Source organism: Ornithodoros turicata, chromosome 2 (genome assembly GCF_037126465.1).
Source record: "Ornithodoros turicata isolate Travis chromosome 2, ASM3712646v1, whole genome shotgun sequence".
In the NCBI taxonomy this organism is placed as follows: Eukaryota; Metazoa; Arthropoda; class Arachnida; order Ixodida; family Argasidae; genus Ornithodoros; species Ornithodoros turicata.
Window position 1 is genome coordinate 24,773,576 of NC_088202.1, and position 288,358 is coordinate 25,061,933.

Consider the following 288,358-nt stretch of genomic DNA (forward strand, 5'->3'; position numbering starts at 1 on the left):
GCGTTGCAAGCGTCACTTTTTTGCAAAAAAGTGGCGATTTTATTTCTTGTTTTTAATTTTATTTCTAGTTGCTAATTTTTCACTGCTCATGTTTTAGTTTGTTGTCGTGTGTGTATTCCTTACTGTAGTTCTACATAAGTAGTCATGGTTTCGTATGGGGCATTCAACACTGTGGTGGGCGCTTGTGGCGTCACCTGTCCAACCAATTTAAAAGCTGCCCCAGTTGTGATATTGCGCTGTGATACTAAATATTAAAATGTCTGTTCGCATATTTTTACTGAATAAAATAACTCCTATGTTGCCTGATTTGAAGTGCTTTCTGCCAAACGAACGTCGCTTGACAGCGTTCCGCTGAACGGACGTCCGCCCGATATGCTAACGCCACCCCTGTAAGACAAACGAGCCATGCAGGGAAGGCCACTTCCCAATCCCAAGCACGCTACACACTGGTCCACATAAAATCCCGAGGGACATCCATACGACCCTTAGGGGGACGCGCATCGGAGTTTCATTTAGACTTTGTTGAGACAACGCTCGGATGAAGTGGGCTAATCCGCGGAACGTCCGCGATATCCGAGCAGGTACGTCTGAGAGACATCCATCGGATCGATTCGTGTTGTCTGGGCCGTAGCCACTGAGGCGCCAAATTCGAAGTAGGCAGGCACCAGGGGACTGGTTTAAGATTTCTATGTACTGATCATTACTAAATACGTACATGAAAAACATGCCCGCCATCTCACATACTAGCCAAAAAGGGCCTCTTCCAGTATACCTGACAAATAACTTGGATTTATCGAGTGCAGATCACCACCAGCGATACGTATAGCGAGCCGATCATAAACAAAAAATCAGAAAACACATTTTTGATTCTGAATACTACCACCCATACGACGTCCGCCACAAAGCTCGATATCGACGCGCCGTAGTGAACCAACGCTAAGATTCCAAAGGAGACCAGCAATAACAACGCAGCGAGTCGCGGAGAACGCCGAGAACGCAGCGAGTCGCGGAGAACCGAAGAAGCAGTGCGCCGTTTGAGAGCAAACGATTCCGTTGCTCTTCGATTCAGCTCGCGAGGGAACGATTCTCCTCGTTCTCCTATTCCTTCGATTCAGTTGAGTTCTCTACCGTTCTTCGATCCCCGGCTTTGCGACTCGCCTTCAGTGCTCTCCGATTCATCCCAGATCGTGGGGCTTGGCCAATCACAAACCGGTAAGCTCTCAGTGTGGCCAATCGAGCTCGTGGCCTGTCATATTCAAGCTTCAGAGGAATGCCGACAGATGGCGCCCGCACCGGAATAGTTGAGTCACAGGAGGGCCACTACGAGAGTTTCGGGGCCGCGCCAAGTGTATCGCCATGGTCACAGGGGTGGCATCCAATGTATTGCTCCGTAGACGAAAGCGTGCTGGGCGATCGCAATGCATCCTGGACAGGTCCTGGTCGCACGTCACAGCAAACGTCAAGGCACACGTGACCTCATATGGCGGCGCCCGTGATCGGTGGCCAAACCGTTTGTAAACAATGCGGTTGTTGTTTCTGGACGACGTTTTGGATGTTTTTCGATCACGTTAATTATTTTTATCCGATAATCTCACAGTAAAACGCGCAGTTTTACACATAAAGCCTCGTATTGTTGACAACTTCCAATGATGTGATGACGACCGCGCGTTAAGACTTACCGAGCCGATGCGCTGTACTTAAACTAAGGTGAAATGGGCTACGATGTTGCGGAAGAAGCACCGCATTGTTTATGGTGGCAAAATACGGTTATCTCTTGGTGTTATGGTGGCGAAAATATGTCGGTACGCGGCAAGACGACATGTAAACAAAGTCACATGACCTCAAAATGACGTTTTCTGTGACGTGCGACCAGGACAAGGTGGCAGTTTTGCCAAAAGCACCCGCTTGAGGGTAGTTACTACAATGGCGGGTTTATGTCACCCCTGTGGCCACGGTAGTATCGATTGGGGCGCCATCACTTCGCAAGATTTCTTCATTACGAAAACAAAACCCGACTTAATAGGTGTACTTCTTCTACAACAACTGAACAAAGTGCGAGCCTACGTTTCTTTGAGTAAACTCGTTCCCTTCGATTTAGAATGTGTGTGTCACGTGGTCACATTCCTTCAACCTCCAGCAAGCAATCCGAAACTTTGGGCGCGAGCTTTCAACCGTTGGAGTGGCAGCAGTGGAAGGTGGAAGCTGGTGCGTTAGTGTGCGCTTTGTACCAACCTGTATTTTTCAAAGTAAGCAACCGTAGAAATATTATGAGCTATGATGAATGTGCCTGGGTGTGTGTGTGAACTGTTATGCGATTTTGTTTTGCGCAGATGTGATAGACACCAGTTCCGGATACGCGGATATACGCCAAGCGGAGGCGCACTGGTAAGAACACTCATATCTCTGCGAAGGTTGTTAGTGCGTGCAGAAACAGGAATTGTAGGATTCACATTGGATCGATTATTTTCAGCTCCATCGAGGTGCAGAGCACCGAAACTGCTTTCCCGGAAGCGTTGTGTACGTACGGAAATCCACATTGGACATGCCAAAAAACCTTGCAAATATATAAAGACCGCCTGAAAGCCAAGCTTCATGATACTGGAAAGCAAGTCACAAAGCATGCCTGCTCCAGAAGAGACTTGCTGCGAAGAAACCCTGTGATGTGTTTGTTAACTATGCAATTATACTTTTTTGCAACGCCTGTGCAGCGATTTCGAGAAAAGTAGTGACATCATATTTGCATACCTATGAATAAATTCCATGATAAGGCAAGCCTGAGCGATGGGCAAGACACGTAAACAAACACAAACACGAAGGCTCAATTGAGCCTTCGTGTTTGTGTTTGTTTACGTGTCTTGCCCATCGCTCAGGCTTGCCTTATCATGGAATTTATCCACCAGCTAGCCTGCATTTACGCCATTCTATCTATGAATAAGCTTGATGAATACAGTGTTTCCGTTCCAATATCTGTGTTTGTCACTCCCTGACGTCGGCCTCGTAAACCAGTACAATAATTAATGGAAAGGCACAGAACCGCAGCGCCGGAGAGGCCGCAGAGCGCTCCGCCATGTTGGATAAGCATGAAAAACAGTGTCCTCTGACGAATGCGGTACCCGCCGCCTTATCCAAAATCATAGCGAATGCGCAGAATTGGTCTTGCAACCACTGGGGTCGAATTTGGCGCTGCTGCTGCCAGAAAAACGTCCCCATTCCGATCAATGGGAGTGTCCCATCCCTGGTTGAGTGTTGATTCAGTCGACCGCCGGGAACGGCGGAAACACTACCTCGAGCGGGAAGTAAGCTCGATCGTGGGTGGCTTTCGATTCTTATTAACAGGTCGCAGTGAGTCTCGCTGTTTCCCGTAGACTAAGTTCATTCTTTTCGAAAGAAAAGTGCTGCACAGGTCCATCACCAGTTCTTCAATACATGAGAGGTCCATATGGCGAAAAGAATGTGAGAGGTTTGCACTGCTTGAACTAGTTCAGGGCTGGGGTGCAGGGGAAAAGAATGGACCTACTATGAAGGGGACCAAAAAGTAAATATGAAAGTGAATTTGCGTGACCAAAGAAAGCCCTGCCGAGAGGCGGAAGCAAGCGGAAAGTGGACTGAAGAAAATGTAAACTACGAGAGAATTACAGTGCGGCAGAATGAATTGTTTATTTTCTTCATGACAGCGAAAGACAGTCCCATAAACGTGCATTCGCTTATCGCAACATATAACCAATATGGCCGGCACGTGACTGTCAGATTTAACGCGGTAATGTATTGTATGAACACATAATGGAACACACTCGCCCACAAAACAGAACTCTTACTCAGTTACACTCTACAACCTACAATCCTGCACATAAGTAGATGCCGGTTCGCCGTTGAGATCGGTCACATGATGTTATGACGTCACGGAAAGATGAACGAAAGAACGAATCTTTTGAACGGTTCAGTGAACCAAACTGAACTGTACGAACGAGTTCACCAAAGTGAACTGGATTGCCCATCACTAATCCGGAGACTACGGTTCGGGAACGTAGGTAGTGTGGGCAGTGGAGAAGAATGTGCTCTAGATCTTCTACAGCACCGCAGTTACATCATTGGGGAGAGTCAACTTGTCTCGAGCGGTAACGCCACTACTCTGTAAATGCCTCATCGAGCAGCATTCGATGAGCAAATGCGACATCTTGACAAGAGATATGTCGAGGCATGCAGAAAGCGAGTGCTAGATCAGCATTGCTCAGCATAGCTGGAGGGAGAATGCCAATGGTCCATTGGCGGGAAGGGGAGTCACGAAGCGTCGATGTACGGAATGACGATCTCTCTCAGGAGCGCAATACGCATCCGCCGCCGAGACGAGCTCCCTTTCACCCGCAAGGCTATGACAAGTTTCCCTCTTTGAGTTGGTGCAAAGAAGCTCGAGCCTGTACATTCCCGACGCTTCCTTGTTGTGGTCTTGGACTCGGACCTGCACTGGCTCGCCACATTAAGCACGTTGAAACCAAAATGCAGCGATGGCTTCACGCAATTCCACCCCTTTTTTGCTTAGGATGGGGCTGTGATCACCGCCGCTTTGCCGTTCACCTGGCTTTGTTGAGGGCGACTGTGCTTTACAGCCTTCCATACTGGCACAGGATCTCCACAACGTCATTAAGTACCCTTCGGACCCTGTTTACGTCGCTGACTTGGAGTTCACAGAATAGCTGAAACACGGCAAGTCCTTGCTGAACTCCCGGTGGATGGTCTCCGTGAGCGTGAAACAGCTCGGCACTTCCTACGTTTGCGTGCGCACATTCCCCCTCACCCACTCCTCCGGAAAATGCGATACCGTCCTGAAAGTGATATCCATCGAGTAGCGCAGAGGACACGCCAGGCTCTCACTGGCTTCATAGCTAAGGACGTCACACCGCCGGACGCCCCCTGGTCGCTGCGTGTGCAACCAACCTTCGTACGTCTTCCGGACCTCCTGGGACGAAGAGATCAGGTTCCCCCACAAGTCATTCGCGCCCATTTTTATGCTCTGGTAGACGCGAAGTTTTCTACCTCTGCCGCAGCATACACCGATGGCGCATCTCGATATGGCAAGTCCGCCTCGGCATTCGTCATCCCATCGGAAGTGAAAGGACTTCGCCTTTCGCATGAAACCTCATCCACAGCTGCGGAACTCCTTGCCATACTTTTCTTTCTGCAGCACATCGTTGATTTTACACCGTGGGAATGGATCGCGTTCACCGACGCTACACTGGCGCTGTAAGCAATTGGAACTTCTGGCATCCGAGGTTCATCCGCACAGTTGGTGATGGATGTGTTAACGGCTTACAAACTTGTCTACGAAGCAGGACACGGGTTGGTTCTCCTGGGATTTCCAGCCTATTGCAGTGTCGAAGGCAATGAACAGACCAACAGCGCCGCTGAGGCATGTGGCAAAAGGTAGCAACCCATATGTTTTCTTTAGTGCATACCCTTGTAACGCAACTGTGCAGTCTAGCCTGTGTATGTTGGTTGCAGCAACGAAGCCAGAAAAATATTTTGGAAAGGGTTCGATGGGGAGTTTACATGGAGGAAAGGGGATTTCCCGCCGTTTCCCTCTCCCAGATATACCATCTTGGAGGCGGGGTTGAACACCTCGAACCGCCCCCTTCTGATTGGCACTAGTGAAGCAACATCCCGTGTTACAAAACTTGTGCAACAGCATTCCAAACTATCCCTACTGGTACGCATGTACAAGCAATGTTAATGGAAAGCTGATCCCACAAGTGGCTCAAAGTGGCTAAAATTGCATTGTTCCTATACTGCGCTGGCTAGCCCGTCTATTTGAGGCAACTTTTATGTCATGTCTGTGGCTGTTCATGAGACCCAGAGCAGAAAGGAAATGCTGTTCAAGCTCAACACAAGAGATACAGTGGATGAACCACTAAAACACTGACAGTCTTGCAAAGCAGTAAATGCAAGTAGGAAACACAGGGGTTCCAGGTAATGTGTATACAAGAAGCCTCATCCCTAGGACTTCGGTGTGTGGTCTCTCATTTGCATTGAATCAGTGGTTTCTGTAGAATTGCAGAAATGGGAAAATATACACGAGTTTTCTGTGCAAACGGCAGTGATGGGAGAAGTACTTCAAAACTGAAATTGAACCATGAAATTTCCCGAGCCCCGATATTTTTTCTTTCTTTTATTTATTTATTTATTTCTTATTTTTTTGCTGCAAACGGATCATCCTGTCGAGAAACTAATATGGAATTCGCTCCACTCTATGAGAAGCGCGCGCTTTAAGTTTCTCTTCCGCCTTCCTTCTCTTCAACGCGCATTCTCCTATGGATTGAACAACCATGCGTGCTGTGCCGTTGGCCCCTGTTAAGTCACCGGTGTTGCGCAATGCCAATGTTCGAATCCCGGTGCCGGCAGTGCTGTTTTGGGTTTTTCTTGCGTTTTCCTCGGACGCTTTGAGACATATGTCGGCACAGTTCCCTTAGAAACCGGCCCAGGTCGCACCTTTCCCCAAGGGCGGCAGTCGTGACGTTGCCCACCTGTGTGAGGCCGACACCGGCCAGCACCACCACGACCACCACAACCAATGCCAAGCAATGACCACCAGCTGTGACAGTGGCGTCCGTCTGTCGCACCCACAAGGTTACAAGCTCTCTGGTCGAGTCTTTCCAATACTGAGGCGCTGAGGGCTGAGGCATTACGCTTCTCTTCGCTGCAGGGGCTCGGATAACACGTATGAATCGTTTGCTACACTTGTGCTGACAGGTATGACACGTGAGCTGTACTTTGTGGTCGATTGTAACGGTCTCCTGCTCAGTGGCCGTTCACAACAAGGAATCAAGCACACACATATGTGGCTATGAGGTTTTTTTCTGCCGAGACACGTGGGCCTCTAGCGATTTACCGCAATGTTGTATTCGTTGTATCGCCGTCGCCGATGGAAAGCATCTGGTGGATGCCTTGCGTTGCGATTATATTTACATGCTGGCAATCGCACAACAAAGCAAGTGCGTTGTGAAGTGCGGCTGTGGGTTTGGAAGCTGTCCCCCTGTGTTGCACGATTTGTTTGTACGAATTATCAATGTAAAAGACTGGGTGCCCTAATGTGTTGTCTTGCATTGTTTCAACTTGTGCTCTTCAAAGATGCTCTGCGCTTGCGATTCTGGTTTACCGTTATCGCATTTTCTCATTACCCATTTCGTGGTCTACAGACGCGACGGGCTGGTCGTATTTCCTTTCGTCAAAGGACTTATTGTTTGCCTAAGAATATGTTTGTTTCACGCAAAAATTTGTATTATATGAGGTATTCAGTGTTGAGACGTCGTAAATGTGAACAGTTAGCATTAACAACACCCATGATAACAGAAATTCGACTGTAGCGTATTCTGTAAGGGTATTTTGCACACCGTATTTATTTATAATAACTGTTTCTTGTTTAACACATTTATTGTTCAACCAGGTTTACAATACAATGTAATACATTTGTTGGGACACAAAGGAACGACAATCGTGCAGAACACAGGCAAGTGCCCAACCGAATGTTTAATGATCGTGCTAGGCACAGGCACGAGATGTGTCACAAGAGTGATGATGCTGATAGCAGCTCTCCTACACAGGCCCCCACTCAGCGGAGCGGTCTCAGCGACGGACTGTCCGGATGGGGAAAGCCCAATGAACTTGGCATGACGTGGTGGCTGGTGGTGTCGATGCAGTGCCGGAGGGCTGGGTGGGCGAGTCTGAAGGTAGGATGGGAACTGACGATACGTGCTCCGTTGTGTCTTGCAGAAAGGCAGGCTTGAGCCGGTCAAGGGAAATGGTGTCTGGACGCCTTGCAATGTCTACGGTGACGTGTTTGGACGGCCGGTGAATGACGAGGTAAGGCCCGGTGTATGTCTGCTGTAGACCCTTGCGCACGCCGTCGTGACGAATGAAAACATGACTTGATGTGCGAAGCTCGGGTTGCACGAATGAAGTACGGGTTGTGTCAGGTGGTGGAGGGCGAGGGCGCAGGTCTTGCATGCGAGCGCGTAGACGCCCGACGTAGGAAGACAGGTCGAGTCCAGAAGTAGGTGAGGCTGTGGCGAATAACTCGCGAGAAATACGGAGGGTGGTACCGTGCACGAGTTCCGCCAACAACCAAGGTCCTGCTTTACCGTGGCGCGGAGGGAGAGAAGCATGATAGGTAGGACCTCCGTCCAAGGAGAGTGGGAGAGGGATTTGAGAGCAGACTTCAGGTGATGATGGAGGCGCTCGACCGTACCATTAGCTGATGGATGATATGCAGTGGTTTGGGCGCGATGGGAACCGAGCAAACGCGTCAAGTCAGCGAATAGAGCAGATTCAAACTGCCGACCTCGGTCCGTTGTGGTGGTAGCGGGGACGCCAAAACGGGCAATGCAGGTGTGGACAGAGGCAATAGCAACTGTGGACGCTGTGGCACCTGGGATGGAGACGGCCTCAGGCCATCGTGAGAACCTGTCAATAATGGTCAGAAGATAACGCTGACCCTGAGACGGTGGTAAGGGCCCCACAATGTCTAAGTGAATATGGTCGAAACGCTTGTCTGGAGTAAGAAATTCAGCTGGTGGTCTAATGGTAATAGATTTTCGCTCGTTGACACGGGACGCAGGATCTCACCCAGCGCTTAATGTCGCTGTGCATGCGAGGTCAGACATAGCAGTCTGAGATAGCTTCTGGGTGGCTCGTATGCCAAGATGTGCCATAGAATGGAGGTGGTCAAATATGATCCGGCGGGCAGAGCGTGATACGAAAGGGCTGGGTTTGCCGGAAGAGAGGTCGCAGCACAGGGACGAATGTGTTCCAGGCACCTCGATATCAACCATCTGCAAGCTGGATTTCGAAGAAAAACGGAGTGACTGAAGTTCTTCATCCGGATCTTGAATGTCCGCAAAGTAGTGGAGACTTAAGGTCGATTCGCCACGAGAGGTTAGAGGAGATAAGGTCAGAGCGGCTGAGTGCGTCAGCCACGGGATTGAGCAGACCGCGGAGATGGCGGACGTCCGTGGAGAACTCCGAAACGAAAGCAAGATGGCGCTGTTCTCGAGAGGTATAGGTGGTTCCGGATGAGTGTATGGCGTAAACAAGCGGCTTGTGGTCGGTGAAGATTTAAAACGGCGCCCCTCGACGACGTGCCGGAAGTGTTTTACGCTCAAGTACACAACCAGTAACTCACGGCCAAACGTACTGTATAGCGTGTTTCGGTAGGTCCAAGCTTGCGAGAATAGAATGCAATCGGTGTCCAGGCGTCAGAATCATGCGCAAGGCGCTGCTGAAGAACAGCTCCTGCAGCCGATGCGGAATCAACAACAATTAACTAGCTTGGGGTGTCTGGCCGTAGATGTGCGAGAAGGGTGGCAGAGGCTAAGGCTTACTTGATTGTCGGGAAGGGATCTGAAGCTTCGGCAGTCCACACGAGTGGTTGAGACGTGCCCGGTATGGTAGAGACGTAACTCTGAAGGGGACGTAGAATGTCGGAGCGATGGGGGATGAAACGGCGATAGAAATTAATGAGTCCCAGGAACTGACAAAGCTTGCATACCGGAGTTGGCAGGGGAAGGTCAGTAATTGCCTTCACCTTTTCCGGAAGTGGGGTAATTCATTGGGAGCAAATTCTGTGTCCAAGAAAATATAGAGACGAGACTCCAAATTCGCTTTTCTTAGCGTTGCTCGGAGAATCGGGCGAAAAGTGGGCGAAGGTGGCTGTAGTGCTCTTCGACGGAATGACTCGCTACGAGGATGTCATCAATGTAAAGGAATACAAAAGGGAGGCTCTGGGTGACGGAATCGATGGAGCGTTGAAAAGACTGTGCTGCATTTCGTAGACCAAAGGGCATTCGAAGGAATTTGAAGAACCCGAACGGTGTTGTTATAACGGTCTTTGGGATGTCTGGTTCAACCACAGGAGTCTGATGGTAGGCCCGGACTAAGTCAACCTTTGAAAATAAGCTGGCGCCGTGCAGGAAAGACGTAAACTCTTGTACGTAAGGAATAGGTTACCGGTCAGGGACGGTAACGCGGTTCAGGGCACGGTAGTCACCACACGTGCGCCAATCACCAGTCTTCTTCGGCACCATGTACAATGGAGACGCCCAGCTGATGGAAGACGCGCGAATTATACCCATGTCGAGCATATGAGCGAATTCTTCCCGGGCGATATTATCTTCTCGGGAGGTAGTCTGCGCGGGCGGGTGAACACAGGGGGACCTTTTGTCTCGATGTCCCAGTAAACCATTTACATCCAGGCAATGTCTATGTGATATCTAATTCCGGATATTTGGATATCTGCTGGAGGTTGGTGAGGATCCAACTTACATCTACAGGACGTCCGTGAGATATACATTTTAACCCTCCTTTGTCATCCCAGATATGTCCCCGCAAGGTATTTTAGTGGATATCTGGACACAGATTGGACGTCAGAAATACTTCTGACATAAAATTTAATATGAACTTGCGCTTACTTACTTTTACTTTAATACATATCTGAGATCATGACGCCATGCTGATATAAACGGAAATTAGATATTAATTACCAAATATACTACATAAGTTAATTATCACATGTTTGTAGTCATGTGCGTGTTTGTTGAAATAAACGCCTCGAACGTCAACAACAGGGGAAAAAAAATCAGGAACTGTAGTGGGCCCGGCACCGTTCGGCCACACTCCGACACACGGTCCACTAAGGTGCTCTCACCTTAAGAAGAATACCTTTTTGTCCCAACCGCCGCGTACGCATTTTTGAAGGGAGATCAGAGCATTCACAATAGTCTCTGTTGACAAAATGGCCAGAGCATATACTGAAATACACGTTGCTGGGGCACATTCGTTAAGTGTATTGGGCCGTGATACATTTGTAACGGTGAGGGGGTGCTGCTTTCCAATTAACCCGTGTCAAAGCAGAATCGAAGCATAACCAATAACGTTTCTCACATTCCTTCCGGCAAAATTTTTAATTCAAGCTATTGTCTATAACGTGATTAGCTACTTTGTGGAGCTGTAAAAGTGACCGAATTCCACTTTTGCTTGACGAGCGTTACGCATAGATAAATACTTTCACGGCTAGCAGCACGCGAACGATAAAAAATATATAACTATTTTACTTGTTCCCCCATATCCAGTTAGTGTTTACAGAATTTTTTTCTTGCTTTCAGCACAACAAAAATGGGGCTGTTGGAAGAAGACGTCATCAACTTCACATATATCCGTATATCTCTAGGCGACGTCCTGGCGACGCTCCTATGACGTTCAACCAGTGCCCAAAATCCCGTGTACTGGATATTGCATAGAAATCCCAGGGATCCCCATGCTGCTTCCTCCGGTCAAATGTCCAAAACGCGCTATCTTGCAGACATACTTAGGACATCTATTATTCACTGGGTAAATCCGAAACGCGAATGTCGTTCTGAGACATACAGATATTCAGGACGTTCGCGACCTTATGGGCATGGATATGAATGGTTTACTGGGGTAGTGGACCACGTTGTGCATCACAGGCTTGGACCAATCGGGCGGACGAGCAATCTGTGGGTAATCTTTGAGAATTGCAAGGAAAGGGTTGCTATCGTCGTGGAAGTAGGAAACGTCCAATGATGGTAACGACGAGCGTATGCCAGACACAACGATGTTGGTGGTGGAGTCAACGAGCCTGTGATTGCGCATGTCGACCAAAAGCTGGTAGTGGTTCAGAAAATCTGCTCCAAGAATGGGGTGAGTGACGTCGGCAACCAGGAAAACCCAACAAAATACACGTCGGAGGCCCATATTTAACGTTAGGGAGCGCTGTTCGTGGACAGGTATCTTCGAAACGTTGACGGCGGTAAGGTAGTACAACGGCGATTGTCGGCGATCAATTCGGCTCGCCGGTAGGGCGCTGACCTCTGCGCCAGTGTCCACAAGAAAACGGCGGGCTGATGTACGCTCGCCAATGTAACATAGGCGACTGGAGGAAGGGTTGGGACCATCGGTTGCCATCAATGGCCCTCCATCGAGTTTTCCAATTGGCAAGTGCACGGGCGAAGACAGTGGTATGCCGCAGTACAAAATCGGCGATGGTACCAGCAAGTGGTAGACGCTGGGCTGCGGTCACGCGGCCGGTTTGGAGAAGGGGAACGGCGTGGGCTGCGGCTAAAACGCCGTCGTCGAACGCCGTCGGAAGGTCGTCGATTGGGATCTTGCGATGCGGCAATGAGGCTTGCCAGACTGCGGAATTCGCGGCAAAGTTCGTCGAGTTGAGAAGGGGGTTTTGGGCTCGTTGAAGTGGGAAGTGAAGGGTGGGCGACGGAAGGCGTGGTAACTGCGGACATGGGGGGTGGGGGTGGGGGTTGCAACCTCGACGACGGCATCCGCCAGTGTTGAGAGTTGATCAAGCGTCATGTTTGCGGCAGTGGCCAAGACCATTTGAACATTTTGCGGTCGCCTTTGCAGGAACAGCTCGCGCAGGAGAGTGTCGTCCATTCAGGCAGAATGGTCGCCGAGTAGCTGCGGCATCATTCGCAAAAGCTGTGTTGGACGTCGATCACCCAACTCCTCAGCAGAAAGCAGTTGCTGGAAACGAGAGAGACCGGAAGCAGTCGTTCGTTGCAGAAGGGCTTGCTCGAGCTGATCCTAAGCTGCAGCGGGAGAAGGATTGGCGAGAGTGTCGTACACTTCGTCCGCAGCTGTCGGTGTTATATCAGAGGTGGCGTGGTAGAATTTTGTGAGTTGATACGTAACGCCTCCAAGGTTAAACTGGGCCTCAGCTTGTATGAACCACACAGCTGGGTTGCGGTCGGAAAATGGCGATAGTTTGAGGGTGACCGCAGCCACGGAAGCTGTCGGAGGGTCAGACCGGTAGGTCCGTTCGGAAACGTCGGGCTACCAAATGTTGGGACACAAAGGAACGAGAACCGTTCAGAAGACAGGCAAGTCCTGAAGTGAATGTTTAATGATCGTGCTAGGCACAGGCACGAGATGTGTCGTAAGAGTGATGATGCTGATAGCAGCACTGCTACACATTCATAATCAACCCCGAGACTGACGGACACAAACTAACACCAGCTCGCCTGTTTCATTACCACTGTTAAGTTCTGTGTTTGTTAATATTATTGTCTTCACAATATCTATATGATTTTCTGCTTTTCTAAGTGGCCCCAGCCTGCAGCATTATGGCGCGTATGGTATGCTTTTATTGTTATTTTTCTTTGTTTATCACAAGGGTCTCGGCCTTGCTTATTGATAGCAAAACCGCACCTATGACGACGCGCTAATGGGTTGTGTCGCAGTTGGGACTTAGACTAAGGAAATGATAAGGACGTCTCGCGCACGCGAAGGTTGACTTCCTTTGTATACTAGGAAGAGTGTCTGGGGACAGGCTAATCCACTGTTTCCTCGTGGTTTAGGGGTTGCCACTAAAGTACTTGCTTTTGGTTATGACAATTGTGTTTACGGCTAAGTGTCTATTAAGCAAGCTCTTCTGGAGTACATTTTATTGGCTGCATGGATTTTGATGTGCCGAATCAGGGTATTGGGAAAGTGGAGTCATCAACTGTGATTCGTTGGAAACGTTTGGGCGGTACACTGATGTTTGTAAATAAAAGGGCCCGGACAAACAATGAGAGGTGGACAGCGGAAGGCTACACCTGAGTTTGGGGAAGAGACAATCAGTCTCGACCTGAGGTAACGTGTACTATGTATATACTGTAATTAAACAGTTATTGTTGCTAGTATACCCTGGAATGGTTTCTGCTCGCTCCGTGACGGACTCGCGTCATCCCACCACCCCTTCACGACAACTTCTACCGGGCGTCTTCGTTTCTTCAACGGTGGAAGCCCGGGCAGAAGGTTGACTACCACCTTGTACTATGGTGTTACATATAGGCTTGAAGTCACTAGTTGAGGTACCTGGAAAGAGGTAAACGCCGCAGTAGTCACCAAACATGCCCTATATTTTGCAATACAAGAAAAAGAAAGAGAAGTAGTTGGTACTATATCAAATTAAATGATTTTGGTCTACGGGCGGAAATCTGCCTTTTCGTAAAAGACCTGTCTAATTCGCCACCTGGATGGAGCATCAACAGCTGTGCAGGCTCCACCGAGGATTTGGGCCCACTTGCATACGTGTCAAGGACGAGGCCCCATGCTCAAACAGCTGAAATGGTCATTTAGCTCAAATAGTGTAATAAGCAAAATACAAAAGAGCTAATAACTGAAATAGCTAAGAACTGTCATTTATAACACTAAAACCTGGCATACAACCTTTTGCATATGGAACCAGGATCAAAGGGAACTAAAAACAAATTCAACCATCGGTGATGATACACACTATACAGTGCTAATTGCGCAGTGTTTCATAAAAGTACTAGATATGTTCAACGATGGCAGACACATGCATGATTTTTAGCACTACCACTACCTGTACCCCTACATACAGGGTGTTTGACCTAAAGTGATAAAAAATCATAACTGGCGACGTACTCGCCGGAGGATTGTGAGACTTTCGACAATCACCGTCTGGAAACTTTTGCCGTCATTGAGAAAGACTTCTGAGAATTTTTAATTGCGGAAAATTTATTTTTGCAATTATACTTTGAAAATTGCCAAGCGCACCTCACTTTTTTATAGAAATATGAAGTCCTGCACGGACAACCGCAGAACCAACAAAAACTATGCACATTATCGCAACAGATATAATCAAAACAATCACTGAAAATTCCGCTTTGGTTCCGCCTGCTTGATTGACGCAAAGAAGCACACGGGAAATGTTCGTCTGAAAGAAAAAGTGTCCCCTTCTTCATTTGTTTTGCGTTCGTTGTGATAAGACTGTTGTCACCAGCATCTAGCTCAAAGTGGGGAAATAAATGTAAAACAGGAGGCATGAACACTTCCTCCTCTCCCCACACCTTTCTTGCGCTCTCTTTGCGACAATCAAGCAGGCGGGGCTAAAGCAGAATTTTTACTAATTTATTCCGACTGTTTCTGTTGCGATACTGTGCATAGTTTCAGTTGTGACTGTGGTTATCCATGGATGACTTCATATCTCTGTAAAAAAAAGTGACGTTCGCTTAGCTATTTCCAAAGTTGAATTGAAAAAAATTCCCTCAATTAAAAATTGCCCAGAGTTTTCCTAAATGGCGGCAAAAGTTCCCAGAAGGTAATTGTGGAAAGTCCCACAATCCTCCGGCGAGTACGTCGGTAGTTAGAATTGTTTATCACTTAAGGTGGAACACCCTGTATACACATTATATGACACACATGCATAATTTTTATGCATATGCAAGCACAGGATGCATTATATTTTACACTGCTACATTGCTCATCCAACAACTGTATTGGCACCAATGTTATCAGCAAATAAGGGCTGAAGTCCACCAGTTATATGCAACGTGAAGTCGCTGCACAGGCTTTCCAGGATGCCCAGGGCAAGTTGAACTGGTTGAACGCAGCAGGAAACCACTGATATAGTAACGGTTGGTAGGGTTATTTCTGGTAATGTAAAAGAATGCCAAGGAGTTGTAGTAGGAACAAAGTCTCTTGAAGACGTGTGGTGCATCTCCCAGTAAACTATCTACATCCCAGCGACATCCATGTAACATCCTGAGCGTGACATTTCAATATCCCAGGGAGGTTCGCAGAGAGCCTATAGACGTCTTTTGTACGTCCAGTTGATGGCCATTTGTCCCACTTTTTCCACATCAACGGGACGTCCCACTAACTAAACTAATGGACATTCGGACATTCAGAGGATATTGCCGCCACCTTCCGATCCGTGCGCAGGAACACACATTTTGAAACATTTTGCGAGATTCGTGGGGGGGGGGGGGGGGGCTGGTGTCGGCACCATTAGCGGGCCCGTAATTATATAGAGAGTGGCCACCACATAACTATTTCGTTCCCTGTTTCCCCTCTGTGCCCGTTTCTGGTATTTCCCATAACGGACACAGAGCGCGGCGGTTTAAATAACGCAAACAGAGAAATGGAAAAGCTCACAGTCCAAAAAGCTTCGAAAGGTACTAGCATTCCCTTTCCAACAGAAAACAAACACTATATATTGCTTATCGAGCGAACTTCCGCGAATTCGGGGGTACTGGTACTGCTCGCCTCCGAAAGGAAAGCGAAGGGTGAGCTATCAAACTATAATTCGATTATGCACAAAAATAAGTCAAGTGAGGAGCTGCGTGATGTATTCATTCTGCAACAAGTTAACGCCTGTGTTTCTTACTGCTCTTGGTCTGAGACACTCAGTAGGCTCATCGAAAGTCAAATTTGAGAGTGCCAAAGAATTCCGCATCTCTGCCTCTTTCGCAATAAGTGCTCAATGTAACATAGACGGTCAGTTTTGGAAGGAGCGAAATCTTGCGACCTTGCACAGGACCGCCCTTTGTTCCTGAGAAACGCCATTCAGCCCCTGTTTGGCACGTACTTTTTTGTTCGTGATGCGATCACCTCACAATATCCAAATCGCGATGTACCCTAGATATTCTCTTTGGGACGTACAGAGGATATACAGAATTGGATATCCCCAACAACTAAAATATTTTTAGGAGACAGACTGGACGCCCATGTGACGTCCATGGAACATAGCTACAGTTGTGACATCTGCGACATAGTTTGGATCACATCAAGAATATCTATGGGACGTACAGAGGATGTCTCGACGTCTTGGACGTTTGCGACACGTTTTGGACGTCTCCAGGATATTCGTGGTTTACTGGGCTAACGTAGGCTTCTTAATTTTAGAGGTGAGCAGCAGAGCACTTACTGGAGTAGGTCTGGCATGTTACCCCGGTGAAAGACTTTAGTCATAGATTGAGAAGTTACCCGTCAAAAAGAAGTCGTTACAAGTTACCGTGTGCAAAATGTAACTAAGTTAATATCGAAGTTCTTCAGCATATGTAGCTCGCAGTTACTGAGTTACTTTAAAAAAGGACGAGTTACTTCCAAGTTACTCCGGACACAAAATAGCATTACGCAGATGCAGCGCGCGTGCGCAGTTGGGTTAGACCTTGAGTTGCCCGCGGAGGAGTGCATCACGCTTAGATCGTTTTTGTTTATGTCCAACAATAGACCTCTCCCTGTTTGTAAACAAATGACATCATAGTGTTCGACAGCTCCAAAATTTGGTAGAATTGGACTACGCTCGAAGCTAGAGGTGAACAAGGTCGCGCCCGAAAGCCACGGTCTTGAGCGGGTTACGACATGGTCCCTTAAAGGGACGCGAGACTCGGTCCTGCTTTTCTTTCAATTGCTTTGAATGGGAGATCGCGACCAAGTGCCCGTGCGTGGAACCCAGCCCTCCTTCCGATTTGTTTCGGTTTCATTCTGTGTGCCAATGTCATGATGACGTTTCTCTGGTAGAGGTCTATTCGAACGCTTTGCACCTTACCTCCTGTGGGCGCACAATGGTTTAGCTTCATTTCAATGGAAGCGGTTCTTACTTCCTGAATAAAATGCTGTCATTGCTTGAATATCACGTTTTATGGGAAAATGCCATGAAGGAACCGGAGAGAAAGCAAGAAAATATGTGGACGTGAATGAAAAGCGAGTTAAAAGTAACTTGGAACATAAGTTACTCCGGCAAAGTTACCTGAAAAAGGAACGAGTTCCTCTGAAGGTTACCACGGCGCAAAAGTACCGAGTTAAGTTACAAGTTACCAAAAAAAAAGGAACTTAGTTGCAGTAACGAGTTACCTCGAACTCTTACTTTAGCTGCCATAAACTTGTGCCGCCCTGGTTTGACAGAAGAAAAATGATAACACCGTAAGCAACTCCAGTTCTGCTGTATGCAAATGGATGTAGTCCACGTGAGAAGATAAGGAACAAAAGTCTGCGCCTCTTAAAAGCAAACTTAGCTTATTCAGGTGTCAGCAAGAAAATGTCCTCCACAATATCATATTTGTGCACAGGATAAAGTAAACAGGAAAACACACACACACACACACACACACACAAAAAAAAAAGAAACTGTGACCAATATGCAGGGCCTGAATGGTAGGCAAGACAATGCTGCAAAGAGGAACTCTGGAAGGTGGCTTCACAGCATTTATCTGCCCTGAATAGTGGGTTGCAGTGATGACGCTGTCTCACCTCAGGGATTACAGGCTCCGTTGAAGACGTTACCTGTAAACGTGAAAGCAGATGAGTAAAGACAAAACAATGGATACATATGTTCAGTATATTACATAAATATTCTGTAGTAGCATGGTTTCTAAGATCCTGCTAAGCAAATTAGATTTTTATCAACAGTGCATCACCTGAGTTTAGTGACTAGGTTCGGTAACTTCTAGTTTAGCCTATTTTTACTCGCTCTCTTTCTCGCTCTCTTGTGTGCCGTAAGGTTCCAAGTCGCGCATGAGCAGATGAGAATTAACGCATTAACAGAATCGCGAAATCTGTGATAGCAGTTGGGTCACACGAACTCAGAGATTGCCTTGTTGGCCCCAGTAACGAAAGGTACTCACGCTTCTGCTCCGTTTAGATGGATGTTCTTTCCCGGTGCGGACAGGTGTTTTGGTGACACTACACTTTGCATCAAACGACACTGAGCTCCGTATCCAGTACGTTGAAGGGGTTCGCTACAAATACGAGCAGTCGATGGCACCGCCAGGGCTTGCGAACCTGCAGTAGAAACCTATTGCAGCGGAAAACTCACATGACTTCCGGAGCTGGACCAATGACTGAGGACTAGCCACCTTTTTTTTATTGATAATGTCGCCAATTATGTAGAATCGCGTAGCGCGCGTTTCTCTCTCGCTACTTTCATCCTTTCTGCTCTGCTTCCCGTCTTCTTTCGCTGGTCCTTGTTTCTCCCTTTTGCTGTTTTTTGTCGCGTTTGTCGGAACGCAGTGGGAGTTACAGAAAAACGATGGAGCCTTGGCTGTTTTTGTCACATTAAGTAGTTCATTGTGCAGTATACGTTTATACACGTAAGGCGTACACAGAATGTCTGCGGTCACGAAAACAACATGACAATACCGTTCCGGAATTTGCTTGAAGAAGCATAACGATGTTGGACCGCCTCGAGCAAGGACTGCTACGGAGGACTGAAACTCGGTGTCTGCAAGATGAAAATTAGCATGAAAAAGAGAAAGAATAAAGGTGCTATTGAATCAGAAAAATACGAACGATTACGGTATTGTTGTGAGAAGCTCGCAGCTATGGGGTGTGATGAGCTACCTAAGTACAAAAAATATATCTTATTGCGCCACTTCACAATGATATATATTCAGGTCGAATACCCAGACAAACTTGGCTTTGGAGAACAGCTACTAAGCCAACGTCGGATGAAACTTGTCGAGCGAAATCACCGAGAATCACAGACTTACAGTACTGTCATGCCTTTAAAGAGTACGACATGAGCGGATATTTAATCGTAACATGAATATGATATCGTTTCACGAAAAGAAATATGATCTACCATCGTAACTGCAAAGCTGCGGGGTTGGTCCCAATGTATTCCGGATTTACAGTGACTGTTGAGCTACTTGTCCACAAAACACGAAGTGAATGCGGTGTTGTAAGGCAACAAGCAATAACAAATGACTTGCCAGTCGACAGTCGTTGACTGGGTATCGAAAGAACAAAGCGTTCGGATTCTCGAATAGTTTCTACACCAAGCAGCAGAGCAGAAATGTTGCGGACGCATATCTTCCCTGGCAGCTGTGACTGTTCGAGGATCTAGACATGGTCCAGCCAGCGTTTTTAAACAAGAAAAATCGGAACTCATACAGCAACCCAACCGCTGTACACAACATGAGCCGTCAGACACGGACGCCGGTGACTCCGTGGACGCCTGTTCCAGCCGGCACAGCCGCCGCGCTGTCGCCTGTTTGAGCGCTCGCGAACAAATTTGAAAACGGCCAATCATCGCTCAGAAAACGAATTCAACCTCATGGGAACCAATCAGTAAGCACTAGCCATCGGATGTCGCGGTGCCGTTAACTTTACTAGTTTTTCTGACCTCCGATGACGTGAAACACATGAAGCGCCTCACTTTATCCCGCAAAGGAACTCGCGAGTTTCGCACCCTTGGCACAGCACCGTGTTTACCATCCGACGGTTCGATAGGTTCGTGCCGTCAAAAGCTGTCCGTCCAGTCACTGGGAAGCATATGACAACATTAGATGCCCCGCGAATATCGATGTGAATTAAGGCAACCAACCAATCAACACCGTCTGGGCATGTCGGCGAAAACCAGACGATGCGACCATCGCGTGGAAGCTGGCGTAATGGAAATTTCCGCTCTCGACGAAGGCATACGCGGGATCCTACGGCGCATGCTACGGCGGGACCACGACCAACGCCTCCTGGATACAGAAGGCCTGAGTACTGCCTCCTCCCCCTCCTTCGCTACGTGGACATCTAAAGTCAGAATTCGTCTGCTTCAGCGATTCGCCGTTCTGCGAAATCAAGAACTCGCAAATGATTGCAGCTAACTTAGAACCTGTCGACTTGAATCTGTAGACAAAATGTGCAACACGAGTTATAGAAAATCACTCTTGAGAAAGATATGGGACCGTCTGCGCTTTATTTTAAAGTTGTCTCATTTAGAACGCGGGGACGTTCAACCACTGCTCACAGACGACGGTGGTTCGTCTCCATGGCTGCTACAACCGCTGAAAGCATGCGGTCTTTGAAAACACGATCACACAAAGTGCAATGTACTTGGAAATGTACTGTAAGTGTTCGTCAAGTACTCTGCCAATTTAATTTGCGTCACTTTGCAGTTCACTGTTTGGTAGCTGTGTCTTTCTTTTTTAGCAAAACTTTAGCCAGCATTCTTGGCAGGTACCATGACTATATAAAGGTTAAGATTGGTTATGATTGGAAGTTACGATGCTAAGTGCTTACCTGTGAATATAAAATGAGTCAGATTTTCCTCAGACGCTTTCAGACATATGCCGGCACAGTTCCCTTAGAAGTCAGCCCAGTACGCACATTCCCCCAGGGCGTACGTCGTGACTTTGCCCACCTCTCTGAGGCCGACAACTGCGAGCCCTTTCACCATCACCACCACCACCATGAGTCAGATGGCATAATCTTCAGTTACATGTTCGGAGTTACACTTTCGGTTCAATGATTTTCAGATGAATGTACGGAGGCAATCAGCTGTGTTATGACTGTCCAAAACAGTATTATACCTTGACTGATCCAAGATCAGTGATCGCTCGCCCGGTGTAGTGTTGCACTGTAATGTAGTGTAGCGTTCCAATCCAACCGAGATCATATATTTCTGAGAATTCCTTGCTCCTTTCTGAAATACAACATATTTCTCAAGAAAATAAAAAAAAGGATAAAGTACAAGGCAAGCCTTCATTTTTTATGTGACTATGATTGGCAGGAAAGTAGTTCAGGTGACTACTAAAAAAGAAAACGAGATGGGAGAAATGCCCGCGCTGCACGTGTGCGGATCTAGTGTTAAAAAATATATTTTGATGGAGGAAGAAATATTGTTTCTGGTGGATATTGCACCAATTATTCCATGGCTATAGGCTTTCCGATCTTCGGCACGTGCCGACATATGCCATAAAACATCAGCCAGTGGCTATTTGCCCTCAATTCCATTGCCCCAAACGTCTCCTACGTAAGCGTCCTAACGCCTAATTTCCAGTGTAAATATAGAAACCATTATCAAAACCTCGTGTTGTCACCAGGAGTGACCATGTTGCAATGTCGGAGGCCAAAAGAAACTCCACGCCTTTGTGATTTCTGATTGGGTACATTCTACGTTATTCACTTTTTGTTGTTGTTTTGTGCTCTTTGTTTACCTACAAATTCCAGCTCATGATCGTTACATTATACTCAGTCATATATACTCCTGAATTCGGATATTTCCAATACCGCAATACTCTGTTTTCATGGCGGAACTTTCAAAAGGCTTCTTTCCTTTGCGATCCCTCTTCACCTTCGAAGGCGACCCTTCCGTTATACTTTCAAGAGTCATTCCATTTGGAAATTCCTTTCGCGCGAGCGAAAGCCATCATATCTCTCACAATCTGGCTGCCTTCTTTTGCTTTCGTCGACACAATGTCGGCCTACTTGTTCTCTAATGTTCCATTGAAGCTTCTTATCGTCTTGGGCAGGATACCCGTCTTATCTGTTGTTATATGCATGGATCGTGCTGCCCTATTTGGCAGCATACACCGGGCACGTAATGTCAATACTTCATTGTTAACGTGTGAAGGTCTGTGAAAAGGAAACGCGATCAGCAATTATCTCCTTCCCACTTCAATCGACGTCCGGGACCTAACGCATGCGAGAACAGCACTTGAATTTCTTGAAATCCTCTAATTATTCGCTCGTTCTGGAGCACACATGCACAACTTGATGAAGTTTGAAATGAAAGAACTGATGTTCTGAGGCTGGAACAACATAAAAGGGACAAATACTTACAAAGCCTCAATTTGCCTAAGAAATTAACGATGAAAGATGAAAGTCATTGCAAAGGTTAGCCAGCTGTAGGACTCGAACCCACATCTTCTGGATTGCCGGTCCAGGGCTCTACCAATTAAGCTAAGCTAACACGCCTTCTCAGTAACTTCCAAGGTGCGTCATCTAAGGGGACAAATCAGCCACTCTCTCTCTCTCACACATCCTCCTTTCACTCTAACATTTTTGCTCACTCATACACACATTCATACGACGGGGTCGACGCAAGCGTCAACTGTTGAACATGAAAGAACTGATGTTCTGAAGTTTTTACGTAAAAAAAAAATAAGGACCCTAACTTGTCTTCTAGGATGTGGTTGTCTGGTTAGACACTGTGCTCTCGCTATCAGACGCGCCGCTAGTAGCAGCTGTGATCTTCTTTCGTTTCGAAAGCATGCATAGCGTTAAAGGCTGTCACCAGCTGAAGCAGGCTTTCCTAAGGAAAGGGAGATGTGTTGATGCGTTGACGAAAAAAATAAATAAATAAAACGGAGAAAAGAGGAGGAAGGTGGAAAGAGACCAAAGAAGTGGCAATTAATAATAATGGGCCAAATATTACTAACAAAAGAAGGCAATTTTTATATTCGGAAAAGATGACAGTTAACACCAGCTGAATTTCCCTCAAACACAAATGATAGAACCACAATACCTAGCTCTACCCATAATTGCATAGTTATAGGAAGCCCCGAACCTATCTGTAACATTCTAATCTCTCACTTGTAGGATTCAATATGGATTCTGAGTTACATTCTCCGGATAAGCCGGTCCATCGTTAAATGCAGCAATATATAAATTCTGTAATTCTTTCATGTAGCTATGTTTACCTGTATTTTCATACAGCCCTCTTGGGATGCTTATGATACACCGCGCGGCCTTTTGCACGGCTGATTCTCTCTCTGACGTTCGGGGATCTGATAAACTCGAACCCGGTAAACTTCAACTACGACACTACTCAAATACTTGTAGAAAGGGATTGAAGATCTCTTTCTGAGTACAACATGTAAGATGGCATAGCTCTGTACATTCAAGTGGTAGACGTTTTTTTGCTACAGAATGCATTACCTTCTCTATTTCTGTTAAGTATGTCTTCCTCACGTCTGAATAAATTTGGAGAAACTTCAGTCCACAAGAGACGAGTTACTGTTTCCTTATCATCCCAGATTTGGAAAAATGCTAAAAAAACTAGGAGATGTCATGGTGAACGAAACTGTACCATGGCTTGACAGAACAAATTAGCAATTTACTCAGGCGTTTCGTCCCCCATGTGGAAGAAAATGGCGACGAAACCTCTCAATAACTTTTTTTTTTTCAAGCCAATGTATACTCTAAGTCTGGTACCGTCTGGCTGTCGCTTATTCTGATGATCAAAAGTTGGAATAACCCCTGTTTTACAGGGTACCACAAGACCATCATGAGGTGCAGATTACTCTCTCATTTTGGAGGGCTTCGAGAAATGCCCGTTGCCCTTTCTCGCTCTCTTCTGCCCTTCCCACCCTCTCGTTGAATGCCCAACCGTGGAAGTCACGAAGAAAAAAAAACAAAGAATCATGAATCATTTATTTCTCCCAAAGCATAGGCATAATCTCACAGCAAGCAATGAAGCAGTGTTCACATCTGTGTGAACATCATATAATGATCAAGTAACGAGCTAACGAATTACCTGTATCTCCAACCTCGCTGAACAAACGTCGAGGTGACCGTTTATGAGTTTCTCTATACGGGACAGAGACACCATTAAAGGGGCACCAAAATACAGAAACAGCTTGCTTTCAAATGAAAGTCCGTGTTTCAATTAATACAGCTGAAACAAAATTAGTTCACACAACGCTTCTGTTTAGAAGAAAAACGCAATGAAAACAGAGACGTCTTTGGCGACAACGAACGGGATCCCCGGAAGGCAAAGGTTGGCGGCATCCAATAAGATAGAAGGAGAAGCACGCGTATACTTATCGTGGGCGTCTCGATTTGCAGCGGGTCCGATCGTAGTGTTTGGTATATGCGCGGCATGATGGGCACTGCTTCATTTTCCAATACCGATTCCCTGAATTGTAACCAACAATAGTTTTCATGAATGTTCAACTAACATATTTATCTTCACGTCCTTGGGACAACGACGCCAGTCCGCTTCGCGTCGCGCACTGTGTTTTTCGCCGGGACTCCTGCATGACGTGGCACCCGCGTGCACGCGCTGCATACACTAAAAAGACATATGCAGGAGCTGAAATGACGTGCTCTGCTTAGCGCCGAAGCAAGAAAGAGTCCGGCATAATTTTTATTGTAGCTTCGTAACGGAACCAAACATTTGAATTCTTATAACAAGTACGAAATTAACAAAGCGTCCAACGTAATTTGAAGTGAACTTGTTTTGGCATTTTAGTGCCCGTTTAACATCAGAAAACTCGCCACTCTCCTCTCAGACCTGTTATCTGCATTTCACTTTCAGTCTATCCGGATGCAACATACCATCCAACCTTCATACCAAGTTTCATCAGTGTAACAAAACAGCTGCTGTCCAAGGCTAACGCTAAACACTTAAGAGCCTGGTACCCAACGGAGGCTGCATCGTTTCCCTTGATCCCGGCGACCAAAAATAGGAATGATGATCGCCTTGCGAGTAGCGAGTAAAAAAAAAGATCCAAGCATACCGATGCCTCTCCTCATAAGCACGTTACAGGCTGGAAATCACAGGATGCCACATCTTTCCCCTTGGTCCCTGCGGCAAAGAACATGAATAGTGACCGTGTAATGAGTGCGAGTAACAGAAGGTCCAGGTACCATTCCACAAAAGCACGTTGTTTGGAAATGTGAAAGACGTATGACGACGCCATACAAACCACGCAGGCTCATCGACATCAGTGACCAGTGTTGCCACACCCGTCTGAGGAAAAGTATGGAAATTACTTATTAAAAAGTATGTAAAAATCTGAAGATGGGAGTAAGACACATAATCTCCTTAATTGACAGCGTCTTTAGGCCTCAATTTTGTGCGTTTCATCGTCTGACATTTTCTTCTTTTTCTTTTTTTGCATTGCATAGAAAGAACTAACTTGATTCTCCCGAGCTCGAATTCAGGCGCTGGCTGTGCGGTCTGAGACGAACCCAGCAACAAGCCGGCAGGCACATAGCACACCCCCACCACCACGTGTTCACTGTTCCCAATGCGCCGCGGTGAAGGCAGCAAAAATACACAAAATATCAAGCATGGATCAGAACACATAAGACAAATCAATGCATAAGCGCTATAATAATTAGTATCCCTATCGTGTGATTAAGTACGAACAACTTTAGTGCCACGAGTGATACAAAATATCGAAGGTTATATACTGACAATCACTTTTTAACACGCACACCACGAACCAAACATGAAATTAAACGTTCGTTGTTTTTCCATGAGTAAACCATGAGTAAAATCTTGCAGCCAAAGAGAGGACGAAGACACAACGGTAGAAACACACAACAGCGGAACTGCAGACTCTCAACTAAAGGATTTATTGACAATACGTCATTTAAAAGGCGCAAGAAAGTAGGACACAGATAGTGATAAAGTTGTTTTTCACCTGAGGATGCCGTATCGTGAATCGGGCACATCACAACTTTCTCTGAAGATTGTCCAAAAATCAGAGAACATAGCGTAAAGGCAGGCTAGCTGGTGCATGAAATCCACGAACCAAAACCTGAGCATTTGAACATGGAGGAACATACACAACGATCGTTGTGCATGTTGGTGTAATTTGTGTGAGCGATGCTCAGGCTTGTTCCATAACTGAGTGAAAAAATCTGTAGATTTCAGAAATAATATGTAGATGTGTAGATGTTGGCGAAAGTCTGTAGACCTCCATACAAATCTGTAGATGTGGCAACACTTGACTGAACACGGACGCAAGCAAGCATGTACTGAAGAGTTGGCAACACAGTCTTTCTGTTTGCGAGAAGTTCATCAGGTACATACTTTTTTGTTTCTTTTTCGTGGCCGAGAGGAGAAGGTTTACAAAGTGTTCACGGCGCAGTTAGGCGGTTTAACCCTTCTCCGACACAACAAACGCGTTATGCACCGCTTAGGGCCACACACGCTGCAGCCTGAACCTCACGAATGACGCGGTTCTCGAAGGCGCACCGTCTATGGACCTCCTGTTTTTTATGAACCCCTTATTTTATCGGGTACGTAGCAGGTGCAGAGTGTACAGTTCCTTTCATCATCTCATATTTGTGCAGAATCACGATCTTCAGAAGCCATGCGCCGCCAAAAATCAAATTCCTATAATAAGCACGCGAAGCACCTGACAGGGAAACTCCAAGACAATCCAAAACTATTATAGTGGCTGTGTGTATAAGTTGGACACATTCTTCTAAAATGAGAAATAAAGTTTGTTTGGCAGTTAGTTGGCAACAGAGGTGGGAAGCTCAAAACGAAAACGAAATTTCTGAAGGTACCCCTACTACTTCCTGTACCATGCGTGTACCGCTAGTCTCGTGTTGGTCACTGGCAATTTTTCGGGCACACTTCTTCGTGCCACGTGGCAATTATCTGCCTCCTTGATTTCGTTCTAAAATATTCGCCAGCGGTAAAAGCAAAATCTGCAGAAAGCCGTACACGAGGAATACCGGTTTGGTGAAGCCCAGCGTTGCAGGACTGCTTTTCCGTGGAGGAGCTCCTAAATACTCGAGGGTTTTCCCTTGGTGACAGCGGTGACAGGTGACAGTGGTGGTCCCATTGGTGACAGCAGCAACATTTGATATTCTGATATTGATTTTCTGATTACCTGTGCCGCTTGGGGATTAGATATTATATTCACTTGAAATATCAAACGGTACGGATTGATGCCGCACTGTTACCCCAACATTTTTGTGGTGCAGAGTCTCCCTTTAAGCATATTCATCGCTTTCACAATCACAGTGTGTCAAAGTTGACCGCGTGGTGTTTGCTCCGAGGCGTTGGATCCGAAATGAAAATCTGAGGAGTTCCGCTTTCGCAGGGAACACGGGACGTTCAAGCATCGGGTCAAAATGTTTTGTGAATGATAGACAGGTATGTGTAACCGCAACAAACACGCATGACGGTTTAAGATAAGCAATGTGACGACTCACTATATCAGTATCTAGGTAAAAGGAGTTTCATCTTAAACACTGTGAATTGCGAGGAATTATGGATGTGCTTAACAACTACATAAATTGTCTGCCGAGCATAGTGTATCATAATATTATCATTATATCTGTAATATCGGAAGCACAGCAGCGAAGTCCCTCATAGGTTAAGGAACACTTTGAATCCCGAGAGGATACCTGAAAGCCACAGAGTACATGAAATATCCAGATAAGTGAGATCTGTAATGCAAGAACAATTTATGATGACCACGGTTAGAACAATTATTTATTCCAGTAAATAAATATTCGTAGTAGATACAAAATTAGGCGGTCTTACTGGCATAATCGCTGTGGGAGACTGTTGTCACCACCGTTTGCTTTACAACAGCGCAAGATCCGGACAAATATCAATCTTTGTCATCGGGCCCATTGGCTACATGCATCAGTGTTTTATCTCCAAGCGATCCAACTAGATACCTGCATTATTGCTGTTTCAAATAATCCTTCTGACGTACATCTAACCGAATCCATCGTGGCACTACGGCATAGCGTCGGCTCTTTTCTTCTTCTTCTTTTTTTATGACACTTTTTTGTTTTATACCACTCTGTTGCATCTTGACGACTCACTGTCGCCCACGTCTCTCCATAGATGGCGCGCTGTCTCGCTGCGGTCTGGGCCCCGCAATCTTGGAGAGATTTGTGTTGAGCAGCGTGTTGAGTAGTGTGGTCGACGGTGCCTCTATTTTGGAACCTGCTCGGAGGTGAGCGTGCTGCTTCCGAACTGTTTCGTGTTGACAGGCTGTGATCAACATTCTCTGGGGGATGAGATGCAGCTGCAACTTCTCTCGCAGCTTGCAATCGAGGAATCCTGTTGCTATGCAAAATTTTCTGACTCTTCGAATTTTCGCGATAACTTTGTGACGTTTGCTGCCCCCTTTGAGCTGAGCTTGAACGTTTGAAGAATATTTCCGGCTCGCTGCCCTGTCACGTAGACGAACAGTAGACGGACGAGCGTTAGTGTCGTGTTATCCTTGCAATCCTGAGGCAGATTTAGAACTGAAGAAATATGCGATGACGACTTAACGACTCCGCGGATTTGAAGGTCAGATGTTCTGGGGGTGCTAGGTTGTGCTAGCTTTTACGACGCCGTCAGACGCCTTGCCATATTTGGCGTTTAAGAGACCGTTGTTGCTCCCCATGTGTAATAATGCACGTTATATACGAAGAGTAGGCTGAAAGACATCACTTCTGACACCACGTTGTGTGCTTGGTTCTACCTTTGTCAAAGCACTGAGAAGTTCCAAGAGTGCATTAAAATAGCTATTTCTATCTTCTGTGTCACTGAGGTGAATACATAAGGACTGAACGCAACTGTCTGTATCCTTCCAAACGTGTTACTTGTATAGTGTATGGAGAAATAGGACAGACGAACACAGGAAGGCGGGGCATAGCAGTGTTTTTTTTTTGCCCATGTTAATGCGCATGGGCGTGCAAAATTTAACACTTAAGGGAGACTTTACTCTTTTGGCAAATCACCATTAGTGTATTATAGTGCGGGTTATTAGGGATACTTTATTTCAAAATACGTTGCAAAGTAACGAAACATCTCACTTTGCGCCATCGGGAAAGGGGGGGGGGGGCAAATTGGAAACTGTGTACGCTCTCTTAAGCAAATAATACAGACTTTATTCGAAAAGGACGGGGTCGTGTCACGAAATAACCTCAAATTTTATTTATATATCTACAGCATTAGAGTCAGAGTGAGTGGGATGAAAAGCAGTGACGATTGCCCCCCCCCCCCCCCTGATTGTCCATCAATCAAAGGCACCTCTGTTCACCGTTCATGAAATTTCGTTCACACACTTTTCCGCTTTTGCCTAAATACTGACTCACCTTCTTTATGGTATTACTTCAGCCCGTGCACTTCGCCAATTCATTTGTCGATGTCCATTTCTGAGACAGTGTAATATCGTGCATAGATGCACGTAAACTGTCTGTATTGGTGTAGAAGCTAATACTGCTCTATCCTTTGAACCATAATTTTTCAGGAAAATGAAGAACATGATAAGGTATTCCCCGTCGCTCTGGACTATGGTCGTGCTCGCATTTGCGGTAAGCGACTGTTGCTTTATCAACACAAAGGTATCTGGGAAGCTGACATGGGATCATGGATATCGTACAGGAGCTGTCGGACTTAACTGTAACGGCCGAAGGCGTGACCCTCTCACGCGCCAGCTCTGCAGAGCGTTAGCCGGCAGGGCATGTCCGCTGTATTGCACATGAGTATTATCCGAATTGGTGTTCTTGTTGAAGTAAAAAAAAAAATCTCTGTTACTTCTGCCTGGAATATAAAGACCCGCAAAAAAATGCGCGATTTTCTGTAGTATATTTTCTTGTCATCTGTGTAGTAGCGTCCCACAGGATTATTCTGTCAATCTATGTCATCGTTTTATTTTTTGATGCATTCATCTTGATATATGCAAAATATGGGCATTATTGGTTACCCCGTGTTTAACAGAAAAAAAAAAATATATATATATATATGAATCCGATTATATGCACGGCTCAAGACGCGTCATCAAATTAGTGTCATTTAAGCTTAATGCATTTTAATGGCATTTGGAAAATTATAAGTCAACTATTAGGTAGCTCCATACTTGTTCCTCAAATATCATTTTTCGCAGATTACCTAGTATTTCCCAACAAATTTTCCTGTGTCTTGGGATATTTCCAGCAAAGCAGAAGCTCACTCAAAAGCGAGCGACACCTCAGGCAGGCGGTGCCCTGTTTGCAAAGGACGGGGGCGACGAGATAACACCGGGTTCTGTGTGATTTTATCGCACATCATGTGGGCAGTATGCTCAAGGGGCTGTGAAGGTGTATGGATTGCAATAACTACTTTGTATAGTTTATTACCACGACGCGTCTCATGTTCCTCACCCGATGTTTCGTCTTGCTCCGAGGGTTGTGGCAAGATGCGACACTCCGCATTTTTGAATTTTGTATTATGTGTTTATTTGAGAACCGGATATACGGCCGTTCTCATTTACAGATCAGAATCTCTAGACCTCTCGCAATGTGCTTATGGCTAGTTTTCTTTTTTGAATAACACGAAAAATAAAATCTCCATGTTCAATTGCAAACCTTCGTTTCATCTTGACCCACCTTCTCTTACCTGCAATACCCGTAAACTCAAAGCTAGCGCGTCGTCTTTTGGCTTTGCAATTCGTTATTCACTCTCTCCCCCACCAGCTCCCGTGGCATAGTGGTTAGGATGATCGCTTTCCACGCCGAGACTCGGAGGTGACACGGGTTCGAATCCTGTCACCGGCTGTGTTGTCTGAGGTTTTCCCTGGGTCTTTCGAAGACTTTCCAGGGATAAAAAAAAGCTCTCTCCCCATATCCAGACCTTCCGTGGTATGGGAGACGATGGCAGCTTTGTCATTTACTGGCACCGCGTTCTATGCTTACTCTTTGACTATGTTTGCCGCATCGGGCTAATTTTGGCTACCTTTCGGCACCACGGCTAGTACGCATCGTTTTGGTAAGCTCACAACCATGTCAGCAGTCGCCACAGCGTCTGGCATGTTGAAAATGTGAAGCGCCTCTGTAACGGACAGTGTCCCGAACATCGACAAAGCATTTCATGCTGTGACGATCACGTGGCAGAACTGAACGCGAACGTGCATGCGACTTTGCATCTGCCTATTTGTGCGTTGACACAATGGATGTAGTTAAAAGCAAAGTGAAGATTGGTGAGCCCGCTCTGAAATGCGAAACGAAACATCGTTGACCCTGCAGGCAAAGAAACCTCAGGCTATTTGACTTGCAGACATTGTAAGTCGGTGCAGCAGTATCGTGGACGGACGCTACTTCCAACGCTACTTCCGCTACTCACGCTACTTCCAACTTTTTAAATCGCATGTGCTCGACGGACAATAAAAGCATCATCCAGTCTCTACTTAAGAAGGAAGCACCTGTCACGGTACCAGAAAAGGTAAAGTCTGAAGCTGTAAGACGTGCTCTACAGTTTACAGCACAATACTTAAGGCCCTACAATTCTATCGCTGGGGAAAGATTCCATCAATTTGCGCATCATCCTGTTGGTACAAATCTGGGCAGAGTGGACGCGAAATAGATCGGGCCACACAGGACGACTGTGTATGTGGCAACAGCACAACTGACATGTGAAAAGAGCGCAGAGCTCCCGCGTGAACTGCGTGATGTACTGTCAGTGAATGATCCATCAGTGGCTGTAGACCTCTGGACCGACGATTTTAAAAACGCCTGCTTTCTTGGTCCTGTGATACATTATGAAGAACGAAGAGGAGGGTGCTTTGCGCCGCATCTGTCGACGCAGATACAACGAAACCAGTAGACAACATTAAATCTGCCAGACGTTGTACGAAAGTTCGACACAGCTTCATTTGTAGAACGGATTGTGTTCGTTTCTGTCTGCGGAGCCAATATCGTCGTTGCCTTTCGGCATCAGTATGACTTGTCCTGCGCGCGCTCTCAGCACAGTTCTCGGATCAACTTTGACACAGATATCTTTGAGCTCACTGACGTTCCAGACGTCATCACAGCATGCAGAGAGTTCACAACGTACTTCTAACGTTCAGGCTTGCAGTGCAAGCTGCAAAGTTCATTGGAAAGAGACGTGTGCACTCGCTGCACTAGGAAACTACTAACGTCTTCACACTTTACCGAAGCAGCACACCATCACTGGTCGAGTAGCGGCCCAACATTGGCAGCCAATATAAGTTGCATTGGTCCATTATTGGTCGTGCAACTCGGATCGATATTCTGCCAATGAAACTGCCAATATTGGTCCAATGTTGCAAGCCCGTTGTGAGCCAACGAAAAATATATGAATGACCTGTAGCTATAGCAACTGCCACACCAGTCTAGTTTTAATATGTAGCACGACAACAGGAAGGCATCATATTACAAACCATTATTATTTTTTTCTTTCATTTCTTCTGTTATATTTTTATTGTAGATACTCAAACTTTGCCCTCGGCTGCACGCAATGGTGAGATAGTAAGATCCCGCTTGGTCTGGGACCCGGGTAGTCCCATGGAATAACCCCTCATAGAAAACACATGCGAGCAACCCTCAGCAGCCTTCATTGGGAAACATCGCTTGACAACTTGACGCACAACCGCACCTGGTGTAAAAGGGACCGTAGCTGTCCTGCGACGGTGAGGGGCATGCCCCTTAGCACTTTACAATCGATCTGAAATTAATTCGAGGCAGCTAACGTGGAACAGCAGTGTCCATCCCTATCAAGAATTGTTTTTTTTTTAATTTGCACTGCCGCTTCCACTGCCGTTATCTGCTTCGCCACCCATAAAATCGATAATTTTTGTGTGTAGCTTGAAGTGTGTTACTCGAAAAATTCCAAAATTAGCAGCATATAGACCGAACAAATAAGAAATATTTGTTGCCAGAATATTTCGCTGGTCCACAAGTTATATCCTATAAATACTATTCTGGTTTTTCACTCACATAACGCATTTTAGAAATTTTAGTATAGCCATACTCCAGCCGGGATTACCAATGGAGTGCCAATCAAGGTGCCAAGGTGCCAATCAAGGTTGAAAGCTGGCTACATTGGCATTTCGGTTTAATCGCAAACCAATCTAACGCCAATGAAGCGCCATCGTTCATTGAGCAATCCCAGAACGTAATTATATGGACGATACTGCCTCAAACTGGAATACCAATTGCATTCTAGTAATTTTCTCACATAATGTTCGGTAACACCCATAGAGCCAACCATGCGCCATTTCTTGGCTCTTCATTGGTTTGATTGGGCCTCCTTAGGCCCAATGAAACCAGGATAGTGCCAATGTTGGAGCAATATTGTGTGCTGCTTGTGTAACGCTCCTGGTCACAATTTTCATAGTATTAAACTATACATCCTAGAAACCGGGTTCAGATCAACACCTGACATACATGACAGGGCCCCTTATCTCATATACAAGTTCAACGTCCTTCACCCATTCGGTATCAACAAATCACAAGGCAAACGCTTCACAAATAGAATACGCCCAGAAGTTTTTTCCTCCTATAAATCAGCTGCAAAGACGAGTGACAACATCTATGCTGCTCTCATAGCTTTTTGTATTTAAAAATAAGTAAAGGGTGAATATGAAGACAATCTATAACGTAACATTTCCAGAGAAAAAGTGATGTTCCAGTTGATAAATAATTTGGCGTCATAAACCTTTTTAAATGCCGTCAAAACCTTTGAGTGTGATGTCCAGTGTGGACTACGCCAGCAACGCCACAAGGCTTTCGTAGCTTATCCAATATCACTGCGCCGCTATTCCCTTGATATGCTACCTAGTGTTTATATTCTCGACTGCGCGGCGTACCTTTGTGTTAGGTACGCAGTTTCACTCTTTCTTCACGAAATAAAATCCATGCACACAGAGCACGACGTTACAGTTGCTACGCTGTGACTTAAGGCATACAACTCGCCATTTTGGCTGTGTGTTCCTATAGTTATACAGCCCGCTACTATGATATTGCCGACGAGGATTGGATACGAACTCACGCGGCGTGAACTGTCAGGTGAATAGCTGCCTATTGCGTGTCCGTAATGCCAGCAGAATGCAATTACAGCCAGCTCGATAAAGAGGCTCTCACCGTAATTTTCGATGTTCTCAGGTTTTATCAATACCTCTGAACTCATTCATTCGAAATAGTGACAGACCACAAGCCACTGTTGGGACTTTTAACACATGACAAAGCCTGTACCTAACAACTGTTCACCCAAGCTTCTTCGCTGAGCCCTGACGTTATCATATTACCGCTACGAGTTGGTCTGTCGGCAGGGAAATCGCGTCGCACATGCTGATGGACCGAGCAGATTGCTTTTCCCGTGGGGCGACCGGCGGAGGTGTTCCTGTTGTAAGGGGTCTACCCAACTGTTCGTTGGGTAGACTAGGGTCGCTCAAGCCACGTCAAGAGACGACCTTGCATCCAACGTTCGCCGCGTACTGTGGTCAGGCAGCAATTACCTGACACCATACCTCGGCAAAACTCACTCATGAGCATGCTCACTCACACTCACTCATGCTCATTTTGGCAAATGAGCGGAGCATGAGTGAGCGAACGGACAGCCGGGGACGAGTGAGTGAGCATGAGTGAGCAAACAGAGAACTGAGCAGAGGATGAGTGAGCATGAATGAGCAAACAGAGAATTGAGCAGAGGATGAGTGAGCATGAGTGAGCAAACAAGGAGTTGAGCGGATGATGAGTGAGCATGAGTGAGCAAACAAAGAGTTGAGCGGAAGACGAGTGAGCATGAGTGAGCAAGCGGCGAGTTGAGTGAGTGAGTGAGCAAGTGGCGAGTTGAGTGAGCATGAGTGAGCAAACAGCGAGCTGAGTGAGCATGAGTGAACAAGATCTTCAGGAATACAACTTGATTTCATCTCAGTTCAGGCAAGCCGGTCCCCTTTGGTCCTCCGATTTCGTTGATTCTTTTTTATGCTAAAGCCACACCTCTATGATGAACAGTGCCACTGTTCCGAAACTTGAGATCGCAGCAGTTGCCGGGAAAAAAATTGACGAGCGTGCCTGGGTGGCGTCGTGCGCTTCACAGAATCTTCCTCGGGTGGTACTTTGAGGCCGTCTCGTCCGCACCACGAACGCGCTAGAGGAGCGCGAATTTTTTTGCGCGTTCTACGGATGCCGGACTACCACACAATTTTAAAAAACGTGCATTTCCTCTCACGAACTGTTCTATAAAAAATCGCGAAAACGCTCGTGAGCGCGATTTTGCGCACATTTTAAACTTTTATTACGGAAGAAGTACGCATGGTAGAATTACGACCTCTGCACCACATGAAAGATAATTAATTGCTCTTTCCAACGACGTATTACGCATAAATGTGAGTGTTACTGGAGAATAGGTAGAATGAGACGAACTATGCTCCCTCCGTGAAAATACGCGAAGTTCGTGGGTCAATTCCTCAAAAACCCCACCTTTAATTTTGGCAAAAAAAATTGCATGGAATCCTGATTATATTACCTTTCCAATTGTGGAAAATTTGTTTAGAACCGAAATGCGAGCGCGCATAAGGAGAGCATGTACAACGCGGCCATGCGGTTCCAAGTCCAGCCACCCTCCGGCGTTTGTACTGATCGTCGACGAAGGGAACCTGGCTTTCATCACCTCCTGTGGACATTTCGTGCCATATTGTATTTCGACTAAGGACAGGGTGCAAAGAACAAACGTTGCTATCATGTTACGTGCATGAGGAGAGCAGGTACAACGCGGCCCGACGGTTCCATCTTTCGTTCTAATCTTTTGTTTTCTGTCGACAGGCGCTTGAGATGTGGTCCGTATTTAACTACCTTGAAGCAGGGCAGCTGGCCTAATACATTGATACGCATAGAAGTACAGGAATAATACAACATTGCAAGACGGTAGAGTGGTTTATTTGGTGACTGGCTTTGCTATTGTTCACCTTAAGAGAGAATTTACGAAAGACACTAAAACAAGAGTAAAATATAGTTGCGGTGCATGAAAGAGCCATGCATACATTTTAAATACAAAACACAGCTCTGAAAGTGGAATCGGGAACAAATGTCACCTATGTGTGAGCGGCATCACAAACTGATTCTGTTGGAAAACAGATTTGTATGCACATTCTCGAAAACATCACCAGCCAGACATAGTGTGCGGATCGTTCGACGTGCTGAAAACAACGCAGCTATGACCGAGGTTCAAACATGTCCTCGGCGGTTCTTGCTAGCTGAATTCCTGATACTGCATGACTTTCAGATGCTTTCTACCACACATGGCATGAACGGATCCCTGTCACTGGCCGAACCAGTTCCCATTCATCCTTTTTCGAATTTGGAAAGGCTGCAACCTGAGCCGACAGAATGTGCAGCAGTTCCGTGGCGTGTTCCTTCTTTTTGAGAGCGTACACAAAATCTTCAGCGGTTTGAATAGCTTCAGCAGGTGGACATCGCAAGTTATACAAGCTTGCGATATGTTTCAAAGAGCCCCCGACCCCATCGCACGCATTTTTTCCATGGCCACTGGCAGAGAAAATCTATCGCAGTAACAAGTTGTTTTTCATCATTTCATAGAGCTGGTACCTGTTCTTAAAGTGCGCTGCAGCACTGTCGGACACGAATATCACATGGCAAAACGCGGGCAGGATGTCTTGTATAGCCTTGGTTATGTTTTGGAGGGAAGATGGGCATGTGCAGTATCGTGAGATAGGTCGTCACTCACTGTTGCGAAACTTTTTGTCGAAGACATGGTGGTTGCAACACAGGTGAATAAGGATATTTGATCCGCCTTCCAATAGCGCCCTTGGACCTCACTTGAGAAGTTGACTCTCCAGTTTTCTGCAAAATCGAAGTGCATGACGACATGTCTTGGATCCACGAAGGCCTTCTCGTTCCAAATGGCGCTTCTTTGTATGTTGTATATATATTCATGCTTTGTGTACAGAGCAGCACATTTCCTGACCGCCTTCGGGAATACCGATGCCTTTAGCGTCTTCCTAATGAGGTCACCAGATTCCCAGAGAGCCATATCAACGTCGTTGGCACGGTCCATCCTTAGCTTCTGTAGGTTGATCCTTTTGGCCCCTTGACAACCGCGACACTCTTGCAAAAAGCATGTCCTTTGTGACTCGGGACATACAGACATCGCATTCAGTTGGTCTCTGCTTAGCTGGATGGATGACGCACTGTTTATGGCCGCGATGATCAAATCAAAGTTTGCGCAGTACAAACACACGCACTGTTCCGGACGTGGGTCTGTGCGAACCCACTTAGGCCGAAGTGTGTACAACTTCGTCAGTCCTATATTGATGTCCGGATGAGCGCTCTTGAGCAGGCTAAACGTTTCCCGTATTGAACGAGTCATAAAGCGCTTTGCAACAGCGACTCTCTTCCAGTCTCTGGTGACATGAATTACGTCTTTTTTGTTGGGACTTTGGACAGAACAGTCCTTTTCGTCTTCAAGATAGTACCGGAGTGCAACCTGTACGTCGTTCTCGCTGACAGGATGCCCACCATACTTGTCCGGCATCGCCCACACGCCCTGCTTCCCTCTCAGACTTTTTAATTTTTCTATCACATATTTCGTTGCATCTGGGATCAGTCCTACTATTTCTTTTTTCGTCATGTTTTCAGGAAGAAGCGTAAGAATCTGGTACCTTTCTTGATTGGAGGTGCACTTCTGATAAGCGGTCCTGATGTTGCGCAAAAGGCTAGAACATCTCGTGCAGTCTGTTCCGGAGGTGGTCGGTTCGTCTACGTCATATGCATCACGTATTCTGCGGCTTATTGACCTGCCCAATGCGTCGCCAACTTCTCTCCGTTTCCGTGACGCATACGACGTCATTTGTTTCCTTTTGAGAGACGCCGGCTGCCGCAGCGGAGTTGCGTCGATATTTGCCGTCGAAATACTCTTATCAATTTCTTCAATAATGTCCTCGCTCTGAACATAGTCTGTGTCAGATAGAGCAACGGGCGAGGACTGCGTTAGGTCACTAATTGCTGAACGAAAGTGCGCAGCACAATTCTTACATAGTTGGTCCTCACCGCTGACTTCATCACGTCGCTCAGAGTCGAAAAGCGCCTTCAGCGCGCCGATGTCAAGATTTGACACAGTTGTGAATCCACTCTGGCGAAGAATCCTTTTCCGATGTCGACGTGCATAATAGCACAAAACACACGTTCCTCACTATAAATGTCCCGAGCCATGGAGACGACTTCCAACGCTGACGAACCCAAAGTTATTCAGACACCTCACTCAACCGCTGCATCGTCGACGGCAGGTCCGTGCATTATTGGCCACACACGGCGACCAAAGGAACCTGTCCACACCGCAGCAAGGTCATTTTTGTTAGGAAGTCTGGCGTCTGGTGTCCCCAGTGCGGGTTTGTTTATTACTTATAATCCGTATGTACATCCGGCAAAGGCGATGGGACGCGGGCACAAAGTTTGGGTGAAAGAGAATATAGCCTCCGCGTCACGCAACCTGAACCAAAGTTTCTTCTTTGCAGCCTGTCCGTAGTCGAAATACGATATGGCATGAAATCTCCATCATAGCCACAACAGGTGATGAAATGGAGTGTAGCATAGATATGTGGAAGTCAGGTTCCCTCAGTCGACGATCAGAACAAACGCCGGAGGGTGGCTGGAGTTGGAACCGCATGGTCGCGTTGTACATGCTCTCCTTATGCGCGCTAGCATTTCGGTTCTAAACTTTTAGAATACCCAAATTTTACACCATTGGACAGGTAATATAATCAGGATTCCATGCAATTTTTTTTTGCCAAAATTAAAGGTGGGGTTTTTGAGGAATTGACCCACGAACTTCGCGTATTTTCACGGAGGGAGCATAGTTCGTCTCGTTCTACCTATTCTCCAGTAACACTCACATTTATGCGTAATACGTCATTGGAAAGAGCAATTAATTATCTTTCATGTGGTGCAGAGGTCGTAATTCTACCATGCGTACTTCTTCCGTAATAAAAGTTTAAAATGTGCGCAAAATCGCGCTCACGAGCGTTTTCGCGATTTTTTATAGAACAGTTCGTGAGAGGAAATGCATGTTTTTTAAAATTGTGTGGTAGTCCGGCATCCGTAGAACGCGCAAAAAAATTCGCGCTCCTCTAGCGCGTTCGTGGTGCGGACGAGACGGCCTCAAAGTACCACCCGAGGAAGATTCTGTGAAGCGCACGACGCCACCCAGGCACGCTCGTCAATTTTTTTCCTGGCAACTGCTGCGATCTCAAGTTTCGGACCAGTGGCACTGTTCATCATAGAGGTGTGGCTTTAGCATAAAAAAAAATCAACGAAATCGGAGGACCAAAGGGGACCGGCTTGCCTGAACTGAGATGAAAACGCTTCATTCATCTCTTCTATCATTAGTTGCAGGTGTCTCTCGATAATTTTAACAAATGAATAAAAGTACGGGGCTTCACTGTTGCATACACCCTTAATTAAATACAATCATGGAAGTCGCTGCAACGCCCTCTCCGTAGGCGATGGTGTCCGAGCACCATTTGACTTCATTTTGACTCTCTTTTTCATAAGAGCGTAGCCCATTACATTTTGGTGATAAGCGTCCAGCATCAAGGGCGTAGCCAGAGAAAAAAAAAAATCGGTTTATATGGGAGGGGAGGATTTCTCTCTCTCTCTCTTACCTCTCCGAAATGTACTACCAAAGGTGCGGTTTCGAGAGAAGGCTTCAGCCCCCCCCCCCTTGTTGCTACTCCTCTGTCCTGCATTGCGAACATGGTGTTCGTTGTTCGGGTCACCAAATGTAGAGGAGGTGGTGTTCCTATACATGAGTCCTGAGCGGCGATGATGGAATGTCCCAGCGGGCAGATGGTCGTGGCCTCACGCTAGGACGGTGCCGGTAGAACTGCTGTGCAAGCGCCGTAGCGCGTGGAAGCAGAAGCACGTCGTCATCGTCACCAGGCCGCCACACTCTATAACCTGTATCCCGCAAGATTACCACCGCCCCAACAGGAGCTATATCTCCCGAGTTCCGACCACGGCCCTCGTACGTACATGTAATACAAGTTTTCCTGTGCAGGTGAGCATGAGTGAGCATCCTGAAGAAGGTGAGCATGAGTGAGCGAGCGATGAACATGTGAGTGTGCATGAGTGAGCGGGCAATGAGCTCAGCTGCCTGTGAATGAGCATGAGTGGGCGAGGGATCAGCTCAGCTGCCGTTGAATGAGCATGAGTGAGCGAGCGATGAGCTGAGCTACCGTTGAGTGAGCATGAGTGAGCGAGCGATGAGCTGAGCTACCGTTGAGTGAGCATGAGTGAGCGAGCAGTGAGCTGAGCTTCCAGTGAGTGAGCATGAGTGATCGGGCGATGAGCTGAGCTGCCGGTGAGTGAGCATGAGTGAGCGGGCGATGAGCTGATCTGCCGGTGAGTGAGCATGAGTGAGCGGGCGATGAGCTGAGCTGCTGGTGAGTGAGTATGAGTGAGCGGGCAGTGAGCTGAGCTGCCGGTGAGTGAGCATGAGTGAGCGGGCAATGAGTCGAGTTGCTGGTGAGTGAGCATGAGTGAGCTGCGGTCCAAAGTGCCGACCTCTGCCTGACACCACTGATTACAGGCCTTACCAAAGGCCATAGGATGTCTGTAGACTTCTCGGAAATCGTGTTGTCGTTCGTCAGGAGCTACGAGCAAAGGTTATCGACTTACTTCATGACAGCCACCCTGGTGTCACAAAAATGAAGGATGTGGCCCGCAATGGCGTCTCGTGGGATACACTGGACGAGGATATTGCTGCGAGGATACAGAGATACATGACATGCCAAGAACAACAGCGTGAGTTCAGACGTGCTCCCATGACCCCTTAGTCTTTTCCACAAAGAGCATGGTCGCGCTTGCATGTGGACTTTGCAGGCCCTTTCAAGGGTCATTACATCTTCATCATCAAGGGTCATTACACTGCGGTGCTTTTGAAGCTCTCGAGCACATTCTTCTCCACTGCCCACACTACCACCTTTACCGCTCCGTACTCTCCGCCTCCGTCAACGAGCTAGACTCCCGCCCCCTCTCCCTCACAAAATTGCTTGGCCCCTGGCCACATCCACCTCACCAACGCTCTGCGCTCAAGGCTCTGTCCGCCTTTTTGGACGCCACATGACTTCGATCCTCATTGTAACGGGACCCATTACTTCATTCCCCGCTTCTCCTCCAGAACTTGGGTACAGTATTGCCCCCGGCGATGAAACTGCCCACCCGTCATCCTGAGATAAAGTTGTTGTTGTTTTACATCTTCATCCTTGTGGACGCATTTTCCAAGTGGGTAGAAGCCGAAGTTGTTCCATCACCATCCGTAGAGGCTATTATTTCTTGTCTACGTTCCATCTTTGGGGTACATTGACTACATTATCTCGTAGTGTCGGATAATGGAACAGTATTTGCACGAGCAAAGTACACAGAATTTCCGAAGCGGAACAGGAGTAAGGGAAGTCCTAATTCCTCCATATTACCCGGTATCGAATGGGGCTGTTGAAAGGGTTGTCCAAACGGTTAAGAACAAGCTTACAAAGGCAAGCATAGGTGATTTCAAGGTGCAGTTGTCTCGGGCACTACTCAGCTGTCGGACAACGCCGCACGAGATAACAGGTGCATCTCCAGCAGAACTCTTGTGCGGAAGAAAGCTCAAGACTGCTCTGGATAATCTCCATCCGCACATGCATACCACAGTACTTCGTAAGCAACGACAACCACCAACCACCTAATCAAAGCAACCACTCTTCACACGTGATGTTTTTGCATAGCATTACTTCGGGAGAACTGGAATGGGATTGAGAAAGCCAAAAATCATCCGATCGCGTTATGTAACGCTGTAGAGGAAACCACATGTAGTCGTGCTTACTGCGTTGATATCGGGGCCTCATTGACTCTGAGGCTTATCGATATTGCTGTCACGTGTGTGCCGACACATAGTTCAAACATCAGAGTAGGCTTCGATAACGTCCATTTCCTAGTTGCCCATCGATCTAGCGGGTATCTCGGGTGCTTGAAAGTTGAAAGTGCACGTGCGCCAGAAACAAAGAACGGCGACATTACAAGGACTCGTCAACTGCGTACGCTTGTTCCTGTGTTCATGCAGCCGTTCATTTTGGCACGTGGCATCCTGTTCCGGGGTCCGCCCCAGCGTGGGCCGTGTCTTTGAATGCGCGGCCGATAAAAAGGTCGTCGGGACAGTATCGCTTGTGCTGCTGTTCTCGGAAAGATTTTTTCTTAAAATCTTGCGTACACATTTTTGCAACGTAGCGGAATATTAAAATAGGAATTTACCAGAACTTAATCAATTTAATCTCCTTCAGAAGTCTATACGCGTACAGCACAATGTTTCTTCTACATTGAGTAGTTGTGAACATGGCAGGTGTTAGGCGTATTCGTTTGGTAACACTGTTCTAGGTCGATGTTGACAAAGAAAACCTTCTGTTAATCCTTGCCCAATAATATCCCAAAGTATAAGTAGGTGTCCGAAGTACAGAACGCAGGCGAGCTCTACGCCTTATGCTCGGTTTCTGCCACGCATCTCTCGGAGGAATGCCAGGGGAAGGCACCCTTCCATTTATAAATAATCCGTTGAAATACACTTTGCAGATGTGGGCTCGGACCGCGCAAGCTCAAGATGGAAAGGTGGATCCACAATGCCGTAAGTATACAGTGTGTAGCGGGTAACACATTGGGTCTGAGGGGAAGCGGGAGCACAAATTAGCTGTATCTGATTCCCAGGTAGATAAATAGTTACAGTCGCCTGGAGCTGGAAACTCGATTCACTCGTTTTGCCCAGTGGAGTTGACGACTTGTTGCAATAAGGGGCGCTTCTAAAATTTTGTTTCGTTTTTATCAATATTGACATGACCGTTAAAACTGTCACTCTGCACCTGAACAGAAATAATACACAATATTTTGTGTTTGTATGTCTCCACACGTCTGGGACCATGAGCGTTAGGGTAACCAATCGGGTTCTGTCACAATTTCCATGGTAGGGCTTGACCTTCTTATAACGCTATGTTTTTTTTAAATGAACAGCTAAGCTAATTATGTTCCGGGTAACGAGTCTTGGGAAGTAACTTTGTTACAAGTAACTAGTCACAAAATGTAACTATTGACTGTAACTCATAACTGGTACGGGAAATTTACGTACGGGACTTTTAACTGTAACTAGGCACTTTTCTGGGTAACTAGTTACTGCTTTTCCAAATCGCAGATTTTCCATTTCGGAGCCACCTCGAATCACACTCCATTTGTCTTCTCTTTTCCTTTTTATCTTTCTAACGACCTTTTGACCGCCTCTGCGGTTACTTATGCTGTAGTTTCTTACTCTCAAAATAATAAGAACTGCCATTTTTGAAGAATATAAACGTGGCACAGCCTAGGCTGCCACTGAAAAGAAGCATGTTTCACATGACCGCCTTGAGTTTCTACACGCGAAAGAAACAATGAAAATCAGGACGGGACAAAGAAGAACTGTACAGGAGGCCGAGGTATTCCAGAGGTGGAAAGAAGGCAGCCGCAGCACCCTAGCTGCCCTGAATGATTTCCCAATTATAAGAAGAATGTTCGTTCAATACTGTAGAAGTGTTTTTTTTTTTCGCCCGGAATTATTTTTCGCGTTTTTCACTCATTCCTCCATAATCGCGAGTTTAAGTTCCCGCGAATAACTCTGGCCATATAAGGGCGAAAATCGTGCGGCGCTATACCGTGACTACCTTGACCCTTTCTACTCCATACAGCGTAGGTAGTTTAAGCAAGCTGCAGAAGATTGTTTTATCCCATCAGGCAAGATGTAAATGAACGAAAATTGATCACGCTTTTGTTGCTCCAACAAATGCTTTCCACTGTACAAATATACAACTATGCCAGGAAGCTGCAACATGCCTTTCCCCGCCTTCTCAAAATCAGCTTGTAGGATAGTACGACACCTCAACCCAACTGTTCAACGCCCTGAGTGATAATGAATGAGAACTACTAAAACGAATTGGCTGACCTCCTCACGGCCGGCACTATGGCCTTCTGCGTCGTTCCTAAATGCCATTGTACAGGGCTTTTCCTCTTATGTCTGTGAGGAGAGGAAAGGGAAAGGAAACGCCGCCATCCCCGTGATCAACAGATGTCTTGATATGAGCCGAAATATGCCCGAGTATTGAACGCGGCACGATAGGCATGAGCAAATCACTCCCGGAATCCTGCGTCGCGAATTTAAGTTCCCGCGGATCACTCCTCAAACCAGCTTTGTTCAAAAACGCGGGAAAAAGCACTTCTACAGTATAATACCAGCATTCCCTCCACCGCCTCAGTTGTAGCGGCTTTTCAGCGTTGGCCGGGATATTTTTGCAATTAAGAGAAGCAAACTCAATGATGCCAACTTCGAGCAGCAGCTGCTCGTTAAGTGCAGTATGTACAGATGATACATGTAATAAAAGTAATTCTGCGATAAACGTTGATACGTCATCTTCATTACTAAATTTTCCCAAAGTAACTGTGATTTGCAACTGCAACTTAGCTAGTTACTATTTTCGCGATGTAACTGTAACTATAACTAGTTACTTTTCAAAGTAACTTTTCCCAAGACTGCGGGTAACCAACGGGTTCATTTTGAGAGTCAGGTATTTTCAGTGTCAAATGTTCCTTTCGTTGGTGTTGCTGGATGGGGCTCTTTTCAGGAATGATGCGCTTTGAAGCCGCTTTTAACTTAGAAGTTGTCCCGGCACCACAATTCAAAACTTAGTCAGATGTAGATGTTAAGCATTGCTCCGCTTTTATCCAGTATCACCGAACTCCTCATGTAAATATCTCATCCTGGATCACGTCATCGCTCACACTTGTAGATAGCTTTTAACTGCCATAATCCCTTGTTATCGTCATCCTCCTCTCTCTCTTATCCTGGTCCATCTCATCGCTCATACCTGTAGATAGCTTTTAAGTAGCACACACAATCTTTCTCACATCATCTCTCCCATAATCATCTCCCACACACTCACCATAGTTTTGGCGCTCTATGGCCTTCCTTGCCTTTGTGCAATTAAACCCATAATCTCTCTCTCTCTCTCACACACACAAACAATTCAAAAAATGGTTTTCCTTTACTAAAAGAAATGCGACGAAGTCGCACTCGCACTCGCAAAATTCTGCGACAGCCTATACTTTCTCCGGACACATTGCACAGATAGCACTTACAGCCGTAGAAATCGGCGTTCCATTCTGAGCCGCTGGGGCGCTTATCTGTTTCCATGGCAACCGGCAGTACTTTGCTCGGTTGATGTCCGGTATGACACTCCCTGTTTATCGATCATAGTTCATGCAAACGTTTCGCGTGCGTTATTACACAAACATCATGATCCGGAGAGAGGTAAAGTTTTGAATATTGAAGTCATGCAGTAGAATGCCGTAGACACCTGCCGTAGAGGATGCCAGCGCGGTCGAATTGGTCAAGGAGCTCGACCGGTAATATATCGTTGACATGAGTATAAAACGTGCACTAAGCTCATATAAAGGGGAAATAAACAGCTCGACGAACATTCTCCATTTATCACGCTCAACGGAAGCATGTAACCCACAATATCCGAATATGCGATTCCTTTAGGACTAGTGAGGGTATTGATGCGAGCGTATTATGAAACGGTGCCGTTCGAAAAGCAGAACCCGCGCGACTCTCCCCTTCTAGGGACCAAGCTACATCGCGACACACTGACGTGTAGAAACGGTGCTTTCCAGGCACAAGACGTGGTATTTCAAGACGTCAATTTCTAAAAAACAAAAACAAAATGGACATACACAGACAAGGTCTCAAACACAGCTCAAAGTTTACTTAACAGCACAAACATATAAGGGTTCAAGTGGGTGAGAATGAAGGGTGAGGAGAACGTAAGAACGTCCCCAAAAAATGGACATGTTGGACCCCAACGCCAAAGTTGGGCTCCGTTGAGACAAGCAACGGCGGGTGGGGTACCGGCTGCGAGAGCGTCGCGGTGACCTCGCGGACGTAGTGTGCACGTGAAATGGAACATTGCGCGAACCTTCAGTACGGTGTGGACTAGCTGTTTCAGGGTTTTTGAATGGAAAGATGCATAGAATTTACTAGGGATGTGCCAACCAATTCCGCGAATTCATGAATTCTAAGAAGGGATTCGAGACTCCGGTGTCCGAATCCCAGTGCCCTAAACAGCGAATCGAATCTTTCGAATCCACCGCGCATGTTTGCTGGTTTATTATTCTGTTTGCATGTTTGCTGGTTGCTTCAGCTTTATAGAAATAATTCAGACGCGAGAATTTATGTATTTCTTGTGGTTGATGAAAAATATGTTAAATAAGTTAAGAAGTCTATGGGTATACTTTCTCCCGAAACTGAACTTTTTTTTCATTAGAGAAATATATTAAATTCTGCTTCAAAACTCCTCTACAGTAGGAGTTCTTCCTTTCCCTCTCTATCTCTCCCTCTTTGAACTCTCTTCAAAGAAAGGATTCGAAAGATTTGCGATTCGCAAGATAAGATTCGTGGATTCGGATTCAGATTCGTTTTCGCAATATTCTAGATTCGTCCCATCTCTGGAATTTATCTCGCTGCCGGATATTGCAATGAAGTATAGTATAGGCATCCCGTACTTGGACTGTATTTAAGTACAAGTATATGTGTTTATAAGTTTATAAGTACTCAGACGTTACCATACCAGCAATAGACAGCGCTTTCGGCCTTATTAGGTGTTATTGGGGTTATTGGGCCTTAGCAGCAGTGCGCAGGTACGCGGCAGTGGACAGCAGTGGTCAGCCTCTTGCATTGGAATTCGTGCATAAGGCGCGACGTCAAACTGACGTCTGTCTAATTTCGGCAGGGCATCGCATGCGGGTCATGAGCATGAAATAGTGCAGTGAATATCGCGCCGGTTTGGAGGCATTACGCGCATTTTTGTTTCAAGAATTTAAGGAAAGCGTTTGTTTTAGCACAGTGCACGACAAAAAAGTAAAAAGTACAATTTATATACATGTCTAGGGTTCTTTTAAGGTTCCCTCATTCTGATGGGAGCAGCTGATGACATTGACGGAATCTTTCTTCTCCGCAGTTCCAACGGAAATAAAATATGCGAGGATCGATCCTCGACCTACAAGGGTTACACTCAGTTGGCCACTTTTCAAACCTTTGCCTCAATGTCTCAAGAACGGCGCCGAGTACACTATCCAGGTCTCTTGGACTCCTGAGCATGGACAAGCACGCGTAGAGGAAGTCCCTGTATCCAAGAACACATACGACGTCAGTGGTTTGTCGCCAGATGAATGGGTTTACATAAATGTGACACTGCATTACAAGGACGAGAACGGCAACGAGCATTTTGGGAAGATTACCGATTTCCAAACCAAATCAAAGGTTACAGGTAAGTGTTGGCATTTTGGGATCGTATACCCGATTAGTAGTTGTACAGTGCACCCAAAGAGAACCGATGACGTCATAGTCGCACCTTCATCGGATGCCTGTATTTATACCACTTGTCGAAGATTGGTGCGATGCTTGACGTGAGTCGGTTGGCAGTCGGTGGTGGTATTCGATCCTGCCACCTCGCTGTCTCTAGCATGACATTAGATTCAGCACTCACGATCGGATGCTGTCGTCATAGATGACGTACACCGTTAGTGAGTTAAGATATTGTGCATGAAGAACACGTTATTTGGCTTCTTGACTATTTCACGTTGACAGTACACAGAAACCAAAATAGCACCAACATAGCATCAACAATATCACTAATGTCAAACAACACGCCTGATATGCATTTCCTTCCAGGTTCCGCTCTCATTGTTCGTCGTCTGTCGCGGCGGCTGTCGCATGTATCACTGCGCCTCCTAACAATACCGCCCCTAATTGTTTTTTTTTCTTCCCGAAACAGGGCTTTCCAGTGTTAAAGTACAACGTGTGTTAGGAGCAGAATGAACGAGAACCGGGCACGTTACAACATTTTCACACATGTTATGTTTTCCAGATCTTAGATCTTACGTAACGAAAGTACAAATACCAGCAAGATGAAATGAGTGTTCGACTTGAGCGCATTTGGCGGGCTACATGACACGGGTATTAAACCACGTACAGAGCACAGGAGACTACAAAACAGTGTAAGCAGTACTCAAATATACACACGCCGCGGCAGTTGTCAAGTGTGACAACGTACCCTAATATCGGGGAAGGTTAGCTAGAGGCTCGAGCAAGTTCTCTCATATGCACTCTCTTGTAAAGATTGCTTTGGACACGTACCAAATATTCACCTATTTACAGTGCATCTCAAAAACAAACTAGACAAGAAGAAAATAAAAATCCCGAAAGGGCTGCCATGTACACGACAAGAAACACCGAAGCGATGGGGGAGGGGCCAGGATTCGGAACCGCTATTTTGGGGGGTTCCGTCCAAGTTCCGGTTCGAGATTATCGTTCGGTTCGGGTTCGGGTCCAGCAACAAAAATAACGGTTTGAACCGATATTAATCGGTTCGAAGCGGTTTACCTGTGTTGTTCTGATCAGTGTGCACATATGAGAGATAATATCAGGTTCTGGCGATGGCTTGCTCCTCCTTCCTTCCTCTTACTCCCTCGCCTCTACACTTCATGGGTAGAAAGAACCATGCAGTTCACAGCAGAATATCCTTTACTGTAGCGAAAAATTCTGGAAAATGGCGTACAGGATACCACTGAACTGCATTGCAAAGGCTATCGTCAATTTCTAAAACAAAAACAGAAGAAAGCGACCACGTGGTCGATAGGAGTATCCCATAGCCCCATGCGCAGGTTCGCACGTTGTTCTGAAATGAAAATCTGTGGGCTTGATAATTTCCCCGCCAGAATGTACCGAAGACAAGACCGTTTTCATGCGATTTCAGTATTTTGTTCGTAATATCCGCGATTCCCGATCTTTTTTTTTTCGTCTGCTTACTGTCGACAGATTGATCAGCTTCCCCTGTGGTCAAGTGGCACAACTGTAATCATAAGTGACCACCCATAGGATCGGCAGGTGGTAAAAATACCAAACAAATGACACAATGTTTGTTTACGCTTTCGTCAAGGTCAACGCTCTAAGAACAATAGACAACCTTTTCGGAGCTGTTGGCGTACCGCACCAAAGCGTAGGTCTCACAGAAATAGGGATTTACTGTTGGTGTCTACCCCCTGCTTCCATTCTTCCAACCACAGGACGGCTTCTTTTGCAAAGCGTTTGACTATACGAAAAACTACATATGCTTTTTCCGGGAGTTTTCCCCAGGAAGAGTCTACCTCTGTGAGATTACCTCCGTAATGAAGTATTCACCGAAAAGTTACAAAAAGTTGTTCTTAAACATGTCAAACGCTGTAAACAATCATTTGGTTTAAAGTTAGTGGCCTGCGTACCGCCGTGACCAAGCAAGTGTGCAAAGAGCATTGGAAACGGTAGTGAAGCGGGCAAGTTGGTACAAGCCACTGCTTTATGCCACTGCATCATGTTTGAGCATTACTAAGAATGGTCCCAACACTTATCCACGAATTATAATATCCTCCCTTCATTTTGTGCGACTCCCATACCTACAGTGTAACGTATTCTATGTGAGAAAATAACAGATCGCGTTGGGAACCTCTGCAAATGAAACAGGGGAGAGGGTGCAGGCTAGCTGGTATAGACCTTGTGACTTGTAGATATGTGGCATTTTCTGTGTCCGTGTCCCTCGGTCTTCTTCATGAACCTCTGCATGCTAAGATAATCCTTGCTGGCCAACCATGCCTGTCGTAGAAGCCTCTTGTTCAGGCAAATCAACGTAACCTCCGGCGCTGAACAGAAAACTGACGTAGAGCCAATGCGTAGAGCTGGCCAAAAACTGGCGTAAAGCAAAAAAAAAAAATAATAATAATAATAAACAGAAGAAAGCGACCACGTGGTCGATAGGAGTATCCCATAGCCCCATGCGCAGGTCGGCACGTTGTTCTGAGATGAAAATCAAGCCAATGGCGTAGAATGAGGCGCGCGTTCCTCTCGCACGACTTTCCTTCATTCTACTCTGCTTACCGCCTCTTGTTGTTTCTGGCCTCTATTTTCGCTGTTTTTTTTATTCGTGTTTGTTCGAGTGCAGTAGTAATTGCAGAAAAACGACGGAGCATTGTTTGTTTTTGTCACGGGAACTTTACGTAATGAATAAGAATGAATGAATTATTCACAACATGAATAAACTTATGATGAACATTACATCATACGTTTATGCAAGCGACAGGTACAGAGCGTGTGTGCATCTTTAAAACAGAACCTCTGTATGCAATAAGGGGATAAGTCGAAAAATCCGGAACCGAGAAGAGGGGCCTGATGTGATTCTCTGTCCCATTGACACACATGCATTTCCCGTTTCTTACCCTCCTGTAGCGACCCAATAAATTGCAATACGGCCCTTCATTTTCTTTGGCAGGTACATGCCGCTATGTAGGTGTCATTACAGCAAAAATTGTAAAAAGTTCACTTATCCCCTTATTGCGTGTGGAGGTTCAACTGCATCTTAAAGTTGATGGTCATGATGGGAAATGATGTTCTGAGGCTGGAACATATAGAAAGGACAAATACATAAAAATAAATAAAAATAAAGAAAGTAAAAGGGCAAATAAAACATAAAAGGACGCAAAAAATACATAAAAGGACAAATGTTGTTTGCAAGTTTGCAGCAACGAAAACTCCATGACATTAGTATTGCTCCAGAATTTTCCTGGAGAATACTGAAGCCATCGAACTGCTACGTGGAACTGGGGCTCAAAAGCTGCAAGATTAAAATTAGGATCAAATATCAGCTATGCAGGGTGAAAGTTCCAAAGTGTGCAATGTAACTCAAACGCAAAAGGTGGTATTCAATGTAATAGAAAAAAGAACGATTATTCTACGGTATGTTGGTGATATGTACACCATGGCCTCTGAGGAGCCCGCAGACAAGTGTCCGAAGCAAAAAAAAAAATAATTTAATTGCGCTCACCTCACAATGACAAGTCCTGGCTAGATACCCAGACAAACTTGGATTTGTCGCTACAGGACAGCTATTGCGTTAAGCAACGTCGCGTAAAACTTCGAACTAACCCACCTAGAATGGCAGACATACCGTAGTGTCATGCTTTTATACATTAAGACACGAGCGGTTATGTAATCATTACCTGAAAATGATATTGTTTTACAAAAAGAATTTTATATTACTCTCTATTCTGTCTGCAAAGCTATGCAGTCGATCACAGCCTTGTCCAAGATTTACATTGACCATGCTACTTACTTAAAATACGCGAGTAGTACAGAATAAAGGCTAGCAAGAACCACTTCTTTCTAATCGAATTCTAATCCTATTCTAAGCCGAAGCCCAGTACTAATCCAACACAAGCCAATTCTAAGCCATCTGATTGGTCGCCATTAGCTCCGTCGACTTAACGTTGATTGGCCCATGCTAAGCCTACTAATCCCAGAGTGGTCAATCGTAGCTCCACCGTTTACGCTAATGAGATGGCTTGGCAATGCCTACTTCATGTTGATTGGCCCGTGCTGAGCCTACTGATCGTTGATTGGCCCGTGCTGAGCCTACTGATCGTTGATTGGTCGATCGTAGCTCCACCTCTTCCAGCTAATTATTTTGCTTGGCTCTGCACACTTCACGTTGATTGGCCCATGCTAAGCCTACTGATCGTTGATTATATAGCTCCGTCTCTTTATGCTAATAACTTGGTTCCACCCACTTCACACTGAATGGTGCATGCTGATCGCTGATTGGTGTGCTCTGCTCCTTTGTGCTAATGAACCGGCCCTGCTGATTGGTCCATTCTAAGCCTACTGATCACTCTCCACATTTTCCAGACTTCTACGCCCTCTGATTGGCCATCCCCATTCTAAGCTTACTGATTGGCCCTCGCTGGCCCGTTCTATGCCCAATGATAGGGCGACTAAGCCTGCTGAACATAGCCTGCACTAGTGGCCGCCAGACGTCACCATCGGCAGCAGCTCCATTGCTGCTCTATCTCAGATGTCCAAACTTACCTCGTTAGACTGCCACCTGGTGGTGCAACTCTTCACTAGCTCTGCCTACTTGATGCTGATTGGTCCGTTCTAAGACTACTGATCCAGACTTGTAAGCCAGACCATGGTAAACCTACGGATTGGCCCTTCACACTGATTGGCCCATTCTAAGCCTACTGAACAGTGATTGGCTGGCATGTGTTTGTCGCTCCTAAGCCGATCCGGCACCAGGCAGCGGCTTCAGAGAAGCCATGGCAATTGTTGATTTCACCTTTATTTGGTACAACAGCTTCCTGGTCCAGCTGCATCAGAGAGATCATTGGTCCATAATTCTATCTGGTCATCTCTTGTGCTCATTGATAGCCAGTCACTCAGCTGCCTCGCTAGACTCCAACTGTTATTGGTTCGTCTAACTGCAAGTGGTCCGCTCATTGGCCCATCTGACTGCACGTGGTCGCTCACTCAGGTGCTTATTGGTTCTAGTCGGTCAGACATCTCTAGAGCTCCCTCATAGGCTCCAACTCCGATTGGTCCGTCTAACTGCAAGCGGTCACTCACCCAACTTGTATTTGTCCATTGAACTGCAAGCCACTCATTGGTCACTCACCTTTAGATGAGATAAGTTTAGCCAGGGTTGTTGGGGCTTTCTACTCAATTAGTTCACATTTCTATCAGGTCACTTCAAACGTCTCTCGCACTCATTGCTGGCCAGTTACTCAGCTACCTCAGTAGATGCCAACTGCTATTGGTTCATCTAACTGCAAGTGGTCTGCTCATTGGCCTATCTGACTGCAAGCCTCTCATTGGTCACTCACGCCCACACATGGCCACTCATCTCTAGAGCTCCTTAAGAGGCTCCAACTACGATTGGTCACCTCATCTTCCTTGGGATGCCGTGCCACTACAACTCTATATAAATAATATAAGTTTAACTGTGGGATTTTGGAACATAGACAAGTTTAGCCGGGCTCATACGCTGGTGGCCTCGAACTGCTCATTGGCCCATCTGACTGCAAGCCTCCCATTGGTCATGTCCCCATCCGGCTGCTCACTGGCTCACAATGAAACCTTTTCACAACGTTTCTACACATCCTCTGACGGCGCCGAAGAAGGTTCCCTACATATACAATAGATGGCGCCCGTTGTATACCTGCGCCCTCTTTAAAAAGAAGGCTGAGGGTGGTGATCGTGTTTCACTGGACACCTGCGACGCGAGTGTGAAAAAGGTCCATTCTAACTGCAAGCCACTCATTTCTACCCAACTGGTTCATACTTCCAAAAGCCAGCGTTCGAAGGCAGAACAACACGAAACAGCTTACATCAAGATGCCGGCACCTCCTGCTGTTCACACTGCTCATAGCCACCGTTGCTAATGGCAAATTAAAAAACGTGTTCAGAGTACGATGTACACATCTCAAAGCACACTCTATCCATCCACCTGAGTAAAGTTGGCGTCACCTGGTTGCATGCGTGCATTAGATGAAGCGTCCCCGAGAACCCTGGGGACAGAAACCCTGGGAACAGTTTAGGATCGTTTTTTCTCGTAGTGTGTGCCTTGCAGTTCAACATAAAAATTGATTTCAATGTTTACATAGCAGAATGGCAAAGAAAATCCACAAACGCAAAATATTTCCTTCGTAAAGCGCGAATTTCCTGAGAAAATTAGTTTGCAAGGATGCGCTCTGCGGCGACAGTCTCCCCAAGCCGAGTCTGGCGTGTGGTGACGTCAAGCGGCCGACCACTTCATTGGCTGCCGGAAGCGTCCGCTCGCCGCCAGAATCGTCTGCTAGCTCCGGAATCGTGGCGACGTACCGACTGAGACGCTGTTGCTATTTATTTGCCTTTGAGATTCACTTGCGTTCTTACATGATTTGTCTCGTGCGTTTTGCATAAAACAAGACTGCGGGCACTGTAAAAGGTGTGGCTAGGCCTCTGTGTTGCCGTGACGGCCTGGGTTGAGGTGGATCGTACGCGGTTGTGGTTTGTGTTACGATTCTGCTGAGGTTCCGTTAATTAGTGAGCAGTATCGTGCCTGTGTGTGCAGCATATATATGATAAGACTAAACACATTCCTGTCAGTTGGAGATTTATTCTATGTGCCATTGTTGTATGCTGCGTATGACCATTCAAAAAAGAAAACGCTTATTTGGCCATGTGTTTTGGGATTTCCTACAGATCGCTAGCAGATGAACTTTACTGACTTTATTTTGGTATCCATGTTGTTGTGCTTGTGGAGACGACGCTCCTGGTACCAGTAAGATATGGTAAGCGCAATGTTACACAGCTATGCATCCATCGGTCTGCTCTTTCGCCTCGGAGATGCCAGTGTCCATGCGGTTCAGAGCCCACAGTGGTGACCACAACATGGAGAAGTCATGATGGTCGACGACCTCTTCAAATGAAAACACTGGTCACTGCGCCGCGTCTTCATGAGTATGCATTTGTAACCAAGAAGAAGCACTATATTTCAATCCGAATGTTCGTTCACACTTAGCAGCATAACTTACCGGCCTCCGACTCCGAATTCGTGTGGCGAAATCGAAGCTGGCGGAGCTTAGGCTCCAACTCTATAAAACGTGTCGTCGAGAAGAGCAGACGTGTCGCCTAAAGAGTGTTCAGTTCATCACCTGTCCTTTCCACGACGCCCGATGAACAACCCTTCCTGCTCGCTCGGCTTGCCGGCGCCGCGACGTCGGAGGAATCGCAAAATAGGAAGAAAAAGACGGCGCGGCCATATGGCGTCAGTGGCTGGCAGCCGAGTGAGGGGGCATTCCTGCCGTGAGATTCAAAGCTCCCTCGCTCGCCAAGATCGCGTGCTACGCTCAAACTTTTTGTGCGAATATGTATCACAGGGCTCAGAATCGTAATTTCTACTTCTTCCGTCATATTTGATTCCGATCATTTCCATGCTCTTTTAAGAACGAATTTTGTCACAGATACGTCCCCGCAACAAAAAACATTTCAATGTGTAATAAACAGAGCGGAAAAAACTCATGGTGATGCTAAGCACCGAAGCCCGCACGCGTTCGAAATAAAAAAGCTGAACAGGAAGAAGCACATGATCGGGAAAACATCAATAGTTGATGCTGTGCAGAGGAGCTCGTTTGAGAGAAAATCAGTTTGATTGATCAAGAAACCCTGTGGAGCTGCGAAGCTTAGAATCATTCTTTTAGACAGTGTGCGTTGCACTTCAACATAAGAAATTAATTAAATCAAGCAGAAGAACAAAGCATAGTGATACTATGTGGTGAGGCTCAAGATTGTTTCTCTCACTGACGCTCCAACACTTATTAAACAAAGCGATCGAGTAAACCGAAATTTCGGTTTACTATGCAGTGAAGCTTCACTATGATTATGAAGCGATCACTATACAGTGAAGCTTCGCACATACTCAATCTTAAAAAGAAGACTTAATCCAAGCTAAGTATGAAGAAAAACAGTTTCAGATTGCCTTCAGAGCTCTCCCAGAACATCATGTGCAAATATAGCCAGTGTATATTCGGATCTCCAAGTTCCTTCAAAACAGAGCACTACTGGAAGCACAAATATAGAAATATAAATTTAGGATGATGCAATGCTCCTCGCATTATGAACAGATTCATTTCAGGAAAAATGGGGTCACCCTAAGGCCATCACATTTACAAATATGACGCACATAGATTCACAAACTTGTCGTGCGAGGCGGTACAGCAGGGCAGGGAAGCACGAATTTCGGGCGCGTGGACAGCTCACGAGATTTTCCATGCCCGCGCACACCTCACACGCCGTAGCTACACACAGGCTCAACATGCGCTGATATAGAGACACCAAAATGTCGCGCGCCTTCTATGTTCACATATCTACCCCCATGTCGACAAAGAATAGCTCAACTTACCGTGGTGAATGCCAGCCGCACAGAAAACTAGATAGCCGGAACACAGGCGCGTAATATACCCCTCTTGGTTCGTGCCCCAACAGGTTGGGGCCATCTGTTTTATATCAATGCTCGCTTGTTTCCGCATACTTCCACAGTTGGAAGTCATGTTTTCTGAGAAACTGAGACACCTTGTGGATGAGCCGACTGCATGCCACAACGTGTTCGAGCCATCTGTTCTATATCAAAGCTTCCACAGTTTGGGGTTGGTGTCTGTCATGGTTGCTTTGTCATTCTGCTTCATTTAATTGTTTTTGTTGAAGTGCAACGCACACTGTCTAAAACAAAAACGATTCTAAGCTTCACAGATGTACAGGGTTTCTTGAGCAATCAAACCGTTTTTCTCTCAGACGAGCTTCTCTGCACAGCATCAGCTATCAATGTTCTCCCAATCATTTGCTTCTTCCTGCTCAGCTTTTTTATTTCGAACGCATACGGGCTTCGCTGCTTAGCATCATGATGAGTTTTTTGCGCTCTATTTAAAGGGACAGTCGCATCGACCACAGATCGATTCCGAAACCACAGTGAAATGAGATTCCCCGTCCTTCACTAACCATGACTCCGAAAGTCCCGTTCCGATCGACGGAATACTTTTTGCATAATTCGTGTGTAAGCGGCGCTACAGCAGACGACGGAAGCGGGCGTCAAGCGGAACTCCCTGCTGAGAATCTTTAGCAACGTCACATGGAATCTGACCAATAAGAACGCGGCGAGCCAGAGGAGTCCCCGCGGCTTGCAGCTTGCATGAGCAAGGTCAGGGAGACGAAGGCGAAGGCACATACGGAGATGGCGGACTCGGAACGCGGAAGTGGCGAATCGTGCTGTTCAAATGCCTTTAGTAATAGCTCCCGTGACGAAGATACATGTTTGATGACGGCCCATATTTGACGGATCCGCTTATTCTGCAAGTCGCTGGTGATGTACGTGCCGCAGCTGCGTTAGCGCAACAGAACGAGCCTCAGGACCACTGCTTTAGGTACGTTCATGATCGGAGTGCTCAATACTTAATCCCGTGACATTCACACTACGACGCAGGAAACAATCCAAGTGTTTGTGCGGCGTCTGTGTTCCTCAGGAACTGGATGAGTACCTATATGCTGCAGTGCTGGTGAAGTGGTAGAGTTGTGCAATGACGGCACGCACCACACGCACGAATCACACTTTGTTCCCAGCTCCCTGTCATCGGCCAGAACTTCTAGTGGTGTATCTACCGCAGGATTGCAGCGACGATCACAGTCTTCGCCTACTGTGCCCACGATAGATAGGCACGTCGAGCAATCCTTATTTTCGTAGTTGTCGTTGTTGTTTGCACACACGACGAATGCCCTATGAAAGTTACGAAGGCTCTAACCAACTGTGCAACTCAAGGGCCGGATTAGGAAATTACTATGCTACGTGTTTAGGAAAGTGTCCTTTCTTTTTACAGCTACGTCAGGTTCACTGCTTATTGTGTGTTTACAAGCTGAGTTTGGAGATTCCTTGGACCGAAAAACAGACGACAGATACCTGGGTGTGTCGTCCGCATGATTCGCCAACGTTTTTCCATCCTGGTCCTATCAGGACTATCATCTTTAGTGTGCCTCATTTCCTGTTCACACCTACACCATAATAGACTTGCGTAGTTTCCAATTGAGAAGTGTGAAACAGAATCTGTGTTACCACAGTAATCCCGAGAAGTGCAAAGGAATAGGCAGGAGCAATAAACTACCTGGCCATAAGTGACTGTTATACTTTTAATGATAGTGTAATGCTTCTTATCGTTGGCAGTATTATAGCATGTGAGGGATATAACACGTCAAATAATTTCAGGTAACGTTTCATAACTCACTAATGGTACAGTTACACCTCATTATCATAGTAAGTGATACATCTGTCTGGGAATGTCCAAAATTTGTCATTCCCACGGAAGATTGTTCTGCCTTGATACAGCAAAACAAATTTTGATACCTGCCATTGATCCAATTTTTTAGCACCACTGTCTTGAAAACAGCTTTCGAGACTGTAACTTCAGAGATCCTTGGCAGAGCATTACCTCTTGTCTATGTATTATAATAATTATTATAATGACAGGCAATAAGTTACGCAAATGTGAATAAATCTTTGTGTTGACTGAGTGTTGTCCATTCAAGAGCCATTGCACAAGTCCACATCCAACTCTTCACGCACAGATATTTATTATTTGCTATGCACAGACAGTTATCAGCGTGCACCACACTGGCAATGTCCCTTGGGATCTGAAGCGGGGACTCACAAAAATAAAAAATAAAATAAACAGTTTTGTAAGTACTTCAATTGCAATGAAAACGGGACGATTGGACAGTAAATTAGACGGTTTCATTATAACAGTGGTACACAGGAAAAAAACTCGGGGTGTTGGGGGGGATCTGGATCGATCTCTGGGCATAACCAAGTGTAAAATTTTAGAAGGGTTAGTACATCCTGAAATGGCCCTCATGCCTCAGACCCCACTACTCGATTAATGCACCTCCCTTTTACAGTAAGAGGCCTCTTACTATCTACGGCATATCCTATCAAAGCTCACAGGACAGCAAATTTGGCCAATGCTTATGTGACAGTGCCTCGTAGAACATGCAGGTTTTCTGCTGAATTGACACTACATCTCTGGTAGCCCCTTTAATGTCTGGAGGTAGGTGCATCATTTTACATTTAACCAGCAGTAATGTATAGCATTGCAAAAAAGGAAACAAGGGCTTAATCTCAACGCTGCATCAGCATCATTCATCATCTCACAATAGCGTTGTTGTTGTCAGCCTCTGCACAAAAATTTGGGTGGACCTAAAACGGACCTTTTTTTTTTCTTTTCATTTCCTGCTGTCAAGTTATTTTGTCTTGGCATGTAGCTGTGAGATGTCAGTAGAAGCCATGAAGTCATTCTCTTTACTTCTTGAACTTGGATGAAGAAAGCACTGTTCTGGAAGATCCTAATTTGTCAGAGGCGTCGTAAAGGCATTAGTGTAAAAACCAGGTCTCTCAGCAAAATTGCCGTGCACACACGTACATTGTTTGATGCCGTTTCATAGATGGATGGGACTTGATCAGCAGCACCTGGTCCTTCTATAACACAGAACGTCAAAAGTGCACCTCAAGTTGGCTACGACAACCGCAAAAACCGCCGCCCTACAGCACAAAAACAGTTCACAAACAGAGAGATAAAAGGTAACTGGGAAGTGGGTTATGGCGCTTATGTTACGGACAGAGGTACTGTTTGTATAGTGCCTGTTTCTAACACCAGCACACAAACAGCGTCAGTTCTTCCTTTTAGTGATCGGGGTTCATAGTTTGCGAATCGTTCTGTGTCCAAAAATTGTAAACACATTATATGTATTTAAGTAATATACGTACCACTTGCGCTTGACCCTGTCGAACTGCCTGCAGCTGTAATACACATGAAAACCAATCATGTCTACCACATTCCACACAGGTCACAGAAAAGTCACAGGTTCAGTAACAGTGAAAGTTTCATGATAACGCGTCCGACAACGAGAAAAGTCAATCACGTTCATATGAATGACATCACTTGAACGTTTTTATTGTATTTTATTTATCTAGTTATTAATCATAGGTTAGGGGATACCTTACGTTGTACCGATTTCGTCTTTTGCTGCTAAGTTACTCACGCGCAAGAGTGACAGACCCGATTGGGAAACTACATAGACATTGTGACTTACTGTCGAAGTTGCTGGCTCGCTTTGTTCGTGGAACACTGTCGGAACGGCGTCAAGTTTCAATTCGTTCGTTTTTTGTGTCAATCCAAGTTGCACTTCCATGACGTTCTCATCCAGGTACACATTATCGGTGAAATGCGAGGAGCATACACGGACAGCATGAACACTCCTTGCTTCATCTGGATACCCGCTAGTGATGTAGCTGCTTCCAACTTTCGCTTCGTCTGGGGTCTGGCTGTAGCTGTATCCTTGGCGTGCGAAATCAAACATCGAGGTTTTCGGAGGAAGTTTTCCTGGAGTCGGGAACGCTGCGTCGGTTTCCAAACGACATCCCACGCGAAGGATGCAAGCGTAGCGATAGTATCCGAGTCACTAGAAAGTGTCACATCTGAATACGGGCGACGTGCCGAAAAAAAAAAAAAACAAAGCAGCCCCAGGCTTGGCGGCAGACGACAGCGTCCTTCACAGCGGATTAGCCAGATTCGACCTTGCGTCACGCGATGTTGTTGGCGCTGGCGCTTTCGAGGATCAAAACGAAACCGGATCTTTTAAATTCGATTCCTCATCACCCGGTCCGTTTTGGAAAGAGAAAATTTGGCAAATAGCTCGTGGTAGTGTACCGAACACATTGGTATTGGATTCGTAACCACGGTTCCGGATGCGACAGTCCCTTTAATACACGTCGAAATGTTTTTTTGTTGTGGGGACGTATCTGTGACAAAATTCGTTCTTAAGCTTTTAAGAATGAACGCGCTTCACTCCATAACACCACTTGTGGATTTTCTTTTCCATTCTGCTTGGTAAACATTGAAATCAATTTTTATGTTGAACTGTTAAAGCACACACTACGAGAAAAAACGATGCTAAACTGTCCCCAGGGCTGAGCTTCACCTAACGCATGGATGCAACCAGGTGAAGCCAACTTTACTGGTGTAGGTGAATAGAGTGTGTTTTGAGATGTGTACACCCTACACGTTTTTTCATTTCCCATTAGCAACTGTGGCTACGAACAGTGCGTACAGCAGGAGGAGGCGACCCGATGTAACCCGACCCAGAGGCGGCATGTTGATGTAAGCTGTTTTGTGTTGTTCAGCCTTCCAACGCTGGCTTTTAGAAGTATGTACCAGTTGGGTACATATGAGTGGCTTGCAGTTAGAATGGACCTTTTCACACTCGCGTCGCAGCTGTCCAGCGAAACATGATCGCCAACCTCAGCCTTCTTTGCAAAGAGGGCACAGGTATACAAGTGTCGCCATCTATGGTATATGTAGGGAACCTTCTTCGGCGCCATCAGAGGATGCGTAGAAACGTTGTGAAAAAGTTTCATTGTGAACCAGTGTGCAACCGGATGGGGGCGTGACCAGTGAGAGTCGTGCAGTCACTTGTCACTGAACACAAAATAGCAGAAGATGGAAAAGGCTACTCGTCAGTGATGGAAATCGAACGTGCGTGAAAAACCACGCGTGGTGTTTGGAATAAAAAAAATGAAGTAACAGAAGAAGGGGGCATTAAAAGAGCATTGATGAATTCGTCACACGGAGAGAGGCATTATTGTGTCACTTAAGGAAGAACTACAACGACGACCGATTAAAAATATATTCTTTAATACTGCGTTTTTCTTGCCTTATTTTTTTTTAAATTCCACGTTACACTCTGAACCCAGTGACGGATATGTGCCATCAGATCAACTGGCCACGTCCACTCGAGAGTAGCGATCGTTTCGAACTTTTTTAAGGGTTAAACGGACCCTCTAATACACACACATTCTCGAGATCCGTAAGCAAAAAATAAAAACATAAAAATGACTTAAAGGCTTCGTAAAAAAAAGACTGCTCCAAGGACATCGAACTTGAAACACTCAATTTTATTGGCTTGTACGTACCTTTAAATTGCATCCATACACAGTTCACTGATTCCCACACATACACATTGCACGGACACACAACCTATGCGATGCACCAGGCACTGCAAAACTCAATCAAGGTCATCCTTAGTGACGAACACGATAGTTCCTCACACGAAATGGCCGACGAACAATAGTCCAAGCAAAAAGTTCCACCAGACACGCTTCGATGTAAGAAGCAGTTACAATTTTGCTATGTGTGACCGTTGAGACGGGTGTACCCTGTTACCCACTCTTAATAATAAAACTTTTGAAATCCACGCTAAGAATTCCACCCTTCAAATTCCAATCCTTTGAAATCCAAGCTGTCAAAATAAATCACAATGGGTTTATGCAGTCCAGTGTTAAGCATGGTTTTACGTGAGAAAATCAGTGTTTAAGAGGGTCACACTCCGGAACAACGAGTCTTTATGCAATTCTGTGCCGTATTCAGCATGTATCTCTCAATGATTCGTTAATTTAATTAGGTTACAGGCGTAAATAACTACGCGTGTGAATACTAGGAAAACAACGCTTCAGCGTTTCGGCTACCATTGAGGACGAGGCCATTTGAGAAAATGGAGTAACGACGGAGCCGTATGGTGTTGCGGGATGTGCTGCATAAAAAGGATAATCACTGCAAGCTCTAATAAAGCATAAGTTTCTTCTGCCGATTTCGTCAGGTATTTTTTCAGACGTGTAACGACTTGGTGTGCTAACACGCGCGTGCAACTCATGAAGGAATTCATGGGTGAAGTGACAATGATGCAGTCGTAGCTGTTTTGGACAGGAAATCGGGTAGCGAAAAATGTCCAGGATGAGTAACATATAAAACATACCGCAAAACTGCTCTGTCGACCATTTGTCACGACGGTAATCACGTAAACATCATGTAAACGTCTCTTGCGTTCCTCGGCCTCAGCCTACGAAGAACCGCTAATGTTATGTTTGATAAGAGCTGCGAAAAGTGGTTCAGCAAGGTAAAACTGTGCCGGGAACACCGTCACATGAGGGAGGTGTTTATTTAAATCACAGTGAAAGATAGCAAAGGACTGTTACTGGTCATGTAGACAGCATATCTCGTTCACCAACACATCAATGGATAGTCTTCCTGTCAATGAACAACTGACATTTTCCTCCCGTCTATACTGAGCAATGTTGATCCAGAGCTTTGTTTTTGGATGCCACAAAACACTTCTCGCCGAGATGGTCCCCTGTGACTCATGGGCTGTGACTCAATGGGGCATTTACAGCTCAGTGTCATTACCACCTGATCAAGTTGACTCTGTCAGAAACTGTCACTGCAGTGTCTGTAGAAGACCCAGAGTATATTCTGTGTCGTTGCCCACACTACCAAGCTTTCCAAACTGCCATTTTCAGATAAAATTGCTTGGCCTATGGCTAAATCGAGCCCACGAATGCCTGCTCTCAAACCTCTTTTGGCAATTTTGGACATTATTTCCTTCCTCACACCACAAGCAGCTATGGGGTAGAGTATTGCCCCAGGCAATGAAACCCCCTGTCCATCTCAAAATAAAGTTGATGAACAACATCTGCAACTTCTGCGAGGTGGTTTAAATCACTCTTATAAGTGCATGTTAAATAAACAAAGTACAGAAACCGACACTGAAGATTTTTGTTTAAGTTTAATTTGTAGAAGCTTTCGCGTGGAGGTCCACGCTTCCTCAGGAACAAAAATCTTCAGTGTCGGTTTCTGTATTTTGTTTATGTGATCTACATGACTTGACTCCCCTCTTCGTATACACTTCAACTACATGTTACGTGTAATCTAGGAATGCTGGTATGTGGGTGGAGTGGCTAGTTTGCCACAGTACCACAAATAGGAACACAAATGGCTGATAAACCTGCTACAGAATCTGGGCCAAGACGATGAGCACTTGGATTCATCACAGTTTTTAGTACCATGCAGAGGAAGATAGAGTAGAGTACCCTCAAATTTTGTACTACTTTTTCTGAATTACTTGTAGTTATGCTGCAGCTACATAGGCAGCAGTTGAAATGCTACTCACAATTGCCAAAACTTCATACTAGCACTCAATTCTTTTTACAAACTTTGGTTTGTGATGTGATGAATGTTTCGGTGACTTCCATAGGCCCGGTTTCACCAACTCTGGTTAACTGAACCAATATCAAGGGTTTCCGATTCTTGAACTTAACTGACACTTCTTTTTTTCCATCGGTGATGTGGTGAATATTTCAGTAATAACTCCTTTAGTGAAGCAGACAGTTTAATGACCGTTCATCTTAGTTCAGATGCTGACAAGGTTGGTGAAACTGGGTCATTATGTAGCCTTTATGTTCTGATGCTGTGCAATGGTTTTTCGAGGGACTCAAAGTACAAAAAAGGTTAATAATGAAAAAAATTATTGGCATACCTACCTACATACATGTCCCTGACAGCACGTAAGAAACTCAACAGAATGTAAATGTCATCATGACATTGGTAGACAGACTGATACCGAAACAAATCGGAAGGGGAGGGCTGGAATCCACGAATGGGCACTTGTTCGCTGCCTCCTCTTGAAAGAAAAGTAGCACCGAAAGTCGCGTGCTCTCTCAGAGACCAACGTAATCCCCTCAAGGCCGTGCCTTTTAGACGCGAACTCGTCCCCCCTAGCTTTGAGCGTAGCTCAACTGTACCAAATTGGTGGCTCTGTTGAACAGTGCGATGTCATTTGTTTTTATGATGAACAGTATGATGTCATTTGTACCGTTTCCAAGGCACTTTGTACAAGGGTTTTGTATGCCAGCAGCGCACTGTCTGCGAAAGGTAGTTTTCGTGTCCACTTCAAGAAGACACTTTTTTTAAGAGACTTGGAGGATGCGTAACTACTGTGTGATTTCCACTACATATCAAAATAGAGGTGCACACCTAAATACTTGAAACCCTCAACTCAATTAATTGTAGGATCAAAATTACATGGGAATATATTGAGGTTTGTCTTGTTCACAAAAGATATCATTGCACACTCTGCAAAGTTCATCGGTAGTTGCCATGGCCTACATCAATCATAAACACTGCAAACCACGCATTGAGCATAGTCAATCCGCGGTACGCAGTGATTTCCCTAGAAATTCATCGCTGCGGGGGGGGGGGGGGGGTGCCGAGCTTTGAAGGTGGGGGTGCTTGGTGAAGGTTCCACTTACGAAATTTTTCTTAGACACGGACATATTTTCGTGACATATCTGCACAGCTTTCCCGTTTTATTTGTACATGTTATTACGTTAGAACAGAGTACATTAGAATACAGATTCATTATGAACGGCATTTCAACATTAAGATGCATAATGACACGAGTGACAAACAAAAAAGGCTAGCACATTGTCTCACGAAGCTCCTACCTGATGAATACCTAGCAACCAACGGTGAAAACCTTAGACAAAAAAAAAAAAGAATACTCGCTTGATTGAGTTGGGCGCAAATGGTTCTTGATGATCCACATTGAGTTTGCGTGCCCGCACGCATTTTTGCTCGTATATGCGCGAAATATATGCATTGAACAGTCACTTTCAAATGATTTTGGACAAATGCATGGTACGATCATCTGCATGACTGTGGTCCTACAGCCCAAGTTTGACAGTACAGGATGTAATTCGCTGCGCCGGACTCACTACCAGAACGTGTTGGTGGCCGAGCTGGTGGTTGGTGGTGGGGTCACCTGATAAATTTCAGGGGGCGTGTTGCAAAAATGCAGGGAGGGTAGGGAAATCCCTGGCGGTACGCAAAGTGAAAAGCGTCATTGCCCATTGTGAACACTGCCATGCAATAGTGCTTGCGGCTTCGCATTTCTCACTAGTTTCTTTCATCACTTTGTGATGAGATGACCAATGATTTGCCAATTCAACACGAACATACTTTGTAACAACTACTTGGAACTTTGGAACAACTTTGCAAAGGATATGTACTCGTATGCACTTTCTTTAATCGCTTCAGCAGTATTTCTCCCGTAACATATCTCAGCAGATGCAGCATGTGATGTAGGTAACAAAATTTTGGCACAGTATTTGCTTGATATGTCCAACAAGTAGAGATATCAAATCTTTGTGCCAAAATGGTGTGCCACGTGTCCGTGTAAAGACGAGTCGCTTAGATGGAATAGGTATACCATCTTGATGTTGAATGCAAGAAGTTAATGTTTGACAACATATATGTCATGGGTTAAATAGAGCAGTATATCATACACATAAGAAGAATGCCAACACTTCAGTGCTTTACCTTTACCTGTTATTCCAATGTTTACTCTCCCTTCTATTGGAATTATGTATTTCAGAATCATTCTTGTATTATTGAATTTTAATTTGGCAATCCTTTCACATGTCTTGTGATAGACAGGTTAGCAATGTAAGCAGTGTTTATGTGCCTCTCACAACCTGCATGTTTATGCAAAAATACTCCAAAAGCCGGGAGACGACATAACTAGAGAAACAAAGTAGAGAACTCCGACTTAACATAACAAAATAACAAGGTTTACTCAGACGTTTCATCCTTCATGCGACGGACATCATCAGTGCCAAACTGAATGAGAGATTGCACAACCGGTCGCTATTTGAGGAGATGGGAGTATTGTTCGGGGAGGGGCCACGGTTTTTGTTACAAACCGAGGGGTCACCGCGTACGTGCCGAGATTCTAGAAGCTTCCTGTGTCCCCATCTTTGTTCTCTCTTGTTATGTTAAGTTGGAGTTCTCTACTTTTTTGTCTGCATTTTTATGTCTGAGGCTGTCTTTGTGACAAGAGGGCAAGGGTGCCGGCAACATGGCACATGTTCACAAAAATGCAGAACCAGAGAGAGACACACACACACACACACAAAATATATAGCATAACACAGTCCCAATCATTTTGTCGTGTCCTTTTTGATGTGTCGTCTGTTCTACATTTGTTTTTTTGTTTTTCGTGTGTAGTTTCTGGATTTTAAGCCCAAGAGCAGTTGCTGTAGAGGATACAGAGAACATGTGAAGCATACATTTCCTCATTCTCAAATTATGCTGGAAGCAGTGCGAAATACAACTCAAAATGAATTTAATCAGAGACAACTTGTCACCAAGATCAGTGTGGGAACGTTGCAAAGGAAAAATAATTCTAAACGTAATGGATTCCTATCCTATTTAATGGTACAGTAGCAGATGAAAGTAATTCAAATAATATTAAAGAAGTAACCGTGCAAATTATCAGTCAAACAGTGAAGCTGGCTGCAGTACACTACAATGTGTCACATGTAACAATATCAACTGACACATAAACATTAGGGACGCCGCAATAGTCAAAGCGGGGGTTACACCACTTAAAGAAAAGAAAAAGCACATGATGGGAACGCAATATGCGACAAAACCAAGGAAACTATCTCGCTACAACTGCAATATATTGAAGTTGTTTTTAAAAACAATAGAAGTTCAGTTCAGCGCACAGATATCAGCTGTCGCACACACAGCCATCCCGAAAACTATGCCCATCTTCGTTGATTCACCCACGAATCCACAGGAAGACCGCCGGGGCTTTCCCACTCGGATTAAGTATCTGTACCTTGAACTGTGAACAGTTTGGTGCACACTCCACAAAATGAGAACAGCTGATTGCCGATTTCATGGGCGCGGCCATGCGAGCCGACAAGGACAGTTCAACAGAGGAGCACTTTGAACGCGGTTGTGGCGCTAGTGGTAGGCAGGCGGTAGTAGGTAGTAGGTGGTAGGCAGGTGGTAGTGGTAGGCGCTAGTGGTAGGCGCTCCGCTCCGCGTTAAAATCTACACCACGTTTAAAAATTTTGAAACACGTAAGTGTATTAAAATATCCATCCCTGAATTTTGACATGCAAATGGGCCAAAACTGAAGCCGCGGCAACCACGTTTGGGGTGGTGGTCTTCACGGTACGGGACACTTCTGTATGTCAACTGCGCTCGCAACTATATTGTCTTGGCTCAGAAATCGCATGTTTCTGGAACGTAGAGAGGGAAAAAGGAATCACAAAACACGAATATACTTCAAGTACTCTTCTCCTTAGGGAAGCGAGAGATTTATTGACTCTTACGTTGCACTAGTGTCAGCGTGCTGAGCGGTTGAGCTGGAATTGGAATTATAATTGGAAATCAATAAAAAATAATAATAAATAATACTAAAAAGAAAAAAAAATGAAAAAGCGTTATCTGAGCTGACCGAGCTCGGTTCACTCTGGAAATTGTTGCACCGGCGACTGGCGCCACGCTCGAACTTACCTAAAATTGCTCCTCTGTTGAACTGTCCTTCTCGGCTCGCATGGCCGCGCCCATGAAATCAGCAATCAGCTGTTCTCGTTTTGTGGAGTGTGCACCACACTGTTTGTAGTTCAAGCTACAGGTACTTAATACGAGTGGGAGAGCTTCGGCAGTCTTCCTGTGGATTCGTGGGTGCATCAGCAAAGACGGGCATAGCCTTCGAGATGGCTGTGTGTGTGACAGCCGGTGTCTTTCTCCGTCTGTTACGTCGCGAGACAACTGAGATCACCGTGTGTGCGCGCTCAGGAAGCTTGAAATCTGCCCTGATACATATACAGTAATATATACCTTCAATATACGCTGACACATATATACGGTCAATAAATTGTGACTTGCTCCACTGCAATCTTTCCCGGAGGTCACAAGAGACACTGTTTGTGGATTTATACCTTACATTAGTAGTAAAGGGGCGGTCAGAAACTACGGGGGGTCCAAACTACGCCACCCCTACCCCTGAGCCCTGCGCGTATTTTTCCCTGCGCGGCGCGTGTGCGGAGGGTTGTCCGCGCGATTATAACATGCAGAGACATGCAAAGAAGGGTCATGCACAAAAAGTACAAGTCAAAATATATTTATTAATGCCAATCAAGTTGTCAATTGTAATGCCAATCAAGTTGCCAATTGTAAAGCCAATAGTGCTAGGAATTGTGATGCCAATCAGGTGAAGGAGAAAAACTCAGCCGAAAAACCTTCAACACCTGTAACATGGGCGGCGCTCGGGTGGAGGGCTGCTGTGGTGGGCGGAGCGTGACCGGAGGGCTGCGTGCGCGCTTACCCTTCACCCTGGGCTGACTTCTTTCACCATTTTCCTACTTGGGCCGACTTGCTTCCCGCTACAGGTGGGCGGCGCTCGAGTGGAGGGCTGCTGTTGTGGGCGGCGCGTGGCCGGAAGGCTGCGTGCGCGTTTACCCTTCAGCCTGGGCCGCCGACTTTCATCATTTTTCAGCCTGAGTCGACTTGAATCGTAATTTTTCCAGCTACAACATGTGTGCAGTAGGCTGTTTACATGCAAAGGATAGCCATACACAAAAGTACAAGTGAAAATATATTTATTAAAGTCATTAGGAATTATGTTGTGACTCTGTGTGAATGGGAAAAACTTAGCCAAAAAATCTGAAGTAGAAGGAACACAATACACGTAACAAAGAATATACTTATTACAGGTATGATACAATAGCATTGAATAAGTATCGCAAATCAAACACAATATTTTTTATTAACAGTAATCACAAGTTTTCAATGAATCAGAAGTGATAACACATTTAATCAAAGAAGATATTCTTAATCAGTACGATTACAAGCAAAATTACAAGTTTTATTATAAAAGCCTGAGACGTGAGAACCTGATAGATGTAAGTAATTTCGACCACAATATGCTAAGTTTAATATTCCAACATGACACAAATTTAATTTCTTATAAAATGAATAGCGCAGACATAAGGCAATAATTCGAATCAACACATAACATTAATAGAGAATCAATCATAGGAATGTAGGGAAATAATAGCTACACCATATCAAAACGAAAAAACGATCACCACATTTAATCAAAGAAGATATTCTTAATCAATATGATTATAAACAAAATTACAAATTGTATTATAAAAAGTCTAATATTCCTATACGTGAGAACCATCAGTGCAATAGCGGGAAGTTCTGATAGTTGTATGTAGTTAAAGGTGAACAGCACAGATCCTGGAAGACTATGGGACACGAACACAAGAGGAAATAAAATCTATACCACTACATTGATTAATCAAAACAACATAGTAATCTATCATTCAGAAAATCAGAAGAAGAAAAAATCAAACTCATCAGAAAATAGACATGTTAAAAATGAACTTCACCACATAGCACGCTCCTAGCCAACAAACAGAACAAATGATATCTGCCCTGATTTATTGAAGAAGGCTGCCAATAGATGTATGGAAGACCACGGAACACGAACGACAAGGACGACACGAACACAAGAGGAAATAAAATCTATACCAATACAAAGAAGATATTCCTAATCAAAACAACAGAGTAATCTATCATTCAGAAAATCAGAAGAAAAAATCTAACTCATCAGAAAATAGACATGTTAAAAATGAACTTCACCACATAGACACGCTCCTAGCCAACAAACAGAACACGAACGACAAGAACACAAGAGGAAATAAAATCTGTACCACTACAAAGAAGATATTCTTAATCAATACGATTACAATCAAATTACAAGTTATATTATAAAAAGTCTGAGACGTGAGAACCATCATTGCAATAGCGTGAATATCTGTCATAACATTTGGAGCGCATTAGGGAATCTCAGTTTCATATTCCAACATTACTCAACTTTTAATTTCTTATTAAGCGAACAGCATAGACGTAAGGAAATAACCAGAAACAACACAATCAACAGCTACAATTAATAGAGAGCCAAACCTGCGCACCATCCAACACATAGAGAAATAATAGCTAATCAATCTATCAAAAAGGCGAAATAGCACAGACTTAACGCAGAGGAACACGCGGCGACACGTAAACATCAACAGAGGAAAATAATCTATCATTGAACCATCATAAAATTGATCAATATACAATTTTCATTCTAACAAACACTACGAACCTTGATGGAGGTATCCAAGACATAGGAGGTATGCACGATTTTCACTCTTTTCCTCAAAACCGGGAGACTTTATGTCTCTATCTATGTGACCATAGCACCGCGCATGCTTTATCACTCAAAGGGTTAGGGGCTATATTACTTCGTCCAGCAAACGGGGCGCTCTAGAGGTCAGACAAGAGAGTTCAAAGGCGATATATTTTATTGTGCAGCGCAAATAGATGTCGATATCACTCGCGGGGGTCACTATCTTTTCGCATCCTTTCCCTGAAACGGAAATCATTCGTCAAAGTGGTTGACAAGTCGGCTAAGTTTGTAGAGATGCGATATTGTTATTGAAGATGTAGAGAAAGTCCAAATTATTAATTGGTAGCAACGATATTCAATCAAAAAACGAGAAACAAATTTAATTACATCAATTTTTGTAACATCTTGCAACAGAAATTTCTAATGAACCACACAGAAATATCAAATGTGAAATGCAACTCAGGGTTATGAGGCATTCCCATCTTAGTGATACTTACTTATGTCAATCGAGTGAACAATTGAAACAAATGCAAGGCAATAATTATCTCAGGCAGTAAGTTCACAACTCATAGAATATCAGACGAGTGAATACTTGAAACAAAGTCAAAACAATAATTCTCACGACAGGTGGTGATTATGGCATTCTAACCCAGATAATAAAATTTTAATGAATACAATAAACATATAAATGCTTTTAATTATGTGTAGATGTGGACTTGAAAACAGAAGAGACAATTGCTCTACATTGAAAAGATGGACAGATTTTGTACTCGATACCATAAGTAATGGGAAGATGTGATAAAAAACTGCTTCGAAAAGGAGGAACCGCGAAACAATTTCATTATCGCTGCATTTCAATACGTCCTAGACATGGTCGTATTCGGAGATATGGTACAAACTACAGAACCGAAGGTGCAAGAATTTATATGCCGAATCTACAATACTTATAAAAATATCTGCACATCAACGTCGGAAGGGCCACAGGGATTGATGGCAGAGTTTTTGAGGTTTGCCAACGAAGAATTGAAATACACTAGACCAGATGTAATTGTAATCATTGCAATGGGCATTGCGTACATCAAGAAAACAGTCGGATCAAGTTATCATATACAAGCGGTCTATATCGCACGATTCATTACGGATTTATTGAAATTACACATATCTGAGATGGAAAGTACACAAAATCTTATAACGTGATATATTCCACTTCCACGGCAACGCAATTATTTTCTTCTACCAGTCTCTGCAACGATGTCGAATCGACAAAAATTCAATATTGTCGTGCAAGGTCTGATGTATTATCACCTGTTGAAACTCAACAAACATATCAATTGCGGTGGACCACCGGACGATTTTCATCTAATACTCTCTTGTACGCCATTCAAGAAACTTCATACAAAGAAAGGAAACATCAATAAGAGACTGTGCAAGTTCATCGCAACAAAGTGCAAGTTATTGAAGCTATAGAAACACGGCGACAACATAGCGCCTGCGTTAATCAACGCTGGATTCAAGCGCCCAATAATCAGAATAAACTATTTAATGTCTTCGGAATTCATCAATGAAGACAACAAACGAAAACTTCAGAGTTTGAAATAGAACTGTAATTTATCGAAATAAACAAGTTTATAACTGAAACAATAAATGTAATCTTTGTCATCATTATAATGAATTCTACGCATCACAATGAAAAACACCTTGCATTTAGCATGGCTAGACTGAGAACAGTGATCGCAAAGGAAACGAATATTCCACAATTTGTGTAAGAATTCTCATATGAAATCAGAGCTGGCCATCAAATAGGTTTTACTCGACTACACTCTGTACAAGTTCAACACCCGAAGGATAGAATTGCCGGAGAAGGATCGGTCATTGAAATTTAGAGACATGATACATCAGACTATGGTTACAAAAAAGGATCACTAATCTCATGTGAAAACTTATCATATTTCATGAATTAAATTCCACAGTGCATGTATATTTCTCAATCAGTTGCACTAGCCCAGACATAGTAAAAGAAGAAGAAAAGGCGTCTTTGACAAGCAACCGATTGGAGTGCGGAACGAATAAATAAATATTTTTGTCAACACAGGTGTCCGTTTGTATGACTGGATAGGAAAAATGAGCCGTCCAAGACAGGGCAAAACGGGAAATAAGGCAAGATAACTCATTGCGGCGGGATAACTCAAAGCGTTCGCGACACAGTGTCGTCGACTTTTACAATCGCAATGGGGTTCACTGCATGGGAGATAATACGAAACCTTCGCGAAAAGCGAATCTATTATCAGATGCCACAATGCAAACGAAATATTTTACGAGCACGACGTGCAGGCCAAGTCTACATTTCTAATCACATAGTCTTCGTAACACACGGCACACAAACGTATATGAAATAATTTCCAAGTGGAATCAGATTTTGGGAGAAGCGGATCACACAACCGCCATCAGAAGTGCTTAACCAATATACAATGAAGATGAGCGTTATGCATAAACACAATGGAATTATAATAAACAGATCAGCGCGGGTCACACATAAACGTAGATCCAATTCACAAAATATACTCGAGATTTCCCATAACCATACAGTGGATATTAAAAGTTACGAATATATTCCGAACGAAATTTACTTAAAACTCGAAGAAAGGGTCACCCGCGTCCTCGAAGACGTTTCGGCGACACGCCGGGCCGCGTTTCCCCAATGCCGTACCCGAAACCGAACGCGATTCTGCGCCCGACGCGTTAACACGGTACCGCACGCGAACGTGTTGCTTTTTCCGGAAACGGGTTCGTCGACGCGGGTGACCCTTTCTTCGAGTTTTAAGTAAATTTCGTTCGGAAAATATTCGTAACTTTTAATATCCACGACATAAAGAATTCGCATTATGTTATAGTGTATACAGAAAATATCAATCCATTCGGATAACTTCTCTGACATCGTGAAAGAGTGCTCGTCAAAGTGAGCGACCTAAAGCTTGCGTATTGTGAAATTACACATTCTACAACACTGATCATAAATCGCAATACTTGTTCAAATTGTAATTAAAGTCTTACTGATGTGTGGTGGCCACCACTTCTCCTGAATGTGAATCGATAAATTTTAGCAATTAATCCACAATCAAATATCTTGTATAGTATGTGTGAGTATATGCACAACTTTTTAATCTATATCTTTAGAAAAATGCAAGAAATAGCATGCAGTTTTGACTTTGAAAATTTAAAGAAGAAAATGATCTTTAGTGTGGAATTTGCGTTTTACTACGTTATGAGCTAAAGACTTATAAGATTAAAGTGTGGCCTTTCCATTTGTAGTGCCCGGATGCTATGACACTAAAATAATGTGATAGTTTTTCTGTATGGTTATGAGAAATCTCGAGTATATTTTGTGAATTGGATCTGCGTTTATGTGTGACCTGCGCTGATCTGTTTATTATAATTCCATTGTGTTTATGCATAACGCTCATCTTCATTGTATATTGGTTAAGCACTTCTGATGGCGGTTGTGTGATCCGCTTCTCCCAAAATCTGATTCCACTTGGAAATTATTTCATATACGTTTGTGTGCCGTGTGTTACGAAGACTATGTGATTAGAAATGTAGAATTGGCCTGCACGTCGTGCTCGTAAAATCTTTCGTTTGCATTGTGGCATCTGACAATAGATTCGCTTTTCGCGAAGGCTTCGTATTATCTCCCATGCAGTGAACCCCAATGCGATTGTAAAAGTCGACGACACTGTGTCGCGAACGCTTTGAGTTATCCCGCCGCAATCAGTTATCTTGCCTTATTTCCCGTTTTGCCCTGTCTTGGACGGCTCATTTTTCCTATCCAGTCATACAAACGGACAACTGTGTTAACAAAAATATTTATTTATTTGTTCCGCACTCCAATCGGTTGCTTGTCAAAGACGCCTTTTCTTCTTCTTTTACTATGTCTGGGCTAGAGCAACTGATTGAGAAATATACATGCACTGTGGAATTTAATTCATGAAATATGATGAGATTAGTGATCCTTTTTGTAATGATAGACTGGTGTATCATGTCTCTAAATTTAAATGACCGATCCTTCTCCGGCAATGCTATCCTTCGGGTGTTGAACTTGTACAGAGTGTAGTCGAGTAAAACCTATTTGGTGGTCATGTCTCATTCCATATGAGAATTCTTACACAAATTGTGGAATATTCGTTTCCTTGGCGATCATTGTTCTCAGTCTAGCCATGCTAAATGTAAAGTGTTTTTCATTGTGATGCGAAGAATTCATTATAATGATGACAAAGATTACATTTATTGTTTCAGTTATACACTTATTTATTTCGATAAATTACAGTTCTATTTCAAACTCTGAAGCTTTCGTTTGTTGTCTTCATTGATGAATTCCGAAGACATTAAATAGTTTATTCTGATTATTGGGCGCTTGAATCCAGCGTTCATTAACGCAGGCGCTATGTTGTGACCGTGTTTGTATTGCTTCAACAACTTGCACTTTGTCGCGATGAACTTGCACAGTCTCTTACTGATGTTTCCTTTCTTTGTATGAAGATTCTTGAATGGCGTACAAGAGAGTATTAGATCAAAATCGTCCGGTGGTCCACCGCAATTGATATGTTTGTTGAGTTTCAACAGGTGATAATACATCAGACCTTGCACGACAATATTGAACTTCTGTTGATTCGACATCGTTGCAGAGACTGGTAGAAGAAAATATTTGCGTTGCCGTGGTAGTGGAATATATCACGTGATAAGATTTTATGTACTTTCCATCTCAGATATGTGTAATTTCAACAAATCCGTAATGAATCGTGCGATATAGACCGCTTGTATATGATAATTTGATCCGACTGCTTTCTTGATGTACGCAATGCCCATTGCAATGATTACAATTACATCTGGTCTAGTGTATTTCAATTCTTCGTTGGCAAACCTCAAAAACTCTGCCATCAATCCCAGTGGCCCTTCCGACGTTGATGTGCAGATATTTTTGTAAGTATTGTAGATTCGGCATATAAATTCTTGCACCTTCGGTTCTGTAGTTTGTACCATATCTCCGAATACGACCATGTCTAGGACGTATTGAAATGCAGCGATAATGAAATCGTTTCGCGGCTCCTCCTTTTCGAAGCAGTTTTTTATCAAATCTTACCATGACTTATGGTATCGAGTACAAAATCTGTCCATCTTTTCAATGTAGAGCAATTGTCTCTTCTGTTTTCAAGTGCACATCTACACTTAATTAAAAGCATATCTATGTTTATTTTATTGATTAAAATTTTATTATCTGGTTTAGAATGCCATAGTCACCACCTGTCGTGAGAATTATTGTTTTGACTTTGTTTCAAGTATTCACTCGTCTGATATTCTATGAGTTGTGAACTTACTGCCTGAAATAATTATTGTCTTGCATTTGTTTCAATTGTTCACTCGATTGACATAAGGAAGTATCACTAAGATGGGAATGCCTCATAACTCTGAGTTGCATTTCACATTTGATATTTCTGTGTGGTTCATTAGAAATTTCTGTTGCAAGATGTTACAAAAATTGATGTAATTAAATTTGTTTCTCGTTTTTTGATTGAGTATCGTTGCTACCAATTAATAATTTGGACTTTTTCTACATCTTCAATAACAATATCGCATCTCTTCAAACTTAGCCTACTTGTCAACCACTTTGACGAAAGATTTCCGTTTCAGGGAAAGGATGCGAAAAGATAGTGACCTCCGCGAGTGATATCGACATCTATTTGCGCTGCACAATAAAATATATCGCCTTTGAACTCTCTTATCTGACCTCTAGAGCGCCCCGTTTGCTGGACGAAGTAATATAGCCCCTAACCCTTTGAGTGATAAAGCATGCGCGGTCACATAGATAGAGACATAAAGTGTCCCGGTTTTGAGGAAAAGAGTGAAAATCGTGCATATCTCCTATGTCTTGGATACCTCCATCAAGGTTCGTAGTGTTTGTTAGAATGAAAATTGTATATTGATCGATTTTATGATGGTTCAATGATAGATTATTTTCCTCTGTTGATGTTCACGTGTCGCCGCGTGTTCCTCTGCGTTAAGTCTGTGCTATTTCGCCTTTTTGATAGATTGATTAGCTATTATTTCTCTATGTGTTGGATGGTGCGCAGGTTTGGCTCTCTATTAATTGTAGCTGTTGATTGTGTTGTTTCTGGTTATTTCCTTACGTCTATGCTGTTCGCTTAATAAGAAATTAAAAGTTGAGTAATGTTGGAATATGAAACTGAGATTCCCTATTGCGCTCGAAATGTTATGACAGATATTCACGCTATTGCAATGATGGTTCTCACGTCTCAGACTTTTTATAATATAACTTGTAATTTGATTGTAATCGTATTGATTAAGAATATCTTCTTTGTAGTGGTATAGATTTTATTTCCTCTTGTGTTCTTGTCGTTCATGTTCTGTTTGTTGGCTAGGAGCGCGCTATGTGGTGAAGTTCATTTTTAACATGTCTATTTTCTGATGAGTTAGATTTTTTCTTCTGATTTTCTGAATGATAGATTACTCTGTTGTTTTGATTAGGAATGTCTTCTTTGTATTGGTATCGATTTTATTTCCTCTTGTGTTCGTGTCGTTCTTTGTTCTGTTTGTTGGCTAGGAGCGTGCTATGTGGTGAAGTTCATTTTTAACATGTCTATTTTCTGATGAGGGAAGGGAGTTGCCTCAGGACAGAAGCCGCCGATATTTCGAACAGAGACTGTTCTTCTTCTGGGCACCATCCTCATCATTGGCATGGTATTTAAAGGGTTAGGTGTGACGTGTTTAAAGGTTCATGCGAATTGTGGGTCAACAGCCCGGAGGGAAGAAAGGTTTCGTACGGGCTTCTACGGCCGGAGTGAATGGCGGCTTTGTTAGAGTGTGGAGGGGATTACGTGAACGTAGTGATCTAGGCTACAGACCCGTTACAGAAAAATGGAAGGTTCACGAACACGTGGACGAAACGGGACAACAGGCAAGAATTGGCAAGCATAGCGGAAGACAAGGAGGTTAGTGGTTACGTGGGGAAAATTCCAGAACCAGCAAAGGTTTTTTTTTTTAATATTTGTAATGCAAAGTTGTGGCATGCAATAAAGAAAGTAGAAAGCAGTGGCCATGCAGAATATAACAGATGATAATGGAGGTAGAAGGGAAAAACATATTTTATTTCTGAAGTGTTTCTAGGTGCCTTGTGATTTGTTGATACCGGACGGGTGAAGAGCGTTGAACTTGTATATGAGATAAGACTCCCTATCACGTCTGTCACGTGTGGATCTAAACCCGGTTTCTAGAACATATAGTTTAATGTTGTCAAAATCGTGACCAGGAACGTTAAAGTGTTCGGCGACTGCTTTGGGGAGTTTGTTGGACGTGTCGGTTCTGTGTCCGGTAAGGCGGTTGTTCATTTGTTGGCCTGTTTCACCAATGTATTGCATAGAGCAGTAGCCGCATTCAATGCAGTATATGACATTGGAGCTTGTGCATGTGAATGCGTGGTTAACGGGGTGGATGTAATTGCTCGCAGTGCTTTTGATGGAGTTAGCGTGTTGAACGTGCTTGCATGTTTTGCAGCGCGGGAGGTTGCAGGATCGTGTTCCCGTGTACGGGTTGCTCGTTGTGCTGATTTTGGCATTGACCAATGAGTCTGCCAGGTTTTTTGCGCGTCAGTATGTCACCTGTATGGGATTTGTGAATATATTGCTAAGTCGGTCACTGCTTTGGAGGAGGGGCTCGTGCTTCTGTAGAATGGCTTTGATGTTTGGAAGTGCGTTGGAATATCTTGTGATGAAGCTTATTTGGCACGCGTCAGGATTTTTTCGGTTTTCCAGAACCTCGTTTCGATCGAGTGTGAGTGCCTTGCGACGGAATTCGGTTAGGAGGGAGTCTGGATAGTCCCTTTGGGCAAGTGTACTGCAGAGTTCGTCAAGCTTCTCAGCGTAATCTGTGTCGTTTGAACAAATTCTGCGTAGTCTTACACTCTGCCCATTAGGAATTCCAACCTTACAGTGACGCGGGTGGTGACTCTTGAAGTGAAGGTATTGTTGTTTGTCAGTTGGCTTTTTGTACAGGGTTGTGATGAGGTTGCCGTTGTCTAGTGATATTGTGGTGTCGAGGAAGTTAATTAAGTGAGTTGACTGTTGTGATGTGAACTTTATGTTGCTATGCGCGGTGTTCAGTAGATCTATGAACTTTTGAAATTCATGTTCCCCGTGTTCCCATATTATCAGTATAACATCGATGTATCGAAGGTACACCGTGGGTTTTAATGAGAGGGCGCTGAGAACTTTGTTTTCTAAGAACCCCATGAAGATATTTGCGTATGTGGGTGCAACAGGTGTGCCCATACTTGTACCGTGTACTTGTAGGTTGTATTCGCCATTGAACTCGAAGTAGTTCAGTTTAAGGACCAAGTCCATTAGAGCGAGTATGGTTTCCGTGTCTTTTCTGGTGTTTGTTGTAGAAGGTGGTATTGCAGAGGGCTGTGATTCCGTCGTTGTGTGGGATGTTAGTATACCCTCTCTGACCCAAAAGACAGTGCCCCAAAACAGTGACCCAAAAAACCCAAAGACAGTGACCCAAAAAAACACCCCTTTGCTGGTTCTGGAATTTTCCCCACGTAACCACTAACCTCCTTGTCTTCCGCTATGCTTGCCAATTCTTGCCTGTTGTCCCGTTTCGTCCACGTGTTCGTGAACCTTCCATTTTTCTGTAACCGGTCTGTAGCCTAGATCACTACGTTCACATAATCCCCTCCACACTCTAACAAAGCAGCCATTCACTCCGGCCGTAGGATTTCTACCCATCTACTATTTTCTGATGAGTTTGATTTTTTTTTTCTGATTTTCTGAATGATAGATTACTCTGTTGTTTTGATTAGGAATATCTTCTTTGTAGTGGTATAGATTTTATTTCCTCTTGTGTTCGTGTCGTTCTTGTCGTTCGTGTTTCGTGGTCTTCCATACATCTATTGGCAGCTGTCTTCAACAAAACGGGGTAGATATCATTAGTTCTGTTTGTTGGCTAGGAGCGTGCTATGTGGTGAAGTTCATTTTTAACATGTCTATTTTCTGATGAGTTTGATTTTTTCTTCTTCTGATTTTCTGAATGATAGATTACTATGTTGTTTTGATTAATCAATGTAGTGGTATAGATTTTATTTCCTCTTGTGTTCGTGTCCCATAGTCTTCCAGGGTCTGTGCTGTTCACCTTTAACTACATACAACTATCAGAACTTCCTGCTATTGCACTGATGGTTCTCACGTATAGGAATATTAGACTTTTTATAATACAATTTGTAATTTTGTTTATAATCATATTGATTAAGAATATCTTCTTTGATTAAATGTGGTGATCGTTTTTTCGTCTTGATATGGTGTAGCTATTATTTCCCTACATTCCTATGATTGATTCTCTATTAATGTTATGTGTTGATTCGAATTATTGCCTTATGTCTGCGCTATTCACTTCATAAGAAATTAAATTTGTGTCATGTTGGAATATTAAACTTAGCATATTGTGGTCGAAATTACTTACATCTATCAGGTTCTCACGTCTCAGGCTTTTATTAAAACTTGTGATTTTGATTGTAATCGTATTGATTAAGAATATCTTCTTTAATTAAATGTGTTATCACTTCTGATTCATTGAAAACTTGTGATTACTGTTAATAAAAAATATTGTGTTTGATTTGCGATACCTATTCAATGCTATTGTATCATACCTGTAATAAGTAATAATACCTGTAATAATACCTGTAATAATACCTGTAATAATACCTGAAATCTTATGATCACAATCCTTGGTTCACGAAAAGTCTTAAAATCTTGCTAACCAAGAAAAAGCGATTATTCAGGAAGGCAAAGCGTCTTGGTGACGACGTATCATGGGCTAAATTTCACTACTGTGAACGGGAATACAGGCGCTCGATCAAGGAAGTGAAACATAAGTTCTTTACCATCGACCTCCCGTCTCTCTTGACGAATAAACCAAAGCAATTTTGGAAAATTTTATCTCCGCCAAAATCCCACCTTATCAGTCTAACTGACACCCGCCGACAACGACTGCGCCAACGCTTTCGCTTACTTGTTTTCATCCGTTTTCAACACCGATAACGGGTACACCCAAACTCCATTATCAGTAATCGCCCCCTCACCCATGGTTCCCATTCATATCAGCACTCATGGTATTTGTAAAATCATTGGGTCACTTAAGCTGTCGTCAAGTGCTGGTCCGGACTCTATTAACCCGAAGGTTCTATACAACACGAGATCTATGTCCAGCAAGATTCTATGTTGCATATTTACTCAGTCACTCCAAGATTCTGCTTTACCGCGGCACTGAGAGACGGCGAAGATTGTCCCTATTCACAAATCAGGCAGCTGCCACATCGTTAATAACTACCGCCCCATTTCACTCACTTGTATAGTATGTAAAATTCTCGAACGCATACTCCAATGTAGTTAAGTACCTTGAAGAAAAATGCTTCTTCTATCCCTTGCAGCACGGGTTTCGAAAGCTCTTTTCGTGTGAAACTCAAGTAGCCAGTTTTGTTCACGACATTTTTCTCCATGCGGACAATAATCATCAGACTGATGCCGCTTTCTTAGACTTTCGCAAGGCCTTCGATATGGGGCCGCACTCTAAGGTTCTATACAAACTCTATCTGCTTAACCTCGACCCGTATGTCGTCCGTTGGATAGCTCAATTTCTGACTAATCGTACGTTATTTGTTACTTGCAACAACCACCTATCCCCAAATGTATCTTCCACGACCAACTAACCTTACAAAGCGACCTTTCACTAATCCGGCGTTGGTGCAATGAGTGGCAAATGCCTTTGAACATTGCAGCGTGTCGCATTTTGTCGTTTCCTCCCTTCCCCTACACTCTAAATGATATCACATTAACCCGAGCAGATTCTTACAAATATCTTGGAATCCACCTTTCCTCCAACCTAACTTGGAACGAGCACATCAACCACATAATAACTAACGCTTCTCGCTCCCTAGGCTTTGTTAGACGCACCCTCAGGTTGGCGCCCTCCATCATAACTTCCTAACCTTCACGGCTCTTGTACGAAGCAAGCTGGAATATGCATCACCTATTTGGGACCCTCCCCAAAAGTATCTCTGCGACGCCATAGAAGCTATCCAGAATCATTCATCGTTTCATTTGCAACGACTACTAATTTGATACCTCTGTAACCGCATTAAAATCAAATCTTAATCTCGACTCACTCGAACATCGTCGCCGTCTTGCCAAGTTAGCCCTCTTCCATAGGTTCGTTTTCATCTTGCCACCGCACCAATCGCCCACCACCCGCTCGAGTGTCATTTTTCCTCGCATCGACCACACTAATAAGGTCACACGCTTTCATTGTAATGCCAATGCATTATCCAGATTATTCTTTTGTTCAACTGCCATCGAATGGAACAACCTCCCATCACCTCTCACAACTATTATCGAGCATACAGTATTTTGTAACACTCTCTCCCGTCCATTCCACCCACTAGACCACCACGCTTGTATGTCAATTGCTATGAAATTTTTCACCTCCCCCTTATCATATTTGTTAATTATCTGTACTTATGTGAACGAACTCCCTGTTTCACGCTTTAATACTTGTTTTCATATAAGTTTGTACTGTCGTCGTTTCTTTATTTTCCTGTTTACTTACTGCTAATTGTGTTGTTCTTTTTTGCTTGCTTGTTTGTTTCTATCAAGTTGCTGTAAATGTATCTTACGCTCCACTTCCCACCCCCCATGTAATGTCCTCCGGACCCTTGGGGTTCTCGAAATAAATAAATAAATAAATATGAATGTTATACTAGTGCGTGCAAGTAGCGTCTGATGTAGGTCCAGGGCCTCGTCATGATACAGTGAGGAATACTGCGACACACTTGATTGAAAGCATTGCTGCGAGTTAGCTTGTTTCCCGACTGATTGTGCGGTGAACTGAACTTGCATTTTTGTAAAACAACTTCAATATACTGCAGTCGTAGAGAGATAGTTTCCTTGGTTTTGTGGCATATTGCGCTCACTTCATCTGCTTTCTCTTTGGCCCCGTTTGGGCTATCGCGGCACATGATTTGGGAAACACTGAGGCATACTGTATATTGTGACATGTGACATGTTGTAGTCTACTGAAGCCATCTTCACTGTTGTATTGTTTCTTCGCATGGTTACTTCTTCAACGTTACTTGAATGAGGAATGCGGAGAATGAGGAAATGTATGCCTTGCATTTCTGGATGTTCTCTAATTGCTGACCCCTGCTGTTGGGCTAAAATCCAGCAATTACACAAAAAGATTAACAAATGCAGAACAGGAGACAGAAGCACGGACACAATGACATGATTGAGATCATGATATGCTGTCAATTTTTTTTTTTCTGTGTCTCTGGTTCTACATCTTATGAACATGTGCCACATTGCCAGCATCCTTTCCCTCTAGCTACGAAGAGAGCCTCTCACTAATAAAAATGCAGGTTGTCAAATGCACGTAAACAGTGCTTACATGAAAGATGAAAGTCACTGAAACGGTTAGCCAGCTGTAGGAATCGAACCCACATCTTCTGGATTGCCTGGGTTCGATTCCTACAGCTGGCTAACCTTTTCAGTGACTTTCATCTTTCATCGTTTATTTCTTAGGCAATTTGAGGCTTTGTTTGTATCTGTCCCTTCTATGTTGTTCCAGCCTCAGAACATCAGTTTATCTCTTGTGCTTACATTTTTTGGGGTCTTCGCTCATCTAATGTTTATGGCAGAAAATGCTCCGCTAGTTCACATGGCATACTGAATATGAGTGCGCTCCACAGCCACAAACTACATTGTAAATTAGCACTGCAGTATGTTTATCGGCACACATGAAATTACACTTCATAAGTGCATCATGCAAGCTCATTGATTCTGATGCTAATTGTTTATGAAATAACGTGGGGCGGGGTGAAAGACACTGGAATCACATGTTGCGTCACTAGCAGTGCCGTACTCACTCAGCAGTGACATCACAAGCCGTGATTTTTCACTGAAGCCTGCAACTCAACGATGTAATTCACATCTTGATCGCAGAAAAAGTAAGCACATGTTTGTTATTACTTGGTGCATTTTTTTGACGATGCATATATCAAATGTAAATCATCACTTTGTTTTCTTGAACAATGGTGGCACATTAAACGGTGCAGAAATATGAAGTTGTCCCTTACGAGCTTCCTTCTGACATCTACATATACATCATTTGTGCGCTTTCCTTGACTGGTGTTAGAGGGGAAGCACGGGTCCGCCATCCCAAAGGGTATGTAGAACGAGAATAAAGCTGGTGACGTGATGAGAACTCAAGAATGGAGCACATTTGTTGTCAAGTTTACAATAAATTTCTGACAAATTAGCATTCTTGAAGGAGCCCCACATTATTTATGCTAGTAACTGATTGCTTGTGAATAGCTTCACATAAAAATATCAAGCTGATCTATATTCATTGTTTAACCATGTGTTTGAGAATATCAAGCACTTGCAAAAAATTACTTTTTTTTCAGATAGTATATTCACATATAGGTCGTCTAAAAGAAATCTTCCCTTATTTGTATAACTAGTCCTCTCCTGCAACATATTGAAAATCTACAGGTTTATTTTTCTTTAAAAAAATAAAAAAAATTGTCACCATAATGTGCTGCAGTTGAGGCCATCTAGGAAGCAAAAAAAGTAAAAGATGCCTTTGTGGCTCTCTCCTGCGAAAATCGACGCTCTGCTTTTTCATTTTGAGAACCTACAGGTGTATTTGTTCTTACGCAAGAAAAATGTTTCGTCAGCTCATTCATATTCCATCTGTATGATGCTATAGCACACTTTGAACAAATTTTGCATTCAACTATTCTGCCCATTTCTACAGATTAGTTGCAGTCGCTGCTTCATAACAGCTTTGTCAACATTTACGATTGTTTTCACATACCTGAAATCATCGGGAAAGTGAACAAATCTCATCACTTCAAGGGCATACCCTCTCCTATAGCATCAGCTGACGATATTGGCTCAGATCATGTCAGAATGCGACGTAACAGCTTTTGGAAACAATTTATTATGATCTCCTGTGCCCTTCAACCACAACAGAAAAAAAAGCCCAGAGTCTTTCTTTCAGTGGAAATAGGTGTTTTTGCTGCATTAACTGAAGGTGGCTCAAAGTAATTGTACCTCCTTGTGGCCTGGGTGGAGCATGCCTCACTCTGCTTCATGTCCAGTAATTTCTTCTCCAACCGTATCTCTTCGGCAGTGAGCCACAACCTATGCAGTTTTCAAGCTTTCTTTCACCAGGAAGAACAGCGTACACCTCTGCAGGCCTCCGAATATCTGCACGCAACAGGGGGCTGCAATCTAGCCCTATAGGTGCCAACGTTTTAAACATAGGTCGGCGAATTCATTCATGATAGCCTTCACCGACTTCATTCACCATCACCTCATAGAGAATGATGTGATGTTGAATGAAGGGCATGATGTGATGTGAAGTTGAAGTTGAAGTTGAATGAGCGGCATGATGTGAAGTGAAGTTGAAGTTGAATGAAGGGCTATGATGTGATGTGAAGTTGATGTTGAAGTTGAATGAAGGGCTATGATGGGATTTGAAGTTGAAGTCCGCGTGATGGGTTTTGAAGTTGAAGTCCGCATGATGGGTTTTGAAGTTGAAGTCCACGTGATGAAATTTGACGTTGAAGTCCGCGTGATGGGTTTTGAAGTTGAAGTCCGCGTGATGGGTTTTGAAGTGAAGTCTGTACGTGTGATGGGATTTGAAGTTGAAGTCCGCATGATGGGTTTTGAAGTTGAAGTCAGCGTGTGTGGGTTTGGAAGTCGAAGTCCGTGTGTTGGGTTTTGAAGTCAGCGCGATGGTTTTTAAGGGCAACAACTGCCGGGGGCAACTGTATGTTGCGAATGTGAGCGGTAGATTAGATCGAGATGCGATTTGGCGTTCTGCGGTGCGCGGTCTGCACGTTGCGGTTGTCCTGTTTGACTCATTTGCTCGCCTACAGCTATAATGTGCGTATATATGTATATTGGATGGGTTTGGATTTGAGCCTCTGCCTTCGGTCGCGTACGCGCGTTTTACTAGGCGACAGTAGATTGCTGTCGTGCTGACGAAGTGTGTTTTATTAGGCTTATTTTGTGTCTTCTTAGATTGCTTATTTTTCCTTTGTGTGATTGGGATCCAAATAGGACAAGATCGGGCTGGCTTTGTTTTTGTGGAAGTCTTTTGTTTAAGTGTAACACACAGAGGTCACTATAGGTCTCTTGTTTAGATGTGCATAGGTCATGTTTTGGGGAATTATGTGTTCGGCATGCATGTAGCATCCATCGGACACAAGTGTTCCATCAGAGCACGCAGCTGATATTTCTTAGATATTCATCGCCAATAAAGTACATTTCAGCAGAGGCGGGGAAGTTAATTACCACCCAAAAGTTGCTAGTTACGAGTTACGTCATTAAGCTAAATATGTAATGAAGTTACAACCTTCAAGTTATCAAAATGGAATTAAGTGAGGAATGAAAGTTCTTGCTACTACGCCGAAATTAAGTTGGGAGCGGAGTTCCGAATATACCTTGTCAATTGGGCACAAAGTGAGAATTGGAATTCCAAGTTCTGCGAGTTCCCATTTTCCGCGCACATTTCATAGAACCTTGCCAGTGGCCTTATCACCTTCCCCGTAAAAAAATGCACTCCACGCACTCCAAATGAACACTCTGGTGCTACCTAACTCAGAAGCACGTCGGAATTGCGTTTGCGTACATCCAGCACATCGCGCTGCAACAAGGCGGAGCAGACAGGCTGCTGGCGCCGCGCACGTGCAAGAGGCGGGGTCACTGTCGTCGGATTTTTCAGCAGCAAAATCAAAAGAAAGGAGCCCGCGTTGTGCGTTCTGCCTGCTTGGACGTGAAGCGAAATCGAAATTTCTAACTTTGCTCATGATACTTTTGCGAAGTTACCTCAAAAAGTGACTAACACTACACTCAAGTGATTATGATGAGAGGTTGTTTCAAACATCAAATAAAAACAGGTAAGAGTGGGAATTGTTGTAAACTGTGTCGACACATATTTATTTAGAGATTGCGAGAGAGGAAAAGAAACTGTTTCACGGACTGTAAGTTGGTGGTCTTCCGAGCTCTTTGCAGTCTTCACTTCAATTTGCGCTTCACATTCTGTATGTATTACATGTGTCCAAACGCCTCGGTCGTTAAGAATTCACTTAGTGTTCGTCCGTATATACCCTCCTCTGAGGAAAAAGAATACAATGGGTTACACTTCTCCGAGGAGAGATTCTCAGTTTTTGGTGTCAGTGATTTATCGAGACCATGATACGTCCCTGTGACACCCCCCACCCCCACCCCAAAGAAAAAAGTTTGGCGACACCCCCTGCAAAAAGGGGGCTTGCCGTTTCAGCTGTAATGACATGTCGGTAATTATACGTGTAAAGCTGTTATCACGTAGCTGTAATAATGACCACGCACCCTGCTTGGGATTCCGGATAAATCACTGCAGTGGTGTATTGCATGAAAGAAGTAGAGTAAAAACATATGGCCAGCGAAGGTGATTACAGGTCGCTGAATTCGTTCATGACGGCTATTTCCAGTGTCAGTAAGCATCATGTCACAAGAACTCATGTAATACTGAGTGGCTGGCCACGATGTATATATTCCGATGCCGAAGCTAATAGCCGAAGATACCCCTGCGTCACGAGTGAAAAATGGCACGGCGGAAAAGCCAGACGTACGAAGCCACATGATCGTGCAATGTACCGGCAGACACGGCGATCGTACGAAGTCCTATGAACGTTCAATGTTCCGGCAGGCAAGGATGTCGTACGAAGCCACATGAAGCTGCAATGTGCTATGCGCTCACTTAGGTATCAACAACGGGCGCAACATTGTGCAACAACCTTACCGCGTAAGCAACATACCTCCCGCCGCCGTTCACATGCGACAGCGGAGGTCAAACGTTGCATCCCTCCCTTTCCTCCTTTCTTGGTGCACCCTGCTTCCAAGCCCAACCCAGAGCAAGGCGACCGCACCCTCCAAACAGCATACCCCTCCTCCGCTTACGCTTTCGCCGCCACTACCAGGAAATCCACGCTAACAGGGGCGAGGAAGACGCCAACGTCGTAATCCTCCAGCAGCGAGCAGCCGGGCACAACAACGTAGGTCTTCGTTGGTATTCAACTTCAAAGCCCCATCAGCGGTCACCCGAAGCCACATGAACGCGCAATGTGCTATGGGGTCACTTATATGTCAACAACGGGCGCAATATTGTGCAACAACCCTACCGCGCAAGCAATACACCTTCCGCTGTTCGCATGCGACAGCGGAGGGCAAACGTGGCATCCCTTCCTTTCCTCCTTCATTGGTAAACCATGCTTCCAAGTCCAACCGAGTGCAGGCTGACCGCGCCCTCCAAACAGCATACCCCTCCTTCGCTTACGCATTTGCTGACACTACCAGGAAACCCACGCAAACACAGGCGAGCAGGACGCTAGCGTCGTAATCCTGCAGCCGGGCACACTCCACGTAGGCCTTTGTTGGAGTTCAACTTCAAAAACCCCATCACCGCCTTCAGCACCCATCATAGGAATTCAACTTCAAAACCCCATCACAGACTTAAACTTCAAAATCCATCACTGACTTCAGAACCCATCATAGGAATTCAACTTCAAAACCCCATCACAGACTTAAACTTCAAAATCCATCACTGACTTCAGAACCCATAATAGGAATTCAACTTCAGAGCCCCATCACAAACTTCAACTTCAAAATCCATCACCGACTTCAGAACCCATCATAGGAATCCAACTTCAAAACCGCGATGGGATCTGAAGTTGAATTCTGATGATGGGTCCTGAAGTTGAATGATGGGTTATGATGTGATGGATTCTGAAGTTGAAGTTGAATGATGTGATGTGATGGGTTCTGAAGCTGAAGTTGAATGATGGGTTATGGTGTGATGAATTCTGAAGTTGAAGTTGAATGATGGGTTATGAAGTGATGAATTCTGAGGTTGAAGTTGAGTTACGGGCTCGTGATGTGATGGTTTATGACGGTGATGTGATGTGATGGGCTTTGCGGAAAACTGACCATGATGTGATGTTGAATGAATTCTTAGCAAAATGCCGACCTATATTTTAAATGGTACTGCGAACACAGTCATAGTACCCTTTATCACGGCACAAAGCAATTATGTCAAAGTCATGCTTGTGGAGGCAAAGCCAAAGAGGCAAAGTGATGCTTATGGAGGGTTTTATTATGCCCTGCTGCTCAGTGTATGGGGGGGGGGGGGGGGCTTCTGTTTTTAGCTGGAACAAACCAATAAAAAAAAATCTGAGGAAAGAAATATGCCACCTTCAGTTGCCATTGACCAAGCAACCTAAGTCAATAATGGTGGTTGTTATTCACTCTGCTATGTGATTGTGTTCCTGTTAATTCACCTGTTTGATACTGTGGTACCAGCTAGCTTCCTTGTAGCGTAACATATATGTGACCGCATGTAGGACAAAGAGGAGGAATTAGCTAGTCTGGCGTAGGAGCTCTCACATTGGCATAGCTGGTCAAAAAAAATGTGGGCCATACATCACATAAAACACAAATACCAGTATATTTCCAGCAAGCACTGGTTAATTTCTAGTAGGTTCGGTGCATATAGCGTGTCCATGGACTGATTTTTTTATTCTTAGAGAAATCATATTTTTGCAGTTATAAGGGATGACAACATGTTCTACATCCGAAGTGGATGTACTAATTAGCAGTGATGGCCACTAACTACTTCTACAGTAGTTTAACTATAACTACTAACTACTTTGTGATTGAGTAGTTTAACTAGTAGTTCAACTACTTTTCAGGGGAGTAGTTAAAACTACTTTTTTAACTGCTGCAATGTAGTTTAACTACATCTATAACTACTTAACGTTGTCCACCAACACCAATCCCTTGTAGTGTTCTTGGACAGCTAAACATGAAGCACGAGCAATAATAAGCTTTGGCTCAAGCCATTGCTACGATCGTCAAATACAAAGCTTGCAGCGGGATTCTTTCTGTGCCTACGCGATAAACTAAGTTGCAGAATTATTTCATAGCAAATGAGGCTTTACTAGACAAGCATTAAAAGAAGATTTAGTACACATGCACGACACAATTGCTCTGCACCTCCGTTCTCATCAAACAAGTAGCTCAAGATAAAAGTCGGAAGCACAATCGTGCCGTAAAGCTTGAGGCAAAATCGGAAGTAGTTGGCGCCTTCAGTAACCTCACTACTGTAGTTAACTACTTCAAATAGTAGTTTAACTAGTAGTTGCCACTACATTTCTGCAAGTAGTTGATAACTACTTTTTAACTACAATCAGGTAGTTTAACTAGTAGTTTAACTACATGTAGTTAATTACTGGCCATCACTGCTAATTAGGTCTCGTTTTATTATTGGAATAGAAGGTCGGTGCAAATGCAATGTCGGTTTCCCTATGTGCCTCTATAGTTTTCAAAAGTATGTTCGTGACCATTTAGTGCGAGGACATGGCCCCGAAATAATGGTTGTGTGAGAGTAAGTCTCGGAGCGTTCTTTTTGCCTTTTCACTTGAACGTGAGGAAGAAACAACGCTGCAGAACTGCAAGCAGCACATTTAATGTAATGTCGTGCAGGATGCAAGTTTTACAGCGTTTTCATATTTCAGCACAATATTTATAAGCTGTAAAAATAGGTGCAAGGGTACCATACAATGAAGTGGCTGGTACCGTAAATTTTAGACCTCTTCTTGGCGTGGGTGCTTGGCATAAAGAGTGACCTGCTAATAAACGTACTTCGGGATTTCTGAATGTGAAGATCACACGAGAGAAAGGAAGGCAAACAAATACAACAGAGGGTGCTATTCATTCCTCACACTTCTGATTTCAGGTACTTATTGCGCTTGGTTTTCTTCAGTTCCGACATTTGATAACCAGAATTTGCACTGTGTATCCACGTGAATAAAAAAGATGAAAACATTTCTGTGAGCAAGTTCATGGTATTTAAGGAAATGGCATTCTTAGGTTCCAGGGTATTCAAAGACCAGTGAAAACAAAGTGCTTGAAGTATTATATCTAGATACATCTTTTGCAGCTTTTGCATGGCAAATCGTTGTCTAGGAAGGTGCGCGAATCAATGTGGATGTTCCTGAAATTAGAATCTTATTTCGTTACACTTTGAGATTACCGTATGCTGGTTACAAAAAATTAGGGCACCTCTGCTGACTCAAGTTATTCATCCGAGAGAAAATAGTTTTTTCTTGCAAACGACTCAAGTTATTCATCCGAGAGAAAATAGTTTTTTCTTGCAAACAAACAAACAATTTTTTCACATTCATATGCAGCTTATTTGCAGAAATGCATTTCGAGAGTCTGTCCAGTACCTGTTCCCTGCGTTTATCAGAACGTAGGCTCACAAGGAAAACCACAGACAGGTTCCGATTTCACGATTCTGCGGTTCTGAGGCTGGAACACACACAAACACATACAGACGGACAAACACAACACATCCACACGGTATCGGAATCAGGCTTTTTCGTCGATCGTTACTTTTCAACTCTACGACTTCACAACCAAGGCAGCTCTCCAGGAGAATGGCGATGTTCGCGACAATGTTCATAATATAGCAGGTGTCCACCATAGCTGGAACCAACACCGGGAACTCATTTGGTGACACGAGACGAATTCAGAGTTCGACATACTCAAATTTGACAGGCGAGCAGCAGAACAAATCATTAACTGCAGTGTCAACAGAATCCTGATAGCCGGCGGAGAATACAATAAACGATTCGTCCAGACTCGGTACTCTCGTTCCCAGCCCACCGCAAAAAGCCTCACCCTGCGGGGAACTATTTTGAGACGTGGGAACCAAAAGCCTTCGCTGCTCTGAGGCTGTCGTGCCTGCCGACCAATCAGAGACATTTATTTTGAAAGTTTGAATCTGAAGCGTTTGTATCGCAAAAGTTGATTTTTACGGCTTTATCTTTACACCGTGGATATTTTCGTGACCTATTTCGAGGAGTTTATTCTCGAGTTTATTTTCCGAAGTGTAAACCAGAGTGATCCCGTTGAGACAACAAATAACCTGTAAAGAAACCGAAGTGAGTAGCAGCAGGTTGGCAGTCTTCCAACGTGAATGCTGGAACACTAGACCGTTTTGTAACTCACTTTCTTGCAGTCGACACAGTCTCACGGTCACCTATAATGAAACAATACAATTGGCCTCACTTGTAATGTACAACGTCGCTTCACCCATGTAGCCGATCTCTCCCGCCGCCATTTGTAATGCGTCTACCGTCTGCAACAGAACATACTATGACAGTTAAACAAAAGTAAAACACAGGCGTTGTACGATGCATCACAAATAGGTTGACCCACGTTTCTTGTACTTCACTAAACATTAGACCTATACTGAAAAGTGCGGTTGTCATCCGTCTCAACGGAGAGGTTGCAGCTCTGACAACGGACGGGAAGGCGACGAAGCAAAGAATGCACTTTGGAAGAATACGCGACGCCATGTCACTTCTCATCGGCGGTGCGCGGAGCAACGTAGTTCGCCGCAACGAAACCACACGTTATTAGCCGGCACACGGATTCTTCAACAAGCACACGAGTTATGAGGCACACATATTATTCAGCTGTTGGATGCCGATGTGACGGCTTTGTATACCTGCTCAAATTTATCGATCGGGAGACTTGTGCCTGCCATTTCAAAACTGTTACGGCTATTTCCGGACGGTTACGGCTGTGTACCGGCAGTACTGTCTGAGGGAACTTTTCGAACCGGCACGTGCCCGTCACAGGATTTAGAGTGTGGGCGCTCGTTTTCGCACTGCTGATCAAACTAGAAACAACCTTTCCCATTCACCTTCTCGACGGCAGACATCTTTATGTGTACAACATATATCAGACGTTCAATGCACATAACAATGGATGCACACTAGACGTCTGAAATCAGGGTGCAGTGTACGTTCCTTAGACATCTAACTTTTCTAACGCACTTTCTGTGCGTACGATGGACATCGATGAGATTGGACTTTTCTGGTACGTCCGATAGATGTTTGTGGTTTACTGGGAAGGGGTTAGCAGCAGCCCATGCAGAGAGGAATGTGTGTGCACTTATTGTGCTAATTGTGACCTCTGTGTCGTTGCCATCAACACCGCATCTGACATATAGTTGTAACAGCAAAGTACGTCATATCCATGTGCTTCTGTCAACAGTCGTCAGATTCTTGCTTTCTTGGTGTCTGCGACACATGCCGTGGCAGCGAAATCCTTATTCCCGAGAGCCTGCACAGTCCAGGTGAAATTGATAATTTAGGTGTGGCACTGTGGGAATCTGGAGGGCTTGCGTAGAAACTTGATACCATCGAAACCTTTTTGAATCTCGTTAGACATTGGACAACGTGCTATGTAACCCACAGCTACATCAGACGAGTGCAATGTGAGACTGTACGAAAGCAGAAGCTGTGCGTGAAACCAGGAACTGTCGTCTTTCACTTCGAATTGGAAGAAGAAGCAGATTTCTGTATTCACACACGTAATCACAACATCACTTGTAATCACAACAGTAGTTAGCGACGACGCACGGCATGATACCGCATCAGCACTACTTTCCATCCGGAAAATAGACGACGTCATCGATGAGAACGGGCCCATCTACGACAGCTCCAGCGCATGGAACGGACGCATGCCATAAGTAATGACGGCCATAGTTAAGTATACGGCAACCCTTCATAACCTGCCCTCATCGGTGACACAAGTCGTACAAAATGCAGCCGAGTTTGTGTATGACTTGTCGGGAAAGCTCCCAAAGGTATGCCTGCTGTGCTATACGCTGCGGCATCGACAAAATACGCCGCCCTGAGAGCCTGCCCATTTCAAGGGAATTTGGTCCCTACTTATCCTTCGCAGCATCTCAGCCCTAACCTCGGACCATGACCCTACGTCATTTTGATGAAACCATGACGTAAAAGATTAGTTTCAAAGCTTAAATGTAAAGTAGCGAAAGAGGCTCGATTACTTTGTGCGGCGACAGTTCTAGTGATGAGTCCGCATGTGCATTTCCATTTATGGTGTTGCATAAAGTCTGTACGTGTTCGTCACAGACAAAAAATTCATATCTTTCTTCGTTTTTGCTTAATATGATAGAAAGCATCACTGCACAACGCGCTTCACCGCGAAACACAGTTTCTCTGCGCGGATTGCCGCCTGCGTGAAACTGGCTCGCTTTTCGAAGTGTCCTTCAGTCGATGTTCTTGCAGTACAGAGGTGTGCACACAAAACAATCATCGATCAAAGTTCACTGTTTGTTGAGTAAAAGTATCAACGATCATTTGTTTCCACCACCAGCGCTCACGATTACCACCCCCATAGCTCACGAGCGAAAGAAGCATGTTGAAATGCGACTTCCATAACATGCTTTCGGATATCGAGTACACGCACACTTAAAAATAAAAAAAATAAGCTCGAGCTCATGATTTAAATCACGAACCGATTTCTCATAAACGCGTTCACGGTTCGCGCCGCTCTGTCCGTTCGATCCTTTGCGCGATCGTTTGGGAGTTTTGTGCCTGCTGCGTGCCTCGGCGCCATCTCATGGCCACATAGCGTATTATACTCGAAAATGCAAAGTACAATCATGATGTCACACAAACATTGCCGTCTCGCACATCTATTCTGTACGTCATGAAAAATGACAACAACAAAAAAGGAAATTACGAGCGTGCTTTTTCGCTCACTTCCCTCGAAATCCAGTTTTAGGCCGGAAGAGTTTTCCGTTTCGGGCATCAAAGAACCGAACCAACAAGGCTGGGCGGGCAGATCACAGGTGTGGCCTTCAGGTTCCTAGTAGGAAACACCGATAAGGGGGGTCGCATACCAAGGTACCGAAGAACTGCTAGAACTTCACTGTAAATGCTTACTTATAGAAGTTATGAATGTATCAGTATATGAGCGAGGGAGGTGAGCGAATGACGGTGTGGAAGCACCTGTGGCGACAGCAACGAAGATGAGCGCGAGCCTCGTGCCCATCAATAAATCGGAACCAGTTTTTGGTTTGATTCCGTCGTTACCAGACGTTGCCTCGCTCTCTCCACACTGGTGACCCGGACGTCCTTCATCATGGACGGTACGCCGCCTGCACCCTCATCGCCATCAAGCTACCACCATTCATTCGCTCCCGGCCTGACCTATGGTTCAGTCAAGCGGAATGCCAGTTCACGCTGGGCCACATAACTTCGGCGACAACGAAGTTTCACTATGTAATGTCCGTTCTGCCCCAGGACGTGCTTGTCGGGGTCGCCGACATTCTAACCTCTCCTCCCCCGAATGACCCTTACGCGGCACTCAAGACTGCCGTAATCGCCCGGGCATCGCCTTCAGATCGCCAGCGCCTGCACGAGCTCGTGTCGCACGAGCCTTTAGGTCACCGGAAGCCCTCTCAACTCCTCCGACGTCTGCAGCACATCCTCGGGGGTTCTACGCCGTTGTTGGATGACAGAATGCTCCGCGAGGTTTTCCTTTCCAAGCTTCCTCCTTCGGTCCAGATAGTCTTGGCAGCCTCGGGCGAAGCTAACCTCCAAGCGTTAGCGGAGCATGCGGACAAGCTCACGGAATTAGCCAGTGAGAGAGATTCCTCTGCCTGCATCACCGCACTGCAGAAGACCCCCGGCAATGACCCAGGTGGCACCTGTCAGACAGCAGTCTCAGTCAACGACCAAGCCGAGTTCGCTTCTCTGCGTCAGCAGGTGCCCCGCCTCGCGGATGTTATACAGGATCTCCGTTTCGGTGCTATCGCTCCCCGCAGCTCCTCTTCTCCGCGCCCTGCGGGTCATCTGCGCCCCACGCGCGGTACCCGGTCGACACCAGCAAGGTCTCAGTTCTCTTCGTCACCGTCACCTCCACCTCGTAGTCTCTGCTGGTACCACAGCCGTTTCGGTCGTCGTGCAAGGCGTTGCGAATCGCCCTGCTCCTGGCAGGGAAACCTTCTCGGGGATCACTAGCGGCGACGGGCGTTTCCCACCACCTGCAACCGTGTCGCCTATTTTACAACAGGAACCGGCTTGGCAAACAAAACTTCTTGGTCGACACTGGGGCAGAGGTCAGCGTGCTTCCAGCCTCCGCCCAAGATCGCAGACGTCCCCCCATTTTGTCCCCACAGCGCACAGCATCCTAGCGATTTTCTGGCTCATCACAACATTCTGGTCGACGTCGCTAAGCGAAGACTCCTCGACAGTCTTACTGGCCTCACGGTAAACGGCGTATCGGCAAGAGTAGCTTCGACTGGTCTCGCTACTCCGCTACCAAGTGACGCGACTTATGCCGCGATACTAAATGATTTTCTATCATTGACATCGCAGTGCGACTGGACGAAGCCGGTCAAGCATCCTGTCGTCCACCGTATATGCACCAAAGGCCAACCAGTTTTTGCTACGGCTCGTCGGCTGAGCCCCGAGAAGCTTGCCATCGCGCGTCAAGAATTTGATCACATGCTGGCGGTCGGCATAGTAAGACCATCGTCCAGCAATTGGTCATCGCCTTTGCACATGGTCCCTAAGAAGACTGGTGATTGGAGGCACTGTGGCGATTACCGCGCACTAAATCTAGCAACGATTCCCGACCGTTACCCATTGCCCAACATATCAGACTTCACTGCGAGTTTAGCCGGAGCGAAACCTTTCTCAAAAATCGACTTAACAAAAGCATACCACCAGATACCCATGGCAGAGGAGGACGTTCCCAAGACCGCCATTGTAACCCCTTTCAGCCTCTTCAAATTCCCCCGAATGCCTTTCGGACTCCGCAACGCTGCACAATCTTTCCAGCGCTTTATCGACAGCGTCACACGGGGCCTACCTTTCGTTTTTGCATACCTCGACGACCTGCTTGTGGCCAGCGCTTCCCATGAAGAGCACTTGCAGCACCTGCGTGCCTTATTCCACCGCCTATCCGAGCATGGACTACTCATTAACATCGACAAGTGCGAATTCGGCGTCCCTTCGCTCGAATTCCTGGGCCACCAGGTCGATGCCCAAGGAATAACACCCCTCCAAAGCAAAGTTAAGAAGGTGCAAGAGTTTCCCCTCCCCACATCATGCACACAGCTACGTCGTTTTCTCGGGATGGTGAACTTCCACAGACGCTTTATTCCCCATTGCGCGGGAGTATTACGGCCGCTCGAAGAGCTTCTACACTCTCCCCGCAAGAATTCTACAGCCCTGGCCTGGTCCCCCGAGCACATCGAGGCGTTTAACAGAGCCAAGCATGCCTTAACATCCTCCACCACGCTGGCCCATCCTGTCAACGAAGCACCCACCTCGATTATGGTGGACGCCTCGAGCAAAGGCGTCGGAGCCGTCCTGCAGCAACACATAGGCGGTCATTGGCAACCGTTAGCCTTCTTCTCCAAGAAGCTCTCATCCACCGAAGAGAAATACAGCACCTTCGGTCGCGAGCTCCTTGCAGATCTCTCTCAGCAGCAGCAGAACGACCCGGAGTTAAAATACCTCCTATCAGGGCGTTCCTCGCTAAACCTGCAAGAAGTACGTTTTCCCGGACTCTCTGGACCCGTCGTCTGCGACCTTTCTACAGGCATGCAGCGACCTTTCGTTCCCCAAGGTCTCCGTCGTCAAATCTTCGCGGCGCTCCACGGACTATCCCACCTGGAATCAAGGCCACACAGCGACTTGTCAGTGCTCGTTATGTGTGGCCATCTATGAACACTGACATTCGCGCATGGACGACGTCCTGCGCGCCATGCCAACGAACCAAAGTCCACAGGCACACCGTTCCTCCATTGTCAACATACCCACTGCCCAGCAGTCGTTTCGACGAAGTCCACATCGACATAGTGGGCCCCCTGCCCCCGTCGAACAACCATCGTTTTCTCTTGACGTGCGTCGACCGGTACACAAGGTGGCCAGAAGCCGCCCCTATGCCGGACTCCACAGCAGAAACAGTCGCACGCACGTTCATTTCGACTTGGGTCTCCCGGTTTGGAGCCCCTTCCAAGATCATAACGGACAGAGGGAAACAGTTTCAGTCCCGCCTGTTTGCTGCGCTCACCAATCTCCTTGGAACTCACCGCTGCTGCACAACCGCGTATCACCCCGCAGCTAACGGCCTCGTAGAACGATTCCATCGTCATCTCAAAGCTGCCATCATGGCATACGAAAACGCCTCTAAGTGGCACGAGTTTCTTCCGCTCATCCTCTTAGGAATTCGAGCGGCTTGGAAAGAGGATCTGGGCTGCACGACGTCAGAGCTCGTTTATGGCACTACTCTTCGCCTTCCCGGGCACTTTTTCGACAACCCTACCCCAATCGCCACTGATCCGTCGGACTACCTGCATCGCCTCCGAGAGCGCTTTTCCCGCATCCGAACAACTGCCACCCGCGCTCGGCAGCCGGCAACGCCCTTCGTTTCCCCCACCTGAGTACCGCATCCCAGGTTTTCTTACGAACGGATGCCTTACACAGGTCCCTCCAGGCCCCTTACACTGGACCCTACACTGTATTGGAACGTGCGACTAAATACTTCGTCATAGACTACAACGGCAGACCGGAAACAGTCTCCGTTGAGCGTCTCAAGCCTGCTTTCACTGAAGCCCCTGTTCCGACCACTGGTCCTTCAACCGATTACCACTCCGCCAATACCCTGTTTGGAGGAGACTTCGTCTTTTTCTAGTGGGGGGGGGGGGGGGGGGCACATGTGGCGACAACAACGAAGATGAGCCCGAGCCTCGTGCCCATCAATAAATCGGAACCAGTTTTTGGTTTGATTCCGTCGTTACCAGACGTTGCCTCGCTCTCTCCACACACCCCTGTGTGCACAAAAAAAAAAAAAAAAAAAATGATATTTTGCACTTATTCTATCGTGCATATACCGTGATCGGTTGTGCTTATTTATAATGTGGCCCACTAGTCAAGTCGCGGAGGACCGTCCCGGCCTTTTCTTTGGCAACAAAGAATTCCATAAAATTTTCTTTTGCCGACCTCACTTGGCCTCGTAACGCTACTTGTTCGCTCGCGCTCGGTTCGTTGCTGGGAGCCCACTCTGGCTACAGAAGTGTTTTGACGTTTAGTAAGTATTTCTTGCACGGAGTCGCTGGTATAGTTTTCTTCCAATCTTTTGGTCAACGGCGTAGTTCCACCGTCCTCGTCCTGTCCAATGCAGTGAACGATGGCGTTAAGCGTATCAACGAGCGCTGATGAACTGGGAAGGCAATGCCCCTTTGTTCTCTGGATGCCAGGTTTCAGGGGTGAGTTTTCTTTTGTGGTTGTCCTTCTCCTTCAGATTTGTGCCTGCTTGTTGTGGAGCACAGCAGCTGAATATCGTTTTGTTTCTCTGCAGAATGCGGTTGCGTATGAGTGTACGAACGCGATGTAGGTGTGGGACTGAACTAAATGCGTGTTAATAAGATTCAGTCGTTTGATTACGTTCAATGCTGTCTGTTCAATGTGGTTGCGACGAACAATGTGGAGATGTGGAATTGACCTATGTGTGTGTTAAGATTCAGTCGTTTGGATACATTGTACATCTTGGTTTCATGTCTTCATTATTTTTTAGCTGCTTGCAGAGTCTTGGAATGGAAGTGACGAATACAGCTCCTGTCCTATGAGCCATTTGTTGGCACTTCAGCTGAGCTCAAGCTACGATCCCCATTCAGGTAAACGAAAACCATTGCCTTTTCAGTGACTTTCGTCTTTCATGGTTAATTTCTTAGGCAAGTTGTGGCTTTGTATGTACTTGTCCCTTCTATGTTGTTCCAGCCTCAGAACATCAGTCCTTTCATGTTCTGACTGTGCTGTTCAGTATCGCTGGATTTCTATGTGCTCGCTAATCTGACGCAACTGTGAGCCTCTTGTAAATACTTTGTTGCCAAAGTGCTTCAGTTACAGATGGTGTGTTAAGTGCATCAGATTTATATCATCGACGCCACGAAAGTGCAGGCTGTCAGAGTGGTTATTTTATCAGATTCCGTCGCACAATTTCCTTTTTAGCACGTGCGCATTTTGATTTACAGAATATAATGTGTCACGTCACGGTCTCCTTAGTAATCTCGACTTCAGCAATCCAAGAATGCTTAGCACTGCTTCGAACCTTAGTAACTCGGTGTAACATCAAGGCAGGAGAAGGTCTGCAAACTACATCAATTTCTCGACTTTCAGCCCATGATTTATGTTGTGTAAGGGTCAACAAAAATAATGCGTGGTCTACTATCCGTTCCACCACACAACGAGCGCTGGGATTACCTGATGTCGCCCATTGTCTAACTTTGCCGTGGTGCTATGCGAGTGTATAGAAAAAGATACCGTTTACGAATTGTCAGTCGGGAGTCAAATGGCTTCTGCACAAGTAAAGTACGATCCGACGTGTATGGATAGGGAAATACTCGACGCTTGCATGGTGCTTGAATTTTTTAAAAAATGCATAAATTTCAGTTCTGCAGTTAACAAGCTGCATCCAACATTTTTACATACAAGCATTTATAGTGATATCACATATTGTCCTTTTCTATTTTCAGTGTGTGTCGGAAACGTTCCTTCCTGCTACCCACAGCCGTCTTCCCCCTCACGTGTGTGTAAAGTACTGGTTGCCTTTGGAGCAATCAAATTGGGAGCATGGACTCGCAGACAGAGGCATTGCTTGCAGCTACCACCCAAGCAGAACACCAATATTGGTCCAATATTGGACCCATATGGGTTGCCAAGATTGCCAATATTGGCCCAATGTGGGCCGCCAATATTGGACCAATATGGGTTGCCCATATTGGCAAGCCCATTTTGCGCCAATACCAATATTTCTGTGATAACACCAACGGGGAGTCCGTGTAATAATAAAGCATTACCCTGTATAATATTCACCACTAATAATACTTTTCTCTGATTTTAGCTTTTTTATTTCTGCGGATCTAATTGATCCACGTTGCACATGATTGCAAATAAAAAAAACAGAAAAAAAGCACGGCATTGCCAAAAAAAAAACAAAAAAAAAACGAAGAACTATGCCTACGCCCGCCTTGCTGAAGGACACAAGCAGTCCCACGGAACTGCCAATTCCAAAGACCGAGAAAAGATCTTCCCGGAACAGCACCGCAAGCGGTACTGCCCCGACGACCTTGTTATCGGCCGCGCGTTCAAAGACATGGCCCACCCAGGGGCGGACTGCGTTATCAATGGGCCCTTCTCCAAATATGAAGGATCGGCTCCCTTTCGCCTCCCTCCACCGCGAAAGACCAATACGCGGATTTGAAGGGAGACGAAAGGTCTCTCAGAAGCCTTCATTTGGGATCGCAATATTCTGTGAATAGAAATTTTAAACCCGCTCCGATACTACAAAGGAGCGAAACACTTTCGTGACGGTGACGGACATACGCCACAGCAATTCACACTGCTTGCAGCAACATGAAAGCACCTAATTTTACAGAAGAGCCATCCGTTCCTACCACACATTGTGTTTTTTACTTGACCTGCCGCAATTCCGTTATCATTACAGCAACCGGCGACATGTTATCCCTATGAAACGTCCGTTCGAGCTGTCGTGCATGCGCATTAGTTGTAGGACGCGTGATTTCGCTCCATGTTTCGCTCAAACTACCCGCTCGCTTTCAGTCGGCTTGACCGATTGGCATTGGCATCGCGAAGGAAGATGGCGGCTATTTCCAGAACGTGGAATGTTGAGTTGTCGAATTCTAGTGAACGTTACATTGGAATTGCTAAGTACGTTGACTGTTTCGAACAATGTGTATCATCTACGGGAAGTTGTTGGATGTAACGATGTCCTGCATTGGGTGTTTCACACGCTTCAACGTTCAATCTTGCCGTGCTGCTTGGGCATTTGTGCAACACGGGCACTTACCATTTTCTGTATTTTCAGTCAATATGGGGTGTACGCGGGCAATATGGGGCCCGTATCGCAAGGATTTTCCCAATATTGGCTCAAAGTCGGCAATAATGGGCCCATATTGCCCATTTTCAGCCATTGCCAATATGGGGAAAATCTTGGCGAAACGGGTCCCATATTGGACCCGTATCGCCAATGACATATGGGCCCAATATTGTGTGCTGCTTGGGCAGTGATACAAATACTGCGATTTGTGTACATGTATATTACTATCTACATGAGAAGAGTACCTAGATTTGTTGGTATGCCATTGGACAAAGATGGGAAGTGCTCACGATGTCCGCTAACTTCTTCACATATTTGGCAGTCAGTGTTTACACAATATCTACACACAATCTTGTACCAACATCCATGCTGCCTTACTGCACATACTGTGCATGAACCACACATACCTGAATGTGCATGTGAGGGACACATAACTAGAGATGCGAAGCCCCGGAAAAAACCCGGAAATTTTTGGGAAAAACAGTTTTTTTTTTCGTTTTTTTCCTCGTCTCCGGAAAAATAGCCAAAATTTCCAGGCGACAAGATTCAAAAATGTAAATCTTCGTGCCTTTGATGTGTTCCAACTTGCCAACAGTGCCTTAGGTGTCTCTAATCCGCCAACAACCACCAACTTAGAGCTCCGTCTGGCCGCTCCAAGCGATCGCCATCGCGTTCACATAATGTCGGAGTTCTGGTCGGAGTGGACAGGTTGCTCTAATAACCTGTCGCTGAGTAGACAGCAGTCTCATGGGATACTCTGGTCTGCATTTATGCCTAGAGGATGAGCATTACTAAAGCTTCTACCTCATTGTATGCTGTGGTTTGGCCGGTAATGCTTCGACTCAGCAGTAACCACTTTTGTTTCCTTTTTTTCTTTCAATTTTTCGGAAAAACCCCCCAAAAAACGTGTTTTTTTCCTTCGAGCGATTCAAAATTTCCGGAAATTTTGCATCTCTACACATAACTGTATGAACCTACATACGGGCCACTACCAACAAAGTGACAAAATTTTTGTGTAAATTATATATAAGTTCGCACATTATGGCTAATACACTACATGTCTATATGACGGCTCAATGGATTCATAAGTACTCTCCCATTTTAGACGTTTAGTCTAAAAACTAAATTTATCCGGGTATTAGCTGTATTTCAGCATAGCGTTAGTCGAGCTAGGGGAAGGGTAGGAGACGGATACGGAGCAATAGAGCTGCTTCGTTAGACGTCTAATAGACATTCTCACAGTCTACATTTAGACACCTTTTGGACGTATACTAGCGCACCATGCGTCGCCTGCGAGATTATACAGTGCATATCTCTTTGTGTTGCTGTTGTTGTTCGAGAGCTAAAAAGGTTAACAAATGCGCAGAATGACGCAACTTATGTCCCTAAATATTCGATTGCGCTTAGTTTATGAGATTTATATAGCGAAATTGAGGAAGACCGTCACATCAGTCTGCCTGATTAACAAGTAAATGAAAGCAATAACAAGATGAACAAAAATACGTTTCGCCTGCATTTTTTTTATTTCTCCGTTCCACATGTTCCATGTTTAGAAATGTAGTGGTAGGGGAAAAAACGTGCGCCGCTGCCCATAGTTGTAGGGGAAATACTTTTTCACTCACCAGCTTAAACTGTAGCGGGAGCGCAACTCCACTGCTGAACAAATGTAGCCAATACGGCAACTTGTATGCGTGCCGGAAAATCTGAAATTAGGAAGTAGTGTTTTACTTATATGGCCACTGAAACACACTTTGTGCTGTGTATACGAGCAGCAAAGCGTTTTGTGGTGGTGAATGCTTGTTATGCTAACCGCGAGAGAATTGTCTTCCAGGGCCCTCCACTTAGTTCTTTGCTTTAGTACAGTTCTCGCCAACATGCAAAGGTGTGGTTCGGAGTTAAACCATGCGTTATACGCATAGTGATACAGCCCTTCCAACTTTTTGCGACGGAATCCCGCCAAGTTTGTTAAATAACACAATATTTGATGTTTCTTTGTGTGTGTGTGTGTGTGTGTGTGTGTGTGTGTGTGTGTGTGTGTGTGTGTGTGTGTGTGTGTGTGTGTGTGTGTGTGTGTGTGTGTGTGTGTGTGTGTGTGTGTGTGTGTGTGTGTGTGTGTGTGTGTGTGTGTGTGTGTGTGTGTGTGTGTGTGTGTGTGTGTGTGTGTGTGTGTGTGTGTGTGTGTGTGTGTGTGTGTGTGTGTGTGTGTGTGTGTGTGTGTGTGTGTGTGTGTGTGTGTGTGTGTGTGTGTGTGTGTGTGTGTGTGTGTGTGTGTGTGTGTGTGTGTGTGTGTGTGTGTGTGTGTGTGTGTGTGTGTGTGTGTGTGTGTGTGTGTGTGTGTGTGTGTGTGTGTGTGTGTGTGTGTGTGTGTGTGTGTTTCCTTCGCTCACACAAAAAGTTTGCGAGGTAAAATATTCCAGACAAGTTTCAACAAATTTAGAAATTTTTTTGAGAAGACGATGTTGTTTTTTTACAGTGGGGGAAAATGCGCATTATGTTGTCCTTACATTAAACGAAACCTGTTTACAGGCCCTACTGTGCCAAGGAACTTGAGGGTGACTGAGGTCACAGAGGACGGCACGAAGCTGGAATGGGAACCGCCAGAAACACCGAACGGTCCGCTCGACGGATACCAGTATCAGGTCTGCAAAGTCAAGTCGTGCGACGATAGACCGTATATCCAGTGTGCTGGTTCTTCCGAGACACAGAAGCTTGAATTCCTTGCCCGGGACTTAGAACGTCTTCAATTTTACTGGGTGTGGGTCGTAGCCTTCAACGAGGACTACGTAGCGAAGAAGAAACTCATTGGGGGCTACGCCTCTGTCTGCTTCAAGGCAGTTCCTCACGGTAAGCCCCAGCTCTGTGGAGCAGAGAGCCTGCTCGACAGCAATTACATGTTCTCCAGAATTTATAAGTGGTGTCATTGTGTGTTATAGCTGTTAGACAATTGCCGTTCGTTAGAATCACGTTTTGTCTGCTATCATGTTCTGTACGGCGCTATCCGATTGAATATGCAATGCCCTATATATAGCCGAAACTAATGCGAAGTCTAGGAGATTTCGCTTGATCAAGTCCACTTTTTGTGAACTTTGAAGTAGTCCACAACACCTGATCATTCATCTTGCTTTTTTCGCAGCTTTGCATTCCGTAAGAAATTTTCAGGCGAACTGTACAAGCCCAGGCACCATTGACTTGACCTGGAAACTGCCGTCCGATGCTAAAGATATCCCTGAAGCCTACCGGCTGGAAGTCTTTACAATCAAGGTGAGTTTTGCAGAGCATTTGTTTGCGTGCCAATGTCCCAATGAATGTCCGCTTATTTGCTCATTTTTTAAAATTTCAATACTACAGCCTTCCTGTGAATATCATGCAAGAATAGGACATACAATGAATCATTGCAGGAACAAGCAACACTCACAAGATGGTTATCACCATAATACGCGTCAGGGGAATATGGGTAGCATATAAATACATCAAACATAATCAATTAACTTTTTAGAAAACACATTAGCCGAAGTTGTCATGATCATGCTAATATATTTCGTGGCAATTAGGGATCCCGGAAAAGAGGAATACTTGAGAGCATCTACCCCAGAATTATACAGTTTTAATTGTCTGCATTCGGTGTAGTACAACTGCCACTGTGGGAAGTGTTGACTATAATAATCGATGCTACACTGATCGACGTTCAAGAAGAGGAATTTTATGAAAGTAACAGCTCGCTCTTGACGGATCAGATTGTGCGTTTTTGTTAGGAAAGGTAGCGCACTTGATACTTTACCAAGGTTGTGTGTCGCATTGCGTGAAGGTGAACGGTATAAAGGTGAGGAAGTGGGGTGATTGGTATCCCTACCCATAGAACACACACTGAAGCAGCTAACAGACATGGACGACAGACTCACGGGACCACAGCTTTGGCGCAGCTTTGTTGACGCTGCTCGGAAAGCTGTGGTCCTGTTGACTGTCGTCCGTGCCTGTTGGCTGCTTTAATTATGTTGTGCGGCATATTCTAGTATCAACATCGCAGAGCACATGAATCTGCGTTATTGGAAACGCCCTGCTCTCTACACTCTAAACCAGGTAACGCATATGTAATGGTTAAATACCGCTTGGCAAAGAGGTACATTCATTTTTTTAAATGTACCTCTGAAATTTAAGAGGTACATACGTCCTCACATGTGGTACATGAAACGCATATTTAGGCCTACGTCGGGGTGGTTCCCCTCCTCTGCGATATATTAACAGCCCCATGAAGCTACGCGTGAGCTGACAGATAGAGGATAAGGTAATAGGAATCACAAGGGTAATAATGACACTGAGAGCATAAAGTAAGAGGAACCCACATGCTAGAAAGGATACTGAACGAAAAGGACGAAAGATGACACTACTGGCATAGCCAAATTTCGTACCGTGTCCTCATACACGCAGCGTACAAATCATATCGCAGGTCCTACATAGGAATATAATACCTACATAGGAATAATACATATAATATCTATATTGATCCTATAAAACCTATAACTCCTGTGGTACCTACACCACCAGGTCCTATATCCAATAACACCATATGTATAGGATCTACATACAGGATTTTTCAGTTGGGCTGTAGAGCACAAAAAATACATCCACAGCAGTTCGGTGCACCAGAAACAACGGGAGCAAGAACAAACGCGTCCGAACTCAACGAAGTTTGCAAGCGAAATGGACGCCAGAGCCCCGACCGGTGGTGGCGGTGGAAGGGAAGGAAGACGCCAGGTGTTCAGACGCTCCTCGCACTATGTCAAGAGAACGAAAAGTCGCGCGAAGACCGGACTAATAATATCGGAAAGAAGACGCTTTCCCGGTCAAACAGAGAACCTACGCCTTTCAACGCCAACAAAAACCCGATATCAAGAAAAATGCGCCGTGCCCTATGTATAAGAGGGCCACCGTTGCCACGGTGTCCTATCTCGAAAACGGAGAGTGGTGTCGCAAGTTTCTACGCGTTGCCTATGTCGAGTGCATTTATCCATTAAAAGGAATTTCGCATCCGCCGCGGGCTTGGAACTAGGGTTGCCACCAGGCCGGTATTATACCGGCACTGCCGGTTATTTGCTCGCTCTGCCGGTTGCCGGTAGGAGGGTGATACCGGCAGCCTTTTGCCGGTATTTGCGGCTCAAAACCTTCCATAGGGCGGGCTTTTCCCTTCAACATTCTACTACAGCTTGAATAAATCTGGACCACAGACCCAACTCCGTGCAGTCACCTGTTGTTTCCTTAGTTACTCATTATTATTATGATTACTACTGTTATTATTGTTATTCTTACACACAGGAACGCGCTTCTTCCTATTGTCTTGAGCTCTCTCTCTGGTTTTCTGTGTGTGCTCTTCCACCCTCACCCACTTCCCTTTCCCGCGAGTATTTCCTCCTTTCCCTCTATTCCACCTCCTCTCCCTCAGCCGGTATTTTTCACTACGAAACGTGGCAACCCTACTTGGAACCTGGAAAAGCGTTTTCAGGGTTTCAGGGTTGTGCTAGCCAGACTGGTCGCCTCGTCATACTCTTAAGCCAATATCGCGAAAATGGAACGTCGCGCGCCTACGGGACAAACGCCCTTCGAAAGAGCACATCGAGACCGTCACCACGAAGGGAAACACGACCATGTCGCAGCAAGAGGAACGTTTTTGGGAAAAAAAGTCGTCGGTCCCATGTACTGGGAGGCCAGTAAACGCGGAAATCTGTAACTCGAGAAGCGCTAAACTTGGAAAAGTGTGATAAATTTTACCACGTGGACCGCGTCCATAGCAGTATGCTCTCCAAAGATAAAACTTGTCCGACGCGAGCTTATTTCCGAAAAGGGGCCCCGAAGTTCGAAAAAAACGGCGTTACTAACGCGTCTCCGCCTACAACTTATAAACCACTAGAGATCAGCTGCTGGTGTGATTTGAGCGATCGTAGAGCTATTCCAGACCTGTTCGGACCTAAATTTTGGTCTCGATCCGACAAACGGGGCGAGAGTTACGGGACTTTGGAGTTGTCGGAAGCACCGACGTGGGCCTTGAATTTCCAAATATCTCGACAACTCTCAGGACTTCTCACAAGCCACGAGCATGCATGCGAAGGGGGAAGAAACGGGAATTGGTCCCAAAAAACCGCGTCCCGGTATGACCGCTGCAGGCCGAGATATTAGACCCGGAAACGTATCGAGCGACAAAGCAATATCGCTGGATGGCCTTCAACAACAACTGGACGGTTGAAAAACGCCAAGTACTGCAATATGCCAAATGTGCGCATCATTTTATGTTTGATGTTTGGTCGATCAATAATGGACTTGTATGTATGTTCCAAAAATGAATCGAACATCAGTTATTTTAATCTGTAAAAACGTTATATTGGTTCTAGGAGGGCTAATATATCGTTCTGCACGTTCTTACTTGTTTCAGGGTTTCAGGGACTCATAACTGGTCGACAAGGGATGACTCCTGTGTGGCCGTATATGACCCTGTATGACTCCTGCATGGTCTACATATAGGACCCGTGTAACTGCTACATCCTCAATGTAGGAACTTATGGCTCCTGCATTGTCCTACATGACTCCTGCATGGGCTCGTTTAGGCTCCCATAATGGCCTACACAGGACTTATATAGGACCTTATGACTCCTACATGACTCGTGCATGGACTCGTATAGGATCCCATAATGGCCTACACAGGAGTTATGTAGGTTGCTACATAACCCAGAAAGATCCTGTAGCATCCTATATAATTTTACACAGGACCTATATGAATTACTTATAGTTTTTTTTCAATAGGGGCTGTACGGTAAATGTCACAAACAAATACCTTTATTCGAAAATTACATCCCTTTGAGGGGTGATGCTTGTCCATCGCGAGCGTGCATTGTCATAATGCACAAACGCCGAATACACGGGGCACAACGTATATGGATGAACGCTCACCCCTGCATCTCTCTATTTCACCATTGCGGCTGCTTTGTGGTCACGCTTCTTTATCTTTTCCGCACTTTGGATTCCTGTTCTTCCGCAGAACGTAACACCAACGACAGAAGATGATTGACTCACCAAAAAAAATCAACAACCGAAATAGCTTGCCTGAGAAACATGCCTACTTGCTTATGTAATCCAGGTATAAAGTGCAATCTTGGCTTCTTTAATTCACGTATCAACGCTCGTGCATGAAGCGCAAAATTCGATGTCTCCGTTCCCAGTCGTTGTGTCCAGCGTGCCGGTGATCAGGACCACTGGGAATCAGAGCGAAAATGAACGGAATGAACGAAAATGCGTCGTGCGGACGAATAATTACTTGATAGATATAATACGCTCCTTAAATTACTCCAATCTTGAAAGCGTCGAATGAGTTTTTTCAAAGACCGAGCAGACTCGTCCTCGCTCCTCGACGTTTCAAAACAAACTGATTTGCCAGCGGTTGCAAGAAACGCATTCTTCCCAAACGTGCGATCCCTCACGGTCACGGGTTCTAGTTATTGCACTTCTTTGATACGATGATACTGCAGACCCATTAAGGCACTGCCGCATAAGGGAATTTATTGCCTTGTTTCCGGAATCACGCGAAATGTGTGTGCAGCGCATGGAGATCGTGAGAAGGCGTTCGTACTCATGCGCCTGATACACGCGGTACACGTGAGGTACAGCTGCTAGACCGCGCTTAAAAAGGTACCTATCCGGTACGGATGGGGTGTCGGAGTCCTTGTACCGCTTGAATTTCGCAGTGGTGGTGAACTGTACCTGCTGGTTGAGAACCGTACCTGATGTGCACCGCTTGGCCCAGGTGCGGGTCCTCTTTCAGGCTGTACATATCGGGTGCCGGATTTAGAGTGTAGCTTGCTCCTCCTCGTGAATCTACCCGCGCTACAAGCCCTCACGGCAAAATATGGATAACTTTGCAAACACAACGATTTCTGGGCGCAGCGTGTGACAAGTAGAGTTGTTTGCGGATTGTCACAACCAAGAAGCGGAATAAAATGCGCCCTACTCGGGGACTGTTCTTTATTAAACATTAGACGGTCACAAATGAGCACAACCTCTACAGACTTGTAGGTGTTTTACCAATTCGGAAGAACAATCATTATTTTTTACTTTGAGGGCATGCTCCCGCAAGCGATCATTTAGGCAACGTTTACTTGGGCCGATATAACAAAAAACACATTCCAGGGGTATCTGATATACAATATTAGAACGACAGTTCATGTGCACAGCTCTGTGGGTTTTACACGAAGTTTCAACTTTTTCAAAAGGTGTCAACGAGTCTAAACGAAAATCATTTCTAAATACAAGGTTCACATCAAATTTCTTCGCAACAAAAAGCAGGTTATGCGAAATTTTATGAGAATACGGAATTATGACACGATGACCAGGAGCATTATTTTCTTTTAGGGAAACGGAAAAAAGCTTGTTTCCAAGCGTCATTAGACCATGAAAAATCATACAATGGGAGTAGCCCGCGTCCCTCCACCGAGACAGTTGGTGGCACAGAGAAGAATGTAACTGGTGAACACAAGACTTTTCACAGCATTTGACAGTAACCCGGCGATGACTCCAAACTTGACAGTTTTTGAATCGCAGCTATTAGCAGACAGGACAGGTTTAGGAACTAATTTGCTATAGTTCCAGCAAAGATAAGGGCTGAACAAAAGTCGTACATCCAAAAATTGTAGCTCGCCATTCATGGGGTACTCAACAGTAAAATGTAGTTCGCGAGCGACAGACCTGATAACACGTTCACAGTCAGAAATGATGGACTCTTCGTTTGACAACAGCAACAAATCATCGACAAACCTTCTTACAAGAAGAGAGGCAGTGGAAACAGTTGAAATAAATGACATGAAATGACATGACATTTTCAGCTGTGTTTGAGACCTTGTCTGTGTTGTCATTTTTTTGTTCCCTAGTCTCGGGTTTTTAAGTTATGCATCTATCAGTTGCGTTGGCCTCCACTATCTCCCATGTCAATCCTCTTCAAGTCTCCGGTTCTGTGTGGCCTTATGTGTTTATGTACATCTTTCCAAAGTGTTGAAAGAAAGCGCTAGTTTGTTCTCTTCGGTGTCCGTGTTTTCATCGCGCTACTCTACTACAACGTTTAAACGTATTTTAAGCGAACGTTTAATCTATGAAACGTGTTAGAAAACGCGTTTCTTAAGAAAACGTTTAAACGTTTAACATAGAGCTCTAACAAACAACAAACAAGGATTAACAAAGGAGGATTGGGATTCCTAATCCTCCTTTGTTCGTGCCATAGTTTTGTTTCGCTTTGCTCTACAGTAGCCTCTTCAAGGTCCTCAGATTCCTGTATAGTTATCCTTATAGCAGACATAAACTCATTTGCTTTTGCAATATATATCATTGTGTCCAGATCGGGCTTCGCCGACAGTGCGCCCTAGTCTTTGTCCCCCGCGATGCTTCGGAACTTGGGATCTTTGGGCGCTGTAGACTTGCCGAAGTTGAGTGCCCTCCTACATCGTCGTTGTCTTTCCTTCTCTTTGCATCGAATGAGCTTCTTGATCGCAGATCCGGGGCTCCTTCCCACCGTTCTCTTCATAAAAACTGACTGCCACTTGGGGCCGCGCATGTTGTACCCGAGGGCTGCTATTTCACATCGATGTTCGTATCCCCTGCCTTTAGCATGGTCTACTCGCTTCCCTCCAACTGCGCGGACAACAAGGCTCATGTACGTTTCTGCAGCATTACTTGTTGCATCCAGGAGCAGCATGTCTTATCTGTCGGCAAAGGTGTCTACAGCCTTCTGTAGTTCCACCATTACTTTTGCGCGAAGCAATTGCGGTAGTTCGACAGTTTGCCCCCATTTCACGGGACAGTATTCACGCAGACAGCCGTCATGCATGTCAAAGACGTGGTATGGGCCATTTTTCAGTTGATGACGGAGAGAGCTGATAGCGTCACTGTGTCGGCGTTACGCCTTATAGTAGACCGCGCTAGGTTCTTCAAAACTTTGATATTTGCGGACGACAGTATCTTTCTTGCTGCCTTGCCAGCGGGGGAATTAAACGACTTGGTGTTCTTTAGCAAACTTGAATAGCTTTCTGGTATAGTTTTTGACCATATGATTGCTGCACTCAACTTTTCGGATGTCATTTCCGTACGGAACAGCTGACTGGACTGCCACAAAAACACTGCTGTCCCCGTCTCCAATCAAGGTAGTGTACGTGATGCCGTACATAGACTCTGTTAGAGTAGAGGAAGGAGCCAGAGAGAGGCGTCGAAATGGGCTCCCAGAAGAATATAAATTTCGGCCGTTGCACCAAAAGAGGAAGTGACGTCTGCCAGCTGTATTCCCGCTGCTTCAAGACCCTTCAGTGTGCTCTGATCTACAACTGGCAAATTGTTAACACAGATTTCCGGAATCCCCGGCGTTTCAAGTGACACTTCTTGATTGTCAAACTGCGACCGGAGAGTAATCTTGAATCTACGGTGTAGCGCTAGCGCCTCAACTCCGCGCCTCTCCACTCTATTAATTACTAAGTGCTCCTTGCCTGCCGTCGGCAGCTGCAGTTTCCTTGACATGGCCCGCTTAATAAAACTTCTTTGGCTTCCGCCGTCTATGAGCAGTTGCACACATTTCTCTTTGCACCCAGGCGTACAAAGGACGGCGTAAGCAGTCTGCAGCAATACGACTTCTTGCCTTGGTGCCAGCTGCCAAGCACCACTTGTATTCATCGTCCCGTCAGATCCTGTGGCAGTTTTCTTATCGCGCTTGCACAGCGCCGTTAGATGACGGCCACCGGAACAAGCATTTCAAGCTCCGAAAAGACCTGCAGGATTTGGCTGTGTGGTATTGCTTGCCACAACGAAAACATCTGTAATCGCAGCCGTTCCTTCAGTTGCCCTACGTCCGCTTTCATTCTGCATTTCCGGATATCATGCTCGCTTCCACAGAAAAAGCAAGGTTCCGCCTTCTGGACCGCTGCATTAACTGGCTTGCTGGCTTCGGCGCTAAGCGCCGAGGCTGACGGCCTTTTTTCTGTAAAACTGTAACTGTGCTTCATGGGACGCACAGCAGTTGGACGTCTTGTATCCTTTCCGATAACGTGCTCAACTGTTCTCTTCACTCCGCTTCCATTTTGACGAAGTCGAGCAACGCCTGGAGCAGAACCTGATGCCGATCCTCCAAAGCTTCAGAAGGATTCCCTTGTGTACCAGTATGCGCACCTTCAGAGGGATTTTCCTGTGGATCATTATGAATCTTCCTCTGGAAACTAAGGGCCAAATCATCTGCTAGTGCTCGTTGAATTACAGCATAAAGAAACGAACGACACGATCATGTACTGGTACCCAAAGCTTCCAAACTTCTCATATGTCATTGCACGGTATCATGCAACCGTCTCAACTGAGCTAGGAGTCGAGTAGACTGAACCGGCTGAACACTCAACAGCCCGTTCAAGTGCAGGTGAACCAAGGAGTTGGTATTTCCAAATCGTTCCTTCAGTATCGCCACTGCTGTACCATACATGTCGCCTGTTAATTACAGCCCTAGTTAATTAAGCCCTTGATTGATGCTGCTGCTTCCTCTGTCAGCACGGACGTCAAGTACGACATCTTCTCGTGGTTTGTTATGCAGGAATTGTTGTGAGTAAGAGACTCAAACCGAAGCCAAAATTCCTGCCAATGAGCTTGATCACCAGTGAACCTTACGAGTTCGAGTTTGGGTAAATGAGGTCGGGCACGACTTATTGCAGCGCCTAGCTGCGCATCTAACTCGTGCCCAGACCAGCTGAGCGTTGTGCACAACTCGTGTCCATAAAAAAAGAGAAAAATAGATAGAGATAGAGTGGAGAAAATCGAAAATCGAAATCAAGTTCGAAAATCAACGACGTCGTGGCGAAGAAATCGCTCCGGAACGCCCGAGTGACCAGGGCCCGCCATATTGCTTGTTGGCGGCGGGTAGTTGCAGAGATCGACGACAGGTGGCCACCTAGTTGCAAGGCATCACACCAGATGGTGCCACCATCACAGCTCTATGCGAGAAAGACAGAAAAACAAAATACTAGCTACAGGTAAAATTGAAACACTGCTCAACAAGTCTAGGCATGCGAGAGAAAATGCCTAGGCGCTACTGCTAAACAGCACGGAGAAAACAGTACACATCGGGGAGAAGGCGACCGGCTAGGCCTAACCACAACCTCACCGTACAACACTACGCAGCTAACACAAGGCGGGAACCGCAAAACGCTAGGCACACAATGCTAAACATGTGACAACACACACAAAAGGCCGCTACAGGTCACTGCTAAACAAGTCTAAACATGCGCGTACGGGGCACGGCAAACATGCGAGAAAAGGCTTTGACTTTTGACTTTATTTAACAGGAGCTTGGTACGTGACTTGGTCGTGACTTGACACGAGCGCGGTAAAACAACGCGCAAACATGGGCAACGTATGTAGGAAAAAGAAGAATAAGATGAAAGAGGAAGAATTGCTTCCATAGTTTTCTCAACACTTCACACTAACATAGTATCTCGGACCGTTTTTGTTTTTTGATGGTGTTGTTCCAGGAGCAGTTGCTAGATCACGTTTAATTACATTTCATGCACTAAACTAAAATAATTCGAAAGATCTAGCGATAGCGTCACACAATCATTGTCGCTTAAAAATGATTGTTCAGAATGCTAGAAAAGTAAGGAGAAAGAAAAAAAAACAGTTCGACGAAAACGGTGCCACCTGCTCAATAAGGCGAGAGGGCCTCGGTATTCCCGGTTGCGAAATTCCCGAATTACTGATTTCACGGTCTCGAAACAAAGAACATGTTTGACTGCTTCGTAGAATGACATGCCTCTTTTTAAAATGCGATATCATTAAATAACATTTCAGTTTCACGAGTTTTCGATATCTGTCGAAATCATTTTAGCGGATGAAACCACGGCCGTTGAGCTTAGCAGGGTGGACACGAGATGACGCCGAAATAAATCATTTCAAAATAAAAAATGCAAAAAAATTGAAATCATGTAAATTACACTTTCGAAATAAATTTTGAAAAACAAACTACACCGGTATCCGCGGGGGCAAAGTCAACTCGTAGAAATACACTTCCCGAAATCGGTATCCGCCCATTTCATGGAACGGCGTTTCATCGACGCCATTTTATCTAACGCCATTTCGTCGAATATCGCTTCACTAAACACGTCACCATGTGGCCTGTATACAACACATGCCGATACGTTGCAGGGCCCTTCGCAAGCAGAAAATGTTCGTGCTTCTGCATAACTTTTATATTTGACAATGTATTGCCGATTAAGCCGAACAGTGTCACAGCCGTGTTCCTGTCCGTTGCTACAATCTTGATATATAACGTTATATTTTTATCCGTAAACCAAGATGCAGCGCGGATATCCGCGCGCATCCGCGAGTATAACTGCCCAAGCGCACACCTCTAGTTATGGTCTCCACGTGTAGAATGACGCTACCATGGACACAGAACAAACACCATTGGGCAACGTAGTATACTGATCATTCCGAATCATTTTCGGGCAACGGTCGTCCAGACGCGCGAACTTATTGACTATCTCGGCTTGGAATCAGCTGTCGTATGCCCGCCGCGTTCAAACACAGGTCCATAACTTTTTCAAATACGTATACAGCGTGTCCCAGAAAACGTGTCGCTGAATTTTAATAAAAAAAAACTATGCCACATAGAATTATGCGCTCAAGGGCATTTGTTCCTACTAAGTTTTTGCCACCTCCTGATGTGCATGTCATGTAACATAAGTTTCATTATGTAAATTTTTGTTGCTTTTTTACCCCACCAATGTGAAGAGCCATTTAATTTAGCGAGATAATTTAATCAGATTAATGATAATTGACAGGAATATTGAGGAGCTATCGTATCGGAAAAAATAGCCGAAAATTATGCTCTACGGAGCTCCCAGAGGATAGCGCGCCACCAATTTTTCAGTGCAATCTTTGTCAACCCCACGAAAGGAGGTTGGAAACCCATCCCACACCGGCATGGTAGAAAGAGATAACACAGACATCGCGTCCGGCTTCGGCTAGGACCATACCTTCCCTCTCCCAATTTCAGGAACTGCCACTTTTTCTACTATCACTCTGTGGGCTGGTTTTCCAACGTCCTTTCGTCGGACTGATAGCGATTGCGCTCAACAAGTCCTCGCGCGTTATACTCAAGTGCTCCAAGAAGCATGATGTTCGGGTATTTTTCAGGATAGGATAGATCCTGAATATCACTGTCAATTATCGTGAATTTGAGTAAATTCGGCACGCTCTTCACATTGGTGGCGTAAAAAAGTGACCTTTATGTGGCAAATTTCTGAGTTCAATTCGCAAATATTTACATACTTAAACTTAGGTTACGTGGTATGCACATCAGGAGGTGGCAAAAACCTAGTAAGAACACATGTCGCTGACCGCATGATTCTAGGTGGCGTAGCTTTTATTTATTATTATAATTCAATGACACGTTTTCTGGGACACACTTATATGGACGAAACCGGCGGCTCGTACAGACAACGCTAAGGAGTCTCTCTATGCTATATGCTGACTATGAAAAATACATAAACAAGTAAATAAAGAAAAAATCTGCTAAGAAAGCAAAAAAAGCGCGGTGCAGTAAAACACCGAAACAAGAGTAGACGAAAACAGGCACGGCACTAAAAAAGTCTCCAAATTTCGGTTGTGTGTGTCGGTTTTCGTCGTCTCTGCACTCGGGATTTTACTGTCACGAAAAGACAATTCTCCCATGTACTGGCTACACAATCCGTTTTTCATATCAAAAAGAGAAAAGTGTTAACGCAAGAGCGAGAAAACGAAAAAGTATATCTGATGAAAGTTTTTGTTTAGTACGTATTTTATTTCGGTAGAATGGATACTGACATGGGTGTATACCGAAATAAACAGTTTAAAATAAATCGCTTCAAAATAAACGCCCAAATATCACCGCGTAAAAATAGATCGTTCAGAATAAACCGTACAATATTAAACGGCTTAAAATATATCATTTAGAATAAATCGTACAATAATGAACGGCTTAAAATAAATCACTCAGAATAAACCGTTCAGAGAACATTGCACGAGCAAGCTAGATTTAGCAAAATGTGGCGACCTAGGTGGCGACACCTATTGGCGACGCGTGTTCGATGTTCAAGCAAGGCTGTTGAAAATTCCTCATTTGTCTGATACTTGACAAAAAGAGCAGCATTGATTCCACTAGCTTAGCTTCACCAACTTTAGTTCCACAGAAGCGCTAAATGGCGAGTCACAATAACAGATAGCATATTGGTTGCCTACAACAGCATGCACAGTGTCAGACCACACCGTTAGAGCTCTGGAAATTGTGAAAAAAGCCCTAACTGTTCCAACTTCAACAACGACTAGCAGTGCACGGCAAAAGAGCTTGCCGCGCTGTGCAAAAGGCAGCACGTTTGGAGCTCACCAGAAATTACAAAAGGAAAGGGCTTTTGCCACATAGGTCACCGCAAGATATTGGATGCCATCATGCATGCAACATGCAATGATCTAGAACAAAACAAAAGGGAACAAGCGAGCACAAGTACAAGAGCACGTTTCCTTGGAGATATACACGACGCAGGAACACACCAAACGCATGTTCAAACACACTGGACGACATGCGTAGAGATACCAGAGATACACAAGACCAGAAATGTATTGCTCCGCGAGCTGTATGTGTGTGCGAGTGCGAGCCGCCGCCCCACAGGCCCCACGCCCCACCGCGAAGCTGGCCGGCTTTCCGTGGGTAGGGGATTTTTAACTCGTCGGTGCGGGGTGCGGGTTGCCTCAGCAGGAGGTGACCGAAATAAACCGTGCAAAATAAATCGTGTTTAAATAAGTCGTTCTAAAATAAATCGTCCCGAAATAAATCGTTCCGAAATAAGTCGTTCTAAAATAAATCGTACGGAAATAAATCCTAATAATACTCCCACAGTTTTCAAAATCCCGCTACCAGCAAGAAAACCACCGCCAGCTCTCCCGCCACGGACGTATTTCAAAACCTGAAAGGCAGTAGATCATGATAGTCGACCGCCGGTCACTCGCACAGCGTGCCGTAGAAAGCCGCCTCCACGTCTCCTTCGCTGGTGTGAGGAGCGGTGGCAAGGCTGGGAACCCGCACCCCGTACCGACGTGTTAAAAATCCCCTGCCCACGGGAAGCCGGCCGGCCAGCTCCGCGGTGGGGAAGTGGGGCGGCGGCTCGCACACACACAGCTCGCGGAGGAATACATTTCTGGTCTTGTGTATGTCTGGTATCTCTACGCTGCCATGGCTGTCGTCCAGTGTGTTTGGTGATGTTTGGTGTGTTCCTGCATGATGTATATCTTCAAGGAAATGTGCTCTTGCTTGAGCCCTTTAGTTTTGTTCTAGATCATTGCATGTTGCATGCATGATGGCGTCAAATATCTTGCGGTGACGTATGTGGCAAAAGCCCTTTCCTTTTGTAATTTCTGGTGAGCTCCAAACGTGTTGCCTTTGTATGGTGTATTCCTTTTGCACAGCGCGGCAAGCTGTTTCGTCGTGCACTGCTAGCCGTTGTTGAAGTTAGGACTTAGGGCAGTGGGGCAGGGGTTAGGGCAGTTAGGGCTTTTCTGAGAATTTCCAGAGCTCTAACGGCGTGGTTTGACATTGTGCAGGCTGTTGTAGGGAACCAATACGCTATATGTTATTGTGACTCGACATTTAGCGCTTCTTTGGAACTAAAGTTGGTGAAGTTGCGTTAGTGGAATCAATGCTGAATCAAGCTCTGAAGCCCAGTGGAGCATCGGCAAGAGTGAGCTCCGAATCCTGGACGTCAAAATGGCTTTTGGGTGGGGGGTTTTAAAAGATGTCCCTGGCGGGAGAGCTGGCGATGCTTTTCTCGGGATTTTGAAAACCGTGGGAGTATCACTAGGATTTATTTTGACACGATTTATTTCGGAACGATTTATTTTGGATGGTTTATTTCGGTGACCTCCCGCTGACATGCACGAAGAATTTTTACAATTACAAATTCCACACATAAATTCTGAAAATCCTAAATTCATAAAATCCTAAATTCTACAATCACACCACACATTCCTTCCGACGTTCGCATGTTAGGAAATATCTAGCTCTGGAGCACAAGAAAATACCGCCGCCTGCATACTGCCGGCAGCTCGAATAGCGCTGCCAATTGGGACATTTTGGGGGACTCTTGTTCCGGAGACATTTTGTTCGGGGACTTTTATGGAGGGCATTCTTTCCTATACCCATAAAGTTTGAATGTAAGTAAGTGGGTACATATATTTTCGTTTAACTTTTCACTAGTTTCGAGATCACTTTTGCTGTCATTTTGCACCAGCTACTCAAGCCGAATTATGCATGCACCGTCTGGTTCAGTAAAAAAAAATATATATAATCGTAAATTTTGCTGTCTTTCTTTGCGGCGCCTTCCAAGTGAACTTGAGGTGAAAGCGACCCGTTAGTCGATTTAGAGATTCTGTTCGATATGAGTGAAACCTTGAAACACGACACAGTTCCCATCACCTTCAGGTGAGCCTGTGTCCCAAGGACGTTCCGAGGAACGTCTTCCTGGAATAAAGCACTATTATACTCTTGTGTGGCATATCTGTCGTCCTTGCCTGAGCCATGGCCAGAACGGGTGTACACCGAAATCTGCACATAAAAATAAAACATGAAAAAATCCACGCTTAAAATTCCAGCCGCCCATCCCCTGAAATAAACAATTTAAGTTTCCTCGCCCTTAAAATCGACACTGTCAAAATAAATCGTAGTCAGGCCTAGCGGCAAACTCTGCCGTACGTTACTTTATGGCCAATACGATGTTCTGTTCAACTGACGTTCTCTATTCACATCTGTTCAAATTCACAATATTGGCATCCTCAATTCACGTATGTTCCATAATTAACTATGCCAGTAATAGCCGGAGAAATCGAAATATCCAGTTAGAGTGAGACGACGACGTGCATGAATACAAGAATATTTTTTACTCCGTGTTAGCGCCGCGAAGCAGCTGTGGCCATGAGTGGCGTACACATGTGGACAGATGAGAGAAGACAATACGAAGGAGTTGGGGCAGGGAGGTTATGCGTCCTGGATCGACTTCGGGGAGAACTGTGCCAACATTCGTCTCGAAAGTCTTCGGAACACCCAGGGAAAACCTCAGACAGCAAAGTCGTTGGTAGGATTGAAACCAACCACCTCCTAGTCTTCAGCGCGACCTTGGCAACAAGAATAACACACACACACACACATTCCCGAGTTGAGCTGGTGGAACAATGCCGTTTCTATATACGCTGGATGGCCTTATGAAATAAAGCGGTAATTTGTATGTTTCTTTGTCCGTTCCCTTGTTTCTTCCCAAACTCAGGTATATGCTGCCTACGTAGTCATGGCAACTGGAAGTGGTAGAGGCATGGACGACTACACGTGGGTTCAAGCTAGCTGACACTTCGAATCCGTCCCCTTCTTTATTGTTCTCCTTTAATACAAATATACGAAGTACGTAGCCACGGATAATGTGCACGCAACACACCTCCAGTAGGGCAAAACTGTCGTTCTCAGATGAATGCTCATTGCAAGAGTGAAGAGTGTACTATTTTCCAATGTGGACTAGAAGGCTTCGGCTGTCCACCAACTAGAGGGGAGGGATTTTGAAGGATTTATTTCGACGAGTTCATTTCGCGGAGTTTATTTTTCAGAGTTGATTTCGACCACGTTGGTATTTACATGATTTATTTTTAAAAGTTTATTTTGGAAGTTGAATTTTTAAGCGATTGATTTTTCAACGTTTTATTTTTCAAACAATTCCCGAATATGTGTGTTCATTTTTGACTCCACTATGGTCATAAGCACAAGAAAAAAGTAGCTCCCGGTGCTCCCGACTTGAGACATTCGAGCAGAACATTCCGGGTCAACCAGTTTCTCAACCACACCTAAAATGTGGACACAAATCGCCGACGCGGGAGAACCAGCTTCTCACCACATGATCGGGAAGCGATGCACCTACAAACGGCCTACGAGGCTAGCAAGCATGCTAAGCAATGGCTCTCAGGCGCATGCGCACGGCCCAAACCGCACGTACGAGCCCCAGCTGTCCCTGCATCCGCGACGGAGAAATGAGATACAGAACACGAAGAAAGAGGTAACGGAAGAGCGCGCTTTCGTTTGGAAAGAACCCAAACTTTGCTTTGCTCTGCTAAAGGAGATTATCGCCTCATCACCAAGGAGGCGCTGATGGAACGCACTACGGAGCCAACTATGCAGGTTGCCACGGGATGGCGACAAAGTGCAGAGAATGCTAGTAACGGCAAAACCACTATTTTTATGCGTAGGGATCTGCAAAACTACTGTAAGTTTGTCGAATTTGTTGATTGAAATCGGTTCCCAGTCCGTTACTCTAGGGAATGACACACATTGGCCCAGGTATCGCAGTCGTGGGTGCCGTGAGATGCGATTTTGTTGCATCTCCCATAGACTGCCATGTATAGGAAATCTGACAAACTTTAATTCGCCAAAATTCAGTGGTTCGCTTCAGGCCTCCAAATATGTGTCATTCCCTATATAAACTCGGGAGGGACACGCCCGTATCTGTTTCGCGTGGAACTTTACCGTGGTTTACGAGATCCCTACGAACAAAAGTTCCCCATAGACTTTCTTAAGAGAGTCCACCTTCAACCTCGAAGGCATCAAGATTATGATCAGATTAACGCATGTAGGAATTTTACGAATAAGCTGATACGCCAATCTAAAGAACGATATTATAATTCGCTGTTCGATTCCACATGGGATCTTCGAATGGTGTGGCGTAATCTCAATCGTGTTAGGTGTCGTTCTGTGGGGGATCACTACACTGAAGAGCTTACAATTTATTTATTTATTTATTCATTCGTTCATACTGCAGACCCAGTTGTTGGTCCTAGCAGGTGTGGACATTCTTATTAAGCCACGAACAAAAATCGTTATAATCTTGAATGAGGACAGCTTCCTCACAGATAGCCGAGAGATATAGGAGATAAAGCCATTCGCTGTATCTTTTCTAATGCTGCAACATCATTTTTATTATACGGATCCCAAATCTGTGAGGCGTATTCCAATATCGGCCTAACATATGTTTTATGCGCAGCCACCTTAACCTCATGAGGCCGACCGGAGCTTCCGTCGCAAAAGCCGTAGCTTCTTGGTAGCACGATTGCAAATTTTCTGTATATGTGAACTCCATTTCAAACTTGTTAAAGTTATACCCATATAGTGTACTTTATTAACTTTCCGAATTTCACGATTATCTAGCGTGTTACTGGTACTCAAGCGGTGTTTTTTTCTTTCTTATGCTTATGGAATACGTCTTACAGACATTAGGCTCCATACAAAGTTCATCACACCACTGCTTCACAGCACACAGGGACTCATTTAAAGTTATCTGATCTTGCACAGTATTAATTTGAGCCTGTTCCAGCCCTCCGCCGTGCGTTGCCAAAATGAAAACTTGTGAACGTCAATTTTTGATGGCTGTACTTCTAGACACATCGCATGATTCAGTCTCCTGGATTCTGTAACTCACAGAGTTAAAAAATTTACAATGTCACATTCAAGTTTGTGATGAAGAAGTAAATACAAAAATTTTAGCATTGACCCACGCACAGCGAGGGTCTCAAGCTCGCACTTACACAACAAATCATTAACGGAAACAGTCCTTCTGTAATCAGAAGAGATAAAGCGAACAGCCATTCACTGTATCTTTTCTAATGCTGCAACATCATTTTTATTATACGGATCCCAAATCTGTGAAGCGTATTCCAGTATCGGCCTAACAAATGTTTTATACGCAGCCAGCTTAACCTCATATGGGGCCGACCGGAGCTTCCGTCGCAAAAGCCATAGCTTCTTGGTAGCACGATTGCAAATTTTCTCTATATGTGAACTCCATTTCAAACTTGTTAATGTTATACCCAAATAGTGTACTTGATTAACTTTCCGAATTTGACGATTATCTAGCATGTACTTTTACTCAAGCGGTGTTTTTTTTCTTTGTTATGCTCATGGAATACGTCTTACAGACATTAGGCTCCCATACTAAGTTCATCACACCACTGCTTCACACCACACAGGGACTCATTTAAAGTTATCTGATCTTGCACATTATTAATTCCAGACCATAAGACGCAACCATCCGCAAATACTGGAATCTTCACTGGAGGTAAAATTCTATCGGTCAAATCGTTAACATATAGCTAAAACCAAATTGGTCCTAAAACACTTCCTTGTGGGACGCCAGAAGTAACACTCAAGGAGAAAGAAAATACTCCGTCCAAACTCACAAACTGGGCTCTACTTGAGACATATGCTCGTATCCAGTTCAATAAATCTTCGGGGAAACCGTACTTATGAAGTTTTCCAAGAAGTTTGAGATGTGACACTTTATCAAAAGCCTTCCAGAGGTCAATAAATAATGCGTCAGTCTGACCTAAATTATTTAAACCTGCTGTAAAATCATAAGTCACCTCAACAATGTTACAGTACTTCTGCCGCGACGGAAGCCATGGTGACAAGAATGCAACAACGGATAGGTTTCCAAATAACGATCTGCTTTGCTATATGTTCTAAAACTTTAATACATGTGCATGTTAGAGAAATGGGTCGATACTTGTTAACGTTAAGTAAGTCACCTTTTTTGGGTATTGGAATTACCTCGGCTGTAAGCAAGTCCAGAGGAAGACAAGAATCCCTAAGCGATGAACTAAAAATTATATACAGATATTTTGCTACCCATTCCGCATATCTGCGCAAGAACAGATTCGGTATCTTATCTGGTCCCGGGGATTTCCGAACATAACGTTCAAGTAATAAATTCAGAATGCCCTCAACTGATATATCTATATCATCCATCTGATATTTAAGGCTATGGTCTCACTCCCCTCTTAAAAAGAGGCAACTTTGTACCAGACCTGTGGCTCTCATTTTCGTCTGTTGGTGGTGAAACTGGTGCCATTCGGAAGCTATGATTCGTGACTCGGGGGGACCGTCTTCCGATTTTCGGCCAGTCATGCGGTTGCGGCGCCATAAGGCCTGGAACATACCAATGTCTCCGATTATGGGTGGTCTTTGTACGAAACTGGCGCAAAAGGGAGATCAGATAGCGGCGCACAATTTGTTGCGTTGTGTTGTTCTATGATACGTGGAGGGTGGACCGTCTCGCTCTTATTGATATAAGACGCCGATAATCCGGAAGCGCCTTCAAAAAAACATGAAAAAATGCCTTTCTTTGGCTTCCTGTTTCGAGGTGTTCTAATGTCACCACACCAACCAAGAAGTGGCAGTGGATGGGTAATTATGCGCAAAACAATTGCTGAAAATTTCAGCATGATTGGAAGAGCACAGCGCAGGTTATTACGTTCCCAAGCCATTCAAAAAAAATTCCGACCAAACCGAAACTATACACGATTTTCGGTGGCCACATCGCGGCGGAGCATGTAACTACCGTGTGATCAACTCCAGTATTCTGCGAAAGGTGGCGCTTGCGTCACTTGTGTTCGTTACGTCACGTTGGTTGCGTACTGCTCTGGCTGTGCCGCCGCTGTGCGGCTGTGCTGCGGGACGCATTCATTTACGCCTTGTTGACAGGTGCTGACTGTCGTGTTCTGATTTGAACTGTTGATACTGCGGTAGGCTGCACGTTCATAGTATCGTTGCTGCTGCCGCTTCGCACAAACTGGAAACGCGCGACAATGACACGGCCGTGCAAGAATCCTCGGAAACCGCGGAGTTGCGGTCGGAAATCAGTCCGCAAGCTGCGTCGGCGGCTGGCGAGAGAGAAACGGTAAGTTGTGATCGTAACTTTGTACTGGTGCAGTGCGCTTGCTCTTATTTATTTGTTATTCCCCGTAGGCAATCCAAACTATGGCCTTTGCCCCCCTTGTATGGTCTTAGGCATCAGTGGTCTTACACTCTTAAAAATGGATCTTCTATCGTGTCTTCTACAGAAACCCGAAAAACGGTAATTTTGGGGTTTCTACGTAGAGACCACGCGAAAGCGCGGGGAATGACGTCGCACCACGTGGTTTCCCTCGTAGAAGCCACAAAAGTGGCGTCTGTTTTATGCTTCACAGTTTCCTCCTTTCCCGGTCATTTCCCCCTCCCCGCGTGCTACTGCTTCCCCTCCCCCCGGCGCAGGCTTGGCAGGCATGCTTGCAGTCAACAGAATTTGTTTCAAAGGGTATTGAAGACTTTATTTCGGCAAAGTTGTGAAATTGTGGCAGTGACTCTACATCTCTTTGTGGGGGCGGTTGATATGGCAGTTGTCACCCGTTGTGCAGCGTTTCCTCCATGCTTCCCATCCTGGCCTCGAATCGGAATTCTGCTTCCAGGCGTAACTGTGACAAAGTAAACGACGACAAAGACGCATTACAAAGTGGATACGAACAACATTAAGTGTAATAAAAGTCACTATCGACAACAGTGAAAGGGTACGAACTATAGCTTATACTAAAACGATGATAGGTAGGCAGCGAGGAGAGAAAAATGGTACATTGGTACCATGGCAGTTCCAAGTATGTAGGAGGAGAGATCAAAGAGATACCTTACTGAATGCGGTCATGGTCGACAGGTGATTGTTAGCATTGGACGCATGTTCCGGGTAACACTTGTGCCGTGTTCCGGCTAATATCTGTCAGTCTTCGGCATGAACCGCACGCACATTCCCTCCAGGCGGCACGTTGAACACCAGTGAAGTCTTCGTTGGTGACGTCCATACCCACTGCGGCCAGTTGAGACAGAGAATGGTTACTCAAACCACGGCCGGAACGAGCCCCCGAATGACAAAAACATCCTGCGCCATACACAAGCGTTAGCGCTCGTGAAGTACACGTTTAGAGGCAATTCTAACAGAGCTACAAACCGGATACAGCTGATAACACATTAGCGTCTCTCGAATACCTTTACAACTCAACTTCTCAAGCATCACCAGATAACTTTCGTTGACATTCTGTCACGACCGCCATGACACTTCCATTCGCACCTGCACCTTCCAAATGCTCGTTAGAAGCGTGGGGAAATAACAGGTAGCCACTACAATAGTAGTGCTGCTAGCATAGTTATCGCAATAACATTTATTAAACGGAGGTGTTTTACCTGTAATAGAATCCCAGAATCAGCAAAGCAAGGAAACGCTGGCGGCAAGGCACCGAAGAAGAGGTGTGACCAGTGCCGCGCCACCAGCATGTCTGGCCCCGTCGCATAGTTCACGTGATTCCGGTCCTCGAAGCCGGTCAGGTGATCACTCCGAGCCCATAGAAACCACGGCAAAAATTTAGACAACACGAAATATGCTTCACGACGTCCGATTCCTGGTCACGTGATAAGCGTGTCTTCTACACGGCGTACGCGCCAAAAAAAGCAAGACAATTTTTTATGGTATTTTCTTTTCTCCCGGGTCACGTGGGCATCTGCCGTCTAAAACTTCGGCCTTGAGCGTGAATCTAGAAGACACGGCAGCTCTTGACGGCACGATAGAAGACCTATTTCTAAGAGTGTAGTCTAGTGTCATTGCCTTGACTCTGGGGGCAGGACTGAGAAGCACCTGTATTACGACTCTCCCCCGATGATTTTTTTTTTTGATAGTCTGAGGTACAGCACAGGAGTAAAAGGGTGAGGATGGACAGCGTTCTCTAGGTTTGAAACTGTCTTCTGCTGTGTATCTCACTTCGATATTTCATTTCTGCCCATGAGAGCACTGACAAGTTTTTGTGCATTTTGACTTTTTCAGATTACCACAGTGGTGCCAACTTTCACTTGCGGCTATCCAAGAGCGTACGATGTGATGCCGTTCAGGTCTACCTGGATGTTATCATAAACAATATATGCATTTACCAATTTCTAATGGCTGTGTTCCATCTCCCCTTTTTCTATGTTTGCTACAGTTGCCTCACTGCCTCATCCCGTTGTTTTACCCTCGCCAAGCGAATGGCCGCTTCCGCAGTACGATGAACTCAGCATCGGCATGTTCATAGCAATATCACAATGCCGGTACTAACATTTGACCCGTACATTCTTTAGTCTCACCATATGTTCTCGTCTTCTTTTGTTTACCTTCTCCAACGTCCTGCGGTCTCGTGAAAAGTTATCGTATAAATTCTTCTCCCACAAAAGTCTTCTAACACTTTGAGTACGTTATGCAAGAGCAGGAAAGAGACCAACTTGCGCGAGATTTCCGACCACTGACCTGCTGCAATCGGGTTAGCACGGCACACGGCCAGAGGAAGACAGATGACCGAGACAAATAATGGGAAAGCGCGCCCGTTCACATTCCTTCGGTTGTTGTACCACCTGTCTAATTGTAAAAGAAAATCGTGGGGGAACGCATAAAGCTGTTATTCGAAACGTGTCTCCTGTGTGCTTCCTTGTTTGTCTTTCTCGCATTCTCGCAACGTGTCCTCGGCCTAACATATTGGCCTTGGCTTATAATCGTTGTTGCGAACGAACTAAAAATCGTAGAACCCTATGTTTGCGCCTAGAGAGCAATACGTCCGTGTAGTGTGCCTGTGGACCAAATCTGGCGGTACAATGGACGACTGTAGCATTTCGTGCAGCACTATGTTCTGCGCGCAAGCAGCCATGGTCTCAAGGGAATATAAAACTGTAATCGGTATCATCACCATAATTATCGTAATGAACCTAATTATCGCAATACGTTTGAACAGTTGCACACCTCGCCGCGGATGCTGAATCATATTCGGTTACTGCAATTGTCACTGACATCCTGCGTGTTAGATAAAGCTGTTAGGGGCAACAAGCAGGCTCCTACAAAAGAATTGTCACTGCTAGGCAATGAATGTGAACACAGGAAAGGCTACGAGCTAATTCTCTTCAGTCTCCCAAACACACGCTTCTTCGCGTTGTTCCTTTATTTATTTTTTTTATTTTTTGCTTCATTGTTTCTAGTCGAACGGAAGGAACCGGGTTATGCACCAGCTTGCCTGCGTCCTGTCCCTTCGGTCGGCAGTTAGGTAGCGGAGTACCGCTATTTGCTACTCCTCTGAAACGCCGCTACTCATTCCGAAACGTAGCGCGGTACCGCTACCGGAAGGAAATATGTACCGGCGCTACTGCCAAGCTGCCTCGTAAGATATTTTTTGACGAACATGTAACCATGATGAGTAGAGCCCACACAACGCTTAGGCAATAAAATATTGTTTTATGCAGGAACAATAAGCACGAAAAATATCGATACCAGCTCTGAACTTTATTCTAGGCGGAATAAGAGCGTACAGAAATTAGAAAATATCACTTTGGTCATGCTGGATTGTGACACGGATACTGCCTTGTCGAAGTGAAATGGCGTGGAATACGAGTTACTTTGTGTTACTTCTTTTGTCTTGCCCACTAAAGTAGCGGTAGCAGCATCGGACACGTTACCAAAATTTGTAGCGGGAATTATTTTTCTGCTATTGGTTAGAAATTTAGCGCGAGCGCTCCTCCGCTACTGAAAACGTAGCGAAAAGAGCTGCTCTGTTAGTAGCGCTGCTACGCACAGCACTGTCTGTCGACAAGGAAACGTGTCCCGCCACACACGCAAACACACAAAAGAAAAAACCGTCCCCGAATCACGCACGTGTGTGCCGTAATGTAACGCGTATGACTGAATTCAGGTACCCTCTGCACCATGATAAACATTCGTTATGTAGGCAAGGGGATTTTGTCGGTCAAATCCTTTTTTTTATGGCAAAAAGAAAAACAAAAGAAGAGAGAACAAGAAACAGCAAATCGTGATAAACTTTACCTTTTTTTTTGGGGGGGGGGATTCATAAAATTAGATTAGGCATATGTCTGTGGGACTACTTCTGTGTTATGTATTTTTGTCTTTCGCATTGCACGATCTCGAAAACCTTCCGTATAACGTTCCTTCCATCTACCGACGTCCTTGACTCTTGCAAGTGAACATGTACGCGTCCTTACTTATGTGGCTTTCCAGCTAATAGTGCTTCTTATGAAGCCACAAAAACGTGGTAGTCAGTAGTTAGTCAGTTGAATAAGTTAGTACAATAAAAATAAAAACATGGTATTTCTGCAACCATGTCAACTGTTTTACATGGATTATCGTATCACCAAAAATGCAACAATGCAATTCACCTTCCTGAAGTTGTACAAGTTGATGCATAACTTTCCCATCAAGACAAGAAGAAAAGAAGAAAAAAAAAGGGTGCCGCGGAAAATGTGTGATCAACGGCATTTAGACACGACGGAGCTACGGCAGACGAGGACAGTACGGAAAGGACGGAAAGGCACCACACCGCCCTTTTCCGTATTGTCGTCGTCTGCCGTAGCTCCGTCGCGTCTGAAATGTCATACCAACCCCACACTGCGTTGTTAGTCAACGACATTTGTTTGTGTGATATACACTAACACAACTACGTGGGGGCTTGAGTGTCTGCCCCACTGCCCCTCGGAACTTTATCATGCTGGGGCAAGGTCCCCTCGAAGCAGTCTATCCAGCTGACACTCAGGACGAATGTTTTGCGGGATATCCTAATGGTCGCGTGTTCAATGTGTAGACAACTTCTCGCTCGTCTAGATGCTCAAAACTCACGACTGCTCTGGAGCATCTTTACTTGGCGACTGCTGCTCCTCCTTCGAGGATGTACAATATATTGGATATACATACATATGTTCGGGTGCCTCTTCTGAGTCACGCGACGAACAGGCTTGTCCTCTTCGGGCTAAAGCGCGCGAGTACAACGTTATGAGTACTTGGGTGTCATAATTAAAAGCTATCTAAAATTGGCTAGCAAACCTGTTCTAAAGCTATACTCGATGACCTTGGGTGTGGAAAGAGAATTTTCGATTTTGGGAGTGAACATGAAAAGAAAATAGCAGTAGCGTGTCATATGCGTTAACCCTAACTAGGTCATCCACGGAAACCGCGACGGTGGCGCCCCGCCGTAGCAAGTGCGTAAGTAAATTCAAGATGGCTACCGTGAGACCGTAGCCTTAATAGTATACACTCAATGCGATTATCAACAGCAGGTATATATTTAGAGAAGACTGACTGAAAATGCAAGTTAAAATTGGTAACAACAGTTTTCTTGTCAGTAGTGTGCACACCATTCCCAAAGTGTGCGTTTACATTTTCTTTGTTTTGTGAAAGGGAACGCCAGAATTTCCGTGGGTCACTGGAGAGCATATTATGCAATGTAATCGCATGAAAACGTCCTTTTGACGCTGTTATTTCCCTGAGATTACATCTCCAATTCATTAACTCAAGGAGAGGAGCATTGTGTTTACGCTGCAAAAGCATTATACGACGTTTTAAATGAATTATATCACGTATGATCCATGGATTCTGTCGCCCCCTTTTTATACATCTACTTGGGACATAGTTCTCTCTACAGTATTCTACGATTTTTCGAAATTCCTTCCACATAACAGTCACGCTTTCAAGACAAGCAAACCCATCTAGCTTGAGCTCAAGAAGGTCCAGAATAGATTCACCTGCTGCATATTTAAAATCCTTCACAACGCTATTTTTGTTTTCCGTACGAGGAAATTTTTTTCCCAACTCACATTCCACAAAAACAAGTTTGTGGTCGGAAATTCCATCAGCAATACAAACAGTATAATTAGGAAGAAGTCTACTAGCAAACACTAGATCTAGCACTGAACAAGATGTATTACTGTACCGCGTGGGCGCAGTAACGATTTGGGTTAGGTTGTGATCAAAGACAAGATTTAAAAGAAGTTCAGCGTTAACATCCCTTCCAACTGAAATGTTATTTTGCCACTCTATATTAGGCAGATCAAAGTCACCCATAAGAACAAACTTGCATACATTATACACAAACATAAATACATTACACACAAAATACATATGCATACAAATACATTATGCGCAAACAAACATTATTTAACCTTAGACCGGCAAGGAAATCAGATAATAACTGTAAAGAGGATGGGAATTTATCGGGTGCTCTGTATACTACTCCTATTACAATAACGTGACCCATGAATCTGATTTTACAAAACAAGCTTTCGTGGTCAGGGATGGGATCCAAAGGTTGAATACACAGGCATTTTTTAACTGCTATGGCAATACCTCCACCTCTGGCACCTCTGTCTTTCCTAATTATAGTGTAATCCGGTGGAACGACTTCGTCGTTATCGATGTTGGGTGCCAGCCATGGCTCACTAATAGCTGCTATACATGTGCACTATATTCATTAATGGAGAAACACTCGCTGCATAAAAAAAGGCAGACGTCTTTAATCAACATTTCGGTAATATAGGGCCCAGTGTCGTGCATTCACAGCGCCCTGAATCGTGTCAATTCATAACGACAAATTCAGTTAATTTTTTTCCAACATATGAAGCTGATGTGATGTCCGTATTTTCCAATATGATAAATTCTACAAGCTCTGAAATTGGTGGGTTTTAAATCTTACCTATCAAGTATGTGCTAGACCTAGGCTGCGTTCCAATACCCCGGTTAGTCTGTCTAGCGGTCTAACCGGAAGTGCCGCCATGTTAAGTCTCGTTCCAAATCTCGCCAAGTCCGCTATTCAGTCGGCTACCGCCTATAGTGCGCATCGATGCAGTCTAGTTATACGCCTGAACATCTGACAGCCGGGATGGAGACGCGCGTTGACGGTACCAGCGTGCCCGCTGTTTCTGCTGGCTTTAAATGTAAAGTTGCACACAGTGGTATGTTTTTTAAAACTGCGTAGAGAGTTGCAACACATGTTTAGTTGTGAAGGTGACAGTTTATGCACGATGTCCTACAAACTTAGCGCATTAGAGTCCCGCTGCGCTTGCGCCGTACGCATCTCTTGCGTGAGCAACGAGATGGCGCCACAGGCGCCTCGGCTAGGCAAGCCTGTTCCAATAGTGACAAGCAAAGGGGTCTACTCAGCTGCCTAGTCAGGCGGCTTCGCGGGCGCGGGCTCATATTTACAACTTAGTATTGTCATGAGGCGCGTTTCCTTCTCGGCTGAAGATAGCGAATGTCGTCGCAGCCTTTAAAGGAAGTAACAATAACATCTTATCAAGTTATCGACCGATATGAGTTGAGCCTGCATTATCAAAACGTCTGAAAAGCCTCGCATTGAATAGGCTGACATCATTTCGCGATAAGCACAACAGAATATATAATTTCCAACGCGGTTTTTGTAAAATGCGATCTACCGAAACTGCGTTATTAAATATTAAGGAGAAAATCCTCTTCGATTTTGAGTGTAAGAAAATATCATGACATATTTTCCTGACCTAAGTAAGGCTTTTGACATGCTAAGTCCTGACATCCTTTCTTGTAAACTTCAGAATTACAGCATACGTGGAACTCCATTACTGCTCATTACATCATATCAAGGCAGGAAACAAAATGTGGCTATAGGGCAATTTATTTCGGACTCTAGGAATATTCAAACTGGCGTCCCCTGGGGTAGCATCCTTGGAGCCTCTGTTATTTAATGTGTATTTAAACGTCATAATTCAAATCTGTAAACATTCTAAATTAGTTATTCATGCAGATGACACCACCCTGTTGTTCTCTGGTCTAAATGCTGACTCCCTTGTAACTATGGCAAACGAGGATTTGTACAATCTTTACCAATGGACGGCAAACAATTCACTTAAGTTTAACGCAAGTAAAACCAAGGCGATTCTATTTAGGCCAAGAAATAAGCAGTTCCCTTAATTATGTTGCTAAGAATAGGTGATGATGACATATAATTTGTTAATGGTCAAAAGTTACTCGGTGTCTATTTTCACAGCAACATCACCTGGGACGATCATGTTGACCGCATAAAGAGTAATATATCTAAATCTGTGGGAGTCCTCTGCAGAAATCGCTACATATTACACACTTAGATAAAGTTAATGGTCTACAATTCTCTATTTCATTCGTACTTCAATTATTGCAGCCCAAATTGGGGGACCACGACATATGGTAACTTACACTGTATATTAAGGTTACTGAAGAAGAGCCTTATGAGTATAGCTAATTTATTGTTTCTAGACCTTGTAGACAGTCTCTTCATCAACTTTAGTATCATATACCGGCTCCAACGTTATGCCACTATCCACTACTCACAATGTATAAAAATGCGGTGAAAACTCATAACAGCACTTTTCTTAACTTATTAAAGTTTGCAGCCCGCTCCTCCTGTGCTAACACACGTCACAAAGACACCTGGAAAATTCTGCTCTCAAGAACGAACTATGGTAACCAAAAACTAACCTCTCAAGGTCCTAGACGGGTAGAAATCCAGCGGACCGGTAGGGAAGTACGAAGGGAGTTGCCTCAGGACGAGACCCGCCGATATTTAGGACACAGACTGTTCTTCTGGACGCCTTCCTCATCATTGGCAGTGTATTTAAAGGGTGACGTACGACGTGCTAAAGGTTCATGCGAATTGCAGGTCAACAGCCCGGAGGGAAGAAAGGGTCCGTACCGGCCTTTACTGCCGGAGTGAATGGCCGCTTTTTTAGAGTGTGGAGGGGACTATCTGATTGGAATGATCTTCACTCCAGACCGGTTACAGAAATGGGAGGTTCACGAACAAGGGGACGAAACGGGACAACACGCAGCAATTGGCGAGCATTCCCAAAGATAAGGAGGTTAGTGGTTACGTGGGGTGCGTGGTTACCACGTAGCCACTAACCTCCTTATCTTTCGGAATGCTCGCCAATTCCTGCCTGTTGTCTCATTTCGTCCCCGTCTTCGTCTTGCCTCTTCTGTAACGATAGGTTCTTTCAAGTTACCGCAGCCAGTGCGAGTTGCTGAGCCGTATGTCCGCCGCCGTCATGGCAGTGTTTCGCTCATTTATAGTCTAGGAGCGGGTTGAAAATTTTTGGTTCATACACTGTTCCGATCCCAATAAATGCATCTCAGGGATGTTTAGCATGGCAGTTCCGTGGGACGGCCTGGGTCCTTGAGCAAGATGGGAGTAGCACCTATTCTTCGTTTTTAGGACGAGGCAGTGTTGTTTTTCTAATGCTATGCAACGTGGATCAATAAGAAGATTTGCATAAACGAAAAGCAAAAAAAAAAAGTAAAAGAAAACACAGACACACACACGCAGAGAAGTAATATCAGTGGTGGGTATTAAATCGGAAAACGCTTTATTATTACACGGACTCCCTGCTGGAGTTATCATGGAAATATTGGCAATATTGGCACAAAATGGGCTTGCCAATATCCGCAGCCCATATCGGACCAATATTCAACCAACATTGATGTGCTGCTTGGTGTCAGGCCCTTTACATTCGAAGGAGCTCATGTAAGTTCACACAGGCATGTTAGGTGTTTATGCTGCAGCGCCGTACACACGGACGCATGCTGCAGTTAAGCACAGATAGTTTGCTTTCGCAATGCACTGCACAAAAAGAACAGAAGAAGAAAAAAATCTGAAAGACCGAAAGACCGCACAGCCGACAACGTATACATCGGTTGGTTTGCGTACTCCCATTTATATACAGGATGCCCACGATAACTATAGAAATTATCTCTAACACATAGCGCTCTCAATGAAAAACTGACTGCTCTCCTATGATGTTTGCGTTATAAACGAGCTGATCTCACAATGCAGCACCTGTTTTTAACACGAACGTAATAGGAGACCTGTCAGTTTTCTTAGACAGCGCTATGTGTCAGCGATCATTTCTGCAGTATAGCCGAGGCTGATTGATATATTCTTATAATGTATGTCACTTCATGAATGCTACCCAAAATTATCGGTGACCCCTAATTCTTCTATGGAGTATGTTTTTTATCCGCCACAAAATTTCCATCAAAAAGCCATGAGGGCAGCCTAGATATCGTTTTTGCAGCTGAATTCTACGGTCAGGCTGACATCCTCCCCAAGACAGTTTGCAACTACATGATGACTAATTACCGGATAGCAGAACGAGAGATTATCCTATATATATATACATATATATATATATGCGTGTGTGTGTGTGTGTGTGTGTGTGTGTGTGTGTGTGTGTGTGTGTGTGTGTGTGTGTGTGTGTGTGTGTGTTTACGATTTGATCGTGCACTCCCAGCCGAGTACAGCTCATTCGTCCTACTTGGGACTCGTCAGCCCAGCGTAGGGAAGTGACACGATCTTGGGTCGGCACTAACAGTGCGTCTCGGCGAGACCTGAAACACGCACCTGCACTAGGATTTTGATATGATCGCTTTTAAAATGTACCACCAGACAGCCCGGTTTTTATCAATTTTTAAGATTTTGATTGCATTTTGATATGCAATTTTGACATGCAAATGAGCCGAAAACTGAAAAGGCGCGCCTGAGATACGCATTACCTTTGCCGACGGAGGCTTATCTTAGCGGGAAAACGACTTATGTGGCCAGCAGGTCGCCACTTCAATCATATCCATCGCTGACAATCAGGTCGCCCTATGGCGTGAAACGGGGGCTGCACCCCCTGCTTTAAAGGCTGCCGCGGTTTCGGGTTCGGCTCATTTGCATATGAAAATTCGGGGATGGATATCTTCACACACGTTCGTGTTCTAGGATTTTTGAAACGTGGAATGGCTTTCAACTAGAATGGTCTCTCATTCGGATCTCCCGCTTTTGCCCGAAATCCCCTAATTAAAGAGCTAAGGAATTAAGTTTAGGTAATTAGTCATCTTGCAGGTGCATACTTTCTTCTTGACGATGTTAATCTCCCGTAAAACTCAATTGCAATAATGACATCAAAGCTGCTCTCATGGCTTTTTTGTATAAAAGTCTGTAACGGATAAAAACACCATATATACCTGGTGTTTCAGTTAAATCCCCGGGCTAAATAATTCGCTTGTGCACCTTCGCTTGTGCACAGTTAACTTGTGCACCAATCGACGAAGTTTCTTTTTACAAGTATCTGTCCGATACCACCTACAAGCCGCGCAACGTGTCAATGATTGGGAGGCGCTCACTATTTAAGTAAAGGTTGAAATGATTTTCGTAAAAAACATAACTTCTAAACCAGGGCGCTGTCGGCACTTAAATGGATACTATCCCTTTCGGGGCCTTCAGTGGACACCTTTTAGAGATGAATCTGCCACCGAAGCGGGCGATTTGTTGCTGTAATCAATTGGTTTCGGTTTACATACTTTGTCGCTACGGCTTGTTGTGAAGTGCAAAAGGCGTTGCCTGCCTGCATGCTGCTGATGACGGCCCAATAAGGCCGAAACAGCTGCCCAGTACGCGTATGCGCCTTAGCGTTGAAGGTTACTTGAAGGTTGTGTCCAGCATCGTATGTTACACAATGCTATTCCAGACAAAAAATACGTTTTCTAGTGAGACATTTCTTGAAAAATCTATACGTTATCTTCATTGACAGATGGGAAATTTCGTCATTACGACCTAATCATTTGTCATTTTGACGTGAAACTCACACGTAGACACACATCACGGTCAGCGTGCATCGCAAAATAGCGCGCGCTTGTTATTCATCCAGCGTTGCATTGCGAGTGTATATGACATAATCGGCATTGAGTACAGGATATACCTGCTTCCAGTATGAGACCCACAAACATGAAGCCCCTTTAAGAATGCCGCCTTTCTTAGGTGAACTCACTGGCGGTTCCAAATAAGTGTAGTTGAGCAAACATATGTTTCGGAAGAACCCGTATGCATAGAAGAAATATGTTCCTCATTATTGCGTGACAGGCGCATTCTTGAAACTGACATCTTTGTCTGCAGGAAGGAGGTCCCAAAAAGGATGATGAGGCATTCCGTGAAGTAGACATCAAAGCTTCGTGCCGTGGAGAAGACTGTGCGTATTCCTTGCAGGGACTCAGAGGAGGAGTAGATCACGAGGTCGAAATTCACCCGCATTACAAGGACGTTGGCCCGTTTGGTGCAAGCGGTGGTGTGACAGGATGCGTAGTCCGTGAGCAAAGATATTTTTATTTGCATCTGTTGTTGCTGTTGTTAAGGACACCGTCGAGTGCACTTATTAAGTGCTTCATGGGGTGAATAAACAAGATTCCGTCCAGTACAAAAGACGCTTCACTGATGCCAGCTGTTCGTGATCTTTAGCATGTCTAACATACAATGTCTCGGTGTGCTACTCGTACTCAATTCCTGCTGGCGGTGCTGGAACTTTCCATCGGTTGACATAGGGATTTTTTTGCATATCAAGGTGCTGTTCACGTTTGAAATTATACAGGTGATCACGAACATTGAGTTCCATTGGGGATTCTTGAGTTTCTGAAAAACCTCTGTCGTCGACGTCTTCCTACCATCCTGTATGCCCTGCAGTGCAGTAATGCCGCTTGCTTTCTTAACCATAAAAGGCAAATTATATCAAATTTAAACGAAAAATAATGAGGCAAGGGAAGAACAAAATCCGACTACCAACAAAGAAAGTCGACCGACCCAAGCAGCATACAATATTGAACACATATTGGTAATATTGGCGTAATATGGGCTTGCCAATATGGGCAGCCCATATTGGTTCAATATGGAGCCTGGGAGCGCTCCCCATATTGGCAGTCCATATTGGCAGTTGATAATCTTTGCAGCCCATATGGGTCCAGTATTGGACCAGTATTGCCGCGCTGCTTGGGGATTCAGTAGTATTTATTATTTTTGGTACGCACCTAGTCGGACTCTATACCCATGTGGCAGGGACTGAACAGCGTAGTTCCGAGGTCCGGATTTTCCATCACATTAGTGACACGAACATTGATTTTCCCGTACGCATAGCTGGCTGACGAAACATCTAGGTCCACTAAGACGAGGAAATAGGCTTATTACCACTCCACTCCTTCAGCGCGTGCACACACATTGTTTCAGACAAATGCAAAACAACTTTCGATTTTGACAGATTTGCATTTATCGCGTTCAATAAAGATGCCGATCATTAAAGAGCAGGCGCTGTACGTTAAGCTTCATGAGCATTAAGGAACGAGTACATTGAGCATTCCCATGCTACATCTTTCCGTAGCAGTCTGTTAAGAGGTGCAGACAGATCGGCGAGTGCTTTGACGTAGCTGCCGTAATACTGGTATTCTGCTTCGGGTTAAAGAAATTCGCACTTTTTCTACTTGAGTCGGAATCCATATTCTCGAAGTCTTTGCAGCACTGCCTCCAGATGAGCGAGAGGTTCACCTGTTTCACGTTGATAACACGTTGCTCCATTCAAACGAGCGGTGACCTCTTCCATTGTCCTCTGGAAGATCGCAGGAGCTGAGGAAATCCCAAAAGGCATCCTGTTGAAACGGAACAGACCCTTATGAGTACTTACAACCAGTACTCCTTTCGCTTGTTCATCGAATTCCAACTGCAAGTACGTTTCTGACAGGTCCAGTTTCGAGAAGTGCTTTCCTCCGCTCAGCTTTGCAAATAATTTTTCCAGGCGAGCAGGAGATACTGCGCGACGTCAAGCTGAGCGTTTACAGTGACGCTGTAGTCACCGCTGACACGAACTAGTCCGTTCGAATTTGGTACTTCCACAATCGGTGTAGCCCAGTGAGAAGCGTCAGTTGGTGTCAACGCTCCATTATTTAATTGTCTCTCGAGATATTTTTCAGCGGCTGCAAGAAGAGCAAACGGGATAGGTCTTGCCTTTAAAAAAGTGGGTCTTTGACCTTCAGCCTGGAACTGCACTTTGAACTTTGGAGCAACGACATAATTCTTCCTCAAAGTGGTCTTCGTAGACGTGAGCAATGTGTGACAAGCATCGAGAGGGCGTTTGAATTTGTCCAACCAACATCGCATTGAGTCAGGCCTCAGTCTTCGAATCCATTCTCTGCGAAGTAAATAAACGTCCTTGTCTCCGGTGAAAAGTGCTTGAGGTTCTTGTGGTTCCCCGGCAACGGTTGCGTTCACCAAACGTCGAGCTTTAAACGGAATCCAGTGCTCGGTGAAGACCTTGAGTTTCTTAGGAGCTGCATCCAATTGAGGCTTTCCCAGCTTGAGCCAAACATCTTCACCGAAGATCATGTAATAGGAATCAGTGTGTACTTGTACCTGAATCGGTCCTCCGTCGGTAATACACGTTAAGGTCTCCTGTTCGTGTCCAACAGCCAAGACACTCGTAATTGTTTTGAGAGAGCGGCGGGAAGATACTCTTCCAGCAGCATATCTCTTCTTCGTGGGACAAATACGTTCGATATGACCCATTCGGTTGCAAGCTCTGCACCTCTCTGTGTTGAAACGACAGGACGCTCCTGCATGGTTAGTGTTACCTGCAGCGGAAACACCTTTCTTGCGGTCGGCCGCCGCCAATTTGCACTTTGCTAACGATGCTTAAGGTCGACGAAGCTGAGGTCTCCCCATCCAAACTGACAAGATTCCTGTTGGGCGCTAAGACAGCTTTCAAAAATCCTCAAAGCTTTGTTGATGTCGAGGTCAGTTTACTGAACTAAACGTGCTCTAATACGGTGGTCCCGCAGACCAACAATGAATGCAGTGCGTAAGGAACAAGCCCGTGGATCAGTCTCTTTTTCATGCTACAAAATAATATGATTGACCTAAGTCTTACAAGGAATGCCGTCGGTGTCTCGTGCTCCCCGTAGAGCGCGGAGGACAGCTTCGCGCGTTCGAACCACTTGAAGTGCTTCGTGGAGGAACAGCCTTCTAACTTCTTCAGGAGGTCCACAAAAGGCACATCGGTGATCTTGTTGGGTTGGACTAACGACTGCAATATCTTGAAAGTCCCCGCTCCCAAAAGCGCAATCAGGGTGTTGCTTTTCTCGACATCTGACATGCGGAAATATCGAGGCATGATTGAGAACGGGTCTGATACAATTCCCAGTCTTCATTCTCAGGATCGAATGGTCCCGTGCCGACGAACCTTGACGCTGTTGTCGGAGCAGTCCAACTGCAAATAAATTCCTGGAGTCGCCGGAGCTGCCATCCCGAGGATGTTGTCCTCTAGGAGTCGAACTGGTATTCGCTCGTCGCCAGTTTGGCGGAGTCCCAGAAAACAAGACGTTTAGTCAGCCTAAGTATGTACATGCGTGGTTACCAAAACGGCTCCAGTTTCTGATTGAGGGCATTCCGCTCAATCAGCTGTCACGTGCACCTAGCATAGCTGCGTGTCTTCAGCTTCTTCAGCTGACGCCGCTACATTGGTCTACCCGGACTCTTGAAAGATATATGTGCACAGTGCCGCTCGATAGCTTCCCACTACACATAGCAAGTGTCCTATTCTCCCTATCGTGTTCCACTGAGAATATTTACACGTTTGTACACCGCGAATAGTCCAGTTGTTTTTCGGTAATCCCAAATCGTGATTTACGGTCTTTACATCGCCAGACAACTACGTGTTTGGAGGTGCTAGCGGGAAATAAAGGAAATTTATTCTGTTTGCACGTCTCCTTAATTAAGCTATATTTCTAGGTCTCCCTCCACCAACCAAACAAATCAAGTTAGTCAATGACGATACGCTAAACAAGACTGAGCAAGCTTTTGAAGTGCCTCTGGATTTGTTCGGTGATAGTATCACGATTGCCAATCAGACTGAGTGGATAGTTGCTCAGGACACCGAAATTGGTAAGTACTGATGTGATTGGTGAGCGATCGCCCACGTTTTCTGATTTTCTTTTTCTTGAGCAACTCTCTAAATAATTCGTCTGTGTAGATATCTAAACAAACGTCTAGTCCACAGCTAAATGGTGTACATTCCATATTTTCTTCCAGTCCACACGTATGAGCGCGCTGTGTATTGTATGGTGTCGTCGTACCAACTTAACCCTTGCATCTGTGTGTGCAACTGCAGCCGTCTATGTAATATGTGGTGGTCGACATTTTGCCGTCCGCTACGCAAATCACGGCTTCTACGACAGCATGGCGTCTACGGGAGTAACGCCCTGCTCTCGTCATGTGTTTGCAAGTGTCGTAGCCTTCGTAGGTTATTCCAGGTACGGTCCCAGTGATGTTTTTTTTTCTTCTTTTATTTAGAGCATTGTGAGAGACCAACCACTTGGAGTGAAGCCCACTCGCATGACACTATCAAGTGCTACGTTGTGGTGCCTCGACGGGGAGGTAAGGTACACATTAATACCTAACCTTAAAATGACTCTTTCGAGCCGTAATGCTCATCCTCAGTCACAGCGAGCAGTTTCTGCGGTAAATAAACGACCGATCCTGCCCATTCGAAAACCGAATGGGAAGCAAACTCAAGTAACTTTTAGCAAATCGGACGAATGGTTTCTCAGCAAACGCATTCCAGACGGCGTAAACAACGAGGATTGGCCGAGGCAGACCACAATTAGGGACGCCGAAGAGACGTAAGCCTCAAAACCGCAAGTGTCGAACTTTTCCCTGAGTTGTTCCAATGCGTCTTCAAGATAGGTTTGCGCACTAGACGATGTGGATCATCCGCACGCGTTACCCTTCGTAGTAAAACATAGCATATCACAATGCATTTTACTACTTTCCATTTGCGGAGGGCTCGAGCTGAGACGAAGTACGTCGGTCACGGTGTCGGCATAGCGCTGTCAGACAGGCGCCGGCAGTTTGGAGACCCGATCCCACATTGATGAATCAGGGGGTTGTAAGACGCAGTTTCGCTTTGGAAACGATTAATCACGCGTGTGCATCTTTCTCTTCATAATTAAACTCAGTGAGCGGCGGCGATGAGGCACTGTGCATAGCATTATTGTGCCTTGCATACCCTGACAATCTTTTTCACCTGAGTCACATGTTACGGTGCCACAACTGGGCGTTGAAACGTGTGAAACGCAATAATGAATACTGTAGATGGGTAGAAATCCAGCGAACCGGTAGAGAAGTACGAAGGGAGTTCCCTCAGGACAGGAGCCGCCGATATTTCGAACAGATACAGTTCTTGTGAATGATATGGTGGTGTGGAGAAAGTTGATTGAGTGAGTTTAGTGGTTGATGTGGACTTTATAGTGATATGCGCTGTGCTTAGTAGATACACGAACTTTTGAAATTCATGTTCCCGTGTTCCCGTATTATAGGTGTATCATCGATGTATCGAATGCACATAGTGTGTTTTAATGCGAGTGCGCTAAGAACTTTGTTTTCTAGGAACCCCATGAAAGTATTTGCGTACGCGGGAGCAACAGGTGTGCCCATACTTGTACCGTGTACTTGTAGGCAGTATTCGCCATTGAACTCGAATTAGTTCAGTTTAAGGACCAAGTCCATTAGAGCGCGAGTATGGTTTCCGTGTCTTTTCTGGTGTTTGTTGTAGAAAGGATGTTGCAGGGGGCTGTGATTCCGTCGTTGTGTGGGATGTTAGTATATAGTGATGTCACATCTAGCGTGGCAAATATTGTGTCCCTACCAAATGTACTCGTGTTGTTTATATCTCTGATTATTCTCAGGAAATGTGGTGTGTCTTGTACATGGGATCGCAGTGTTGTCGGAACATGGTTTAAATAGTGGTCCTGGAATTTTCTGTTAGTGTGTGGTTATTAGATACAATGGGCCTGCCTTGTCGTGTACCTTGTGGATGTTGGGAAGTAAATAGAAACGACCTGCGCCAGTGTTTGATGGGGTGAGATATCGGAGGTCATCACGTGTGATCAGCTTTCGTTGGTGGAGGTCCTCTATGATGTGGGTGCTCATCACACGTGATGACGTTAGATACACTGCCATCCCATGTACGAGACACACCACATCTCCTCAGAATAATGAGAGATATAAAGAACACGCGTACATTTGGTAGGGACACAATACTCGCCACGCTAGATGTGACATCACTGTATACTAACATCCCACACAACGACCCAATCACAGCCCTCTGCAATGGCCTTTCTACCACAAACACCAGAAAAGACACGGAAACCATCCTCGCTCTAATGGACTTGGTCCTTACACTGAACTACTTCGAGTTGCATGGCGAATACTACCTACAACTACACGGTACAAGTATGGGCACACCTGTTGCTCCCGCGTACGCAAATACCTTCATGGGGTTCCTAGAAAACAAAGCTCTTAACGCACTCGCATTAAAACACACTATGTACATTCGATACATCGATGATATACGTATAATATAGGAACACGGAAACCTGAATTTCGAAAGTTCGTGGATCTATTGTACATTGGGCATACAGTGGCGCGCAGACTTGCCTCCATAGGTTGGCGAATTCATTCATGATGACCTTCACCGACTTCATTCACCATCACCTCATAGAGAATGATGTGATGTTGAATGAAGGGCATGATGTGATGTGAAGTTGAAGTTGAATAAACGGCATGATGTGAAGTGAAGTTGAAGTTGAATGAAGGGCTATGATGGGATTTGAAGTTGAAGTCCGCGTGATGGGTTTTGAAGTTCAAGTCGCTGTGGAGGGATTTGAAGTTGGTGTCAGCGTGATGGGTTTCAAAGTTGAAGTCAGCGTGTGTGGGTTTGGAAGTCGAAGTCCGTGTGTTGGGTTTTGAAGTCATTGCGATGGTTTTGAAGGGGAAGTCAGCGGGATGGGTTTTGAAGCTGAAGTCTGTGCGATGGATTTTCAAGATGACGGATAGGTTTCGGACTCCTCATAATAGGTTTTGAAGCCGACAATGTTCAGTTGATGCCTGACCTTCACGTGTTGTGATTGTTACTTGCGCGAACGCGTGCTGAGTGAATGGCAAATGTGTATTGGAGTGCACCGAGCGAACATAAACTCTTCGCGTTTCGTGTCTGGTGTGGGCGTATGGGCCTGACACTGCAGATGCCTGGCGGACTCCCCCCCCCCCCCCCCCCCGTTTCGTATCGGTGGACGCAGAGAGGGAGAGCGTTGGGCGCGGAGGGCAATGTCATGTAGCTGGAGGCAACTGTATGTTGCAAATGTGAGCGATAGATTAGACCGAGAGGCGATTTGGCGTTCTGCGGTCGTGCGGTCTGCATGTTGCGGTTGTTCGGTTTGACTGATTTGCTTGCCTACAGCTATAATGTGCGTATATATGTATATTGGATGGATTGAATTTGAGCCTTCGCCTTCGGTCGCGTATGCGCGTTTTACTTGGCGACAGTAGATTGCTGTCGTGCTGACGACGTGTGTTTTCCTAGACTTATTTTGTGTCTTCTTAGATTGCATTTTTTTTTCTTGTGTGATTGGGATCCGAATAGGACAAGATGAGGCTGGCATTGTTTTTGTGGACGTCTTTTATTTTAAATGTAATACACACAGGTCACTATAGGTATCTTGTTTATCTGAAGTGCATAGGTCATGTTTTGTGGGGGAGTTATCTGTTCCGCATTCGTGTAGCATCCATCGGACACAAGTGTTCCATCAGAGCACGCAGCTGCGATTTCTTAGATATTCATCACCAATAAATATGTAACGAAGTTACAGCCTTCAAGTTCTGAAAATGAAATTAAGTGAGAAATTAAAGTTCTTGCTACGATGCTGAAATTAAGCTGGGAGAGGAGTACCGCATATACCTTGTCAAGTGGGCACAAAGTGAGAATTGGGATTCCAAGTTCTGCGAGCTCCCATTTTCCGCGCACATTTCATAGAACCTTGCCTCCCCCCCCCCCCCCCCAAGTGTGGCCTTATCACCTTCCCCGTTAAAAAATGCACTCCACTAAATCCAAACGAACACTCTGCTGCGACGTAACTCAGAAGCACGTTGGAATTGTGGTTGCGTACATCCAGTACATCGCGGAGCAGAGAGACTGCTGGCCCCGCGCACGCGCAAGGGGCGGGGTCACTGGCGTCGGATTTTTCAGCGGCAAAATAAAAAGAAAGGAGCCCGCGTTGTGCGTTCTGCCTGCTCGGACGTGAAGCGAAATAGAAATATCTAACTTTGCTCATGATACTTTGGCGAAGTTACCTGAAAAAGTGACTAATACTACAGTCAAGTGATTATGATGAGAGGTTGTTTCAAACATCAAATAAAAACAGGCATGAGTGGGAATTGTTGTAAGCTGTGTCGACACATATTTATTCACAGATTGTTGGAGAGGAAAAGAAAGTGTTTCACGGACTGTAAATTGGTGGTCTTCCGGGCTCCTTGCAGTCTTCATTTCAATTTGCGCCTCACATTCTGTATATATTACGTGTGTCCAAATGTCTCGGTCGTTAAGAATTCACTTGGTGTTCGTCCGTATATGCCCTCCTCGGAGGGAAAAGAATACAATGGATTACACTTTTCCGAGGGCAGATTCTGAGTTTTTGGTGTCAGTGATTTATCCAGACCCTCCTACATCCCTGTAGCACCCCCCACCCCGAAGAAAAAAAGTTTGGCGACATCCCCTGCAAAAAAGGGGGCTTGATATTTCAGCTGTAATGACATGTGGGTAATTATACGTGCAAAGCTGTTATCACGTAGCTGTAATAATGACCACGTCCCCTGCTTGGGATTCGGAATAAACCACTGCAGTGGTGTACTGCATGAAAAAATGAGAGTAAAAACATATGTCGAGCGAAGCTGATGACAGGTCGGTGAATTCGTTCATGACGGCTATTTTCAGTGTCAGTAAGCATCATGTCACAAGAACTCATGTAATACTGAGTGACAGGCCACGACGTATTGCGATGCCAAAGCTAATACCCCCGCGTCACGAGTGAAAAATGGCACGACAGAAAAGCCAGGCGTGCAAAGCCACATGTACGTGCTATGTAGCGGCAGACACGGCGGTCGTACGAAGTCAAATGAACGTGCAATGTGCTACGCGCTCACTTAGCTGTCAACAACGGGTCCAACATTGTGCAACAACTCTACCGCCTAAGCAGCATGCCTCCCGCCGCCGTTCACATGCGACAGCGGAAGTGAAACTTTGCAACCCTCCCTTTCCTCCTTTCTTGTGCACCCTGCTTTCAAGCCCAACCGAGAGCAAGGCGACCGCACCCTCCAAACAGCATACCCCTCCTCCGCTTACGCTTTTGCCGCCACTACCAGGAAACCCACGCACACACAGGCGAGCAGGACGCTAGCGTCATGATCCTGCAGCCGGGCACATCCAACGTAGGCCTTTGTTGAAGTTCAACTTCAAAACCCCATCACCGACTTCAACTTCAAAATCCGTCACCGACTTCAGAACCCATCATAGGAATTCAACTTCAAAACCGCGATGGGATCTGAAGTTGAATTCTGATGATAGGCTCTGAAGCCGGTGATGGTTTCTGAAGTTGAAGTTAAGTGATGGGCTCGTGATGTGATGGTTTATGACGGTGATGTGATGTGATGAGCTTTGCAGAAAACTGACCATGATGTGATGTTGAATGAATTCTTAGGAAAATACCGACCTATGCTTGCCTCGAACAGCGGAGCGCGTGTCATCGGGCGCTGATAGACACCTGGAAACGAGATTATGATGATCCACTATCCCGTTGAAGGGAGGGTCGGTACGCACAACGGATGCGTCAGATAAACGGTGCAGTGCGGCGAACGCATCCATTGTGCGTACCCACTTTGCCTTCAACGGGATAGTGGATCGTCCCCTGTTTAGCCGTGTACTCACGATTAACGTTGTATTGTACCTACCAGCCTCTATGTGCCACCCCCCATGTAATGCCCTGTTAGGGCCTTTGGGGTATGTGAATAAATAAATAAATAAATATTGTTTCCAGCTGTCTATCAGCGCCCGATGACACGTGCTCTGCTGTTCGAGGGAAGTCCGTGCCACTGTCGCGCTATAAAGTTCACATCACAACACTCAACTCACGCAATCAGCTTTCTCGACACCACAATATCACTGGACAGCGGCAACCTCACCAAAACCCTGTACAAAAAGCCAACTGACAAACAACAATACCTTCACTTCAAGAGTCATAAGCCGCGTCACTGCAAGGTTGGAATTCCTAATGGGGAGAGTGTAAGACTGCGCAGAATTTGTTCAAACGATCCAGATTATGCTCAGAAGCTTCACGAATTCTGCACTACACTTGCCCAAAGGGACTATCCAGACTCCCTTCTAACCGAATTCCGTCGCAAGGCACTCACACTCGATCGAATGGAGGTTCTGGAACACCGAACAGATCCTGACGCGTGCCAAATAAGCTTCATCACAAGATATTCCAACGCACTTCCGAACATCAAAGCCATTCTACGGAACAACGAGCCCCTCCTCCAAAGCAGTGACCGACTTAGCAATATATTCGCCCATCCAATACAGGTGACCCATACCGACGCGCAAAAAACCTGGCAGACTCCTTGGTCAATGCCAAAATCAGCAAAACGAACATCCGGTACACTGGAACATGCCCCTGCAACCTCCCACGCTGCAAAACATGCAAGCACGTTCCACACACTAACTCCATCAAAAGCTCTGCGAGCCATTTCACCCACCCCATTAACCACGCATTCACTTGCACAAGCTCCACTGTCATATATTGCATTGAATGCGGCGACTGCTCTATGCAATACATTGGTGAAACCGGCCAACAAATACAACCGCCTTACCGGACACAGAACCCCCCCGACACGTCCAACAAACCCCCCCACAGCAGTCGCCGAACACTTTAACGTTCCCGGAAACAATTTTGACAACATTAAACTATACATGGTGTCCACGCTAAGTGTGAACAGATTTTTTAAAAATACATATAACACTTTTTCCAAGATGAAATCAATTTAAATATAGCATATGCTGAAGGGCACTCCATAGAAGGGCATTAGCAAAGTCCAAAGGCAATGTCTTAATTAACTTTCTAATTATAACAGCTACAAAGTTGCCCCAATGAGAACATCTGTTCCTTTCGGCCACCTGATATCGTAGCCGTTTTCGGAACAAAAATCCGTTCGATAGATCGCCCGCAAAAAATTCGTGAAGGAACGCCATATTTTTCTTTATTTAGTTCATTGCGCTTCTTAGAAGACGCGTATTTCCTTCATCCCCAACGGGAGAGGGGGAAGGAGCACAGTGCCGCCTCATGCGTCGAGGATGAGCTTTAACTTGCGGAAACAAAGCAAAAAAAAAAAAAAAACAAATGTAGCGGGTCACTCTATCGGAACTGGCCTTAGCTTGGGTTGCATTTTCTGTTGCCTTTTAATCTTTTTCCAGGACGCGAGACGCGATAGTGTGCTCTTTCTCCCTCTCACATTGGGGGTGAAAGAAAGACCCGTCTTCTAAGAAGCGCAATGAACAAAATGAAGAAAAAAATGGCGTTCCTTCACAAATTTTTTGCGGGCGATCTATCGAACGGATTTTTGTTCTGAAAACGGCTACGATATCAGGTGACCGAAAGGAACAGATGTTCTCATTGGGACAACTTTGTAGCTTTTATAATTAGAAAGTTAATTAATGAAAGTTAATTAAGACATTGCTTTTGGACTTTGCTAATGCCCTGCTAGGGAGTGCCCTTTAACATATGCTATATTGCAATTGATTTCATCGCGGAAAAAGTGCTATATATATTTTTAAAAAATCTGTTCACACTTAGCGTGGACACCCTGTATATTCTAGAAACCGGGTTCAGATCCACACGTGACAGACGTGATAGGGAGTCTTATCTCATGTATATAAGTTCAACGCTCTTCACCCGTTCGGTATCAACAAATCACAACGCACCCTAGAAACACTTCACAAATAAAATATGCTCAGACCTTTTCCCTTCTATCCCCTTTATCATCTGTTATGTACTGCATGGCTACTGCTTTTTGCTTTCTTTATTCCATGCCACAGCTTTGTATTACGAATACAGGGAGTTTCCTTTAACTCGAACCCCACCTTAAAAAAATAGCGCCTCATTGCATCACAACGAAACCAATTGCAGAGTATTACGCCTAAAGTGTTTCGGGGTATTTTTGTAGCGCAATTAATTAAATAATTAGTGGAAATTTCTTTTAATACTTTCTAATTACGAGGATTACAACGAAGATGGCAATTGTGAAGTTGTAGGCGCTGCCATGAGGAAACGAATCCGGTGGGTGGCAGCACTCTAGCTCTAATACGACTCGTTTTTCTCCGGGTCTGCGCAAATGTGCCCGGACTTCCCAGACTTGGATAAAGCATGTTTGCGTCACGCCAAAAAAGCGCTCGATCGCAGCGCCCTCCCACGTCCACTTGACGAACAAGGAGATATGAGATCCATTACACTCTTATCTATCATCCTTGCATGGTGCCGCATATGCTTGACGATAAGAGGGCGCAATGACGGTGACAACGCGGCGCTTTGTCTTTTTATTGTATGTTTGATTCCCTCGTGTTTTTTCTTCTTTCGCTGTGATACAACTGAAAGTACGGGACAAGGAACGTTATCTTTCAACCGAAGCACCTTTACTCTTTGTTCACTTTCGTCACCGTACACGCACTCCTTGTTGGGTGCTCTGCAGGTCAAATAATGCCCTATTACAACGAAGAAAGAGCTGACATGGCGCTTGCCCTAGGTGCTGCACAGAGCAATAAGAAAAAGGCAGGGAAGATTTTTTAGATGTGACATCCAGGCAGGAGACCAAGCCCTGCGACGATTGTTCGTCAGTACGGTACGCTAAAAGAATTTGGCAAGTTTTCCGGAAAGCGTCGTACGTCATCGACACCATCAGACGACGTTCGAACCAACATCCTGGCGTTCTTTGAGGCACACCGTCTAGTCAGCATCGGTGAGGCCAGCAGTCAGAGTGGCGTTCCGTTGTCGACGGTGTGGAGGGAAGCAAAAGAGGCCTGCCTCCATTCTTAACACGTTCAACTGCATCAACAGTTGCAGCAAGGAGACTTCGAAAACCGGTTGCACTATGCCAACTGGCTTTTGCGCACTGTCTGTCAGAACCCGCAATTTTTGAGTAACGTCACCTGTACGGACGAGGCAGACTTCTCCCGGGACACGCAGGTGAACCTGCACAATGCTCATTATTTGAGTACCACCAATCCCCATTGGCTTCGCAAGTCCCATCATCAATACAAATGGTCTCTCAACGTCCGGTGCGGCATTTGCGACGGGACCCTCATTGGACCCGTCTTCCTTGATGGGACATTGACCGCGTACAGATACCTAAACGAGGTTCTTCAGGGCCCTGTGGAAGAGTTCTACGCCAACTTCCCACTCGCGCGATATGGCCAGCTGTGGCTTCAGCACGATGGCGCTCCCGCACGCAGCGCCAGCCCAGCTCCCGCCTATCTGGACCACGCATTTCCTAACCAGTGGGTGGGAAGTTCCAGACCAGTGCCAGGTCCCCGGACCTTACGCTTCTGGATTTCTTCTTATGGGGATATGTGAAGGACCGCGTGTATGTCGAGGACACGACAACACCTGATGCCCTCAATGCGAAGATCACTCAAGTTTGCCGTGAAATCCCCGAGGACGTGTTGCGGAGGGCGACCGAGAACACAATCAGGAGATGCCGATTTTGTGTGATGGCGCACGGCGACCTCTTCGAGCACCTGCTCTGAATATGCATAATATTGTTTCTGTTATGTTGGAATACATGTGCGAAATGCAGACTCACGTTGTTCTATCCTAAATTAAGTTGTCATTCAAATAAGTTACACCAAAAAGAGGCACTTACTTTTATCATGCTCTTTTCTGTTTTCCCTGTGCAGCACTTAGAGGAAGCATCATACCCGCTGGCTCTTCGCTGGAATAAAGCACTGCTTGTGTCACAAACCATTTTACAGAGAGTGGCTGTAAATGACTAAATGCGTAAACGTTAAAAGAGCGGCTGAACAAATGCCACCCGCGACAGCTCTTCCTTGTGTTTTTTGGTTTGCCTGCTTCTTCTTCTTCTTTTTTTTTTTTTTTTTTTGCAAACACATGCTACAGGTTCAAGGGGCTTCCGTGGAAAGATAACCTTCCCTGTCGCGTACTTTGAGTTGCTTTACGGCGAAATAATGAAAAAAGACCAGGAAATCAAACAAACAATAAAAAGACAAAGCGCCGCGTTGTCATGCTCAGCGTGCCTTCGATAGTCTAGCAGATACGGCACCATGCAAGGGTGATAGATAAGAATGTAGATGGAATGGATCGCATATCTCCTTTTTCGTCAAGTGGACATGAGAGGATGGACATGGAGCGCTCTTTTGACGCGACGGAGAGATGCACCGTCCAAGTTTCGGAAGTTCGGGCCCATTTCTGCAGACGCGGATTTCTGCGGGGAAAAAACGAGTTGTTAGAGCAGAGAGGTGCTACCAACCGGATTCGTTTTCTAACGGCAGCGCCTAGAACTTCACAATTGTCATCTTCGTTGTAATCCTCGTAATTAAAAAGTTTGGAAATTAATTTCCACTTATTACTTAGTGAATTGCGGTACAAAAATGCTCTGAAACACTTTAGGCTACTAGTAATACTATGCAGTTGGTTTCGCAGTGATGGAATCAGACGTTATTTTTTAAAGGTGGGGTTCGATTTTAACACCCTGTATATATCTTTAAAAAAGTGCTTTGAAAAAAAATGTCTTTCGGAAAAAAAAAAAATCTTTCGGAATGCTTGCCAATACCGTTTCGTCCACGTCTTCGTGAACCTCCCATTTTTGTAACCGGTCTGGAGCCAAGATGACTTCGTTCACATAATTCCCTTCACACTCCAACAAAGCGCCCATTCACTCCGACCGTACAAGCTCGTACAGACCCTTTCTTCCCTCCGGGCTGTTGACACACAATTCGCATGAACCTTTAACACGTCACACCTAACCTTTAAATACCATGCCAAGGATGAGGACGGTGCCCAAGAACAGTCTCTGTTCGAAATATCTGCGGCTCCTGTTCTGAGGCAACTCCCTTGGTAATGAATACGGTGTTTCATGCAATAACTTCCTGCAGAGGACATACATCATCCACAACAGTAAATATCTGGAAGTTCCGCAGTATAGCTTAGCTCCTCCTGGCTAGTCCCTGCAGCCGCCATATCGCTTCGTGATGTCAGTCGGTTGTGACGGTCGTTCGGGTCAAACAGCGCTCCCAACGACTCGCTCACCGATTCCTAATGCGCATGCGCGACGCTCGAATCGGTCGTTTCGTTCGATCGAAAACGATTCACTAAAACTCTCTGATTCATCTTGCAGCGGTTTTAGTCTGTTATTCTTTGCATGATGAATGGTGTAACGTTCTCGGACGCGTAGCGGTGTGTCGGCAGAACCTTACAGTATCTATTTCTAGTTGCTTTATTCCTGTACACGCAACACTCCTCCCTACTTGTTCCCTCTTCTGACTTGCCGCAATGTAAAGCTATACAGGGTATTTCACGAAAATCCCCTGGCTGAATAATTCGTGAACAAGGGGCGCCATCGAAGAAATTTCTTTTTGGTGAAGATCCTTGGGACATCGACCATGAACTGAGCAGTGTGCGGCTCATTTGCATACGCTCACTAATGAAATAAAGATGCTAACTTTTAACTTTTACTTCGGACGCATACGGAAGCTCCGTTTTACACACCGGGACCTTCAGCGAAAAATATTCCAAGAAAAAAAATGCGGCGATGCTTAGTGATTTTTTCGGGTAATTAACTGGTTTCGGTTTACATATTTCTTGCGCGGAGCAGTGCACCAATGCGCTCTTTGGATCTGTTAACCGGGCGTCAGTTTCATGTTCATCCGCCTGGTTGACACATGGGGGTGACGGAAGATAAGGAACAGCCGCAAGAGACTTTTGCTATTCGTTTTCAAACCGACTGGTAAACAGCGCTGGTGGTTCTGTCGTTCTGTAGGTGAGATAGCATGCTCTTATCATGGATGATGACGAATGCGCCTCGAGGGCTGTGAACAAGTGGGGTACACTCTTAAAAATTAGCTACACCACATTGCACGCTCCTAGCCAACCATCATCCCGAATGCCAACGTTCTCCCTCGATTTGTTGGAAACGGGAGGCAGGACCTTTTTTCTTCCTTATGTTCGGAATAATTGACAGTACAAAGAAAGCGTACCCATCCCAATTTCCTCAAATGAAGGGAGAGAACGTTGTCATTCGGGATGATAGTTGGCTAATAGCGTGCTATGTGGTGTAGCTAATTTTTAAGAGTGTACCCCACTTGTTCACAGCCCTCGAGTCGCATTCGTCATCATCCATGATAAGAGCACGCTATCTCACCTACAGAACGACAGAACCACCAGCGCTGTTTACCAGTCGCTTTGAAAACGAATAGCAAAAGTCTCTTGCGGCTGTTCCTTATCATCCGTCACCCCCGTGTGTCAACCATGGGGATGAACACGAAATTGAAGGCCGGATCGCTGATCCAAAGAGCGCATTGGTGCACTGGTCTGCACAAAAAATATGTAATCCGAAACCAATTAATTGCTCGAAAAAAAAAACACTAAGTGTCGATGTTTTTTTTTCTTGGAATATTTTTCGCTGAAGGTCCCGATGCGTAAAACAGAGTTTCCGTAAGCGTGCGAAGTAAAAGGTAAAAGTTAGCATGCTTGTTTAATTAGTGAGCGTATGCAAATGAGCCGCTAACTACTCAGTTCATGCCCGATGTCCCAAGGATCTCTACCAAAAGAAATTTCTTCGATGGCGCACCCTGTTCACGTATTATTCAACCGAGGATTTTCGTGAAACACCCTGTATAAATGGAGAGTTCACGTTCCCTGGACAGTTGTAGATCATGGAATCTCAGTGGCTATCTTGCAAATTCTTACAGATGATTCGCCTCTTTGTGAGACCAGAGGCAATGTCGCACGATGTGTTCTTGGTAGCGAAGACTCAAAAGACTGTTTTACATACGACTGTAATGGGCCCCTCAGAGTTGGCGTCAAGTATGGGTGAGTATCTCCGCCGCATTCATACGTCAGAGTACATTCGCCAGAGTAATGAGTCTCAACTCTACGGCACTAACCAGTCTGTGTCCATGGAAAATGCAGAATATTTTAAAGCTTACAAAGTTAAGCAACTTGTTTTAACATTTGGAGATGATACTCAAATATGCGGATGAAATGTTGGCCGAACATACGAGTGTCCTCCGCGTGTGCTCGATGTAGAAACCTTGCACCATGGGCGGAAATCTTGCACAACAAAATCTTGCGCAACTGAAATATTGCACATATCCCTATCTTAGATATGAATACGTTGCTGACATTTTCGTGGCCAGTTTGCGTTGGCGAAAGGTCCTTGGACTCCTTTGTGCTGAAGCTGGACTTTCAAAGAAGCGCTTGCGAAAGCCTTCGAATAATATGTCTGTGCACCAACTATTAATGTAGAAACGTACCCTGTTCTCAGAGGCTTTGGGTGGAGGTGCCATAGAGCGTCGCTATGCACTGTTATCCAAAAAGTATACATTAACTCTAAAAGGGGAGTAAATGGCTTGTACCATAGTGGACCCCTATAGATTTGTTTTACCACTTGTTGAGGGAGTAAGCGTGTACTTCGCATGCCCTGTAATTGATATACTCGAATAGATATCGAAGGATATAGTTCTGTAGCCCACATGATATACCGAATGAGGAGTGAAATCCGAAATATCGGATGAGAGAAGTGCAACACGTCTTCCGCCGCCGTTGTTTGGCATTCCCGTCCCGCAAATCACCAATCGCTCAAAGCCACACGCAGTGCACACACCTTAGCGTTGCACGTTAGAGGGCACAAAGAACGCGCCCTCGCGGCCTCTTTTGAATCACAAAAAACAGAAGCATTGATGCAGCATTAGATCCGTATTTGTTGTTGAGCGGTAGAACATAGGTATGCAGCATGAATACAACTAAAACTTCTCAAAATCAAATTCGCCAACCAATGGCCGTAATTGACAAAGTTTAAGTTGGCATATAGCAATTTTAAGCATCCTTTAATGGACCGCTGGACCTCCCGCCAATGGACCGCTGACATTCTCCACCCGGCCATGCCAAGCAGAGTTGATCCAGCGCTCGCTTTCCGCATGCCTCGACATACCTCTCGTCAAGATGCCACATTAGTTCATCGAATGCGCCTCGATGTGGCTTTTTACAACGCAGTGGCGTTACAGCTTGAGACAAGTTGACTCTACCCAATGCACTCACTGCGGTGTTGTTGAAGATCTAGAGCGCATTCTTCTCCATTGCACACACTATATACCGCTTCCCGAACCGTACCCACCGGATCCCTTAATGAGCTCGCTCCCCCCCCCCCTCCTCTCTCACAAAATCGATTGGTCCCTGGCCACACCCAGCCCACCAACGCTCTGCGCTCAATGCTCTCTTCACCTTTCTGTATACCATAGGACTTCGATCCTTGTTGTGAAGGGGCTCATTATTGCATTCCCCACATCACCACCAGCAATGGGATAGGGTATCGCCCCTGGAGATCCATTCATCATCTCTCAGTAAAGTTGTTGTTGTGTTAAGCACCCTCATTTGCATATTCGTACGTTTCATCTTCACACTCTGGCCGTAAGCAGACGACTACAAGCGGAAAAGTATAGCGGAAAGCGGAAATCATGAAAGTATTACACAGGAACCTTGGTACTGTAAAAGAGCTTTTGTAACTCTCATCCCGCATAAAGCTGTTATGCGTAATCGTGTGAATGTACTAGGCGCGTGTGTCTACGCGGTATCTAGCTGGACCTCCACAGAGCTTCCAGTTCGCTGTCCTGTCTTGCCTGTCGAGATCTGTGAAAGCATGTTTCCTCGGAAACGTTATTACGTGGACATCACGTTCCACACTTTGGCTATTCAATAAGTATATGTGTCACAATAAGAACTCGAGAGTGCGTTGAACGCATGGGCATGCATTCTGAATTTTCTGAACATTACCGATTATATTGCAGGTTAAAGCTAAGGATACGCTTCCCCGGTGGTGATGTCGACTCAAAGCCTGCATTCTTCATTGCTGGGACTCCGATATGTAAGTGGTTGAGAGAACACTTTTGTACATTCGTCCTTCGTTCATCCTGCACTTGCCGTTTGCAGCGACAATATGGATAGCGCGGAATCCGGATAAATCAATCTGGAGAGCAGACGAGCACCAAGTTAAAACAATGCCTGTGTTTACTTGGTTGTACAGGCTACGTACGCTGCAGCAACATCAGCCTGGGATGAGGGTATTAACACCCAATAAGCTCAGAATCGGTGCTGCACAGCTGTACTCGTCTTCGTTAGTTTACCGTACCGGCACCGCACGTGTGGGGATAGTTTTTCTGCACGCACCCTGCACGTGCGGACAAAACCTCGACGGCAAAATTGAAAAAAAAAAAAGCTCTATGATAGCACATAGGATAAAGGTGAACGAGTGCCACTCAGGACACGAGACGACTATAGAGTCACTAAATAAGCTTATTTAGTGACTCTAGAGACGACTAACCAGAAGTGTTCAAGAGACCACTCTCACAGATACGGGAGAAATGTTCTTGAAAGTAATCAATTTTTTTTGTGTTCATTAACGAGAACTGAAATATTCTTGGCTACAAATTGGTCGATGTAGTTCCTACGTGAAATTTTTAATGGAGCGCTTGGTGTTCTCAGTGCAGGATGATGTTGTAGATGAAGTAACGATAAGTTTAAAATGTAGGTTTGTGTCACCGCAGGAGGATAAGACTTTAGAAGAAAATGGTCATGGTAGTTATGCTTTCTAATGATACATTTACACATCAAAGGTTGTGTCTACTGTAAAGGCATCACACGAGTGGCAGACTGTTAATTGTTTGCTATACACTATATGTATGCCTGAGTATCACCAGAAATACAGACATGTACGTGCAACGAAACTGTGTATATTATGGTTACCATTGATGGTAGACATTTAGCGGAAGCATGCATACAAAGGTAGAAAACGGTGGAATGCTATTTCTTCTGCAAGTGGCGATACACCATGTGTGCAGTACAGCTACAACTTAGAATAGCATATTCGATGTATTCTTCTGTTAGCTTTTCTGTCCCCAGTTCTTGCAGTCGATATCCAATGAATAACAACAGTCCACGTGAATCCTGACGAGACGCACATACATGAATGACCGGTCGTCGCATCTGCTCCAAATGTATCGCTTGTATTTTGTCATGCTTCCGCTGATGCTGAAGTTGAGAAGCAAGAGAGCACATATTACATACGACTTCAGAAACACATATGCAAAACTGCTCATGTTTGTCCGCGATTTTAAATAAAGTTGAAAAGCAGGACGGAACGCTAACTTCCCAGCCTGTTAGAAGCCCAAGTGAAGTTCAAAACAAGACAAACAAGGGTACACCGGAATCTCCCTGTAGTCACACCAGACCACTTCAGCGAGCACATCAAAAACGCCACAACAGTCTAGTGTGTACACCAGGAAACAGCAGAATAGTTCTGATGTTTTTATTTTTGTGTTTTCAATTGGGGAATAAAGTGGTTTATTTTTAGCTTTTCTGAGCCAAGTTCACGGTTCAGAGCTCTGTCTAACGCCTAGTCATTTATTCCTTACAGCGGGAGGCGGTGACAGGACGAAAATGGCAACACAGGCAACGTCATCTAGGCTAAACAATGGAAGACACCCAGAATGAAGTAAGCAACAAATTTGGTGTATTCGAAAGGAGAGTAAACGACAGGGCGAGTGACGGAGCAACTGTGGATAGGGTTTAGGATAGTGTTGCTTACGCGTCCCTGCCGTCCGTGAAACAGTCGAGGATGAAAATATTCTGGTCTTGACGACAGCAAGTAGTCATTCCTCTTCAGAATGTATGTCGTTATTATTCATGGACGGCTGTTATACTGACGTTGCTTACACAGTCATCTACTGTCCAGCGGCCTCCATTCTTCAAAATCCTCACTGTCTGTGTCAGACAGTTACTTTATGTTTATTTCATTCCTTTCAGGTGACGATGTATCTGGAAGGGACCAGATTCAACAACCAAATATTCTAGATATTCTAAAATGGACAATTTTGATGAAGGAAGACGGAAGGATGATGATTTGCCTCGCATTGGCATGCCTTCATCTCGATAAGAAGAACCTGATCGTGGGAGTGACGCTAAAAATATTTCAATTAGCAAGTTGGGAGACATATAGCGGTCAAGCAGTTTCCGAGTGTATTTGTCACTTTAGGCGTCGATGTAGACTTGTCTCCCCGGGAGGCTTTACTTCTTAGGTTCAGTTTCGTGCGAATAACTGCGACGCAAGATTTGTTCCTCTGTTTTCATTGATAATCGTATCGTAGAATAGATCCCCGTAGAATACATTACACAGCTTGCCGATGAATTCATTTCAAATTATTATCACAAGTACTGGGCAAGCAACAATACACTGATTTAGGGAACATTTCCTCCGCTATCTCTAGCAAAAAAATACCCACTATAATTTTATCAGTAAAAAAGACCGTACGGCTCCTCCATTCTTAGAAACGTAGCTTTGCTAAAATTTTAATGCGCAGCACTCAGAAAACAACACTAAAGCTTTCTTATTTCAATATGTACACGCTTTCGCGTGGTGGAGGAAGCCCACTGAAGTATTCGTATCACTGCTATAGAGTTTAGAATATGGCACGTGGACATTAATCGGAATAGGGGTGATACACACCCAAAGAATGCAATGCCGAAAAAGGCATTTGCAAGGGAAACAATTTTTGACCATACTTGGCTGTTGAGTGTCGACGCAGTAAGTAAGTCGAAAGGAGAGAAAGTAATGGGCATCAAGATATCTTCAAAAGTGTGGGAAATAGATTAGACTGTCTGGTGGACTACGTGTGCGCCTGGGAAAGGTATGTAATTCTGAGAGACGTATTGGGCGGCTAAACAAAGGTACATATGCCTAAAAACTTAAATAAATAAAAAGAATGTACAAGGAAGCAGGTCTAAGATTGAGGCCGCGGGGTTTAAGTGATTTGAATTTATATGTGAAATAGTACTCTTTATTTTTACGTTAAACATTTAGTCAAAGATCGTCACAACGGGTTCCCTTGCACGAGCATTTTTAGCAATTGTATTCTCTCACTGTGTATCCCCTTTTTCTGATTTGTGCCCACGTGACATATTAAAAACTCCATATATACCTGTATGAGGTACCACTTCTTTCGTGCCTCATGCAGCGTGAAGCATGGTCCGCCACACGAAAGCTTATCAATGTTCATGTTTTGAGTGTTGTGCATTTAATCTCCAACTTGACTCTGCTTGTACACGCGCTACACTCTTAATACAATGGAAGTACACATATTGAAACTTAGAACGGGCTAAGGGTCAACTTAGACCGATATGCGGGATATTTGTTATGCGGAGCACACGTGAGCTGGTAGGAGATGGGATGATTGATCAGTAATCACCGCGCAGAGTTACTTAAACCGCTGTTAATACATCGTTAGTAAACTTCAGTTTAGTGTTCTGCGTGTCATAGGTTAAGTAATTCGTTATAACTGCACGGGACTTATGTGTTCAAGAATAAATTTTTCAAGCCATTCATGGGATTAATTTAACAGATTAGCCTCACAGAAGCCCTTCCCCCTTACTCATTCCCGCATCCGTCAGCGGCTCCAGCAGTTGCAACACATGAACCGTGGTCTTCTCTGGCAGGTACGGTCGACAGTTTACGTTAGAGAAAAACCAATATATTATTGAGTAATAATGCATTAGCGAACGGAACTAGCTTCTACTACTTGTAGTCCGGGGAAGTATACATGAGAAACAACACTTACAAGCTGGGCAAACATCACGAAAATCAGGAGAGACAAAACCAGCATCGGGGAATAACAAAGGAAGATGCATGGCCTCAATAAAAAACTCGCTAAATACAAATTACCAGAAAGCAAATGAGAAGACTTCATCTCGAGAGCAAAAGGCGGACACGGTACTTCCTGCGAGAACAGACCGACAGTTTATGGGTTCTCTCGTGCCTCAATACGAAAGTTCGCCTGGCGTTTGGCAGCGCGACACTAGCGCTACCTTTCTCCCCTGGTGGTACAGGGAGGAAAAGCTTACGAGATACTCGTCAGGCGAAGAATGTGATTACACGCGCTGTGCACGGCCTTCCACCTGTTTCCTTGCAATATCTGAGAATGTACAGCCTGGGGAACGGGACAAATAAAAGCCTGGGCCACTTTACTGTTATAAAACGCACGAACTCCAGAAAGAGCACCGGAGCGTGCCTGTATCATATCTGTTGCCTTTTCTTTTTTACATTCAAACTGAAGCTGATAGCAGTGTGATTCTGCAAGCTCATAAGCTTGAGGTGTTGGGCTTTTGTATCTGCTTCGTGCCCCACGCTCAGGCTTTTTTCATAATGAATGAGCAGCTCGCCTGCGTCTAGGTGATTCTGTCATAGACGTAAACCTATGTCTGGGTTACGTACTACTATGTCAAAAACATAAGTAATGTGGATTATACATATATATTTTTTAAATTCTTAGTTACATGTTCTACAGACATAGGTGGAACAAATTGCTAGACAGCGAGTGATTGGCTGCAGAGGATCACATTAGGCGAGATGTGGCGAGTCATGTGAATCCCAAAACGATCATACTTACGCAGGATCTACCGGGAGTCCTTGCAATTGGTTCTTGGATTATGAAAGCTGCATTCTATGCCAGACATGTCTCTCATTAATTTAGTTCTGATTCACAGTCAAGTGTCTCAAAGTCAATAATATCAGCCGCAAAGATATCTAAATTCATGCCGAACACACAGTTAATTTCGCACTGCAACATATTTCTACAAGCAGAGATCGGTTTTCTGACACGGAAAAACAAAGCACGGGTTGATGTTTGTTTATATTCCCTTCGGGAGACCTGGATTAGGATAGATTTCGATTAGATCCGATCGGATTAGAAGCACGGGAGACGGTCACGTCAGATGTACTGATTTAATGGGTTTCATAGATTTCATATCTTGATATCATATTTGCCATTTGTTATACTAATAAAAGTCGCCTAGTATGTAAAAAGTGAAACATTTCCTGTAACGCTTGGATGAGTTCGTGCTATTCCTGTAAATGGTTTATATTGTACCTCACTTCGATTTCCAGTTCGCCTCCAGGTTTTATGGCGGGTGTAGCGTTCGAACACGTTCGAAAGCTCGAAGCTTTCCTCGCTCGCTGGAAGCATTCCTGTGGTTCATAATCGTTTTTCGAGCAGATTTCAAGCTGTGAGTTCTTCGCAAAGCGGCTGCGGCACATCCCTTGCTCCTGTGGATATGTCAGACGAACGTAAGAAACGCGTCTTGTTTTAAGCTCCGTGTATAACATTGAAAGCAGCGCGAAAGTGCGCCTTATGACCTAGGTGTCCGACATGCCGAATGTTCCAAAAACTACGTTTTACCGGCATGTTCGGAGAGACACTGACTATAGCTGCCAGCTTCTATCTGGTAGTAAATACGATGCGGCTACAACACATTTTTCCACTGCATCGGAACACAATCATTCACTCTGTGAGTAAGGCCTGGTGTCCCCTCCCGGTACAGCGTACCCGGAAGCTCGGTCTGGCAACAATGGAGAGACGACTCTCGAAGGTTCTGCGAACGAACATGGTGGTGCCATGCCGTTGTGCTGCCGCTACTAATATGTATAACTCAACGCTCCATTAAAGTTGTGTATTATTCTTCTCATGGTCTCCCGAAGCTCACATATGGCGCAGTCGACGCGTACCGCCTGCCGAAACCACCCAAAGTAAGCCATGCTCACTACGACGGTCAAGATATTCAACTTGTCACCAAAGCCGGCGACACAAAGGAATCAGCGAAACCCTTTGACGCCAATGTTTTTGCCAAGTGTGATAGTTACATACGCCCCAGCGCGGCTTCAGTCATGGCGTTCATCAACTGGAAGTGCGCAACTTTCGAAGATTTATCTGGACTCAAGGTAGAACTTCTCAAACAAGAACTTGAGAATCGACTTCTGGACACAAACGGAACACGCGATGAACTTATCACTCGACTAATGGAAGACATTTCTTCCAAAGTGGACAAGGAACCACAACCGTCAACGACGACTACGTTCCCAATACCGCCTCCGCAGCTTACTACAGACCTCGCCGAGAACATCCAGTTACTGTCAGCGTACATTCAGCAAAGTATGTCAGTCATGACAAGGGCCCAAACGAAGCCGATGCAAGTCACCACGCTCCCAGATTTGTCAGTGTCATTAGCGACGTTTAATGGACATGAAAACCTACAGGCGAAACGGTGGATAGATTACTTAGAACGAACGCAGAAACTCGCCATGTGGGATGATCGCACGTTACTCGCAATAGCACAAGGCAAGTTACGGGGAGCAGCTGCCGACTGGAACGCTACAACGGGACGACAAATACAGGCTTGGTCATGATGGAAGGAATCTCTTCTCAAACAATTCAGAGATGCCTTAACTCTAATCCAGTGGCAAACCAAGGTGACAAACTGCACACAAAAAGAGGGAGAAACATTGCACCGACACACATTTTCTAAACTGAGGATCCTTAACAAGTGTCCAGTGACAATAACAGACAAGGAACGTATAGAGTACATACTACAAGGGCTGAAAGACCCACAGCTAGCTACGTCGATCGCCATACAGAACCCAAAGACACTAGATGAACTCCTTGTCATTCTCATACAAGTGGACAGGACACTAGATCATCTGATGGCACCGAAAAGGCTGCCTACCTAGGAAAATGTATCGAAACGTACTCCACAAGCAGGCACCCATCTGTCTGAGGGTACTGCCCAAGACAAGAAAGTAGCACCTCCTGCACGAATCAGTTCACTGGCCCCTGATGAACAAGAGGCTCGCTACGCTACCCTAACAACGAAATATGGGGCACCTGCATTCAGAAAGGGTCAAGATCTACGGGATGCTGTCTGCTACAATTGTAACAGAACTTGGCACCTTGCAAGTAAATGCCTACAACCCAGGAAACCCAGGCAGGATTCGAAAGGCTCAACTACAAAAACAACGGCAACTCCCACAGCATCAACAGAAGCCAGAGACGGGAACCAAATGGGGATCCACAGCTACGCCACATGAGCAACACCTGAGGATACTTATCTGAGTGGATCGCTGTTAAAGTGTGCCACGGTAACTGCAGAAATAGATGGACTCAGTGTTCTGGACATGTTTCCTGATAGTGGTTCTAACATCACACTAATTTCAAGACATCTTTGTAGCCATCTCGCAATGCGACCTTGGTCGGAGGTCCCTATCTTTGTGGTGGGTGGCACTTCTGTTACACCCGTGGGTGAAGTTTCATTGAACATTACCATTGGACCTCTACGAGCAGCATTACAGGCCCCTGTACTAGAAAACAATGCCTTGCCGGCAATACTTGGAGAGGACTGGTTCATGCAATCACAAGCACAGTTACACGTGAAACCACCTTACCTCCCAGAGATTTGCCAGCCATCCAGCAATGTAATTATAAGGTGTGAAGAAAAGCTACTTCCAAGACTAGCCTGCGCTGTCGTCATTGCCACGTCAGCACTGTCAAGGTTCGAAGCACAGGAAACTACACCTGAGCCCTTCCAAGTTGAACTGCTACCAGACAAGACCATTAAGCCATGGGAGAGATTGAATAGCCTTAACCCCTCCACCTATCCGGGGCAGCCAACAGTGTGTACAACAGCTTACAGTGTATAAACAAATTTAGAAGATTCAGCAGACATTAGCACTGCCACAAACATCGGACCACAACTTAGTGCCTCAGAGCGTGACACAGTGTGTGCAATACTCAATCGCCACAGCAACCTATTCGCAAAGCACGACCAGGATCTAGGGCTGTTCGACGGCATCGAGCATAGTATAGACCTGCTCCCAGGTTCACAACCCTGTGCACGTCAGCCATATCGCTACACGTCATCCGACAGAAAATTTTTGGAGGAACAGACCGCTCACCTACTGGAAAAAGGCATTGTTCGCAGAACTTCCGGACCATGGGCATTCCCAGCTGTTGTGGTTACTCAGAAAGATAAAAAACGGCTCTGTGTCAACTATGTGGCCCTGAACCGTATGACCATAAATGTGATCCAGCCACTTTCCCGAGCAGATGACATTTTTGACGACCTCGCTAGCGCTTCATGGTTTGCAGTGCTAGACTTGCGATTCGCATATTGGCATGTCAGAGTCAGAAATGAGGATCAAGAAAAAACACGTTTATCACCCACAACGGGACATTTAAGTGGACCAGAATGCTTTCGGTCTTAAGAATGCTCCTGCGACATTCCAGAAGGCAATGAATCTTGTCTTTCAAGCAATAAGACCACGAAAAAGGAAAACAGGCGTCAGAACTTACCTGGACGATGTAATCATATTTGCTGAGGACTTGTCAGAGTTCACCGACATCCTTGAAGAAGTGCTGACACTCCTGGAACATGCAGGATTCAAGGTATCCCCTGCCAAGTGCCATTTTGCGCTTGAATGTGTCAAGTTTCTATGATTTATAATATCCAAGAGAGGAAAGGAACCAGATCCCGCAAAAATAGAGGCACTGTTGCGAATTTCCGGGCCTAAATCCTCAAAGGAATTACTCTCATGGATACAGACCGCAAATTTTTATAGACGTTTTATTGTGGTTTCGCCACAATTTCTGCACCTTTGCAAAAGGCATTGAGATCACCAACGTTTGAATGGTCAGAAGAATGCCAAGACGCCTTTGAGACCCTCAAGACTGCTTTAACAACTGCTCCTGTTTTGGGACATTTCCAGCATGATGCACCAACAACACTAGCGACAGATGCATCAGGCACAGCTTTGGGAGCAATTCTGACCCAGTCCCAGAATGGAAAGGGGAGAGTCATAGAATACGCCAGCAGGACTTTAACGGACCCAGAACGCAAGTAATGTCTGTTCCACAGTAATGTCTGGGAAGCTTTGGCAGTACATTGGGCAGTCACACTTAAGTTTCGGCACTACCTGTTGGACAAAAAGTCTTTGACCGATCACTCTTTTGACCGATAACTGGACTGTAGCATGCCTCACCACTAGTTTCAGACCTTCACGCCGTTTCACAACCATACTTCTTGACCTGGCAGAATTCGACTTCGTCGTTCAGCACCGGCCAGGCCGACATAATTATGTGGCTGACATGTTGTCACGTATGTCCTTCGCTACAATCCCAATGAAGGTCACACTACAGGAAGCCCAGCAAGAAGACACGGAATGTGCACAAATCCGTGAGCGCCTAAGCACTCCTGACATTCTTAACGCTGGCTTCGTAGAAATCGACGGCATACTCTACAAGCAGGCCACGCCAACTCTTAATGTATTGGTAGTCCCCGCAAGCATGAGACACTCAGTCCTTCAGAGAATGCACGATGGCAGCGGGCACATGGATGTTGACCGTACCTTGAAAAAGGTCAGAGAGAGATTTTGGTGGAAGGGCATGACGTCAACACTGCAGCAGTACGTCTCATCGTGCCAAGTATGCCAAGCTGACAACCGCCCCACGTCAAAATCCGTAGGACAAATGGAATTCATGCCATCAACAGAGAACCCGTTCAACATACTGGCCCTTGATCACATCACCATGTCACGAGACAGTTCAACCAAACATATACTGAACGTAATTGACTTTGCCACGAGGTATGTCATCCCAGCAGTGACATCCACAACCTCTACAGCAGAAGTGATAAAGCACCTGCACATGATTTTCCATACTTTTGGCACTCCCGATCATTGCTTAACGCACCACGGAAGTTGCTTTACGTCGACAACGTTTCTTCAGTTCATGCACCACCACGGCATTGACGTTCACCATTCAGTAGCTTACCGTGCCGCAGGTAATGGTATGATCGAACGTTGCAATGCCACACTTACGTCAGTACTCCGCAAGATATCATGTGAGGAACACGAGAAGTGGGAGGATCATCTCGCTGAAGCGGCTTTTGCGCTCAACACCACACGCAACAGCAGCACCGGATTCTCACCCTTTGAGTTAGTTTTTGGATTTATCCCAAAGCTGCCTCACCAAAAGATACGCCCTGAGCAGCATCAGACCTCGTCAGACAGACTCTTAGATCTACAGAACAGACGAAGCGAAGCTGCAAGTCATTCAGAGGAAGCTCAAGAGGCAATGAAGGCACAATATGACAAAACACACAGGGAGTCCTCCTTTGAAACTGGAGACCTCGTTTGGGTTAGACGTCAGGAACCAATAAAGGAAGGATGTCCAAAGCTAACCCCACGATACAAAGGACTTTTTCAACTTGTACGACGGAAAAGACCTGCCACTTTCGACGTTCGACCAGGTGCTCCAACAAACTCATCACAAAGGCGAACAAGGGTAGTTCATGTAAGTCAGCTCAAGATGTACAACCCTCCGTACATTGACCCAGCTCTCACAGTTGCGCCTGTGACATCCACAGAGGAGCATCCACCAGCCACCTTGCGACTGGAAAACGACAACGATACGGATCAGTCTGTGAACGAATCCACAAGCATAAGACCTCAACGTTCCCGCAGACTTCCTCATCACCTTATTGACTATGAGTTAATCACAGAATAGTACTGTTTTGTTGAAACTATGGTAATTCTTATGTGAACAATTTTCAAGCATTTGTTTTTATCTCATACCTCAATGTTGAAAGTGTTGCCCAAGAATAGCACTGTGTTTTATTGCCTTCATTGTTACTAGTCCAACGGGACTTGGACTCTCAGCAGGGGAGGAATGTGAGTAAGGCCTGGTGGCCCCTCCCAGTACAGCGTACCCGGAAGCTCGGTCTGGCAACATTGGAGAGACGACTCTCGAAGGTTCTACGAACGAACATGGCGGTGCCATGCCGTTACGCTGCCGCTACTAATATGTATACCTCAACGCTCCATTAAAGTTGTGCATTATCCTTCTCATAGTCTCCCGAAGCTCACAACTCGAACGCGTGCACGAAGTCGTCGATGAGAATGAAGATGTCTTGCAACACGATGATCAGGCACCATCGGATATCTCTGAACCCTCACCCACACAATGCAGTCCTTCACACCGCATGGCTGCTGCAAGTTGCGAGTTGCGAGTTCGAGTCGTCGTACGACGGACATCCGTTTTGAGAATACCGAAAGTGGATCCATGCTGCCGCAGTTGAGGACTTGGGCACTTTCAGGGGTCGGCCAAAAGCACTTGACATCATTGTTAAAACTACTGAAGTTACATCCTTGCCACGCGAACCTTCCAAGCAGTGCATGCTCTCTGTCGTGCACTCCACAGCGGAACAGCATAACAGAAATGTGGGAAGGGAAGCACTGCCATTTTAGGCTTAAGAACGGTCTAGAGCAAACACTAGCCACTGCAGAAACCATCCCAGATGTGATCCTTGTACATGTGAATATAGACGGAATTCCACTTTCTAAGAGCAGCAAAAATCAGTTTTGGCCCATCCTGTGCAGAGTCGTCAACTGTGATAAGAGATTGCCTTTCCCAGTAGGAGTTTACTATAGGATGTCAAAACCGTTTTGTGCCAATACATTTCTGACTCCATTTGTGAGAGAGCCCAGCGAGCTCCACAGTAGCGGCATAGACCTCAAAGGCAAAGAAGTGAAAGTGGTGGTTTCAGCATTTGTTTGTGATGCCCCTGCTAATGCATATGTACTTTCAGTCAATGGGCACAGAGGATGCAATAGCTGCGAAGTGCACTGTCGAAGGTGCATATGTAGAGGATAGAGTGTGCTTCCTACGCACCGCAGAGGACTAATAATGAAAGTTTCCGTGGCCGACAACAGGAAGAGCACCATGTAGGCTTGTCGATACTACACTCTAAAAAAAGGGAGTCAGGGTGACTCTTCTTGGGGGAGTCAAACTATGCCACATATATACCCCTCCCCCTCCTGGTGTCATCATGACTCTGTAGACGCTATGAAAGAGACGAGTGAGCTCTACGATGTATGACGGTTTAATGACAGGGAATGGCGATGCAGTCGAAAACGAAAACGAAGATGCGGTGATCGCTACAACTCCATCAAGGCAGGAGGGTCATTTGATGCCATCAAGAGGAGTCATTTGACTCCCACTGGCATGGATCTGTTTTGACTCGTACCAGCATCAAGTGATCCCATGGGGGGAGTCACCTAATGCCCCAGGTAGTGGAGGGGACCTTCCAACCCCACACAAAAATGCACCAAAACGAAGCACCATTGCAATAAATTCCGTTTCCCTGCAGTACTCGCTAACTGCACCAGTTCTTGACCTGAACATACAAGTAGAAATTCCGTTTGATCACTGACATGAAGGTGTACTGGCAGTTAGAACATACAGCAGAAAGACATAATTTATTGCAAATGGTATTTTGGGATTTTTGACACGTCCAAATGGTTCCAGACTATAGGCTTTTATTGCTTTAACAATTAGCACTCCTTTGAGACAAGATAGCAGCAATAGGCTGCAGCGACTAGGTTACACACGCTTTGCTCTTTAAATTGAAACACCTGAAGCACCTGCTCAGCTTTGGTACTACCTGGAATTGGCATTACCTGAAAATTAATGAAGCACAGCAACTGGTTATGGCAACTAGTAGTTAATCGATGTACATTATGAGATTTGTGCAAAGTTTCAATCTGTATAATGTATAAACGGTGATTCCACGTTAATGTAACAGTTACAGTTAAGTAGAGTAACAGTTAAGCTCCAGGACTGTACACAACGTTAACAGTAAACAAGGTGGCGACCAGCAATGCCGCTGTGTCCTCCATGCAGGATGCCCGACCATGAACGCTTCGGTCAAAACAGAGAATGAGAGAATGATGCAGAAATTTGCAGGGCATCTCCAGTGTGATGGAAGATGGTAGGATACATATGGGCCTCTCCCGACGTCTGCAAGTAAGGTATTTTAAGAGTGAAATTATGAAGAGTGACAGGAACACAATACCACATTATCAGATAATAATATAATTTCATAAGTTCTATCTCTTCCCCGGAAAATGCATACCTCAACTGAGGTATGCATTGAGGTATGAGGTATGTTAAAATTGAGTTGGTATTTGCTGCCGTGAATGAAATAGGGTTAAACGAGGACGTTTCTCATGAGCACTGCAGTGATGTGATTGACCCAAGCTATTTTAGAGAACCTACTGCAGTAGGAAAACACCCCTACTGATGCAACAAAATGGTGCTTTTGAGCAGATATGCTACATCATCACGCACAAATTACATACTTTATTTTAATATAGTTTCAAAAGAGAGAAGTACATGTGGTCACCGAACCCTATTGTAATACGAAACGTCCTGGTCCTTGTAGCGATTGTCATGTACCAGAATCAGCTGAAGTAGGTTACCTGTAATGACAAAAAATAGACCAGTGTTCGTAACAGCGACAGAGCGGTGTCGAAATACGAAAATTCCAGGTGAAGAGCAATAGACAATAGAATACAGATCACTGCGGATAATTTCCCATTAGTAATTTTCTGCCGATATGTTGCGGTAACAGTGCCAAATATAAACGAAATAGTCGAAGAAAATGCCAAAGCTGGCTTACTCGTGAAAAAGTACTATGTGTGCTCTTATCATTATGACATATTTTTTAGTTATTTGCGCACTCAATTCGCGCACTTTGCTTTCACGTAGTGCTAGAATCGCATAGGCTGAACATGAACAATGTTTATTTCAACTTTCTCGTTCCACAACGCCAATTAATTGATCGCCTATTAGGAGCACTCTCGCAAAGCTTTTGCATAATTGCGTTAGGGGCGTCATGTGACATCTGCGATAAGTAGCGGAAACACAGCACGGCAACAGCATTAGAGAGTTTTAGTTCATCGTACGCTATCGCCTTTGCGTACGTAAGGGATAGCATTGATTGTTCTGCGCATGCCCATAACAGAACGGGAGCTTCACGCATTGCGCAGGACCACCAACGCCATCCCTTACGTGCGCAAAGACGACAGCGTACGATATCCTAAAACTCACTACTGACTGCAAAAATGAAAGAAACCCAAGCAGCACAATGTACCGAAAGGCGAGTGCAATAGGGGTGGACGGTATGTGTTTTATCAATGTTCTTTAGTTGCATGAGCGTGTTCAAGGCCTTCCACCTACCCGTCCACCCCTATTGCACTCGCTTTCAGTACATTGTGCTGCTTGGAAAGCGTTACCTTATCTCTATCACTTTACTATTGCCTAGCCCCAACACGTTGGAGACAAACCCATAAGCAGTTTCACGCTTTAAACAACACATCTCAGGAAAGGGTTTCATAACAGCAGGATAACGGACTAACGCCTGCAAAACGGAAGCGAAAATAGGACACGCGACTACTGCACGCTATGACTTGCGCTACCCGCTGACTAGACACGCGCTAAACAAGCAGAGGGCCTAAGCTCGAGGCTTACCTTTGCTTTCAGCAGCGCAAGTGGATGTTTGGGCAGGCCTGGCGCGGATTCCTGATACTTTGCGTCAATGTATTAGGATGTAGCAGGGTTGGCTGTATGGCGCAATTGGCGGAGCGATCACATCACTGGACTACAGCCCGCCGTAGCGACGTGCTCACGACGTACTAGCCGGATGATTGCGGGACTTTCGGAAAGTACCTTCTGGAAACTTTTGCCATCATTCAAGAAGGCTTTAGGCAATTTTTAATTGTGGGACACTTTTTTTTTTTCAATTTAACTTTGAGAATTGCCAATCCAACTTCACTTTTTTGTTTTGTTTTTCACAGAAATATGAAGTCATGCGCCGATAACTGCGGACCCAACAGGAACTATGCACTGTATCGCAACAGAAATAGCCTAAAACAAATATTAAAATTTCCGTTTAGCTCCGCCTGTTCGATATTCGCATAGAAAAGAGCATGGAAGATGCGGGGAGAGGAGGAAGTGACCCCCTCTTGTTTTACCTTTCTTTCGCCGGCTTTGACCTTGATGCTGGGGACAACCGCCTTATCATAAAGAATCCAAAAACAAGTCTTATCACAAATAACTCAAAACAAATGAAGGCGCGGAGACTTCCTCCTGGAGATCAACATTACGCCCACAAAACCAAGCAGACGTGGCTAAAGCGTATTTTTTTTTTTTTTTTTTACGATTTTGTGTTGCGATACTGTGCATAGTTTTTGTTGGGTCTGTTGGTCGCTTATCCGTGGAGGACTTCATATTTCTGTAAAAAGAATGTCAGGCTCGCTTGGCAATTTTCGAAGTTCAATTGACCAAAAAGAAATTTTCTGCAATTAAAAATTGTCCATAGCCTTCCTCGGTGATGGCAAAAGTTTCCAGAACTGCTAATTACCGAAAATCCCGCAATCCTCCGGCGACTACTTCGCCAGTTCCATTTTTTTATCACGTTACATGGAACACCCTGTATACGCTCTACATATTAAAACATAAATGTGTACTGTAGCACAAACTTCTAGTGTGACCTCCCAAAGGGCATGGTACCAGCAGTGAGCTCAGTTGGGCGCTCCAACTCTAGCCCAATATTACCTACTCCTAAAATGAATAATTCAAACATTTAGCTAATTGGCTAAATCCGATATTGTACAGCTCCAGTTGTAGGGCCCAATGCCGGTAACCTAGGGGCAGTGATAAAAGCTGTCTAGGATAAATAATTTTATCTGTATCTTTATCTGTAAATAAATACCCGTACTAAGTACCTATGTTTGCGCATAATCTCGGTATGCGCCTTCATGTTCATTATGACAAGGCTTGCGCAGTGGCTCAGAAAAGTGTATAAATTTTCCACATATCTTGCAGACTCACCCACCCCTTCTCAACAAAATTTACCTACAACACAAAGAACACTGCTTACCAACTTCTTGATGAGTCTATCCGTCTCTGTCTTCTCTCTCAGCTGTGGTGGCAGAAGGCTGAATGTGGCACTTACCAGGGCACCTAATACGGGCGGGCGTTACGATCGTAGTAGGTCTTAGCACGTTCCTGAGATTCTGGCATATTCGCTTCCGCGATCTCCCTCGTATCTTGCAATCTCTGCAGAAGGTCCAAGACGTACTCCACAACAGTCCAGTCGCCACTCTTGCCTTCCCAGTGTTCCCTTATTAACCTCATGGGTGAATGTAGTTCACGCCCGTGCACAAGTTCCGCGGGGCTGAAACCTGCCGCCTCATGTGGTACGGAACGCAAAGCAAACATGGCCCCAGGTAGACTCGACTCCCAGTCCGTTTTGTACTCGTGAGTAAGTGCTCGGAGGACGCACTTCAACACCGAGTGCCACTTCTCAACGCTGTTGCTTTGAGGGTGGTGTAACGAACTGTGGATAACTCGGATTCCGCATTTCTCCAAAAAGGTGGTGTCAGTGCACTCGTAAATACTGACCCGTTATGGCACTGAATTTCGCTCGGAAACCCGATACGCCCAAGAACCGATAAAATACCGTCAGCGATCTCGGAAGAACACTGCTCCTTCAGTGGAATCTGCCTCGGGGAATTTAGTTGCAGGGCATATCATCGTTAGGATGTACCTGAAACCCGATCGAGATGCAGGGAGAGGCCCGACAACATCAATAACCAACCGGAGGAAAGGTTCGGAAATGATAGGCGCCAATGCAAGTGGTGCTTTACAACGCTCATTAGGTTTGCCCATCTCTGACATGTGTCACATGCCCTCACGTATATTTCCACGTCCTTAAAGCAGCCTGGCCAATACTATTCCTTAAGAAGGCATTGTTTTGTCTTACGTACACCCAGGTGTCCGGCCCATGAGTTACTGTGACACAGTTGGAGGATATCGGCGCGCAAACTCTGCGGTACAACAAGCTGATAAGTTACTTTTCCCTCCCGTTCTTCATACTATCGGTAAAGTAGGCCATCCTGTACCACGACCTTCATATTTTTATTCGCGATTCCCTCTTTGTGCGCATCGCGGATTTTTGCTAGCGTCGCATCTTCCTTTTGGAGTCTGATTACTTCATCCTTGCCGACCTTAGTTAGACTTTTCAGCCCTCCATTTGCCGGCGCGAGGTACTCGCCAAGCTGATTAACGTCAGGGTCATCCGACTCCACACTGTTCTCGCTGGGTACCTGATCATTGCTTCCCTGAATATTCTTATTCTCTTCAGACTTTTCGGCTTCTCTCATTCTTAGCTTGCGTGCTTTTGCCCTCGTTACGGCGAATACTCCCTCCTGATCAATTTTGATACCCGCCTTTCGCATTAAATGAGCTGTGCGATTCGATAGCAGGTAGAGATACTTCTCAGGTAGCTTATCAGACACTGCTGCCTCCGTACGGAATTCCCCAAAAGGACCCTGTATACAAACTTCCGCTACCGGTAGGCACACACTTTGCTCTTCCATAACCTGCCTGATCCAGACGCACTTTGACACGTAGTGTTCGGTGGAAACGAAGGACGAGTGTGCAAGATCAAGGCTAGCTTTGCAACACCGTACAAGGACGACCGTTTATGTGCAGTTCGTAAAGGTACGGCTTCATTAGTTAATCCTCTTCGTCATTGCTGTCACTCTCGTAAGCTAGGGCAACGCGCTGTTTCCTACAGCCTGCGGCGATGTGACCCTCTTCTTTGCATCGGTGACAGACAATGGGTCGTTTCTTTTCGAACGCTTTCGTTTTCTGCCTTTCGTCGCGCCCGTCCCTACGCTTACTGTCCTCGTTTACGGGATTATCCTTCCCGGACGCGTCGGCGGCATTATTTCGTGGTTCCCTTTTTGGAGCGTTTGCTGAAAAGTGCTTCCTCTATCTCCCTGGCATTTTCCCTTCTTTTAGGTCCATGCCTCTCAAAGCGATATACTCGTCTGCGCTTCTATGGTGACAACACCTGATTTTTCTCGTACCGAATTTCGCACCTGGTCGGGTAGCTCATTGAAGAATTGCTCGAGCGCAATAACTTACAGTATCTTTTGCCGGATTCCCAAATGCTTCCGCGCCTTTCATCCATTCCATGAGATTGGCTTAAATGTCGTACCCTCTCTCAGCGTAACTGCTCACGTTTCTGCCTTCGCTGTCACGGAACCTTAGACGAAATGCCTCAGCTGATAGACGAAACCTCTTTATTAGGCTCTGTTTTACTTTATCATAGCACTTCGCATCTTCCGCGGAGAGACGCGCTATGTTATCGGTTGCCTCACACGGTAGAACCAGGGGAATGAACGAGTAGCATATTTCTATTGTTGGGAAAAACTCTCGTGACCTCTGACGCCGGGCCAATCGTTGGGCCTCGGTAGAGTAGTTTTTTGCTTTGTTTTATTTTGTCTCCCTGGGTGACGGTTGACGTAAAGCAACGCTGCCGAGGCGTTCTTTTTCCCTTTCCCCTCTGTTCTCTCCCCCGCTTTGGCGGTTCTGGATTTTCGTTCGCATTCAGTGAAATAAATAAATAAAACGCGGAAGCGTTGGCTCTTTCTGTTGCACAAGGTGCTTTATTTTTCGAGATTGGTATTTCCAAATCACACATATGCAGTCTTCTGTATCTGCGCCAAACACAACCTTCACATGAACATTGTTTCTGAAGTTCGAGTAATATGCCGAAGCAACTTCGCATTCACTGTTAGCTGATATATGTCTCACGTGGAAGATTTCACAGTAGATCAGTAAATTCACTTCACAAGCACACAGATTCACAAATCCAGCATGACAGAAAACATGTCCATATCCCTTTGCTGCTTGTGTAGTGTCACATGTCAAGGCTGACCCGTCACAAAGGAACCTGTGCAGCTGCTAAGCCGAAAGATGATGTTCCAACCACTCAGAGTGGCATATCCATTCTATTGCGTCCATGCAGATGCTTTTCTGAAGCAGGTATGAGTTGAGCAGTACCTAGTTGATACCTGAGCAAGAAAGACCAGAACAGGGATAAGAAAACGCGGAAACTAAAAATTCTACCGGCCGAAATGTTGCGTATATGCCACAGGTGTGGTGCTATGCTGTGCTACGCTAAGCGGCAGAATGGAATAGGAACTGACTTACCTGCCATCGAGTGGAAAAACACTGTATTGATCCTTCTTGAATCGTTGTCGCGCCAAGCAAGCGAAGCAGACCTGCCTTCCACTTATCTATCACTGAATTTACTTGCAGAAGTCTCCAAGAGGATTCGAGTTTTGCAGAGTCAGTATCGACGGGCACTAAAAACCACCCAAAGCGGTACCGGCAAAGATGCTTTGCCTGCGTCCCTGCTGCACCATATTTCGAAACTTTACGGCGAGCTGCTCCGGCACCCCAGACACGGCGGTGCCGGCTTACGCGCGCCACGAAAAGGTTATAATGGTTATAATTTCAAACCGACCAATGAGCGCTCGCATACCGGGGGACCGGCAACTGGAGCCAATGGGATGCTCTCGGAAGAGAACTCGCGCTTCGACGTAAAAAATGTGACGTTTTATGACGTTTGATGACGCTAAAGGCTCGCAGCGTCTCACTTTAGTCCGCAAAGGAACTCGCGAGTTTCATCCCCTTGGTAGAACCGTCATTAGTCTAGCCGGCCTCGAATCCCTCGCATAGTTCTCCCTTTCGCACGCACGTTCGAAATTTACTAGAAATAGACCGACGTCCTGCCCTATCTTGAATGGCTGAAGGAACCTCGACATGTCTATCTTCTCGGTTCTGGGAGTCGATTGCACGTTTTGGGACTGACTTCCTGGCTGTCGACTGAGTTCTGCCTCTAACCGTAACTTCTCCAGCTCTTTCTCGTGATTTCTGTCTGATTTTTCACGCTCTCTTTCTTCCGTTATTTGCTGGAGGGTCTCCATCACATCATCGTCTCTTAGGTCGGCCCCTACAATGGCCTCGATGACCAGTGCTTTCTTTTTGTCGTGCTGTTTACGTTTAACCCAAATTCCTTACATACTCGAAGCAGATCTTTCCGAAGGAATTGCGCTAGATCCATGATGCCTGTTGGTGATGTTGCCCGCACACACCTCTGATATATCAGAACTAACCCGACTAATATTCTCAGAGGGACTCCCCGGAATAGAAATGATTGAATCGCAAATCGAATCCTGGCCCAAAAGGCAACATAAGCAAATAACTCACCACATGCGCTCCGAAAACCATGGACTCCGTTCCGCTACTGATCGCCAGTCGATCACCGTAGACGATCCCGTCGCTGCCATCCAGTTGTTGCGGGCCGCTGAGGAGGTAGGTGGCCAGATCCCCACGCGGTAGACAAAATCGAGACAGAAGCCGGTTGACGAGAGAGACGACGTATATATTTCCATAATGTACAGACGAAGACAACAAGTGGGCTACAGCTGCCCGCTTAAGTAGCCGACGCGCCATGGGAAAGGGGTTGGTGTCCATGAGGGATTCCGGGAAGCTGTCCTCGTTTTCTCTTTTCTTCTGAGAGTGGAAGAAATCCGATGGTCGGAGGGAAAATGTCCGCCCAGGTAGCTCGGGATGTCCAAAATGGCGAAGAGGGACTGTCCTGTAGCTGGGATGACCATTTTAGCGATGTGGAGTCACAACAGTACAAACCAATATTACGTATGGAGGCTGTTTTGTGTGCGCTATCAGGACCGGTGTAGCCCACGGTCTTTAATATCCCTACTCGACGCATGGTCTTTGAGACAGGATAAGGACCTAAAGAGGGCGAACGGGAGCCCGGTAAGGCCGTTACGCACAAGGACGAAGTCCCCGGGTTGGATGTCTGGAACGTTGGAGTTGAAACGTTTGTCGAGGTTCACTTTCATGTTGAGCCAATACCGTTCACGTTCTGCAGGACTCTTCAACCGTTCGTGGAGCTGGACGAGGTGAGTGATTTTGAGAAGGTTATCCGTCGGGAGGAAGGGAGAGACGCTGGAAGCAGCGAAATGGGGGCTGCAACCAATAGCGGCCATATGGGACCGGTTGTGGTGCTGAACGTGTGCTCAGTACAGGGAACGAACGTGTCCGTCTCCTGATCGGTCCTAAACATTATTTTGATTTCGACACCAAATTAATGTTAAGGACCGATCAGGAGCCGACACGCTCGTTCCCTGTTCTGGAAGAATATGTCAACGTCTTTATTCCATGTACTCGCGCTACCAAAGACTACTGCGTCATCCTCTTCCTCGTTACGCTATCCTCAACACATTCCCCCGCCCGCGTCGTGCGCATCTGCTTTGAGCAGGTAAAGTCGATGAGCAGGGCGCCGAATTCGTTGTCCCTTGGGAAGTCTAACTTCGAAGTAGCGGGGAACTCCATCCCGTCCTAGAAAGGCACCAGTCACACGACCGATCTTCCGTAGAAGAGACGGCTGGGAACTGTCTTCCACTATGACAAGGTCACCGACCTTCAACCTTGTACCCGGCCTTGGCAACCTGTGGTGGGCCGAACGCAAGAAGATCAGATACTATGTCTTCCAGCGGTGTGACAGCTTCTTCGCAAGGGATTCCAGCTGCCAAACTCTACGTCAGAGATTCGTTGAAGTAGACGCCGGCACATGTGTCCCAATGCTCTCTGGTAAGCTTACAAGGCGTTTTCCAGCTATGAAATGCGACGGAGTCAGGGTCTCGTAGTCATCAATGTCCTCACTCAGTTGGGTAAGTGGGCGCGTATTGACCACAGCTTCTACGTCGAGCAGCACGGTAAGCAGATCTTCATACCCGAGCCTGCTGCGCCCTAGACAGCGTTTAAGCACATTCTTGACAGTGCGGATAAAGCGTTCCCAGAAGTCGTCCCACCAAGGCGCTCACTCCGGTATAAAATTCCACTGAATATGGCGAGACGAGGCGTAGTCCTGCACCGTATCGCTCGAGAGCGAGCGTAGGACTTTCGAGCAACACCGAAATGTCTTGGCGTTGTCCGAGTAGATCACCTACGGTATGCCGCGACATGCTGCGAAACGGCGGAATGCCATCAGGAACGTCTGGGCAGTCATCGGGCAGGCTGTCGGATATCAACTCCAGGTGTACCGCCCTGGTGACTGCACAGGAAAACACAGCAATATACACCTTGGAATCTCTGGTCTGTGACACGCGGCAATATAATGGGCGACAGTAGTCAACTCCAACTACCTCAAACGGTATGACCTCAGTGATCCGCTCTTTAGGCAGCGGAGCAGCAGGCAGTGACTCTGGGTGAACGCGCCACCGACGACACGTCAAGCAGGAGTCCAAGACTCTCTCCACGGTACGACGCCACTTTAGGATCCAGAATCTTGACCGAAGCTCGAACAGTGTGGTCTGAACTCTGCTATGGAGAAGACCCTTATGTGTTGCTTCGATCAAAAGCTCCGTAAAACGGTGCTTACTATGCAACATGGTTGGGTGCTTCAGCTCCTCAAGCTGGTGCAGACGATCGCCCACTCGAAGCACGCAGTCGGAGTCGAGAAAAGGGCGCAGTGTCAAAATATTGGAGTGAGTGGGAACTGACTGTCCGGCTTGTAGTGCTGCAATCTCAATGCCAAACGTCGCTCATTGAACGTACCGTAGCCAGTACAGGTCTGCACGGTGGAGTTCATCGGCAGACAACGGTCCGGCCAAAGACACCTTACTTGGAGAGGCGTTGCGAACGAATCTCTGAGTTAATGCAGTGACGCGGAGAAGCGTATAGAGTCGTCCATAGTTCTCTAGGGGGAGCAGTGGTTCCGGTAAAATGGGACTGTTGCAAGACGGCCGTTGCGTATGTTTCCCCGCAGGGGTCGTGTAAGGCATTCTGACAGACTGGAGTCTGCAGGTTCCGTATGTCTTCGGGGGTTGCGGTAGGGCACATGCCTGACGGCCAGTCTCTTTCTGGATACACTAAACAGGCAGGTCCCTGCCATCAGCTGGACTGTCGGGTGACAAAGGACGCAGGCTCACCTCATGTGAGGTGGTCCGCTGGGTTATCCTTGCTTCGGCAGTGCCGCCAACGGAGTCCACTTGTTAAGCGCTGAATTTCAGCAGAACGGTTCCGCACAAAGGTGTCCCTGCGGTTCGCATTTCCAGGAATCCAATGTAAAGCAATGGCTGAGTCAGTCCAGAAGCATGCGAGGCAGCCTGCGAACTCGGGGATTTGCCGAACGTATTTCCACAAACGGGCAGCAAGCAAACAGGCAAGCAGTTCTAGCCGCGGCAGTGAAACCGTTTTGAGCGGTGATATACGGCATTTGATAATGAGAACCTGTGAAGCGAAAACGTGCTGATAGATGGGATAACGAATATACACAGCTACTCCGTATGCTCGCGGGCTTGCATCGCAAAACAGATGAAGCTCGATGTCTGATGAGCCAACTGCTTGATCGCGTAGCGCGCATCGTGGTACACGCACCCTGTTCGTTGAGCTCTGAGGTCCAGCGCTTCCACAGCTCCTCTAAATCTGGTGGTAGCGTCTCGACCCAAGCGCATGCACGACGCCACAAATCTTGAAACAAGAGCTTGGCTCGCAGCACAAACGGAGCAAGAAGGCCGAGTGGATAGAAGATCCTAGCAAAGGCTTGGAGTACCATTCGCTTACACTCTAAACCCCGTAACGCATGTGTACCTTCTGAACAAGAGGTACATTTAAAAAAAAAAAATGTACCTCTTTTAAAAATGGGGTAAGGTATACCTCATTCCAGGACCACTTGTTAGCAGGTACAGTGAACCGGATTCTGCACGGGGTACACATGAGGTACCACAATTAATTTTCGTTTGGTGGGGAACCTGAATTGGCACGACGAGCAAGGCAAAGCAAACATTGTTTGCATGGGCCCTGCTCGAACATGCCATTTCAGGAGAAAAGTGCAGCAACCAACGATCACTTGTACGAGGGCGGGAAATAACCCTTATAAAAATTGCAGTTGAGTGTCAACTGAAACTCTATCGACTTCACTCAATGTACCATACATAGTTTCAGATGAAAAGCAACTGAGTTCCTAACGATGGAGCTGTTGAGTTCTTACTGTGTGGTATTGAAAAGTGGCCACCGTGTGCTTCTGGAAATTCTGTTGAGCTCGAGATGAGTGAATTTCTGTTGACATTCATCTGGATATGAACTGGAAGACAGGAACTGCTGCAGATACAGCTTGCTGCGTTACCTATTAATAATCCCAGGTAGAGAAACCGGGCACTATGAGTGACAACCTAGCGGTCACTGGGCATTGTTTACTGAACAGAATCCTTGACAGGCTGAAAGGTTCTGGTCAATAAACATTCCCCATGAGGCCGCCAGGTTGGCAAGATAGTGCTCAGGACGTGACCCCCTGCTGGTATAATGTAACGCAGGGAGCTGTACTATCGTGTTGTGGAGTTCAGAAAGAAAAAATACAGAGACAGATATAGTGAAGATCATGAAAACGCAACAGTACTTATTTTATTTCTCGTGCCAGTAGTGATGACAAGCTATTCTTCAGGTAAGACGTCTGCGTTCCAGGGAAAATCTTACACGTGTAATCTGAAAGGAAAAATAAATGGCAGCATGTTAAACAAATCAAGTACTCACAAGAACCTCACCAGCACAGGCAGAGCGACGGGTGACGGGTACACTGTCCACCCTGAATTGCTCAACGGGGCTCACCAGCTCACTGGTTCCCGCAGTTTAAGGAAGATGTTCTGTCAACTATGATTCGAAGTGAGCAATTCAGAGTCGAAACCAGAACTTATATACAGGATGCTTAAAATTAAATACACACAACTTTTAATATAGTCACCTAAAAACACTTTCATTACTGAAACCGGCAGACCTCTTCACTCAAAATTTGATGGGTCCTAAAATATAGATGAAACTGAACTTTGAGTTGCAACATTGAGTACAGTTTATTTGACGAGGCGCTCTAAGCGGGCAATTTTTTTTTTAATTGGAGACGGTCGAGCGACGACTTTGGTACACCCTGCGTGGAGTGACCCCACTTTATTACAGTGCTTATGGATGCTCTCACGTAAAGGTATGTTTACCAATGACACGTGGGAATCAAGATACACAATACCCTTGTAGCCTCCCCCACTTCCAGAGTGTGCATTAAGACCATCCTTGAACTTGCATGCGGCTGTGCTCAATCAGTCTTTGAAAGGTAAGGAAAGGAAGACAAATGAATGAAATATTTTTCTGTTCCACATTGCCATTATTCTCCACTAACTGTCCATCTTCTTGCAGACTCAGGGAATACCATAAGGGGAAAGTGCATAGCTTACCAATGACGGCGTTCAGGCGGACAGGGTCAATGGCCTCTTTCGGTGGAGTGTTTTTCTTCGCGTTACATTTCATCCCATACAGGGACTTGCCCCGCAGTTCGTCGTCTTGAAACACGTGGCGGAGCAGTGCCCGAACATATTTTCCTACGCCGCTTTTGCAGCTTGCCCCTAGCCTGGCAAGTACGGTACTCTCCACCAGCACACCGCTGCCGATGTCGACCTGCAAAAATATATTGTAGAGTGATCTGCAGCAACATAGGTTCTTATGAGATACGTATGGCGCAAATGTGCCGTGGAAAGGCATGGCAATACTTGTAAAAATCTCATCTACTCATCTACTCTCAAACTCATCTACTGGTGGGAAATCTCGCTCCGCTAGTTTCTGCCACCCCGTACATATCGAATGCAAAAACAGAATTAATATTCCTATTACAGTTAATAAATTAAAAATGTGTTTCCAATAAAAAAAGCATCCTGTATAGTTATACACGTGGATAAAAAAAGTTAATAAAAGATTTTGGTATTCACAGTTAGCAATTGTTATGCGATCCCCGCTTCCGCTGCTGCTGGTCAATAACGCCTCCGGATACACGTTAGTTAGCGTGACGCAGGGGTGGACTCGCCATAAAACTTACTGGGAAATTCCCGGTGGGGCTGGGTACACATGGGCCGCTCGGAAGCCTGTTCAAGTGCACCTGCTAGTGCTAATTACTACAGGAAGAGGGCCAGTTCGAGAAAGTTTCCCAGTAACTATCCCTGTCCGCCCCTTGTGTGACACACGCATGTCTCCGATTGTCATCACCATTGCAGCATCCGGCAGACAGTGTACATGCTTAGTGGGAGATAAGCGTGGTTGGGGCTATGCAGGCTTGAAGTACTGCAGCAGATATCTGATACTTGCATAGTATGGAAAGAACTGAGTGAGTGGTCGCTGGTGTCACCATGAGAAGCCAGATGCAACGATCACAGACAACACAGCTGGACGCAACCTCAAAAGTTTTTCCCGTGGAATGTTCTGCAGTTGTCACCAGCACCTATAATTTATTCGGCAGAGTAACATCTGTACTGCAAAAGGGTAGCTAAGAACACACTCATGACGAGGAGGTACGAAGTACGCTCTCCACTGTGTACAGCTGTCGTTCACTTAGTACGCGCGACCGGTTAATGCCAGCAATGAGTCAATAGCACCCGATATCACCATGAATTTTAAGCTAAAACAATGGCACCCAATTTTTCCCTCATGAATTTATGGCAGCCATTAACCCTGGAAAGTCAGGACCTACATATTCTACAATGTTCTTTTTTAACAGAGACAGATCACGTCAAAAGGGAGCGATAAAAGAAAACTGAAATCTCTCGGTGCACTGCTTGAGTGCACCGAACAGGTGCTACTTTGATTAAAAAAACAGCCTGTATAGTCCGCCTAATTACGCATCCAGTGCCTGGAATGCCGCACTTCTATGTGATGCAGCCTATGCTTGTGTGAGCAGGGTGGCAGCAGGTCAACCACTGTAAGCCCACGCAGCCATTCTTGAATACCTGTACCGCAGAGTGAAATTCAACTTTCTAAAATTTGGCACACGAAGCATCTCCGTCGCATTGAGAGTGTTCTTGCCCCAAATGCATAATTAGGCAGATCATACTGAAAATTTGAAGGTTATTTTGGAATACAGGCACGCTTTGATAATTCCACAAGATGGAATAATGTTGGAATACCACTGTCTCAAGTTACTAAACGTGACCAGCAATTTCAATAAAGAGAAAGTTAACTATTCGAGTTGAGATAACTATGCATCAGGTTGGCTACGACAATAATCAATCATCTGACTTCGTGCGCATCTGGCCACGGAATGTGTGTGCAAAAAGTTTATTCCACTGCTCACCACTTTTTTAATGCCGAGGGCCTAGTTCTGTTCACTCTGTACACTAACAGCTTCTTTAGTTTGCAGTAGCATTTAGGGAGGTGAATGAGCAAGAATATCAGCCGAGAGCATGAGACACAAAACATTACACCAGTGCAGGAGTACAGCTTGAGCCAAAAGTCAGCGGAACACGAGAAGTCAGAAGAACGCTCTCCTAGCTGTATCAACTGCCCTTGGGGAACGCTTATTGAATAGATCCTTTGGAATATATCAGCTCAAGGGTTCTGTTCAAGCTCAATCTATCAGCTCAAGCGTTCTCCAAGGGCAACTAGTGCAGCTGGGAGAACGTAAATGCAGAGCTCCCGTGTTCCGTGGAGTTTTGGCGCAAGCTATACCTGCTGTATTATATTTGTACAGTAACTGCAACGAAAAGTGAGATTCGTTATGGTTATATGTGACTTGTTATGAAAAGTTACTAAGCCACTCTCACTACCTGCATAAAATTACGAATCACAAGTACATATTGCCTGAACTAGGTCACTATTCAAGCCCAACCATGCGTACCTTTGTACATGGGACAACGTCAGCTCCCTCCGGCTTGTGAACCTTGTCCAACATTCTTTCCAGACGCTTCACAATCTTTGCTGGCGCTGCAAGAACGTGCACCAATTGGTAACGGAATATTTGAGGAATGTGCAATAGTGGTCATGCAAGAACCTAAATCGCTTGCAGGGTAAACTATATCCAAACAACAAAACCAAAACGGAGCAATGACATACAGTGTGTCTTTCTTTTTTTAATGGAAACACACAACTTCACAAGGCTAGTGATAAAAGAAAGCTGGAGACTACCTTTACGCTACTTGAATAAGAAATAGGTACTACTAATTATGTAGCACCTGTTTCTTACTCAAGGAGCAGAAAAGTAGCGCTGGTTTTTCTTTTATTACTCGGTTGGTGAGGGACTATGTTTCCATTAAAAAAAAGACAGCATGTATTGTATAACTTGTGCCACTAAGAGGATGTATTTAGGGGAAGATAGCGAGACAGTCCGTGCTGGGGTGTTCCTTACTGTTGATCAGTACAGAGTAAAGTACTGGTTGGTTCGGGCCCCGGACTTGTCTTGCAGACAACAGGCAATATAGTGGCTGAAAACTGTTGTGAGGGCCTGACCAGGACTAGATTAGATTATCAAAACCTAAATAGCAGGTAGGGCAACATACAAAGAACTGAACCAAAAGAAGGGGTGCTCACCATATGCTCTGTCAGCTTCGTCGAGAGACCTCTTCAATACTTCAACTTCATTTTTCAAACTTGCATTTTCTGCCTCTAGGTCGGCAATTTTCTGTGCGCTGGAGGTGGGGCCACCCTAGAAATTAGGAATGAATCAGCAGAAAAATAGAATACCTACATCAGGATAGAAAAAAAAGGAAATAATCACGTGAAAAAGATAGAAAGCTAAGGAGATTGGTCTCCATTCGACGAGCTGAAGAGCCGAAAACATAACTAAAACAGTGGCTGATTCAACACAAGCCAGCTTGCACTAATCCAAATCAAGAAGCTCACATCATCTGTCAATTGCGACGCTGCGCTCTCCATGTCCCACTCCGCTGAACTCTCAGACGCGGCGACCAGTTTGTTACGCTTCTTCTGAAGAGTATGGGGCTTCCCTGCCAAAAGAGGTGAAAGAAGCTGACTAAACAGGCAGGGAGCATCTTTCTAATGACGTGATATACTGGTTAAGTAACAAGTCTGTAATCGGATCCTATCGCGTCTGATGCACAAACAACGATGAAACCGACCGCCACCCAGCAATACACATTTCCGCCCGCCCGGTTCGCTGCGCGTTCTCTTTTCCTTGCTCACATGTATCCCTTTGTAAGTACTAATTAAAAGCACGCCATCCTCGTTTACAAGAGCAACAAAAGCTGACTGCATGTGGGTTGCAGTAGTTTTGGGGTGCATCACGACCCGACATCAGAAACTCACAGCTCAGAACAGAGGCGTCAAAGATGCCAAATATTAGTACGCCAGTTCAAGTAGGACTCGGTGAGCCCAGCGTTCAGGTACAACCGTCCTGTTTACGCTAGTTCGCACATTAATGCGACTACTGATGGTAGGTATAATCTGAAACTTAGCGCGTCGAGAACCGTCACTTCGGACGCCGGGTGTTTTCGTATTACGTATAGGAACGACAGCTATATACAATATCACCAATATCGACACTCACCAAAATGAAGAAGCTCTGCTTGTTCAGGTTTTTGCCCGGCTTTCCAGCACACCTCCACAATGGTCCCGCGTAGCTCACGAATTGCATTCGGTTCGGTTAGGACACGTATCCCAATTGCGGGATCAGTAATGGACCGTACGGGGTAGACGTCCCACTTGTTCTCGGAAAGCCATTTGATCAACACATGCGACATGATGCCGGTTAGCGAACCGTTCGACAGGACGTAGATTACCAGATTTCCGCAGATTGAAGACGCCGCGATCATCAACCTTCCATTTACACAACACAACGACAAATGCGAGGCTGCGGATTTGATATTGGATTTGGCGTAGGCCGTGGCACTCAAGCCGGAAGAAGTTGCCCGTTTTCCCGTGATCCGATTTGATGGCTGATGTACATTTCAGATTTAAGCTGCTGATCAAAGATGCAAGGCTTGCACGAATGGTAGAATGTTCGGCTCTTGCCAGCTGTCAGCCTCCTCGCTCCAGCCTGTCCGCAGGCGAGACACGTACTTTGGCGTACACAGTATGTGCCTGCCTGTGTGTGGACGCGTTGACTGATGTGGCGAATGTGACAAGGTGTGTGGCAAGAACCTCAACCGCGTGAGCCTGAATGCGACCGATCTATAACGCTGACGTTCGTTATGATCTCGTGATTTCGTCGACGATTCTTCTCGTTAAGAGCTTAAGTTATTTATTCGTCGCGCTGAGTCAAAGTGCAGTACGGGTGATCACGTGTGTGCTCAGATGGCTCCGAAAAGAAAGTTCGGGAAATATCTATGGGACGCTACAGCTGATGTTCCGGTTCACTCCAAATATCGCTTCAAGCACAATGCACCAATAACCGCGCCGTCTGCTCCTGTGGTTAGTTCTGCTTCACGTGATGACAGCTCTGAAAGCAGCAGTGAGGAGGGAGATACGGCTGCACTACACTCAACGAGCCCAGGCGCAGTTGTGGAGAATGAAGGCGATTACGACGTCGACGTGCTTGTTGCTGGGAGTAGTTCACAGGATGAATCACCAGATTGTATTACGCCCCCGATGTGGCCTCTGATGACGACAGTGATTCAGACACCAGCTCAGTCTCCAGCTCCGTTCACAGTCAGCGAGATGAAGATCAAAACGAGAGCGACCCTGATGAATTGGTGAGCATGGTTTTATTGTTTTATGATGATTCTTTTATTTTCTCTCACAGTTGCTTGTGCTTAACCTACATTCATTAATGTGTTATTTCATTTTCTGAATGTTGTGTCTCTGCAGCTTATGAGTGTTTCGCTTGTATTCTCCTTTCAGAGTGAGGTTCTCTTTCCTGGTGCCAAACTAACACGGGCGGAGAGCTTCCTCATGTTTATGGCACATAGCCTCCGTCATGGGTGTTCCAAGGAAGCAACAGAAAGCCTGGTGAAGCTTATCGGTGCCCACTTGCCTGAGGTGCATCGTACCCGTCGTCGAAATATGCGTTCTTTCGGCAGTTCTGTGCAGCTGAGCAGCAGTATGTCAAGCATTTTTACTGCAGTAATTGCAACACGCATATCGGGGAGGCGACAGAGGCAGCTCAACTGTCATGTCACAGCTGCGGCTCCGTGCACACCGTTCAGGGCCTCACAAAGTCATCAAGCTTTTTCCTTGTTCTGGACCTAAAAGAACAACTTTGCGAGCTCCTCAAGACCGGAAAACTTCAGAAAGAAAGACCTGATCTGTCATATGACGTAGCGGACATCACACAGAGCTCACATTACCACAAGCTACCTGTGACTGCAGAAGACATTACAGTGACGTAGCCTACAGGGTGTTAACACCCTGGCGGCTACGTTCGTCCCGTCGCTGATAGACACACAGACGCTGACACAGACACTGTGCTTTGCAAACACCGATTTTATTGACAAATCACATACCTTGAATTCGGTATCCAACGTCATTCAACGAAGAACTGCGCAGACAAATGCTTTCACAACAACGTGCACTCAGATCACAGCCGCAACAAAGCCACATCGTAACACCAACAAACGTCACCGAAGTATGCATGTCGTCACACCGAAGATCAGCGATATGTACAGGATATGAACGGGATAGTCACTGCACCACACATTTCAGATTAGAAGAAACCTGAATCTTGGCCGGAAACACGAACGACGTACTTCTCCCATACGACGTACGAAAAAGAACTGGTCGCCTGGAATACCGTTTCACTGAAGAAAGTTTGTTCGTCATCCCGTCGCTGAAAGATGAAAGTTACTGAAAAGGTTAGCCAGCTGTAGGACTCGAACGCACATCTTCTGGATTGCCGGTCCAGGGCTCTACCAATTGAGCTAAGCTAACACGCCTTCTCAGCGCCTTCCCGTCGCTGTTCGATTCAAAATTGTCACACCACCAAAGAGCAAGAACTTGGTTAGCCAATCCACTTGCCAATTTGCTGCAGGAAGGCCGAAAAAAAAGTATTAAGACGGGCCGCAACACATGCCACAATTAACTTACTTGGCTCCCTGAGCACTGTCGTGTCAGCTGCGTAAGGCGTAATATGGATTGTCAGAACATTGAAAACAGTCAATGGCTCATCAAATTAAAAGATCTGACAATCCGTGCTTACCTTGTTTGGCTACTTACCTTCAACAACTGACTACTTCATGCCCACCCATCTTCCTTTGTCGCCCAAGGTGATGATGATGGTGGCGATGGCGCGTCTATTCACTTCGTCGCCTCGCAAGTGCGTTGTAGATAATGAGCGCTTTCCAACGGACGCCGAACTGCTAAGCCGTTGCCTCTCGACCCACACTAATAATAAAAAAGTCAGCACACTCCAATATGACCACTTATTTGCCAATAACCTCCATTGCAGGAGGAATTCAAAACTGTTTAGGCATGATTTGGTTTGATGTAAAGTAAAGAGCAGGTTTAGATGTTTTCTTTGGTTTCTTGAAGATCACACAGAGACCGTCAAATGCAAACAAGCTCGGCTTCAGAAAAGCATGCCAAGAGCCAACACACAGTCACAACCATCATAAGGCACATTTTGTTAGTCATCACTAGTTCCTATAGTGGGGAAAAATGTTTGTTTTTGTCTGTCCAAGTATTTACAAAGGAAAACTAGTCGAAGGTCAGTTTTATTTTTCATGCTTGGTGTCGCACCATAATTGTCTTTTGCGCACAAGCAACAAGGAATTCGAGCTACTTACAAGTAGCTTGAATTCCTTGTTTACAGCAATGAACTAGATGTAAATTTTAACCTTTTTTTTTTCTGTGTTTATTTTAACGTTCATAACATGCCACTGGACAACCTCCAGTTCACCTACATGGTTTCCTCTTGGTGGTGACGAAATGGCTTAAAACACATCACTGTACATATCACAAAGCAAAATTCGAATGCTGCCGATTAACCTAACATTTATTTCGTCTACCCTGACACCCTCACAAGGGGATGCTGAAGGACCAAAAAGATAAGACCACAAAGAATTGAAATGAAGAAGTACAGAACACTGAGAAATGGTATTCGCATGACATTGCGCTCAAACTTTACAGATGCTGCAATATGTTATACGCTAGTAGGAATTCAATACTACGACTATAGTGACTCGAACACATGAACATTCTGCATCATCCGAGCGAAATTAGACAGTCTGATGGCTTTTGGTATGCAGGTTAAAATTATGGCTTAAAGGGAACTGTAAGACAACGATTGCAGAGAACTCTCGATAAGTAAGTGAAAACAAGTAAGAATTTATGCTTAACACACACTTATTTGCCACGAATGGTAACAGAAAAGGTCGAGGAAATATATGGGGATTCCGGTGAAATGCAAAATGAAGGTCAGTTCTGAAGGGGGCAGAGAGAATTTTGAACAACGACTCTTCTTCGGCGGGCCACTGTCCTCATCATAGGCATTACTAAAACTGCAGGTCTACCCGCCCTTTAGACACGATGCCGAAGCTCGGGAACGTGCACCGACAAACAACAGTCTCTGTGAGCAATATCAGCTCCCCCTGATACTTTCCTTTCACTTCATGAATCATAATTCTACTGTAAACTGCACTGCATGAATTGAATTGCTGCTTAAGTAAAACAAATCTGATACCGACTGTTTGAGAATTCACTCATTGAGAGCTCACCGCACACTACAATATTTGTATTTCACACACATTGAAATTGACTAGCATACAAAACAATAGATAATGACCACTGAGCATCTTTCTGTGCAGACCTGTGCACAGTCATAAATAATATAAAAACTTGTACTAGACAGGAACCGATATCACAGAATACCAACGTGGCAGGGAAATGAACAAAGACAATAGGCACTTTTAACACCAGCATTCCTGACGGAACACAATGTCCTAGGAACGGTCACCGAAATAAATAACAGGTACAGCAGTGCTTACTCTGCCTGTTTTCTGCTCAGTTTCTGCAGCCGTTTTTAACAGAGGACATGGAACGTTGTAGACCCACGGAACAGTGGTGAGAGTCGACTACCTTGGATGCAGTGCCTATGATATTCAGTTAAAATAGAATGTTCTTTGCAACTTCTGTTCACGCCAGAAAAGCCGTTGATAAAGTACATGCTTCCAGTGGCCCTCCACTGACAATGCCGTTTTTTGTTTGGGACGGTAAGAAAAAAACAAAAAAACAATGTATCGTCCAGTTCGATAAACTTTTTCACATCAATGCGTCCATGCTATTGCATAAGTGAAAGCAAACTCTGTGCTCTTTGAGATTCCTGACAAGACACGCCCATTTCTTTCAAAAGATCAGCAAGACGTTTTGTTTGCATAGCGGGATCAAAATAGGAGTCTTTGACCAGGAGAGTTTGAAGAAGACCCAAGGCCTGTCCAAAGGCTTGCGGGTAGCTGAGGTTCTTGATATAGTATTTGCACAAAAGCACTACAAGAGCTTTCTCCATAGAAGAACTGCTGCTGAGGGTGACCACTTCGTGCCTTGTGTGAATTTCTTTCTTGGAAGCAAAAAACAACTTGGGACCAGGGACACGTTGATCTTTTGGGTCCTCCTGTTTGTTGGTGAACACAAGTTCGAAAATTATGAAGACATATGTTGCTACTCTATGGAAATGTGACAAAAGAGAATGCAGGCAATCTGGTATCAGTGTATGGTGAATTGGTGCTTGTGACATGAATGACTTCTTTTCAATGTAAAGCAAGTCTGTCATGTCTCCAGCTTCTAGATTCCTTCCCCTCCCATTCACTTGTTTTCTGGTATTTAGGCAGGGCATTGTAGTGCAAATATAAACTGACTTCCACCAAGGCAATGAGACCAGAAGATTTCCAAAGCAGTTTTGAGTCATTGGAGAAAAGTTCACATCCTTGGTACACGTTGCTACACTTTGACCACTAGCATATGCTCCAGGCAGCAGCCGACTTAATGTTACATCGGAATTCACTGCAGGTGCACCACTGTTATTTTACAAATCTACTTAATAACTGTTGTGCTCCTGAGCAAGTAAAATTACAATATTCCATTTTCAAAACCGAGAACCAAATGATCTCGTTTTCTCCGTGGTACTCCGCATGAGCCTTGTTCTTTGCTGTGGCAGGCACAGCCTTAGGGAAAATCAGAGGGCCCTAATTATGACTGGACTCTGAAGTTTTAGGGTTAAACCTGATTTTTCCCCAAATCTGCATCCGAATCAAGATTCACCTGTTCAGGGTAAACCGACTTCTACCTGCAAACCCGCACTTAAGCTATGCACCACAAGGCAATGACTTACTAGTTTTTCACAAAATATGTCACTGACCTTGACTCCTGATAGTCTGGATAAACGGTACAACAAACGTTTATTCTACAATAAAGCAAGATGATTTATACTCGAATTCAGTCCGATGGCAATTTTTCCACCCACATTTGCATGAATTTTCGGAATCAAGTTATTCGCCCGATTTTTACCTCCCAAAGTCGAAAAAAAAAACAGAAAAGTTCACGGACACGTGAGAAGTCTCATGATAGGCGGAAACTTTAAGCCTGAAGACAATATGAAAGGAAAGCCTGAGTTATGACACAGCAACTTCACTTACCAGTGTAATAAGTGCAGCTTTACACTTTTTAGAGCGCAGGTAAGAATCTACATCTGCAAAGGTCTCTCCACCATGTCGCATAGTGAAGTGCTGACGAACGCTGTTCAGTTTCTCCACCATTTCTCCCATTTGGAGCTGAAACCGAAGTTCAGCCTCAAAGCTGAGCTGGAACAGATGCATTGTACATATGGCAGCAATCATGCTATGTATGCGACTGCACAACATACGTGTGGCCTCCATGCCACTAAGCTACATACCACATCCTCATTTAAGAAGTAGGATGGCAGTTTTACAGGGAATTCCAACTTCCTTAGATCATATGACAGTCGCAACAGCTGTTGCAGACGAGGCAGGTTGAGATTCACTGTTTCATGTTCAAAATCTGCTAGTGCCTGCAACAATCATATGCTTCTTAGTAGTGCTTCTGTGCATCTTAGCCTCTTAATTACAGATGCTGAGCAGCTGTTCTTAGTACAGCAAAACTTTTGAAGTCGGTACCTCTGTATCTCTAACAACTCCTTATTAACAATCACTGGACCTGTGCTGTTCCACTGAAAATACATGGGGAACGAATTCTCTACGTTAGACACCTGTCCATTCGTCCTGTCCACAGAATGTCCATTCACTTTTTGCGCTACATGGAATGACTGTCAGCATTCGTACCATTCATGTGCAATTAACATGTATCATTCGTAAGAAGCCCTATTTCCAGTATTCATCCATGGATGTATCCTTGCTGCACCAGCTACATTGCCCACACTTTCCTCTACCACTATAACCATATACAGTGTGTCTCAAGAGAAGCTGACCAGACCGTTTTAAGAATGGAGCTATAAACGGAAAGCTGAGGCAAACTTTCTGGTACTTGAGTTAGAAACAGGCGCTACAGCAAAAGCTGTGGTGTGCGTGTCTGGTTCTCCAATCACTGTCACTCCACAATCATGAATTCCACGAGAAATCGTGTCCTAGGCATGTAAATATCATGCCACAGAAAATAAATCGAGGCCGTTGCTTGTTCCGCTAACGAGACTTTTACTGACTATGAAAAACCGCTCTTTTAGGAGAGGAAGTGCACCCGCACAAGTGTCAAATGTCACTTCGAGAGTGCGTCCGGTGGGGGAGAAAACTTGCAATCCCAAAGACCCTCCTTGCCCCTCACGCACAGCCCTGATAAACAAAGAAACAAATGGAAGAGAAAAAAAGACAGAGCCCTGTCGTACCTAATGGGTAGTCACTTGACTTGCTGAATGTTTGTGACAGGGAGTCGTGTTATAACTGAAAGTACACATGTGAGGATTGCTTCTTTCCGTGGCAGGAGGGGGCACGCTGCTGGTAATTGGCCCTCCGGCTCCTCGGCAATGGTCAATGCGGCCTATGGCTCATTTTGAGTCTGAGACCCTCCTCTAAGAGGTGAAACAAAATATTCCTAAAAATCCTGAAATCCGAGGATTTTCTTGGAGAAATCCTGGGATTCAGGATATTCTGATTGACCACCCTAGCGGGAACACAAACATTGGACACAATGGTTTTCGTACAGTCGTCATGACATGCCTCTTACATGCGACCCCTGCGCTGGGAAGATGCTTTGGAAACGCATTTGGAAAGCAATAAGCTGCAAGCTCCAGAAGCTCCAAAATGGAGTTTGGAAAGAAGGAATGCTCTTTGGTTCCAGTCAAAAATGGCTGTAAATCTGAAATTTGAGCTCCAAGTGGGTGAAGCATGCAGTACGAGACGCAGTTAATGGTAGGTTATTTCTGAAAGGTACCTTTATATTTTTAATTCTGGTGCTAAATACCGCACCCGAGCAACGCAATAGGATTTTTGCTTTTTATTTCCCATGTCCTTCGTGCTCGATTCCGTAGTTCAGACACCTCCATAAGTGTTTTTCTTTTTTATATAATTCGTGGTTTATGTCATAAGACAACCAGGATCATGAGCGATGCCACAGTGCTCGGTCTGTGGATTAATTTGTTGAATCATTATGCATGCTCTTCTATGATGTATGTATCCATGAGTGGGATTCAGTGACAGTCATACACTGTTTCCTAGCTACGAAGCTGTACAATCCTACTAGCTTTCTGACCAGAAATGTTTACAATAGCGAGACAGCCTGACAGTGCTCGGCACAGTTGTTTGCCTGGTCAGCATTCCAGTTACCGTTGCTGCAACGGCACGCGAAAAACACTGACGTCATTTTGGTATCCTCGCTGCCTACATACATTACGCAACAGTATATGTAAGTATACTTCAACAAGAACAAGCCGTGTGAACGATCTGTCCGGATAGAACGTCCATCTGCCGTTGTATGGAAAGATGGTGGTTCACGAGCTCAGAACAGGTGTCGCTTTCATTACACCATCCACCTATTACACAGGTAATAATAATAATAAAAAAAAGAAGAAGGTAAAAGAAGGTAAAGAAGGTATCCATAAGAAGGTATAAAACTGGTAATTGTGCAACTAATACACATAAATACAGAAGTCATTAGGAACAAGAAGCGAATATAGGCACTAACAAATTGCATTTAAAATGCTTCTTAACTTGTGATTAACGCTCATTTACTGAGCAGGTGCCATAGGGAGGCAAAGGAAAAATATGCATTTTGCCTTAAGATCTGGTCTCTAGTCATTACGATTACAGGAACAGCAGCATGTCCTCTTATTTAGCTCGTCAATAAGTCTCATTTTAAGCTTTGCATCATTATCCACCAGATTTAACTCAGATTAACAATGAGTGGAACAGACCAATCAATAATGAAGACGAACATGTCACAGCCAGCACTGAGGAGCATAAACATATAACTATAACACCATACACTGGGCCACTTAACTGAGCAGTCAACCGCACTTACATTCAGTTAGTTCAGCGCCTCATCACAGCTCATGTTGCTATCAAAAATTTCGATGTCATCTGCACCTGTAACCATAGCAGATTGAGCATCAGGTGCTGCATGCTTATTTTTGCTTTGCACATGTATGTGTGACAGACGTGTGTGACGTTGAGACAGGAAACAACCTGTAAAGAAACCGAAGTGAATACCACGCTGGTATTGTTCCAATGTGTATGATGGAATAGTACACCATTTTGTAACTCACGTCCTTGCATTCGATACAGTCCCACGGTTACCTATAACGAAAGGGATATACTTTTAGCTTTTAGGGAAGAATACAATGAGCCTCCTCACTTGTAATGTACATCGTGGCTTCACCCATGTATAGCCGGTCCTCAACTGCCGCCATTTGCAATGCGTCCAACGTCTTCGACAGAATGGACTTCGATGGTTAAACACAAGTATAACGGAGGCGTCGTACGATGCATCACAGCTAGGTTGACTTACCTTAAGCAAACATTAAACCTGTACTCAAAAGCACGGTTGCCATCCTTGTCAAAAGCGAAGTTGCAGCGCAGACAACGGGCGAGGAAACAGGGTGGAACACTCTTCGGAAGAATACGCTGTGCCATGTGACTCCTCACCGGCGGAGGGCGGAGCAACGTACTACGCTCCAACGAAGGCACACATATTCAGCCGGCACACGCATTATTCAACAAGCACACGCGTACACGGCTCATGAGGCACACATATTATTCAGCGGGCACGAAGCCGTTGCATGCCGACGTGACGGCTTTGTACCTGCTGAAATTTGTCGATGGGGATCGCTGTGCTCGGTACTTGATAACTGTTACGGCTGTTTGCAGATGTTACGGCTGTGTACCGGCTGCACTGTCTGAACGTTTTTAACCGGCACGTGTCCGTCATAGGATTTAGAGTGCAGTTGTTGAATTGCTAAGCGAACTATGCTGAAGTTTTTCAGCACTTGCTTTCTGAACTCTAAGATTGTTCCAGTACACTTTGGTAAAAACAATTACAATAACACGGAAGAAACAATTACCGTGCTGCGGGATTGCTACTTCACGTTGCCTTGGAGAAGTCTTTATCGCTGGAGAACAGCCTGCACAAAACATGGTTTATTGTGTACTTGGCTGAATAGTGTGCATTTCGATACTATTCGCCTTTCCAGCTGGCTGCTCGCCACCTAGCGGACCCCAGCGGTAGCACTCAATGAATGATAGTAACAGCAGACGGCAAGTATATTTCGCGTTGACCCGGAACTGCCGCAACTTCCCTTCGTGTGCGATGGAGTTTCCCGGCTTACAGAACTCAAACAACAAAAGCACTGGTGAATTCCGCAGTGCAAAACTACTGCGGAGAAGAATATTCAATCTGGAGAAGGGGACGAGGAAAAGGATGCTATCACAGGAGCGGCGTGAACGAAAACAACCAAGACAGTCGACGAGTTATATTATTTGTACACTGTAAGAAAAAACGGAGTAATGTTACTCCTTTTGGAGACTAAATGCGTTGCCACAAAAATAGCCCCTTTCGGGAGTAAATGCACGGGAGTAAATGAATGTCACAGAGTGGAGACTGCATTTCAGTTTCAGACAGTTCCAGGTACGTAATTCGAGCGCGTGCATGAAAGTAGTTTGAATCAAACCGTCAACCGTGATATATTGAGTGATATAAAATCTTGCGACATGCATAGGGCACAATTTGCGAAGAAAGAAGCGCTAACTGTTTCTTACTCTGTATGGGTGGAAAATTTCTAAGTTGGCTGAGTTATACAGCCTTATGCCATCAAATTCACAATTAGCACATATTTACGTAGACTGTTGCATTCGGAAGACCATTCGCGAAGTTCAGTGACAATTTGCAGTCCTGGGGAGTAAATGTCGGGGTTAGGTGACTAAAATGGGGGTAACTGCAGTCTAGGGGAGTAAAAGCTGCAATTACTCTCTATTTTACTCGTTTTTTTCTGAGAGTGTACAATTTTTGAAGCGTGTCTCGTGGAAGAAGGCATGAAGCAGGGCAATCATTCTTTTCTCCGCGATCTTGAGGACGACGCGAGTGCTTCAATAAGTAGTTGGAGAGGCGAATAGCATTGCAATGTTACAAAGAGCAAGTTTCTCCCTAGATGCAATGATTCCAGGTTTATGCAGGTTATTTATCATACCTTGATGGCCCATAGTGGCATTACATAAAGGTCCAGGACACAAAAGGCAAAACATGTCTGGTATTCAACCAGTTAGTAATGAGAGAAAATGCTGAAGCACGGACCACTAACTATGGTAACTACGAATTAAGGTAAATACCGGAGAAGGCATGTAAGTTCTTGAAAAGCACACAAATAACATACATTAGCAATCTATCATGACAACACATCTGGACGTTCGACAGCGAAACATATCGAATAAAGAAGCCTTAAACTGTACGGAATCGGTCATTGTGATCACAAAGGATGGTAAGCAATTCTACTCCGTCAGCACACGCGGTATAGTGTAATTCAAGAAATTTTGTGCGCCCCTCAGCACACACAACATCGTACGAGTGCTGAACACAGATTAGAGGGTGTGAAGGAAAAACAGGTTTATGCTGATGAAAGGAACTTCGGAAATACACCTTATGGTACAAGCATTGTCTGGCTACATTACGATGAACTTCAGGTGGGGAATATCTGTATTATCTTTTTGCACTGTCAAGCTGGCAAATGTAGAATAATTCGATGTTATGTGATATATAATTATCTGAAAACCAAGGTGTAGACGCAGCTCAATGTTGATAATGATAACACAATTACTTCGAGATCCCTGTGACGCGCTGAGTGTCATGGCCATGTCATCCAGGAATGTGTCATCTGCGGTACAAAAGACAGATACTGTGTTGCTCATACGAAACACGCGACATTGTTGTGAAGTAACTATAAAAGCAAAAAAGTAAATAACCCCAATAGTTGCATTTCGTTCAAGATCTCAGTGAAACTACATTTGTTAGAGCAACTTGAACAAGCACCTATTTCAGAGGCAGTGTCCTCTGCACCAGGTTCAGGGTCTGCTGTACCTGTAGCAAGGGAAAAAAAAAGAAACTATAATGCATGTTCTCAATGAAAATCAGGCTTGAAAATATGATGTGTGGACAACACTCTGTATACGTACCACACAAGGGAGTGTCCTGAGACAAGCCGTCCCTTCTTGTTCCCGAAGTGGCTGAACCTGCATGCCGTCAGTTATGCATATGAGACCACAGTTTTGCATGCATTTTGTCGGGCATGCCTGGATGCATGTCATGACATGCCGGGCACTCCTAGAACCACTGGAACTCTGACTTTTTAGTCTCCTACAAACTCATTGGTATAAGTTCTAAGATGCATAATCTGCTGGATAGTGCATGTTAAATGTTGAAGTGGATGTCCCTGAATAAGTGTCTCTGTGATAGCTTTCAAACAACCATTTCTGGGAGGCTATGTTGGCTCATTGTCAAGACACTTGATGTGTCGAGATAAGTAACCGGAACGCGCCTATTGGACAGACTTGTATACAGTACTCACTGTTAATTTCAAAACACCTTTTTTCGTGTTCATTTTGGCGTAATCAGGGTGTAATCGTTTCAAACCTCCTCAATTATGTCATTTGTGGAAACCATGATTTTCATCAGGGGTGTAAAATACATGTTAGAGCAAAATAACTCTCCTTTCCAGCATATTTGGAACCATCTGGTGTAAACATGGTGTTTGTAGTAGACACAAAGTCCAGTTCACATGGATGCCCTTTGTTTTCTTCGGTAATGCAAAAACAGGATGGGAATTAAGGCACACATATGCATGGGTGGAAGAAATTTGTTTACTACTCACTGTTTCATGCAGTACCTCATTTCCGAAACATGCAAACTTCCATTCGATGTCATGAAAAGTTGAAAGGTGGACGTAAAAACACAAATGAAGAATCGAGATGATTAAATCAGTGCCTGACGTGGGTTCATAAGATACATGTCGCCTTTCTTGTGCACTTTTGAGTAAGCCTGAGAGCTCCACAGAGAGAGATATTTACCCTGTTTTGCCTCTTTTATTGATAATTTTCCTTTTAAAGATGGCATCCTTTTATAGATGGTTCTCATTCGTTTCAATCAGCTCCAGAAACAGATATTTCGTTGTTTTTTTATTTACTGGCTATAGTTATTGTAGTCAGAGTTGTGTCAACCACAGGGACAGATTGCGCTGTGCAATGTACCAACAGGGGAGCGCTGTCCCACAATGTCTTCTAACAGTTCAATGACTTGTGTTCAAACTGAGAATCACATTGGGCTGGACGTTAGAAGTCCTCACACTAAATGTAATGTCCGTCGTGCACCTCTCTAAAGAAGCAGGGATCCGTCGGATGAGGTACACAAGCGTTACACAGAAGCGAACACCGTTAGACAGCGGGTACAGAACCGTTCCGGAACAAGGAAGCTGTGGATTTGTCAGGTACACAGCAGGTACAGCACGGTCTACCGCATGAAGACGACTTGTACCTGATACCTTCAAGCAGGCATTTTCCCAGTACCCCCCTGTACCCCACTAAGACACGCAGAGCCGTCGAGAGGCGAGTTTCTGTCCAGGGCAGTTAAATCTGAAGCGTCCACCCCCTCGCCTGTTTTTCCATCAGAAATCGTCTAAACAAACAAAATAATAATAATAACTCGCTTACTTGCACTGCCGGAATCGAAAATTCAAATATTCTGGATTCCTGCTTTATACTGTCCAATCAACCTCCCAGGGCCTGCCGTTCGGCGCCCATTCCGGCAAGGGCGCCCGGTGCGGCTGCCCCTCTCGTACCTCCCTCGCTACGGCTCTGAAGACACGCACAAAAATCTTGGGATACCCCTACAAATTTTCTGCGAGAAAGGCCAAAAAAGACAGAAAAGCTGCAAATATGGGTGCCCCCCCCCCCCCCACGGAACAATAACACATCCACCGGCACGGTCTACCGCATGAAGGCACGCAAGCATCTACCACTCGAGACGAAAATCCTGGGAATATCCCTGCCTTCAAGCATACCGTACCGCACAAACCCACTTCGCGCATACCTCGCCTCGCCTGGCCACGGAAGCGAAGAACCGGTGGAGTGCAGCTGTAGAGTCCACAGCTTCGCCACGAAAAGCACCGCCCCCCTTGGCCACGTGTTCACCCGTAGCGAATCGCGAAGAGGTAGCGGGAAAATGGCTCTACAAAGCGCGCGATGACTTGATCGAACTGCGCATGTGCACTGCGTGCCCTCTCCTATACCCTCTCACTTTGATGCTCCCCCCCTCCCTCTGTTCCCGGCACTTCGCCAGGCCATCTGCTAATATTATAGGGAAGCAGAAAATGAAAATACAGAAGACGAAGGAATGCACATGTACAAATTTATTGACACGGTAAACACGGTAACATGCGAGTGGAAGTAAATCAACACGATTATTACAGAATACTGCAGAATAAATAAATAACTGCAGAACAACAGAAAGCGTCATCACACTATCATATTATACAATCCTTAAGGTCAGTTCCCACATACAGCGCTTCGCTCTATAGCGCAAAATAATAGCGCTCGGAACCTAGTGCTGTTTTTCCGCTTGCCGTTCTCACGTACAACCGAGCACATAGCGCTATCCTGCTGGGATCATGGGATATCTCGTTGCGACGTGATGCACCGGTACTACCGCGATTGGTTACTGTCCTCGTCGGGTATCCGCAGCACCATGGCGGGTGACACTTTCGATACTGTGGTGGCGATACCAAATAGCCATGGATTGGCACATGAAACTCGTGGCCATTTTCACAGCGTCGTCGTCGTCGCCTTCCTTGCTGCTTCGAGTGATCGGAAGCAAAATAAACCCCAGCTTCCGCGACGTCACAGCTCAAAAAAGCTCACGATTGGTTAACGCAGACTCACCGCTCAAAATAGCGCTAGAAAAGTTGACCGTTGATGTTACTTCGACAAGAGTGGTTTTATGGCGGTTCGCAGCAATGCGAGCAGGAAAATATAGCGCAATTTTATAGCGCTAAGTAGCAAAGCGCTATATAACATACATAACACACACATATATATAACATATATAACACATACATAGCACGTAATGAAACGCAGGAGCCATCCGCTTCATCCTAGCACAACTGTAGAATTTTCAGTTGGCACGAGCAACATGCTTGAGGATCGCTGGGGCACGAACAGCTGTTGATTTCTGAATCAAAAAAAGAAAAAGAACCTGGTAAAGATATCATAAAGCAGAACATAAGCATCGTGGATTGACTTAAAGCTCAGCTACGCCGATTTTCGCCCTAGAGATTAGGCCCTAGCGGGTGTATTCTCATTACAGATTTGGAATTGCCTTATTTGTTAAATGATTTCGCAGGCATTCTGGCATCACTGAAGAGCTTGCACTCCACGTCTCAACTATCACCGTCGGGGTTTCAAGCTGAAGGCTGTCACCAGTGCCAACCAGAAGCCTCTTCAAAGTTCATCTGTATTTCCTGACGGAACGGTGATGCCTGGTACTGAGACATTTCATTTTCTGATGAATCAAGTGCATTGCATCGCTTGTGCTCGACTTCTTGTGTTCGTATGCCCTTGCTGTTGCTCGCTAGCTTAGAGCAACCATGCCTGAGGTGTTTGTGGTCTTACTCCAGCGCTTTCAGAGTACATTTAAGCAGTATCATCGTATCATATGCACGGCAGCACATCTTGTGTATTTTGAGTAAGGTATAAATTAAAATGTTGGCTCAGCTGTCGTATTTTGGTCATAAATTATGTTTTTTGAGACGTTTCAGGATTACATTCAACCAGCATCATGGGTGCAACAGTACATACTTTTTCTCTGGTGAAGTAAGGTAAATCTGTCCGCTGTTGTGTTCTGGCAATGCAGCAGAAGCTTGTGTTGCATTCAAGTGGTATCACGTATACAAAAATTGTTTTATGCCTTTCTGTAGCTGCTGTACTAATATTGTGAGTACAGAGACATTCCTGCAGAACATATCGGAGCATCTTGTGTGCTATTGTTGGTATGATCTGCAGCAGTATATTGATATTATTAATTGTTCAATGACTTCAGCTAACATTTATATTCTTACTTCCAGGTAAACCTGTCACGCAGATGCCCTACCCCTTGGTATGCATAGTTCAAGACTGTACCGGAACAATCCATCTGGCGCATTATTTTTCAATTGGCAGTGGCATTACTGTCACAACACACCACACACTACATGTCTAAGGTGCGTGTACAATGCATCAAACCTATTATCAGATACAGCCGAGCTGGTACGCAATTACAACATGAATCAACTGACACACAGATCGTAAACGCATGCCACTTCCTCTGCGCCTCGGGTTTCATGTTGTTATCCTCACATGCAGCTCATTTCGCCTGTGCTGTGCAGCAGAAGCAAAAGCACATATTGTTTTTGGTCACCGGTACACTACAGTAAACAACAGTAAAGATTTAGAAATACTGTGTCATACCATAAAGCACTATGAGAAATGGCAGTTTGAAAAACTGGAGAAGACTGTCATTAGAACGGGGGACATGTTCTACGGTGAATTTTTTACAGTGTGTGATGTACCACGTAATGCACTGCAGGCCCGCCACAGCATGGTAACGCTCTGAATACTGATTTGATGAAAAAAGAAATGTGTGCGTTTCTTGAACTAACTTCCTCTTATGCAAAGTAGTAGAAAAATGTTTTCAGCCAATAGGAGGAGGACATCATTCTGGAGGGACATCATTCTGGAGTCTCGTTGACCTACGATGTGTCGTGTGTGAAGGTCATTTTGAAGAGTGCAGGTTGTACAAGACCGTGTTCCCACATTCTTGGCAGTGTTGACTAATAACCATAATAAAGTAGAGAGTACATTTGTTGCTTCATATATTTGTGTCATCGCAAAGTATGTAGAGATACATCTGTCTCAACATGCAGGTGCCAAAACTGCTTTTTGTGCCTAAAATATGACAAATAGTTGTGTGTTCAACACCACTAATCATGTGCCGGCCTCCATGACATGTCTGTCACATTCCAAAGTGATTAACATGTCCCATAGATGTGTACAATGCTGAAGATGACTGTGTAACTTCTATGGATTCTTGTTTCAAGAAAAGTACTGTGTGATTTGCCAACAGCGCCTGGCTGTACCTTCACAGTTCTACATAAAAATATGTCAAGTTTCCGGAAGGAAACATCCCCCCCCCCCCCCCATGAAGGTCCATAGCGAAAAAACCCTGAGACAAGGGATAGGAAGGGACATACATAGTGTCTCAACATAGTGTGTGTATGTCCCTTCTTGTATCCCCTCTGCAGGTCTCGCCATCATGGACACTATCACCAGCTCGCTTACTGTTGAACCGTTCTTTCAACGATAAAGGTCACTTTCATGAACTGGATGGCTGTCAATAAAAAGAATAATGGAAGGAGCTCAATATGATCCTTGAGCTCTGCGTGGTCATTGCTTTCTGACAAATAGTGACTTAGAATTTCAGGACAGTGCCTGCAGTGGAAGTATTCTTGTGTTCTCACCCTTGACGCCCATTGTGTGTCATCGGTCACCTGTAATCTGCTAACATGAACATAGCTAAAACAAAGTATATTTGTATTTCTTTGGATACGGTTGGTACAGCACATTGTTTTTTACATGTTCTTTGGAAAATATAAATAAAAATATTATCTACTCTGCAAGTCTCCTGTCAGCTCTACAGAGCAGCTTCGAATTTCACTAGAAGCTATGTGTGAAACCTAAACCAAACTAGTATTGAAGGTCAATATAGGTCATAGATAGATACTATTATTATTATTAGATCATAGGTTAGGCTTAGGTCCTGGTTGGTAGCAACGCAATTGAACGTTATTAAAAATTGGTGCAGGAGGTGACCAACATAACTAAATACACCAACTCACTCTCACAAATTTTGTAGTGTTATACTTTTGAAACAACATTAATACGCCGCAGTGGTCTTTGCTCCTTTGTTCCTTTTAACCTAGAAATATTAGGTCTTCGGCATCACCAGCCTTAGTTGCTGAGCATAGAGTTATTTATGTTGAGCGCTGCAGTTTCACATTTGTTTCTCTGGACAATCAAGCACGGGCTTACCCATTTTGATAAGGGTCTTTCAGCTTTGACAGGGCATTTGTGGACAAGGAAAACTTTTGGCACCGTACAAGGCAGAGGACAGCATGAAGCATTTCCACCAAGGTTATTAAATTTGTGATAAAGTGCATATACCTTTTGTCACCGACTAATTTGGTGGCAAAGCTACTTGTTGTGCAATTTTAAGCAAAACTTTAAAAAAAAATAGGGTATGGGAAGTGCTGCCTGGTTGAACATGTGGAGTACACAATACAGGGTGTTCAAAATTAAGCTTTCAGGAGCGCTACGCAAACACAGCGACGACAGGAAACCGGATGATAACTTTACGCTACTTGTGTAAAAAACAGGTGCTGCTAATTATGTAGCACCTGTTTCTTAATCAAGGAACAGAAAAAGTAGCACCAGTTTTCTTTTGTTCGCCTATTTATAAAGTGCTAGTGAAAGCTTAATTTTGAACACCCCGTATAATAATTGGGGGTTTACGTCGCGAGACAACTGAGTATGAAATACACAGCCCAGTTTAATGTTCCTTATTCTGTCAATGTTAGCATGGTTCAAGAAGTGGGAAATGTTGCACTACCCTTAATATCTGTTGGGCCCAGCGAACACGACCAGCGGCATGGCCGAGTGGGCTAAGGCGTCCGCTCGTTGGTGATAACCAAGGTCGTGCTGTGGACTGGGAGGTGGTGGGTTCGAATCCTACCACCGGCTGTGCTGTCTGAGGCTTCCCTGGGTTTTCCGAAGACTTTCCAGACGAATGTCGGCAGAGTTCCCCTTGAAGTCGGCCCAGGAAGCATACTAATCCCTCTGTCCCCCACTCCTTCCTGCTGTCCTCTCTCCGTCTGTCCACATCTGTACGTCGCTCATAGCCACAGTTGCTTCGCGCCGCTAACACCAATAAACAAATAAAAAAGCAAACACGATATATATACCCTGATCTGAAGACACTATGCCTAACTCAAAAGCAGTATGAGATCGACCCGTACGTGTTTATTTGCGAAACTATTATGAATGAAATATGGCCTGTGTGGTATAGAACAATGCGCACACTCAAGTAAACATGCAAAAAATACGTGTAAGGGCTCTCGATCTACATGCCGCGACGCGCTCTACACATACTAACAACACACTACAAAATTACATCCAACGCCTTTTGTGCGGTGCAACTCTAATGACAACTTTCATATAACCGACGAATCGTTGAACGAATGCAGTTCGAATTGTCACGATACATGCATGCATACATACATGATACATTCCTACGCCGTTTATTGCGGCCACGCTATGATGCTGCACAATATATGTATCTCATGTAACAAGCCTGGCAATCGCACGATGTGCATGGGCGGAAATACGGTCTTCTTTCTTTGAAGACGAGTCCTCTGCAGGTATATGCTCTAACGGGGACCAAGGCTCAGGTTGTTGCTCAATCGCTTCCATCCCTGCACTTGTAGTAAAAACAGCAAACGGATAGACGTGAATAGCTGCTGAACGGTTGAACTGCGAAGTTCTCGAGCACATAATCACAATTTAACGCCGAAAAAGCTTTTGAGGTGGTGAGTTTGCCAGTTGTTGTTTCCATCGTTCAATAGTTCTCGGGATTACCTCGAATGAAACGCTCATCGTAGCCGGCGGCCATAACTGGATTTCCTCGCAAACGGGAGAGGACGCCAGGGAAGTCGGAGAAAGCCTCAGCTTTCATCCAATCAGAAGCACGATTCTCTATCTGCGTAGATGGAGCAGATTTGTCCCATCCACGTCACAAAAATGGCTGCGCCCATGGGTTTTTTCGGTTTCTTTGATTAATTAATTTTCGTAATAGGAAGACGAAATTGCGAAACGAAGGTGCGTTTCGGGGGCAGTTGGATGTGCTCGTTCTGAATATCACAACCGTTTTAACACATCGGGAAATCGGCGTAGCTGACCTTTAATACGCTATGTAAGTCATATTTATTTATTTAGAATACTTTAAAGACCCAAACGGGTACAACACAACGGAGAAGTTGGGCGACAATAACACTGTAAAAACTGGAAAAAAAAAGTAATTAACATGATCAGCAAACAACAAAAGAAACGTCAGATATACTAAAAAAAGGAAATACAACACGAAAGTCATCAAGACAGAATGCAAAAAACCAGCAAGGATGTGCACATATAGATCCTGTGAACAACAGTCCGAAAAAAAAGAAAAAAAAAGAACGTAAAGAAGAGTCAGGGGAGAGATAACAAATTGGTGATGGCCGCCTGAAACTGGGGATGATTAGTGAAAAGTGCTACATGGCGCCCTCAGATGACGCACCCCGAAAGTCGCTGGAGAGGCGTGTTAGCTTAGCTCAATTGGTAGAGCCCTGGACGGGCAATCCAGAAGATGTGGGTTCGATCCCTACAGCTGGCTAACCTTTTCAGTGACTTTCATCTTTCATCGGGGAAGGTCATCCCAGAGTCTTCACAATTGGGGAATAAACGACCGGAAGCAGTAAAGGGTATTATACTTATGTAAGCAAACCTTATTTTCGTGATCATGACGTTCAGATACGTAGGAAGGAGGCTGTAATAGAGATGTACTTAAGAAATGGTTGTGATAGATTTTGTGAAAGAGCGAAAATCCATGGATACGGCGCAACGATAAGGTAGGAAGAGCAAGGTCACTCCGAAGAGCGGAAATGCTAGTGTCATAGCCATATGACTTAGTGACAAAACGAACTGCTCGATTTTGTACTCGCTCAACTGCAGAGAAAAGGTAGTCCTGGTAGGGGTCCCAGATAGGCGAAGCATACTCAAGTTTTGGGCGGATGAAAGTCATGTAAGGAAGCTTTTTTTATATGAGAGGGCGCAAGCCTAAGATTGCGTTGAAGGAAGCCAAGGGAACGGTTAGCGTCGGCGACAATACGGGAAATGTGTTGGGACCATGAAAGGTCTGCAGTTAGTGTTACACCCAAGTATTTGTAAGATTCGGCGCGGACGAGAAGGGAAGTGCCGAAGTAGTAACTTGAAATTAGAGGAAAGGACCGTGAGAAGGAGAGAACTTTACATTTATGAGTATTGTCAGGTAGTAACCATGCCGAGCACCAAGATGATATGCGTACAAGGTCCTGTTGGAGTGTAACACAGTCAAGGGTGGAAGGTACTTTACGGTAGATGACGCAATCGTCCGCGAAAAGACGAACAGAAGAAGTTAAGCCGTTACAGATGTCAATAATGAAAATGAGAAATAAAAGAGGGCCCATCACCGAGCCCTGAGGGATTCCTGAAGTTACAGGTGCCAGAGAAGACGCTGTCTCGTTGGCTGTCACAAACTGTGACCTGCCGCTTAAGAGATTCTGAATTCATGAGAGAACGAAGGGGTTGATATTGAGTTTAGATAATTTTGCAAAAAGACGGACTTGGGGCACCCGATCAAAAGCCTTCGCAAAATCCAAAAAGACAGCGTCCACCTGGCAACCCTGGTCAAGAAAACTAAATATGTCATGCGGCTTCTGTCCTGAGGCAACTCCCTTCCTAAATATGTCATGGCTCGGTCCAGCCAACTGAGTTTCACAAGAATAACCACGACGAAACCTATGCTGCAGAGGAAAGAAAAAGTTGATCGCCTCAAGAAAGGAAGTTATATGTGACACTATAATGTGTTCCAGGAATTTGCACGGCAAACAAGTTAGAGAAATAGGCCTATAGTATCTGGGGTCAGCTTTGTTATCTGACTTAAACACTGGAATGACCCTAGCAATCAGCCAGTCAGAGGGTATGTCACCAGTAAAAAGATAAAGACTGTGATAATATTAACGTTACGAATTTTGCGGATATAACATATGCTACGGTTATGCACCGACGTGTCGACTAATGACAAAATGCGGGGAGCCAGACGTACTCGATACATGCTCTTTTCCTTTTCATGCACACCAGTGTATTGCACATCAGACACATTGAAATAGCAGAACAGTAACGTAAGAACTAGTAACGCGATACAGAATAGCACATCAACCATGTCATGAGTGATGACCGGCAGAAAGTGATGTAATACGGGACAAGGCCTACCTGAGTTATGCACACTGTTTGGCGGCAGTCACGGTGGCGGCAGTATTTAACGTCTGATCACTGACATGCATCATACGTTTGTCTGCTTACCTTTCATTCCGGCGCTCTTCTATGGGTCGAACCCCTTCGAAATCCACGAAACGAAATCGACGTCTACCCACATTGACGCTAGCTGCGGAACGGTCAGACGGGTCGGCGCCTCGGTGGAAACGAACGCGATCGAATCCCTCGCTTAAATGAGCCTCATCCAATCATGATCGAGAATGGTCATGTGGGGGACCGGAGCCAATGAAAAGCAAGTAGCGGGAATTTGGCGGAAGCTGGCAGCGGCGACACTACTTTCGCGGCGTCGAAACCCGCTTACTGTGCCTCCTCTGCCTCAGCCAATCATGATCGGGAATGGTCACGTGGGGGACCGGAGCCAATGAAAACCAAGGAGCGGCAATTTGGCAGGAGATGCCAGCGGCGACACTACTTTCGCGGCGGCGAAACCCGCTTACTGTCTCCTCTGGAAGAGCCATCGCCGCTGATATCACCCGAAAGTTGCGCAATTCATTGCAAGATTGCAAGTTCCGGCGAGCGTTCCAACAGTGCTCGCTCGGATGTACAGGGTGTTACCCTATAAAAGTCTACCCGCGCCGGCATGCCGTGCTCGCCACTTATTCAATTCAGGCGGTACAATGTGTTGCCTACGTATAAAACTCATAAGGACATCCCATCATGGTAAATATCGAAGTGATTGAGCACCGTATCGCGAAGTTATAGCGCAAAACGTGAAGTTCCCGTAGTCAAAACAGCCAAGATGGCGCCGCTCAGTAAGCAGACGACATCCATTTTGGGTGTCGTCTGCTGAGTACGTCCGCATTTTTCGTTCCTCACGCTGCTTACTTCAGAGCAAAATACGACAGTTACACGAAAGCGAAATGAAAACTGCAGTTCCATCCGGCTGGCAGGATATGCGACACGTCGTCGTCTGGAAGCATGTCAAGTGGTCTTCTCAACGCCGGCATCTTGATTGTTTTGACTACAGGAATTGCACGTTTTGAGTTATAACTTCGTGCTGCGGCGCTCAATCGCTTCGAAATTTACCAAGATTAAATGTCCTTATGAGCTTTATACGAAGATCGCACAATGTGCCACCTGCATTGAGTAATTGGCGAGTACGGTATTGCGGCACGGGTAGACTTTTATAGGGTAACGCCCTGTAGAACAAAGGAGGGTGTCGTAACGGGTAAGCTGATAGTTTATTTTGGTCGTTTGTCAGCTTTCACTAATTGCGCATTCCATTGGCAGAGCTGCGTCAAATTTTTGCCCCGGGAGGGGACAAAAACTGTTCCATTGGCAGATTCGTGTCAGACGCTGAATGTTTCATTGACGGTGCAAGGGCAAAACGTTTGCTCGAAAGAGCAATAGTTTTTGACCCACGAGGCCAAAGCTAACCCGGGAAAGCACCGGCTCACGTGCTATGCGCAGCGCGTGCTTCGTACCTCGAACGATTGTTAGCATTCCATTGACGAAGGAAGCCTGTGTGACCCCGCCGGGATCATGCACTCAAACCCCACCCAGCGCCGGGCAAAATCTGCTGTCCCAATGGAATACGCCATAAGTGTGTGATTGCACTGCAGGTATATTGAAGTTCGTGGCCGATGTTGCTTCAGGTAACTTCAGTCTCGATTTTGTAGCTTCGATTTGCGAAAGGTAAGCTGGTGAACCAACCTGCAGTTCGAACATGACGAACCTGTGATTGAACACCTCATTTCAGATTTGGATTTTTTCATGCCGCAATTCAGTTGCATCATTAAATGTACCGAAATACATCGCAGCATGATTACTAGACGAAACGCTGACTGCACTGAGTCATTGTCTGTCCGTTGTGCGACAACTTGTGACATTGGAACAGGTGTGCGTGTCAAACACTTCCCGACAGTGTGCACGGGAAGTTTTGTGTGATTGTGTTAACCTGGATGCCACTTTCAGCGTATGCATTTTCGTAATAAAATAGTGTGTTGCTCTGTGCCTCATTTCGTGTCTGTGTGTTTATGCGCGTCGCCAGTGTGTGAAACTCTTTCAAATTGCACTTCGCAGACGGCACGGTTCCCTTTTCCACGTCAGACTGGAAGCTTGAAATGCTTGAAAGCTTGAAAAAGCCGTGCATATGCTTCCTCCATTCAGTGGCAAAGGGGCATCGTATCGTATGAGTACCTCACTCACCAAACCGTACCGTATCTCATTTTCTATCAGGTTCGCCGTATATACGAGGGGCGTTCAAGTCAAACTGGGACTTTCTGTCTCCTGAGTGTACAAATGGCTCGCGCTACTTCTTTTTCGTCATTTTCATACGGGAGAGGCCTCCGCGTTCGCCACATGGTGGTCCAAAGTTTGTGCAAAACAGAAGACACGTGTTGGACAAGATGGCCGACAACGAGGGAGCGCGCACATCGAACTACGAATTGCCATGAAGTTTCTCGTGAATGAAGGCGTAAAGTCATCTGAAATTCACAGAAGACATCAGGCTCAGTATGGCCAGGATACACTTAGCCGCAACGAAGCATTTGAGTGGTGCAAACAGTTCTGAGACGACCGTACATCAGTGCAGGACGATCCCGGCCGGGGCGGCTCAGACCCCAGATTCAGAGTTCCTGAGAACATCCAACTTGTGCAGCGCCTGATCCTCAAGGACTGACGGATAACATGTCTCGAACTGGCTCGAAAGACGGACCTTTCTGTGGGGACGTTGAACACTATCATTCATGAACACCTCCAGTTTCGGAAAGTTAGTGCCCGTTGGGTCCCGAGGCAGCTCTCCGTGTTTGACCGGCAGAGAAGACTGAAAATCTCCCCAGAGCTAAGGTACCGTTTCGACACTGAAGGACAGCCGTTCCTTGATCAGATCATCACGTGCGATGAATTGTGGGTGCACCATTTCACTCCTGAGTCTAAACGCACATCAAAACAGTGGAAGTATCCGGGCTCGCCAGCTCCCAAGAAGTTCCGAAGCACCCCGTCTGCGGGTAAGGTCATGGCCACGGTTTTCTGGGACAAGGCTGGTGTTGTTCATGTTGATTTTCTGCCCAGTGGTACCACCATCATAAGAGCATGTTACTGCCAGGTTTTGAGGGATGTGCATAAGGCGCTGAAGCAAAAGCGGGGGGGCCTCATCACCAAAGGAATCCTCCTCCCACAGGAAAATGCACGCCCGCATACCGCGCATCTCACGACACGCACCTTACAGGAACTTGGCAGGGAGTTGCTGCGACATCCCCCTTACAGTCCAGACCTCGCCCCCAGCGATTTCCATCTCTTCGTGCCACTGAAGGCGTTCCTTGGGGGCCGCCACTTCAGCTGCGACGACGAGGTCAAGAATGCGGTCCGATCATGGCTGCTACGCTCCGGTAAGGATTTCTACGCTGCTGGCATCCAAGCCCTCGTGAAACGTTGGGACAAGTGCATTAGTGCAGCTGGAGATTACGTTGCAAAATAAAACTAATTTCTCGCCTGTAAGTTCATTTTACATTTGCGAAAAATGAAAAGTCCCGGTTTGACTTGAACACCACTCGTATTTCTTGAATCGTGAGGTGCAATTAAGAAACAAGTACCTGATGTTTATGCGGTTAAAAAGGGAAGTTCAACAGCTATTGGCACAATCAAGCATTGCATCAATTACATCAGAAAGACAGACTTTCATGCGGAATCCATACCGCAGGAAGTCCTTAAGATTCACCTGATGAAGTCTGTTTTCTTATTTCACGGTTTTTGATATGCTTCTTACTTGTAGCTTTTTTAGTTGTAATCTTTTTAAAGCTCAGTATGTATTCACTGAATATAATTTGATATATGGTATTCTAAAGATTGTCTGCAGAATAGGATACTGTTTTCTGTGATGTCTTGTCAGTCATTGCATCCGAATTATAACAGCTATATGTACGAAAAGTTGTGCACAGTCTTCTGATTTACAAGTCTTTCTCACTCATTTGTAGGCAGAAGCTGACGGCAGACGTTGTGAATAAAATGCCTAATAGGTTTAAGAACAGATCATGAAGAACTGTCATTTAGAACAGATACGACCCCATTTCTTATGCCCAGCCATATACATCTCCCCAAGACTTGACCATGCTTTGAAAGTTAATCGACTTCCACGTTCATCACAGCGATACTTACAATCGTTCTTTCCATGCACCATTGTCGAATGGAACTCACTTCCCCATGCGATCGTCACTATTACTAACTATGGACAGTTCAAGAACGCACTCGCCAATTACTTGTGTTTGTAACATTGTTTTTCTTTTTTACCTTACCTTTGTTGATGTTATTATTATTACCGCGCATGTGTTGCTGTGTTACTACTACTTCACACTGTTTCAATTCGCCGACATGTATCTTTCATTTATCTTTCACTTGTATATACATAGTGTTCCCGCCCTCATGTAACGCCCACCGGGCCCTTGAGGTATCATCATAAATAAATAAATAAATAGGTTCATTTGTACTGTGTCTTTTCCATCTGTCACAGGAAACACTTTTTTCAGTAGGATGTATACTTGGCACGGGGTGTACACTTACTACTAGAAAGGAGTAAGGTATGGTACCTAGGGTGTACACAAAAAAAGGACATCGTAGAACGTGTAAAAACAATGTGCAAGTTTCCGGCGATAACGATTCACAAGTACAGAGAAAACGGTTGAGAGCATTAAACAGTTTAATTTGCGAAAACGAGACTTTCGTGCAGTAGGCTGCACTTCTTCACGTTTGAGGACCTGTTACAAATAGTCAAGAATATATCAAACCCAAGTCAGGCCCCTCCAGCTTCGACGTTCAAGCGAATATCCCCAGGGGGCGAATAAGTCGTTTTTCGACTCTGGCGACCTCTGGTTCGAAACTAACAGAGTTTACCGCATTCGGCAAGTTCCCATAGCGACCGCACCGGCTTATGCATGGGGTGAATTGCGCCTCGGTCGGTAACAGCCACACTGGGGAAACGCGCACCTATCCTGCTTCACATCTCTCTTGTAACGGAAACATTGACCTCGCGTTGCTCGCGTTCCGTGCGGAGATGGCGGAGACGCGGAGACTGGCGCACCGGCGTTTGTGCTTCTTGGATGTTTTGGGCTTTGGCGTCGCCTTTTGCGAGGCATTGCTGAATTCTGTGACAATGCCTGGACGTTATTGTACTGCAAGATGGTGCAATAATAGCAGTAAAACTCCAAGGATCTCGCTGTTCCGCTTTCCGAAAGACAGTGACAGGTAAGTCAATAAAGTTCGCTCGCACTTTCTGTTCGTTGTTTTGTCCGGGCTCTGTTTACTGGGGTAGTTCTGATGTTTCCTTCGGGCATGCATTAAAGGTTTTTTCATTGGGCAAGATATGCTAACGTCGTGCACGAAATCAGCGCTCCGGAACAACGGAAAAAGGAGAAGTGGTTGTGCGCAGTGCACTTTGCCAGCGACCAATTTACTGATTCACTTAAGAGGAATCGCCTGAAGCTGACAGCGCGGCCTACTGTACCAGTGAAAGATGATAGACTACGCAGTTTGGTACCACCAGGCAAGTCCGCATAGGTTAAAAAGAACCGTAGAGGGAAACGTAGACAAGTAATAAAAATACGGAAGTCAGATTAGGGATGTTGATTCTATTCCGGGTCGGGCGTTGGAGTTCTTCTACGTGCCTTCGTTTGGTTCGTGTCCGTGAATGTGCGCATTTTTCCACCAGTGCTAATGAATCGTGTCTTGCCACTTTCACAGAATTCTTTCACACGGAATCACCTGCTGACTTGCCGCCACCCATGCCTTCGACATCAGCTACAGTTGAGGATGCGGTGTTAGGTAAGGCCTCTGGGTATCTTTTCATAGGATTTGCAAGTGCTTAGAACGTCATAAGTAGGTTTGCATGCTGACAGTCGTTCCTTTTTTTTCCCTCAACAGAAACTTCAACTTCGCACCATGACTTGCCACCTCCCCCCATACCTTTCACATCAATCAGAGTTGAGGAGTTACCAGCAGGTAAGACGTCTATAAGGGATTTTTATTTGTTTTAGAAAAATGTTTGCAAAAGTGTGGAGTATATTTTTGGACCAGTTTCTTCCTTTCTTCCCTGCAGAAGCCCCAGCTTCCCACCTTGATTGGCCAACGCTCTCACCTTCTGCATTTACCACTGCCGAGGACTTGTCTGTGGCGGGTGAGAATGATTTTTTTTTCTGCTTGCACAAATGTTTGCAAACAATTTGAGTACATTTTTACACCAGTTTCACACTTTCTTCCCTGCAGAACCCCCCCCTTCCCAACCTGACTGGCCATTACCAGCTTCACCTTCCACATGCGCTACAGTGGAGGAATTGTCTGTGGCAGGTGAGAATGATTTTTTTCTGCTTGCGCAAATGTTTGCAAACAATTGGGGTACATTTTTGCACCAGTTTCTCCCTTTCTTCTCGGCAGAAGTCTCAGCTTCCCACCTTGACTGGCCACCACCACCGTCACCTTCTGCATTTGCTACTGTCGGGGACTTGTCTGTGGCGGGTGAGAATGATTTTTTTCTGCTTGCACAAATGTTTGCAAACAATTTGAGTACATTTTTACACCAGTTTCACACTTTCTTCCCTGCAGAACCCCCCCCTTCCCAACCTGACTGGCCATTACCAGCTTCACCTTCCACATGCGCTAGAGTGGAGGAATTGTCTGTGGCAGGTGAGAATGATTTTTTTCTGCTTGCGCAAATGTTTGCAAACAATTGGGGTACATTTTTGCACCAGTTTCTCCCTTTCTTCTCTGCAGAACCCTCACCTTCCCAACCTGACTGGCCATTACCAGCTTCACCTTCCACATGCGCTACACTGGAGGAATTGTCTGTGGCAGGTGAGAATGATTTTTTTCTGCTTGCACAAATGTTTGCAAACATTTTGAGTACATTTTTGCACCAGTTTCTCCCTTTCTGCCCTGCAGAAGCCTCAGCCTCCCACCCTAACTTGCCAGCACTACCCTCACCTTCCACATGCGCTTCTGTTGAGGACTTGCCTGCAGGTATAGAACCAGGATTGGACTTACACGGGATTTAGATGTCTAAAATTGCCAAGAGCATTTTCAGTTGTGTGAACAATGTCTGGTTTCCTTTTGTCCCAGAAAGCTCAGCTTCTCATCCCGAGTTGCCACTGACCTTACGTTCACCGACAGCAGCCGAGGGTTTACCAACAACTAAGGCAACTTGAGTGGATTTTTAATCATTTGCAAGTATGCATTATTGCAATCCATGACAATCAACTATGGTAAACTCTGCGTAAGTCAGGCAGTTAGTCTCTGTGACTCAGTAGCCTGGCTGTTAGCTTACGTATTTTCTGATCTCAAGGACACCGGTTCAATCTGTGGAAAATAGCTGGAAACTGTTCCCTTTCATTCCGCTCTAAGTGTGTACAACTTATCTTAATCATCGTCAATTGAATAAATGCTTTTAAACCATTCCTTTCTGAAATTACTGTTAAGAATGAAAGTTAAAGTTCTTCCTCAGGATTAGGATTTTCGGAAACTTGGAATTCTGTGTTTTCCCGTAATAATAACCCCATCTTTTTAAATACTGTTCTGTTGTCTACTTCAGATGTTATCACAGAACCACGTGTGACTGCACTGGATTCCCCTGCTCCCCAGCCAGAATCACCTCAGAGAACACCTGGGACTCGTGGTGAGCGCTACTGCCTCAGCATGTATTTAAGAAATTACAATATAAGTTAAAGAGATGCATACAATTATCTTTGTATCATTTTGCTAGTGGAATGGAAAATAATGAAGTCACATGAAAAATAACTCCTGGCTTTTTCTTCTGCAGAAGTGAGCCACACGCCACGTCTGTCTAGGAGCAAGGTGCGTCGTGAATACACACCGCGGACATCACGTGTTCTCAAAAGGCTGCGCACGTCGAATTCCCTGCTAAGGTCGTGTCTGTTTAGGGCAAGGCAACATCAGGACCGGGTCAAGGATATTTCGAGGGCAGAGCTAGTAACACACGCATCTCACTTCCTTACCAAGCATGCCTTAGACATTTTTCGTGTCCAGCTATACTTACAACCTCTAAATAAGTATGGGAGAAGATGGCCGGAGAGCTTCAAGCCTTTTGCGCTTAATCTTTACTTTCACAGTCCCAAGGCCTACAGGCACCTTTCTAGGCTGATAGCACTACCGTCAGTCTCCTCTCTCCGTACGTGGCTAGGTGATATCGCAATAGAACCAGGCATAATGACCACAGTCCTACAAGCGTTGGAGAAGAAGGTGGCAGGGTGGGCAGTGAAAGATCGTACATGCGTTTTGCTCTTCGACGAAATATCGTTGAAAAGACATTTGTACTATGACACGAAACAAGACATTGTGCATGGGTTTGCGGACACTGGAACAGAGAGATCGTCTGATATTGCCTCCACTGCATTTGTAGTAGTCCTCGCTAGCTTGTCGAGATTATGGATACAACCAATTGCCTTCATGCTTGCGAAAACCAAGTTGGATGTAGATCCTCTTGAGCGCCTCGTCCTTCAGCTCATCGAGGAATTGAAGTCCATTGAAATAATCGTGAAGGGGGTGGTATGCGACCAAGGTGGGAGTAATGTCACTTTGTCAAAGAGATTAGGTGTAACGCCTGAACGTCCATTTTTTGTTGTAGCAGACGAAAGAGTTTATTTCATTTTCGACACTCCTCACCTGATCAAATGCACGAGGAATAACCTTAGGCAAGGCTGCCTTAAAATTGGTGACAAGACCGTCAGATGGGACTACATCAAACAACTATACGAGACCACCAACTTTCTCAAAGAAGAGTTTGTGCCTAAGTTGACGGATCGACATATTTATCCGACACCGTTTGGCAATATGAAAGTTCGGTACGCAACTCAGGTTCTGAGCAACTCTGTCGCAAATGCCCTGCTTGCTTTCGTAGCACTTGGCATCTTGCCAGCCGAAGCTAGTCACACTGCAGATTTCTGCCGGGCAATGGATCGGCTTTTTGATATTTTGAACAGTTCAGCTGTGTCGCTCCCACTGCCAGAAAGCACAAAATACAGGTTTGCTCTATCTGCAGATCCCTCTCCCCAAAAGCAAAGCAGACTGAGGGGCCAGCTAGACCTGCTAAGGTCCCAGCTTGAATCAATTAAAAAATGGAAGTTCGACACCCCCCGACAACCTCATACTATAAGAGTATGGCAAATTAGCATATCTGCAGTGATCCTTCTGTGGTCAGAACTTCACCAGAGCTACGGGTTTCAGTACTTGTTGACTCGTAGACTCAATCAGGATGCGCTTGAGAACCTATTTGGCATGTGCAGGCAGCAGCACGGCTGCAATGAAACACCGAATGTGTTTCAGTTTGTAAAAGGGCTCAAGCACATCCTGATCGGAAAATTGTTTACACACAGTGGTCAGAGAAGCTGCGAGGATGACAGGTCAGTGCTGCTCGCAGAGCTGAGGCGAGCTCCAATTTCTTCTCTTGGGGATGATGAACCTCAACAACTAAGTCAGGACTTGCTAGGTGATGTTGACTCTGGGACTGCCGATATCCTTACAGGTGACCAGAGGGTAATCGAAGAAAATGTCCATTACTATTTGTCTGGACGTCTTGTTCACATGTTTCTCATGAAGTCACCATGTGCCACCTGCTCCCATACCCTCTGTTCAGAAGATCAGAGCTTAGAGTCGCAGAGACAGTTTTTGTCGCTCTTCAGCGCTGAGGATGTTCCTGGAGAATTGTTTGGAGGGGTGACATTACCCTCAGAAACCTGTCTTGAATTTGTAGTGAGCACGAACAGGTTATTTTTACAAAACATCACCACAGCGATAAACAGGAAAGCCGTGGTAAAATATCTTTTTCGGCACATAAATGATGGCACTTTCAGCACTGCATTCTGCAGCGAAACGTGCAAAGAACACTTCGTTCTGATGTTCTGCCGCCTTAGACTGTTGTGGCACCTTCGTGTACAGAACCGTGGCCTACAGAAAGCGCGTTCTGCCAAGCGCACAGCTTCAGCCAGAAAGGCTACAAAACTGTAACTTGCTCACCACAGTTCACTTCGATCATGTGTGATCCATACAGTATCATTAGAAGTGCCTAGCTATATTGTAGCTACCAATCTCTTCTTCCTTGCACATGTTAGCATACACACCCTCTCAAGATTGCATTTTGTAACTCGCGCGCGACGCTGTTCGCGTGTTTTGTTGATTGTGGATCGTACGCGCACTTTTTTTCTAGTGTGTCTACCTTCTCTGTCCCATTCCTTGATGTCTGGCTTGAGTTTTAATATGTTAATACCACTGTTATTTTCGAGATGGATGATGATGATGTTCTAGGTTTGAAAGAATGATCTCAATGTGAATAAATGTGTAAAGCATACCCCATGGCCTGTGTCATATTTGAAAGCTCCAATATGCGCGCGGACGGCCGGCGCGCCAGGAGAAGGACGGGAGAGGAGGGGCGGACGGACGGGCGGAGAGGAGGAGCAGATGAGGGAGGGAAGGAGGTGAGGCGTCACGTGGCTGCTCCCGTCAGTGCCATCTATCGCGAGGCCATGGCGAACCAACTACCCCATCCGCACTCCTCCTCTTACAACCTCCTCGCACTAGAGCGCATTTGGCTTGTGGAAGTTAGAGCTGGAGGGGCCTGCCCAAGTCGCAAAAGAGTAGAGGGTGAGGGTTGAGAATAATACAAATACTAAATGTACTACAAAGGAGGCGGCTAGACAAGTTCGGGCAGACATCCAGATGACGTAGTACAACATATGAATGGACACAGCGGCCAGTTAGGTACAAAGCACAAAAAGACCCTTAGACGTTCGGGGAATTAGGGCTCAAGGGTGAATGATTGAGGACACGGACACCTGGCTGGCAAAGAGCTTCCAGGCTCTGGGAAAATGGTGCGGAGTGCTTGGTTTACTGTTTGGACAACATGATGTAAAATGTGAAAAATTGCAGACCTGTAATGCGGGGCGTATATGCAACAAACAAGAAAAAAAGAAATAAAGAAATTCACAGCTTAAAGTGTTGCAGCGAGCCGCCGTACACGTTGATGCCGTGCGGTTGCAAGGTTGCGAATTTTGAAATGAAATAGGATTCTCGTTTTTTTCGTTTGACGTCATTATTGCGACCGGATTCCAAGATGGTAATAAGTAGATGAGTGTTTAGGTCATGTCCCGGGATGTTAAAATGTAACGCTACTGGGGTCGAGCGGTTATTCCCTTATGAAAATGGATTTTTCCTTTCTGCAGGCTTCTTGTGGACTTCCTGTTTCCTGTCGTGACAGTGAGTAGTGATAGATATTGCATTTGGTAACAATGGGCCGCTCAGGTTACATGCGACACGCACACGCACGATAAGATATATCAGAAAACAATGGAAATCATGTATCGATAGTGTGAACAATGGGTTCCCAGGTTTCAATAACATGCGCCGCCAGGATAAGGTAACGGTTAACTCGGGTAAACAATGGGAACTCACGTGTCGATAGTGTTTGATGGGCACCTGGATGCACGTTTAATGACATTTAATAACACGCAATGACATGTAATAACACGCAAATGACATGTAATAACACGCAAGTGACATGTAATAACACGCAAGTGACATGTAATAACACACAAATGACATTTAATAACAGGCAATAACATCTGATGACATTTAATAGTATTTTTCCGATCGGGTTGACGTCAGTCCGTCACCTAGTTTGGTTGCCGCGTCAGAGCGCCAGGTAGTTTCGGTTCCCACCAAGCGCCCTCTAGTTTTCAAGCTTTGGCCGTCTGTAGTTTCGGTTTCGGTTTTAAATGAATGGACGCCAAGCTTGGTACGTGTAGTTCTGGTTTCAGTTTCGAATTCCTAGGTGTTGCCAGATGCCCTCTGGTTTCAAGCTATTGACCGACTGTAATTTCGGTTTCAAACCGCAGCACGCTAGTTTCGCTGTGACAACGTCAACGCATTTTCTGGCGATATAAATTAAGCGTACGCGTAGAAATTTCATCAGAAAAAGAAAAAAAAAACATGGTTGACCAGTTCTATGTGAACCTGCTCTCAAATGCATCTTTGGATGTGTTTCCCGACAACACAATGAGCAAGTTCCGAGTAAAGCTAGCCCATCCACAGACGTTGGAGGGTAGGTGGGAGGCCACTTTAACAGAAATCAACATCCCTTTTGCGATTAAAAATGTAACTGACACAGTCAATAGTATATCGGAAACGACATTCCTTGGTTCTACGATTGAAGCAACAGAAAAGGTCAAGTTCAACGCTAATGAAAACATTCTCTTGTCTTTGAGACAATTTTTAGCAAAACATTTGCAGCATAAGACAAGAATTATACGTGGTAGCCGTCATTATGAGATACAACTTCCTCTGAACTATGGTTTGGAAATTAGCGCAACTCTTGCCGCTAAGCTTGGCATGGCTGAAAAGATAATCGGCTGTGGAGAGTTGGACAGAGGGTCACCCGTGAAGCTACTCAAATACCAGGTGGATACGGAAGAAACGATTAACATAGTTACCTATCGTTCACGAACAGTAAAGTATGAAGTTCCAGAAGGCTACTACGAATCGGGGAAGGACCTCGTTAATTCCATTAACCATGCCTATCGAACAAAACTTCATTTGTCGCAAGATGCTCGTCTCCTCGTATGTAACCCATACAACGGAATTTGTCACCTGGAACGCATGAACGATGGCTATGTGACCTTTCATCCTTATTTGGCTTTGATGTTGGGCTTCGGAAAGAGGACAACTTTCTCAAGTTATGCAGTCGCCGAACGAGACGTTTGTCTATTCCCTGCTCAAAACTATATTTTCATATACTGCGATGTCATCGAGAACGAATTTGTGGGTGACGTGACAGCACCACTTCTTCGATCGATACCATTCAGGGTCCAGGGTAGGAATGATGTGATGTCTTATTTATTCACAAACCTGTACTATAAATATGTATCTGCGAAGGAATTGACAACCATTCAAATCGAGTTGGCAAACGAGATAGGTGATTTCATTCCATTCATTTCTGGCTCTGGACGTGTCGGGTTGACGATCCACCTACGTAAATGTATATAACAAACCCACCATGTTGCATAGCACATTTTGGTGCAGGAAAGCGAGAGCATCTACCACACTATACTGCTCCCGAGCTTTATCAGATTGGAGGAGGCATATTTGGTGGCGTATTGAGGGGTTTCTTGCCCATACTGACCAAGAAGGTAGCGCCATACGTTGGGAGAAAGCTCCTTGATACTGGAAGACATATAGCCGAGGAAGTCCAGCAAGGAGCATCATTTCGAGAAGCCGTCAAGAAAGGAGTAGACCGCACAGTGCATAAAACTCGTGACGAGTTACTTCAGAGACTCACAGGGAAAGGAAGAAAACGCAAGGCCGTTAAAAAAGCTCGACCTGCGGAGAAGCGGAGGAAATCTGACTTCTTTACTTGACAGAAAAAAAAAAAATGTCTATTGCAGTAGTGCATAAAGATTCCTGTCTGTGTACTACAAACCAGCTGGAACTCTTCTCTCTTCCACCTACAAATTTTGCTTTGGAGAAGTCTGAATACGTCGAGTTTTTCCCAGTATCTGCTCCGACATCAAGCGGAGTGATCGAGTACAATGTTCCGGGACTCGGTGGGGGCTTCTTTGATCTTCAATCCAGCTTTTTGCATATTCAGTGCAAGATCATTCGAAAGAATGGAGATCCAGCGGTAACTACAACAAGCACTTCAACAACACCTGATGCAGTCATACCTGTCCAAGCGTTTGGTTCATCATTGTTTCAACACGTACATATCTACCTGAATTCAACCTTGGTTTCGAGTTTCGAACATTATGGCTACCGTTCCTACTTGGACATCATTACGAATGCCAACAATGTAACTCAGACACACACCCTTTCAGCAATGTTATACGAGCCAGACCCTTTAGGCACGAGTGAGGTATATGCTCCCACATCTGATTCAAAAGGAGTTTTCGCTCGTTACAAGCGAACCAAAGGATCGGCACTGTGTGACATGTACAGCCCAATCTTCAGCGACATATGTCAACAACAGAAGCTCATTCTTAACGGAACCGACATTCGAGTTGTGCTACGTCAAGCGTCGGATGATTTTCGTCTCTTACAAGCTGATGGTGCAACAGAAAAGCACACTGTGGAATTTTCACGTATCGTGCTCTATCTCCGACGTGTTCAGTTATCGCCGAGTATACTTGTTGGTATAGAACGAAGACTTCAAACAACACCTGCAGTATACCTTCTCCGAGGACTGGAAATTAAGTACAGAACCATCGCCCCTAACCAATCTCAGGTGATATTTGACGACTTGTACAGCGAGCGAGTTCCCTCCAAGTTAACAGTATTGATGGTCAGGAGCGATGCCTACCAAGGTAGCAGACCACGAAACCCATTCAAGCTTGAGAACTTCAAACTAAAACGAGCACTACTGGACGTTGGTGGACAACAGTACACGGATGAGTTCGACTTCCAACGACACATCTATTCCAAAGCCTATATACACCTGCTTCACAAACTAAAACGCAAGGATATACCAATAGCTCCAGCTGCGTACGCAAAAGAGACATTTATGCTTTATTACCATCTGACTCCAGATGCAGAAGTGAATGCTCTTTGTCCTGTTGTTCAAGCCAACGTTCGTCTGACCCTAACGTTTGCTGCCAATCTAACAGAAGCAGTTACGGTGTTGTTTGTATCCGAAACACCACGTGTGCTAGAAATCAACAAAGACAGACGAGTGAAATTTGTCTGAAAAATAAACATGGAGGAGTGGCAGTTCTATGCAGCATTCAGTAGACACTACTGCACCAGAGAACTGTTTCGGGGAACCTTTGCATGCAATGAAATCGCAAGACAGGAAGCCATACCCGGGATTTATGTGATTAACACAGCTCCAAGGAGCAGTAACGGTGAACACTGGACCATGACTTATGTTTCCGGTGACAATGTAGTTACGTATTTTGATAGTTACGGCATTCAGCCCGTCTACAAAGAATTCTACCAATTCATTCATCCTACCAGGTCATTTTACTATAACAAGAAAAGACTTCAGGGCTATGGATCAGCTACATGTGGCCTCTACTGCCTGTATGTAGGCAGCATGCTCGCTTGTGGATTCTCGCTCCGAGAGTGCACTCAGAGATTTTCGTCAACGAACTTCACACTGAACGACAAGCTGGTACCCGTCCTTGTACGGAAGCAATTCCCAAGAAAGACAGACAACATGTCATGTTGCAGTGTACTTTGACACAATAAAATTGTATTTATTTCCATGTCGTTACAGGCACAATCTTATATATATATATATATAAAAAACAGCATTACAACAACAACAGCCAGGTAGGGCAACATATGCATAAAAACTGTCTACATCTTTCCATTGGATGCGTACCCAAAGGGTAACGTGTGGATACCATCCTCACAAATGAAACGCTTTGTGTCTAGGGGATTTAAAGCTACTTTCGTAACACATACACTTTTATTTATATTTTCCTTGCGCACAATGAGGTTCTGACAAACTTTGTACACTTCACCAAGCTTAAGAGACTCTATGTACATTGAATAATGCAACTTCTGGGCTTCACATTGTTTCACCCCCTTAGCACGATTGTATCGTCTTTTACTATGGAGGTCTAGTGCATAGAGCTTTGGTTTCAGGCAACAGAACCCTAGGATGTGGTCGTGGGGCATTTCGTTCTTAAATTTTCCTAGCACCATCTTGTTTTTCGTAGAATACATCGAGTCATCACAAGAATGACCAGATGTATCAAGGTGGGTATCGGCGAGCTCCGCAAGGGCCTTCTCATCGCTCAGCATCACGATATAAGAATCTGTGTCCATATACAAGAGCCTTGTGTCCGGGGCTACCCGAAGCAAGTTGTTATAATAAAAGTCATACATCATGACTTTAGACAGCTCGAGAATAGTGAACCCCAGGTACAGAGGCTGTCGCATACGGACTATCGATTGAGCGAACTGAAACAAGACTACGTTAGAGCTTAGAGCCCTGAATTGTTTGAGGTTCGGTTTACGCAAGAATCTCAACACTTGCTCCTCGGAAGTTGCTAAGCGACAGTCGACGAACTTTCGTACATTCATACATGTTTTCCCATATACGGAGTTAATTAAACACTTGTACAGGTTACGTTCGAAGGTATTGGTTGCCTGCTTGCGTAGTTCATGATGGAAGTCAACATAGGATCGCAGGAATGGTTTTTGTTTGAACCTGAGCACCCGGTGAATTTTCTCGAGCCGAAGACCCAACTGTAGGTACAACTTTAGACTGCGATAATGAAGAAAATACTTCTTCTTGTCAAGCAGTGTAAGGAGTAATTTCGGTTCTATATCATGCTGTGGGAGGTTAAATTTTTTCATCAGGTCTTTCTGATAATCCGAAAGCAACTCATACGGGACGCTCATTTTTTCTGGCGCGAGCGGTAAATCTTTATGTCGTTCGTGGAGCTCTTGTACGTAGGCCAGGTCTACCTCTAAAAAATAACCAACGTCTGCATAATCTGCAACAAGGGTTACATCTAAACCTGCAACCTCTTCGGGTGACAGCCATTCAAAGTCTCCGAATGGGAGTGGTTCACGCATCACTGTGCCATAGAGTCCATTTATGTCCATGTAATGAATTATGGTCTTTGGTTTTTCGGGATCGTACTGATCTGTCCCTGGGACATTTGCAGTGGCCATTCGCGTTGAACACTGGGTCATACCACCACGCAGGCCCCGTTCAATTAACAGATAGGCATCGGGATCGTGGATTAAATCCAGATTAATCCGGCTCATTTTTAGTGCGCAAGACATGCTTAGTCCCGGGAGTGACACGAAATGAAGTGGTTCAATTTTGTGCGTCTCCAACGCCCATATTCGGAAGTTTTGAAACACGTCTGCCAGAAGCAATGCGTCCGTCAGAAGGTACAAATCCGAGTACTCGCCCAGGCTCTTCAGTTGAAATTTTTCAAACACATTTTGCGCATGGCGGTAATCTTCCTCGCTCACTTCTGATCCGTTCAGTTGGTTAAAGAACTGGTCACGTGATGGCAAACAGGGCTCGTCGTAACGTTCAAAAGAGGTAACGTAGTTATAACAGAAAACCCCTTTACGTACAACCAACCTGAAGTAGTCCTCCTCTGCGAAAAACTGACGCAGACACCTGAAGTTAGATTCACCTTTGTCACATAGATTTTTCGTCAGTGTGTCGAGACTAGCATTGAGGAAGCTTAACGAGTCTATGAAGCGGAACACACCAATGTCTATAGCCTTAAACTTTTGACAACTGGAGGCTATCACTCTGATGTCTGTCTTCCGAAGCAGGTGCAGATGAGCTACTATGAATCCGAGGTCATAATTGGCATTATGTGCAATGATGGGCACTTTCCGTGGTATCCGCAGTTTCAGATTACATCCCTGACACAATGATTGGCGAAATTCTCCACTTACGTGATCATGGTCTCGCACTTTCTGCTTCTTAGTGAATGGTTCTTTACAGATGTTACAGTGAGTGGCTTCAGAATGTTCGAGTTCGTCTCCTGGGGTCATTTGCAAGGGCACAGTCTCGTGCAACATCGCATACAGCTCATCATGCAAATTACGCAATAGTTCCATGAAAACGGAAACGCAGTCTGCACCACGGTAAATATGTTTCTTCAAGACATACGAATCGCACGAGCGTATGACGAGGAGACAGAAGGATGAAGGGATGTGTTCCTCGTAGACATTCCCGCCTCCCGAACACGGTGATAGTACACTCTCAAAGTCGTATACACAGTAGAAGGGAACTTCCGACATCAAATGCTCTCCGGCAAACGACAGTGTCTCACCCTTCTTTGGAAAAATAGTCTTGGACACTTTTTGTTGTTTACACATTAGTAGATGATCGGCGAGTACACCCGGGGTGGTGAAACCCATCGTACACCGTTTGCAGTGAAAATAACCAGGTGGTGTGAACAAAGCATTGAAATTAGTAATGAGTACAAAATGGAAGTCAATCAGCAGTAGGTCGACATGCTTCTTGCACTGGTCGTCAACAACCTTAATCGGGTAAACATATTTTTCATCTTTGTCATAACCGTACACGTTAATGCTCACATCGTTCTGCTTCTCAAACATTTCTACATCTTTCGGGAACACTACAGGAAACGTCTCTGGAAATACATATTGAGACAGGTATGACCTGTAGGATGAAGCTCTGCGTCTGTAAGAACCCTTTGCAGGATGTAGACCGGCAAGTACGCAAAATGCGAAACACATGTTCTGTTCACTATCCTCGTGAAGGTCGACACTCAGAAGACACCGACACTTTTTTTTCAATTCGTTTGGCAATTCAAAGTCGGTACAACCAATGAGCTGTGGTGCGAGACGACCGACATGAAGAATGCAGGCGTGAATTCGAAATAAGAAAAATCCCGACCCTTGCATTTCAAGCTTTTCTAAATTGTTGGTGACTTCAGCGCCTACTTCAATGACAGCACGTTCTATGTCTCGTTCCGACCACAGCGTATGCACACTCGAAGGAATAAATTGAGTGACAAATATGATCTCATCCTCAGGCGTATGTCGACCGAGTTCCGCCTTCAGCAAAACATAAAAGCGTAACGGAAATCCGAAATGTCGAAGTACACCGGCAAGGTAGCGTCCGTTTTCATGAAAGAATGTGCTGACATCCTGCCCGTCGTCGTCTCTGTCATGTAGATGAAGCTCATAGCGGTTGGTATAGTTGCGGAGCGTACAGAGTGTCTCGCAAAATGGGATACAGGGTGTTGCAAGGTTATGAACGTTAGCCAGATGAACTTGAAGTCCCACCGCTGTTGTGTAGTGCTGCCGATCGGCCGGAGGACAAAGGTGGCATGTCACCATTTATTTTTATTTTTTTACTCGGATTGACCGAACACGATGTCTGGCGAAAGAAGACGTTTCCCCTCTTTTCCAACTCGCTCTTTCTTCTCCATCCAGAGTCCGCTCGTGTTCCTCATGTCTTCGATGTCTTGAGTGCTTAGTTTATGAAACCGAGCTGGAAGGAACACCTTTACGTGCTCGTGATCCTTCATAATTTCTACGTAGACCGCCTCGCCATACCTCGTTTCAATTTTGTTAACATCAACCACATCATACTTGATGTTTTTAGGAATTGTCGCCATTTTTTGAAACTCTCCACATTTCTTTAACTTGTCAAGTTTATGCAAGATCGACGAAGACATGATGCTTACTTGTACACTGATGCAATGATGACGACGATGATCCTTCGGACACGTTGGACCGACTGAAAACAAAAGGAGCACATGTTAGAACACTGCAAAATATTTCATCATTCTGAACACCATACCTCCTCAGAAGGAGGTTCGAGAGTGAAGGAGCTGAGCGTCAGACAGTTCTTATATAAGAAGTTGCCAGCATGGCAACCTTGAGGAGTCTTCTTTTTTTTTTACATCGTCAACTCTGCAGTCGGACCTACCTTTGCAGTTTGCTTTTTTTTCCTGCAGTTTGCAAGCACGGACTTGTTTATCTAACGAAACGTATCTTGACCAGACTTCATTCCCTTGCACGAAATGACAGTGATAGCACCTTTTAGGTTCGTGACGCCTGCCTCGGTGTCAATTTCAGGGGCTAGTCAAAGTGGGAAATCCACCTTCGTGGCACGACTAATTAAACACAGAGCTGTCCTCTTTGACAAACTGTTCAAGCAAATATGGTATATCTATCTTTATAAGCAGCCGGTATTCGATACTCTTCCTGAAGTAAATTTCAGTCAAGACATCCCTGCAGATCCGGAGAATTATAGCCACTCATTATTTATATTTGACGACTGTTTAGCCGACCGGCAAAGACTCAAAGAAATCTGCAAATTTTATATCGCTGGGTGTCACCACCTGTCAATCACGGCTGTGTTCATCTCGCAATACCTGTTCGTCAACGACCCTTTGTATCGCACAATACAATTCAATAGCACGGCTCTCGTTTTATTTCGTTCACCACGCACTACAGACCAGCTGCGTATGCTGTCCAGGCAGATTTTCGGGCGAAATGATTTGTTGCCCACGATATATAAAGATGCCTGTCAGAAACCATACTCATACTTAGTTATCGACTTGTCTCAACAGAGCAACGATCACTATAAGGTGTGGACCAACATTTTCCCGGATGATCACAGACAGATCGTATACAGGTCATGAAAAGGCTTAACAAACACATTCGTTTCCTTCGTATGATCGCTGAAGCAAAGACAGGGGAAGATCGTTACAACCTGATTCAACATGCCAGCAGGGAACAGCTACGAACAATCAGGGAGATTTGTATGAACCTCTGCAAAGGAAACATCGACGTACCGGCGAAAGTTAAAAAGCAATTGCAGCCTTTTGCAACACCCATTAGGACACTGGCTTCCAGGCAAGACCGTGCAGATGTGAAGAAAATTAAACGGATTCTTCATCAGTCCGGCGGGTTTTTGCAATTTTTGTTGCCCCCCTTGTTAGGTCTCGTTTCAAGTTTAGCGGGCAAAAGCATCGCAAAAGCAATCGGCATTTAAATAATGCAGAAATACGAGCTTGTTCCCTATCGGGAAAGCACTATTCCGTCGATATTGAATAAACAGGAGCCTGATGATATCAAAGCCAAGGAGATCATCCAGTACTTGCACAAGCTATTGCATCCTCCCGCGAACACATTAAGACAGCCTAGTGCAGCAGGTGAGGAGACAAATCATGTGGCATCGACAAGAGAGCAGACACAGATTCAAGCGGACGAGGAGGAAGATGCCATCGTTAATTTTATGAGCAGCGGCTACAAGATGAGAGCAAGCCAATTACTGCGTTTACTAAAACCCGTGCTCGGCTGGAATAGTAAAACGTTTGAGCTCATTGTCAATGATGAACAAATACCAAATACCAACGTTGTAGACCTTGTTTATTATTTGGTCACAAGAGCGCGAAATGTGTGGCGACCCGCGTATCTCGAGAGGATCCTACCACTATTGGTCAAGCTAAATATACCGACACTTATCGTACATCCATCTCGACTTGAAAAGGAGACTGCAGAGCCATCAGCCGGTAGTCCTACGTTCACACCTGAGACACCTCGTCGACGCATTTCTCCGGTTATCACAAGAGCGGCTAAGAGACTTCGAGAATGGAACCGGTATTGAGCACGTTGGAAACGCAACAGGAACACTGTGGTTACCTTCGGGACGAAAACATTCTGGCGCATTTTCCCGCACGACACAGGAAGAAGGCCCTCGCCATTCTGCAGATGCTAAAGACCGTATTTGCGATAGATGAAGAGGGAAGGATTATCTGTCATTCTCGCGTTGTTCCAAGTAGTTCCGTCATCGAGCTTATAAAATACGAACTGCACAATCGATCGCCCTCTTGGTACAAAGGTGACGTGGCAGCCGTTATAAATGCCTACTTGTCATTCGACGGACTTCGTGTTCGTGGAAGAAAATTGTGCTAATGGCTGCTTACGTGGACGTATACCATCCTGGTGCTCTAGGTGGTGTTCAACGACTCGCACGAGCGATCGGTGAAAAGCCGGCGAAGGTTGCCAAGTTCCTGGAAACCAGTGATGTGTACTCTCTCTTCAGAGAACTTAAGCGACCACGTCAGTTCCGGAAGACCATCGTTTTGGGTGCGAAGGATATATTCCAAATAGATTTGAAAGACCTTCAGAAACTGTCGAGATACAACAAGGGTTTTCGCTATCTTTTGTTTTGTATCGACGCATTTTCTCGTATGCTTGCTGTAGTGCCTGTGCAGAATAAACGAGCAGCGGAAATTATACGCGGACTGAGACTCGCTTTTAGACGTATTGGGACTCCGAGACTGATTCATTCAGACAGAGGTACAGAGTTCACCAATAAGTCAGTCGGAGCATTTTTAAAATCAAAAGGGATATCTCTCTTCCACACTAATTCAAATACGAAAGCAAGTATTGCAGAACGATCTATTCGAAGTCTTATGACGCCACTTTATCGTGCTTTTGAATATCAGGGACATAAATCGTACTTGAAAATTTTACAGCCTCTGGTCAAAGCATATAATCATCGTGTTCATAGAACTCTGTCGGCACGACCTGTGGATGTCAACAAAGAAAATGAACATTTATTTAGACAAAAGCTCTATCCTACTCCGAGCAAACCCCCAGAGAAGCCACGTTTTCGCGTTGGCCAGCTTGTCAGAATAGCAAAGTCTAGACACCAGTTAGTCAAAAGTTATCTTGGTTCGTTTACGCGTGAAATTTTTGTGGTGAGAGCAGTCAAGATTGGTTACCCCGAATACCTATCTCTTACGTGACCAGCAGGAAGAACCTATTGAAGGTCAATTTTATGCAAGCGAATTAACACGTGTGCAGCCTGGAAAGGGCCACCGCATTATAAAAAGACGCGTTCGGAATGGAAAGGTGCAGTACCTGTTGCAACCTTCTGGAAGTCGTAGAAGGACTTGGGTTCCGGAGAACTACCTGCCACCACCGACGACGAAATGACTGGCGATCACTGGTCCGATGTCGAACAGCCAGCCAACGCTGGCGATTCCTGGTCCCAATCGGGTGATGATGTGTGCGGCATGCGGGACGTTACCCAGGATCATCAACTCCAAGGAAAATGTCGCCGTCCTCATACCTGTTGGAATGACGTGTTAGAATGCGGTTCATCGAAGTCAACGGACGACACAGTGCTCGTCGCAGCATTTAAGATAACCAGAGACATTTTCCTGTTCCAGTCCCTGCCTCTGAACCTTCCCGCGAAAAAGACTGTGTGGGAGTCTTCAAAAACAATGTATGCCAGGGTGCACAGGAAGTGTGAGCACCTATCCGACCACCCGTTCGACCTGGTCTCCGAATGGGGAAAACAGATGAGCTCAATATTCAGCTATTACGGTGATCGTGACGTCGACGTAATGCAACTGGTGGCCGAAAGTCTATGTATCATGTACTACGCAATGAAGACTGGCTACCATTACCTGGCTGTGTACATAAACGACATGACAATTGACCTGTTGCAAAATAGGTTGTCACCCAAAGACGCTTACCAATAAATATTGAAATCCATGACGAGTTGTCTCATTTTACTGTAGGTCGTCATGGTAAATAGATGTCCGGAGATGTTCTGCTACACCTTGTCCTTTCTGAGTGCTGTTTCCCTGTTCGTTTTCGTAGCTACAACAGAATTTACAAAACCAACACTGAAACAGGGAAAATGCACTACCGTGACTCAGATTGACCATAACATCTACGTCCACCGATGTCCAGCTGCAGTAACTGCCGTACGCCTTTGGCTCAGCAATGGTCATCCGACGAGATACGGAGTAAATCTGTCGCAAAATGATACACGTCAACTATGGCATTGCTTGAAAGAAGCAAATGTCGCGCACAATTATTATAACTTCGAGTGCTCGAAGCTATGTGAAATAAGCTTCGAACCCAGGCAAGTAATAGAACGATGTCCCGGCAATGTGTACAATATTGCAAGACTCATTGGGAATGGAAAGCACAGCGGTTACGGTATCAGTCTTTCGAAATCGGCTACCATGTCTCTGCTGTCTCATCTGAGCGAAACAATAAAAAGAATTTAAAACAAATACATGCCCGCATTTCATTTAGCTATAAAATACACTGTAACACAAGAAATGGTTTGAAATACTCACATCACTTGGCTCTTACGTGGCACACTCACTGCTGGAAGCTCGTACGTGGCAGACAGCGTATACCACCAGTCGAAAATTCATCTTGCGAGGGCGATAACGGTTTCTTTTTTGTGTGTGTGTGTGGTTGGTGTTCCCAAAGAGCGTTTGGAAAAAGCCAGACGGGTGTTTCGCGGTTGTGTTATCATACCAAAAGACGAAGAAAAAAGAGCGCGTCGGCAAGAGGTATCGCATTTCACATGCTGCTCCTGCGAAAGGAGAAGCTGTCCACGATGCATTCACGTGATCCTTCCTTCCCTTGAAATAAAACAAAAATGAAGGGTCTTATAAGCTAGCTGTCGACGACTGAGACCGATCAGACCTTCATCGACGACGCAACTTTGAAAGGATGTGAGTATACCTCTTGTCTTTATGCCTTTTTTTTTGTTATTTTTATTTCGAAACCATCACAGCTGGTAACCGCAATACGTAGTCATGCAATGCTTCTCGATTCGTTGTATGCTGTTGTCGCAATGCGCAACACAAGTTTGGAAATGTGTGTGTATAGAACACCTCTATTTTATTGTGATTGTTGTCACTGGGTATTTACTTCAAACGTCGTACTCCTAGCAAATGCATGACACAGTAACAGAGACATATCGGAAAGTGGAAAACGTTACCGATTCTTTGAGAATGCTGCTTGTTGTTGTTGCGTGACACCTGATCGAGATTTGAGTCATCCTAGACTTTGTCCTGATTGAGAAGAGCATTCACAGGATGTTTCGTTTTCCCTTTGTTTTTGCAGATTGCTTCTGTACAAGGATGAAGTCAAGCAAGACTCTGGTAATTTGTAACATATCTTTCGTTAGTTGAATAAAAGAGTAGTAAAATAATGTGCTGAAATAAAAAAGGAATATATACAGTGTTGTCTGGTCTCTGATATACATCATTATTTGAGTGTACTTATCAAATGGGGGGAAAAAATCATGCTGTGACGCGGCATTTAGTTTTTTGTCAAATGAAACCGTAGTACAGACGGTCAAAAGCTTGAAACTAGAGGGACATCTGGTAACCATTCAAAAACCTGCGTTGACGTTGTCACAGCGAAACTAGCGTGCTGCGGTTTGAAAACCGAAATTACAGTCGGTCAATAGCTTGAAACCAGAGGGCATCTGGCAACACCTAGGAATTCGAAACTGAAACCAGAACTACACGTACCAAGCTTGGCGTCCATTCATTTAAAACCGAAACCGAAACTACAGACGGCCAAAGCTTGAAAACTAGAGGGCGCTTGGTGGGAACCGAAACTACCTGGCGCTCTGACGCGGCAACCAAACTAGGTGACGGACTGACGTCAACCCGATCGGAAAAATACTATTAAATGTCATCAGATGTTATTGCCTGTTATTAAATGTCATTTGTGTGTTATTACATGTCACTTGCGTGTTATTACATGTCATTTGCGTGTTATTACATGTCATTGCGTGTTATTAAATGTCATTAAACGTGCATCCAGGTGCCCATCAAACACTATCGACACGTGAGTTCCCATTGTTTACCCGAGTTAACCGTTACCTTATCCTGGCGGCGCATGTTATTGAAACCTGGGAACCCATTGTTCACACTATCGATACATGATTTCCATTGTTTTCTGATATATCTTATCGTGCGTGTGCGTGGTCGCATGTAACCTGAGCGGCCCATTGTTACCAAATGCAATATCTATCACTACTACAGTGTGTTGACTTTGACTTCTTGTTGATCAAGTCAACAGGAATCCGCCTTTTCAAAAAGAGCTGGCGCCACCGCGCGGCTAACCCGCAAAATGAAGTGGTAGGCAAGAGTGTAGCGCGTGAGCATGCTCTCTTCGTATCTACGATGGACATGGAAGGCTATTTTCGTTCGAAGCAACATAGACTACTTAGCACACTCACTGTTTCAATACAAGCTGGAGGAATATCGTAAGCAGTTTGCTGTGGCGCAGCAGCGAGCTAATACAGGACTTCTTGCGTGCACCGGATCTGCTGCGCCCACGTCAAGTGAAAAAGCGATTTCCACTTACAAAGGGAGGAACACAGTGCAACATTGATGTCAGTAAACTGTGAAATAAGTTTTGTGCAACTTTTTAAAGCACGTCACTTTAAATGCATGACTAGTGACATGACACTTTTTTGCATGATTAGTGAGTTTTAGTGTATCGTACGCTGTCGGCTTTGCGTACGTAAGAGATAGCGTTGGTGGTTCTGAGCACGCGCAAAACATAACGAGAGCTTCCCGCATTGCGCAGAACCATAACGCTATCTCCTTCGTACGTAAAGGCGATAGAGTACGATGCACTAAAACTCTCTATTGTTGTTGTGTGCCGGGCGGTTTTCAATCTAAAAAAAAAGGGGGGGGTGGGACAGAGCACAAGGTAATCAAAGGTGCGTATGTTTAGTGTCAGTAGGCGAGAAAATGTTATTTTGCCTATTTGCACGTGTTGTCTTCTGATTTATCATAATATGTATATGTATCATCACAAATAAAAGTTAAAGTCCATACTGCCTTTATGCTGCTGAATTAGTGCTGCTGAGTAGGATACCGCAGCAGTTGAAAAAGCTGCTTCACGCGTAAAATTTGTGTCCCAAACCGCGAAACAAAAATGTGCAACAAAGAGTTGCGGCGAAAGTTGAGAATAAGTGTCGTGGGTCTAGAACGCACAGTCCGCGCCCAAAGGCAAAAGAACTAGGATCATGCATAATCCAGTCTGCAGGCTCCGGGTTTTCTGGTGTGAGGCACGTTCCCAGACTTAACAACAACAACAAAAAAAAGCGGGTGACCCTGATCTTCGTACCAGTGCTGTCCGTTGCAGCGCCCTATTGGCAGTACATCGAATGCTCCTTCACTTGCCTTCGTGCTTCGCTACACCGGCAAAACAGAGCCGCGAGCTGCCCCGTGCCTACCAGATCGTTTCAGCATTCTGCCGCGCGGTGCGCAGCGGTCTTGGCGCATGCGCTCTACACGTTTTTTGAAAAGGCGGATTGCTATTGACATCATTTGAACTACCTTATGTGTACCTTCTGTGGACAAGGTATATAGATGTCGCTGTTGACAGTTTGGGACTTTCTATGCTTCTATGTAGCAAGTACTTATTTCAACCGTTTTTTTTTTACATAGATGAATTTTGTATTATTAATTACTGCATTATCGGACAGTAATGTCCACAGAGGGCGACTTCAAGGGGGCACCGACCATCCCATGGGGGGGGGGGGGTATATGTATATAGAGGCATACTGCTCTATTCATTGGGAGACAAGCTGGGTAATATCAGCAATTTTTGGGTGTGTTGTACAAAAACCATGTGAGGTATACACCACTCCTGGGAGGTAGAGAGGTCCGTGCTATCGGCTCTCTAAACAAAGCGGTATTTGGGTCTGACCTTATAATTAAATGTAGCAGCTTGAACGCAACTTTGTCACCTTTTAACTACATTATTAAAACACTAAATACATTTTCGATGGCTTTGAAAAGACGGTTCCTCGTATTATTTATACTTCAGTTCAGTACACAATATATTTCCAACTTATACAACCACATGAGGATCATGCGCATGCGACAGGTTTGCTGCACATTTTGATTCTGCGCCTCCGTGCCTCGCCCTCGCCTCATCACGAAGGAGTCATCGCCATTAGCATCATCGGAATGTCGTTGGGACGGTTGCAACATGTTTCAATTGTCTCAGGCTTTCAGCGTTCGCTCGTCAATTACAGAACAAAGGAGAATATGATTTTGCGTCATAAGAGGTAAGCTGTGTGATAGAAGTGTCATATGTCATCAAGCTTCACTTATATTCATACGATGACTAGTGTGCTGTAGGTTTTTGCTGTTCGTTTCGAGCAACGGTCTTGCGTCCCGTCAGGTAAGTGTACCTGAAGTGTATCAGTTCGTGGCTGGTGTTGATTGTGAACCAAATTTGTTGTTGCTACGACCATTCTACTCGGTTTTACTCACTTTGTTTGAACATTACTAATTGCCATTGAACGCCCTATTCAGACACATTCTCTCCAGCGCTTCAGAGACATCGCTTTCGCCGAAATTCAGTGAATTTTGAAGTCCACCATTATCGTGGGTCACCAGAAGAACTCAGACTGCAACCCGTCATTGACTGTCTATTGTGCGACGCGACACTGTGTGGCATAAAGCATGCGTACGTGGGAATACTTCGCTACTGTGTGCGCGGGATGTTTTGTATGATTGTGTCGACACTGGATACCACTTCCAAGGTATGCATTTTCGGAATAAAATAGATACATATCTAGTTTTGCAGTACCTCATTTCGTGTATTTTATGCGTGTTGCGATTGAGTGAACAATAGAACGGAGAAATTCAACTTCGCTCAAGTCACAGAAAGTCCACAAAAAGTCTTCACATCATACGGGGATGACGTTAATCTGGCTTATGTAAATCATGTATCTTCCTTGATTAAGAAGAATATATACCGAGTGCCTCACGTAACGGTCGCCAAGCCTTTTAAAAAAGAACGAAGGTAGCTTCGTGGGTGACGCCCTACTCATTGATAGCTGAGTCACAACAAAGTCAACAGACATATTGAGATCACATATAACAAGACTTACACATGAAGGTCATAGGAAATATGTGTAAAGTATATGGAGAGTCTACAGAAGGACATGTTACCTTCCTGTGAATATGTCAACAAGACTTAAAGTTCCATAAGTCAACATAAAATCAATATGTGAGGTAAACACAAGGCTAATAGAAAGTCGACTGAATTCTGTGCCCTCTGTTGACTAAGTTCTGTAGAATGGAAGCAAAACGTCAACAGCCGTTTTTGTAAGGGTTAACGATATCGATTTGTGCCCATAGAGTCTTTCGCGAATAGTGTTGCGAGTTTCGCTGATGTATTGTTTGTTACATGGTTTGCACGCAATCATGCAACAAAGGTTGAAGGAATTAAAATGTAAGGTTTGTCTAATTGTGAACTTAAAATCATTAGCAGCGATAGAGAACGACGTGGATGGAGCAATAAAATGGCAGGTTTGGCAACGAGAGCCTTTGCAGGGTGCGAAGCCGGGGGTACATTGGTTGCGTCGGGGCGAAGTGAGTATATCACGTATATTGCGTGACCTGCGGAATGTAATACTAGGGGCATTAGGGGAAATTGCTTTAAGTTTGTCGTCGGCGTGAAGTATGTTAAGGTGAGTTGGATGATGAGTCTAGCGTTACTAAGCGCGCGATTATAAGAAGTGATGAAAGAAAAACTATTGTTGTGTGCTTTCTTGGGCTCCTGGGACAGTAAGGTTTCTCTATCTAGGGCCATAGCTTTAGGGAGGGCATTATTTATGAGGTTATCAGGGTAATCACGTTCTATGAAGTCGTCTCTCATCTCGTTGGCATGTTGAAGGAAATCATCTGCATTTTAGTAAATATGTTTAGCGCGTGTTAGTTGTCCAAAAGGAATATTACGTTTCTGGCTGTTCGGGTGGTGGTTACTGAAATGACGATACTGTCGTTTGTCGGTATGCTTCTTGTATAGATCTGTAGCCAGTTTCCCAGATTTAATGGAAACAGAGACGTCTAGAAACGTGACTGATGTGTCGGAATAATTGCACGTGAACTTGATACGATTGTGCAGAGAGTTGAAATGGTCAAAGAAGGAAAGTAGTGAGGATTTGTCAGCGGACCAGATGACAACAATGGTCATCAGTATACCTGAGGAATTTCAGTGACTTAATTGGAAAAGAGTCCAGGGCTGTCTTTCCAAATTGACCCTACCAAATTGATGGGTTCGATCCCTACAGCTGGCTAACCTTTTCAGTGACTTTCATCCTTCATCGAGAAATTAGTTTTATTTTTCAACGTAATCTCCAGCTGCACTAATGCACGCGTCCCAGCGTTTCACGAGGGCTTGGATGCCAGCATCGTAGAAATCCTTACCGGCGTGTAGCAGCCATGATCGGACCGAATTCTTGACCTCGTCGTCGCAGCTGAAGTGGCGGTACCCAAGGAACGCCTTCAGTGGCCCGAAGAGATGGAAATCGCTGTGGGCCAGGTCTGGCCTGTAAGGGGGATGCGGCAGCAACTCCCAGCCAAGTTCCTGTAAAGTGTGTGTCGTAAGATTCGCGGTATGCGGGCGTGCATTGCCCTCTAGGAGGAGGACTCCTTTGGTGATGAGCCCTGGCCGCTTTTGCTTCAGCGCCTTATGCACATCCCTGAGAACCTGGCAGTAATATGCACTATTGATGGTGGTACAACTGGGCAGAAAATCAACATGAACTACGCCAGCCTTGTCCCAGAAAACCGTGGCCATGACCTTACCCGCACTCGGGGTGCTTCGGAACTTCTTGGGAGCTGGCGAGCCCGGATGCTTCCAATGTTTTGATGCGCGTTTAGACTCAGGAGTGAAATGGTGCACTCACGTTTCATCGCACGTGATGATCCAATCAAGGAACGGCTATCCTTCAGTGTCGAAACGGTACCTTAGCTCTTGGGAGATTGATGTTGGATGTTGGAAGTTGGATGTTCTCAGGAACTCTGACACTGGGCTCTGAGCCGCCCCGGCCGGGATCGTTTTGCATTGATGCACGGCCGTCTCGGAACCGTTTGCACCACTCAAACGCTTTGCTGCGGCTAAGTGTATTGTGGCCATACTGAGCCTGAGGTCTTCTGTGAATTTCAGATGACTTTACGCCTTCATTCACGAGAAGCTTCATGACAATTCGCTGTTCGATGTTCGCTCTCACCTCGTTGTCGGCCATCTTGTTCAGCACGTGTCTTCTGTTTTGCACAAACTTTGGACTACCACGTGGTGGACGCAGAGGCCTGTCGCGTGTGAAAATTACGAAAAAGAAGTAGCGCGAGCCATTTGTACACTCATGAGACAGAAAGTCCCGGTTTGACTTGAACACCTCTCGTATCTTACTTTCTGTTCCTTATGCATACGTAAAGGAAAGTAACTATTTTGAAGTGTAAGCTGCATATTTCACCACGTTTTCCAACGGTTTATGTACATTTACACACAGGAGTTGGCTATATTTGGTGCATATAAATCTGTGATCTGCTTGTAATGTTAACCTCACCATGTCAGTAAAAGTGCATAGCAATAAACCTGTAATGGCAGGCATGTCTTCAAAAAGTGCAGAAGCAGGTAAAAAACCCAGTGAAGCACAGCCTACATGAAGAAAAAAAAAGAAAGAAAAATATTTCACTATGTTTTCACACTAAAGTTTCTATGCTGGGTGCTCCCCTCCTTCGTGCTCCAAACAGTGCAAAGCCAGTTTGGTTTTACATTTCGTTTTCTACTTACCACTAGTGCTCTCAATTTGGACTTTTCGGTGTCCTGGTTTTTGTTTGCCTGTGGGATGCATTGAAGGTGTCTTTCCTGAGGCATAAAAACGAACGCTGCCACTACCGAGCACTTTTATAGCGAAACGAGGGAAGTTAATAACAAACACATATTGAAAAATTACAACATGCGTTTTTTTTACGAAGCTTTGATTAATCGGTGGGAAGTCACCATCATCCTCCTCACTCTCAAAGACTTTGGCACGCCTTATCCAATTAGGACGCAGCTCGGCTGTGTTCGTGAGATGTGATGTGTACTCGGACAATGGCAGCATTTCCCTTGCGTCTTTGTAGCACTCTGAAAAAATGTGAACAAAATAGTGAAGGCCACACCTTGCTTTCAAAGCCTTCTTCGCATGAAACTATAAATTCAAATAGCTCTTACTGAACTCCTGCACTGAACTGTACTCCTTTTACAACCAGTTCCATCTCTCCATACCCGCTGCCAGGAAGACTCCTGGCAGCGAGTCCTTTTATGAGTTTCTCAACTCTGTGGCACGGCAAGTTCGGCCACTTGCAGTTTTTCCCAGACAACCATGAGCAAGGGACAACTTCAATGAGCTTCAACTTCAACTTGCGAAAACAAAGTGAGATGATTACAGATGCAGGACTGATACATGATGTGTATGTCCACGAAGGTATTGAAATGAGCCATACTTGTAGCATGCCTTGCTCAGCTTCGTAAAGATAGCCAAATACCTCATGACATGGGACATGGTAATCTGTTCCACAAGGTCCAGCCACACAACATAGTTTTATGGCCAGTGCTACCTCTTACCCAATGTATGTCTACCCAATGTTACCTCTTACCCAATGGTCTGTTGCCCAGGTACTCAAATTTTTATTTTCGACCTTTCGAGTTTTGGTTTAATGTAACTTGTTATAACTTGTTCTGCTTGTACTTGTTTAACTTCCTTTGCACACGCCTGGTTTAAAGAGGTCCGGACACTGTCATAGATGTGGTTCATTACATCAGATGCGTTGTAGTGCAAGCCAGAATACAGAAGAAAAAGAATTATTCTTCTACGTGTCTTACTTAGCAAGATACAAGCCTTCGAACACACGGCCGAGCTAAGCGCAGTCAGAGAGCTCAGAGTTACGTCCATTCCTATTGGCAGCCGTAAGCACGTAATTTCTCGTGTACTGCCCCATTGGCAGCGGCATACACTGTGATGTTAGAGCCACATGAGTTTCGGTATTCGTCGTGCCCATTTTCTCAGCTTCTGTATATCTTTCCGGTGTGACACTTTCAATGCATGTTCACACTTGTGCAAAGAACCATCGTTACGTTGATCTGGGATAACGTGAGATGACCTGCCTCAACCCCTTGAAGGAATAGTTGTTTCAAGTTGCGGGCCACATGGCTTGACACATCTTCAACAGCATAACTGAATTAATCGTAGGGGACACAATAGCTCCCTGCACACACTCCACTCTCTAACCTGCACTGGAAGCGTCTGACATGGTTTTATTCTGGTTCTCTGCTTTCAGTAAGCACAGCCATTCACAAGCACTGTGTATAAAAGTACACTGTGTCGAGAGGTATACATGGTGGAAATGAACGACGCAACTACACAATGCTTAACGCAGGTGTATAAGAGGCATAACTATCACATCGTGGTCAATGGGAGGCCGGCAACTTTCTGAACGTTTACGGGGGGTCATGTGCTCAGGTGTACCTCCTTAGAAACTACGCGTATTCCAATTAGGGACGAAATGGCTTTGTATGCAAGTCACGAACACAGCTCAGCGTGCGACCAACCACGCAAGGTTCACCAGATGACCGCAACGTTGACCATGATCACCAATGACCGTACCATACCTCCGCTTACCATGCAGTAACTGTGAGGGCCTTTAGTCCTCAATACAAAATGGCGTGCTCTTATAGTGACATACTGGGGCTGAATTGCCAATTCGGTAAGGGGACCTCGATTGTGCTGATTTCAAAGGCGAAGCCCTTGCTTTTGGTGAACAGTATCTATGTGGATGAGCCTTTGCGCACTGTAGCGGTTATTGAGCTAGACCAAGCTAGCCGTTGGATTCTTCAGCTGCCGTTTCAGAGCATTCATATTGTTCTCGAAGGGAAAGGTACTGAAGGAATCCGGGGGTCCTAAACTTTTCACGTCATCTGCCATATGCAAAAGGCAATGTACATTGTACGAAACTATGTGGTAACCATATACCTCAGCAAATGTGCTCACGAAATGTGCCAGCAAACTGGAGGCATACTCATTTTGTGTGTGGCACAGCTCATCCCTTACGAGAACAGAAATAGCGCAGTGTAGAGTCAAGAAATTTTGGAACAAATATTTCCACAGCACTGCCTCGAGGATGACTGGACCAGTGTACAGTAGGAAAAGCCTAAGCAATGTGGCTTTCCATCGGTCCACCTCATCCACACCTCGTAGTTTCCGCGCAAATTCTACTGGGAAAGCTTTCTGCAAGAGAACAGCCATCTCGTTCATGGTGGCCCTCTGCGCTGGACCTAGGCGGACAACCAAAGGACCCGAAACCCACAGGAAATCATTTTTTTCATCACGCTCAAACAGACAAGATGCATATAGTGTAATGGGGCAGATTTGATAATATCAATTGGCAAATTTTTCATAATAGTTGCAGTACGGTGGTTATCAGGATCTGCTTGTGTGCGGAACGTATCATCGCTCCTTAACGAGGCCACAGTGCTGCCGAAAAACATTCTGTTCATGTCATAGTCTCCTTCATCTATGCATTGAGGATAGCCTGAATACCCAGTGTGCCCTTTTGTGCCACATACGAATGACCGTGCTGGGGCATCACAGATCATTGCATAAAATTCTACAGACACTACTGACTGCTTTATTTGTATACGTTCACGAATGAAACTGACAGCTCATCAACGAATTTTTCATGTACTCATTTGGGCACAGCCGCTTAGCGCTTCCATAGTACGCCACAATGACAAATGGTGCAGCATTTGGCATGTCTTCGATTTTGCACTAAATTGGCCACAGCTCGTTTTTTGAACTTTTTGAAGGGGGAGGCCATCTAAGTTGAACATCAGCGAAATACGGTCTGGCACGTCGGCTGATGATTCAATAATTTGCAGCAAGCCTTCAGTTAACCCGAAATGGCAGTACTCGCCCGGGGGCATGCTAATTGTGTGTTCTGAGCTGCTTCTTGGCGTCTGCATGAGTGTTCGGGCGTCCATGGAAGATTAGCGTGACATTTGTGCTGCTGAAGTATTTTAATGAGGCTAGTTAGTGCACTTTGCGTACTACTTTCAAGCACAGCCCACGACCGCAACTGCGCCACTAGGTCGGCTGTGTTTGAACCCGTTGCACTCGATGTGCTGGATTCACTTTCGGATGACGTTCCGGGCTCATTTGTGCGGGAGCTTTGCGTCATCGGGCCTTCCGTTGGAACTGCTGAGCCTCCTGCGACATCAAAGTCTGTGCTGACACCTCCCTCGGACGAACTACTAGAAAGCTGCTCATTACAAGAAGTTACTTCCAACTGACGTGTTGGCAAAACATGGGCCGCTGGCGGCGTTGGTTCCACGCGTTCTGCCTCTTCACCGAGCATTGCCATGATAGTACGGGGCTCACGCAAGGCTTTCTTTCGCAAATAGAACTCTTTATATCAAGGCATAGCTGCGCTTCAAAACCTTCCGGCCAATCTACCCCCTACTAGCTAGGCCTACACTCTAAGAAAAAAAGGTATAATTCTCTACCCATCTCGGTAGAGCTGCATTGCAACCACATTTCTACTCAAACCTATTTTACGTTTTGAGTATAACTGCAGAGTAGAAACAAAATACAGAGTAGAAACCGTCGTTCTACCAGCTTGGGTAGGAAATTTTACCAGTTTTTCTTTGAGCAAATGTGAGGGACAGAAGCAAGGCAAAGGGACACCGCCGCTTATACTCGCGGAGGAGAAGGCGCGTGTGGATTGACACGAAATGGTAGAGGTTACTGTCGCTCTACCACATTGGGTAAGAAATTCTACATTTTTTTCGTAGAGTGTATCTTTGAGGTGCGAACGCGAACGCATACAAGGGGACAAAACTCGTCCTTTGGTACAGCAAATCAATACCCCTGCTGGAAATAGTGCAATTAAAAATAGACCAGAAATCTCATTCGGTTTAAGCGCATATCACATTCACAATTCTCATTGAAAGTGACCCAACTTTCTCATTTGGAATCGACAATTTTGGACAAATACCATATTGAAAATAACAAGCATTTAGTGGGGTTCAATGAGAAATCATTGTAAATGTCAATGTGAACGAAGTGGAACCACGCTCGGTCGCGCCGATTGGAGGCCAGCCTAGTTTCCCATTGGCCAAATGTACAGCAAGGATTTTCCCATTAAAGTCGCATTTCGATTCGCATTGCCGGTGCAGTTTTTGAATGTGCAGTGACTATTCTATTGCATCAAAAAGCATGTTTCGCTGTAAAAATGAATTACACAAAATACCGTTCCTGCGTGAACATTTATTCTCACACATATAAAAATACAGTAGATGTGAAAATATTGCAAGTGGCAGATACAACTGTGAAAGTTATTTGTGATGTTTTTTATAAGAGCCAATATTCACCAAGTGGTTGAAAATCGCTAGCGAGACATAACACCAAGAATCACCTTAATAAATCTTAATAAAAACCTTAATAAACACTTACATATTGTGAAAGCATGCCGTCCATCATCAACAGACACAACATAAATCCACAATGAGTAAGCTCATAGAGATGAATCCCCATGCCCGAACAGTGCCGATGAAAAAAAAAAAGATAATAAAAGATGGCATGACGCTCTTCTGTGTTTCGTAGGAGGTTTCTAATGCCTGTCCAGCTTGCCTTTCTTGCGTGGATGAAACTCCCCCACTCTCCAAGGTCGAAAATAAAGTTGTTGTTGTTGTTGTTGTCTTTCTTGCGTGAAAATTAAGACCATACAGCTTCGTTGAGATTCCGTTTTGACCACCTGCTGACATATGCCGACGACCCTATGCCAGCCGTGACGTACGAGGGTAAGCTTCAGGTAATAACATTTCAAAAGATAATGCAAGAGGTGCTGGAACAGCAGCATGTCAACGTAAGTGACCATCAAAATATAGTACATACCGTTGCACGTACACGGCGCCGGTGGTAACACACTGACTGCACGATCCTCCCATCAACTGCCGTAGTGCCTGCGAGCAGGGGTAAAAAGATACAAAGCGACGTTGAAAAACGAGAGTGCTTGACAAATCGACTACTGACCTTAGACACGCCTAAAATCTCGAAGTCAAGCACGAATGACGCAGACTGCTTGTGAGCGACCATGCACATCCTAACGCTCCAACATTTCGTGAGAGCCTGATTAATCCGTTGACCGTTGCTGGTTGGTCACCGCGGTTCCGTAGAACGCGTCGACATACATCCACTGAATCTTGTACGGAATGCATTAAAAATAGCTTACAGTAAGAGGTGTAATAGCAAGGTACCATGGCACCCTCGACAACACAAGCAGGTCCGAGAAACATCTCTAAGACGTCACTTGGGGAAGACAATGATATCCCTAAGACATCTGAAATACAGCCCAAAATGATCCCTGTCACGTAACAATGACACACCCAGATATGCCTCTGGGACGTATCTGGCAGGTCCCATGGGGCTTTCTTGGGGATGAGCGTGGTATGCAAATGGAATGTGCCCGTAGGCTGCTCCTCCTCTCCTACCCCCTCCCTTTTTCTGCGTTGCTTGGCCCCGTTACAAAAAAATGCGCACTAAATACTAAATGCGCTTGCACAACGACGATTGAAAATTTGAAGTAGGGAGTTCAGAAAAGAACTAGTTTATTCTTACTATTGAGACTCGCAGTGTAATTCTACATCCATCATTTGCATGCAGAATTGAAGCACTTGGCATAACAGTAAGTCACAATATCACAGCATCAAGAGCAATCCACAGTAATAAACTGTATATCACAGATCAGCTTTGTTGTGGCCTTCCTGTTGTTGTACTTTTGTCTTGTCTTGTTGTACAAGTACTTTCTCAGTCAAGTCTCAACTTACCTTACTCAACTCAGCCTTACAATAACAGATTGCACTGCTGGAAGGGAGATGCTCCAAAATGTTTATCAAACATGCAGCACAGCAAAAAGACAAAGCTGAAAACATAACCTAATTACCCAAAAATTAATCGGTGGGCATATCACCTTATGAAAGAACTGGCTAGAGAGTGTTCCTTTCTCTATGTCATGTGAACTTTGTGATATCCGTGTTGAATAAAAATGAAAAATGACCAAAAAAATATCATGGCACCAAAGACTGCAACACCACTACAAGGTACCCACAAAATAATCTGTAAAAACAAACCGAAAATACGACCTTTCATAATACTCTGGCAGTCAAACACTAAGAAAAACTCCAATGAAAAAGACTCTGACATGCATGTTGATGAGATGCGGCGACCAGGTATCGTTCTTTTCGCAACAGTGTGTGAGTGTGAATAAATGATGGTACTTAGGCGATGGCAGGTTCTTATAAGACAGTGAGATCATCTCAAATGTATCAAAGTTCCAAGCACTGTGCACTTATCTGCATGTACAACACATGAAAGGTGAAAAAATACTGACTTGTAAAACGTAAAAAGTGTAGGTAGCCACATATTGAAGCACACATGATGCTTCAGGTACGAAAATTGCAGTCAGTTTTTGAAGTGCTTCCTCCGGGTGGGAAGGCCGTGATTCAGTCAAGTTCGCACCGTCAATGTCACGACCCTCATCCACATCACTGCTCCCGTGGTCGCCAAGACTTTGATCTACCAACAGGGGACGTGGCTCGTGATCACATGGAGTGTTCACCCACATCGAAAACGGTTCGCTTGTCTGGCCCACAAACATCGAACGTGTTTCACTGCCGGCGTCACCATCGTTGCGACAGTCATATGATGCTCCTTCAGTTTATCACGCAAAAGCTTCCCGCTACAGCTTGGCTCACATGACGATGAAGTGTTCGCCTTGATGTTCGTTTGCTGCGTCTCATGATGAACACACATTGATCGAGGAGTAGCTCACGATATTCCTAAACTGAAGTTAAACGAAGAAAAACGCGCTTGAGCATTACAACGCTTTGCATGCTTTCAAACTAACAGCAAGCTTCACTCTCGATTCCGAATAACACATCAAAAGTATACTTACAATTCATTGACATAACGCCGTTGGCAGCAACATTGACATGGCCTCGCTGGAGCACATGCGATCGCAAGAAGACCGTTGAAAACTGAACCGCGCAGTCAGCAGTCTCGCCCTCCTCCTCTCATTGCCGAGAATCAGTTCCCCCTCCACTCGTACAGAGGTCTCTGACATGCTCCCATGGGGACGTTTTTCGGACCTCGTTGCTCGACGTAGCAAGTATAAGTTCTGAAGGCATCCCCACGGATCCCTCAATCGAGCCAGCGACGTTGGGATCTGTTTGGGACGTCCCCAAAACGATACGTGTTGTCGGGGACATTATACCGGGGGACATATGTCGGTGTTATTATAGAAGCTACATAAAACAGTACTCGGAATTAGCTAGTCCGCTGACCAACGCGCTCCGAAAAGCAGCACCCACTAGGATAAAGTGAAACGCAGAAATGGAGAACGGCATTCTGTAGCGTACACTCTTAAAAATGAACTTCACCACATAGCACGCTCCTAGCCAACCACCATCCCGAATGACAACGTTCTCGCCCCTGATTTGTTGAAAACGGGAGGAGGAGCCTATCTTGTGCTGTGCATAATGGAACAAAATAGGCTCCTCCTCCCGTTTTCAACAAATCTAGGGCGAGAACGTTGTCGTTCGGGGTGATGGTTGGCTAGGAGCGTGCTATGTGGTGAAGTTCATTTTTAAGAGTGTACTTTTGAGGATATTCACAAACATTTGAAATAACGCGGACTATTTTCAACTCGCACGAGCCACTATGTGGTGCGGCACGGAAACGTATTACGACGCGCCCTCTTGGCGATATCGCGGCCGACGGTCTGTTCGCCTCCTCAGTCGATTTGTTCGGAATAAATTTTAATTTCAATTTTCATTCAAATTTCACTTGCAATATTTTCGATAAGGTTCGTATCCTGGAATTTCATTTGTTTGGATTGGTTCGATTTACTTCATCCTCAACACGAACATACAGCGTCCTTCCTAATCATATATTATTACTTAATTTGAGAGTGATGATGTACCGTTGGTCACCATTACGCTCGTTCCATTAGCAACTAACTTCTCAATTATTGTAGCGGCGGTAATGCAACATGTTGGATCCAATTATATCAATTGGAAAGCACTTTCTCATTGATACACATTAGGTCAGTTCCTCATCCTTTCTATTGGCGCAGTCTGAAATACACAACACGTCGGATCTCATTAAATCAATTGGATATGAATATTTCTCATTGACGCCCACTAAACCAATTCGTTGAATTGGTTCCTTGCTTCGTTGATGTGGTCTTCGCCACACAACACGGCGGAGTTGGGTTTCGCGAAGACAGCTTCCGTGCTTAACTTCCAATTCAGTTAATGAGAAAGAGTCGGTTTTCACACGTTGAACGAATTGGCAGTCTGATTTCTCATTCAGTCTCATTAAAATTTCGGAAAGAAATGAATGAGATCGTGCCTACTATTTCCAGCAGGGACGTTTTTTAGTCAGCCGACGGTAGAACATTTACACTGTTTGTTGTTGTCTCCATTCTGTGCAACGGTGTCGTTTCAACCAGTTTCTACCAGGCGAACACGAGACATAAACTGGCGCCAGAATATGCAGGGTTGACTTGGATGAGCTTGTATAGTATGGTACTTTACAACACGTTGGCTCCCTATGCAGCAGCACAGCACGGTGACCGTGGCGTTAGTAAAAAGAAACTACCACACGGTGCTTTTATAAAACAAGGATTCAAATAGTTTTTGTTCACAGTGGCCCACAAAGTTCTTTAGCGATCACTTTTACGCTATTCTCAACTTTGCTGTGGGCCCAGAGTTGTATGTAACGCGTTACTAGTAATTGCGTTACTAGTAATCAATTACTTTTTCAGTAATTTTTTAACGTAATCAATTAATTTTGTGAGCAAGTAATTTTCCAAGTAATCTTATTACAATTTTCGGTAATCAATTACTGAGTAATCGATTACTTTTTTAACCTTCTGTCAACAATGGCAACCCTTTTCGGCAAGCCAATCTGCTCTTCTGTTCCACCACGAGTTCGACTTTAGCAATGACGCAGAGGTCACTGTGACGCCCGTCTCTAGTCCACACGTGTTCCATACACGCCACAGTAATATCCCTTATACCGCGACCTACTGGAGCAACAGTAAAATAGGTGACTGTATTGATAAATTGTGCCGGCTGAACATAACAATAGTAACAAAACGAAGCGGATGTTTCGACGCGGATGTTTGGATGTTGTTTTAAATGTGTACATAAATCTGTAATAAACCCGTGTATGCGTTTTGTATGTTGCTTTCAAATGTATTTGTGAATTTCACTTATCAAGTATGTTAGTGTCTCATATTAGAATTTGCAACAAGATCTGCATGGTTACATTTACTGCAGGCTTGTTGGCTTTGCTATGGTCCACAATTTAAAAGTAACGGGAGAAGTAACGCGTTACATCTTTAATCGGTAACGTATTACATTTTCGATGAAGTAATTTGTAACGGTAAAGAATTACTTTTCGCGCAGAAGTAACAGTAATTGTAATCAATTACTTTTTTCAAGTAACGTGTACAACTCTGGCTATGGCTAATGGTAATATCGTCACAAAGAGTACAGCCAACAGTATCATCGCCATCGTTATCATCATCAACCATCCACAGCACTATGCAGCATCCTATACAGCAAGTGCGAAGCATGCAACGATAGATGCTTACATTGCTTATATGCTCCCTTTTTATTTCTGTTTTCTTCCTTATTAGCCTGTCCGCACACACCATTTGCGTCCTGAATTCTCGCTACAAAGAGGCCGGCTAGGTGAACCACGACCCCTCCATGGTACGTTCACAACGCCGCTACACTATCGTGGACAGTGGTAAAGTGGCCTCACTGTGGTGGTGTCATCTGTGCTTTAAGGTATCGTTCGGAATACTTGGCGTTGGTGTGGACACTGTGAAAGGAGAAAAATATCAGCCGGCCGGAGATCTTGTCATCTGTGTCGCGCAGCACTGCGTGTAATGAATTCACATTTTCAACCTCGCTGGTTTATCGTAGTCTGTACTTTCCTCCCTTGATGCCCCGGTGGCGAGCTAATTGCCGCATAGCAGTGCGGAAGTAACCGTGGCTGGGGCCTTGCTACAGTGTGTCAAGGAATGATTTGGGTAAGACACAGGTCTACGCCGTATGATCTACTTCTTCGAGTGGCGTAGAATGCGTCATTAATTTCAAAGCGCTAGCAGTTTTAGAGTAATGCATTGTATTTTTTTTGTTTATTGAGATATATTTTGCCCACTATAATGATGATTTTCAGTGTATTACGAGCTGCTACCTTTGATGTTGCTTTGGAGTAATGTTTCGAGTTTACTGTTTATTACGTTCTGTTGCAACACACCTGTGTGACGATGCATTCAGTACTCCACAAAATCGTTGTCATAAAATAGAAGAGAGACTAAATGGTGAGGTCCTGAACTCCATTGTACAAGTCGTCATTATTTTGTGGATACACCCACGTCCGTCCAAAGCGGAACGAGTGCTAAAAAGCCAATCAATATTTTTAGGTAACATTTAGGTTACATAAGCAGGTTACGTCGCATGGTCTAAAGCATGAAATTCACAACTGTATTCTGTGCAATAAACTACAAAGATACTGCAGCAATATTTCTGGTAATTTTACTTTGTGTATGTAAGTAGTATGGCCAAACATTTCACACAAGTGTATGTTAGCTTACACGTTTCCTTGGATACCCTGATATTTCTTCAGAAATAAAAATGCAAAATTTATCACGGTACAAATGTCGTTACATTGCATATTTCAGAATGTTTTGTGAATTCTCGTGATGTTGTTTACAAATGGCATATAATCTATTTCTGCACTTTTCATGCATAGTTTTACTGCTCAGTGTCATACTTCTTTTCCGGCAAGTCAGTACACAGCCACAAAACAAAACTCACCCTCACTTGTAAGCAGGTACTCTTCTTATGGGTTGCTTTCATTTTTGAGTGCTGACTGGCATGTCCCGTTCAATGCCTACCCACCACACTGAATGACTAGTTGAAACAGTGGTGTCTTGCAGTGGCTCTTCCTCCTAGTATGGCCGTATTGTTAGGTGCATTAAGGTGCAAGTGAAGTGATAGCAGAATGACGAAAGCGCATACTGTCCCAATGGCAGATACGTGTGCACCACTGCTCCGGTGTCTGTCATGTAGATATGGGCTGCTTCGAACTTAACTGTAACGTTGGCAAGAATAAAAAGGCCTCGGAATGCTTAGGTTTACGATTTGTCTGGAACCCTTGCTGGAGTACGTCAGTTTCGAGATTAGGCATGCGCAATTTTTCAGTGCAGTGGAAGCAAAACAAAGTAGTGTATATCGGCGTTCACCTGTATCTCTCGTCTGTTGTACCTCGTTGCTGTGTTCATCATAATAAGGAAGTGTATAATGCAATGCAAATTATGCCGTATCGAGTTTCTTAGCCTAACACCTTAGTGTGTGCATCCATACATACGTTGTGACATACTTACGGTGCAGTTTAACCTTTTAAACTAGCCACTATTCAGAACTGCGCAATGGGTCCTGTTCGCACATGCTGTACAGCACCCAAGAAATAGTTCAGACCATGCAGATGAATCAAATATTAAGGATTAACAAATTAATGTGAATTGTTTAAAATACATCTCTCATATTCAAAGCAACAATGCGGCTTCAGAAGCACTGTTCCAGGTGCATAATCAGGCACTTTCGCTGCATATTTTGGAAGATTTATATGCATAAAATCTTGGGCCCTAGTAATAAGTCACTACACACCAGTGGCACCAACGCCAGCAAAGCAAAAATAAATGTGGTACAATCGCTTTTCAGCAAGTACATAATTTTAATGGTATGTCGATTTGGTTTCATGAAGTTGCTGCTGCTACCACGCTACTGCCATGTCTGGCAATGATGTGTCGGACTTTAGAGCGGTTCTTGCAACTTGCAACCAAATTCTTCTGAGGGAATTCCTAAACATAGCAAAGTCGTTTTTGGATGTACTAAAAATATTATTCTCACAAAGTTACTAGCACCTTTCTGTAGTGTGTGTGCATGGTGCTTTAACTTCACGAATTATTCCATCGCGGGCTTTCTGTGTAACACCCGGGGTGTCGAACCCAACGGTTATTCGTTCAGGTGTTCATTTCGGTTTAAAGAAAACGCTTTGGCTCCAGAGTAAAAAAATAACGTTTTGAAACTGATTCGAACCAGTTCAGTTTTACACGGTGTAAGGAGAATTCATTGCGGCAAAAATAATCCCCTCCAGTCTTTCCAACAGACAGAGAAGTATGTGACTTATAGACAAAAACAAGGAGCCCGTCTAGTGCTCTGGCGCATTGTTGTAATGTGAAGTTTCTGGAATTTCCTACCCAAACACTGATGGATGTCATGCATTGTGCACTTGAGATCTTGCGTCACATACCCTTGAGGGCCAAATAGTTCAATTTTTCATTTGAACCGAAAACGTATATTTTGAAGAAAAAAAGGCAGACGCTTTTGTTTTGTTTTTTCTTCCGTTCCGGTTCAGCCAAATATAGTTTTTTTTTTCGGTTCGCTCCTGGAACCCTGATAATATCCGAATGCCATATATTAAGCTGGAATTCTAAAAAAACTCAAAATGCAATTTTTTAGTCACATGATGCACACACTTCAGTACGTCCACCTGTTACATCTATGGGACATTGAGAACAAGATATTCCGCGATGTCACATCAAGGATATCCATGGGACGTCCATGAGGCTTAAAGAATAAGTCATTCGCGAACGTAAAATTCTGGATGTCCATGAGACGTCAATGCGACGGGTGTGATATCTATGACATATCCGACCTTTCTGGGATATCTTTTGGCTGTTGTTGGTTTGCTGGGTGGGAATAAGCGGCCCCATATATATGTTTCGCCGCATTGCAAACCTTCTTCAAGGACGATTATTTCGGGTCCAGGTTGGATCGACACTTTCTCGCCCATTCATACAAGAGAACGTCGTCCTGCAAGGGTCTGTCTTAAGTGTGACTCTATTCGTTGTAAAGATGAACTCCATAGCAAGTGCCATTCCTCCTTCAGTCATGTATTCACTGTAGTAGATGACATTCAAATTTATTTTTATTTCTCAAGCATATCTAGGTGCGAAATTCAACTCCTACTCACAATAAACAAATTGATGAAATGGTCACACAAAAATGGTTTTAAGTTGTCCCCGGAGAAGACCGTCTGCGTCTTCTTTTGAAGGGCACGAGGAATGTTTCCCGAACCTACACTCAACGTGGGCAGCCATAACATTAACGTAAAGCCTGAACACAGCTCTCCATTGTCCATGTCCTCATGCCATGTCCTTTCTTTGAAAGTCAACGTCAGCGTTATTTTAGCAGGTTTTACAAGCACTTCATACCTCTTCACCCAGCCCTCTTGCTGAGTGATGAGCCGCTCGTTCAGTTCGGGACTGTTTTTAACTTCCTCCAAGATATTGGCTTCGCTGTCAGGTTGTAAAATTTCTACTTCTTTGTATTTCATTTTACACGATACACAGTGTTTTGTTCTTAACGGCATCATTTTACTTTTAATTTGCTCTCATAATGATTTCTCCACATACCCACTTTTTTTGGCGCTCTATGGCTTTCGTCGCTTTTGTGCAAAAACAGAACAATCAACCAATCAAAGCCTGAACATAAATTTTTTGGCCTTATATTTGACCTTAAACTGACTTTCCTTCCGCACCTCAAACACCTCAAGGTAAAGACCATTAAATCTCTAAGTCTTCTGAAGGTAATTTCTCACCAGTCCTGGGGAGCAGATCGTGACACGCTCAAGGAGATCTACGTCTCCACCGTGCCTTCAAAACTGGATAATGTATGTGTTGTGTACAGTTCAGCTCAGCCATCTACACACAAAATCCTTGATTCAGTACTCCACCAAGGACTGCGTTTAGTTCTCGGTGCTTTTAGAACTTCTCCAATACAAAGTTTATACACAGAATCGAATCAGTGGTGTTTAGAGAGACGAAGGTTTTACCTCGCTACTTCATATGCACTAAGAATCAGAGGTCAACCCCAGAACTCAGCATATCAATGTGTGAAAGGAACACAATTCAGGCCGCACTTCTTGAACAGGTCTTCAGCTGTACCTTCTTTTAGCATTCGAATGTCACAGAAAGTTGATCAATGTGGCTTTCCAGCGTACAACTATGTGATGCATGAGTCAAGTAAAAAAATTCCCCCATGGCAGCCCCCTCTAAAATATAACATGTCCCTACCCAGATACAGGAAACGTGAAACCGCTATCACCGTACTGCAACAGGATTTTGAGGTGCTAAAGGATACCTTTGGTAGCCATGTAGAGTTGCACACTGCTGGTGCAAAGACTGTTTCTGGGGTATTTTGCGCTTTGGTCACCTGCACAGTTACAAGGTCACATCGCATGAAAGTTACCTTGTCTGTCTTTACAGCAGAAGTGTATGCCTTAATTTTAGCGCTCAATTATATTTTACAGAATCGTATCAGATCATCAGTTATGTATACAGATTCTTTGAGTTCCTTACAGACTATCTGTAGCATTTATTGCACAAAACACCCCATTGTCCATCATGCAAGGACACTATCAAGCACTCTAGCTAGCTGGGCTTATCGGTTACCTTTCTTCTGGGTACCCAGCCATGTTGGGATACCTGGAAACGAAAAGGCCGATCTTGCAACCGATGCTTCCCTAACAAACGATATAACACCCTTCGACGTTCCATCACAAGATATCAGGCTATGTTTAACAAGAAGTATCAACAAACATTGGCAGAGGTTTTGGAACCAACAGACAAGCAACAAGCTAGGCACTCCTGCACCTACATGCGATCGACTGTATCCTGTTGGCTCCTCTTGGGAAACACCTACACAACACACAGACATCTCACATTACGGGCATCACGGACATTACGGGAAGAACACCCTATCGAATGCAGTCACTGTGGAGAACAACTCACAATCCTTCAAATCCTCATTGTATGCCCAGCATATCAGCATCTTCGTCAACTCATTTTGTTTTATTCTGTAGAAACTTATTGCCACTACATCCAGCACCTTACCTGCGTGATCAGTTGTTTGCCCTTTGAAAAGATGTACATGTTTTTTACAGGTACCGGGTTTTTGAGGATCTGTGACTTTAATTATCAATCTAGCCTTTACCCCAGTTTTAATGAACACACAGATTTTACCTAGGTAAACCTTTCAGTAGTACTTCGTGCATTATGGCCTAAGGAGCTAGTGCGCCAGTAAACCCCAAATCACATCAAAATTCTATAGATTTAATTACTTTGTCATTTCCGTCATGTGTTGTTGCTTCACGAAGCATTCTGGAGAAAACGTGTGAGTAACAGGACGTTCCTGCCCACAGAGTCCTACCCGAAGGCGTGAGCTGTTAACACTACAAAACTATTGGTTCTACTATGAAGTGAAAAATAGTGAAGTTACACCTTTCTAACCTTGGTGCACTCCTACCTTAAAAAAGAAACTGAGCATACGCGTATCACTTAATAAATTGTAATCTTTCGTTGTCAATGTTTGTAGGATCCCCTTCCCTAAACCCCACCGGGGTTTCCCTGCCGTTCCGTCTTACAGCTTCCCGAGAACACGGACACCACCAAGAAATGCAGCAATCCAACTTTTATTCCTTACATGCTTATCAGCAGTTCAGCTCCAGTCTGCGGAGTACACACCTCTGTCTTTTTCCCGCGCTCGCTTCTTTTTAAGCAGTTCCGGGGAGAGGGGGTCACGGCTCTCGCCCTTCCCTGCTGTACAGATACGTCGCCCCCTTGTGGCGTCCACATCTTCCCCTCCCAAAAAAAAGTTAGATGTCCGGGAAGTCGGGGAGGTCCAAAATCCGTTCATCTTGCGGGCGGACCCGAACTGGTGTCCCGGTGAGAAGATGGGGTTGGTAGCGCCGCACCAGGGCCAATGCGGCTTCCAAGTCTTGAAGTCCAAGCATGGGAGTCGCTGCGGATGCTTGCTGCTGCGCACAGGTGAGGTGGAGAGTCCCCGCCCGATGAGCTTCCGGGCTGACTTGTGGCACCCCACAAAGAGGACAGAGGCGACGCCTCTCTTCCGGGCTATAGATGGCCGGCGGCTCAGTAGGGTGTCTGTCCTGGAGGGTGAGTCCTTGGAAGGGCTCGGGGACCTGGGCAACTGGGTCCCTTCGAAGAGTTCGGGCCTGGTCGCGCCAGCGTCTGCGGAATACGAAGGAGACACAGGTGTCCCCTCGGAGAACCGTCCAGGTCGCAACGTGACAGGTAGGGCGGTTGCAAGGAGTCGCACCATAGGAGGGCGGACGGGCGTCGTGGCCCGGGGCTCGGCTTCGTTGGTCTCGTGGAGTGCGGGACCTCGCTCGGGGCCTGCATCAGAAAAACGAAAAACGTCACCTCGGTCGCTTACGTGGGCGACGGTTATAGCGGGTAATCCCGGGAACCCCGCCCTGGGCAGTAGTCTCTTGGGGGGATGGTTGACCGGCCCTAGGGGGACTTGAGGGAGAGCGGGTTTGCGATGCTCGATCGTGGTCCTCCTCCCGCCTGCCGTTGTCCGAGATGCGCTGGCTGAAGGTCTTGAGGTCTTGTACGTGGACGGGGCCCGTTTCCTCGTTGTCGCTGCAACGCTCGAGCCTGTAAGTGACCGGAGTTAGCTGTGCGCTTACCCGATAAGGACCGCCCCATCGATCAGCGAGAGAGGCAGCAAAGCCTTTCGCTGCATCGCTAAGGGGATGTGTTCGCCTTAGGACCAGGTCTCCAACGCGGTAAATGACCTGGCGCCGACCTTTATTGTACTGGAGAGACTGCTCCAGTCTTGCGACCTCAAGACTCTCTCGTGCCAAACGAATGTCAGTCGAAATTCTATCGCGAAGATCATTAGCATACTTCGCGTACGAACGACTAGGCTGTGCGTGCCGTGTTCGCAGCGTGTTCTCCAGGGGGAACACAATTTCCCGTCCGAAATTCAAATAAGCCGGGGTAAATCCTGTCGACCTATTTTCCGTAGTACGGGTGGCAAAGCCAAGCTCCGTAAGACGGGCGTCCCAATCTTTATGCCTTTCGGTAAAAGATACCAACATCATCTTGATGTTGCGATTAACCCGCTCAGTTATGTTCGCCTGAGGGTAATAAGGGGACGTCTTTACGTGACGTATGCTCAATGCAGAGCAACTATCGACAAACACCTTACTTGTAAAGTACGAGGCGTTATCCATGATGAGCTGGTCCGGGAATCCAAACCGGGAAAAGACGTCCAGCAGTCTGTCCCAGATCCGAGCGGACACCAACTTCCGCAGCGGGTAAAGCTCAACCCACTTCGTGAAGTGATCTGTAACAACTAACAGATACTGGTTACCACGGCGACTTCTGGGATAAGGACCCATTACGTCACATGCGACTATCTGCCAAGGTTTCTGGCTAACAATCGGTTGCAGCAAGCCGGGAGGCTGCCCTCCACGCGGCTGAGACTTCTGACATATCGGACAGCTGCGTGTATACCGCAAAACATCCTGTCTCATGCCTGGCCAAGTCGCGATACGACACAACTTAGAATAAGTCTTGCTGCCGCTACCGTGACCCGACAATGCAGAATCATGGAAGTATTTGAGGAATGACTTACGTAGCTTCCTTGGAACTACGATCCGAAAGGGGCTATCACCAACCTCCTCGTCGTCCGCCTGGGGAATGTACCGGACAAGGAGACCATCCTCGCTCAGCTGATAGGAGTCGTACCTCTCCTCAGCGTCTTCCGTGCCTTGCAGGTATGCCGTTTCCAGCCACTTTGACACACGCTGACAAAGGCCGTCGGTCCTCTGCGCTTCCAGGATGTTGTTCCTGCTTACAATCTGTCCCCACGAGAGCTCCTCCTCCGTGACGGTCTGGTTAACCGCGGCCACAAGCTCCTGCGGAATAACGACGTCCTCAAGGGGCAACGGTGCTCGAGATAGCGCGTCTGCCACCTTATTTGAGGTTCCCTTCCGGTATTCCACCGAGAAGTCATATCGCTGCAACGTTAAACTCCAACGTGCGAGCCGTCCGGCTGGGTTTTTCAACCGCTTTAACCAGGACAGTGCCTGATGGTCAGTTTGAATAGTAAATTTCGCACCATCCAAATACATGTCGAACTTATGTAGTGCGAACATGATTGCTAGGCACTCCTTCTCCGTCACGCTGTAATTGCGTTCGGGAGGCGTCAGCGTACGGCTTGCAAATGCCACGGGCTGGAGTTCACCGTGATGCTCTTGTAATAAGACTGCACCAAGGCCGTAATCGCTCGCATCTGTTTGAAGTACAAATGGGCGATTGAGGTCCGGGAGATACAAGCGGGTAGTTTCCGCAATCGCTTTAGCGAGAGAGGTAAACGCCTGTTCCTGCGCTTGGCCCCACGACCATCGTGCTCCCTTTCGCAACAGCCAAGTTAGCGGTTGCGTTAGGTCTGCGCATCGCGGTATAAACTGTCTATAAAAGCCAATCATACCGAGGAAGCGCTGCAAGCTTTTCACATCCGTCGGGCGGGGGTACTGAAGGATAGCCTTTAGCTTGTCCTCGTTCGGCCTGACCGTGCCGGACTCCACCTTGAACCCGAGGAGATCGATGCTGTTGGTAGCCAACTGCATCTTCCGGGGATTGACAGTCAATCCTGCAGCCTGCATGCGTCCTAACACCACTTTCAAATGAGAAAGGTGTTCCTGGAATGTACGTGAAAAAATTACTACGTCATCCATGTACGCCATAGCGAAATTGTATTTCGCATCGCCAAGCACCTCGTCCATCACTCGATGAAAACTAGCTGGAGAATTAGACAGTCCAAAGGGCACTCGGACAAATTCAAATAATCCCCTGTGACAGGTAAATGCTGTTTTCTCAACATCATCCGGTGCTATCGGAATCTGCAGGAATCCTCTACTGCAGTCCAAAGTTGTAAACACGTGGGCGGATCCCAACGAATACATGATCGAGTCTATCGAGGGAAAAGGGTACGAATCTCTTACCGTCACCTCGTTCAGTTGGCGGTAATCCACGCACAACCTTGCGGTTCCATCCTTTTTCGGCGCAAGAACCACCGGAAAAGCCCAAGGGCTGCGAGAAGGTCTCACAGCACCGGTCTCGATCATTTCATCCAGCGCAGCATCGAGGAACTTGCGCTTATGCACACCCAAAGGCCGAGGATTACATCGCCAGGGCCTTGCGTCGCCGGTTTCTATCCGGTGCTCCAATGCATGGGATAGACCTGGTCTCTCTGTGAACATACAGGAGAATGGCCGCAATGCTTTAGCGAGCATTCGTCGATGGTCTGGGCTTCCTGGAAATCGTTTCAGGACGTCCTCCAAAACAGCGGGTACGACCGTCGCTGTTAGGTGTTCTGCTCCGGAAAATAGCTCAACGGACGTAGATTGTCCAGCTCCGGGATCCTGGGTCTCCTCACCAGTCCGGTTCTGCTCCGTTTCCGGCGTCGTCCACTCCATGAAGGGGTAGTAGGTAGTACCGCTTGCATGCTGGTAGCCTCCGCGACGTAAGTCCAGGACGAGAGTAGTAATGACTGGACACAGACTGTCCGCAACTCTACAAGGCTTCTGGACACGTTTAATTAGCAATTAGAGCTAATTGGGGCCCCCCACATTAATCAGGACCCTCCAGGGAGTCATCACACTAATTGGGAGCATCTAGGACGTGTCCAGACCACCCTGTGCGTTGCGGACAATCTGTGTCCATAAAAAATAAAAAATAGGTAGAGATAGAGTGGAGAGAAGGAGTTTATTTGAAGATCAACGACGCCATCTTGAAGGAAGCGGCCCGGAAAGGCCGCTGACCATCGCCGGGCGACGGAGCACAGAGGCAGGTTGCAAAGCATCCCAGCTATGACCACAAGTTCCGGACATCCTGTGACGTCAGCTGTGACGTCATCATGGCATGTCTGGGCAAGTTAGGACAGCTCTGGACATGCAAGGATAAAAACACTCGTAATACAGAGGCTGGGAAAGCAAGAGTATGCAAACCATCAATAGCTAACAAGAAAAAACAATTAGTTACACAACAAATGAGCCCACCAGAACAGGAGCGCAGAACGATGCGACTGCTCCGTCCGAGAGGCAGAAAGAGAACTGACTCGTAATGGTTTTTTTTCTCCTGTATAAAGCCCCGCAGCTGCATCCCTTAGCGGTTACTTTCTCAACTAATCTCACAACAAAATTATTAAGAATCACGCCAGCGCTACTCCCGTTCCCAAGGCAGAAGATGATAGAAAATGCCGGGGATGCCCGGTCAACAGCAACCAGCACCCGACGTGCACGGGCAAGAAAATCGCAAACAAAGCCGGAACAAAGTTGACAAAAGCATTAGTTACACAACAAATCACCTCACCACGGCAGGAGCGCAGACCGATGCGACTGCTCTCCGTGACAACCAGCCAGAAACTGAGCGAGTGCGGGGAGCGCACGTCTGCTTTCTGCGACAGCCGGAGAGAAACTGACTGGGGCGACCACCTCCGAGAGGCTAAGAGTGAAGAGCATTCCTGCGCCCCCTGCTGGCCGTTCTCATTGGTCGTGAGGCTAAGAGAGAAGAGCATTCCTGCGCCCCCTGCTGGCCGTTCTCATTGGTCGTGACGTCGTCCTATTGTCTCAGGGCTACCCTGTTTTTTTCCACTAATGCTCCTTTGGTCAATCTACAATGAAGCCACAGTATGATATCATCAAGCACCTGCGTGGCTCAAGGACGCGTACGCTCTAGACAGGGGACCTATTATTTATTGAATCACTATCCCATAATTATTTCCTTTATTCTTCTATAACGATTGAATAGGAAACCATTGCAGAAGAGCACCATGCATGAAAGCTGATCGTAGGAATTCCAAAGTCTTACTAAATGAGACTTGCAAAAGAACAAAATATCCTAACACGTAACTCCATCAATGACAAATAAGAGGACTAGGCACTCAACAAATCAGCACAGAGTACGGGTAACCAGGAGCGCAGAACTCAGGGCAGCACTATCGTCAAGACAACAATGTTCCTTGTCAAAAGAGAAAAAAATACTAAGCGTCAACAAAGGAAAGCATGCATATCGGGGCATGTCAGGACACGTCAGGACAAATCGTACGACTGCTGGGCAACAGAGGAAAACAAACACTTGAACAGAGTGAAAAACGCACTCACCATCATTTTTCCCGTTCACAGCATTCCCTCATTGTAAATCCGCTCGTCACAAAATCCACCTGCATCGTCGAACACCATTCACCAGTGACGAACCACACATCCGCACCCCATCAGAGGCAGACAGACAGAACCCCACCGAAGCTACGCTTTTCCACTAACGGCCAACGCCAGGAGCAGAATTTGCGTGTCGAGACCCGTCAGTGTCCAAGAGAGAAGTGAATCCTTGCGCCCCCCTACAGGCCGTTCTCATTGGTCGTGACGTCATCCTATTGTCTCAGGGCTACACAGTTTTTTTCCACTAATGCTCCTCTAGACAAGGTCAACCTGAAACAATAGTCTCTCGGTATGACACATTCATGCAGGTGCGTGGCTCAAGGACGCGTACGCTTTAGGCAGGGCACCTGTTATTTATTGAATCACTATCCCTAGATTATTTCCTTTATTCTACTATAATGATTGCATAGGGAACTATTGCAGAAAAACACCATAGACAAGAGGAGATTGTAGCATTTCATTCCCAAAGTCTTACTGTACAGGAAAAAAAAAAAAATGGTGCAGCAAGACATGTTCATCCCACCCAAGAGCCAGGTAGATAATTGAATAATGATGCTTTGTTCCTCCTGAATGAAGTCACACACCTGTCCCCCTCGCGGTTACTCTCTGAACTAAATGAATCGCAAAAGTATTAAGAATAGCTCTACTCCCATTCAAGGCAGCACTATCGTCAAGAATATTCCTTGTACAAAAAGAAAAAAAACTACATGTAGAAGGAAAGCATGTCAGAACAAGCCCAGGCATGTCAGCTCATGTTTGTCAGACAAGGGGGGGAAAAAGCGAAAAGAAACAAAGAAGGAAACCAGCATCAAACTATTTCCAAGCACACGCACTCCTCTTGTTCAAAAACAGTGCTCATCATAAATCTGCCCAGGACAATACACACTATTTTTCTATTGCCACACTTTTTTCCAGTAACGGTCAATGCATTGCTACAGACTGCGTGACGTCATCACATCCTGTCTGAAGAAGACACCGGCAAAGACTCCTATTATTTATTGAATCACAAGATTATTTCCTTTGTCCTACTCTTCTTAATGACATTGATTCTCTCATTAAAATTCAACAAAAAAGCACCCCGCATATTAACGATTTTCACCCCAAAGGCTCATCGTGGTCATTAGAATTACAGTAAACTGCTACTGCTCTTTTAAAATAATAAGTGAGACCACTCCACATCACCTCCAGGCTTATGTAATACATGACCCTTTCTATGCTCATACATTCGTTGTCTGAGGCTACACCTGCGAGCAAAAAGGCGCGGAAGCCGGGTGGGCAAAGTTCCATTCGCGCACTCCAAAGCACAAGACAGAACACCTTAACGGGAACACGATGGCATTCGTATACTATATTAATGATTATTGCATTGCAGTTTAGAAAAACCACTACAAAACTATAATTTTAGGAGCCCATTAAAATTCTACTTTCTATGGAAACTATAATTGCCCTATTACTTGGATCGCTATTAATGAAGGGCTCCAATTGTTTCTCTCTTCCCATTTCAGCCTTGTCATGCAGGGAAGCCGACTCACATCCAAAATAATTAATTTACACTGAGGGTGCCGTGCTTCAGGAATTCCTATCCTGCGCTCAGATGCAAGCATTTCTTCACGGATACAGCTGACTTCCTCAACATACCGAGCTCCTAACAACATCTAACAAACAATCGGAGAAACCCTCTTCTCAGCTGTACCATGCGACTTTCTTCTGCGTAAAATCGGTGATTTGAGGAAGAGAGCAGCAAAAAATTGCGCGCACTTGTGCTTGACTTAAAAAAACTGAAGCATATGCCAATAAACCAAGAAAAAGACACTCATGTCTGCTATCTGATAGTGCCACATACACAGATGCATTGTCGCAAAGAAAGCACAGGACAGGGATACACAAATTTCCTTAGGTGAGCAGGGAAAAGGCTTAAGTCCTCAGGAATAATAGCAGAGTCACTGGACATCACTACGCGGCTAACACAAGATAACAACAACAAGATAATAGCGGCGGGTACAATCGCAACACTGCTAAACAAGCCCCAACATGCCATCATGACGTCGCAAACCAGAAAAAAAATAAGCACGCGCGCGCACACAGCAGCTCAGGAATACACAAGGAGAGGTGCTATATAGGAATTTCTACTCCACACACTCAGATACCAGCATTTCTACACAAATACCTATAACGGCTGACTTCCTCAACATATCGAGGAAAGCGAATACTGACAGTCAACATATAACAAAAAACAAACAAATTCCATTCTCATGAACTCTCCTCTGCCGAGCGGCTTTCTCCTGCTCTACCTGGATGCTGACTGTTTCCCCTCATCTACATTCTGAGTAAAAGCCGCTGGAGATTGTAGCATTTCATTCCCAAAGTCTTACTGTACAGGAAAAAAAAAAAAATGGTGCAGCAAGACATGTTCATCCCACCCAAGAGCCAGGTAGATAATTGAATAATGATGCTTTGTTCCTCCTGAATGAAGTCACACACCTGTCCCCCTCGCGGTTACTCTCTGAACTAAATGAATCGCAAAAGTATTAAGAATAGCTCTACTCCCATTCAAGGCAGCACTATCGTCAAGAATATTCCTTGTACAAAAAGAAAAAAAAACTACATGTAGAAGGAAAGCATGTCAGAACAAGCCCAGGCATGTCAGCTCATGTTTGTCAGACAAGGGGGGGAAAAAGCGAAAAGAAACAAAGAAGGAAACCAGCATCAAACTATTTCCAAGCACACGCACTCCTCTTGTTCAAAAACAGTGCTCATCATAAATCTGCCCAGGACAATACACACTATTTTTCTATTGCCACACTTTTTTCCAGTAACGGTCAATGCATTGCTACAGACTGCGTGACGTCATCACATCCTGTCTGAAGAAGACACCGGCAAAGACTCCTATTATTTATTGAATCACAAGATTATTTCCTTTGTCCTACTCTTCTTAATGACATTGATTCTCTCATTAAAATTCAACAAAAAAGCACCCCGCATATTAACGATTTTCACCCCAAAGGCTCATCGTGGTCATTAGAATTACAGTAAACTGCTACTGCTCTTTTAAAATAATAAGTGAGACCACTCCACATCACCTCCAGGCTTATGTAATACATGACCCTTTCTATGCTCATACATTCGTTGTCTGAGGCTACACCTGCGAGCAAAAAGGCGCGGAAGCCGGGTGGGCAAAGTTCCATTCGCGCACTCCAAAGCACAAGACAGAACACCTTAACGGGAACACGATGGCATTCGTATACTATATTAATGATTATTGCATTGCAGTTTAGAAAAACCACTACAAAACTATAATTTTAGGAGCCCATTAAAATTCTACTTTCTATGGAAACTATAATTGCCCTATTACTTGGATCGCTATTAATGAAGGGCTCCAATTGTTTCTCTCTTCCCATTTCAGCCTTGTCATGCAGGAAGCCGACTCACATCCAAAATAATTAATTTACACTGAGGGTGCCGTGCTTCAGGAATTCCTATCCTGCGCTCAGATGCAAGCATTTCTTCACGGATACAGCTGACTTCCTCAACATACCGAGCTCCTAACAACATCTAACAAACAATCGGAGAAACCCTCTTCTCAGCTGTACCATGCGACTTTCTTCTGCGTAAAATCGGTGATTTGAGGAAGAGAGCAGCAAAAAATTGCGCGCACTTGTGCTTGACTTAAAAAAACTGAAGCATATGCCAATAAACCAAGAAAAAGACACTCATGTCTGCTATCTGATAGTGCCACATACACAGATGCATTGTCGCAAAGAAAGCACAGGACAGGGATACACAAATTTCCTTAGGTGAGCAGGGAAAAGGCTTAAGTCCTCAGGAATAATAGCAGAGTCACTGGACATCACTACGCGGCTAACACAAGATAACAACAACAAGATAATAGCGGCGGGTACAATCGCAACACTGCTAAACAAGCCCCAACATGCCATCATGACGTCGCAAACCAGAAAAAAATAAGCACGCGCGCGCACACAGCAGCTCAGGAATACACAAGGAGAGGTGCTATATAGGAATTTCTACTCCACACACTCAGATACCAGCATTTCTACACAAATACCTATAACGGCTGACTTCCTCAACATATCGAGGAAAGCGAATACTGACAGTCAACATATAACAAAAAACAAACAAATTCCATTCTCATGAACTCTCCTCTGCCGAGCGGCTTTCTCCTGCTCTACCTGGATGCTGACTGTTTCCCCTCATCTACATTCTGAGTAAAAGCCGTGAAAGGAGAAAAGAACCGCGAAAAATTACACGCATTTGTGCTCCAATAGCTGTAACTGCAAGAAACCGTAGCGCACGCCAATACACTGAGAAAAAGACACCCATTTCTGCCACCAGATAATTCTTGCATAATGCCACATACACAGCCGCATTGCCCTTGCGTAAAGAAAGCACAGGACAGGGATACACAAATATCCTTAGGTGAGCAGGGAAAAGGCTTAAGACCTCAGGTCACCACACATCGCCACGCGGCTAGCACAACATGACACCAACAACATACTAGCGGCGGGAAGAACTGCAACACTGCTAAACAAGTCCAGACATGCCACGATGACGTCACAAATCAGGGGAAAAGCACACGCATGCACGCACAGAGGACAACGCATTTAAACACACGGAGCGCTCAGGAATAATCGTAGCGTTACCGCACATCGCTACGAAGCTCAACGTCTAACACAAGACGGCAGCAACAAGATATTAGCGAAGGGTAAAAATTGCAACCACTACTGAACAAGTCTAGACATGCGACATCGAATGCGAAAACACTGGTGATCGGGGAAAAGGCCTAAGCCTGCGGCGGATCATCATAGAGCATACACAACTTCATTTTTCTATTTTGCGTAAACTAAATGCGGTCTGCTTGGAAACCGACGTACAAATTTTCTGAGGAGCAGAGAATATAGTAAATTTCTACTCCGTGCTCAGATCACCAGCAATTTCTGCTCAAAAACCTTCAAAATTAAGCACTGCTTACTTCGTCAAGATATCGAACACCCAACAAAATCAAACAAACAACCCCACTCCACTGGTAGAACACTATTCAGCTTTTACGCAGGAGGCTTTCTTCTACATAAAAAGTAAGAGAAATAAGAAAAGAGCAGCGAAATTATTACACGCGCTTTTGCTCGCATAGCTATAAAAGAAAAAAATAAATAAAAGACGACGCACACGCTAATAAACTGTGACAAAGATACCCTTTTCTGCTATCAGATAATTATTGCATAATGCTAAATATACTCATTTGCATTGGCCCTGCATGAAGAAAACACAGGACAGGGATACACAATCTATCTTAAGCGAGCACGGAAAGTCACTTCTACTCGAACAGCTTAATACCATAAAGTCTGAATTTTTGCAAAGAAAATAAAGCCTGAACAGCGCTACGAAGGTGACAGACACATACTATCAAAACAAACAAACAAACACTTCTTCGAGTCTGTATTATCTTTTAAAAAATAACGAAAGCACACATAAAAAAAAAAAAAAATCAAATCGGCTAGGTAGCCTACCAGACGTTGCGCCTTAAAGGTGGCTGCACGCAATGCGCGGAAGCATGCTGTGAAGCCAACTTGCAGTTTTGCTGGATGCACATGAAGTCCGATTCCAATTGGAAATCGCGCTAAGGACGTGCCAAACGTGGAATTTTCGCAAGATTAATCCCAATACCTGGAATTCTGTTCATTTTAGCGGGAATGCTAGCGCTTGTGCTCCATTATTCGAAATTTTCGAATATTCGAATTTCTCGATTATCAAATTTTCGAATACGAATAGGGGTTCGAATATCAACAATATTCGAACAATATTCGAAATTTCGAATATTCGCACACCTCTAGTGAATACTGACACTCAACGATATATAACAAAAAACAAACAAATTCCATTCTCATGAACTCTCCTCTGCCGAGCGGCTTTCTCCTGCTCTACCTGGATGCTGACTTTTTCCCCCCTCACCTACATTCTGAGTAAAAGCAGTGACAGAAGAAAAGAACCGCGAAAAATTACACGCGTTTGTGTCACAGGACAGGGATACACAAATTTCCTTAAGTGAGCAGGGAAAAGGCTTAAGTCGTACCGCTCAGGAATAATCGGAGAATCACCGCTTATCGCTACGCGGCTAGCGCTTGAACAGCGCTACGAACGTGACAGATACATACTAACAAACAAACAAACATACATACAAACAAACAAACAAACACTTCTATTCATTTCTATTGATAAAGGCGTAAACCACACTACAAGAACAAAGCACGCTGCTTCAGGAAAGCGTATCAAATGCATCGCAACAGGACCGTCTCTCATAAAATAGCCTGCCCAAAACGAAGACTTCACCAGGTTCGCGAGGTAATTCCATTAAAAACGCTCTCGGTCTATCCTACAGATAGCAATGCAAGCGCTGCTACCCTTATTTTTTAAGCCACTATTCCACGCAATAGTACATAAATGTATCACTCCTGTCACATGAAAAGGCACACACAAAGAACTTACGTGTCAAGTGGGATCCCTGGTTCAGGAAAGCGCGCGCGCCCGCGCGCACACATACACAGACACACACTCACATTTTCACACTCACAAACACAAAGTCTATTCTCACAACCACATAAATCCATGTTATTCCTCAGGTCAATAATTATCCTACCATCGTCAAAAGATGGCTCACTCTTGTATGCGATCGCAAAGCGATAGGTCCTCGTTCCGGATGTAATAGTATATCGCCACTCGCCGACGCGAACCAAAAAAGAAAGAAAGGAATGCGCGTTCGCTATACCTCCACAAAGAAAACGGTACCGTGCTTCTACGCAGCGCTCATCATACAGGAGTAAATTCTCTTCTTCGTTTTCCTTTTATTTTCTTGCACCCATATATTTTGCAAGAATACTATAGAGCAGAACGGACAAATGTGAACATCATTCGCTACACACTGTAGCTCTCATCATTTTTAAACCAAACCACTTAACATGTGTTCATAGGTCTTCACTAAATAGGTGAGCCGATAATGACTCAAAATGAAATGAAATCAAATAAAATAATCATTCCAGCATCGCTGGCTGCAAGCTTGGGTACCCTGCTTGGGGTCTGCTGGCGCTGGAATAAAATATTTATCGCGAGGGTACTACAATGGTGAGCTCTGCTGCTGTTTAAGTGATAAAACAGTGCTCCCGAACCGCGCCCCACGCGAGCCGCGCGCGGACCCGTTCTCGGGACGCGACGCGCGCGATTCCCCGTGCGAGCGCAACGCGGGCCTCGCGGTTTGGACGCGCGCGGTCCCTTTCCTCGAGCAGGGCGCACTGTTTATCACTTAACAGCAGCAGAGCTCACCATTGTAGTACCCTCGCGATAAATCTTTTATTCCAGCGCCAGCAGACCCAAGCAGGGTACCCAAGCTTGCAGCCAGCGATGCTAGATGATTATTTGATTTGATTTCATTTCATTTTGAGTCATTATCGGCTCACCTATTTAGTGAAGACCTATGAACACATGTTAAGTGGTTTGGTTAAAAATGATGAGAGCTACAGTGTGTAGCGAATGATATTCACATTTGTCCGTTCTGCTCTATAGTATTCTTGCAAAATATATGAGTGCAAGAAAATAAAAGGAAAACGAAGAAGAGAATTCACTCCTGTATGATGAGCGCTGCGTAGAAGCACGGCACCGTTTTCTTTGTGGAGGTATAGTGAACGCGCATTCCTTTCTTTCTTTTTTGGTTCGCGTCGGCCGAGTGGCGATATACTATTACATCCGGAACGAGGACCTATCGCTTTGCGATCGCATACAAGAGTGAGCCATCTTTTGACGATGGTAGGATAATTATTGACCTGAGGAATAATATGGATTTATGTGGTTGTGAGAATAGACTTTGTGTTTGAGAGTGTGAAAATGTGAGTGTGTGTCGGTGTATGTGTGCGCGCGGGCGCGCGCGCTTTCCTGAACCAGGGATCCCACTTGACACGTAAGTTCTTTGTGTGTGCCTTTTCATGTGACAGGAGTGATACATTTATGTACTATTGCGTGGAATAGTGGCTTAAAAAATAAGGGTAGCAGCGCTTGCATTGCTATCTGTAGGATAGACCGAGAGCGTTTTTAATGGAATTACCTCGCGAACCTGGTGAAGTCTTCGTTTTGGGCAGGCTATTTTATGAGAGACGGTCCTGTGGGATGCATTTGATATGCTTTCCTGAAGCAGCGTGCTTTGTTCTTGTAGTGTGGTTTACGCCTTTATCAATAGAAATGAATAGAAGTGTTAGTTTGTTTGTTTGTATGTATGTTTGTTGGTTTGTTAGTATGTATCCGTCACGTTCGTAGCGCTGTTCAAGCGCTAGCCGCGTAGCGATAAGCGGTGATTCTCCGATTATTCCTGAGCGGTACGGACTTAAGCCTTTTCCCTGCTCACTTAAGAAAATTTGTGTATCCCTGTCCTGTGACACAAACGCGTGTAATTTTTCGCGGTTCTTTCTTCTGTCCACTGCTTTTACTCAGAATGTAGGTGAGGGGGGAAAAAGTCAGCATCCAGGTAGAGCAGGAGAAAGCCGCTCGGCAGAGGAGAGTTCATGAGAATGGAATTTGTTTGTTTTTTGTTATATATCGTTGAGTGTCAGTATTCACTAGAGGTGTGCGAATATTCGAAATTTCGAATATTGTTCGAATATTGTTGATATTCGAACCCTATTCGTATTCGAAAATTTGATAATCGAGAAATTCGAATATTCGAAAATTTCGAATAATGGAGCACAAGCGCTAGCATTCCCGCTAAAATGAACAGAATTCCAGGTATTGGGATTAATCTTGCGAAAATTCCACGTTTGGCACGTCCTTAGCGCGATTTCCAATTGGAATCGGACTTCATGTGCATCCAGCAAAACTGCAAGTTGGCTTCACAGCATGCTTTCCGCGCATTGCGTGCAGCCACCTTTAAGGCGCAACGTCTGGTAGGCTACCTAGCCGATTTGATTTTTTTTTTTTTATGTGTGCTTTCGTTATTTTTTAAAAGATAATACAGACTCGAAGAAGTGTTTGTTTGTTTGTTTGATAGTATGTGTCTGTCACCTTCGTAGCGCTGTTCAGGCTTTATTTTCTTTGCAAAAATTCAGACTTTATGGTATTAAGCTGTTCGAGTAGAGTGACTTTCCGTGCTCGCTTAAGATAGATTGTGTATCCCTGTCCTGTGTTTTCTTCATGCAGGGCCAATGCAAATGAGTATTTAGCATTATGCAATAATTATCTGATAGCAGAAAAGGGTATCTTTGTCACAGTTTATTAGCGTGTGCGTCGTTCTTTTATTTATTTTTTTCTTTTATAGCTATGCGAGCAAAAGTGCGTGTAATATTTCGCTGCTCTTTTCTTATTTTCTCTACTTTTTATGTAGAAGAAAGCCTCCTGCGTAAAAGCTGAATAGTGTTCTGCCAGTGGAAGTGGGGTTGTTTGTTTGATTTTGTTGGGTGTTCGATATCTTGACGAAGTAAGCAGTGCTTAATTTTGAAGGTTTTTTGAGGCTGGTATCTGAGCACGGAGTAGAAATTTATATATTTCTCTGCTCCCTAAGAAAATTTGTACGTCGTTTTCCAAGCAGACCGCGTTTAGTTTACGCAAAATAGAAAAATGAAGTTGTGTATGCTCTATGATGATCCGCCGCAGGCTTAGGCCTTTTCCCCGATCACCAGTGTTTTCGCATTCGATGTCGCATGTCTAGACTTGTTCAGTAGTGTTGCAATTTTTACCCTTCGCTAATATCTTGTTGCTGCCGTCTTGTGTTAGACGTTGAGCTTCGTAGCGATGTGCGGTAACGCTACGATTATTCCTGAGCGCTCCGTGTGTTTAATGCGTTGTCCTCTGTGCGTGCATGCGTGTGCTTTTTCCCCTGATTTGTGACGTCATCGTGGCATGTCTGGACTTGTTTAGCAGTGTTGCAGTTCTTCCCGCCGCCTAGTATGTTGTTGGTGTCATGTTGTGCTAGCCGCGTGGCGATGTGTGGTGACCTGAGGTCTTAACCCTTTTCCCTGCTCACCTAAGGATATTTGTGTATCCCTGTCCTGTGCTTTCTTTACGCAAGGTCAATACGGCTGTGTATGTGGCATTATGCAAGAATTATCTGGTGGCAGAAATGGGTGTCTTTTTCTCAGTGTATTGGCGTGCGCTACGGTTTCTTGCAGTTACAGCTATTGGAGCACAAATGCGTGTAATTTTTCGCGGTTCTTTTCTCCTTTCACGGCTTTTACTCAGAATGTAGATGAGGGGAAACAGTCAGCATCCAGGTAGAGCAGGAGAAAGCCGCTCGGCAGAGGAGAGTTCATGAGAATGGAATTTGTTTGTTTTTTGTTATATGTTGACTGTCAGTATTCGCTTTCCTCGATATGTTGAGGAAGTCAGCCGTTATAGGTATTTGTGTAGAAATGCTGGTATCTGAGTGTGTGGAGTAGAAATTCCTATATAGCACCTCTCCTTGTGCATTCCTGAGCTGCTGTGTGCGCGCGTGTGCTTATTTTTTTCTGGTTTGCGACGTCATGATGGCATGTTGGGGCTTGTTTAGCAGTGTTGCGATTGTACCCGCTGCTATTATCTTGTTGTTGTTATCTTGTGTTAGCCGCGTAGCGATGTCCAGTGACTCTGCTATTATTCCTGAGGACTTAAGCCTTTTCCCTGTTCACCTAAGGAAATTTGTGTATCCCTGTCCTGTGCTTTCTTTGCGACAATGCATCTGTGTATGTGGCACTATCAGATAGCAGACATGAGTGTCTTTTTCTTGGTTTATTGGCATATGCTTCAGTTTTTTAAGTCAAGCACAAGTGCGCGCAATTTTTTGCTGCTCTCTTCCTCAAATCACCGATTTTACGCAGAAGAAACTCGCATGGTACAGCTGAGAAGAGGGTTTCTCTGATTGTTTGTTAGATGTTGTTAGGAGCTCGGTATGTTGAGGAAGTCAGCTGTATCCGTGAAGAAATGCTTGCATCTGAGCGCAGGATAGGAATTCCTGAAGCACGGCACCCTCAGTGTAAATTAATTATTTTGGATGTGAGTCGGCTTCCCTGCATGACAAGGCTGAAATGGGAAGAGAGAAACAATTGGAGCCCTTCATTAATAGCGATCCAAGTAATAGGGCAATTATAGTTTCCATAGAAAGTAGAATTTTAATGGGCTCCTAAAATTATAGTTTTGTAGTGGTTTTTCTAAACTGCAATGCAATAATCATTAATACAGTATACGAATGCCATCGTGTTCCCGTAAAGGTGTTCTGTCTTGTGCTTTGGAGTGCGCGAATAGAACTTTGCTCCCAGGCTTTCCCGCCTTTATGCTCGCAATGCGCGAATGGAACTTTGCCCACCCGGCTTCCGCGCCTTTTTGCTCGCAGGTGTAGCCTCAGACAACGAATGTATGAGCATAGAAAGGGTCATGTATTACATAAGCCTGGAGGTGATGTGGAGTGGTCTCACTTATTATTTTAAAAGAGCAGTAGCAGTTTACTGTAATTCTAATGACCACGATGAGCCTTTGGGGTGAAAATCGTTAATATGCGGGGTGCTTTTTTGTTGAATTTTAATGAGAGAATCAATGTCATTAAGAAGAGTAGGACAAAGGAAATAATCTTGTGATTCAATAAATAATAGGAGTCTTTGCCGGTGTCTTCTTCAGACAGGATGTGATGACGTCACGCAGTCTGTAGCAATGCATTGACCGTTACTGGAAAAAAGTGTGGCAATAGAAAAATAGTGTGTATTGTCCTGGGCAGATTTATGATGAGCACTGTTTTTGAACAAGAGGAGTGCGTGTGCTTGGAAATAGTTTGATGCTGGTTTCCTTCTTTGTTTCTTTTCGCTTTTTCCCCCCCTTGTCTGACAAACATGAGCTGACATGCCTGGGCTTGTTCTGACATGCTTTCCTTCTACATGTAGTTTTTTTTCTTTTTGTACAAGGAATATTCTTGACGATAGTGCTGCCTTGAATGGGAGTAGAGCTATTCTTAATACTTTTGCGATTCATTTAGTTCAGAGAGTAACCGCGAGGGGGACAGGTGTGTGACTTCATTCAGGAGGAACAAAGCATCATTATTCAATTATCTACCTGGCTCTTGGGTGGGATGAACATGTCTTGCTGCACCATTTTTTTTTTTCCTGTACAGTAAGACTTTGGGAATGAAATGCTACAATCTCCTCTTGTCTATGGTGTTTTTCTGCAATAGTTCCCTATGCAATCATTATAGTAGAATAAAGGAAATAATCTAGGGATAGTGATTCAATAAATAACAGGTGCCCTGCCTAAAGCGTACGCGTCCTTGAGCCACGCACCTGCATGAATGTGTCATACCGAGAGACTATTGTTTCAGGTTGACCTTGTCTAGAGGAGCATTAGTGGAAAAAAACTGTGTAGCCCTGAGACAATAGGATGACGTCACGACCAATGAGAACGGCCTGTAGGGGGCGCAAGGATTCACTTCTCTCTTGGACACTGACGGGTCTCGACACGCAAATTCTGCTCCTGGCGTTGGCCGTTAGTGGAAAAACGTAGCTTCAGTGGGATTCTGTCTGTCTGCCTCTGATGGGGTGCGGATGTGTGGTTCGTCACTGGTGAATGGTGTTCGACGATGCAGGTGGATTTTGTGACGAGCGGATTTACAATGAGGGAATGCTGTGAACGGGAAAAATGATGGTGAGTGCCTTTTTCACTCTGTTCAAGTGTTTGTTTTCCTCTGTTGCCCAGCAGTCGTACGATTTGTCCTGACGTGTCCTGACATGCCCCGATATGCATGCTTTCCTTTGTTGACGCTTAGTATTTTTTCTCTTTTGACAAGGAACATTGTTGTCTTGACGATAGTGCTGCCCTGAGTTCTGCGCTCCTGGTTACCCGTACTCTGTGCTGATTTGTTGAGTGCCTAGTCCTCTTATTTGTCGTTGATGGAGTTACGTGTTAGGATATTTTGTTCTTTTGCAAGTCTCATTTAGTAAGACTTTGGAATTCCTACGATCAGCTTTCATGCATGGTGCTCTTCTGCAATAGTTTCCTATTCAATCGTTATAGAAGAATAAAGGAAATAATCATGGGATAGTGATTCAATAAATAATAGGTCCCCTATCTAGAGCGTACGCGTCCTTGAGCCACGCAGGTGCTTGATGATATCATACTGTGGCTTCATTGTCGATTGACCAAAGGAGCATTAGTGGAAAAAAACAGGGTAGCCCTGAGACAATAGGATGACGTCACGACCAATGAGAACGGCCAGCAGGGGGCGCAGGAATGCTCTTCTCTCTTAGCCTCACGACCAATGAGAACGGCCAGCAGGGGGCGCAGGAATGCTCTTCACTCTTAGCCTCTCGGAGGTGGTCACCCCAGTCAGTTTCTCTCCGGCTGTCGCAGAAAGCAGACGTGCGCTCCCCGCGCTCGCTCAGTTTCTGGCTGGTTGTCACGGAGAGCAGTCGCATCGGTCTGCGCTCCTGCCGTGGTGAGGTGATTTGTTGTGTAACTAATGCTTTTGTCAACTTTGTTCCGGCTTTGTTTGCGATTTTCTTGCCCGTGCACGTCGGGTGCTGGTTGCTGTTGACCGGGCATCCCCGGCATTTTCTATCATCTTCTGCCTTGGGAACGGGAGTAGCGCTGGCATGATTCTTAATAATTTTGTTGTGAGATTAGTTGAGAAAGTAACCGCTAAGGGATGCAGCTGCGGGGCTTTATACAGGAGAAAAAAAACCATTACGAGTCAGTTCTCTGCCTGCCTCTCGGACGGAGCAGTCGCATCGTTCTGCGCTCCTGTTCTGGTGGGCTCATTTGTTGTGTAACTAATTGATTTTTTCTTGTTAGCTATTGATGGTTTGCATACTCTTGCTTTCCCAGCCTCTGTATTACGAGTGTTTTTATCCTTGCATGTCCAGAGCTGTCCTAACTTGCCCAGACATGCCATGATGACGTCACAGCTGACGTCACAGGATGTCCGGAACTTGTGGTCATAGCTGGGATGCTTTGCAACCTGCCTCTGTGCTCCGTCGCCCGGCGATGGTCAGCGGCCTTTCCGGGCCGCTTCCTTCAAGATGGCGTCGTTGATCTTCAACTAAACTCCTTCTCTCCACTCTATCTCTACCTATTTTTTATTTTTTATGGACACAGATTGTCCGCAACGCACAGGGTGGTCTGGACACGTCCTAGATGCTCCCCAATTAGTGTGATGACTCCCTGGAGGGTCCTGATTAATGTGGGGGGTCCCAATTAGCTCTAATTGCTAATTAAACGTGTCCAGAAGCCTTGTAGAGTTGCGGACAGTCTGTGTCCAGTCATTACTACTGACGAGTCCCATCCGGATAATGAAGTCGCAGGATCATCAGAAGTCCCAGGATCATCAGTCCCGCCAATCCGGGCAGGTAGATGAAGCGTTGTCTGACACGTTGTCCGTCGACGGTCAAAGTGAGACGTACTGCTCCTCCGGCTGGTACCACTGCATCTGATGCGAGCCGTAGGCAGGTCCTGGTCGTCCGTACGGAAATGTTCCGCTCCCGGCACCAATCGTGGATGGTGTCACCTATCAGGGATACAGCCGCTCCAGTGTCCACCAAAGCCGCAACGTCCTTACTCAGAACGCGCGCCACGATAAACGGTCCGATGTTGCATATGTCATCCTGCGCTCGACATGTGAGCGAGACCAAGGCCACTACGTTATCAGACAAGATAGCATGGTTAGAATTCGCTTGCTTCTTATCGACATTTTCAGCAGCCGACGACAGAACTGAGTCATTCCCAATTACCGCGGCCGTAATTGGGAATGACTCAGTTCTGTCGTGACACAACGGGGTTGTGTTCCTGCGTTATTACTTCCTCTAGAGTCGCGCCTGTCCTGCCGTGGTGCATGACGTGCATCACCGACTTCGCTCTCGCGCGGCTCTGCTCGTGCCGACCTCGGTCGGTTCCTTTGCTCATATGCAAAGGGATCCAAAGAACGGTAAACTGGCCCGGCGGACGAACCGCCGTGTGTTCCAACAGTCCCACGGGGGTTTAGTTCCGCGTCTAACGACTGTCTCGGCCCGTTCCATGCGCAGCTAGGCTCCAGCGTTTGTTCCGGCCTAGGCGGTGGACGGTACTGCAATTCCGCCAACAAATCTGCTTGGATGACACGGGCTTCTCTAGCGGGGTCATCGAGCGAAGAAAAGCTTCGCCCCCGCAAATAAGGCTTAAAACGAGGGTGACATTGGCGAATAGCGCGGGCCACCTTGTCGCTTTCCGTCGCGAGCGGTTCAGCTCTGCGGTACAGCTCTTGGATTGCCCGGGTATATTCCAACAGGCTCTCCTCCGCGTGCTGCGTTCGAGTCATGAGTTCCTCACGCATACGCATTGCATAATCCGGGGGCAAAAATTCCTCCCGAAACAGCCGCTGAAATTCGGTCATAGACGGAAATGCAGGTTGAGACCGGCGCCACACAGCAGCTGAGCTTACCAATGCAGCGGGTAGTATCCGGCGCAGGACGGCTTCGTCGGTTGCTCCCACGGCTGTCTGGTAAGCCTCCAGGTCCGCGAGAAAATCTTCGACGGACTTGGCGTCGCTGTAGCCCGAAAATGTCGGTATCGTCAGGTTCAGGCGTAGCGGGGGTTCCGAGGACGGCTGGGCGGCGGACGTGCTGCTGGGGAGCTGCTGCGACAATAAAGCGCAGAGAGCTGTCATCTGCCGAAGCAGGTCCTCCGCTACTGGCGGGTCGTCCTCGTAGACGGGCTCGAGAGGGGGCCTCTTGGGCGGCATGGCCAGCAAACGCACACTCCCGAACTACAAATAAACAGCAAAAGCGACAGCGAGCGAAGGGCACGGGCGACAAATGCTACTAACAACACTACAAATACACTAGCTGTCAGTGCCCTCGGGAGTGCGGCAAGACGGGTCGGGCCCCACGTGTGGGCGCCAATTTGTAGGATCCCCTTCCCTAAACCCCACCGGGGTTTCCCTGCCGTTCCGTCTTACAGCTTCCCGAGAACACGGACACCACCAAGAAATGCAGCAATCCAACTTTTATTCCTTACATGCTTATCAGCAGTTCAGCTCCAGTCTGCGGCGTACACACCTCTGTCTTTTTCCCGCGCTCGCTTCTTTTTAAGCAGTTCCGGGGAGAGGGGGTCACGGCTCTCGCCCTTCCCTGCTGTACAGATACGTCGCCCCCTTGTGGCGTCCACATGTTTTTGTATCACCATTTTCTCACGTTTTCATATGAATTAAGGAACAAATGAAATAAAATTCATTCGCAATGTGTTTCTCTGGAAGTCACATTTTTATTTTTAAGGTCTTACATTTTTGTCCTCATAAAAGTTTATGTTAGCGGAGCATGAGAAAACAAAAACACATTAAATGAAGCTTGTGCACATTAAAACCAGCCGTCTAGAGCCAAATACCTGTTTTTTTTAATACATTGTAGCTTATTCACAGTTGCTTCTTGCTTCTTGCTGGTATACTCATTCTGGAATTGCACAGTTGCAAGCAGAATAGAAATAAGTCGAGGTGAGATGAAAAAGGCGTTCTTCCTTGACTAGTGGCTGTTACATGACGCCAAAAAAGTCGTCACAAAGTTAACTCTAATCTCCGTATACTCACGTGATGTCAACAAGACCTCATGATAACACATTACACAATATGCTGCTGTAGAAACAATTAAGGCGTAGATATGATCCGACGTAAGTGTGCTGTGCGCCCGCGTGCTGCACAGTTGCGCTACGCCTTGGAAAGTCACACCCTGCATAGTCCAGCGGCCAGCGCGGCCGGCGGAATTCAACGCGTTAGGGCGTCGCCCGTTCAGAATGCAACATCTGCTATTTTTCGCCGTCTACGCTCGAGCAGTCAGACCAGAATGCACCGGGCGTTATAAACATGGCGGACTGCAGTTTGGGCACGGAAACGACAGTTGAGCGGCTTCTGCCATCAGATATCCCTGCTGAAAATAGAAGGCATGATCTCAATGAATTCTCTCCGCAGTTCCAATGATATTCAATGTCAAATGAGACGACCAATTCGTTCAATGTGTATAAGCGGCGTATTTCTCATTGAGGGAACTGGTAGTTTTGCACGCGACAACCTGTTCCACCATGTTGTGTGGCGAAGACAGCACCCAGGGAACAAGGAACCAATTCAAGGAATTGGTCTAATGGATATCAATGAGAAACACTGATTTCCAATTGTTTTGATGAGAGACTCCACCAATACAAGGAATGCGAAGCCCGGTGATGGTGGTGGTGGCCTCACATATGTGGGCAACGTCATGACTGACACCCTGGGGAAATGTGCGTCATGGGCCGACTTCTAAGGGAACTGTGCTGACATATGTCTGGAAGCGTCCGAGGAAAACCCAGAAATGCGGAGCCAATTCAATGAATTGACCTAATACGAACGAATGAGACACGGTCATTCTCAACTGGTTCTCGATACCATAGGACTTCCATCCTTATTGTGAAAGGGCTCATAACTTCATTCCCCGCATCACCACAGCAGTGCAGCAATGGGTGAATGAAACTCCCTATTCATCACCTCCTAATAAAGTTGTTGTTGTTGTTGTTACCTTTTCGGCGCCGTAGCACATGTTTCCTCATCCCCATCTCGAGGTACTATTAATCATATTTTGTCCTGTCTTTTCTCTTTTCTTCTGTTTAGTTAAAGAATTTCAGTAGCTGTGGAAGCGCATAAGAGATCGGTACTCCAGAGGGATCACGGCAATGGAGGAGATGAAACGAAGTGAAAATGTGTTTGTTTCCAGGCGCACCTGGGAATTTTTCGAGGCTATGGCCGTGAATGGCTATGAATTTTTCGAGGAAGTAAATAGTTTCGTCTGTTGAGGTACTGGGTGCAGGTGTGTTCCGTATAGTGCGCGACGACTTTCAAATGACGCTTCTGTCGACTACGTTCACGCGTCTAGTTTGCATTTTGCTGCTGCCACTTTCTGGGTAGAAATCATTTGCAAACATGACGAGACTTCGACTTCCAAGTCATATTTTTGCTTCCTTGAATGCATTCCAGCCATTATGTATAAACCATGCTTGATACATACGACACAGACAGGAGCTGCATCAAGTAGTATCGTCGTGATTCATTAACATTGCGCGAGAGCTGCAGCTACACGACAACTTTTTTGTGTTTCTGCAGGACAACATGCAATCTGGATGGCTCATCTACACTCGAAGCGAATCCTGGAAACGACGATTCCAGCGGCACCGCGGAAAGCATTTCCGAGTCTACGGTGTTAAGATCATGAATATTACCCTTTGCAGCACGACTACTCAGGGGGATTCCCTTGTAGGAGCTCTCATGAATGAAACGGACAGAGGAGAACAGACACCGGTCCAGTCAGGTTAGCTGCCAGATAAGAGTGAACAAAAAACGAAAAAAACTCGAAGACTTTTGAACAAGAACTGCTGAGACATCTAGACAAAAGGATGTCTGAGAACCAGGCATTCGCCTTAATGACCTTGGACAGGCTGTCGGAGCCAATCGCAGCAGAACAGAGGGCAAAGCAAAGACAAGGTTCCTACTTTCGGAGTATGACCTATGTAGTGTTCTTGTTGAATGCTTTTTTTTTTGTACTGCCTGTTTTTGTAGAAATGACAATAAGGCTTGTACATTTCGTAACATGCTTGTATTTTTTTATATGCAAGAAGCAGCGTCTCTATCTATCTATGCGTTGAGATGTGAAACAGGCCATAATCATGTCCATTTCAGCATGAACCCATACGGTTGTATAAGTTGTGGGAACAGGTTAATACTCTTTACTACAGTTAAATTTTGTTCTTTCTGTTTCAACAGATGCCTTCGTCAAATATGTTGAAGCTAAGCCATCGACATCAAAGGTGTCTGTACATAAACGGGAAAAGCTCATGAAAAAGCATTCGGCAAGTTTTCTGAGGGACCTACGTCCTGCCCGTACCTGAATAAACCGGTATTATGTAATCACGTGTTGTCATTTTAGCTTAATCGCACATGTTGCACGTTTGCTCAGACAGTTTATACGCATTAATTTACATGGATTGGCTGTACGAGAATGCTCATATGTCTCATAGGCTGTATGAGAATGCTCATATAGGTCAAATGCTCGTATAGCTCATACATGCTCATAGAACCTCATGTGATTCCTCATGGAATAAACATGTGTATGAGCTCTATGTGATTGCTCATACAGATGGCTCATGATGGTTTCTTTCTTCCTATTTTTTTTTTTCAACAGGGAAGCAATAGAAATGCATCAAACCGCAAAGGATCCCACTGAAGACTGCCACATGTGAGACGCTGATGACGACATATATATTCCCTACTCGTAGACTCCAGGGAAGGTGATAAAAGAACAATAAAAGAACCACCATAACCGGCCATCAGTAAACAGATACAGTTTTCAAAACGGTTATTTTTCGCGCTTGATATCCTAGAGTGAATAAAGCACTGAACATGTAGCACATCACTCTGTCGAGAGCAGACGAATTTTTTTGCAGCGAATGAGGCGCATAGCCGGTGCGACGTCACAGGTCTGAAGGAGTGGCCTTGAGATGGAGTCCGGAAACCTCGCTCCGCGGCAGCGTTTTTTTTACAGTTAAATTGCGTTGTAGTGGGACCTTCTTGAGCCGAAATATTTTTCGTGTGTGCTTTTCGTGAGCCATTTCACGAAATACGAGCGGTTTTTAGACAGCTAGAATACCTTTTCCATGCTCCTTTAAGTGCCCTATGACACGGGAAATTACTGATAATGTGCACCTGCGACACCCTGTAGGTCGGACTGGCTGCCTCCGGGAAACTATTACACCTTCAAGAGCATTGTAATACAGGTAATACCTCGATTTCATGCAAATAGATTCAGAGAATAAGTATTATAATGCATAATAGTATCACCGTTGCATTACTATTATGGCCACCCCTGGGCGACATGACATGTACGATCACTGTGGATGGGGTCTCGTGGTGAATCTTTAAATGCAAGGAATAATCAGCTCAAAATGGGGGGCTTGAAACACGGTGTGCTGAACAGCATCATTTATGAAGGTTAAGAAGACAACACGAAAGTTGACGTCGGCCTGATGGCGCTCGAGGCGGCATCAAGCGACATTGCAGGGGCTCTTCTTTTACTCCAGAGCAGAACGAATGGTAAATCATTTTCGGGAACTGAAAGCAGGCACTTTTTTGCCCGGTATATGTCGCTAAAGGTAAATCAGGGGGTCTGAAAAGGACAGAATCGAAAAGAAGCCTAATGAAGAACTGCAGCAGGATCACATTTATTTTTTTCCAAACACGAAGTCTTTGGCAAATGCCACAGCTCCCAGTGCGTACTCAAACTTGCGCGGTAACAGGTGTTCTGTGCAGTTCTGCAAATGAAAAAATAGAGTACACATTTCTATTCCGCAGAAGGAATGACTAATTCCACGCACTATCGAAATTAGGTGATTTTTATTGACGAAATATCTTACCCGTATTACTGGACAGAACTCTGTTATGTTCAGTTCATAAGATGGAAAGAACGTCTGTAAAAGATTAGCACGTTTAACATCCGTCGCACTTGTACTGGAGAGACCACGTGCACGTGCACGAATCTCCCAAAATAACATCGTACGACTGTGAACGCTTGGTCAGATATGGACAGCCTGTGCTGTGGTAGCGTTCAACTGAAGAACGGCACTGCCAATACATCTTTCTCTTGACATTTTTATGATGAATACAAGGGTAGTTCAAAGTTGACCGAGACCTTTGCTCAAGAAAAAGCAGTGAGCGAATGTAATTGAACCTGCTGAGGACGAAACGCAGTCCCGGTAGACAAGCTGTCATTGCGGCGAGCAGTGTGTCTGTACCTGTTGGGCAGCGACGCATAATTAAGTTCTTTGTGATTAGAGGTGCATTACCGGAAACAAACGATGTCAAGGTGAAGGGTGTCTCAATGGTGCAGACAGTTTGGCGAACGACGGGATAGATGAAGGGGACATGATCATAAAGGATCCACATAGACACGTTCGTCCGACGTCAGTCACGCAGTGAACATCGCAGGCGTTGAGCAAGCCAACCACGATAATCGGCGATTAACAGCACGGGACACTGCAGTCCAGCGTAATATTAGTGGCAGCACTCTGGAGGCGATCATTCACGAGCGGCTACTGTTCCGCAAAGTCTGTGCAAGGTGGATTCCCCAACACCTCACTCGTGACCAGAAGGGAACGTGCTTCGTTGTTTCTAAGCAGCTGCAAACCCGATTTCAATCCAAGAGGGACGAACTTTTGCGATCACTCATCACATGTGACCAGACCTGGATGCATCATTTCACTAAGCTACGAAGGGGGTCGCTGAGGAACGGACGATGGAGACCAGAAGAAAACACAAGGAACGTCTAACATCTTTCCCTCTCTTGATTTTCGTGTCTCCGTCGTCGGTTCTTCAGTCGTCATGTCACCCGAGAAACAAAAAGAAGCATGGAATGGCGACATAATACCCCCCCCCCCCCGCCAAAGGAAGCCAAGATGCAGCCGTCTGTTGGGAAGTTAATGGGAAATGTCTTCTGGGACATGCTGGGTGTCATCCATGTGGACTTCTTGGAGTAAGGGATCACGAATTAATCGCCGTACTACTACACGTTGATAAAGGGTGCAATTCCCAAGAAAAAAAAACCTGGAATGTTGACAGGACCGTCATTACTCTTCATGACAATGCCCGGCCTGACATGAGGAATGTGACCGTAGCAACTCTGACGGAAATGCGCTGGGAGGCTTTGCCCCATGCCCCTTACAGTCTAGATTTGGACCCAAGCGATTATCATTTGTTTAGGTCGCTTCTGGAGACCCTTAGATAAAGTCGCTCCACAGACATAAAGCGCGCTCCAGAAAGATGTCGTGCAGTGGCTACGTCAGCAGCGCACATCTCTCTACGTCGAAGGCATCAAAGATTGCCACAGCAATGGCAGCGATGTGCAAATGCTCAGGGTGAATAGTTCGAAGAACTGACAGAGTTTTGTGCTTCCAGAACTTTCCATTGTACTTAACAAACAAAAATCTGTCAACTTTGAACAACCCGTGTACTTTAGTTAAAGCACTTTATCAAGGCAAGGTAAACACAGTGTAAATAGGCATGTAAATTGAATGTAGATGGATGATTAGTAGGAAATGTTCCCACTTGAAAAGCCCCCTATAATAATTAAAAGTGCTACTAGTGAACTTCTCAGACCATGAATAAATTGAGTAATTGAAAGTGAACTAATAAACTAAACACAAGGGGAGAAAATGTTTGCGACTTCCAAGGGCGCGTCATCGGAGGGGACATCAGTTCTCTAAGAAAATGTTTGGTCTCATTCCTACACAATAACTGATTTGTAGTGATTTTTATTTCAGTAGGTAGATTCAATTCATACCTACGAAAGGAAATGTGTGTTTGCAGGAATTCGTTTGAGATACGAAGAGAACTAGCCCACCTCGTGCTTATGCTCTCCTATGCCGACTTTTCTTAAGTTCATATGGTGTAGAACGAATATAACAACTTTATTTTAAAGACGAAGAATGAAAGAACGAATATAAATTACGTCTGATAATACTCTGAGCTATATTTAGTAGGGTGGTGGCAAGTGGAAACCTACTTCCCCACTGTTCTCGAGGCCGTGCTCTTATTGGTGGTGTAGGGAATGACGTTTTGACTATCTTCCACGGAGGGAATTCCGGCGTGATCTCAACATTCGGCGCCTGCTCTTGTCTTGTATCCCTTCTAATAGCACTCAAATTACACCACAAATTACGCCACAGTGGTCAACCATAGATAGAATGACTCAATAGTTTCAACATCGACAGGACAGGATGTGGCCGCCCCTTTAGTGTGCTGCAGGATATTACTTATTCTGTATCAAATAATCTACAGCTAAACTGTAATGGATATACGTGCGATAGATAATGGTATACATTGGCATCACTAGGGGGGTGCGGGGGGTGCGGTCCGCACCGGGTGACGTGACGGAAGGGGGACGCGTGCCGTACCGGTACCTCTCTCTCTCTCTTTGCGCTTTGCGGCGACATGAGAAGCCTTCTGCGACGTGATTTTTTTTCTGCCTGTGGTATGATATTGTTATTTATCCGTCTGCCATGGAAAGGGATCCATTATAGTGTGTGTGTGTGTGTGTAGGGGGGAAGGACGCAAGAGCTCCCGCTCCGGGCGACGAGTACCCTAGTGACGCCACTGATGATGTGTAGTCTGTAGATGATCCTTACAGCCTGATTTTGCGTAACTTCTAAAACACCTAACTGACACATGCAGGTCAAATCGCATTGAAAGGCCCAGTAAGCCAGGTGGTAGAAAAGCATAATACAAATCGCGAAGTACAGTCTATCCTCGATTTATGAACCCTCATTTACGAATTAACATGCTTTATCAACAGTGGCTATTGGGGCCAAACACCTCTGCTTGTGAGCTTTCAACAGCACCTTGTGGACCCTGGGTTAATGAGCACTCGATTTTCGAATAGTGGACGCATATTTAGTGGAGGGATCCTGAGGGCGATACTCAGTAAAAGAGAACTTCCGATGTCCAACTGTCACAGGGCACAATACGAAAATGCTGAGATAGCCGATATGCATGGAATAACAACGGTTTAAAAAGAGTAACTAGAGACGAGAGAGTTGATGTTGGAAGCTGTGCTTCCAGACGAATCAGCCAGAAGAATGACACAGGCCGTGCTCTCGCGCATCTTCTTAGGCGTCCGCAAACCAACCCACCAGCGCCACTGCAATACCTCCCCCGTTAGGTCGAGAAATAACGGTCAACGGGACTACGTATCCTCAAGCGGTATCGGCGTGTACAGCCACCTGTGTGTGCTGTTTCACGCGAAGGCGCGATAGCTTGCCCATCCATTGGTGGTTGAATACTTAACGACGTATGACGATTTCCGTCATCCAATGGCGGGTCCTCCACTTCGGGGAATGGTAAAGGAAATTCCGGTACCTCGAGCACAAGATATCGATCTGCCGCTGTCCTTAAAAGTTCGATTTCCCACGATTCTAAAGATTCTCTGAGCTTTAGTTGGTCCTGATGTAGTCAGTGAACCCTTCCTTTGAATAAATGTATATCCCCCCCCCATCAGCATCCCGCACGTAGAAGAAAATCAGCCCCTTGCTTAAGAGATCTGTACCATGGCAATGATCAGCGTCGTGTGTTGAAGCTTTCTAGACGATTAAGAAGAAATTGACTTCAGTCGTAAGATTAACACACTATGACCCACGCAAGGAGATTTTTCTGACCGTGGATGCGTGCTCGAAAGGGCTTGGGGCCGTCATATACCACCGTATTAACGGTGCAGATCGACCGATCGCACATGGTTCAAAGACTCTGACACCCACCGAATCAAGGTACGCTCAGATAGAACGGGAAGCTCTCGCCATAATTTTTTGTGTCAAGAAATTTCACCAATACCTTTGGGGAAGGAGGTTTACGCTCTTCACAGACCACAAGCCTCTAACAGTGATTCTTGGGTCGTCCGAAGGCATTCCCGTTACTACAGCAAGCGGCTTGCAACGTTGGGCTGTCATCCTCATGAGTTACTCCTTTGATATCCAGTTCAAGTCGACATTTAACATCGCAAATGCTGACGGTCTTGCAAGACTTCCAGAAGGGCCTGATCTGCAGTTTGATCAGCAAATGCAACATGGTATTTTCAGCGTCGAGGATGAAGAGATAAATGCTGTGCAAGATTTTCGAATGGCAACCCTTCCGGTCACCGCGAAGCGGATTGCTGAAGCGACACAAGAAGATCCATGTTTAACAGAAGTAGTACAGTTTATTGCAAACGGCTGGCCTCAGAGAACCGAACCTCAGTTTGCATCATATTTTCAACGACGAGCGGAGCTGATGACACACAGAGGATGCATCCTTCTCGGATTACGTACTGTAGTTCCTGACAAGTATCGCGTGCAACTACTGAACACCCTTGATGACTGCCATGTCGGGCAGACAATGATGAAAATGCTTGCCCTCTCATATACAGGGTGTCCAAGAAAACGTGTCATTGAATTCTAATAAAAAAACTAAGCCACCTAGAATCATGCTGTCAACGGCATTTTTTCTTACTAAGTTTTTGCCACCTCCTGATGTGCATGTCATGTAACCTAAGTTTAATTATGTAAATTTTTGCTAAGTGAACTCGGAAATTTGCCAAGTACAGGTCATATTTTTACCCCACCAACATGTACCGAATTTACTCAAATTCATGATAAATGACAGTGATATTCAGGATCTATCCTGTCGGGAAAAATAGCCGAATGTATGCAGATGTTTCCTATCTGCATGTATTTAGTTACAAGTGTAATAGGTGTAATATTGTTCTTCTACGCTTCGTAATTCAATTTACAATTTATTGTTCAATACTTCTCTTTCATAACGTGTGCAGCGTTAATAAAAAAACGCACTTTTTTCGGATACGAGCGAGTAGATGCACCGCCATCCAGATACCTCTATCCATTGTTACGTCATCTGAAGAATTGTACGCCCAATCAGACGCCAACGCGGAGGTACACATAACGTTCTGCTTTACACTCTTAAAAATGAGTTTCACCACATGGCACGCTCGTAGCTAACCATCATCCCGAATGACAACGCTCTCGTCCCTGATTTGTTGAAAACGGGAGGCGGAGCCTATTTTGTAGCCATTTGTACATAATGGCTCCACATAATGGATTCCGACTCCAGTTATCAACAAATCAGGAGCGAGAACGTTGTCATTGGGGATGATGGTTGGCTAGCAGCGTGCTATATGTAGTCGAGATACGGACCTATCAGATTCGCCTATAGAAAAGGTGTCACAGCCAACAAGTTAAAATGGTCGTTTGGAGCCGACACAGTCGGCGGGCGAGCTTGGTAGAGTTCATAGACCCTTTAAGCTCAGAGAATCTTTGGAATCGTGGGAAAGCGAATTTTCAACGACAGCGGCAGATCGACATCTTGTGCTCGATGTACCGGAACATCCTTTACCATTCTCCGAAGTGGAGGACCCGCCATTGGATGACCGAAATCGACATACGTCTTTAAGTGTTCAACCACAAATGGATGAGCAAGCTATCGCACCTTCGAGTGAAGCAGCACAGACAGGTGGCAGTACACGCCGATACCACTTAAGGATCCGTCGTCTCGTTGAGCGTTATTTCTCGACCTAAAGGGGGAGGTATTGTAGTGGCGCTAGGGGGTTGGTTTGCGGACACTGAAGAAGATGCGCGAGAGCACGGCCTGTGTCATTCGTTTAGCTGATACGTCTTGAAGCACAGCTTCGAACATGAACTGTCTCGTCTCTGGTTACTATCCGGTCATCTATCCGGTCTATCCTTCTGGAGAAGAGACGTGGAAAGCGTGTGTCTCTTTAGGGCGAAACCGTGATAAGGACGTTGAAGAGAGGGTTGCTACGTGCTGTTTTTTTTTTAATTCTGTGTTAGCGCCATGAAGCAACCTCACCCATGCACTTGAAGAAAAAAAAAGGTGTGAAAATGTGCTAACTTCTATAGTTACCAGGTCCAGTACCGGGTTTAGTAGTACTAGGTGTAGTACCAGGTTACCTAGGTCAACATAGCGTCTGCTAAAGTGTGTAAAAGGGTGGTGAAAGTAATTATCATATATCCAAATTGCTACAAAAAGGCGTACGCCCCCCTCGCTCACCGAATTGGAAGCGGTAACCCTATCATTCGTAGGTGGCAGGTAGAAATTTGCAACCTGTTAGGCACAACATATGCGACGACTATTACCTCCTAACCGCCCCACTCTTTTTTGTGAGAGTGTGGGTGAGCGGCGTACAGACGTGGTACAGATGGAAGGAGGACAGAGCATGGATTGGGAGGCAGTGGGACTCGCATACTGTAATTGGTAGCATCTCCGACCGATAATCAGAGGCTGTGGGTTCGAATCCCATTGCTGGTGCTTCTTCTTCAACTGCCCTCAGTCATTTGAAAAGGCGTGCACCAAGGGTGCAAAGAACTTCGAGGACCGGGACGACGACTCAAGCGCTAGATTACTATAGGCTTTTACGCAGGACAAGCGACAGCGGAGCGCACTATTACAAAGTATTTTCAAGAATGATGACGGACCTATGTTGCAGTGCATGTGTTAGCGTTCTAGTGCGTTCGCGCTATGCCCTGATTCCAAACCTTGATCTGTGAACGACTTGTCGAGAAAAGCTAACTGTTCATAAATCAAGGGTGACTGTATTCACTTATGAAATAATCTCTGGTCTAGAAAGGATAATGAAACGAAGAAAACCTTCTGAGAAGTCAGCTCGACATGTTGTGGAAATTACAGGTATGGACCTAAGACAAAGTCGTCAGATTTATCCGACCTCAAGCGGTCGCAAGGGACGCTAAATAAACAAACAAAAACCAATTCATGCCATCTAGATCATGTGCGGTTATTCGTTTTTACAGAGTCAGCTGTGTTGTGTAAGCAACCTGTTGTGCCGTATTCATATTGTCATTGTTAAGAAGCTCTGGGCATGTTCGGTTTTCGTGTGTCTTTTCGAATAAACTAGTGTTCTTTCGCGTACAGGTCGTCATAGGCCTGCCTCGGCAACGTATTGAGTAGCATTGATTACAACAATTGGCGGCGCTGGATAAAGTACGGAAATGACAACGTTCGCGGAGTTCATACCCGAACAGGGTACCATTGTAGATTACCTGGAAAGGTTTGAGATCTTCCTCGTGCCGACCAGTATGAGGACAGAGAACAAGAGTGTGACTCTACCTAACTACGTTGGGAAGGACGTCTACCATGTACGAAAAACTTTGCTTTGCCACGACTAGCAACGAGTAACCACTACGAGGAGCTTAAGCAGAAGCTCGTTGATCAATATTCGCCAAAGAGCTTGCTAATAGCGAAACAAGCGAAGTTTTGCGAACGCTAACAGAACGAAGGAGAATCAATTACGGAATTTGTGGTTCAGTTCTGTGGAACTGTTCGGGTTCCATGAAAGAGGTGTGACTGATAATGGGCCACAGTTCGTGAGCAATGAATTTAAAGCTTTTCCACGCACACATGGAATCGAGCACAAAATGACACCGTCATACCATGAGGCATCAAATGGACTTGCAGAGCGGAGCGTACAAACCGTGAAGAAAGCACCACTGAAAAGCGCCTCAGAGGAGCGATCACCGAGAACAACTAAGACAGCTCAGCATCGACTGTGCAACTTTTTTATTATACTACAGTACGACGACGCATACTTTCACTTGAGACGCGCCTGCACAGTTGTTGTTGTTTTTTCCCTTTTCTTCTTTTTTTTTTTTTTTTTGCGGAGTGCATGCTTCGTACTTTGTTAGAATAACTTAAACCACGAGAAGAAACAAGTCCGATTGTAATAATGCAAAACCACAAAAGGAAGATGAAGAAGGTCAGATCCAGAAAATCCAACGGTGAAGCCTACCTTAATACTCGGAAGCTTTCACGTAGTAACCTACAATTCTACCGGTGTAAAACATTTGTACAAGTTGCACAAATATATGGAAGGAACGTCCCACGTGAACAGTAAATGGGGAGAGGGAAAAGGAAGAGAAAAAGTAAAAAGTAGAGGGCAAACGTACGTATGGCGTCACCATGTGCGACCTTTCTTTACAGACGAAGTTTGGGGAATTTGGGCAAAGAGAGGAAATGGTCGAGGTAAACGGATTGTCCTACAAAAGGTGTTCAGGCGAACTCAAGGTGACCAGTCTAGACTTGAGCTAGGAGTACAGTCCCTAAACAATGGGTGAAGGCAGCGTAACGAAGCACCAATGGAATTAAAGAAGTAGGCAAATGCCTTTTGTGTGTGTGTGTGTGGTAGCGCATTTTCAATGTTGGAAGACGAACTGGGTGCTGCGGGACCTCCTCTATCGATTTGATAGTGCCTATAACTGCCTATTACGGCGTTAGTGCCTATTTTGGCGAAGATGCCCGAAGCTCCGATTAAAGATCCAAAATGCATATAATGGCTCTAAAGCGGTGGTGAAACACCGTTGTCCAGGCGAAATTGACATGAGTCACGTAGTACGTGCTTTTCAAATCATCGATCGTTAAAAGGATGCGAGTATCTCAAAGTTATTAGAATGTTAGCTGATAGTTGAAAATCGATTACTCTGTACAGAGCTCGCACGTTCTTTTTCTGCATTCCAGCATTATGTTGTCTCGTGGGTCCTTATTTAAAAAATATAGGCACACGAACACGCAGCGCTATTGCCTGCTTACATCTAGAAGAGACCCAAGTGTTCTTGTTTTTTTAAATTTCCTCTCACTCTTTCTTTTTTCTTTTTGTTATTGTTGTACAACAATTTGGATACACGGTAAAACGTTGACCAGGGGGCGCGGCGTACGAAGGTAGGTACAAGTCTGATACAATCCCTGCAGTTTAGCAACCTTAGCCAGCTGCCCTCCTCCCGGGAAGTCAGTGCCACAGATCCCATTTCCATTTTCCTGTGTTTGTGACTTTCTTTTCCGTGTGATTATTTTTTCGCCCTGGTGAAATATTTTTAAAGAGGAGCGAGCGAAATATAAGCTGACCTCTCTTAACAGTTAAAAGGGTTGAGACAGGTCATCCCACGTTATCCGAAATAAACGTAAACGACGGTTATTTCCACCAATGTGAACCTGCATTGAAAATTTCACAGCGAATAAAACCGGAGAGAATGGGCACCGCGAATACCGAAACTCATGCAGCTCTGATATCACAGCGCACTCCACTGCAAGTAAGGCAGCGTACAAGGAGTCACGTGCTTACGCATGCCAATAGGAATGGACGCAACTCTGAGCTCTCTGACGTCGGCAGTTTGCTCGGGAGTGTGTTCGAGGGCTTGTGTCTCGCTAAGTAAGACACGTAGAAGAATAATTCTTTTTCTTCGCTATTTTTGCGTGCAGTACAATGCGTCCACGATGTATTGAACCACATCTATGCAAGTGTCCCAACCCCTTTAACACGAGCGAACGTGACACCGCGTCCAGTGTCAGCAGACTTGATCCCCCATATTAGGCACTATTGCGAGACTTGTGGCAATGTTGAAAACGAAATCTAGAAGGCTAAGCTTAAAAAGTTCGAGCCGAAGAAATCTTAGCGTTACGCTAAAGCCTCCGATGCTCCAAGCCCATCCCGAATATCGTCAGGATGTGGCCCGGGACATGTGCTTCTGAGAAGTGTCGTGGAACGGGTTGCAATGGCTAGGAGCCTTGTGACTATAGTAGGATCAATAAGTTAAGCATTTCGTGCAGCAAAAAAAAATTAAGAAAGATTCACAACGTTATTGTTCCTGCGAATAAAACTGAGT

General features: G+C 45.3%; 1 protein-coding gene across 1 annotated transcript; it reads left to right on the plus strand.

Moving 5' to 3' along the window:
• Positions 1-28,036: 28,036 nt before the first annotated feature.
• LOC135385243 (uncharacterized) lies at positions 28,037-158,320 on the plus strand. Its single transcript, XM_064614448.1, has 13 exons — positions 28,037-28,241; positions 29,529-29,592; positions 42,616-42,667; positions 47,076-47,384; positions 103,798-104,115; positions 104,405-104,532; positions 135,919-136,108; positions 139,567-139,719; positions 140,128-140,211; positions 152,642-152,762; positions 154,736-154,812; positions 156,361-156,438; positions 156,750-158,320. Exons 1-12 carry the CDS (start codon positions 28,060-28,062, stop codon positions 156,435-156,437), a joined length of 1,755 nt encoding a protein of 584 aa, XP_064470518.1. The 5' UTR covers positions 28,037-28,059; the 3' UTR covers position 156,438; positions 156,750-158,320.
• The last annotated feature ends 130,038 nt before the right edge of the window (positions 158,321-288,358 follow it).

Coding starts and splice junctions, on each gene's coding strand:
- LOC135385243 (XM_064614448.1), top strand. CDS start 28,060: ATGACACTTTTTTGTTTTATACCACTCTGTTGCATCTTGACGACTCAC. Junction 29,593..42,615: donor TGGTCGTGCTCGCATTTGCG/GTAAGCGACTGT, acceptor TACACTTTGCAG/ATGTGGGCTCGGACCGCGCA. Junction 152,763..154,735: donor AGAGTTGGCGTCAAGTATGG/GTGAGTATCTCC, acceptor ATTATATTGCAG/GTTAAAGCTAAGGATACGCT.